The following is a 232,419-nucleotide window of genomic DNA, read 5'->3' on the forward strand; positions in this document are numbered from 1 at the left end:
CTTGGAGTGTAACAAGCTATGGACATCTGTGCTCAGGTGACCTAAATGGAAACTCTCCAACTCATTCTGAGCTCCATCTCTCTTCACGAAACCAGACCTGTCCCTCCAGCACAAAGAGACTGTTGTTCGTGCAGATACAATGCACTGAAATGTGTGACAGACTTTGAACTTTTAGCATCTGAAAACTCCTTTGATGTTCAGAAATATTTCAAGTTCTTAGAGAGAGCCACTGGGTTAAATTGCCAATGACAGAGTCTCATAAGGTTTTGAAAAGCAGACTTTATTTAATAGGCACATCATTGCTTTAATAGCACTGGGTTGCACAGCTTGCTTTACCATTGGTAAATGGTTTTGTTTGATTATACATTGCATTTCCTCAGTGTCGGTAGGATTCAAGTAAAAAAGTTACTGCTTTGATTCTCTGTCATTTCTCAAGATGGAAAAGAACAGTAAACGTCTAGCGCACAGGAGCAGGGCACAGACAGAACCGCCTGCAACGCAGCAGAAGTCAAGACAAACTGAATTTTGAGCACTGAACAGTTACAGCTGCAAGACAACCATACTACATTTGCTCAGATGGGAGTCTGCTTTATGCAGGAGAGAGATGAATGTTGCCCACTAATACATACAATAATGCATTCTTATACTGAGAAACAAAGACTGTCCAACATAGACAAGAATGAGGGTTTCATAACAAAACAGTTCACATGAAATTAGCTTCCTTATTATTTCTAACTATAAAAATTGTATTCCCTCAGCTGTAAAAGTTAAAGGCTTAAAGGAACAGAACTGCTTACAGAACTCTAAAACTGCACTTTAATCAGCTTTTCCCCCTTATATTACAACTCTTTGTGACAAAAGCATTGCATTCTCGATTATTTTTGTAGTTAAGTAGTTTATGCGGTTGTTATATTTCTTCCCTGAAAATCTGCATTTTAGTATTTTATTAAATTCCACCAATAGAAGCATACAAAATCAGAAATCATGAGAGGAAAGTAATATTGCTCTATGAAAGAAAAAAAGCATGACTTCTAACGTAGTTTTATGAACATTGTAAAAGAAGCGCATATGGCATTGAAACCTTTCAAAAATGGAGAAATATTTTGCGAGTTTCAATGTTTTGTAGGTTTTACATTCTCTTTTCTGAATGTATATTTCCAAAATTAATATCTTGCAATTTTTTAAATAGATTTTCTAGCATTGCATTAGACAGACAACCTAAAACCAACAAGGCAGGTATCTAGCGTGCTGCACACTTTTATACACTGGTTACTGCAGTTACTAGCACTTTACACTGATGGTACCTAATGTATTTGTAAAACTTGTTTTTAAATCAGCTTGTCAAAGCTCTTGAGAAGCAATCTGGGCAATAAGGTGGGTATTTTTAGTGTCTACCATGAATACAGCCAATTACTGAATCAGAGGTCGCTCTCTCCATACAGTGCTGATGAAAAAGAGGTGTAATCCAGAGCCCCAGGAACAGACCCCGGGCCGGTGTACGGAGGCATTCTCTTGATGCAGTACTGAGCCTGCTCAGGAGGCAGCTCTCGACGCAACTCATCTGCCAGGATGTAAGGCTGGGAGGGGGAAAAGGATTGACAAATTCAGTATGTGTTCTTCAAAAAGACAAAGTATATTTATTTCTCTGGCTCTGACTAATAAATTTGTACATCTTGCCAATTTTTCTGAGACCGAATATTTTCCTCGGTAAATTCCATCACAAATTATGAGTTGCAGGGTACCATTCCACCAACAAACAGATTAGGTCAAAATGCAGTCTCAGGATATGTGACTGTGTATGTTAGCTGCCAAGCACTGTGCAGCCATGGGCAGACTGCTAGAGATACAGCTTATCCCTGGACAGTCAGTATCTCTGCAGTGCACTACTGCCCCTTCTGCAGTGACAGGACAGATGCAAGTAGTTCCTGTTAGTTTCAAGGTTCTAATATATGTGTAAAGAAAGATGCAGTATTATTCTTAATGGTTTGCATTTATGACATGAGGGATACCCTCTCTTAACAGACTTGACATTGTTCAAAATAGCAATCTAATGAAAACCACTTTTTCCTGAGACCACGTTCCACATGAATTGCTACTGAGAACACGTCTGGAATTTAAAATGTGGTCCACGTTAACTGAGATCACAAAATCAATACAAGCAGCTGGAATGAGAAAATCAATAGAGTGAGCTTGGGCAAATAGACCTGTACTGCTGTGATCTCTCCTTTCTCCACAGTACAGGGTTGGTTTTGTGGCAGCACTGTTTATGCCCCTGACTCCTCCAGGAGCTCTCGTGTTACCATTATACTCCTTTGCATCCTCAAATACCACTCAGTCACCAAGTACATCTGGCAGTGGGGACGAAAGTATGTCAAATTCAGGAGCTTCCTCTACAAATCCAGTAACTAGAGGAGGCCTCCTCCTGCTGCTCCTGCTAGGATGTGGAAGCACCACATTGCATCATCCTGTTGGTTGAGCTGTCCGGTCACAACGTGGCTCACAAACAGATGCAGTCTTTTGCACCTGATCTAGGCTATGTTCCAGAGGGCCAAACTCTGCATTGGAACATCCAGACAACAGCAAGAAAGGCAGAATGAGTTCCCCACTAATCAAGGCTGTGTTGTGGAAATAACCTGATGTACAATATATCCGTTATACAGACCAACCCTCTAAGTATTGTCTAAGATGCCTCATTTTATGTTGGCTCTCTGTGGTATAAGGATACACAGACAAAGCCTTGTGTTCTGCACCCATTTCAGGTAAGAGTTCCTGGTTCCAAACAAGAAGAAAAGGCACATGCTTTCTCTGAAGTCTGACAAACTGCAACCAAAGCTTCACTATGTACTAAAAGGCTTGTAACAAGAAGGGCTAAACAGGAGAGCAATTGAATGCTTACAGCAGCATGGTGACTGACCTTATCTGAAGCCAGGATCCTGAAGGAAGCTATCACTTGCTCAGCTGTGTCAGTGTCTGCTGTTTCTCTGGTCATGAAGTCAATGAAGGACTGGAAAGTGACGGTTCCTTGCCCATTGGGATCAACCAGAGACATGATTCGGGCAAACTCAGCTTCACCCTTTCACAAAATCCAAAACAAAGAAAATGGTCACCATAATACCGATCTCCAGCAGCCCCAGCCTCTCAGGAACCAGTTGGAACCACTGATTACAGAGGTTATAAAGCATCTTCCTGACTCAGGAACATCAGAGCCAATGAAATCTGCATCTTAAATGCCCACCCCACTTCTGTAAAAAAGGCTTGTGCTTTTGAAAATGTTACCCTTTGTCCTAAATACAATTATGTACCTTTCAATTAAATATCACCATCCTCTCTCCCTCTTACCCTCCCACAATGCCTGTTTAACTTGTTCTAACTTAACAGTTCATTTTTCATTTCATCCTAAAACCACTGTGATTTAGGTAGCATGCAGGGAAGTAGAACAATAGCCCAACAAGCAGTGTAGTCACAGACCCACAGAATTAAGAAGGGAAACAACTCTGAAAATTTCATGCCAAATACAGGACAGCTTAACTAAGGATAATCTCTTATTTTCCCATTAAAAAGGTGAATTTCAGAGAAAATTTCTAGAATAAATAATTGAAGCAAGGAAAATGCAATCCCCAAGGCAAGTTTATGAAAATTAAACAGTATCAAACTCATTCTTCATCATGCAGGTAGAAAAGGAGAAATTTACAAAAATATTAGTTTAATAACTGTTAATTTCAACTTTTAAAGTTTCCTTAATTCAAAGAGCAATGCAGTGCACCATAGAATATGGTTTCCAATTGTCTTATTTAACTTTTAACTTCCCTTTTAACCACTTGAAAATAAAGAAAAAGCAAAGAAAATACAATCTCTAGTGTAAATGGCATTAGTATCCTCTCTGTTTACATAAGCTTTAGTATTGCAGTGGTTAACGTTTTAGCTGTGAGCAGAATCAGTTGACATTTTTTCTTAAAGCTCGTACCAAATCATAACCCATTGAAATTAAGCAAGCTCTGAAATCATCGTGGTCCATCAATCCATTCTTCCTCTATTGACCAAAACAACGTAAGGAATATGGAAGGGAGGGTTTGAAGAATCCAAGGTAATTTCCAGAGAGATGACGAGTTTGGACCATTGGCATATTGGATCCAGTGCATGAACAGTATTCATTGATGTTGCCCAATCAGGTCACCAGAATCATCATCAGTTTTAAAAGAGGAAGAAGTAACTAACATATTACACACAGGAAAGAGACATTTTCACCATAGAAAAGTAACATCAGGAAAGGTCAGGGGAGAGATAATGGAGAAGAGGAGGTGAATGGGATGAAAATACAGAGAACACAACCAGAGAAGACAAAGAGAAGAGGAAGGAGAAAAGTTTGTTACTAAACTAGTCAAACTCAGCAGATGTTCAAGCTGCCTCCCTGATATGAAATGTCTTTGAAATTTCTGCATGGAATCTCTAGCAACTAGAAGTACAGTGGAAAGCAGTGAGTGAAAGACTTCATTCCAAGGCCAAAGCAAATACATTATGAGAGCAGTCTGCTGATATATGGGAAATAAGTACAGGGATTTTCCTTCTGACTGCAGGCTGTCAAGACCCTGACTACAGCAGAAATGTGCATGGTGGCTTAAAGGATAAGACCTGCAAGACCTAAAAGTTGAAGACCTTGTATGAAATGAAATTGCTCATTTTCCAGGTAATAACATATCTGCAACGTTCTAGACTCTAAGCTGAGTAAACATGAAGTAGTATGAAATTAGGAAGGTAAATAAATGTTTCCTCTGTGTTGTGATAGATTGCAGTGGCTTGGAGAGGATTGTGTCATCCTGTATTAGGAGAGAGCATAAGAGAACTTGTATTGAGTCTGAGGAAAGGAAAATTGACAAAAGTCTGAGTGCAAGAAGCATAGGAGCTCTCCTAGGTATCTAGTAGTGTCCAAATAAAATATCTCAAATCAAGTAAAACAAACAAACTGAAAAATCTTTGAAAAATGCTAAGACAAAGACAGCTCAAAGTGATGCTGACAGTCCACCTAAACCAGTTGTCTTCCCAGAGGCAGGATCCTTTCAAAACTTTATGACCAACAGACTGGAATTTAAACATGCAATCTCTTTGACTATTGTTACATCTGAAAACAGAATTATTTCAGTTTCCTCTACCTGCAAGTCATTTCCAACCTGTCCTAGACTGATGAGGCAGGCTTTAAATTCATCAGACTGCAGATTGTCAGATTCATCCTAACATCCCATCAGAGGTCATGCATTTGAGAAGGGGAAAGGAAAGAAAGAAAAGTCACAGATCAGGTTAGTTGGTTAGTAAAGAACATTCTATTTACAAGTTAATAACCACATTCTTCCAGAATTTCATGGAAATGTAATGTCAACATATGCAATGAATTACCTAAAAAGTGTGCAGTTTTTGCAGTTTCATGCTTTAAACTTTTTTTTAGTAGAAGAGGGTCCTCACTTCAACTACAGAGTTAAAACTCTGCTTCTTTCCAGCTTTTTTTTAAAAACATCTTTGCTGACAAGGCAGATTTCATTCCATGAGCTGCCATTTGCTCCCTTCCTTTTCTATTGTCATGCAGTGTATGTGAGATGCAATAAAAATATCCCTAAATCCAGGCAAAACATGTTTTCCCCACTCAATTATTGTTACCTCATTCTTCATCTGCTAATACTACATAGTATAATATGCATATCTCAAAAAAGATAAGTACAAAAAAAGTTTATAATTGGTAAGTTATTTTCAATTATCTATTTTCTTTAACAATATATACAATCAGGTTTGAAAACTGACTTTAAAAAACCTCCACTGAATTCCAGGTTAAATGGTTCCTAGCAACATCATATCAAACTGGAACATTGTTTTGAACCAGTATCTCTTTCTGTTTTGCAGGGGAAGAAATTCACACTAACTTTTTAAAAACAGCCTGCCTTGTCTTTTTTTTCCTGTTCATGCAAAATGTGTCCTATCAGAGGGGTACTTTTGACTGAGTTAACATAAATACATTTAAGGAGATATTCCAAGGTGAAAAATTATTACCCTTATTGATTTTACAGACAATTTGGAGAAGATCCAAGTTTTTCTGTCTGCTACATTTGCCTGCTAGGTGAATAATTTATTTTTGAAAATTTCTATGTAGCTATGCACAGGTAAAACTATATGAGTTTTAACAAATGCACTGGGCTTATTTAATATACCAATAGGATGAAGTGGTGCTTTAGTAAGTTACTAACACCATGCATTTTTAAAATATCATGCTGTTATTGACTCCCTCTGCATCAATATCCACCAGCCCCATAAAGGAAAGATGAAAAATAGCAGCGGGAAGTCAATGAAGAGAAAAAAAAGCAAAGTTACAAATCTAGAGCAGCATGTAGTTAAAAGCCATAATCACAGTAAAGTTTTTATCCTTTAATATTTCCATTTTATATGATGATTCCTGCTATAAAGCATTCAAGATGGCTTATTTTATCATTCTCAAAACTTTAATCTAGGCTGGTTTAAAATTTTCAAAAGCTGTCCTGGAGACAGGCTATGGCAGGTCCCACCAGGAGTGAAGTTATTCATTTTACCTGATTTCTAAAGCTCAGGATACTTCTGTGTGACTACAAACAAAATGATATAAAAATGGGAGCTAAGAGTCAAATCCTGCCCCTCCATCTCCTCTAGCAGGTGTTGGTGGAGGATCATCAGCTACCACCCTACTCCACAGGAGTGGGTGGGCAGTGTGTGCAGGAGCTCCCCAGGCAGGCACACACAGCAGCAAGAGCTGAGGCAGTGAAAGGAGTGAGGGGCTGGCACATCCTCCAAGATGCCATTTTCTTTAGGAGAGAAGCGCAGTGCTTGCGCTGCAGCTCAGAACAGTCATATGGTTAAGTGGGACTCCCTAGTGAGGGTCCAAGTAGTAGTGCCAAGTGCTATAGCAGGTTTTCACATTCTTGTAGTGAAATCTTCAGATCTTCATCATATGTTGCCTAAAAAAGCATCTTTGCAGTACAGCAGAGTTTCATGGAATGGCATTTTGCAATTAAGGTACATATCAAGCCTGTGTGAAGGCTTTCTCATTTGGAAATGGTTCTTGATATTTATTTTTATTGTTTGCAGACCAACATTAGGAGCTGAAATTAATATTTTAATGCATATAAATAACTTTGCCTTGTTCATCTTTTCATGCCTGTACAAAGAAAATCACTAAAATCTCCTTCATGTTTCATTATTAGTCCCCAGAAATCTTTTCCCTTCTCCTTGTGATTTATATGTGACCTTACAAAACAAGTGAACTTCTGAGTCAAACTAATCCATTCTTAAATATGTCCTTAATTTTCCTGAATGCTAATCGACCTGCATAAGCCTGAACATATGACTCCTTTAATAGGGAGCTGTTGGTTTTCTGTTAGCAAAATATAGGGTGGCATGATGCTATTTTTCTGCATGCAGAGCTCCTACTTGAAATCTGTAGTTTGCAGAAAAATCGATAGTAGAATGTATTAGCAGCCATTAAAATAGTACAGGCAGAGCAGCTGCAGATATTTCATCACATACTTTACAATCTTATTTAGAATTTACTAAATATACTGAATCTGAAAAAGGAATCCCTGCATAAAGAGATGTCAAAACCAGTGACTGACAACCTATCTGTGTGGTATCCTGATTTGGCTGCATACCATTATTCAGCTATGCACCATTTTGAACACTTCTGAACTGCTTCTGTGATTCAGACATTGTGTTCCACTTTCTCTTTTTTCTTCTCCATGCAGTCACATTAAGGAAAGAAATATAGCAGCATTGCTGAAGGTTTATATTTATATCTTCAACTAGACTGTGCCTTTAGGCAAGGAGTAGGGCAGCAGTGGTAAGCAAGAGTAAGCATCAGCACCCTCAGGAATAACCCCTGGGGCACCAGTGTGTGTACATGCCTGCTGGAAACACAAGAGCCAAGAGGGTTACTGTGATGGTTCTGGTCCTTTAGAACAGAAAGCCTGGAATTTTCAGCCTCCAGGGTTCCAACAGGTTACCCCCATGAGCCAGGGGAGACAGTGTGTTTGCCACTTGCCTTTTCAAGGATGACTTGTAAAGCTTTCTGTGCCACCATGTCTCTGCTAGGGGTGGACTGAAAAAAAACACAACTCTTCCTGCCCTTGTAATTCTCACATGCACAGTGAAAATTTCTTTTAATACATTCTTCCCAGGGAGGAAGATAAGGATTCCTTTCTCAGATTCATGAGCAAAGGATGTTGTTTCTAGAAGCACCCTAAAAAGAGCTGTTAGATTTATGTATACCAAAATGCATACTTTAAAATGGGGAAGGGAGCTACTCTGCATATTAGTACTTTGCTGACATTCTCAACACACTCTGTCAGACATTAAGAAATGTCTTAAATGGGAGAAATGCCACACAAGTCAGAGCTATACCATGCATAAATTATTCTGTTGTACTTAGATATTTAAAGCCTCCTTGTCAGTGGCAGCATTAATTTTTGGGATCCTTTCTGGCTATTCATCATGGTGAACAGCAGCCCAATCCTTCAAGTGCATTTTAAATTATATCAGGCATTCAGAAATGCTGCTAAGTGCCACAAGAATTTTACATATATTGTTAATTCCATCTGACATGAAGAAGACAGTATTTTTCATGGTAGTGCTTATGTTCAGATAATCCAGCTTTATCTTCATTTCTATTTAAGGAAATCAAAACCATAAAAGAATTCATTACTGCCTTCTCTATCTAAACATGAACAAATATAAAGTCTTCATTATTTTGTGTACACTGAAGTAACTCTGAAGCACCCTGAGTTTCCTTCATTTGCCAACAACAAATATTTGAGTGTGCAAGGACACAGGAAAGATAGAGAAATTAAAAACAAGCCTGTCTTTCTCCATAATATTTCTTCAAAGTCTCCTTCCAGCCAGTGTAGATTGAGTTGCATCTGTTCATTAAGTAACAGTGTCATTTAATCCTTATAAACTTCTCTTTTATCAGTGTTTCTACTATCTGTTCCCTGCAAAAAGCCTGGTTTGATGGTTGAATTGTTTTAGATCTTACCATCTTCCTTTCTTTAACTTACGCTACAGACAAAATAATTGTTACACTCTGTCAGTGCTAAAGTCCACCTAGACCAGTTTCCCATGTCTGATTCTGAAGGATGGGGTATACTAAAGAGGACATTTGTAAAATGATCCTTTCCTTATGTGATCCTTCCAGACCTCTTTTTTTAAGCCATTGGATTGTATCTGTCATGGGGAAAGGCAGGGTCTACAGCTAAACTTGCAGACCAGGCCCAGGTTGTTGAGGCCATTGAAACAGATGAGGATGTATGATAGATGAAACATCTGTCTCCTTCTGCTTCTGACCTGGCCATTCAGGCTTCCTGCAACAGGAGTCAGGGCAGAAGGGACACAACCTAAAGCCATGACCCATTATAGACTGAGGAAAGAGACAGTCAGGGACAGGCAAGAATCTAGGAGCTGGGAAGCAATTTTGTGTTACATGTTATTGTTGTAGCCCATCTCCAGTGTGCTAGCAGCTGTGTGATACAACCACCTTCTTCCAGGTCATACAACCTTTCCTAAGGTCTTGCTCTGTTTTATGCTTTGATATTTCAATGTCTTACTGCATCTGCAAAGCCTGAAAATCCACAACAGTAAGGCTGGTTGGTGTAGGATTTAGCTTCTCCCTTCAGGCAGCCTGAGGGACCAAGAGCTGACTGTGATATCTCCACTGAGCCAGCCTTGCTGCAAGCAGGCCAGAGAACTCACCTATGAACTACAAAGGTACAGGGATGCTAGAAATGGCCATCCAGTGTAAAATATACCTGGATTCAGTCACTTTGCTTCCTTATCTGCAGGGAGCTGTCAAATCTTTGTGCAAAGACCTTGGTTTCCCCAAGAGAGGTCTCTCAAATACAGGCATGTAATTTATCCAGGCCTGGTACTTTTGTCTGCTTTTAATAGCTCTAATTGCTCAATTATCTGCTCCAGTGCATTGGGAAAGCCATTTGGTATGCTACTTCATTCCACCCCAGGAAATCTATCTCTGCTTTTGTGATGTTATCTTCTGCTTCCTTAGAAAATACAAGAAAGATTTATGCTGTACTAGAATCACATTAAGATTTTTCCACAAAATCTGTTCTGTGTAGCTAAATTTTCCTATGCTTGTATGTTTCTTCAGCAAGCAGAGGTTTGATAATTCTCTGGTCTTCTTCCTAAACAGTTAGGGGTATTCTAAAGAAGATTTAGTAAACTGTGACTATCAGCATCCAATCCAAATCAAATGCAAGTGCAGGTAGGGGCAACCTATTTGAGTAAAGCTGGACAAACAGGATATTGGTGAAAAGAAAGTGGAATTTTGCTGTACCCTGAAATGATTTGAAGGAGCTGACTCAACAGATTGATGTGTTAAGTTTTTTCAGCATTTGAACTGTGAACTTGGTCTTCAAGGTGGGTTCATGTGAGCACAGAGCCATCAGAACTAACTCATGTTCACATTGTTCTCCAACTGCAAATGTCAGATCCTCATCTGCATATATTTTGCTATCGTGTCTATTAATAGTTATCTTTATAACACTCTGTCCATGAATAGTGCATAACTCACAGAAGTGAGTTAAGTTTCTTCACAGTAGTGTTTTCCTTCTACTTTTTTATTCATCCATATTTAGATAACTAAAAAAAGTAACAGCCTCTTATTTCCCACATACAGCTAGAAAAATAAAGGATATTCCTGGACAGCTGTAAGTGTCCCAACTATATTCCCTGCAAATACATTTCTAGGGAGACAAGTTGTGATTCAAAGGGGAAAAAAAATCTCTGTGATACAAATTACAGCTAAATTTCATGAGATGGAAACAACAGCAAGTACTTAGAACATGCTGTACTGTCTTAAAATAATGGGTCATGTTACTTTCCAAAACAGAGATTTATGCAGTTCTCCTTATTAATTGAACAAATACTAAACCATATTAGCAGAGCTATAATTCTACATTACATTTAAAAAGCAAAAATTAATCTTTAGTTTATGTGCACAATGCTACTAGGCTTTGCGGAGCCCTGGGCAACATGATCTAGAGGAGGGCTTCCCTGACCAAAGTGGGGAGAGTGGAACTAGGTGATCTTTAAAGTCCCTTCTAATCCAAGCCATCCTATGATTTTATAGGGCTATAAATTCTTTCTTAACTGATCTTTTTTCTCTTTTAAAAAGAGCCCATTGCTAGTGCATTTGGAGGTTTTTTTTAAAGGCTTATGTTTGGAATGCCAAGAAACTAGCTTTTGGGAAGCATAAATATTGCTAGTTGAGAAAAAGCAGGAGTACTGTACCCTGTCAAAGTGATTGAATGATGCTCTGAAGTCATTCATTTGTTCCTGGGTGATACCCTTGGCATCTCTTGTGAGGATCTGAGTCTCAACCTCATTGATAGTTCGAGCAATGGTGGTAAGCAGGAGCTCCCATCCAACACGGATGTGCTATGGGAGAGAAAATACTGAGTTATTACAAAAGCAAATATATTCTTTTAAGAGTATAAAAAGTATATTAAGAAAAAAAATCAGCTCTAAATATTTATGTGATACTTTTTCCATACCACTAACTCTGTATTATGACCATGGATCACTAAAAATAAAAAATGGCCTTCAGAAAAATACGAATCTGGTTTCTAAATGGGTACTTCTTCACCAAAAAGTAAATGAAAATAAAATAAGTCTTATGAGATTGTCAGAAAGCCTGCCAAATTCCATCTTCTGTGGCAGTCCCTTTAAATCAAGGAAGGTAGTTACACGGCACAAGAGGACAGAATAAACTTAATTAACACATATAAAAGGGAGTAAATGGCTACCTCCATGGTATAGTTGGTGTGCTTGTTATCAAACACCAGGGCTTCTTGTATAAGCTGATGATCTCCTTCCAGTTTGTCAATATTGTGTTTATAATTAATGATATTGTGCTCATATTGCTTCAGCTGATTCATCTGGTCCTCCAAAGGCCCTGTCATTTCAATAGAACTGCGGGCAATTTCCTGTCAAAAGAAAAAAAGACACCCCCGGTGCCACAAAATTTAAGCTTCATTTGTGCTAATTTGACCAATGCTGACATAAATACGTTGTATTTTTTTACTAAGAAGCAATTGTAGAAAAAACCTTCATGCAGTGGAGATGAGAAATTTTACTGCATAAAACACATTTCAAAAGAAATGTGTCAGATTTATATCTGGAATTAGTATTGAGACTCCAGTGAACCTGGTATCTTTTTTACAAAAAGCAGAAGCTAAACAGTAATTGTTTAGTCATTGATTTTTCAAAGCTGAACCTCCTGGTCGCCATCAAGGTACCACTTGTACAAAGTTCTACAGTTTTAAGAATAATCTTAACAGGTGCTAAATAGCTAAGGACAGAACAGCTGGCAAGCTGTCATTGACTTGGCTGTTGCCTTGTATATGAAGTAGAGATAAAAACATTATGAATCACTTTGCTCATCAGCTTCTGCATGAGGGTCTGGCACTCACCTCCATCTTGGTCTGGATCCATGGCCCAATGACATTGGCCTGAGCAGCAAACTGGCGGCGCAGGCGCTCATTGGCGTGCTGGCGGGCTAATTCCTCCTGCAAGGATTGATCCCTCTGAGGCACCAGCTGCTTCACCTGTTACAGTGGGAAGGCACTAAAGGTCAGTAGGCACAACTGAATAGTTTTATAACAAATGGAACAAGTAAGTCTACAGCTACTAATTTTTATTATTGGTCTGAAGGTCGATATCAGAAGAACAAGCCAGAATGATCACTATTTTACTTACAAATTCTGTGCTAACATAAGAAGCTTGTAACATGGTCTTGGGCAGCCTGACCAGAGAGACTGACATGCAGAGAGAAGAAATTCTCACCTCTGGTTGGATTCAAGTTCGAAAAAATATTTCACTTTCACTGCTCTTAGAGCAGTTACTTTGTTTTTCTTTTGAAAAGTGAAGGTGATTTTTCCATCTGCAAGTAATTGTTCTAAGAGGAGTCAGTGCAAAACATTTTATTTGAGCACCTCCATTAGAATAGAATAGCATAAGATATGTTCTGTCTGTCGTGCCTTGGCTGGAAGTCTCTAATTCATTGCAAATGCTTTTGTTTGGCTTACCCTTTTGAATTGCCCAGGGAGATTCTAACCTTAGTCCTTACTACTTGATTTTTGTTACCCATTGAGGGTATGTCCTTGTCCATGTAAGTTTTTGTAATTCTGTATTTTACACAATCATTTACCTGCAGCATTTTATCTGTCTTGGTTCCTAATGAAGTGAAATTGGTGTAATTGCACTAGGAGCCCTCTCTTTAATCCCTTCCCAGTCCTTTTAAGTTGCTAATGCCAATTTTAATCTAATTGGACAGAAACATTAATGGTCCCAAAGATGCTGATTTTATACAACGTTTTTGAAAAGCAGTATCTAGGTAGAAGAAACACAAAAATTACTTCTTATACTAAGAGAAGAATACAATCATTTTCTATTCTTTTAACAGCACCCCTGGCCAGGCACCAGCTCTGTACTAGCCTCAAAACATGCTTCTCTTGCCTTGGCAGAACGCCAAAAAGGACATAGGTAATACTGAGTGATGGGAGCAAGGGATGTTGAGAAGCAAGCCTGGCAAATATAAGGGAGAGCATAACGTACTGTAGAAATTCATTCTTGCATCTGATGATCTAGAATAATTTAGAGATTTATTGTAAAGTTCTCTGAATATTCTCAGTAATTCTAAACTGGAATAATGTGTTACAATGTCCTTTTTGTATTTAGCAATTTAGCATACATTACCTTTTCCCACTTGCTACGAATCTCTTCAACTGTCACAGTGCTGTAAGGATTGGTTGCACTTATTCTCATGCTGTAGCTCTGGATGACTTTTTCAACTTCATTCTGGATTGACAGTATGGCCTGTCGTTCACCATCTGCCTCTGGCAAAGTAGCTTTAAATTGATCGTGTGCAGAGATTAAACTCTAAAATCAGAAACAGAGAGGGAAAGAATGAAAACTCTAACATTTCTTCCAGAATTTGGAAGATCTGCTATAAATAAGCACAGCTCCACTGTCAGCCTCTCAAACATCCTGGCTACTGTGTGTAGATACAGGAAACAATACAATTACCTGAATTTCCTCTATGCTATGAACAATAAACATGTCCTGTAGGTCTTCCATAGCACCTTCCATCCAGTTGTTGAAAGGAGCAGCTCTTTTGGCAAACTCCAGGTGAAGCTGATCAATTGTTTCGAGCAATTTCTCTGTCCTCTGTACAGGTTGGGAAAATTGCATTCTTTTGTTATTAGGGTAAGATCTAGCTGCACACCCATACCCATCCATATACAAAGTTGTGCTTTGTCTTTTCAAAAGCATTTGATTGCATTGATTGATTTCACCACCCGCTTTAAGGATTCTCACTCAAGGCAATAAGACTAATTGCAGTAAAAGTCTTCTCATATCCAACACATTAAAAGGGGTAGGTATATGCCTTTGAAGTACAATATTGATATTTTAAGTATTTTTTAATATATACTTCAAGTATTTTTGTTATTAGAATCTATCTGCAAATTAATTACAATCAGCTCATTTTGATTCAATCATTTCTTTTAAGTACAAAAAGGAAGAATTACACATGTTTCCCACCTTGGCACTTATGTGTATGACTTCCTCTTTTCCAAAAGAACAAGGCTTTGCGAAGTATCTCAGTGCTTTGCTATACTCACTACCAAAAATTAACCTACTGCTGGACAGCAAAGTATGCAAGACTGCAAACTCAGACTAGTATGCAAAGGTAACTAACCCATGGCTTTTAGCCTTCCTGGACATCAGACTCCCACAGAGGGGTGCTACAAACCACAGGCCATTTTTTGCTGTTTTAGAACTGTCCATGGAAGCTCAGTACTGTCAAGTCTACTCTGAGTAATTCCGTCCATTCGCAAAAGTAACTACACCAAAATGAAATGGAAATCTGAGGAAAGGGGTTTTTGCTATTTGGACTCCAAAGTGGACACTCAATGGCACCATTTCCAGATCTGAAATAAATGGTTCATTACCCTCTCCCTTCCTCAGCTGAGCTGCTGATCCTTATTATATGGTTTACCTCCAGTGCCTCTCTCCTTTTCTGAGTCAGTGTTCCCAGGCTGTCCCATTGGTCACATATCTTTTGACATCTATCATTGACACTTGCAGCATCGTGGTAATCCAGTTCACTAAGAAAGAGCAAAGACAAAACTCTGTGTGACTTTTCGAAAGACAGGAGCAGCGTCCACACTTCCATTGGCCCTCAACAATTCTGCCCCTCTTTTTTGCAATATTTCTCCTAAGGTAAGCAAGTATTGCAGTATTGACATTGTGTTTAGGCATTCAGCATTGCAAGAAGCACAGCACAGGAACAGGATCAATCACCTCTGTTCTGAGAAAAATCAAGCGACATCCAGACATCAAAGGCAATGAAGGTGTCCAAGCATCTTTTTCTTAGCTATTCCTATGACACGAGCAGTTTGATCCCCTGATGGCCAGAATGCTTCAGTCTTGATCTTTATCAAGTTTGCAAAGATTGGTACCCTTTTAAATTAATTGGCCTGAAATATCTGTTTTGTTTTAAATAATCCAATGATCCTTTCCTTATATGCTTTGAAATTATTTAACTGAGAAACACACACAGTTTGCATTCAAAGCATAATCTCTCACAAGCCTGGCAGTACTGGTAGGGGCCTCACATCTAGGGCACAGAGAACAATTTTCATCCTCTTCTCCAGGAACTCCTCACGGATCTACACCCTTGAACTGTCTGGTTCAGAGAACAGGGATCTCCAGACCACATATGCCACCAGCACGAAAGAGTGCATTCACAAAGGATAGCAGTTACCATTGCTTTTTCACCTGCTTAATGGGCTAATATCATCCTGACAGGAGGCAACTTACTATTTTGCCTGAGACCAGAATAAATTTTTAAGGCTCTTTCCTGAGAGTCTGCACTGACTCTGCTTCAAACTGAACTTTTGATCTCAGTTGCAAATCATAGTCATCCATAATACATGTGTTTGACACTTTGGAAACTCACTTTTATTGGTGCATTCACCATCCATTGAATCTAGCTCTTGGCTTTGCCTTGAGAACACTCTGCCCAGTACTAAGTGTTGCAGAGACTGTAAATGCATGACACATGGCAATATGAACCTAAGGTTTACTTTGGGGCTTGAACAAGACAGAAAATGCAGATAGAATTTGTTCCTTTTTTTTTTTTTTTTGAGCATTCTTCTTTAGGGCAATTGGCAAGAGAATGAACAGATCACACTGCCAGTAATACAGAGAATCACAGAGGACAAAATGAGAACAGAGGCAGCTTTCCTCTGTGAAGCCAGAGGCTTGAAGCCAGAAGCTCTGTAGGCCAGGGGCAGTGTTCATGTTTCCTCTTCTAAGCCCAGTCAGAGCAACCTCGTTTGGGATAAACCTGAGAAGTATGAAAAGCATTCTGTTTAAAAGAAGCTTCAGATGCTGAATTGCTCAAATCAATTGACTGTTGAAAGTGAAGAATGGTAAAACAGATAAAAAAATACCATAACAGAATCACAGAATTGCAAAATCACAGAGTGGGTCGGGTTGGAAGAGGCCACAGTGGGTCGTCTGGTCCAACCTCCCTGTTCAAGCAGGGTCATCCTAGAGCACCTGGCACAGGATTGAGGCCAGGCAGTTCTTGAACATCTCCAATGAGAGAGACTCACATCCTCTCTGGGCAATCTGTTCCAATGCTCAGTCACTCTCAGTAAAGAAGTTCTTCCTCAGTAAAGAAGTTCTTCCTCATATTCAGATGGAACTTCCTGTGCAACAGTTTCTGCCCATTACCTCTTGTCCTGTTGCTCAGCCCCACTGAGAAGAGCCTGGCTCCATCCTCTTGGCACCCTCCCTTCAGATTCTGATAGAGACTGATGAGGTCCCCTCTCAGTCATCATTTCTCGAGGCTGAACAGGCCCAGCTCCCTCAGCCTTTCCTCATAAGAGAGATATTCTAGTCCCCTTATCATCTCTGTATTCCTCTGCTGGCCTCCTCCAGGAGCTCCCTGTCTCCCTTGTACTGAGGATCCCAGAACTGGATATAGCACTCCAGATGTGCCTCACCAGGGCTGAGTAGATCCAGGTAAATCCAGGGCAGGATCACTTCCCTCAACCTGCTAGCACTGCTCTTCCTAATCCATCTCAGGATACATTGGCATTCTTGGCCACAAGGACATGCTGCTGGCTCAGGGACAGCTTGTTGTCCAGCAGGACCCCCAGGTCCTTCTCCACAGAGCTGCTTTCCAGCAGCTCAGCCCCCAGCCTGTGCTGGGCAGGGATTATTCCTTTCCAGGTGCAGGACCCTGCACAGGCCTTTGTTAAAGTTCAGTCAGTTCTTTTCTGGTCAGCTCTCCAACCTGCCAAGGTCCTTCTGAGGGGCTGCACAGCCCTCTGGGCTATTGGCCCCTCCTCCCAGCTTTGTGTTGTCAGTGAACCTGCTGAGGAGGCGTCTGCCCCTTCAATGACCTGAGTCATTGATGAACAAGGCAAACAGCACTGGGCCCAGTGCTGGACCTTGGGGGACACCACAAGTGACAGGCCTCCAACCTGACCATGTGCCACTGGTACAACCCTCTGGGATCTGCCATTCAGGCAGTTCTGAATCCCCTCACTGCCTACTCATCCAGCCTGCACTTCCTGACTTTGCATATGTGATGTTGTGTGGGACAGCGTTGAAAGCCTCACTAAAGTCAAGTGAGGCAAAATCCACTGGTCTTCCATCATCCATCCAGGTAGTTGACTCATTGTAGAAAGCAATCTGAAAAAAAAAGTGTGATTTACCTGACTATTCCTGACCACCTTCCTGTCTTCCCTGTGGCTAGAGGTTGCCTCCAGAATCAGATACTCCATCACCTTGCCAGGGATTGAGATTAGGCTGGAGCTACCAGTCAGTATCTGAGTCCTCTTTCTTGCACTTGCTGAAGACTGGGGTGACATTTGCTTTCTTCCAGTCATTAGGCACCTCTCTTGACTCCCATGGTCTTTCAAAGATCATTATGAGCAGTCTCACTCTGGTATCCAACAGTTCTTTTAGCATTCATGGATGTAGTCCACCAGAGCCCATGGACTTGTCGATGTCACGTTTGCCTAGATATTCTCTAATCCAATCCTCCAAACAATTTTTTAAATAATAGAAAACACTCAAAATTGTGAAAGTAAACTCCTGTTTGTAAGGAGGAAACTGCCATCAAGTCACACTGTACAAGGGCTCCTTAACTGGAAAACTCACTTCCTTCTTTGGAAGGCTTTTTGTTAGCCTTCAACGGACAAGACAAAAGCCACCTATCTGCTAAGAAATTTTAAGTCAGGAGCATAGAGTCTTGGATGAAACAGGCTGAGATTGATTTTGCTGCCATGAGTTTTTGGCTGAAAGTTGTTGTTTTGTTTTTTTTTTTCATTATAGCATATTATGTTTATTAGATTATGTTCCTGAGTGAGCAAACTTTATTTTTGCTTCAATGGATCCCTTATCTCCTTTTGTTAATTAAGGGTAAGGGCAGGTGTCCTTCCATGAAAGTGAGGGACTGATTGTACCAGCTGTGGTCAAAGTCCTGGAAGGTGATACGCCACCTTCCTCCACAAGCTCTGCCAGGGAGATTCAGCCATTCCCCATAAGATCTCTACTATCCTATTCCTTCCAGGGATATGTGCTGTGAACAAATAGGTAAGAGAAAAAGATCAAAACAACTTTTAAAAAGGGCAGCCACGGTGCTAAGTAACTAAATCCTAAGTTAGTTTACCAAGTGGCATTAAACGGCGTAGCTCCACTACCTTTCTGGGCCTGCTGTTGTGTACTTCAAGTAAGTGTATTATAGGTATCAAAGAACATTTTTCTGCTTAAAGCAAGAGCAGAGGAAATAATAACTCATCAAAGATTAATTAGTTGGAAATAAAACACAGGCTTACATTCCCTGTCCTATTAATTTTTGTATCTTTCTCAACATTGAAGAGACTAGATTTATATTTTGTAAAAATTTTTGCTTTGCAGTGCGTGAAGTACTGCAGCTCATGTGTTACAGACCTTCTAAGAGAACAGTCTTTCTATTTGTTTGGCCTTTTGAAACCTACAGCCTTTGGAATTTAAAAATCGTTAAGTTACCACTGTTGATCTTAGAAGTAACTCTATCTTATCTGTCAAAAATTAAAAATTCAGTCAAATTTTCTCCTAATCCAGGAAAGCACTTAAGTGTGAGCTCACTTTGGGAACAGTGATAGTACCACAAAAATAACCTGCTGAGCAACATGTTTTAGCAGTGCTTCAGAACAAGGCTCATGTTAACCGTGCACGTAAGCACAATTTGAGCCCACGTCTCTAGAACCAAAATGACTCTCAAATCAGTCTTACAGATAATGGTCTGCTTGGCTAAAATCAGTCGCTGTACTACAAGTCATGCAAGAAATACAAGAAATGACATTCCAAAAATTTTGCCTTGATGATTCAAAACATTGAAATGAGCCCATAAGATCATAAATTAATATGGGTTTTTATAGTACAGCTCACTCAAATGAGCATTTGCTTTGTCATAAATGGCAAATCTCATTTTAGAAATGCCTGTCCCCCTTCAGCTTTTTATAAAGCCCTATCCAAGCCCTGTCATGCCTCTTTGTCAAGGAATATCTAAGTCTGTACAAGCTAGGAACACAACAATCTTATAGCAGTATCCTGGCTGGAATCACCTGTTTGCACACACACATAAACCCTCTATCTAAATAGGATCAATCAACAAGCTTGTAGCAACTTTTGTAGCACCAATGGACTGAGCTACAGCAGAAAATACCAGCACAGGAAACTGTAACTTGTAGAGTTCAAGGTCATATAGCAATAGTTGTCCTTTGAAATTTTAACATCAGGCATCCAAGAGATTGACTAAAACAAAACATGGAGGTGTACTGACTTGGAATTTAGACACAGATGCTGATGGTTTCTGTAAAGGCCTGCTCCAGTGATGAGGAAAAAACAAACAAACAAACAATCCAACAAAACACCAACCAAACAAACAAAAAAAATCAAGAAAGAAATACCCACATTGGCTTCAACAGGCCTTGTATCAGAGGCCAATGTACATTTCTTAGCATTCAGACATTAATCCTTCTTTAAAACTATGGATTAAGAAATAAATTAGCATTTTCCTCCATAATTTTATTGTGCGAGGATTACATATAAATAATTAAAATCAGTATTTAAATGAAAGCTGCCCATTTGCTTGCAGCCAGTGATAAAACATGACCTTTATGATCTTTCATTCAGTGTTCCCCATGGGCATTAAGCTTAATTGAGTTACAGAGTCACGGTGAAAAATCAGGCACTTCTCCATTGTATGGAGAAGCAGAGAAGTCAAATTAGAGCATCTCTAAATGTAATCAGCTTTCAGCACCTTTGCAGCCCAGGCCACAAATAACTTGTTTAACTTCACGCAGCAAATTACTGAAACAACTGAGAAGAGACAATCCCAAAATAGACAGGATACAGTGTTCACTGGCGTCACCAGAGGTAAAGGACAGAGGGTTCAAAAACACTGGTAAGCAGATGCTGTGCTATGTATACTACATTCCCAAAGTTTCTCATAATTCATAAAGCTGAATTAGCAATGATTAGGTGCTACAGAAAGTTTCTTTAGTATCAGGAGAAAGAAATCTCGGGGCTATCCCAAGCACAAATACAGGCTGGGTAGAGAAAGGATTGAGAGCAGCCCTGGGAGGAAGGACTTGAGGATGCTGGTTGACAAGAAGCTAAATATGACCCAGCCATGAGCACTCACAACCCAGAAAGTCAAACGTGTCCTGGGCTGCATCCAAAGCAGTGTGGGCAGCAGCGCCAGGGGACTCTGTCCCTGTGCTCTGCTCTGGTAAGACCCCAGCTGGAACACTGCATCCAGCTCTGGGACCCCAGACAAGGACCTGTGCAAGTGGATCCAGAGAAGCGACACAAAGATGATCAGAGGGGGGAGCATCTGTTCTAAGAGGACTGGCTGAGAGAGTTGGGGCTGTCCAGCCTGCAGACAAGGAGGTTTTGGGGAGACCCTATAGCAGCCTTCCAGTGCCTAAAGTGGATTTACAGGAGAGCTGGGAAGGTACTTTTAACAAGGACAAGGGGGAGTGGTATTAAACAGCAAGAAGGTAGGTTTGGACAGGATCTTAGGCAGAAATTCTTTACTGTGAGGGTGGTGAGGCAGTGGAATGGGTTGCCTGGAGAAGCTGTGGATGACCCATTCCCAGAGGTGTTCAAGGCGAGCAGTTTTGAGCAACATGATCTAGTGGAAGGTGTCTCTATCCATGGTAGGGGTCTTGGAACTAAATGATCATTAAGGTCCCTTCCAACCCAAGCCATTCAATGAAATAACTTCACAATAGAGATCAAGGCATGCCCAGAAAGTGTTTCATAATTTCACATATTCAGGGAAATCTACATTCTCTGTGGTTTTTTTCAGATTTCTTTCACATTAACCAAAACACAATACTTACTCTGCCCATTGTGCTTAATTTTTTTTCCTTTAAATAATCTTGAAGATGGGATTTTTCTTTTAAATTCATTTGAATTACACAATTACTGTAAGTGCTGCTGCTATCAGATATGAACTACATTTTCAGAGAAGTGTCTGATTTTTAATCGTTAATGAATATGGAGCTGTTTGTGAGTCATGGTCCTTCACAAAGTGAAAAAAGGGCATGTTTCTAAGATTTCATTTCTGAGCAGTAACTGTTCTGCCTGCTCAAGGTGAGAAATTGAAACTTGGAGAGCTGAAGCCAAGGGCAGGAATCTGACAGCAATTTATTTAGTTTCCACTGTCTCTTCTGTAAGATGGAGACAATTGCACTTCCAAATATAATATCAAGATATTGTGAAAATAAGCAGATTAGAGACAATTAAATCTGCAGGAAGTCAGTGCATTACCCACTATTGTAAAGAAAATAAATGGATGTGAAGCCTTTTGAAAGGACCAATATACTTGTGAAGATATGTAATTGATCTGTAATTTGTGTAAGTGAAACAATTTTCTAAGTTAAACAACTCATGGCCCATACCTCTCAGCAGACCATATGAGCTGAGAAGCAAATACCTCCAGGATTCCCATCAACCCACAACGGACTCATGGGTAGAGCTAATGCTAAAATACTGCTGTGAAGTTGAGTTGAAAATGTTTCTTTTCAAATATTTTTGGTCAGTTGAATATCTATATTTGGTTAGTGGTAAGGGGGAGATGAGGGAAAGGTCTCAGTGTCCAGCTCAGATAATATACTTATGAAGCTATGTCTGGAATTCCTACGTTGGTACCTCTGACACTATCAAATTCATTGGAAAGAGTTTATCGCAAAGTTAAATGTCAGCAGCTGCAAGCCTTTAAATGGAACATACTTCAGCTCCTGGGCAATGGCAGCGATCTGTTCCACCCTGTCCTGGTGAGCAGCCAAATCGCTCTCAAAAGCTTCATGTTTCCTTAACATGGCACGGACTTCTGTCAGAGAGGCAGACTCATAATCCTTCTGAAGCAAGGTCTGCTCTTTGCCTGAAAGAGGAAATGAAAATTGCACTCATTTTTTAGCCATTTATTTGTTGGGAAAATCATAAATTTAATCAACTTTCTAGTTGAGGAATGGTGAAAATCATACGTATAAAATTAAATCCCACACCCACTGAAATCAGCAGCAAATTGTCAGCACATGTTAATTAGAAACATATTTTTAAAGCCATCACAGTAATGTCCTGGTTTTTGCATAGGCTGCTTATACAGGTCTAAAATAGTGAGGAAATCTACCTTGCTGGAGAATTCTACATTGCCAGAGAAACTGGCGTAAAAACGGTATATTAGCAAAAACTGTATCTCTAAACCACTGTGATAATCTTTTGTAGAACAGACTTAAAGAACCAGAAATCGCACTGCTATGCTCAGCTTCTTACTAATGATCTGTTATTCTTTTTTATGTTCTGCCTTCAGTTCATTATTTGTTGCAGCACTTTAAAAAATATAAACCTGAGATGTGTGACTGCCTTTTGATCGAACACCAAATTTTAAGTGGAAAATGCCAACTTATCTACAAAAGGCTAGAGAAACAAAGATTAAGTAGAAACTGAAATACTAGTGCTGAGTAGCTTCTATGTTGGACAACTGAATCCGCACAGACAAGCCCTGCAGCTGCAGTCACCACATGGCATTTGCAGCTCTCTGAATCCTAGAGCCAGAAGCAACTATTGTTCTACTTGCCGTGTTCTAGGTTATGTGAAGCTTTCCCTACACAACAGCTATAACTTGTCACCATGAGTAGTTTATGCTCAGAAAACCGGCTCTTAGGGCTGATAAAGCCTGTAGTTTCCTTCTAGTATCTGCTTGGCAACCATTTACAGCCTTGCATGCTCCCAGCAACTCTGTTAGAGGTTGGACTCTGACTCACTTTCACTGGGTCAAAAGAATCTGGCTGGAAAAAGCCAGAAGCATGGCAGAAACAGGAAGACAGTCATCAGGATGATAGACCAGACGTATGTTTAATAATCCCCAACAAAACTGAACACCACCATAAGGTCCTACAGGTGTTACAACTACAAGTAAGGTTAGGTTACCATTAACAGCCAGAACTATAAATGGCATGTATTCCAGGGTTTGGAGCAAAGCAGACACGAGTCCAGTATCATGTAGTTTATCTGGACTATTCAGAACATCATAATTACCAAATAATAATAAACTCAGAATACTTCTGTTAATTCACACTCAGCCAGTGGTATGACTGTGTTCCTGGCTGGATTGCTGGTGTACAACTACGTAGGAGTACATTAGCAGTAATGGCCTCTATTCAAATGCAGAATATTCCCATTAAGTTTGACTCACTACTTCAAGTATGATTTTTACAGTTACTTGTCATTAGCTACATGCCAATGAGTTAGGATTGTGACTATAGTCAACAAAACCTGACATTTTATCTGTTATTATTTTAGATTGTCTGAAATTGTCCAAATGACTTATGAGTGAGTTCGTAGCTGGCAAATATTCAGCACTGACAGCTCAACTTTGAACATTAAAATACTAAAAATGTTAAAAGCCATCTCTCCTCACCATATGCCCACTGTTCATGAGTGGAAGCCTTCTGTCTAAATTTCTCAGCCAAGTGTTCAAGTCTTTCCAGTCGTCGTATTTCATTCAGCAGCCACTCTTCATAGCCTTTCTCAGCTTGTTCAAGTCTCTGCCAAGCGCCGGCAATATCCTGTGAAGAGAATACATGGGAGAGATGGATGAAACTATAATCTCTTCCTATCTAAATTTACAGATTTTTAATTCATTCACAACTTGGCTTCCAAAGGAGAAGTTTTTATGTTCAGATTTGGTAAAATCATAGAATCATAGAAAATGTTGCCAGGCAGTTGTGCTTTAGTGCAGACACCTGCTCCTCATAGTGCATTGTATTCAGATGGGTTCATGAAAGAAGCCCCCATAGAAATGGTTTCTACGCTTGGCTACAGGTCCAATGTCTTCACAATATGTTGCTTTTACCTCCCATTTTAAAATGTGTGTGTTCTTTTATAATATATCTATCTGTTATCAAAATGAAAGTGCTTTGCTTTGACAAATTGACAATAGCAAGGTAATTAGTATCAAGAGGATTTGGTGCATATTTTACCTGGAACACAAATTCATTTCACCTTCTGTGGTACACAAAGTTTTGTGAATTTCCTCGCAAAAAGGACATGTTTGGGAAGCTGAAGTAACAGGGCCCTTATTTTCTGCATACAGGGAGTGGAAAATGGCCCTTCTCAGATAGAGCAATTTCTTTTGTTTATGAAATCTGAGAAACCAAAACACAATGATAGAACAGAGTACAGAAACAGGTTTGCAATATTCCACAGGAAATGTTTTGATCCACAGCTAAGTCACAGTATTTATCAGCAGATGAGAATTCTTGGTACGGACCATTCTTATCTTCATAGACATAAGAGAAAAAGCAGAATAGAAAAACATAGAAACATGTATTGAGCAATGTCTGTTTGTTTGATAACTAAAATGTCAGTGAAACTACTGGGTTTTGCTTAAATAAGCAATCACTGGCTCACTGATCCAGGGGTATAGATAACATTTCCCAAAGGAAGCTCTCTATCATCTTGCATCTCCAGATAATTTGCTTTTGGGAAAGCCTTCAAAGAGGCAGGAGCATGCTTATTAGAAAGCAAGATTCTGAAACAAAAGGGAATGTGTAGAAGGAGTTTGACATTGAAAACACACAACAAATTGTTGTTTCTGAGAATGACTTAGAATGGCCTTTCAATCCTTCACGTTGGCATTTTAGCAAAGATGCTTCCTTTACTTACTGAAACCATTTTCCCCTCTGATGGCATGAAAGCTGGCCGATTGCTGATTCTCAGTTTTGTCTGCAGGGTGTTGAAGTTGATCTCCAGCTGACATTTCTCCTGGACTTTGGGAGGTTTGTGTTTGCGGCGGTAGTCCCGGAAATCCTCTAATTTCTTCTGCATAGCCTGCATTGTTTTTTCTGGGGTCCTGTTTTCCAGCCAAGGAATTGTCCGGCGAATCCACTCTAAAAGCTTTCAAACCAACATAAACGAGTCAAATAAAGGCAATGGAAAAACAACCAAAAAAGGATTATATTGAACATACAAATCTTAAGTTTGTTACATTTTAATGTTACTTGACTTCAGTTGGTACTGATGCCTTAATGGTGAGTAAGCAGAAGATACTAAAAGCTGAACACTATTTTTATAGCAAATTTTTCCAGATATTCAAGGTATTTCTAGAAATACTCTGATTTTCAGAAAGATTACCACATACCTAAGGTGTCTTTAATTACTCAGAATCTGAGTTACCCAATATCATCTGCCACTTTCAAAAGTATTTGTCTTGGTGTTTGAGGTAGTCATAGTTATGGGATCAGGACAGAAACCAGCCTCAGATCATATAAAAATCTTCACTCAGAAGGCCATTTGTGCAAATTTAGATCTAGAAAGTAGTACTGTGATCTCAGTATGTTTTTGCAGTTTAAGTAATAAAATATAAGAGAGCTCTCATTTGTGCACTGTACATCTGTAGTCCTGCTCAGCAGATTTACCATTAAACAGAAAAGGACAGGAGGAGCACGTTCATCTGTACATTCATCCGCTGTTCATGCTCTCAGGTGAATTGTGAATAACCTGACAGACCTTGCCCAGGTGTGCTTTGCAGTACACAAAGCCAAGGGGTTTGCTTGGAGTGACAGGATCTGGTATGTTCCACATGTGATCAAGGATGGCTGTCTTCAAAGATTAAAAAGACAGGAGGCTTGGTCTTGGGGTAGATGGATGACAATCCCTGAGATACCCTTTTGGCCATGTTAACAAGACTGACTGACCTGCTGAAGGTCACACAGGAAGTCTGTGGCAAAGGAGTCACCTGAAACTTGATATCCTGGGCAACTGGACTTTGTAACCTGCCACTGTGAGATTTACTCTTACAGTGTCTCCACTTCACTTTCTTGAAAAGAGTGCATGAATCTTTCAGCTTTCAATATTTCATTGTCACCACATTGCAAATAGAGCATCCTTACCTCACTTGCTAGTCTCTCATACTCTTCCATCAACCTCTCATTTTCCTGATTCACAGCAAGCACCTTACAAATCCGGTTAGCTGCAGTCTCAGCCTGTAACACACAGCAAATAAACAAGATGTATTAATAAACACATCCTGAGAAAGGTGTAGGCTTGGAGAAAGAGAGAAAATGTGGCTGCTGCAAATAAAAGATCACATTCTTTTACAGTTCGTGATTTATGCTCCTAGGTTGCTTAGATGCTCATTTTCCCTCCTTCTGCAGCCATAAATTCCAATGGCCTGAATGAGGCATGGATCAGCACAGAGGTCCCCTTGTTGTACAAAGAAGCCTTTCTATATAGTTGTCTAATAAAAATTCTCTTTTTAAGGACAACTTAGGCCATTTTTTAAGATATCCTATTAGGTTTTTTTAATTAAAATCACATCCAACAAGTATTAGATTTGTTAGCCACACTGGAAAGGTACCACATGTGGTGCAGGAGTCTCAGACCACTCTATATCTGCATATCATATGTACATATACCCGTGAGAATAAGTGCAGCTCAACCACTGACAGCAAATCTTTTCATGCCTCCTGACAAATTTATATATGAAATTTAGAGCTCTGTAGCTCTGCCGTATTTAAAATTGACTAGTTTGATACCACAGAGTAATACTTTCATACAAATATGGCTCTGAAATATATCAAATCAAATAAAGATTCATGTAGACTCCTGCGTTACAGAATATTTGGAATTCCCCTTTTCCATGAGTAGCAAAACCTTCATACCCAGGAACAAGAGAGCACAACAGCAGTTGTGCTGTGATAAGGTATAGGTGACCTAGCAGACAGGAAGGGGGAAATTCAGTCCTGAGGATGAAGGAAAAATATCAACTATTTTAAAGGTTCTTTTTTAACATAAGTTGGGTTATGTCCATTTGTAGGCTAGAAATATATGAAGCATAAGAGTGGGAAATGCCACATTTATAACAGAAAATCCCACCAATGCCAGGTCTGCTGCTGGTGTTCATACCTTTTGTACTAGTACTTTCATCCACAAATAATTCTGTTTGCTTCAGTGGGAACCAGGCATAAATATTGTGTTGGGTATCTTCTGTGTCTTTCAGCATTTTTGAAAATCTAGCCCTAAATTACTACTCAGCATGAGTAAGTCTTCATCTCCAAAAGTCAAACATTCTGTTAGGCGGTAAGCACATTAGACGTTGTAGCAACAAGCAACAACTCTACTTTACAATATCTTCAAATCAGTTTTTTTTTCTTAAACAGTCCTTAAATTACCAAATAATGACCCAAAATTAGAAATAGAATGTCTATTTGAATTAAAGAAGTTAACTTGTTACACAACATTTAACTAAAACAGGTTTGAGAGTAGGTTAAAAACAAATATTAGTGCTCAAGTAATACTTGCAAATATTAATTAAAACCACAAAGCACTAAATTAGTTGGGTTTGTTTTAATAAACTAGTGGAAATGTAAAACAACTAATCAAAAACACAGCAACCTGAAGGGACAGTTGATTAATACCTGCTCTGCTCCAGCAAAAGCATGGTAGAAGCAGGACACATATGTCATGATAGCTCTCTCATCAGGTTTGGGAGTGTTCACAATATCTACAAGAGGGGGGAGAAATTAAAATAAAACAAGAAAAAAAGGAGTCCAGGAGTAGAAAATAGGATGAATAAATAAACGCATAACTTCATGTCCTTCTTACTGTTTTCTTGCCCATAGCTCTGTATTCAAGAAATTCCATAAAGCTGTAATAAATTTACTGTTAGATTGATGGTTGCTGGTGGAATAAAAAGCACACTAAAAATTCAGTATAAGCTCATACAAAGAGGAAGGTTTTTTTTTTAATCAATCTTGATCCAGCAGTATTGTCACAGGGGGAATAACCTCAGTTTTACCAGGACTGTCTGCTTAAGAACTGGCACACATGTGTCTGGTGACTTAAATTCTGGGAGTATTGACTAAGACACAGGAAGGGCAGACTACTTTTCAATCTGGGGAGATGTTCTTTGGAAGTTGCACACGGATTAGTTATAACCTTAGCATTATATATCAGTATTTTTTATATTATCAATACCTGAAGTATGCCCAAGTCCAAACCATCTTACTTTTTAGAATTTCCCTTCTTTTCTTTAGGACATGATTCCAGAGTTTATCTGAGATGTCTCTATATGTTTCTGTGTCTTTTTTGCACAGGAGCATCATTTGATATTGCTGTTTGTACTTACCATTAAGCATTTAACATTTTAAAAGCAATTCTGAAAGCATAAGAGAAGGAGTTCTTTTCCTGAGCATGTTATGATGATTTTGACATCTGTAGCAGAAATAATATCCAGCAGAGAGAAGAAGGATGGCATTCTATTATTGTTTTTCACTCTGAGCTTGTTTTCTTCTTACATTTTTAATGGTGCTTCAAATGAATGCACACAAATTCATTTAAAGTGAGTATCACCCTCTCCCATTCAGTAACTAGCTGTCAAAAACCTACTGGATATTATTAGTAAATATGCAGAAAGATGAGGTTTGTTTCTATGGAACAAATGGATACTACTGGCTCTACCAAAACAGCAGCTCACAGAGAAAAGAGGCGACAGGAAATGAGCTCAGCTCTAAGATGCTCTGCTAGTAACTAGTGAGGAAAAGATCAGAAAAGGAAAAATTGCTGAAAAAACAAGACAGAAGGTGAAGGATGAGATCTGATCCATCTACAATCTCACCTTCTGAGCACCAGCAAATGCATGGTAGTAACAGGAAACATAAGTCATAATGGCTCTTTCATCAGGTCTGGCAGTGTTTACTACATCTGTGTGGAGAGAAGAGGGTTAACTGCTCAGAAATTCTCACAAGGTACTTTTATCTGATTATGCTAATGGTGTCACCTCAGTGCTGTAAAGGTTCCAAATAAATACACAACTATTCAGGTTGCATCTGTTTGCTGATATGAGTGCAAGGCCACCTAGGCTTTAGGAATCAGCAAACACAAAATATACAATTCTCCCTGAAATGAAAAAACATCTGAAGGCTGAGACTGTACAGAAGGGGATTGCTACCTTCTGGTTTGTGGAAACTTCCAAGCAGATGGCATGGCTGGCAGGTCTACTGGGTTCAGCTTCACTGCCACTCTGAAGCAACTTCATTTGAATCACTGCAATTGCTGCAGAGCTAAACACAGCCACTGACAGTCACAAAGCAGAACTGCAGTCAGTGTGTTTCAGCACAGCGGCTGACAGGGTACTGGCATATACTGGAAACCTGTACAATTCCCGCAGTCCAGAAATACATTTTGTGCTAAGAAAAGTTGGATAGCAGCAGCTCTGCAATCCCTGTGCCAGCCCATCTTTTTAGTTGATAGCATAAATCACTGGATGATTTGGCTTGGCTGGCTAATAACTTTGTCCCTACCATGGCAGGACAGTCAAAACATAAAGTGGATCAAACAAGGTATGTATCCATGGGTAAAAATGGACCTTTTCAATACTTAAGAGAGGAATTCAGGAAAAGGTGTTTTTACAGCAGTTATGGCTGAGTAATGAATGATTCTAGTGCAAGCTGCATGAATTGCTGTAAGTGTAAGGAGTGGGAAGATACTGACTTGAAAAGACCCTGGAGTGAGTGAAAATTTCTGATGTTATTAGTGAGATTTCTAGGTTCAGGACCAATATATTTACTGATTTTGCATCTACTTTATGTAGCTATGAACAAAACTTTGCAAAGTTTCCCTGGAGAGCACAGTGGAAGTAAAGATGGTAAAAAGTGACCATGAATGCTTAAAGGGTATTAGAAGGAAAATAATTTCATTACCTCCTCCCCTGTCAAGAGCAGAATAGTAAAATAAGGAATAGAATGTGCAGAAAATTTGGTGAGGAAAGTAAAATTTTTCTTACATTGACTATGAAGAGAAGAGGAAAAAAATGTAGAAAGCTGCTCAGTGGCAAGGGGACAGCACTTCTCTGTTTATTCTTTGCACAGTATTTCAGAGCAAAATAATTAAGTGGTACTTGAAAGGAGAATTGCAGTTCAAAAAATGTGAACAATTTGTTTTAAAGCATGGAAGTGAAACTACTCTTCAATGAAGAGGTTATAACCTGCATTTTCCAAATCATCCTGTCTAATTTTCCAAATCAAGACTGCAAGAGGAGCAGGTGTAGTCAGTTTGAGTGCTCTGGATAATTTCCATGTTATCACTGCTCTATTGACAAACCACCAGAGCTGAGTCTCCATTCTTGGGGAAGAATGCTTTGAACTAATGTAGGCAAATTCCAGCAGTTTGGCAGCATTTTTTGCCCAGAGTACAAAAGTCCTGTTATCTTGAAGAAAGATGTGTTAGTGTATTTTGAAAGTTTTGAAGTACTTCTACTATTTCTATCTTTGCCTCCTCACTTAAACGTTTAAAAAACTGAATATGCTTTAAGTTGCCTACAGATATATTTCCCTTTATTAAATTTTAATTATTAATAGCAAGGATTAACTTTTGATCCTGCATTTTACCTCAGCAAAGTGAGGCCATTTGCTGAGGTTAGGGTCCAAAGCACTGCAATAAATGCAAACATCAACAATATATAATAAAGCAAAAAGTGAGTGAAATTATCCAATGCATGTGGAAAAGAAACAAAATATCTTTTGAAAATGAAGCAGGTTGCTACAATATGATTCATATGGAAGAAATACTGAAAATCTGATAGGGAAAAGGAAAAAAAAAAGAGATATTTTACTATGTCCTGCTTATGAGCAACACAAACTTCGGTAAGGTATAACTCTCACCTTCTGCATCCAGCATCTTTGGGATATCCAAATGCTTTTCAGCAATTTCCATGGCAAGGTTGATATTCCCTATGGGGTCATCCTGCATTAAAGAAAAAAATACAGAGTCAAAGATAGAAGTTTTTCTTTGAAGCAAAACTAGAGCAGGTACACTAAAACTTAACATCTGTTTTTCCAAAGTGTAAAGTGGAGCCACAACTATTGTTCTTCAAAAAACAGAGTCTAGATATATGAACTTTTGGTCTATCTGCTGCTATGTTTTCAAAAGAAAATTTTAGTAAGCTGTTATCTACTGCTAAAACTCTGCTGGAAATGCATTCTGGTGGTGAACACAGGTAACAGTGTACACTCAAGTCTGAGCTAATTCTGAATGAAGTACAGCAGCAATACAGACAATAAATGCCACTGGACCACCAGGCTAAATGAGACTCTTCAACACAGCCCTGCTTGTTTTATATCCACTATGCAGTACATCACAGGGATATGACTTCCACTGAGTTCTCTGCTGGTTAGGTGCATGCATGAAAGAAGCAAGCACAGATGGAATTGTTCTCTAGAAGGAATGAAACTTGTCAGTTTGGGCTTGGAAATAAAAATCTGTAATGCCTCTATAAATGGAATTTTAGGGCTGTGGAAATTCAAGCACTTCCTCTGGTTTTGAGATTTTGGTTTTTGAAGGAAAGAGAAAGGAAACAGTGAGCACAGTTCAGATAGAGAGCACAGATTTTTTGTCTTACATTACAGACAGCTGTTGCTGACAATGAAAGAGTGTGTCAGATTAGGGCTGCCATTAAGGCAACCTTCCCATATCAGCTTGGAGGAAAAACATGCTATATGAAATGGCAGCTCATGCCATTAATGCTGTTATTATTTTGACATAGTCACTACTAATAACTGGTCATAGCTACTCTGAACAATGCCCATGTCTGTGGAGAGAGACTGGGAAAATAGGGTGCAGAAAAGCAAAATAAAAACGACAGTAAATCTAAGTGAGACCTATTGACTAGGTTAAAGCACTTTGCTTATGAATGAGTGATGAGCACCTCCTATTTGTGTGTTTGGTACTAAGAGTAAATAGTGCTCCACAGGTGAAAGATTGCTTTAAAATCATAGCAGCTTCTCAATAATTGGAGATTTCCATCACCCATCCTTTTAAACAGAACTACAAGCCACAGTAGCTAAAAATCTCAGCTACAGCTAAAGAAATACCTCATCTAACTTGGCATAGTCAAAGAGATCAGGCCTGTGTCTATGGATAAGGGCGTTGAAAGCAAGGCCATCTTTCCAGCTACAAGTTCATACAACATATATTGGTGAGAAAAGGAAAGGACAGCATGCAGGAGATAAGAAACAAGACACCAAGACAGCTGTTAATGTAACCAAAATGAAGAGTCAATCAAACACAGGCCAGAAAAGCAAGATCTATTTTAGGAATCTTTTTTTCTGCATGTGCTTTACGTGCAACAGCTCAGCCTCAATTTGAAACCTGACCTGTTCTTATTTTGGAAACCTCTAAGAGGAAAATAGTAACATTGAAGCAGACCTGCTTATGTTCTGTTCCCTTTTCTCAGCACACATCTATGGGAGGGTTAACTGTGATGTTCTTTAGCACTGTACCACTATTCAAAGCACAGATTCACTCAAACTCACTTCTGTTCATGCCATGCATAATAAGCACATGTGCACAGAGACAGGTAGCTCAGTCATTCCATTACTCTGTTTATCTGTAGGAAAGGTTGCCTATAGAATTGGAGAACAAGCTGCTATTGATGGCTAATATTTTGCCCACTGGTTCAGATCTGAAGATATCTTAACAGCTGTCTAAATTAAAATCTTATGTGTTCAGTACTAAGATCATTTAATTTTCATCACTACACACTTCAGGGACCCTGGCATAAATAAACATATAAAACAGACTAAGTTTTAAAATCATTTCAGTTCATTCATTTATCTTTTCTTCAGCAAGAACTTTCTAATAAGAGTTGATTCCACTGGCAAACCAACTTGCAATGAAAGGGCATGGAATAGAAAAATACAGTTAATGTTTTACCACTCTCTCTCATCAACGCAAAGTTGCACACAACAGATGAAAACCATGATTAAGGTTTCTGTTGCACTGGTGTTTACTTGAGACCTCAAGAAGCATTCATTCCAGAGAGGAGTAAAAAGCACGTATGTATTGAGGCCTAATGTGAAACAACAACATTCTACTCCTTTCTAGGTTTTTTTCCTTCAGTAATGATACCAAGAAATTCTGACATTACTGCTCATTCCTCATTTCTCCCTCTCAAATGAAAGTTTCTTTTAGAAAGCATGCCCTTTGCCATAAGTAGCAGATTATAATAAAATAGTTTTTAATCCCCATGAGGTACTAGCTAAGGATGTTAGGTTACCAGTTTTGCTTCCACTTGTCTGGAAGACGTATAATCTGAGAATCAGTGAATGCTTTCTGAATATGTAAGAGTAGCAATTTACTCTGTATTCCTAATTAGCAAGAGTAGTGTTTGTTCTAAGGAATTTTAGGATTAATTAGGTCATGCCAGTGTTTACTGGTCTGCAATCTACAGTCATTTACACCAGATAAAAACAGGATGGACAATACCATCAGCAGTAAATAGATAATTCCAATCTATTTGATTTAACATCCATGTTGGGCAGTGTAAAGACTTCATCTATAGCCAGAATCTGAGGGTCAGATTATTTGCAATTAAATACTGAAGTCTTTGTTATGGGAAGAAAAGGACACAGGACTGTCAGGAGATCCTCTTCCTTGTGTCATTGAGGTTTTTTTGGGAAGGACCTTAGAAAGTCAGTCAGAATTAGTATGCACTCTTCAACTTGTCTTTTAGAAAACATGCTAAGCAAACCAGAAGCCAGCCAAATCACTGCAGGACAGCATGCTGTACCACCCAGACTGATGACCTTATTTAGCTTGGAGTAGTCAATAAGATCAGGTCGGTGTCTGTGGATAAGTGCACATAATCCAAGGCCATCTTTCCAGCTTTACAACAAAAAAATAAAATGGAAAAAAAAATTAGTTAATAAAGTCATGGCATTTTTCAGTTTTATCCTTGCTCAAGGCTTTAATTAAAGTAGGAATTCTGTCAAATCCCGAACTTATGTCCTGTCAGCTCTCCCTGAGCTCCACTGTTACTGTACTCCTTTAACTATAGTACATGTTACTCTGCAGTCCATGCACACTGAAGGTATACTCCATATACTCCATGTAGACTTCATATACTTTCTAGGCAATGTACATTTTGTGCAACAGTTCCTGATTTCAATTGCTTAATTCATGCAATTAAGGACATGTTCTAGGACAGCTCAAATACACATTCATCCATGAAAGTGCATCATCTCCCATTACACTCACAGTGTAATTGTGAAAAAATAAAAGGAGAGCAAACCTGCAATTACTTGAATTTGCTGAAGCAATTGGCTCTTCCTCTGTTCTTTCTGAGAATTTTGCTGGCACAACCATGTGCTCAGAGAAGTAAGAAATCATAATTCAGCCCAGTTTATTTAAAACACTTCACACATATGACAGCTTTGATCTGAGCTCTTACACTTCACCCTGACTTCAGACCCGCTACCTTTTGTGGCAAGAACAGAAAATGAATGGAGCTACAAATAACATATTTTTGGAAAGATTATGAGAGATTCCTTTCAACCAAAAGCAATTATTCTGAAAGATACTTTATGTAAACACTTTAAGCAATCACAGGGACTGAGGGTTTGAGGTCTTGTCCTGTGCAGTCATTGTGTGAGCCTAAACATGTTAAGACTGTTAAAATCCCTACTACTGAGATGTCTGGGTAGGTACTTCAGATAACACAACAGCTCAAAAAAAAAAAAAAAAAAAAATTGAGCAGAATATGCCTACATTGTGTAACATAAAATCTAGGATGTAAAACCAAATCAAACTCAGCACCAAACAATTTTTTTTCCCAAAAAGGTGTAAAATAAAATTACCTGGATAGCCCACAGCAAAGTAATACTGTGGGAGCCAATCCACCCAAACATAAATCAAGGTACTTCCATTCAAGATGTTTTCCCTGTAACATGTATCACACCAGTGCATGTACATATATACACTAAGATTCTGACACTGTAATACACTGATTCTGATCACTTACAGTGATCCATAAAGTTCTATTAAATATATCTTTGCATATTCTAGGAAAGTAACATATAACAAATTTCAGATCTCTGAAAGGCAATACAGGGACTGTAAATCAAATGAATTTTTTCTTATCTTGGAATGTATGTACGAACTGTGTCTTCTCTGTCACTAAATGTGCTTTAGGTACTACACATTAATACCTAAAGAAGAATTAATTCAAAACACTAATATAGCGCTCTTGTTTTATATACTAGAAGGAAAGGAAAGATCACCTGGTTAAGCAGTGCAAATGGTAAGTCATGCACTTTAATGAGGTAGGCCAGTGCCACAGATTCAGGAACTAGCCCAGTGAAATCTCCAAACCAGGCAATCTGTATAAGGCCTGTAATTCCCATTCTAGGTCCTAATGAAAACACAAACACAAGGCTAGAGCTTCACTAAATTTTCCAGCTTAGGTTATGAGCCTGATTCTGTCAACAAATGTGCTTACTGTGCTGCTGTTGTGCATGTACCAAGTGCATCTTATGCTCCTTATGGTAATGTACATTGCAAAATAATAAATGAAAAAAGGTTTTTTTCAATTTAATCTTATTTAATAATAATAATATGATTCATCATAATAAGATATTCACATGCTCAACACACTGGTCTTTTTGCCAGAAGAACTTCTCTGTAGCTCTCATTTGAGAGCAGTCACTATGCTGCAGTACTCAGGAGTTCCCATACAATACAAAGCAGCTCCAAAAATGCAATATGCTCATTCCGTATATAGCAGGATCTTTTTCTTTTAAACAGTAACTCTGGAAGTCATAGTAAACAATGCTAAAGGCTAACCAAAATAACACTCTGAAGACAGAGCAGGAGAAGTTGAAAAAAGTCTAGTTAACAGTGAGGAGCAAAATTGTCTGATCAAATATATATGTACACAACCGTGGGAATAATTTGACATAATATTTTTGAAATTGCTTCTACCTCTTGAAATAATGGAAGTTTACCTAAGATGGAAGTTCTGAATGTTCACATTTCTGTAAGGAGCAGTTTTCCTTTGACACCACAGCAGCAGCCCTTCTTTGGCAGAGGTCTCTGTAAAAGACACAAGGAAGTAAAACATACGAAAAATTTTAAAAGTGCTCAAGTAATTAACTTCTTGTCATCTTAAATGTGATTGGCCACCTGAAACTGAATGGCATAAACCAATATTGAATCCTAAAAGATGTTCATATAAATGGACTATTGGAATTTCATTAAAATACATAGGTCAGTTAAAATCAGAGTCTCAGCCCGCACAGAATTTCTGGGATGCTAGAAATTGAAGGAATTATATTGTTTGGACAGCAGACTGTACATTGGAGAAAAATACCCAATAAAAATATAATGCAAATAGATATAAAATATTGTTTTGGTGCCTACATGAAATATGCTCATAGTCTCAGTTCATTTGCCTATGGGGAGGTTTAAGTGCCCAAAAGATACATTTATTATCTGAACCCTATGGGCATCTGAGTGCATAAGTAAAGGTCAGAAATTATTAAATAAACCATTAGGTCAACATTTAATATCCCACCAATTATGTGGGCAGGACAACATGCAGAGCTTTGAAACTATTCTACTTTTGTTGAAAATTGAGATTAGTTTCTAGAATCCTAGACTTTCAAAGCATAGACTTGATTTAAATATTATTGTAGCAACATGTTTTTTGGAGGCAGTTACCAAGTGGAAATTAGGAAAAAAATTCTGAAACACTGTGGGGAAAAAGTGATATACAGAAAGAAGAGACATATAATCAGAGAATATTTATTTGCAAAGAATGTGACAAATGGAGAGGACTAAAAATGTATGTTGGAAATGGAACCAAACACAAAGGGTACAGCTCAGAAGCTCAGAAACACAGTCATGTTTCTGCCTCTGTAGCTGAGAGACATGACCAGAACCTCTGTACTCAGAAGGCTGGCTCAAGGTCTCTGTCAAGATAAAGAGAGTAAATAATTTTCTCGCCAGAAATTCATTTTGTCACCAGGCACAGAGCTTACAGTATCAGTTTCTGTGAAAAAAAAAATTGAAATGCTCCTTTCACTTATGCACAATTCATTTTTAAATGCCTTTAAACAAATTTCTTAATTATTTAACATAGTTGTATTACTCTTACCTTCCACTGAAATATCCTGAATAGCAAAACGAAGGATGATAGTCCAGATCATACCCAGTGTCATTTTCACATTGCCATCCACGATTTCTAAGGTGAAAAATAGATATAGTATTAGTAGTTTAAAAGTTTCTTTCCATTTCATCTTATTTGATGGTCTATTTCTATAAATAATACATTGTAATTAATAAATTATTTTACTTCTACTATAATTTTTTACTCACACAGAGTTCACCGGGATTCATTTTTCAACAAACTCATGCTTGTGCTACTCTGTCAGTAGGACTGAAGGTTACTGAGGTTAAGGTCACTTCAGTCCTTCCATGCTAAAAGGCTTCCCTCTGGGTAGTTGTAACAGTTTGAAATCTTTACCTTTTAGGATGGTTTTAGAGAGGACATGAAGGCAAATATTGAAAGTTTGAACAGTATCAGTATTAACAGTTTTCAAATACAACACAACCAAAAAACATCGGGGTCTTATCCCAATTTTTAAGAAACTATAGGACATTAACTACTGCTTTTTAAGAAAATGGTACTCAGAATTTCCACTATACTATTTAGATATGTTTGAGAATTTACGTCTAGTGCCAGCCCAGACAAGACATGAAGAACAGCTCAAGCGACACAGCACCTCCTGACACTGAGCTGCACAGCTTCCTGCCAAGCTGTTCAGAGCTGTGGCCACAAGGCTGCAATGCCTCACAGCTCTGAAGCATACACATATTTAAGTATCTTTAATATAAATGGGTTGGGGGGTTTTGCCTCTGGGGTTTTTGTTCCAAGACTTTTGTTCCAAGACTGCTTGAGACTACCTATAACACAGGGAACATGGGAATCCCTGCCACAAGCCCAGTCAGAATCCAATTCTCCCACATTGTAAATAAGTGACACCATTTTAACTTCTCAACACCAAAAAATGTACTACCAGATCACTTTAGTGTGGTGGTAATGTTAAATCATTCTGAAAAGTAAGTCAAGAGACTTAGAAAAACATAGTGAGGCTATAAGGAGGGTGCAGCATTGGGAAGGGAGGAGGTGGGACTGCAGACTGACTTTCCAGTCACCTCACACTGAAGGAGCAGCAGAGCAGGGCAGGCACCAGCTGCTCCCCTACTTAAAAGTCACCTCCAGCCTTCCTCACAAAGTGAAGCAGCTGTGTCTGCCTGGGGGCCCACTGGTGTTCTGGGCAAGGAGCAGGAGGAACTTGCAGCAGGAGGAATTTCCTCTATTTAACATCAAATGCCAATAGAGGTGCCAGCAGAAAAAGCAGGCACTCAGCTACTTAAAATTGCCTGAATCCAGGGGCAACTTTTACAGAACAAGAGCAGCTGGTGTCTCTGAGACTTGAGACACATGTTCAATGGCAGTAGGACGTGACACAAGCTGTCATTTGAACCTCTGGAATTAACAAATGTGATAGGAAATATGTAACTCATGACTACCCTATACTTATTTTGTTAGTGTGATAATTCAAGTTTATATACAAAAGGCTATTTTCCCTTTCTTGCCTTTGGATTCTGCACTAATTTTCCAGATTTCTTATACCACTCTGCTTGCCTTCCATGCATCCTGCCTTACTGGTCCTGAGAGACCTCAAATCTCAAAACAAAACTCTTCCAGACAAAAAAAACCAAATGGCAATTAGAGCATGTAGCTACTTCTCTTTATTCCCTCCTCCTGGGGCAAGTCAAGTCACTTGGATAAAAACCAACACTTCACTATTTTGATTTGATGTCGGATACATATATACAGTAAAGACAAATTTCTTCAAATGTGAAATAAATGTATTTAAATACTCAGGAGGCAGTTGCTGATTGTCAGGCAATCACTTAATAGATTTGCATAATCACTACATCACTGTTTTGATTTACATATCCGTATGTACACACACACAGAATGAAAGAGCAAGAGAAGGAATTTTCTGTGTTGTGCCTCAGGAGGATTTTCAAGCGATTTGCCAGCTTTGGTTTATCAAAAAACTGCTAGCATAAATCAACAACAACAACAACAACAACAACAACAACAAAAAGATTCCTGTACAAGACAAGGAAGGAAAACAAAGTTGCTAAAATATTGAAAAGTATCAGTGACAAAAAGGTATTGATTCATTCCTATAATTTTCCTCTACAGGCCAATAGAAGACTTCATTAATTTTTTTCACACTGCCTGCTTCCTCTGGCTGGAATATAGCTCCTACCTCTCACATACACAAAGCTACAGATTTCTGGGGATGAAGACAGAAAAAAAGAAAAGAGAAAATTAAGGGGAAACAATAAAAAATGTCTAGGGAAAAAGTAAAGCAAAGCAATTTCTCAAAGGATTTAGTCCCGGGTTTTTTTCTGCTTTGATTTTATTTTATTTTCATAATTATTTATTTGTTTATTCTATCCTTCTTGTAGCAGATTCACAGATCATTTAGTCTTTAACATTTTTCCCACTTCCCAGAAAAGCAATGCAGAACTATTTCCAATTAACAGAATACTTGTCTTTTGTGGCTCTCCATATCTAGTTGATTTTATTCAGGATGCAAGTACCTTGCAAATGGAGTTACTGCATTTTTTTAAAACTTAAGGGAAAACTTCTAAGTCTTGGACTGTGAATGGTTCATAAGGATTACTCTCACAGTTTTTATCTTTAGCTTCTTAACTCTGTAGTCTCATTTCATGACCAGTGGAGAGAGGTCATGACAAGAACTCTTGTCAATGATTCATTGACAGGTCAGAGCAGATAAATTTGGGTCCTCCTCAGCATCACAATTAAAAGTGATCAGCTCTCGCCACGCTATAGACAGCCCAGAGAAATCAGACTCAGAACAATAATCATGATGACTTCAAAGAATATCCCTGGACCCTTAAAAATACTAATTTTATTTTTGTACTGATGTCCCACAGAATCACCATTTTGAGGCCCCATTTTAAATGCCAGTTGTTCCCCTTGGGCCTATGTGCTCTTCACCATTCAGTATGTCAGATAATGGAACATGATCCTCAGCAGATTTAGATACAAAACTTTCATGCTTTGGAAATTAAAAAGTATTCCAAGCATCCATGTAACTCCGAGAATGCACAAACAGATGGGTTCAGGCAAGCCCACATGCCCCATGCTCACACACAGGGGCAGAGAGTTAAGGGGTTGTAGACTTTGATAACAAAACAAACTTAAGGAGACTGTGCTCTGCTTCCTTGCTGGCACTCACTCCAACCTACCGTAATGACTGCCCGGTCGACAATGATGAAAAATGTAACAAAAGGGAATTAAAAAAAAAAAAAAAAAAAAGTGGAGTGTGTTTTAAAAACAGATCAGATTTCTGATCCAGTCTCCAGCAGAGCTACAGCAACAGTTGTCAGCCCAAGTGAGAGGGCAGGGCTGTGAAGTGTGGGAGCAAGAATGCAGTTCCAGGGGGCACAGGGACTCTTTAAACACACACTGGTGCCAGAGGTCCCACACTGTGAAACCATACCCAGTCAGATGTGATAATGCACTGCTGCATCAGCACAATGCTGTGCCTTAGGTAACAAATTTAGTAGAGGGGATGCAGTAAACTTAACAGGGCACTAAACAAGTCTGTGCCAGAGCTGGTTTTGTGTTCAACCTGTTTAGAGTGGGAGGGGGAGGCACGTGAATCTATCTGCTCCTGCCCACATGGATGTAATCTAATGTGGGCATCAGGCCATACTTGGCATAGCATCATGTCTTACAATGACAGGTTCCTCTCTGCATCTGAGTCATCACAGTAGCTGTGAATTTTTCTCCCATGCTTCCAGCTAAGAATTTAGAGGGTTTTTAAAATGGCAATTAATTTGGTTTTGCTTTTAATACATCCATTTTACAGACTGAGAATTCCAGAAACAGGGAATAATAGCTAAACCATCACCTTAATCTCTTGGGTTACTAGGTATGGCCTCCTGCTACATGAAAAAATTAATACTGGATGCAAGGACAGTCAACTTGCAGCGAGTGCCCGAAAAGCTGGTACAGGTTACTCCCCTTTTTCTCTCCACGTTCCCAAAGGGAATTATCATTGAGAACCTAAATCACAGAGCATCTGAACCCATGCCAGTTGCTATGAGGGAGAACAGCAGGGTTAGTTTAAATGTTTTCATTGTCTGGTCTGAGCTATCCCAGATGCTTTGCCTTCAGAAAGTGCTCAAGTGCTGTTCCCAACCTGAGTACCCTGGCAGTAGTGACCAGCAACAAATGGGGTAAAAAAATGGAGACGGGAATGCAGAGGGCTGGCTTGCTCATTTTGGGTGCAGATACAAGCTGATGTATCTTGGTTTAAATACTCCAGCCTTGTGCAAACTGTGATCAGAGAGAACAACCACTCTGTCCCACAAGATACCCCTTTTGCTACATGCTGGTTTTGGTTAGAAAGCCTCAGAGTCTCAGAGCAGGACATGACAAACTGCCTTTCATTTGTTCCATGCTTTGTAATCTCAGCATTTCTTCACCAGCTATCAAACAGGCATCTGTAATTCGTAATTTTCATTTCCACAGATAAATTGTCTCTTCAGTACCCTCTGCTGTCCATTCAATGCCATGTCTCTCTCAGAAGAGCCTTCCTGCAGAAGTTTAAGGTTTAAGCACCTATTTGCATCCCACGTCATTTAATTGAACAAAGGGGCTAGGTGCCCCAGCAGTCTCTACAACTGATGGAGGGAGCCAGGCACCTCTGAAATGCAATAGAGCACTTCTGAGATCTGAAACACCTGTGGCAATTGCCCATTTCTCCCCACTGATGATAAATTCCAAAAAAAAGGTCTCTGCTATGTGCCTAAAGACGGATGGTTTGGATTCAGACTGAGGTGACCCACCCAGTTCAGTCCCAAATAAATGAAGAGTGAGTTCAAACAAGCGCTCTGCCTGTGGAGCACATTTCTTGGGATTTTGAGTTCTAGATCTAGAAAACTGAAGACATTTGGTGAGCAATACTTGTAGAACCAAGTGGGCTAGGTCAAACCATAGTAAAATCCATGAACACTGACAGATCTCTCCATTATTTCTACAGATACCCTTATCCCACATAATGAATATCCAGTTCTATCCACAATTACAGTAAGCTCCCTGGCATCAAGGCTTGGAAGCCAGAATAAAGTTACATATAAGCCTGTAGAAATCTGGAAACAGGAAGAAGAGGCTCATAAATCAATCTAAAAAAATGAAATCTATAAAAATATCAGTAGAATATAGGAGTGTTTATCATCATCATAAGGTTACAGGCAAAATTTTACTCTAAGGACATGTTAGAGTGGGGGGAAAAAGCACAAAAAGCACATCATTGAGGCTATGGAATCAAAAACAGTTGGATATTACGCTAGCCACATCATTCTTGATATGGTAATAGCTATGGAAACCATTATATAAATATCTTCATGGAGCAACAAGTTCTACACACATCTTTGTCATTTTTAAACAATTAATTGAATCTGTTATGGAGGCATAGAGACAGTGAGACTCTGCATTCTTTAGCTCAGTTTACATCTACCAGAATCTAGCTAGCCAACCACATGTAGGTACTTAGCTACCTGAACAGCAGAACAATAAAAAAGCAATTACTTTAGTAAATAGCATCCCACTTCACTTTTTTCATATGTTCAATCTCTCCCCAGCTACCACAGTTTCTTTTGATGGCTCCCTTGACTCTACATCTGAATTTTAGAAACACAGCTGCAGAAAATCTCATAATAAAGTGGGAGTAGGTTCCAGCCAGTCAGCAGTGATGTCAGCCTTTGTTTTGTCTGAATAATATCTCCTAAAGATGTGAGACTGTATAAAGCACACCCTAGAATCCAACCTGGTTTCTAAAGGGGTTCCTCACTTTTAATAATGTAGGGGAAAACCACAATGTTCTGTAAGAAAAAAGATCATTATCTGAACACCTACTGAAACACAAACAATTCAATTTAACTTTGGAGATAGACTAAGCTTAGTGCTCATTTATACCCCTATGCCTTTCCAAGGGTCCAAAAATTTCCACCTTGTGCCCTTCCACAGATACAGCCCAGCAATCAACATTAAGGGATTTTTGAGGCACCCATATGTAGAGAACAGTGCACATAATGTGGCCAAGGGTCTCCACCAGACTGCTCTGGTGATGTGACCTAAGCAAGGCGCACTGTCAAGATCCATCATATACCTTCTGCACCAATTGACACAAGTTTCACTCCTTTGCTGGCGATGTAATCCAGAGCTTTGTTGACATTAGCAATTTTATGGAAGCGCATCTTCCCTCTGTCTGGTTTCGGTAGCCTTTCCCCTGCAGAACAACAAATTTAATATGTTTATTCTTATATACACCTTGCTACAGACATAAAAGTGATTAGAAATCAAGAGTGGATGTGCCCTAACACTACTTAAAAGTCAGCAATTATCTTAACAGGTATTTTTCTGAAAGAATGCCAAAGAGGTTTGGACCAAACCCTGAGAAGAAAATTCAAATGTTGAAGCATCTGATTTTGATCTTTCTGATATAGCAGTAAAACCAGAGTAAAATTTTTGTTTGTCCTAAACATCTGGAAGATACGTGTAATTCCTCCTACTTCACTTCTGCCTCATTGCTACTGTCTGATCCAGTAGCTGAATGTTAAGAAGGCAGAATGTTCTCAGAGTTCATCATTCTTATCTACCCCACTGTAAAGAGAGGCTGGATTCTATCCAGCAGATCAGCCGTAGAATCCTTGCACATCTGACCAAGAAGAATGGCTTCTAACAACCTCACCCAGCACAGCAGAGCAGCTCACTTCAGAGCATAGGGCTGATGTGTTTGAACAAACTTACCTTTTCAAATGCTCACAAAGAGTAATAATTTCTAAAAAGATTCTCCATTTCATAAGGAATGATCATTTGGAGAATTTCTTTTGACACTGAAATCTCCAGCAAAAATCTAAACTGTCTTGTATGTTTGTAGCTTGAGCTATTCCCTTCCCATTAAGGAGCATTCTGATCTTACCTTGGAGACTGCCTCTCTGAATAATGCATAACAAAAGGGACATAGTGAGTTTACATCAGTTAGCAGAAGTTCTTGGGTGTTCCACTCTCTTGAAAAATAAGACCTTTTATTTGGGACTAAATATTGATCTGGGTATGCTTTAGGCACTCACTTTTGAAAGTGTTGGTAAATCCAATAAAGTCATTAAAAGCAAAGCAAAAAGTTTATGCTAAAAGCAGAATAAAATTAATTTGCAACCTAAGTATAAAGGCTTCTTAGGTGTTAGGGGCTAAGGCAAGATCCTCAATGTTTTTGGTTTGTCCAACAACACCATGACATCAATGATACCCTGATACACTGTGATATCCTGGAACACAATCACAAACCAGAAAATTTTGAAGACAAGCAAAAAGCAGAGCTTCTTTCCCCCTCTTTTTTTCTTTACAATGCATTTAATCTATCACTTTTCAGTCTACTTCAGAGTTTGTGTTCACCATTTTTGAATCGTTAACAATTTTTGTTCCTTTGAGAGTGTTTCAGTTAGTGTGCTGTAAATACACAAAAAACCTTTATTTTAGCTAACCTGAGATAACTTCCAGGAGGAGCATCAGTTTGAGGCCATTTCTGAAGTCCTCCTCAATGTTCTCAATCTGTGTGCCTGCTTTCCTGAGGTGGGAATTGCACCAGGCTGTAAACGTCTGTAAAAGCAATTAAAAAAAATACTTATCAACAGGGCATTTTCCAAACAACTGTTAAGCCATCTGAGTAAACACTGCATCCGAGATTTGGATGTCCAGCTCACATCATTCTATACATGTTGCCAAGTACGAAATTCTTACCCCAGATGTTCATGAAGATGCCAAGAATTTCTTGAATAGAAACAATTTTGTGCCAGATTCTGCTTGCAGATGAATTTTGAGACAGAAGTTCTACACATAAAGGCAAAACTTGGACACAAATGCAGATACTTAAGCTGGCGGGGGAAAAATTATCACAAAAGCAACTATGAGTATTTTTGTGTCCACAGTGAATAACCAAGCCTGCTTTTACTTGCAGAGGTGAAAAGCAGGACTAATTCCATTGCAGAGGTCATATACATGTTACTTTTTTTGTATGAATGAAGTCAAAACACAAGGTACTATAAAACTTAGTCAAATTAGTCTGGTTTAAAATATCCATTACTTCTCTCAGCCTTCTGACAAATTGTCCTTGCTTTTCAGTGTCTGATACATAAAGCAAGTTTGTATTTACTAGGTTGTAGGCAAGTCCGCGGACGGCTGGGACAAGGAATTTTGCCAACCTGTATTTTCTAGAATATGTGGTTTTATTGCAAGGGTTGTGGGTAAAAAGGCCTTGCCTTCAGCCACCAGCCTCGGCTGAAGGGAAGTCCCAAAGAGAGAGGGAGAAAGAACAGGAGGGTGTGGGCTAAGTGAGAAGGGAGTGAGAGAGCAAAGTGGCAGGGGGAAGACAGCAGGAGAGAGCAAGTGCAGGGGGAAGAGGAAGGGTAAGAGCGAGCAAAGAGCAGTGGGAAGGAGAGGAGAAAGAGATAAGAGAGTTAGGAAAAAAGAGGTAAGACAGTTAGGTCCTTGTTACAATACATTATATTTCCTTCTGTGATGAATATTCTAATTTTCAATGACCAACTAACACAAGACACAAAATCCTATAGAATCTACATACAGCCTATAAGAACTACTATATTACCATACTGTGTTATATTTTAAACTCTAAAACTACTCTTTAAACTTTTGTTTTGCTACATTGACCTTTGGATCCCTTAGCCAGCAGAAAGGGTTCTGCTGAATCAGAAGGGATTCTCTTTCAGCCAGCTAGACCATTGTTTTCAGGTTATATAGCAACTAAGACTCAGTAACCTACAACTCAAAGTAAGCTTTCATTTCTATCCCGATTATAGGTTTCATATTTTCAGAATCTTTTGCTAAGCAATCATATTTATAAGGTTTGCCTGATTCACCTTCCCCAGCACTAGGTATTTTAGCAGGTGTTTAGCCATATAACAAAGTCATTGTTACTAAATATTTTTAGTGAGTTAGAAGTTCAGCTTCTTAAAATTCTCTTAAATTTGGAATTCCCCCTCTTTTTCTACATCGAATTTCCAGTTTTAAAAACATTTAATTCAAATAGTTAAAAAAACTCAGATATATCCCAGTTGTAAACAAGAAATTCCCTCTGGCCTTCTTTATTCTTGCCTGTTTCTTTAGACTATTTAATTTCTGATCTCTCAGAAACAGAATAAGGAAGGCCAGTAAATTAAGACAAAGATCCTTCCTGGAACTGAATTCTGCAAATTCTAGACAGATTTGATACCATATGAAAACATGGACTGAATTTTCCCAAATGTCTAATCTTAATAACATTGTGCCTACTGTTGGGTTTGACTCAGTTTGTGTGAAGAACTGATGGACAGCTTACTGGGATCTTTTCTCAGCGCTCCTACACTGACAAGGAACAGCTTCCTTTTATCATCTTCTACTATTGAATTGAAAGGAAGCAAGAAGTGCTATGGATATGGCAGAGCTGTGCAGTGAAATCCCTAATTCTAGGCACCCAGAAAAAGGCAGAAAGAGAAGAAAATACTGGAAGTGTTTCAGGGCATGGGTCTGTGTTGACAAGCAGAGGATGAACTGTAGGTAGGGATGTAAGTTGTTCTGTGTGCATATCGGGATAAGTAAGGTTGCAGCTGAAGCACATCTGCACACACATTTTGATAAAAGGATGTTAGCTTCCATTCAGGAAGGCAGAAAGTTCCTCATTTTAAGGTAAAATAGCTTTACTGAGTTCATGAGAGACCTGAAACCAGAGTATACCAATCCTCACAGCACAAATTCTAGGCACCTCCACCCTCAGGGCATGACACGATGGAGTGATAGGATGGCATTTAGTTTGGATCATTATAGGGTTAGGATCTAGTTTATAAGACTAATTTGTCTGCCTCAAGCAGTATCTTGTTTTGGTGGTATGCATCTCAAAAAGCTTAGCACAACATTAAGTCATTTGCAAACGTTAAAAATCATTACAAGCTTCTTGGAAGGAAGAACACTATGGCAATACAGAAAGAAAAAGATGAAAGCACTCATGGGTAAATGCACACGAACCTTGCATGGCAAACTGGCAATAAATATTAAAAATCTGAACCTTTAAATAAATGAGCCTTTCATTAATTAGGCTTAAGTGATGGACATTTGCTTATTTGCAGATGCTATTGCAGTTTGTAGAACTGTTCTGAGCACACCATAATAAACTCAGTGAGGAAGTTGGAGTAAAACCTCAGCCATTTCCTTCAGATATTTATGGTAAATGTTCACCTTGTACCACTCAAATAAATGAGTTTTCCTCATTTTTCATTTAATTAACAGTTTAATGGCAACAACCTCACCAGTAGAGAAGTCTTAAAATATGAATCTGATGCCTACTGTGAAGAAGGCTACTTCTCAGTTTCTTAAGAAGAAATGCATTCTGGCACTTCTTAGCTCATATATATATATATATATGAATCAACTTACTTGATGCTGTAGACACAAACACAAGTTTTATCCAAAGATCACAAGGTTTTCAAATAATTTAAATAGTTTCTCTTTAAAAGGGCATTTTTATGGCACTGAATTTCCTGAGAGACAAATGGTTTTCTCATCTTACTCATTCTATGCAGACAATAATCAGCCTATGTGGCTGTGGTATAGACAAGAAGAAGATGTTGCTATGGCTGAGTCAAGCTGCTTTCAATAATTTGATGACAGAGTGGGTTTTATTACTGCTTTTTTATTATTTGTAGATTATTTAAGATTCTTTCCAGTTGTAATGCATTTGTAGCATTTTGAAGGATAAACTTGGAATTACCACAAGGCCTCCATCCATGAGATAACAAGTTCTGCTGAAGCACTTTACAGTGATGGGGGCGTCTTTATTTAGACCATCTGTATCTGGATAGTTTTGATTACCTTCTATATGTAGAATAAGAGAGTTACATCTTTTATTTAAACTACAGTTGCTCAGTTTTATGTTCTATCAGTGCCCCAGGCCATGACTTGGTGCTCTCTGTCCCCTTCCAACACTTGTCCTGTGCCTCCTGGAAATGCCACTGCAGTACTTTACAGCAGACTCTTGGTGTGTGGCTTCTTAAGCCTGGTGCCTTCCCTACTAGTTTATTTTTCCCAAGACTAAACATGTTTATAGAAATGATACTTATGGAAGTGTTAACTATGTTTCAGTGATGCAATTCATTACTGACTGCATGAAGGCTACTGCACAATTTAATTTGCAAATTTTAGCAGTTTCCTCGATCCACATTTTATTTAACCCTCATCCCTCTATTCTTACTGTGACATCTCTTGTTCTCACTGCTTTGGCTTTAACTAACCATTCTATTCATAGATATTGAGAAACAATTCAAAGCATGTTCAAGTCCTGGAGATCAAGATACAGCCAGCATATAGTACCCTGGAAATTTGTAATCCATTGGGATTTAAAAGGTACTAAATGACTTAGACAAAGCAAATTCCTTTTTCTGCTGAGCTGTACAGAACATTTCAGAGTATCAGATTGCCCAGAGAAACAAAGCAGGACTGAAGGCACCAAGCTGAATACCAGGAAGGCCACAAATAAGTGTCTACAAAGCTAGACATTTCTTTTTAAGATTTATTTACCCTAAGTGGCTCTACAAACTGGAAGTATAAATAAATAAAAATTTCTCCTTTCCAAATTTGTTATTACAAAAGAAAGTTTGCTAACATTTGGAGAGTAGGGACCCCAGAAGAGGGGATGCAGGGCAGGAAGCCAAAGAATTTGCAGTCCCACAGGTGAATGTTCTCTTAATGCACCATTAATTGTCTATTGCTGTCACAGGTCTATTTTGGAAACACTAACTCCAGGACAGAGAATGCAGTTTATGTTCTATGCCCACTTAGCCTCCTTGTGAAGACTGCCAATACCATATTCTCCACAGCCCACAGATCTGTGATGGCAAAGTGTATACCTATGGGGAAAAAAAACCCCTTACTTGGCAATTTATTCAGGCCACTTAATTTTACAAGTCTCTGACAAATAAAATTGCAACCAAGGGGTAGCAAAAGGAGATATCCCTAATTAATTATCAATCAACTGTAGATAATGCCAGAAAAAGAATAGGGTATGCCAAATTTGTACAAATATTTTTACACAGGTACAATGAAAGACATGCTTTGCTGGGAAAAATGGGGTCTTTGAGATCTGAGTTGTCCTACAGTTCTGCAAAAGCCCACATGTCCTCTTTATGTGAGTGTAATGATAACTCACTGTTGATAGTGGTTCAGAGCCAGAAAACAAGATGCTATGATAACAAATTTCACATGTGCACGTAATGATATGGATAAAGACAATTGAGAAAGCACCAGTCACCACACCCTACAATACTGGTGAGTCGAGACAACTTGTTCCACCTCCTGAAGATGTAAATTTCTAGTTTGGAACCAACAGCAAGTCCATAATGAATATCACTAAAGCAGCAGCTTAACTTGCGTGTACAGGGGATGCACTCCACAAGTCCAGAAAGGCTTGTTTGCTTGCACTAGTATTGAAATTCAGAAGTGGATCCAGCCTAATGAAGCACTTGGGACCTGTATCCTATTTAGTACCTATATCTCATACCAAGCTTTCACTCACTGCCTTTCACTCACTCCAACTCAAATCAATTTCTGTCTGCTATAGTATTTATAAGTGTTCAAAATTAATACTTATTTCAAAAGCCATGTATCTGCTCATCTTTACCCCTATCACTAGCCCAAGAAAGGCTACTTGCTCAAAGGAGTCACTTGGTTTTACCTGAATTAGAAATGTAGTATTTTCTGCGCCTGCTAAGGAAAACAGAAGCACAGCTTGTTTTTCAAGACCTTAAATTCTAATAACTGGAGCAGGAGAACACACCTGACTAAAATGACCTTAAAATACAAACATTCAACACATTTGTTTACATACATATTATCCTGAATTATTTCAGTCTGATAGAGTTGTTTCTTGAAACTGCTTTACAGCCCTTCTTCTAAAGGGCTTTTCCTCTCTGTGTTAGCTGAGGGTCATCATTACTTCTAGGCTAAATGGGATGCAGTGATTCACTCTGTAATTATACAGAACATTACTGGGCTCTGAGTGCATGACAAGGGTGTTACAGAAGGAGATGTGCCAGAACATTCCCAGTAGGCCAGACTGAGGTTTCCCCTTGAAGAATTTCCCATCTGACTGTTATCCATGTTTTAAAATATAAGTTGTGAACTTGCAACATGATCTTCTAGCTCCTGTGTCCACAGCATGTTCTGATGGCTGCAGAATCAGGGGTTTTCTCTGCACTTAGGATACAGTCTGTGCTGGCTCTTGTTCTCTTGACTGTTTGGTCTGTTCCCCAAAGAAGAGGCTGGAAAGTGAAATGCAGCAGAAAATTGCACAGCACTTTTAAACCAGCCTGATGTAAACCAGTAAAGATGGTATCTTTCAGCTGTTCTTAGAGCATCTAGAGCAGCTATACTTGTATACACGCATGAGTATATTTTTATGAATTGAAAACAAATAAAATCTTACATTTCAGCTGTTGGCTTGAATTATTATTTACTGTTCCCTTGCTCTGCTTTTCCCTTGCAGTGGAAACCTAAATGCATTGGCACATGTTAGTAAAATAACTAGAACAACTCTAACAGGAGAGGTGCTTCACCAGTACAACTGGATCACGTCAGAACACCAGGAAGCAAAGTGGGATTTTAACACCAGGTGTACCAGAGCATAGCAACAACTCAAGTGAAGCAGAGAGAAGACATTGTGAAGGATGGCATGAAGGTCAAGGTAAGGGAAACGTTCAGCATATTCCAAAATGTTATTAAAAGGAATCCCTCATATCACAGGCACTATGTCAAAGCCAAATTCCTGGGAACACCAGAAAGAATAAGCACAGAACCATCTCCCAGTGGAAGTGAGTAGAAGCTCCATCATGAGTACCCCAAATCCAAAGCTGGGGTAAGCCCTTCCTGCTCCAGCACATTCATCCATATAGCTGAACAGATGGTGTCAGAGATGATATGCTGGCACATTCTGCACTGACAGCAGATCTGCTCTACTAACTCAGGGAACTTCCTTCCAGTCCCTTAGTTTTATCACTCACTGGAGAAGTCACCAAAGGGATGCATTCATCACACAGGACTTTGCACATGTCTTATTGGCACTCTGCATTTTACTTGCATGGAAGAGCCTGGGGAGACCTCAGTCCTTGCAAAGCAGGTGGCCTAATCCCGTGCGAGTCTAGGGTTTCCTGTAAAACATGCAACTCCCTCCAGGACTGAATGACTGCACGTCTGTTTTACAGTGCTCACTATTACCAAAAAAACACCCAGAGCATGTAAATATCCCTTGAAGAATAATTTGGCAACACTGAACTCCAAGCAATGTCAAGATTATCAAGCCTTTTGTTACAAAGTGAATGACATTAGTTCTTTCTTTCAGAGGAGGCAACAGAGAAAGTTTATGTTGTCCCAGTGGTCTAAAATGGAAAAAAAACCAACTCAGGCCCTAGCAAGTTGCATGGAAAATTTAGTATGAGTCACTGCCTGCACTATCCTCACCTCTGCCTTTTTTTTCTTAAGGAAAGAACAGGAAGGAAAGGAAGGAAGATGAGAGGTTTCACAAGCTCTTCGAAGAGGCTAAAACAGTTAAAATATTGCAAGCTTATTAGGAGCAGGCAGAGATCTTTATTGGATCAGCTGAAAAGGCAGAGAAGTTTAGGTACATAAGTCCATCTTCACATCCAAGAGAGAAGCCTCAAGCTTAAGTGTGAAAATTTAAGTAAGTGTTCATCTCAGAGCTTTGGTAGACCATCAGTATAATGTTCCAACAGTTCTATTCACTGAAGGAAGCCCCTTCCTCTTTCAGTACTGTTGATCACACCCATTAAGAAAGCTTGAAGAAAGCAGCTGTGAAATCCAACTCTGTGACTTCTCAAAATACATGCAGTACCATAGGGTCTGTTGGAGTATTTTTTCAATTTAAAATTAAAACACTGATTTAAAATGTATTTTCAAACAAAAACTTTGATATTTCAGAAGCAAGAAAAAGTGCAATATTTAAAATCCCATTGGAAACTAAAAGGTACTTAGGATGCATATAAAAATGCTGGTGTAAATCTACTTCTAATATTTGGAATTTCAAGCATCATGCAAATAAGAAAAGCCTACTCAGAAAAAAAATGCAGAGATAAAAAAATGTAAGGATCCTATGAAAACCTTTGTTAAAAGCATGGGTATGGTTTTATCTTGCATTATAAACATAGTGATATCTTTACTCATTCTTATCTTTACAACAATTGCAAGCTACCCGGTTTGTTAGGGTGAAGGAATTAGAAAGACAAAGGAAGTGTCAGGGAAAAAAAAAAAACACTCTGCCTGCTTCTCATGTGTTCTTGAATTCTGAGTGTTTTTTAACACACTCCCTTCACCTGAGCAGACCAGAATGATCTGTGGCAAATTTACATGTAGCAATTTTAATAAAAAGGGAGAAATAGAGTCTTATAAAAGGTCTGGCATATTTTGTTTACATGAAAGTGGAAAATTAGGTAAGTAAGCATCATATCAAAAATTAAACTTCTAAGGACAAGCAAGCAAAAACTTACATTGTACTACAGTTCTGAGCCTGCATTTAGGTACACACATGTCCTCTGCTCATGATTTTATCTAGACTCTAGTCATTAGTCCTCATTGCACTGGTTAAGCCAAGGTATTTTAAAGGTCCCCCACCCAGACTCTACAGAAGCAGATCTCTTTTGTGTCATGTACCTAAGTTGCTTGCAAAAGCAGCCAGCTATTTATTGAAGAGGAAAACTAAACACAAAATCACAGGAGGGGGGGAAAAAGTGTGTTTAGCAAGTCAGAGGGTTTATTCCTGCCAATGGTGAGTAGTGGCCCAGTCTCAGTGGAAGGGCTTATTAAACAGACTTCTGTAGGAGTGTGCCCTGAAGCATTTCCTATACCATCCTTTACTTACTCATTTGGATAACAGAACAGAGTGCATGCTTATCACATTTGAGTAAGACAGCAAAAGGATGTGTCTGCGAGCATGCTTCATGACAGAGCTACAATTCAAACTAATCTTAACAAATCAGTGAAATAACTTGAAGAAAGCTAGATTCAGATAAGCAAGAAGTCTCAGTTCTCCCTATCATACTTTCTATGATCTTCATGGAAGATTCATATCCTGACATCTACCCTGCATCCCTGAAAAGGAAGAATATCAAGAAGACTGTTTCTCCTGACAGATTATATCCTGACAGACAAGTGATCCAAAGACTACAAAAAAAGAAGTCATTCAGCTTGTAGGAATCCAAGCACTTGGCAAGCAACAGGTAGCCGTAAATTTTGTTTCTGCCAGGGTGTTCTTTAAGTGGTGATCCCCATTTCCATCTTCTATTTTCATATGACCCTCTAATTTCCCTTAGCAAAAAGAAATTTAATACTGGAAATTTGTCAGTGGTATTGGAGAAAAAGAAAAGAAGATGGTGAAGACAGAGAACAACAACGAAACAAAGCTGAAAAAATAGAGGGTAGAGGGACAGTCAAAGTCAATAGGCAGAAGACTGTTTATGGGAAACTAAAGAAACCAAAATAAAATGAAAGTGGATTCCATGTTCTGTTCCATAGTGACACACATTTCCTGAGGTCTGTATTATCATCTTTGAGAAGACACCCTGACATTTGTGTTTTCTCCCCAGCTTTGCAACAGCCTTTAAGGCACTTAAGACAGGAATTTTAAAAATGTTTTTACTGTCTTAAATGTTGGAATTCTAGAAACTTGGATTTTAGTGTTTCAGTATATAGTAATGTGTGTGAGCAAATTATGACCCCTGATTCCCCACAAGGGCCTATAATCCTTTCCACAAAAATGAGAGCAAATGTTAGCCATAGCTGAGTGCTTTTCAGCATCCCACTTCTGTACTCAAGGATAATAATAAATCCTCCATATTCCACAGCACCATTTTTGGGGACATTAACCATTAATGAGTGTTTTTGAGATGCTCAAACACTACCCTGAGAAAAGCCCAATAAAGAAGCAGTAGGAAGAGAGATTAGAAAGTTGACAAAACTATAAATGTCTTATAGAACTGTGAAAAAAATGAATCAAACCCAGAACCTACTCTGAACAGACAGAAAACAACACATATCTACCAATATCTTCAGAATCTGTTCACTGTCATGCAGTATTAATTCTGCATTTAAAAACCAAATTGAGCTTTTTAGTACAAACCAGTTACCTACTACTGTAAATCTAGTTAAAAGCTAGTTGTTCTTCTCTTCTTAAACTCTTTAGTGAATGTGCCAGCCCCTCCATATGGAGAAAGAAGCGGCTTGGGGAACTGTTAAGAATAGCAATGACTGTGAGTAACCCCACAGATGCAATCTGAGAAAGCATTTTCACATACAGAAATCTTTTTAGCTTTCACCTCTAGGATCAAAAGTCACTGTCCCTACCTCTCACTAATAAGGTCAGTTTTGGGCACCTCCAATGAAGCTGCCATTTCTGGTGGTTTAAGTGATGGGGACACCTGTCTCCCTGAGAGCTAAACTGAGCATACAACTCACCTCATAGATATTACCAAACAGTCTGCATGTGTTAGCAACCTTGTCACTTACTCACCTGGCCTGGGTTCAAAGCACTGACCTAAAAGTGAAAGGTTCCCGTCAGCCACACATTCCCAACCAATAAATTAAAAGTCCATCTTCAGCACAAGGTTATCTTTCATCATGAGCTGGGGTGTGAGAGCTATCAGAATATTCCACTAGGGAGGCTTTGCAATACTGAGACTTTTAATAAATAATGTCACCACCTTGCTAAGCAGTGCAAGTCAGCTTTCTATTGCATGTGAATGACTATTTTTGCAGTACAGTTTGTTCATTCACATCATATGCATGAATCCCTGGAAAAAGATGGTCCCCAACAGCATCTAGGCAGTACTCTATAAGAACCCTTTGTCCAAATGCACAAGTCCAGCTGTATTGTCTGCCCTGTATAATTCATAGTAGCCTGATGGAGTAATGGGGAGCAATCTCTTGCTGTTTGTAATGATCTCACTTCTTCACTTTCCCTTCTACCTCAGTAACAATATGCATGACATCATTTACAGTTACACAACAGTCTTTTGATGACTCTACTCTCTTTGCCTTTTATGTAAACCAATGGGTATGTTAATACCTCATCATAACAGAATTAATACCTCTGGATTTTGGATTACATAGCATTATTCAATGCACATTCTCAATGTGGAAGATTAGCTTCAGAGAATGGTAAATAATGGTATAGTCTGTGAAGTAAACAAAGTTCTCAAATTACTAACAAATATCCAAGTTATAACAGCCTCCATATTAAATTGCATTCTCCAACAAGAGTGAAAAGATAGACTGTGAGTAATGGCTGTGTTTGAGTTCTTGCTCTTCCACAACCTGCTTTCTGTACAACTTCTTTCAAGTTATAAAACCTTTCAACATGTCTAAAACCTCTATCTCACAGTAGAGGTGAAATATATTCCATGGACTGAGACCTCTAAATGCAGAATTAGACAGGTTCTGTTAATCTTTACAATGGAGTGTATTTCATAGTCTCATGTACATGTTGAAAACTTAAAATGCTGTAGAAAGTGGAAGAACTTGTACTTCATAATCCTCAAAAACCAAATATTGGTGAAAAAATTATCTGTGAATCAAGTATATTCAGAACACAATTCTTAAATGGCAGTTTTGAAAACAAAACCAAACACAAACAAACAAAAAGGAATCAATAGCACAACACAAATGCAAAATCTTGAATAATCTGTTTTTGGTCAATGGCTATTTTATCTTTTCTTTTCAGATGTTGATTTTCTATTTCCCTCAAAGGAAATGTTTATTAACATGTTGATTTCTTTAAATTTGCCATATTGTTTCTAGCATTAATTAATTAAACAATTAACAAATAATAGGACACTTTTTTGTTTGCTTGTGTTTTGTTACATGCAGCACTGCCAAACTTTGCCCCTCAAAATGCCTCCTACTGAAATCTGCAGAAACAGAGATGCATCACTCACAAGGACCTGTGCTTTTCTGACAGAACCAGGGTACTCCTACACGGGCATGGCAGGGAGTTCACAGCATCCAGCCTGAACCTCTGAGCACTGCCACATATTTGCGTGGCACAACAGTATTTTCCTCTAAGAGGGTAAGCTAACTTTAGAGCATCCTAACCAAATATTCTCTGCTCTGATACACTGCACTTTGCAGAGCTTGCATGTACACTCTATAAACAAGCAAGCCTGACATTACAACCTGCAGTAGTATGGCTATTAACATCTTACACAGCACTCCCACAGAACTTCACAGTGCATGCCTAGAAATAAATTAGTTCTTGCCCAGTTGTCAGGGCATTAAAATAGATTTGCCACTACACTGCACAGAATTGAGTGCCAAAAAGAAATGTACATGTTTTTATAAGAGTTTTAATGGACTCTGTCATCCATGTAATAAAGACTGCATCTTTGCATTTATACAGAGGTACATATTCACATCTCATAAAGTGCTGTCCAAATATCCCTCACCAGCCAGTCAGTCAGGGCACTAGAGACCCAAGCAGAGAGCTTGCAAAGCATGAAGTGCATAAGTTCTATTAGAAACTCTGAAGTACTGATGCACTCTCCCAAATATCTCTTTTCCTGTGCACTGTCTCTTTTGCTCTCTGTAAGACTTTTAGATACAGATATTGGGTGAACAAACAGCTCCTGATACTTTCAAAGGCATGCTCAGTTACTGGAACAGAGACCTATTTGCATTCTGGTGCTTTCTGGACCACTTTTGAGCAAAGTGACCTTTGGGACGTCTCACTCAAAATGCTAGTTAGACAAAGGATCTAAATTTTGAAACAATGAGAAGGAAAAAAAAGCATAGGAAAAGGTATTTCATATGACATGGGACCAAAACATGGGACAAAAAGTTGAAATGTTATAGGGTCAAAAGAAATTCACTCATTTCTATGTGGCTTGGAATGAGTTATTTCTGGAACACCACCTTTCCTTCACATTTCTGCTTCACAAGAGTATCAACAAACTAAAGGGCCTCTTCAGGAAAAGATTTGCATTAAAAATACCAACAGATTTGGAGGGAACTCCTTCAGCAATGAAGAATATCTGAGACCAGCCATTTTAGTTTTCTCTCTCCTTCTAGAGTCTTTTCCAATTGTCCATTTCTTCACTATTACAAAAGAAAAGAACAATCTCTGTTTCATTTGCCTCTCCCTCTGGAGAGTTGAAAATGAAGTACAGGTAATCCCACAAGGGATACTGTGGTGGATCTGCATGCAAGAAATCCGCACGTGTGTTTCAAAGGGTGAAGTCAATGCCCCTCATAGTGCCTGGGGCTTTCTCTCATGTGTATTAAACAAAGAATATGCATTACTACTACCCTGTCAGTGCCAAAGGAACCTTCTTAATAAAGAGATAGGATCTTCCATTGTTTCCATTCTTAGGTACTTCTTCCAACAGCTGTACCTTACAGTGTTCCTCCTGGTTTCCCAAGAGCTCATGAACTATGAGTGTTGGCTAACAGTTTTGTTTCAGCAGATACATATTTTAATGGCTAAATACTATTTAGGATGAGATGAAAGAAGCATTCACACATTACAGTATGGAAGGAACTAAAGGTATGCCCTCTGGAAATAGAAGGATTAATTAAAGTAGGCTAATCCAGGATTTAATTGACTGGATTTCCAAATGTCTTTCCTTTGCTTTCTCTGTTGATTCTCTTCACCATGCTATCTTTATCCAGTAATTATACACTACATTGCCAGGTGAGTAAGTAAATCCATTATAAACTTCCATTTATTTTCCAATTTCCATGAATTGCCAGGTAAGTAAATCCATTATAAATTTGTCAATACAGTCAGAGTGGGATAAAACTATGTTCCTATCCAATTTAGCATCATTCTTTAAAGCACCTCCATAATCATGAAAGTAGGCCTTCTGACAGATACTGAAAGTTTTTTCAATTTTTTCCCCTCACCAAAACACATATCATTAAGTCTCTGACACCAATAAATGACAGGAAAATATGCCAAATGTTAGATCCCAAAACATTTACACAGTAAATGTCTTTGCACTAGTACATTTAGAGATAACCAAATCTAGTTTCACTTGTAACCTAAATTAAGGTTTCAGTTGAGACTCTCATAGAGAAAGGAAAACCTGATAGATTAATTCCCAATTATGCATCAAAAGGCTCCTCTGTGGCATATATGCCACACTATTCAATGTAGTATTTCTCAATACACAAAGCACAATAATCTATCTATGTGAATTACTTCACTATTGTAACTGATGACTAAAAAAAATTCCATTTTTATTTCCTGCTTGTTTTAAGAAGCTGATTTTTAAAGAATTTTGTTATTTCTGTGGTTAAACATACCGGGTTAATTTGTTTATGCTTTAATTATTTTTTATGAGGCATTATCTATAGAATAACATTTTCTGAAACATTTAGAATATCCTGTAAGACAGAAGACTTTCAGACAAATTTCAGAGTTTCTAAATAATATTTAGTGACGCTCAGGTTCCTAAATTTCTTATGTTTTCTTTAAACCAGAATAAATAGCAAAACATTACTTGGGATCTTTGGATAACTTGATTATATGTGAAGAAGAAATATAACTATGTAACCTGTTCTCCAGCACTTAACTAAGTGAGTAAATGAGTAAAAAAAACAATGATGACTGTAACTGCTGAAGGCTTAAACAACAGGTTTAAACTGTTTGTGATAAGCAAATTGCTTTATAAATTAAATAAAAAGTTCTTTGTTTATAGTGTTTCTCTTCTCAACAGGAGCCATGCTAGGACCTGTGCTCTAGACAAAAGGAAAGAAAACCAACTTCAGCCTCATGTCTGGTGTTTTGCTTGTCTTTTACTATAATGCCAGATGGGTGATAAGTGCATTGTACATAATACGTGCATGCACTGATACAGCTGCTTGCGGGACTGCACTGCAAACTACATTACTGAAATGATTTAGGATTAAGAAGTATTAAGAACAGGGAGGGTTGCCTCAAATTTCTTCCATGATCTGGTATATAGCAGAAGATCACTGTACCAGCAAATGAAGGGGATTGGAAGCCTATGGATAGTAGTAGAGTCAAAGATGATCAGCTACTCTACCAAAGAAAATGTGGTGGAACTACTCTCCAGAACTGAGCTGGAGACGAGCTTGGAATACAGAGGTTTTCATAGCTCAAAGGAACTCCTCTAGGTGAAATAGCACCCCAGAGCTACATAATCATTTACAGTTGGGTGTTTGGAGCTTTTTTTGCTTTTTAAAAATTTGAATTCAATGCAGCTGAGTACCAGTTTGCTTCACATTAAAGAGTAAAATATCTGAAGTCTTGTAGCAGTGAAAAGCTACACTGGTGCCAGGACTAAACATAAAACAGTTTAAAAAAATCACTTAATGCTAGATAGTTACAGCTTTCTGTGACTGCCAAAATAGCAGGCTGATTTTCAAAGCTGCAAAATAGACAGAAGTTCCTCCTGACGTCAGTGGAAATGCCTGGGTGTTCAACACCTATGAAAAATACGAGTGTTTCCTTAGATGCTTAAGGAGTAATCATGGATGCTAATTTTAGTCTGGGGTAGTCACTTTCCAGAGACTCCTGCTATGGTAGTGGGGGTGAGGAAGGCTTTTCAGAGGGGCAGTTAAGATTAGAATCTGCTCTAAATTAGGTTTTGCAAGTTAACAAAGTAACTTTGGCTGGACTTTTTAATTCACAAGTTTTTTGAAGAGAAATAAAAACAAACATCAGATTTCAAGTTGAAGGAATTCTGGCAGTTAAGAGCAGTTGGGAAGAAGCATTTGAAGCAAATGGAAAATCTTACTCATATCAAGTACAGTAAACACTTCTCACTGCCATCTGCAAAGCCAGCACGTAGCTATTACAGCCACTGTTTTGGAGCTGAAGAAATGGACAAAGCAATGTGTCCTTATAACTCAAAAGTGGGTAGAACCAGGATGAGACACAGGAGCACCAGTGCCCGTTCTTGCACTTGGGACATAAATTTAGGATTTATTTTCTCCCCTTTGTGCACCCTCAAAAATTTTCAGTCCAATTATAGAAAGTAACTAAAAATCAGCCAGACAGCTGTCACCTTCTGTTTCCCTCTGGACAGGACTTCGACAGTATGAAGTGTATTTCTACAAGCTAACATTTCAAGTAGGAGACACTTTCACAAAAGGAGATCATTGCACTTCAAAGCCTTCTGCCTGTCTCTTGCTGCAGAGCAGTCACACCTGCCCTGTAAGCCTTTCACATCAGTAGTTTGAGGATGACTGAGACCACAGTGCCTTGATCTGTACTGAAGTGTTCCTTGTACTGCCAGCAGGAAGAGCTACTACAGGTTCTGTACAGAAATAGGCACAGAGGGTAATCACAACACTGTGTTCACTGGTTAAAAAATGTGAAAAGAGGAACTTTCTATCTTTAAATACGTGCCAAATTTTATCATTTAAAAATAGAGCATTGTATAGGACCTGTATAGTTATGATAACATTTATGCATCAAGTCTCTCAACCTGAGGCATATTTCAAACCAACAAATCCAGTGATCTAAGAACAAACATCACACAGCCTTATCACGGCATTTCATGAAATGGTGTTCCCCAAACACTGAAGATATGAAAATTACCCCAAACTACAAGGAATGAATTTTAATTGAGGAAGAAATTGAGTGCTCAGTGTGAATACATTCTCCTTCTGGTATCAGCTGACAGTAAAGAATGCGTGGCCATAAAGCAGATACTCAGTCAGCAACTTCTCAGTGCTCACAGTGGAGGAATACCACATCAGCTACACATTGTTTATCCCAACAATTATGGCTCAGAAGAAATTATGCTTGGCAGTAAAGCCATTGAAACAAACTCAACTTCACCAACTGTGTAAGCACTTTTGTATTTGTTTATTTGTAAGGATATAAAATAACACACAGGAGGGACATTTTTTGACTTGGGACAAAGCAAAGCAGCACAAATTCCCATATAATTCTATTTCATTGACATGTTTCTTCCTGCATCACATCTACCTGCATTCCAGCCTGCAAATCCAATGTATTCTTCTGTAAGCAGGGCCTGTAGTACAATTTCTAAAATATGACTAATATCTAAATATTAATCAACATTTGCAACTAAAGAAAATCATAATGCTCAGTCTTTTTGAAATTAAGCAGCAGAATCGTACACTGCAATTCAGAAATTACTAGCTAAATTAAAAGTCATTAAATAGATCAGAATTTAAGCAAAAGTGATCAATTCATGTGAGGCATTTGTTGGCATTTGACTTTTCCATCCTAATGATGTCTTTTGTCTTGTTAGAGGACAGAAGGGGTTTAATGAAAGATTTTGACCTGACCCCATTGGCCAAAAGTAGTCAAAATTCATTTTGCAAAGCTGTTTTAGTTTAATTTGGAAATTGATGATGGAATCATGATATTTTCTTACAGATATTTATTAGCTTACAGAATTTACCCCAGCCCTGCTTTTGTTTGCACAGAAATTGTATAAGCATGGATTCATTTCTACTGTGGTCTCAGGGCTGAAAACCCTCAGAGGTCTCCAAGAAAACACCTTCCGTGCCTGTCTCTTCAGGTCTCCAGTGACCCAAAGAAAGATTCAGGCAAGATGCAGACATCCCACCCCCAAGAGATTATTGTAAAGTCCACTGCTTAACACACAGCTTTTCTCGAGCTCTTAAGCACATTGGTTGCAGCTTATGGAAACCCACTTAGATCCATACTTTCTTTCAATCCTTTTTGTCTTTACTAATTGGATCAGCATATCTACAGACAGACATTTTACTATACAAATTTTAGGGGAGGTTGTGGTGCCTATCTATGAGTGAAGGAAGCAGGTAGCCTTTGCTTCCCTTTATAAAATGGTTCTTAGAATTTCTTTTCATTATCCATTGCTGGCAGATATTTGGGGGTCAATGGCAATTAACAGCTAAACTGAGACCATGGGAAATATCAATTTGACAACACGTAAAAGCTTACAGAGCATGGAAGGGGTCAACATTGAGAGGTGCATTTGACTTTAAACAGAAAACATAATATTGAGTAATATATTGATTTCTCTCACTTAGTACTGGTAAAGAAAACCTTCCTATCCAAACAAAATACCCACATAATCACTTCTAGTAAAATGAATTTCATACTAGTTTTCTTTGATTTTTCCTTTCTATACCAGCACTACAGTATTCAGGGCTGCACACCTTATTAACAGCTTCAAAGACAAAATATGACCCTTCCATTATCCTTTCAGCATGCTCCTCTCAAGCACCATTCCATGCAAGTAACATCAGCAAGAGGAATTTAACATGTTACTATTTTAAAAAGCACTAATCTCTACGAGGCAAATTGTAGAGAACAAGCCATAAACACATCCTCTATTTCTACAGAGACTCCTTATGTTCTCATGGCAACTCTTCATAGGATAAGAGAAATTGCCATTCCATGGCCTTCTGTTGCTTCAGTGTCTAATACTTGGGACAGTTGCAGTATATGCTGAGAAATCAAGGCATGCTGTTGCAGAAAAAAAAAAAAAAAATTATGTTTGTCTATTGACTACCAAGTTCTCAGGCAGACCTTCTATGGAGTCATCTCCCACTGAGAACACACATAGGGTTTAAAAGAAAACAAGAGATGTTCTTTGCGTATTCTTAATACTAGAGCTTTTGGCATCCACTGTTTGAAAAGAAAATTCTTGATGCACCCAAAGGATGAGCATTTGGCCTTGGAACGCTGAAACTTATGTTTCATAAGGTGTGCTCTGAATCTACAGTAACCCGTATCATTTGGCAAGATACAAAATATATATTCTATACAAGACAGCCAAATCCTTGCTGAACATTAGGGGGAAAAAAAAAGTCTACATAAGGTGAAATTGTCGGCACTTTTTCATTATTAATACCAATAGAAAATCCTGCATTTCAGCCAACGGAATTCCCAAGACCCCTACATAATCCCAATTACCTGCATAAAACGTAAGGGAGGGAGAGAACTGACGTGTAGGACTCAGCATATGAAATAGCATATGCTACCAAGGCACATGGTTTTTCCATTATCATTCTGCTCTTGACTTTGGATGATTTTCCTCCTGGCATATTCAATCCCCTCCTGAAAGTAGTTCTATAGCTACTCAACTCTTTATAAGAAATATGCAACTGTTAACAGGTTAGTACTAGGAATAAGTAAAGAGAAGGTTCATACTCTCTCAGAAAGGAGAGGACCTTTTGCTTCCCTCACACCTCCTACATTTACGTCCAGACCCTGCTCACATTGCTCACTTGCAGAGGGGAATCCGTGCCTTCTGAACAATCTCACGGGTATTCCAAGTGGGTGAAAAGTGTCACGCAGTAAAAACCCTCTAGTAGTGGTTTCTGTGTCTGCCATGCGAGCCTAACCCCAAGGCTCATTATTCAAGGAAATAATTTTACATGTTTTAAAACAAACAAACAAAAACTAAACCAATTTCATTTCCAGATAATCTCAGTAAAAAAGACCTAAACTGGAATATCCTCTACACGTTGCAGATATTGTTATATTCTCCACAACAATTATTTCAATCTGGAGTCTGTAAATCCACGAGAAGTGGTTCTGTAGTACTTAATTTTGCTGGCCAGCCTCTCCTGCCAACCTTTTTCTGCCTTACATTTAATTTTCATTCATTTATCGTTGCTTATTTTTCTTGTCCAGTGAAGAACGAACTTGTTTCTTTCCACTCCATCTGTCTTCTCACCCACCAGCAGAATTCATACAGGAAGAGGTTTCTGATAAGAAACCAACTTAGATTCCATCCATAGAAGACCAAGCAAACTTCAGAGTAAATCCAGGATACTGACTGTAACTCTATTTATAGACATTGAAGTCAGACTGAACACAAGGTCAATTTCTCTTTCAGGCTGCAATGGACCTCTCAAATCTGCTGAACTTAAAAAAGCTGCAGCACCATAAGAAAAATAAGAACGTTGTCCATAATCCATAGTTCTGATAGCTCCTGCCAAATAATTTGCTATACATGGGACTTCCAATTTTTTTTAATTTTTTTTTTTTTTTTTTTTCTTGCAAGGACAACAGGAGTTCTATTACCAGCCAAAGGAGGTAATGCAGATAAAATCCTTTCAGGTCACACTGGAAATGTAATCTGATATTCACTGCTGAAAACTGAAAAGACACACAGCCTTTTTCATTAAGAATCTTTTCCGAAGTCCTCATTCATTTTTCACAATTTTCAGTGTCATCAAGAAGATTTGCATTCAGAAAAAGGGCAATATCAAGGTAAATAAGTGTATTAAATCTTGTTTATAGATATAAACCATCCAAATGGTTATCATTTATATTGACATCTACATTAAAATCCTTCTGCATTAACAAAGCAGTGGTACCAGGGCTACAGAGCAAGCTAGAATGAGATCATTCATCTATAACAATGTCAGTAGGACAAGGAACATAGTCCCAGTTCTTTTCTTGCTTGTGCTAGGGCAGTGGTGTCAGACATGTCTTAATGACTGCAGAAGGCACATGTGAAATATGTGAGCTCAGTTTAACACCTTACAATACAACACAACTGTCCTGAAGAAGGGACCACACTTGTTTCACAGCCTTCCTTGGAAATCTAACAAACCACATTTCATGACAAAGTTTTTAAAAAGCACACTGGCTCTTATAATTACTTATAGCAAAAGTTGCAAACAGGCAAGAGTGCTGTTTAACACACAGCTCACCAAGCAGTGTTGGCAGACCAAAAACATTGCAAAAAAAACTCTATGTGCATTTCAAGTACCACTGCACTGCTTGGTTTCCTAAGCTAAGGGACACTGTGTCTCCTTATGGTCCTTTTAGTTCTACTGAGATACAGGGTAGTGAAAACTCAAAGGTTTGTGGACCCTGTCAAACTTTTCTTGAAACTTAAGAAATAAATTTATTTGAAGAAAAGAGAAATTATATTTTAAGTCTTCCATTATAAGGTAGTATAATTTCCACTTCCACTCCAGTCCAGCAGGGTAGGAACTGAAAGACGGCTGATCTATAGCCTGACAGAACACAGAATAAATCACTTCTACCAGTTCTTACAAATATCATTGCTGTCCTCTTTTTACCAGTGAGAAAACTGAGGTCAGAGGTGAGCTGACCTTGTCTGGGGTTACAGACCAGAATGAAGAAAATAATTCCACCCTCTCTGGCCAGGCTTTCTAATTTCCAATACTTTTTTATTTCTGTGCTATACTGAAGAAACAAGGAGCCACTTGCATAGATCTTTCAGCTGCTGTTTTAGGGCACGTGGGCAGTGGAAGTGTAGTGGATCAAGGAGCAGACTTCAGAAGTCTCCCATCTCATGGTACACATCTATACATTCAAAAGACACAAAGGCCACGGTTCTCTAATTAATTTCTACTGTAGACAGCATGTCCATCCAAAATACAATCTTTGCTTTCTTTAAAGTTGCTGTCCGAAATGCCCAAACACATTTAAGTTTTTGCCAAGATTGTCTAATGCAGAAATGGGCAAATGGTTGCAATTGCTTGATATCCTGAGCTGACACAGGCTAAATGTTACCTCAACTAAGTCATTTTAATTGTTGTTCACATTCAGAGAGATAGTGCTAAACTACAACTCAGCTTCCTTTCCTATAGCGTTCTTCATATATTTTTGGACATCTGTGACCACCAAGGAGCCTGGATTACAGCAGACCATAATACTCTATGAACCATGGTTATAATTAGGCGTCACCTCCATTGTAATCCTATGGACGTCATCATGTGTTACCAGCATCTGTTGACAGATTTCATACCAGGCATATCAATGAAATGGCAAGTCTGGAGAGGGCAGCCCACAATAGAAACAATGGCATTTATTTTTGGGTTGTTCCAGGACTGTCTAATAGAAAATATATGCTGCCAACTGCCAGGACTCCACCAAGATCACTTCTGAATATTGTATTACCAGTTAGAACAAAGAACTGTGCCCATGTACTTGCAACCTTCTCCTAATGAATAAGGAAACTAAGACAGCACTTTCTGCAACTGTCTTAGCACAAATTAAGAAAAGATAGAAGCCTTGACATTCTACAAAGTTTATCAGGCCTTTTATCATGCGAGTACTTACTTTTTACATAATAATAAACTCAGATTTCTTTCCAAGATAAGGAATAAGGATCCCCTCTTGTAAATTTTATTTGAATATGGTATCACGTTAATATTAAAACTAAACCCTGGGAACTGACAATGTTAAGTAGGAAAACCGCACTCTACTCTATGGAAGCAAAGCAGAGTCTGCTTTAATTTGTCAGTGTGGAAATCTGACTTTCTGCTGAATTATTGCCTGTTCAGGGGAATGGAAACAAAGTTTTCAATTCAAATTTTCATGCAGTATAGTTGCTCCCCACTTCCCTGTAAAAATCAAAAGGCTTATTGTAAACATAAGAGTTTCTACCTAATCGAAATTCTCTTTACTTTCTAACATTTATCTGGATTGAAGGAAAACTACATTAAAGTGCATTAGTATGTAGTAACCTGTCCATTTTCTTTTGAAAACAGCCTTCTCTGAAATACTGGACAATTGAATCTTAATCAGATATAACACAACCTCTTACAGCTGAGCAGTTTCAAATTCACTAAAGCACTTTAGCACTAGGATAATTTTAATTCTCATTATAAAACATGGAAGTATAGTTCACCATCTGAAGAGTGCAAAGTTAAAACAAATGCCGGTGTTGATGAGTACAACTTAATTATTTTTAGGAGTTGCAGCAGCTGGTAGATCACAAAAAGTGAACTTCAACTTAGGACAGAACTTCTCCCCCTGTCCTCATGCAGCAGGATCTGAACAGGTATGAATGTAAGAAAATGAACAAAACCAGCTAAAAATGACAGAAGCAAGGAGGATACAAGCTAAAGCTGAGAGGAAATATTGCTTCTACAAATTTTAATGGAAAAGGAAACCCACTGGCCCCAACTAATCTAACAGCTCTTACTTTTATAATTATACTTTAATAGTATAGCTTTTATAGAAGCTGTAGAAGTGGGAGAGACTGTCATAACATCTAAATTGGCACCTTCTACTTAAGATGCTTATCTATGCAAAATGCACATTCAACCTTATTGTCCAGAGCACTGTCTTTCACTCCCTCCCTTTTTTTTCATCCTTGTAGCCAGCAGATAACCTTTTAATCCCAGATGTCAGCGGTGACTTCAACATCACCTTTTAAATTAGGAAGCAATCAATCCTCTGCATTATTTGTTCTTTCTTAGAAATATGGAAATATTGCTACTTAAAACTTAATGTCATGAAATTAGATATTGCAAATATTACTAAAGTTCCAAAGCACTGACATGACTGCTGCTGGGATAATAATTTTTGCCTATGTTCAGAAAAAGAACATGGGCAGTACTTGGTGGCACAATGGTTTTCTTACACCTACAAGGCAAAAAGCATTTCTTTTAAAACTGTGTATTCCAAGGAGTTCACAGACATGGGGGTTTTTTTCTCAGACAGTGAACTGGCATATAGGAACATAATCATGACATACAGTTTTCCAAATATAGCCTGGATATATTTCTAGGCAATATTTTCCTTGTCAGGTCATTCAGTCAAAATGGAGATAAATAATAAATTCTAATAAGAGCTGACTTGCAAGATCACAATTTCAAAACTGACTTCTCAGTCTACTCTCAGAAATACTGCAAACTTTTTTGCACGCTACTTTTGAACCACCTCATTCATCTCTGCTGATAATTGCAATTTACTCTTTTTGAAAATCAATCAGGCACACACATCAATTCAGAGTCTGCTTTCCAAAAGGAAGACCTAGGAAGCAAAGTTAGAAGTTACTGAAATACTTATACATAAATCTAGAGGTACTGACAGAATATTTACAGTGCAATATAAAAATAAACTCCTGACTCCCATAAATTATTTTCATCTGACAAAGGTCCCACTTAAGAATCGAAAAAGTGAATGCTTTATCCTGAAAATATGTCATAGCTACTACACATTATATAAATTATTTTCATCTGATGTATCACTTAAGAATCAAAAAAGTAAATGCTTTATCCAAAAAATACAGCATAGCTACTACAGATTATATAAATGGTTTATACAATGTAAAATCTATTTTATTAGAACCCCTTGCTCGACAGCCCCGACAACTGAGACACAGCACGGCAGTAAGACAGGGCATCATTCCACACAGAAGCACATAGATAGATACACATTATTTCCAGACCTTCCTTTGCTGTTTCTCCCATGCCGGGTCCAGGAGCAGGTCCCTGTCCCATTCTTCTTCTTGGGTCATGTACTCATCTTCTTCATAGTTGTATGTGTACTGCATGTTTGTTTCTATCTGATTCATGCTGTTCATGGTACCCGGGGATCAGCTTCAGCCGCTGTGGCTTCTACTATGATTTAAGTTTAGTTTACGTGCTCAGAGGTCGTAGGTAGCAGTGTCTTTTTTCCTTATTTCTTTTTTTTTTTTTTTTCTATTTTTTTTTTCTTTTTCCAAGGTGACAGGGAATGAATATTAACTGATCTTGTTGAGAGCGGCGGCTGAAACTGCCAGGTAGGTGCTGACCTGTGGTGACCTTCCTTCCCTGTGTCCCCGTCTGCTGCTGCTGCTCTCGGTCCCTGCGGCTGACCCTGCGGAGGAGCCCGGCCCGGCTCCTCGCCGCCGCTTATTATCCCCGCCGGGCCGTCACGTGGCGCCGCCGCGGGCACCGGGCGGGCGGCGGGGACACACACACACACACGGCTGCCTGCCCTGCCCTGCCCTGCCGACACAGACCTGGCCTTTGTAAGGGCTCCTTTCTCTCTCACTGACACGTATTCCTGCTGCCCGAGACACGCCTACGATCTGCTAATTGCAGCTCCACATCGCTCGGCGTTAGTCAGAGCTCCGTGTCCCGCCTTGAGCCACTTGGCACTTTCGGATTAAGGATTACACCAGACAACACAGCAAGGACACTCAAGTGATGAAACGTTTTCCAGTGGAAACAGGTCTGGAGTTAGCCAGACAGCATGGAAGCACAACTTTAAAAAGCAACACGTATCTTTTTGCCCAGGAAACACGCTCAGTAAATCCAAAAGCAGGCACCAAGACAAAGCTCCGTGGAATCAGGAACTTTTCAAGTGTATGGCAGGAAACACTTGCACGTGCTTTCCACAGGGCAAAATCTCAAAGGACAGCGCTGAGATCAAACATCCCGGCAAGCATGTCCGGTATCTCCCGTGCCCTATCATTTCAGTTGCTTTGGCAACAGTGTTTCTTCTGGGAATTGGCAAGTTCTCTACGTTCTTCATGGAGCTTGTCATTAATGCCTGCACCTATCATCAGCCAAGGTGTCGTCTTCTCCAGCAGTGTCCACACTGGATACGAGATGAACCTCACTTAGAAAATGAAAATGCTCACCAAAGCTGAGCTTTTGGAAGCCATAAGTTACAAAGTAAGGTGTAAGGGAAAACTGTGCTCATTAAAGGCTCGGTAGGTCTCTAAGCCAATGGGAATGAATAACCAGGATAATTCCAACCTAGACAGCATATGCCCTCCATTTCATATTGCTAACTAAAGCTGTTTTCTTCCAAGTCACCTTCTATCCCTTAACTCCAAGCATAGAAGAACATGCACACATGCACAGAAAATACCTACTCCTCGGCTCAAAAAACTTCATAAATGCAGCACTAAGATTGCAAATTGGAATTCAGAAGAAGATTGCAACAATTCACACAATAACAGCAAGCTGAACTTCCGAAGACTGATGAGATAAACAGTCTAAAAATGAGATTCCAAATCGAAGCAGCCAGACAGAACCACACGCTTTTCACCTGCTCAGTGCAAATACTCTCAAGGTTGCTACACTTCTATCTACAGGACAAAGCAAATGCTATGCTTAGAATTTTTTGCTCAAATGCAGATCAGCATTCTCTTAGGATACTCTGAGACAACATCAAATAGCAATTACAAAGCAACATAATTCATGTATGTACACTTTATATATTTGCTGGTGTAACAGAGGGGTTTATTTTTATAGCTGGGTAGTCACCTTTGGTTTTCAATGCAAGTCTAACTGCGATCACTAAAATCATAATTCAAGCCTTCAACGCCAGTAAAACCATTTTTTTCTTATTTGCTGAATAGAGCACAGGAGAAGTTTCTAAAGGAAATGCAGGAGGAAGTCAGAGGAGCCCTCCTAGAAGTACACACATAAATTGTGTGTGACCCCTGTACAAAGAGCTCTCCTGCACTGATGAAACCTGTGACCTTCCATGCACTCCCTCATTAGAGGGGAGCCATTGCAACCAACTTTGTGCCTTTCCTTGTCACTGCCTTGTCTGGGGATCTACATGGATGGAAATGGTTCTGCACCAGTCCCCACTGTGCAGTACAGGTGGGCCTTACAGGTACTGATGGCTTCATACAGGGAGCTTTGAGCTACAACCCACATTTTATTTGTTGGTCCTCACCCTCTAATATGGTCCAGGGTGCCCACCTCAGGCATGAAATAAAAACTGAGGTGCTTTGGCAAAGAATTTCTTCGACAAAGAATATCAAATCACACCGTGTATTAGGATAGGGATCAAACCCATGTCTTTCTAGAAATCCAAGGACATTCTACACAAATTTTCTAGAATTCTTGAAGAAGGTTAAGTTTTTCATAAAATAACTGGACTTTCTCAAAATACAGCTAGCCACTGCTGCAAAGGTACTATTCATTTTTCCATGTTTACTTGGTAGATAGGTAAACACCCTTAATAACATAGCAAATAAAACAAAAATGTCTTCATTGTTCCTGGGAACCAACAGTCAGAACAATAGTATCTCTCAGTTAGTCCGAGAGATTAAAAAAATCAAGTGTTTTAAGGTCCACTTTTGACTAGCTTATATTAGTCCATTTTGGATCAAAAATACTTCAGAATGGAAAATCTTCTTAATTCTGAAAATGTTAAAATAGGAGGCTTCAATATTGTCAGCGGGCATTTTGGGAGTGTTGGGCTTTTTACCTACGAAACAGGAAGCTAACTGGAATAGCCTCATTTAAAAAAAAAAAAAAAAAATCCTGCCTATCTTGATGGAATCTGACCTGCTTTAGGTTCTCTAACTAACTGCTTACTGCCTCTTAACCAGACAGCATGAGTAGGCAGGGGAGATATTTATAGATGGAGCTTTAGAAGGAGTATCTGGTATTTTGTTTACTACTTTAATTTAATTTTATAAACTAACTGTGTGGATGGTAATGAGAAGCATATGAATGGAGGTCCATAGTGGAAAGGGAGCCAGACTTGAAGTGGAAAGGGAGCTGCCCATTTCAGCTCAACAAGAGAATAGAAAAGCTGTGCCTAGCACAGTAGTATGAATAAAGCAGTTTGCTTCACCAAGCTTCTTCCCACATCAGAGGTAGGTTAGAACTATTCCCAAATAAAGCTGGAAGAGTTGCATACACACGAACTATGTGTGCCTAAGGAGAAAGAAAATAAAACCAAAACAGAAATAAGCAACCTGAGCAGAAAAGAAAGGACAAAAGTCTCAAAAAGAGAAAAAAGAAACACAATGAACCACATGAATAGGGAACTTTAAGTTGACATGGCAAGGTACCTGAGAGTCAGCAAGTATATTTAAGGTAGAAATGACAGAGGTTGTTTACAATGGGGCAAGACAAATGGATATTCATGACTGCCAAACAGATTAAAAAAAATAAGGTGGCAGGGGAAGATCAGGAGTAGAGATGGCAGAGCTGAATTGTCAACTACTTTTGTCTTTTATTTGGCAAAAGATGTGCATTTGTAGTTCATGCTAACATATACACCAGTAAAAGCCTACCCCGGAGAATGGTGCCTTGAACCCAGGAGAACACTGTGGCAACCAGGCATCACTTCCCATGCATGAGGAGCATGAAAAGGCCAGATCTTTCCTAGCAGCAGCAGCAGGTCTGTGAGTTCACACAAGTAAGTACCACCGAGTGGAAGCCTTCTGGTATGCTTTGCATGAAGCTCCTTGAGGATCAAAGGGCTTTTCTACCTAAAGGACATTAATCTTTATCATTCTTCTTAATGAAATTGAAGGTTTTCACAGAGTTTATATTTAACATTAATTTCCTTGTCAAAAGACATCATATCATTCTTTCAAAAACTCTGTCCTTTGCATTTTTACTGTTTCTCAGATTTTCAATTCTTCAACATGCTTCTTATGCTTCCCTCTCACAAAACTGTAGAATAAACTGACAACTTTTATTAACACTTAAAAATGCTGAACACTGCAACAGTGCTTCACCAGATCATTCTTCTATTTGAACTTAATGAGATCTAGAATAAGAAATGAGCCAGATTTCTCTACTTAAATAATTGCCTGTGAAACAATCAACTGACATGGAAATGGTCACCATTAGTTTTCAGCTGTAACACTTCTGTGTAGGAACACAATAGTTCGTATCTGCCTAAACTGTCTCAGGAAGGCCACAGGAAGATAAAGAACCTTATGAGAGCTCAATCAGTCATTGAGTCTTTAAGTAATCATCTTGTCCTCATCAAAGCCTGTTTCTTTGTGAAAAAGAACAGGAGAACGCTTTTTCAAGAAAGTAGTCAATGAAAAGTAAAAGAAAATAAATTCCAAGTGACTATTCTTTTGTGTAAACTGTTGATAGAATCTTAAAACAGGGAACAAAAAGCCCTTTTCTTTTCCAAACATGCCATAACTGTCACCTGTACATAAAATATATTTTTGCTTATAGCAAATATCCACTGGTTTAAAGCTTAACAAAAGTCTGAATTATTTAAGAAAACTATGATTTCAATTGGGCCAAAATGTTGGATTCTGTTAAAAATTATGCATAAATTTCCCTAACAAAGCTAAGCAGAAAGGTAAGGTGTGTTATAAAATGTATTCATCATTTATTAGAGGTGTTTTGGGGTTTGGTGTTTGTTTACAATAAATATAACCTGCCTTCTTCAGTGTAAGAAACACCCTATATTGTGAGACAAAACCCAAGGAATTAAATTCATTATGTAAATGTAGTATGAATAAACTTTAAACTCACTTAATATTTCTGAAACCAACACTTAAATAAGAAAAACAGAAAGGGAGAACAGGGCCATACATCTGGGAACCAAAACCCTGATTTTATCTGAGCTAAGGAAAAGTACTGTGAGCACTGAGCATATTTAGCCCTCTCACATTTAGCACCAAGAGGCACAAACTTTGACTCTGAAAAATCTCCATGCTGCTCATACATGGTGATATTAATGATACAGTAGCTAATTTTTTGTAAAGTGTATCATTTCCAATGACAGATTTGGAAACAAAAATTAAGAAATAACAGAAAAATTTCATTTGCTGGCTTCATAGTAACAACTGTCATTGTCAGAAGATCCCAAAGTGTTTCATCAGCTATAAATAGAGACAACTTACTCTGTCCCTGGAATTCAGCCACGGATGAAGTGTAGCAAGAAACATTTATGGGACCAACAAATACTACCAAAGCATAACTTGGGCTTCAGGGGTATGGAGAAAATGCTGACTGCACTGACATCACTGGCTTTTGCCAACCCTTTGTGCAGAAGGAAAATCACGGGGCTGAGACGTGGTGTGACCATGCCAGCTCAAGATGCCCTTATGTGACCTTGAGCAAGTCAATTCAGATCAAATTTTCCCAAAAATCTGACTGTTAGCTTGTTAGACTACTCTCACTGAGAGAAATGAGCTTATCATGCTGCACTCTACCATCTCTGAAACAGTGTCAGCAATGCTTCCTTTGGTCCCTAATGCCCACTTAGAAAAGAATTCTCAGGAGCAGAGGGTTTGTCTGTCTAAAAGCCCCAAGGAATCTACACAACAATTATAACTACAGTGTGCTTTACCTATCATACACCCTTCATCCCCATGTTCACCTCTCCAGACTGTGTGTGGCCCGCACCCAAACATCCCTAGCATTATTCTAGGATGTCAAGGTTGCTTAGGGATTTAGGGTCCTTTATACCCTGGAGGCAGTGTTCCTACCGTGTGCAGGGCCATGCTCAATGCCCTGCATCCTGCACAGCAGATGGCCCTGGTTCTTAGAGAGGGTTCAGGGCAGGTAGCAGTAGGAATCAATCAACATTTGGTCTCTGCCAGAGTCACTAGGCAGTACTGTGATACATAATAACAATCACAAACTGCAAGGCGAGTGCTGAAAGGTGTAATATAGCTGGGCAAACCCTCTACTGATGGCATTGCCAGGCAGCACTGCACAAGATCATTCCTTTCTTGAATGAGGAGAGCCCTCAGATTTAACATTCTGACACATTTCTATTCATAAGGAACCATGACACCAAAAGTCCCTTATCCCTTGAGCTAGGCTCTTGAGGGTGTCTTTATGGTTTAATGATTCTTATGAGGATAGATGGAACTCATAAAGACAGATTAGATCATGGACTAAATAATATCAGAAGCTTTGATAGATGCTTTGCACAGATTAGAAGTAGGCAAAGGAAAAACTGGGAAAAGTAATATATTGTAATTTATATAGCACACTGTAGTCAGTCTGTTGGCACACTGAGGCCGTGGAGCAACATGCAGCCAGCCACAACGCAATACACACAGGAACAGGTGGGGGAACTACAAATAGGGCTGGCGTAAGAACGGAAAAAATGGTGAGATAGATCCAGGATTTTAAAAATGGTTCAGTGACGAGAATGCAAGGGGCAGGACTAGGGGTATAGCATGGCCTGTTACAAACCATTTGAAGAAACCTTCATACATCATGTGTTCCCAGAATCTTGCCTATGTTCCTATTTTATGCTGGTTTGGCCTTACCACACAGAGATACTAAGCAAGGAAGAAACTGTGCGACTAGGGCAACATGAATGCTGCAACTGAGGATACAACTTGTGCTTCACCAATACAACCAGTTAAAACCTTTTGTAGGCCAGCCTGTGACCCTTAACTGGTTTAACTGAGACTGTCATCTAAAATGGCACGACATCGTTCAGCAATAGTTTTGGTAACAATGAGAGAGGTGTGCGTGAGACAAGAATGCAAAGACAATATGCTTTTATTTATCTAGAAACAAACACCGTCAACTAAGTTAAGAGTTTCCAGACAACAATTATTTGAGGGGCATAGGTTTTAAATCACTGAGGTATGAGGCAGAGATTATAAGCACAGGATATCAGGCACTGCTGTGTTCTAAAGTCAGCATTTGTACACATTAATTGACCTTTGATGAGTTGCAGTCTCAATGCCGTCATTTCTCTTTCCAGATCCACCAGTGTAATATCAGCAACATCAATGATACTCAAGTACACAGTGGAGAAGGCAACCTGGTTGAACAGTTTGTAAAAATGAATATTATATTTATTATTCATTCCACAAAAGGGATACAAAGATTAATAAAAGCAGCAAATTCATCCTTGTATAGAGCAGCGTTAGGCACAACCTGTATTACTGCCAAACAGGGATAACACGTTCTTTATCTATAGCACAAGTTTTCCTTTTCCAGAACAACAGTCCTTCCATGCTGTCCAACAAAGTTTTACTCTGACACTCAGCTGCATTAAGAACCAGCACTGAGAAAATGAGCAATGTTCCTGCTGTGCCTGATGTAAAAACAGCAAGGCCTGAATTTTCCTATTCCTGTTCTAAAGACAGTTGTTTCCTTCCAGCTGTGATCTCTCTCTCATCAACTTCAGACATATTCTTAAGTCAGGAGAAATGAGTATCAATTTTACACACTTTCCAGTATCAAACTGCTCTTGAGATCTACCAGCAATAACCTACTCATGGTGAAGGCTCTTGTCTGTTTTCAGTCCCTCTCAATGTGGACAAGTCCTTGTTTCTTAACAAGCTCGCCTCTCTCCCTGCTTAAGTTCAGTTAAGCATAAGCAAAGGAGGACAGAAGAGCATTTAAATGTTTCTTCACTTTGAAACTAGTTAGTTTTTACAATAAATTGGTTAAAGGGCAGTCTAGTCTCTGTTGTGTCCCATAGTTAAATTTGGAATAGCTGTAATCTTCCAGAATTTCACAGCTGCACCAAATTCAAAATGTGTGGGGATTTTTCTCCCTAAGCCAGAAGATGTTCTAGGGAATTTTTCAGTTCATATGAACAGCTCTGGAGGTAGAGTCAGCCACAAAGGCTCCACATGTATTTATACAAACTCTCACATTAATTTTTCAGCAAATACAATCTGAACCCTCTAAAAACTTTCTGCTCAAAGCTCATTTTGCAATTCCAATGAATGGACTCAAATATATTTTAGGCTTCTCTAGGGGAAATGATTTTGTCATGAATGTGCTTCTAGAACACCAAGACACTTTTTCATTTGTTCCCCATAGTACAGTGATCTGTCCTGTACCACTTTCATTGGTAACATTGGCAGACAGATGATCTATGGATGATCAGGCTGTTCAGGCCCTAAATTTGTAGGGCCTGATTTTTTCTGTGAAAGTAACAGTGGTGGGAGTCGGGAGAGTCGCTGCACCTCCAATTGCAGGAGAGAATGTTTAAAACAATGCATGATGGAAATACCAGGAAAATTTAGGATTCTGCTGGTCCTAAAGGTTCAGACCATCAGGCTTAAAGAAGAAAAGTGCAGTATGTCATTATACTCTGTAAAGCACATAAGAGAAAAAACGAATTCCATACTAACAGCATTCATTATCATAAAACTATCCACTGTATGGGGAAATGGAAGTAAACAGAGTTTGGAGCATACGCCTCAGTTTTCTTTCTATGGACCAGGAATAATGCTAATACTGTGAAATATAAGGAAGTGTGTGAAAATCAAGTACCAGATAAATTTGGAATATTTGAGGACAAGTACAAATACTGTGATGACCAGAGCGGAAAACCATAAATTATGTATTTGGGAGCATGCTCCAACTGAGTGTAACAGACATTCACTGAATAAAGAAGAAACATCATAATGCTGTTGAGCACTGCTCATACAGTGCACTGAACAAAGCACAATTTCTGGGAAAAAAAGTTTGTGACTATGCAAACAAAGTCTGCATTCTGATACACACAAAACAGCTTGGAAAACTTTGGCATAGTCTACCACTAATTAAATAGTGATCTTGGTTTTTTTTAACCTAACTGGACTACAACTAATTATAAATGAAGTATAAATTATTATAAATGGGTTCTGAACTGGAAGACAATTCATACACAAGGTCAAGAAAAGCACTAAAGGCTTCCAATGCAGCCCAGCAGCTGCATAACCCCTACAGCTTCTGCTCAAGATGTAACATCATGTTTTGCATCTCAGATCTGTCTGTTGCAGTTCACACATAAGAGTCATTAAACGTGTTGCAGTGACACAGACTAGACACATTTTTTTTGGATTAAATTACTCATAAATTTTTAAAGTGTTTTGTTGCTCCTCTGCAAATTAAAATGAGCTACATACATCACCATGCTGTTAAGAATCAGCAGGTAACACAAACCAAAGGGATCACACTGTAAGAAAAGTGAGAAAGATTCTGAAGTGTAACTTCTCCCATGCAGTACTTGAGAGTATCACAGCAGGAAGTGTTTTGCCACCAGGCTTATTTAAAATAAATGTTTCAGCATCAGTGCCAGAAGCATCTAATTCTCATTGCTCCACACTCCCCTTCACTACATGTTCAAGCCCAGGCTGCCTTCCTGGCCCTATACTGGGTGCCTGTCAAGCCTTGTGCAGAAATAGTACCCTCATCTCTGTGTATCCAAGGAATTGCCTCTGATGTCACAGGGCCTCTGAGTCTCTCCCAAGTAGTTTCTCTGCAGAGAACTCCCTTAAGTCCCCAATATGGACAGTGCAGGCAGAGTGTCAGAGAGTAAGAGACGCAGTGGAGGACCCACTGACATACACTTGTCAGTAAGAGCTGTTAGCAGTTATCTAGAACATTGCCAGTTGTCAAGACTACTTTATGCAAGGCTGCAAGGCACAGAGACAGCAGGGCCACTATTTTAAATCTGAAAACATGACACCTCTAGTAATCAGCAAATCTGGAGATGTAGGCTTATTAGTAAAACTCAGATGCATACCCTCATCTAACACACTATTTCTTCTAGTAACAGGAATTTCCCCCCGCAAGAATCCCCATAATACATAAGAGCATGAACAGTTTCAAATCCACAGTGAACGCAAACACAAAAGCCAAACATTTTTTTTTAAATAGCACTGAAATGTAGAGGAAAAAATGGGGGTTTTTTGTGACTGCAGATCCTCTGTGTGACTCAGTATCATGAAAATGCACTTTCTGACTCTTTAATACTTTAAAAATATAATTAAAGTATTAATATATCTCATATATGTATACACATATACATACACAAGAATTTAAAGATGTTCCATTTTTCACCATGTTTACAATGCCACTGTGCCAGGCATTATATGAACACATGCCTCATTCCTACACAAAAAAAAAGTAAAATAATTAAACTTTATAATGTGAATAAACAAAATATGTAACTGAATATAACTGAACTGCAAAACCAGCAGATAAATATTCTTTCTGTGCTACTGAATGTGGATAATACCTGTTCTCAGGAATTGTCATATAAAGTTGTGAGCTCATTGTAGTTCAGATAATGTATTCACCAGCTACAGAAAAGGCCCATGGGCTGGCAGTGACTGGGACAAATGAAGTAATGAAAGCAACACAGACTTCAGTGGCCAACCTGGGAAAAAGGCTGAAATTTGTATTTAGTGCATCGAGAGAGGAACAACACTATTTCTTCTTCAAGGAAACAGCTATGATTCATCTTAACATTTTTTAAAAAGACCCAGGAAGTGGCTGGCTGACAACCAAATAGAGGTTTGAACAGCTACAGCCTAGGAATGGGTGAGTGAGATCTGCTACTGTTCCAACAGCCATCAATTGCTTGATTAACAGGCACCTGAAGGAGGTGATAGCAAGACCGTACACTGCAGTAAGAAAAGTGTGTTAAGCATGTTCTCTATTGATCACTTCTTCCTCCTTCCCATCCTTCTGTTTACTGTCTCTCTTCCTGTTTCCAGCCCTGCTATGAATGATGAGACATGTCTAGTACACGCCACTTTCCTTATTGTTTATTACACCCAAGTCCCCAATGGCCACATTGCTACACTCCAATTACCAAGTTCTCCCAAAGCATTAAACAATGTGACTCACAACTACCACACAGTGGATCTATGACACCTACTCTCAGTAGATTGTCTGGCACAGGCACCTTTTCATAATAATAAACACTTAATTTATACACCCAGTATTGTATACCCCAGGCTAAGAAACACCAGAGCATGACAAAGGACTATACATTCACAGCAATCATGAGAGACATTTTCCTACTTTTCATTGCAACTATTACACAGTCTCTATAATCCAACTTTCTAGCTGACTTTTTACACAAATAAAAAAGTCACAATTCATCAAGCAGCTCAGCACTGAAAGGAGAGCTTTTTTCTTCCATTATTTACCTTCTCCATTTGTCTTCCTTACTCTCTCTGATGCTCCTAGGATAAACTAGACTACGTCAAATGGATACAAATGGATTTACAAAGATAACTATTGCCTACACTTTTCAGGATGATGCTTTCTCTGTATGTGTCTAGCTGAAGCTGGCTTGCTTATTTTGGATTTATTTCTCCTTATGTAGAATATATATTTAAAAGCTTCATTTACAGCAATTTTGATTCAAAAGCCTTTAGTCTGTTACCATATCAGGAGGCCTTTAATACAGTAAAATCCCCAAAAGAGCTTTCCACCGCCCTGTCTAAAGGGTTTCTATTTATTATTAGATCTGGAATGCAACTAAATATGAGAATTTATGGCTGGGGGAAGCTACAATAGATTTTCAAGGAAATCCAGGAAAACATGACATTGTTTCCCACAGTGGCCAGTGAGTCAATGATAGTAGTTTAGATTGCTGGATGCACTACCTACCAAGGAAACTTCTTCCAGCCCTTCAGTTCCACTCAAGAACTATTCTCCCTTCAGACCTGATCCAGCAGTGAGAATTGCAATTCTCTGTAACCTCAAACATCACTGAGTGGGGATGGATGACAAAAAAACCCACATGACCAAGCAATGTGTGCTCACAGCCCAAAAAGCCAAGTGAATCCCAGGCTGCATCCAAAGCAGCACGGCCAGCTGGGCAAGGAAAAGGATTCTGCCCCTCCACTCTGCATTTGTGAGACCCCCACCTGGAGTGCTGCATCCAGCTCTGGTGTTCCCAACACCATAAGAACATGGAACGGTTGGAGTAAGTCCAGAGAGGGCCACGAAGTTGATAACAGGAGTGAAGCACCTACTCCATGAACACAGGCTGAGAGAGTTGGGGCTGTTCAGCTTGGAGAAAAAAAAAGGTTATGTGAAGACCCAACAGTAACTTTCCAGAATCTGAAGGAGGATACAGGGAAGCTGGAGATAGACTCTTTGTCAAGAACTGTAGTGATAGAACTGCAGGGAAAGGCTTCAAACTGAAAGAAGGTAGGTTTATATCAAATGTTAGGAAGAAATTCTTTAATATGAGGGTGGTGAAGCACTGGAACAAGTTCCTCAGAGAAGTGGTAGATGCCTCAACCTTGACAGTGTTAAAGGCCAGGTTGGATGGGGCTCTGAGTAACCTGGTCTAGAGAAAGGTGTCCCTGCCCACAGTGGGGAGTTTGGAACTAGATGATCTATAAAGCCCCTTCCTACACAAACGATTCTGTGATTCTATGATTCTATGAATTGAGCTTGGTTGTGTCTGCCTCCAGCTACACCAGCTGTGCTGGTGTATACATCTTCCCTGATCTCATCAGAATTACTCTGAGTTTCACTGACTCAAGCATAAAAAGATCAAGCCCTTATAGGAGAAAGCAGACAGGGAAAATAACTCTGAACTCCCTCACGTTAGATCTGTGCATTGCTATAAGACAAAACAGCTCCCATCTCTTTGCTTCCAGCAAAAGCTTAGCCAAGGGTGTACCCTGCAGAAAGGTACTGCCTCATCATCTCACAATGCCCACCTGTCTTGGGTTTTGTAACAAAAAAAAGATGTTTATTCTATTCCATCTGTTCAAACCCAGTTGGGGAGGGGTTTTTTTCTTTATCTGTGGTAACTCCAGAAGGGAGGGGATAACTCCCTTCTCTGATAACAAGCCAGCTGTTAAAAACCGGGTAGGGCATTGTTTCTTATCTCTGCTGCAGTGGAGGAGTGTTTCTTGTCTCTGCTCAGTCTTCCACTACCTCCATGGGAATATCTTCTGTTAAAGGGCCATTAAAGCTCACCAATGACATGACACATTACATCATACTATTGTAAGGTGCTCTACCCAGGGAGGAGGAGCCAAACCATTTCCACCTAGATAAAAAAGAGCCACAAGTGTCACCAGACATCCAGTGTTCCCACGCGACTCCCAAAGGAAGACCGGACCATCTCTGGACCCTTGGCTCCACAGCATCATCTCATGTCTGCTTCCAACAGAACCACATCTGCCACTCCAGGAGGGCTTACTTTTGGACTGTTTCCAACACCCTGACCAACATGGTGTCAGGTTGTATTCTGACTCTGTCAGCAGTCTTTTGCATTATTGCATTTCTTTTGGTTTACTTCTTTTTTTTCTCTTCCTATTAAACTGTATTTCTGACTTGGAGTGTCTCACTGGTTTTGCTTTCAAACCACTACACCACCCGTGAAGGGTGACTGCTACATTGTCATGCAGTACAGAAAGAACTGAAAATAGAGGAAAATACATTAATGCAGCCTATGAAACACAATAAAGCACTGTTCTTCCTGAAAATCACAGTAACTCTATAAATTCAGAGACCACAGGGGTATTCTTATAAATAATAATGTTCTAATTGGGAGCAGATATGTACATGGATTAAAAACAAAGGACATGGATTAGCTAAGAGTAGCAGATTTAACTGCACAATCTCCCAAACTCCAAAACTTCAGCATGCCGCCTAAAACCAACAGCAAAACACAATATATTCCTTGACAATGAGATTACCTTGCGTGAACAAGATGTTCAAGCCACTGCTCTGAAGCACAGATTGATTTACAGTTCAGTTAGCAGCCACATACCCACATTAAACACATGAATTTGTTAACACTTACTTTGGCTTAAAATATTAAAGAACTTCGTACACCCTCAAAAAGTGAGAATCTTTGCATATCCTAGAAAGGTTTTACTATTACTTCATTATGCTGCAATCAGATGGTATTTTAGATGCCAGGCACTGTCACATTCCCAATTAGAAATGGCATGGGGAAATGTCAGGGAACATACCAAGATTATTAGCAAGTGATGGGAAGGACAGGGAAGATGTCTTTCTTCTACCTCCTTCAGAATTGTTTATCATGGTGGCTCACTAGATTACAGAAGGTGGTGCAAGAAGAAAAAAAAAGCATCATATTTGTAAATTAATTAATAACAATTTGAAAATGCTTAAGGGCATTTAATACAAACACTGTAATTTGGTATGTAAACAGTATAATCCATAGGTAGCACTCAATTCCTTCACATCCCTTCTGGCATATTACAATCAAACATGACTGAACATTCTCTTTTTTTCAATCAGAAGAGATTCCTTTTCCCTCTCGAAATCGCTCCCACCTCTTACTTACAAATGAAACCAAACCAGAAAGATCATTCCAGGATGCAACTCACAGGAATTTGATCAGCCAGAACAATATTTGGTCTGCATAAAACCTCTGAAATGCACAGTGTAATGAGGGTTCCTCAGCACCACTTCATTCTATAGATCTCTTCCTGCTGGGTTGCAGCACTTACCAGCATAGATGAAGCTCTGCTCAATGCACAGCTGGTGAGGTGAGCTGGAAGAAAAGGAATATAAAGACTAGATCTCTCTCTATATAAAGACATTGATTATATTTTCTCCACAAGTACCACAAACTTAGTGTGGTATTTTTACAAAAGTAAAGAACATTAAGAGTTTCATAGTGCTTGCCTTTCTCAATCAGACCTTTTCAAACACGTCAGTGCTTACAAGTGAATAACTTACAGAAAATGCTTGAAACTGATCACCTTTTTCCCAATTAGAAATAAGCATATGAAAATTTATATCCTTAGACCCTAAGAATTTTAACAGGCAATATATTCTTTCAAATGTAGCTTAATAGTAACCACCAGCAGAAGTGATCTTAACTGTAGTGTGGCTATGAGAATTTCACCTACACAGACCATCCATGTGATGAGGTAATAAAGGGACTATTTGAAACAAGTTTGGATTTCAGTTCAAAAAAGCACCTCTTTGGAGTCCAGCATGGAGCAAATCTCCACGAGGCTCAGCTTCAACAGTGGATAATTGCAATGCCAACTAAGCATATTTCCTAATAGACTTTCTGAGCTAATATTTTTCCACAAAACACTTGTTTATAATCAAATCAAGAACATTTTTTTCCTCTGCAGAAGGTCTCTTTGTTCCTCCAATTAACTTCGAAAGGAACTCCCAGCCTTACTCTGGAACCAAACAAGAATGGAACAGAAAGCACAAAGGTATGAAACTTTTATCTTGCAGCTCTCCATGGGAAAAAAACAGAGTGGGATAGGAGTACAGCAAAACTTGACCATATTCCAGCACTTACAATTTCCAGTTTATCTTTCTGTCTGGAGTAGTTGAATAATGAACCACATTGCTAAAAACAAATGAACAAGACTAGTTTTCTTGTTTTAGAACCAAATTTCTGCCCCTTGCATATTTTCTAGATATTTTAATGTTTGGTATTTTTAGGCATGGAAACATGCATATTTCTGCAGGTGTTAAGTTATGCTAAAAGTCACAGGAAAGTTTCATGAAAGAAAAGGATGTACAGAAGCCACAGGGAATGCAAAAAAGTGCAATAAAACCATTACCAGCCAGCTCCTTTCCTAGGTGATCAGAATCTCAAGTGCTAGAACCATCAGAAAAATAATATCAGTTCCTGCTAAATCAGTTATATCCTCCAAACACTTTGACACTGTTATAACTGCAGTGGTTGCAACTCTTACCAGCTCAGCAATTGCTGTCATTACACCCAGATCATACCATGTCAGAAGGAACGTGGCACAGAGTTAACACACACTCTCTAACAAGGCACTGGTAAATATCATCAGGCACAGTCAGACATCCAGCTGCATTTCCTCCCTCTGCTGCCACATCTACCATGGTTTAACTTAACCCAAGCAAAGAAAAAGCAGAGAGGAATAACAAAATGTTGAAATCAAGGGACACTCACAATGGATAAAATTAAGCATTTAAATAATTGTCTGCAATCCCAGACTTTTATCAGCATTTTGTATTTCTACTGCATGTTAAATGGTTGCCAAATACAGCAGCCTTACAAACAAATCTGTTATTTCTCTCATAGCTATGAAGCTTTTCAACAATATATGGAAATAGTTTTACAGAACTGGTGCTGGAATTATTATCTTTGGTATCATTTTGTCCATCTGCTGACATCAGTTGGGATAAATTTTATTTCTGATTTTTGTGCCAGGCATTTCTTTGTTTGTCATAAGCCACGTTCTTTTTATGGCTTTGTGCACCAACCTGCAGGGACAGAACACTGCAGCCTTGAATGCAAACTGATTGGAGACATCACGGGTTTTAGCATCAAAAATTTATTTTTAATCTCAGGTTAACTAAATGTCAGATGAGAGGTTCAGTGAAGCCATGGAATTTCCACCCTTGAAGGTATTCCAAACACAACAGGGCAAAACCATGAGCAAAATGCTCTGAGCTGGCCCTACTCTGGGGCTAAATCAGATGGCTTTTAGAGGACTCTTCCAGTCTGCATCATTCTGTGGTTCTAGCCCGCACACATTACTGCAGCTTTCAACACCTTCTGCTCATGAGAGTCCTGCACTTTCCCTAACATCACTCACTCCAGGTACGGAAAACTCCTAAGGTGGAACAACTCTAGTTGTTCCGTCTCTTCTCTGGTGAACAGCTGTTCGGTGGATCCCCACTCCCAGCCCAGGCTGTTGCCTTGCTGCGCTCAGCACAAAGGCAGCAGCAGCCCGGGCACAGACACTCGCTGAGGTGTCTCCATTGCCGCTGCCTTCACACCCTGGTGGGTGCCTGGGCCGGCTGCTGCCCCAGTGCAGGCAGGCTGCGGCCTGCCCCACACCTGCACGGTGCCTGCACAGGGACGCTGCCCTCCGAGGGACCTGCCCGCAGGGGTGGCACCATCCACAGCGGCCACAACAGCTCCTTCCCTCACGGACCCCGGCCACACGCCGGCACGGCCGCTCCTGGAGGGGACACGTCCTCAGCTGGGCCATAGAATCACTTGCGTCGGAAAAGACCTCTAAGATCATTGTGTCCAACCACTGACCCAGCACTGCCAAGCCCACCATTAAACCGTGTCCCTAAATCCCACATCTACATGTCTTCTAACTACCTCCAGGGAAGTGACTCCATCACTTCCCTGGGCAGCTCCCTTAGGCTCCAAAGCCTGACAACCCTTACGGTGAAACAATGTTTCATAATACCCAATCTAAAGAAGCACAACTCGAGGCCATTTCTTCGAGTCCTGCCACTCGTTGCTTGGAGGAATAGGCCAGTTCCCACCTGGCTACCGTCTCCGTTCAGGGAGTTGTAGAAAAGGACAACATCCCTCTGAGCCTCCTTTCCTCCAGGCTAAACACCTCCAGCTCCCTCAGCTGTTCCTCACAAGACTTGTGCTCCAGACCCTTCACCAGATCGGGATTCGCTCCATCACCTCAATATCCCTCTTGTACTGAAGGGCACAGAACCGGACACAGGATCTGCCCATCCTTTCCCTGGCCACGCTATTCCTGACACAGGCCGGGGCGCCATGGCCCCCTGCACACGCCCCCGGCTCACGTTGCGCAGCTCCGGCCCGCAGCCGCGGCGCGTTTCCCGGTGCCGGGGGCGGAGCGGGGCAGTCCCGGGCCCGGGTGTCTCCGGCGGGGCGGGAACTTCCCGCGCCTCTGGAGCAGCCGCTTCCGGGTGAGCGGCGCGCGCAGCCCACGTGCGGCCCGGCGGGGAGCGGCGGGAGCCAGGTCAGGGACCGGGACCGGGACCGGGACAGGCGTCACCGCCGGGCGGTCCCCCTTCCTCCCCGGCCACACGTGCCCGCCCGGAGCGGCAGCGGGGCCCGCCGGCGCCGGGGGACACGGCTGGCGGCGTGCGGCCGCTTCATCGGCGGGCCTGCTGCGGTTCTCTTCCCGCAGTTTTCTCCGGAGCTCCTGTCCTCGAAGCGCGGAGTCATGACGTCCCTGGCGGAGCAGCTGAAGCGGCTGGCGCTTCCCCAGAACGATCCCAGCCTCCTGGACCGCAGCGAGGCGGCATCGCTGCTCTTCACCTGCAAGGAAGCCGCGACTATTGACAGGGACACGTTTTTTGCCATCGGTGAGTTTGGCTGCTTAGATGCCGCTGGTGTTCAAAACACTCAAACCCCCTCCCCCCAAAACAAAAACAAAACAAAAACAAAAAAACCCCCACACCAGCTGGAGAAAGATAATAAATAGGAAAGGCAAACCCGTATTCCAAAAAGGTCAAAAGAGTAGTTCAAACAGCTGCCGCCTAGTCAGCTCCATTGGACATCACTAGACAGCATCCGTGGACATCACTCCAGTCCTTGGGAAGACCGTGCAGCAGTGCCTCTACGAGCACGTTTCTAGGCACGGAGGGTAAAGGTGACGGGGAAGAGTCAGGGATCTCCAAGGTGCTCAGGGACTGGAGAATTCACCCGGTAAGGGAAAGTTGATGAGAGGAATGTCTCTGGTCTCATTCAGTCTGGGAGGAGAAAAGGCTGGATGGGCCTCATAGGAGCCTGCCATTACCTTTGAGAAGGTTCCCAGAAGATGCACCAGGCTATTCCCAGGAGTGTATGGTTGGAGGACAGGAGACAGTGGGCATAAGCTGAAAGAGTAGGATTTAAAATTGGATAGAAGGAAAAGCTTTCTCAGTGTGAGGACAGTCAAACAGTTTACAAGATTGTCTGGGGAGATTGTGCCTTAAAAAAAAAAAAAAAATTGACTTTTTTGAAAACTCTGAGAGGATAATGCCCTGAGCAACCTGGTCCAATTTTGGAGACCCTTTTAACCCTGCTTTGAGCAGAGCCTGGGTCTGGAAATCTCCCAGTGTACCTTCTGACATGAGTTCTGTGTTGCATGGAAACATGCTGATGCCCTGCTCTTGGGTAAAGTTAGAGTCACAAATAATTTGAAGTGGGAGTAGCCTTTGCCATGTTGTCACACCTCAATTTCTTTATGCCTCATCTCTTTCCATTTTTGTATAAAATTTTATCCAGGAATGTGATACTCTTAAATAAGAAAGCTGTCTCTCACCGACAGCACAACCCAGGATGCTGCTGGCCTTTACTGCAGGAGCACTCTGCTGCTAGTTGCTAATGTTATTTTTCTTTGTCAGTTGAGAAATAGTTCAAGTATATCAAAAGTTTTGGTCTTAGGCCTCTTTACTCCTTGTTTGGGTTTGCTTGGTGAGGATGACATATACCAGTACAGCAAAAAAATCGGATATGCCAGTGAGGAGGTAAGTGGGTAGGACCTGAAAACAAAAACTGTTGTGTTTAAAGCATTCCTCCCATTTTTTTTCCCCCTGCAGGATGCACTGGCTTAGAAGAGCTGATGGGGATTGATCCTTCATTTGAAGAGTTCCAGTCCAGCTTGTTTAGTTCCACATCCAAAGCTCTTGAACGCAGTGTTCAGACTAAAGCAGTAAATCAGCAGCTGAATAAAAATATTTCATTGTTCCTTATTCACCTGTCCCCTTACTTTATGCTTAAGCCAGCCCAGAAGTGCCTTGAATGGCTGATTCACAGGTAATCCACTGAATATCCTACATATCAATAGATGAGGCTAGATTTTTTTTTCTGCAGTGAGAAAGATTTTGAATATTTTTACTTTATCTTTCTTTATCTTTCTGAAAATACAGGTTAAAATGTTAATAATGTGCATTTTGACTTAGTCCTTATGGGGCCAGGTGCTCTTCTTTGCCATTTAGATTTTTGTCTTTTGATAGATTTCTGTGATTCTTTTGATCTGTCACAGTACTCTGTATAAAAGCAATTCCTTCCTTGCCTGGCTTTCACCAAAGTTGCCCAGCCCTAGGCATCTTACAGAGCACATAGAGAGGAATTTCTATATTATAGTTGTAGAAGTGGGCTTTCTAAAATAGCAAATTTTCAATATTAACTGTGAACCATGAACCCTAAATATTCTTATTCCAAGATTTTGTAAGAAGGTGTGAAGAAAAAACAATTAAGTCTTTTGTGATGTTATATTTATTTGTATAAATTGACCCATCTAAATGCAGAAAGTGCAGTATTTCTTATCATGAAAGAGTGTGTGATTTTCCTGAAATGTACTTCTTTGAATCACAATTTTTCTATACATGTATTATATTGAGAGATTCATAATAGATTATTGTAATGTCTGGCCTAATACTGAAATCTGCGCAGAAGAAATTCAGGTAATTTTTGGTTGTACAGGGACCTAAAATTGTTGATAGTGAGGGAAAAAATATGCTAGCACTGTTTCTTTCTTCTAGCACATACAGGCTTGTGGCCACCTTGAATTTCCAGACTGTAGGTGACCATAGGTCTGAGTCAGTATGACAACCATGTCAGGTCTTGCTTAAAAGCAAGTGGACAAGGTATTCTGAGAAGAACGTGGATGGGTCCCTTTTCCTTTTTGGCTTCCAGATACTTTTTAACTACATATGTATGTTCTTTTCCTTAGATTTCACATTCATCTCTACAATCAAGACAGTTTGATTGGTTGTGTTCTGCCATATCATGAGACTAATCTATTTGTGAGAGTTATTCAACTTTTAGATATAAAAAGCCCAACTCATAAGTGGCATTGGATGGATCCAATACGGGTAAAGTATTTAACAGATGCAAGATTGAAGGACCTTGAGGGACTTTATTTAATAATATCCTGACTCTTCTACTCTGCTTATGAATATGGTCCACCAATTTATGTGGTTAGTTGTAGAACTGTACTGGAAGGTTTAATTACAGGAATGGAGCCTGGATGCCCATGTGTTGTTTCTGCTATCTTTCTTTAAAGGTGAAGTTGATATTAAAAAGCTTTGACTGTAAATACTCTTTGTTTTGGCTAAGTTAAAGCATGCTTTTAAGTTGTAAGTATTTGCTGCTGCAAGGAAGATACATCAATTACTAAAATCTATGTTTATTTGCTTGTAGGTTAAATGTAATTCACTTCATCATCTGTCTTAATGTAGACACAAAACATTCTAGAGCAATGTGTGGAAATCCATTGCTTGTTTCAGTTTTAACTGGTGTTAACTGATCATTAAGATTAATTTGGAGATTATAGCAATTTCTACTTACTGTGCTTTGCTTTAGTCTGAGTGTTCTAATTTTACCCTTTTTTTTACTGTATAAAGAAACCTGGAGTCCCACTGGCAAGGGGTACTGTCATTACACACTGCTACAAAGACCTGGATTTCATGGATTTCATCTGCAGGCTGGTTGCAAAATCTGTGAAGGTTGTTCTTTTATTCCACAACATTGCTTGTTGTCACTTTGTCTTCCCCATGTTTTTATAGTGGCGTGCTATTTCTTAATATTTTGAACTGCATATCAAAGAGTAAAATGAATCATTTATCAGTAAACAATATGAGGATATCTTCTATTATAATTTGGGAAGATGACAGTCTGTCAGAGGTTCTTATGAGGAAGTGGCTGAGAACCAAGGGGCCACAACAAAACAATTTGGCCATAATGTATTATTTACCGTGTTGCCTCAGGGTACAATTGTCTTATTTTTTTTTCATAAACTGATTCCTGCTATTAGTTTTTAACTGAATTTCCATGTCACTTCTGGGGATTGTCAGGGGTGTTTTAAATACAGGTTTTCAAATATTAATGAGAATTTGAAATTGAGAATGTTAGAAGGTGGGCAAATTTTGGGAGGGGGGATGGTTTAAGCTAACTAGCCCTAGAGGGCTAGTTCTGTAGTCTCAGAAGGGTAAGATGGATGACAGATCCAGTTACTTAGAGAAATGGGATGCATCTGCTGTCAAACTAAGTAAAGCAGACACAGTAACAGAGTTTATTCAGTGGTGTAGAAGGAGGTGTTAAATATAACAGCAGTTAGCTTCTTGGCTGTCCATCTCTGAGTCTTGAGCAGTACACCAAGATCGCAAGTGATTTTGGCTGCCTTATTCTGATTACCTCCATCAGCACCCATTTCCATCTGCCGTGTCTGTGAGGGGAAGCAGTAACCTCTGGCAAGGGTTGCTGTTGTGAGAGGTGATGACTTCAGTTGTGCCAGCAGGAGCTGCTGGAGCTTGCAGGCTGGAGTTTGAAGATTTTGATCATTTGAGGGAAGCCATATGTGCATTTCCACTTGCCCTCATGTCTGAACAACCAATTTTTTCTGTGATCCAGGTCTTTTCAGAGTGTCCCGGCAACTCAGCTCAATTGAGAGTTCTCCTTGTGTTTTATGCTTCCACCCTTGTGTCAGCTCTTGGAGCTGCAGAGAAGATAACAGACACTATGGTGTCTCTGCTGCTCCCTTATGTCCAAAAGGTAGGTGAAGCTCTGTTTCCCTCCTGTGGGATGAAGTGTACTGTGTTCTGCAGATGTGCATCTGCAGATAACATCCAAGAAAGACATCCTGTGTGACACATACTATACCACTCAGCCTGATTTGAAACCTCAGGCAAGTGAGGGTCCATGGGAAATGCTTTTCCACACCTCAGATGAGCACTTCTAAGAACTGTTTCCTACTCTGCATGAGGAGTGGAGCTGTGAGAAATGGGGATGTGGTTTGAAGAATGCCTTTGCTTTGAGATTTTTCAGGCTAAACCATGAGGAAATGGTGTCAGGGTAGACAGCCTGCTTTAGTATCCTCTCTCTTCCACAATTATTGCTTTGTCAACAGAGCAGTAGTTAATAAATGTGTCTTCTTTATCTGTGGACCCTGCATGACAGCTTTTTCTTCTTGAAGGTTGAGTTTACAGATACCTTAAGCGTTAACACATGGAAAAGAACATAGTGGGATTCCATGGATGTCAGAATAAAAATTATTTTTATGTTAATGTACTCTTTTGTATTATTCTGTGTAAAAAATTCACCCTTATCTCTTTTTCTAGGGCTTGAAATCTTCTGTACAGGATTACAGAGCTGCAACATACATGATAATCTGCCAAATGACAGTAAAAGTGACAGTGGAGACTTCCTTGGTGCATTCCTTGATGGTACAGATAAGCAAGACATTATTTAAAGTGCCCTCATTAATCAGGGATGGGCTGGCTTGCTTGAACCTACTTCTGCAAACTCAGAACGGAGATAAACTTGGGAAAAAGTAAGTCTACGTGAACAGATTTTCTCACTTTCTAAAATTCCAAACTGCACCTTGATAATTTGAGATTTTTATATCCTCATCATTAAAGGGATACTTCCATGTCAGAAGTTTGGTAGTCGACATTTCAAAGGGATCACAAGTTCCTTTGGCTTACTTTGAAAATTTGTATGCTCTCTGCAGCAAAGGAGGCTCAGTGGTGCAAGTTGGTCACCTCTTGCTTCTGCTACTTCTCCTAGTAAAAGATTCATGTCAGTGTGCAAAACTGAGCCCTGTCAAATAAGAGGTTATCTGAAAAGTGCAAAGAAGTTCTGCCCCTTCAACAGAAGGGCTCTGAGTTGGTGTTGTTTAACACCTGAAGCACAAGTGCTTCTATACCACCACTTGTTTGGACTCACTTCAGGTGAGGTGTTCTCCAGGAGGTTCATGTGGTACATTCCCATCCATTTGTCTTGCCCTGCTCTGGCACAGTTGGCTTGTGCTGGTAACGTGCGTTTGAACATAGTCCCACATGCTACAGGCAATTTGCTTGCTGGCAGAGAGGAGTATTCCAATAGGAAAAATCTCATGAGGGATATATGGAGTGATTACTGTCCAGCTACTTGAACACTGTCATAGGTTAAAAAGCACAGGTGTGGGGTCGATATGCAGCAGCCAGCCAGCTGGGTGTAAAGGGAGACAAGATGAAGCTTTGTGTTAGCCAACAGGGAAATGGCTTCTCCTCAGAGGATCTATCATTGCACAATTACTTCTCATACTCTTTGCTGCCACTGGAGAATAGATATGCTCCTTGCAGTGTGAGGATATCTCTTCCTGTAGTTCATACAAGTATTTTCCTTTTACTACCAGCTTTGCAGAAAACATAGGTAGGTTCACTGTGCCATTGCAGCAGTTGTACTCAACATGACTGGCAGTACCTTCTTTTCTTCTAGGATATTAAATGTGCCAATAAACATCTGGCATTAAGGAAGTGGAGCCCTTTGAATCTTTTCAGTGTTTGTTTACAATGGGGCTGTTACTTGATGCTGAAAATTGAATCCTAGTGAAATCTGCATGTTTTTTAAAATGTTTGTAACCCAGATGAGCTTACATACTTTTCTTTTTTTTCCCCTTTCAATTGTGCAGGCCGTTTAATTGTCTGTGCAAAAGCCCAGAACTGGTAACACTTTTGCAAGGCCTGTCAGCAGGCTATGACATCTCTCCTCTCCTCCGCTACCTGTTGCCTCACCTTGTTCACACCATTGTGAAAAGTGATACAGGTAAGTTAGCACAGGTTCTTTGTAAACCATGGATCAGGCTTAAGGACAGAGAACTATGGTAAATGTCACAGCTGTGTAATTACTTCTTCCATTGAAACTGTGCCAATACCTGTGAAGACCTGATTAAGTTTTTTGTGTATTTGTTTTTAGGTTGGTTTGTTTGTTTTGTTTTGTTGTTGTTTTGTTTTGTTTTGTTTTGTTTTGTTTTCCTCTTAGAGGTGTGTTGTAGTACTGTGAAATCTTGGGTAGATTGCATGTGAGGTTTAATCTGGGGACAACTGTGTTTACCCAGTGAATTAAATGTGCCTAGGAACAGTCTGGGGCAGCCAGGCATACAGTTGTAGCCTGAGTCTGTTTGCATTGTGGCTTTGTAGTGCTGGATGACAACTGGGAAAGCTCTTTTGTTAAAAAGGTCCAGATTCATACCAAGGAATGCTCTAGGAAAGTTGCTGGCACAGCAGGTCTGGAATGTGCCAAAGCTGAATTTACTGGCAGCAATCCAGGCTTAGGCATTTTAATAACGTTGGTATAAAGCATTGCTAGTGGATCAGAGGGTTAGTGCTAGTAATCAATAGCACTGTGGTCTTCAAGTTGTGTGCTTGGTTCACCAGAGGATGATGCCTGTACAAGCTGTTTGCTTTAATCAGTAGGAAGGGGCTGTTCTCTAACTGTTGTTCATCTTTTATGATTGTCCTTAGAGGAGCAAGAATCTGAGGAGACAGAAAATGACATTTACATCAAGCATCTTCAAGCTATCCTGGAGAGTATACCACTGGAAAAGGATTTAGATTCCCTGTTGGCTTCGTGAGTTGACTTCAGTTCTTTTTCTTATGCAGCACTGTGGTCACTTCTGGTTTAATAATAAATAATTCCTGACAATGGCATTACCATTATATGAGCATGTTTTTCTGAGTTCATAGGTTAAGTCCAGACATGTATTTTGATATTTAAAAATTCAGTAACCCAGAAGAGCCATTCATTTAGTGTTTATGGGAGTAATTGTAGGACAGAGTGAAACTTCAGGCCAGCAGCAAATCTGTACTTGCAGTAAATAATGTATATTAATCCTAATCTGTTAAGCTTTATAACAATAATGAAAAAGGTACCCTACAAAACATGGTGGCTTTTCCTTTTGTTTGTAATTTTAGCAAGTTTCTTGAAGAGTTTATCTCCCATGGTACAGAGACTGAATCTAATCCCACCAAAATGGCTGCACTCAATCAAAAGATCCTTCCTCTTATCAGACTTCTCGAGAAAAAGTAAGTTCCATTTTTCTATGGCAGACCCACAGTCTGTAGAGTGGTGATATCAGCTATGGTCTTGTATTTTGGTGTAATGAGCACAATAGTCTTGCTGAAATAGATACGAAAGAAATAACTGACTCCTAGTTTCTGTCCAAATTTTGTTTTACTCGTCTATCCTTACATATTTTGTTATCACTGTAATACATGGACACAGACCTACTATGTAGGTCTTTACTTTGTAGCATGACCTTCTCTGCTCATTATGTATCTTGGTGGTCTGTGTGTCATTCATCTGTGTTAAGACATAATGGTTTGTTGCCTTTGCAAGGCCACTTAAAATATCTTGTCTGGATGAATGTGTGTCCATTCAGTTTCCTTGGTTTTCCCTGTATTTCTCTCGTAAGTACATGTTTTTCTATGATCCTCTGCAAAAAATATTAATGGTTTTTTCTTTTGGCAGGTATCCTAAAGCCTTAGACTCTGTGTTGGAGAAGCACCTGGAAAACTGCACAGATGAGGTTTCCCAAGATGTTTTTCATCAATTTATTTCTCTTTCATTAAGCTGTGGCAAGTACAAGGTAGGTAGGATTGTGATCCTAACTCTTTTATGGTTATACTGTCAGAAGGCTGATTTTTGACAGAATTCTGCTCTCTATTCCTCCTTATAAACAAAATATCTGGCATTCCCACAAAAAAAACCCCAAAAAACAAAACAAACGAAAAACCCACCAAAAATCAAAAACTTAAAAACAAAACAGAACCCTAATTTTATTAAATATTTTTGGGGGCGAGCTTAGTCAAAATTGGTAAAACAAAAGCTATGTCTTTTTTTATCAGAAGGACTTGTGAGTGTGGGCTTATTTTCCCTAGTTAAAATATATGCATTCTATCTGCTCCAATTGTCACCAGTAATTCTTTTCCTTAGAAACATGGTCACTTAGTACACTGTCATACACTGTAGTGGTCAGTGGTGACAACTCAGTGGTGCCCAGCATGGCCTCATCGTACTTAAGGATGTTGTCAGTGGCAGAGGTTTTGGGAAAGCTGAGAAACAACTGTTGAGAGAAGATGGTTTGATCCTTTTCTTTGCACTGATTTTGTGAATGTTCACAGTCGGTAACAGGGAAGAATAGAGTGACCACAGATTTCTTCCTGTGCCATTTCTGAAGAGCAATTGAAACTCAGCCTAACACAGAATAACATTACTACAACAGATCTGGCCAAGGAATTTATTATAAGAGCTGGCTAGTATTATGGCTGTTGTTTGCAATGATTGAAAGACTGAAAGCAATTGGGATAATATGACAAACTGCATAAAGAAGTGCTTCCTGAATTTTTACAGTGATTTAACAACAGCACAGATTCTGTGTCTGAATAACAAGTGGATTAACAGAAAAACAAGGCATGCAGAGCAAAGGCATATGACTCTCTTCCAGCTTTTAAGGTTCCTGAGATAAGTGCACGTAATTGGACTAGCAGGGATGCCTTTTTAACAGTTTCTATCTGTGCTCTGTCACACTGACATTATCACTAGAGCTTTCTCAGAATCCTTAGATAAGTGTAATGCTTTTCTAGGACATAATGGTGTCTGTGGCTTACTGTACCTTTTAAGCTATCTTCCAAAATCTGTCTGCGATACTGAAGAAATTTAATTTAAAACAGTAATACAGTATTGTACTGTAATTTAACTTTCTAGGTCTTGATTATGCAGGTTTTCTTCTGGTACAAAAAACTGCCATAAGACAGTCTCCCATTTTCCTTATGTATATTTAAAGTACTTTTAACATGCAGTGGGGTCATTGTGAAATCTGTATTTCAGTTTCTGGAAGACTCTGATACCTCCCTTCTGCTTAGTTTGAATCATCCTCAGCCTACTGTGCGGGTCCTGGCTCTCCAGCATTTGAAAGATGTTATTGAAACTTCAAAGGTTTGTGTCTGAATCTCTCACTTACAGAACTGACTTAACATAGAATGTCTTCAAAAAGCTGTTTGCCAGACGTACCAGTTGAAGATGAGTGGTATGTAAAATGGTGCTTGTGTCATTCTTACTGCTTTTCATAGTGTTTTCAGTAGGCTTCTGTTACCATTTCCCCATATTCTGGAGTCTGGATACAGTTCTTGTTGATTAAGCTGCTTTGCATTTTCCTAAAATCCAAGTCAATGAATATTTCTGGTTTTCTTTCTTTTGTTATTGGAAGTTAGTCTGCCTGTGAGGTTTAATTTAGATGATACCACCACTTCTCTTACACTAGAATTCAGATATTTTATTAATAGCCTGTAAAATATTCTACAGACAAATGATTTTTTTTTTCCTCTTTAACTCTGTTTTCCTTTATTTTTTCAGGAAGGCTTTGATCAGGCTTTCATAGAAGAAGCAATTTTTGGACGGCTCAAGGATGACAACAGAGATGTTGTGATGTCTGCTCTCAGTTCTTTGGAGGTAAGTATGTGTCTTTTGGCATGTGAGATTTTACCTGGTCTTGAATGTGTGCGTGTCTGGAATGTATTCTGTGTGGTTGTCTTTCTTGTCCTTGTGTCCTTATTGCAAGACTTTTATCCTTTAACAGGATAAAGCAGCTGCACAAATTTAGGAGACTTGTGTTGTTTGCCATTTCACTAATTCCCCCCAAAATCTCTGCTACCTGATTCTTCTCAAAGTGTTGGGAGTTAAAATGAATTTATCACTTTTGGGGTTTTTTTTTAATGTAGCTACTGAAGCATACTTAAATCTTTGATTATTATTTGAGGCATGCTTCCTGCTTATTCGGAACATTTTTCTATAAAAAGACAAGCCACACTATCTGTCTTTTGGATGGAAAGTGGTGCGGTCACAAGACATTACTCTAGTGAGAGGTGCTCAGTTGAGTTTTTCCATATGCGAGTCATTTGGTCAGTTGATAGTGGCAAAGTCCTGTGCTCCAGCTCAGGTTTACTGGATAGGACACTGGTATGCATTGTACTGATTGTTTCCAGCTAGAGTAACAGTCTGTCTTTATGGCTTCTGCTGGTAGTAGTGGAGAATATTATCAGCTGTAGTGGAATTGGTCTTGTGTGTTCATTCATTCTTGATCACCAGTAAGTAGGAATAGAAGCACTTTAAGCTTAAGTAACTTTTGTTAATGTGTCTTAGATTTCTGTGATCCAGAGGCAGTGTAAAGTGAAAGCAGTTCTTATTTAATTATAATGCAGTTTGCATATAGTTTATCAATTTTACCAAACATTTCCACATTCAATAAATTCTCCATACTTTAGCATATCAACAGGGCATACTGGGCAGCCTTATTACTTCTTTTCAAGTATTTTGATACCTGATAGTATTTTCATTACATGACATCAGCAGAAATCAGTTAGTCATGTTTGATCTCTGTTTCCACTTGGTATTGCCGATCCATTTTCCATTATGATATGTAAACTGTTTGTATATTGTATTTTCATTCATTTTTCCTGATTATGGTTCAGACTTTCAGGGAACAAGTCAATCCAGAAGTAATAGTATCAAGTCTTTTGAACATTTTCCAGAAAGCTGATCTTTCAAACGATGGAAAGTGGTATGTTCATGCTTTTTTTCAGTTTACATGCTTTCTGTATAATTTTTTTAAAAAGTAACTATAAAGAATGCTTTAAAAACTGTTTCTCTGCAAGTGCTTTTTGTTATACTGTTTCTATGTTGAGTTACAGGAGAGATGTTCAATTATTTTCATACCATTTCCCATTAATTCCTTATTTGTTGTTGCTGCTGTTTAGCTACAGAAAATTACCATGGAGAATAGAGAACAAATCAAAGAAATGTTGCTGATGTGATTGAGTAATGTATTTTCAACATGGTTTGTTCTCTTGTAGGTACAAGGTTTTGGAGCGAGCAGTAAAAATTTTAGTCAAAGAGGAGATTCTGAAAGAGAAGAAAGAACTGCTAGATGCAGTAGTAATGCAGTTGTTACCTTTTATGATAATCACTAATGCAAATTCAAAATCTTCAGATTGGAAAATGGCTGTTTGCTTGTCAGAGTCTGATCTCTGCTCCTTACATCCTTTACTGAAAGGCTGGCCAGAAGGTAAAGCATTTCTTGTAACTATCTTGATAAGAGAAAACTTGTGGCAAGTTAGGACCTCATCCTTATTGAATTAAACTCATATTGAAGGAGACAGGCTGTTAGTATCAGGCTATCATGCTGTAACTGTAACTTTTTAAGAAATTGATTTCTTAAAAAAACTCTTTGAAAAGAGGTAGAAATTGTTTAGTATGTTTCTGACTGATTCTAAATATTACTGAGCCACTAGTATGTTAATATGTGAATTTTATACCTAGTTGTGTTTGGTTTTTTTTTCCCTTGGAGTAGCTCTTGAAGAGACAATTAAATCTACCAAGTCTGCAGAGTTGGTTGGAGTGGCCAATGAGAAAATTATTCTGCTACTTTCTGGAAACTTGACTTCAGGGGATCCTTCCTTGCTATTGCCAATGGTAAGTGTACCATGTCAACTGAACCTTAAAGAAGTTTTACTTTTCAGGTGATGACTGGAATCAAACAAATGTGATATAGAAGGACTTTGCATGGCTGCTCGAGGCACTAGTATGCTGTCATCAAGCTACTAGGCAAATATGTGTATATGTGTGTGTATGTATCATTAAAAATATATATATGTAGGTGTGTGTGTATATATATATATATAATGGTAAAGCACAATACCATCCATATAAAACCTATTTCTTCTTTTATGTAATGAAAATAAGTGATTACCTTTTTTGACAGATGATTAGTATAACTAAATTCGAGGAATTTTTAGTTTCCTGAAAAAAGATTTCTAGAGAATAAGCAAGCATACCTGTGGGGAGTTCATAGAAACTGATGTTTGTGCATTACAAGGTTTCAAAGAGTACAATTACAGCAGACAGTAGCTTTTTACCTGTGATAGAAAGCCATACTGATTTTTGTTTTCCTCCACTCTTTTTTTCTAAGGTTGATGACCTGATACTCGTTGCTGAAACAGAATCTGACAGTGTGAGGCAGAAAGTAACTACTCATATGATTGGTTCAGTGCTTGTTCAGTGCTGCTGCAATACACAGATAAAGGAAAATTATTTTCCAGTGGCTATCAGAGTCTTCCGCTTCTTAGATAAAAAAATTCAAAATCTCAGAACTTGTGAACCTGCACAGGTAAGATGTTAACAGTGTGGAGAGGGTTTTTTTTTTTGTACTGAAAACAAGTATTAAAAAGGTTTTTTAATTGTTTTTACTGAAGGCCCAGTTCAGAAACTTTGAGAAGGACTGAAAAATCTCACGTTCATTTCTTCTCAGAGCAAAAACACACACTTGGCAGTAGTGCCATCAAGAATTACTCTGGTATTTTATGTGTGTTTCCATTGGAATTTTCTTGACTTATTTTGTTGAGAAACAGCTCTAGGTTTTTTCTGTGTGTAAGAAAAGAAACCCATGTGAGCAGGCCTGTGTTTCTGTGTGTACATCCCCTCACATATACACACAGTTGCATTTGGTAATTATTTATTCTGCCCTCAGGTTATTCCATTAATGATTTTTTTGTATACACAAGTATCTGAAAGATATGGATTATTTTTCTGGAACAGAGCTAGATGAAAGTGTTTAACTGTCAAAAATGCTGCAATTTCCAATGCCTTTGAAGGGATATTTTAGAAAGACTGATACTGTACTCACCTGTTACCTCATTTATGTACACTGTAATTATGGTAGAAAGAGCTGTGACAGGTTTTACAACTGCAGATGCAAGTGTCAATGTAAAATCAGAAATGTAATTCACTCCATAAGGATGCCTCTTTGGACGTTGGAAAGTAAATGTTGGTGAATTATAATGCTAAATTTCTAGTTTCTGTTGCATGGAATTGAGACAGAATACATTAAAATCGTTTTTCATTCACAGAGATCTCCCTTAAATTGGCCTGTTGAAACAGCAGAGGAAACTTTGGTGCCTAAGGAGTTATTAAGTGCATATATAGAAAAGCTCAATAGTGATGAGACTGCTTACGCAGAGGAGTCAGCTATGGTCCTATTCTTACTGAAAAACTTCATTAATGGCCTAAAACCTCCCCTGTCCTTTTCAGAAGGTAGGTGTTAAGATTTTGCCTGTCCCTTACATCAGTGAAAAAGGAGAGTTAATTTTTTTTTCCTTTAGAAGTTGCTGAAATCAAGATGTTGCTTCCCTAACCTTCTCCTTTGTTAGTGACTTCTGTAAAGATTACTTGCTTGTGAACATGAAATCAGCCAAACGTATTGTCCTCTTTTAACTGGCGATGTCTGTTTTCTCCTATGCACCTGCTGTGTCTAAATTATTACCTGCATTTTTAGAGGAATCTTGGTGGAATCCCGAATCTCTGCATCAAGATAGCCAAGACTACCTGCACCTCCTTTTGGGGCTGTTTGACCTGCTTGTCAGTGGAGCTAGTGAGAGAAGCAATGCTCTTCAGTACAGAGCATTGATGAATCTCTTATTCAAGGTATTATTTTTGCATTTGTTGCTCCGAATTATGAGTCATCAGCTATTACATGGTTGCATTAATTTTATGGAAAACTGAGAAAAATCAGGCCATGCAATGCTGCTTGTGGCATTCAAACACTGTGAGGAGATGGAAGTTACTTAAACCTAATTAAATGTAGTAATGGAAAACTAAAGTTAAGAAAAAACCAAAACAAAATACAAATTTACTAGTTTTTCTGCCTGAAAGATACTGTTTTCTGTTTTTTTGAGACAAAGTTATCTTTTGGTGTACTCCTTTGAAGTGGGTAGGGTGGTTTATCCATGTTTTCAATAGTAGTTTGCCAAATAAATTTAACAAGTGCTTTTTAATTTTTTTTTCCTTTTCCATTGTGTTAAATCTAAGGTACATCTAAAAGATTCAGATGTTCTCTTCAAGTTCCTTTCCATTTTATGGACTTACAGTTACAACCTTTCAAATCAGCTGAACTATGAAGTCAATGCAATGCTGCAGACTCAGGCTCTGTATATTGGCTATGCACTGCTTGAATCAAAAACAAACAAGAAAAAGAAACAACTGCTATCACCATCATCTCCAGGTAAAGTAAAACACTATCTATCTTTAACTCTTATCTATCTATCTGTCTGTCTCTCATCTTAGAACTCAATCACAGTACTTTGTAATTTTGTGCAATTTTACTATATTCTGTACCATGAATGGTATCTGGAATTATTTATGTTTAGCTGCATTGGGCTGAGAGTTCAGAAAATCAGTTCTCTTGCTGATTCACTGGTGCAGTTCTCAAGTCCAAGCTTGAAGTAAGAGAAGCCACTTTTTTTTTTTTTTTTTTTTTTTTTTTTTTTAATTTTGAAAGTGTTCAAGGGGCACAGTGCTGTGCTGAAGGAGTCAGTTACAGGACATTACTGTCTGAGCATTACTGTCGAGGTGTGACAGTCAGTAGCAATATATATACTCTGAGCTTAAACATAAATATGGGGACTGTGAGGAAATTTAGAGTCATGAATCTCAGACTCGTGTTGGTTTTATGTACCCTAGAGGTTTACAGTGAAAAGATTTCTTAATTCCAAAGTAATGTTGATGCCTCTTCAGGGACAGCTACAGTAAAATTTTCCCCGCTCACTTTACTCTGTTCTTTTCCTCCTTCTCCTTGCAGTGGTGATATCTTTGCTAATTAACTTGGGTAGTCCTGTGAGTGAAGTTCGAAGGGCTGCTCTCAACTGCCTCCGTTCCTTGGGAGGAATAAAGGAGTCTCTATTCCATCCTGTCCTTCAGCATTTGGAGCAAAAGACAGAAGAGATTATATCTGACCCTACATACATAGCACAGGTATTTTTTTAATTAGGGTGTACATTAATACAAGTTTTGTCTGCTGCTGTGAGCTTGTGTGTTACAGAAAAGACATCAAGTTAACCAGGGAAGTTAATTGTCTTTGTATCCTATAGTGGACTGATTTATAATTTTTTTAGGAACTACAAAAATATTCAAGTGATTTATTACATGCAGAGAGCTGAGAACCTAAGAGGCATTAACAGTGGTTTATTTCCATATGAAGAACTCTGCTTATATCTAGATTGCAGTGTTATGAAAGCATCAAATAATTGTTGTTTCAAGTAATTTTTATTGCAAGAAAATAACTTAATTTTTACTTTGCAAATGAACTAGATTATGGGAACTCTATTGGAGGAGCTTGAGGCAGAGCCAAAACAGAAATCCCAGAAGAAAAAATTGTTGGAAGCTTTGGAAAACATACTTGATTGTGTACAGAGCCCTATTTTCCCATCATATATTGCAAGAAACTTAATGAAAATTCTTCATGAAATCCATGGTGAAGTAAGTGCTGCTTTTTGAGTTTTTTTATGGGTTCTGCACTTGAGTGAAATGCTGAAATCACATTTCTTTTAGTAATAGTGCTGTTAAATAACTCCATAATCTATTAGACTATTAGGTATTAGGTTGACACCGCAAATAATACACAGTGAAACTGCAAAGTATGGTTTAATGAAACAAAATACATTTTCCTGCTGCTTCCAGGAATGTAATGGCTGCAGAATTTTGCATTGGAATTTTTAAGGAAACTCCCTTGATATTACTTGATGTTGTTACAGAAGAAATGTATTACCTTGGTTAGTGAACACAGAGTTTTCTGTACAGAATTGCAAGGTATTAAGTAGTACTGTTAATTTCTTTTATATATATTAACCTGCATTTATCTAGCATATTCAGAACTCTCCAAGTGCTGCAAAATATGACTTCAAAGTTCAAAAACTGAATTAAATTAGACTTTTTATGTTCTGTTCAGCTGTATGTGTCTTGAAAAGATTGTGAACTGCATAGAAGGGATGAGTGGTTTTGCTTCACATTTGAGTTTTATGAAAACAGCAGTCATAAATGGGTGGGAAAATTACCTTGTTTCTGTACTTCGAAATTATGAAATACTGCTCTGCAAAGAATAATAGCTAAGGAGTAGATAAGCAGGTACAATACTCAAATTATGTCTTCTATTTTTCCAGTTGAACAGCTGTTACCTAAAATACTCTGTGCAGTGTGGTCTGAGAGAGGGGATGTTGCAGTAAAATGAAGCTGTGCTCCTGGAAAGTTGTTAAATTGAGAATGGATAAAAACATTTGTTACACGTTTTCTCTGTTTGCAGATGGTTCTCTCTCACCTCTTGCCTGCACTAGACCGTTTGCTAGAGAAGGTCTTCAACAAACCTGAGGCAATGTTAAAAGATGAAGTCATTCTCCTGCATCTAATCCTTGGAAAGTTTAATGAATATTCAGCAGCTCTCCTGTGCAAGGATCAGCAGAGTCTGGATTTATTTATCAAAAGTCTGCATGCTGCCAAGAAAATATATGAAGAAATTCCACCATTTCAGATCACAGCTCTTGGGCAGGTATGGCTTTATGAAATACCTTTTATTTATTTTTACGCTTAAAGCAGCTAGCAGTGTTTGAGATTGGATTTACAAGGGTTCTTTCTGTGTGCAGGCTTTTGACCTGTCTCTTTTTTTACTACAAGATTTTGATGTCTTCATAGTGTCTTTGAAATATCTGAACAGGCTGCAAACTTGGACTCTTAAAATTCTCAGGAGACCTTGCTGCTTGTTCTGTTTTTTGCATTTTGACAGGCACAAAATAGCAATACTACATTTGCACACAGATGAATTCCTGTATTGTTGCTGATACTACTGTTCCACAGGTTTTAGGATTTTGTCAGTCAGACAAGAGCTTTATTTAATGTTTTTCATCTCAAGAGAAATTGTCAACAAAATACAATAGGTGAGAAATGGTTTCATTTGAAGGAAGCTACAAATTCGGGCCTATAGTGGCCAGGTGTTGGCATGTACTTCCCAAAGGCTGGCAACAGCAAGTTTGTTCCCCACACTAGTCAAGTTGTATAAAAAATTTTAGAAATCAGTTTGTCTGTTGGATATTTCAGATGCATGTGATTTACATCTGTAAGATTCCTGGATATATACAAATACATAGTTAATATTTAAATTTTTGCAACACGGCCTGGTGGGGTGTGTCATACAGAATCCAAGACATTAATTCCACACTTTGCAATTTTGTTACCCTCTTAAACAGTTAAAGTAAACCTCTTTAAGTAAACCTCTCTGCCTCCTTTTTTTTCCACTTTTGTAGATTACTAAGCCATTCTTTGCAGCTCTGTCAGATGGGATGGTGCAACGGAAGCTACTAAAAGTACTGTTTGACTTACTCTTGAATTGCAAGAACCCACTTTGTGCCCAGACAATCAGCAGTGTGTTTAAAGGGGTAAGTGGCAAGCTCCAGGATACAGAAATATGTTCCAACCTGTTGCAGTGTGATTTTGTGTCACCTGCATTCAGTAACACTTGTTCTTTATATCATTTATAGTGGGAAAGGAATGGGAAGCTTTTTGGCAAATAATAGAACAGTGTTACTGGCATAAAAAGTTTGTTAAATGACTGCTTTTAAAAGATGTTTCTTTAAAAGCCACCTATCAGTCATTTACTACACTAAGTGAATGAATTCAGCAGAAGTCACTTATTTTCTGCTGCACTGATTTTCATTTTCTGCGATATGCCAGGAATATGTAGATTATATACCCATATGTGCATGAAAAGGATGTGTTCTTTAAAACAGGCAGGGCACAGATATGTGATGTGACAAATTCTTCATTGGTGCTTGCCTTGTTACTGTTTTGTTTCAGATTACAGTGTGTGCTGAGCAGATTGTCAGAGAACTGGAGCCTCCTGAGAAAACCAAAAGTCTGGCCACTGTTCAACAGACTAGAAGGCAGAATATGCAGCAACAGAGGTAAAATAACTAGAAACCCACAAGTGTTATCTGTGCAGTTTGAAGACACCACTTATCTTAATACATTGTATAGTTTGTACTGAAAATGCAAGCAACTATTTCTTCTTTTCCTGTCTGCAGTAAATAAATCCAAGCTACTTTTGGCATGAGAAAACCAACTCATGTCACTGTTTGAGAACTGATGGAAATACAAAGTATTTTTAAAAATCCAGTATATTTAATGTTGACAGTTGCTGTTTTAGAATCTTGACACAGTTGAACAAGATTCATTTTTGTTAATAGCAAGGTTAGTTTTAAATATACATGTATGGAGAAATTACATGCACTTGGCTGAAACCTAGCAGATGTTCATCGAAATATTTGTTAGTTGGCTGAAGAACAGTATTTTGTTTCCAATAAAATGGTAATATAATCACTAATTTTAGATCTTTGTCTTGTTTCTTCTCTCCATTCTCATAAGGAACTGTTTTGTTCACTGTACTTACTCTCTTTAAACTCTCTTTCAGCCGTATTGAAACAGGATATTGAGTTAATTTTCCTGGTTTGACCTAGAATAGCTTTTCTAATTTTCCTTCACCTGACCATTTTGAATAATCGTCACCTATTAGATTGACCCATCTGTAAACTGTACCTGTCACAGTTTACAAACATACAGGCTCACATAACCCCCATTGCCTGCATAGTCAGTGTGTTAACCACTAGTAGTTCAGAGAAGCAAGTTTCCTGGATGGCAAGCAGGTCATCATTTGGACAGTTACCTGGTAACAGATTTTTTTTTCCACTTCCAGAAAGTGTTTGCAAGAAACACTTGTTTTTTTCAAGTTCAGTCTGAATTTTTTTTTGTTGTTTGGAAATGTGTTGCTGCTTCAATCAAAAGCCCACACATTGCTCACCTCTCCAGGGAGCAGCAGTAAAGGACATACATTACTGTGTGAAGGAAAAAATGTCTTTTTTTACTTGGCTGTGTGAGTGTGTTTCCTCAAGCACTGCAGCATTTCCTTTGCAAATCCCTGATTGTTTGTCTTGTCTTTTTAGAAAGCCTCAAGATGCAGAATTGGCAGCAGAAACAGGGCAGTTCAGCTGGCAGAGGGTGATGCTTATTCTGGAGTTGCTGCAGCACAAGAAGAAGCTTCGGCGTCCACAGGCGTTGGTACCTGCACTTTTCAACCTTCTGAGCAGGTAATGGTGCCCCCACAACAGAGCCCTGGAGCCTTCTCTTCTGCAGCAGACACTGCAAGGCCTGGAAATGTGGGCTACTGTGTCTCTGCTTTGTTGCCATGTCTTGTAGCTTAGGTTGCCTTTTTCAATTGAGCTTGCTAATCAGAGGAGGGGAATGGGAAGTTGTTACAATTTGTTTCCCATTGAAACAGTAAGATTTTTACCTGATGCATGGTTTCTCTCGTGTGAAAACTTTATCAGGCAGAGGGCTAGGGCTTGGGATTGCCAAGAAGGATGGCACCTGTCCTAAAACTGGGATAATTTGCAGGACCCATGTCTTCAGGAGAGCTATTATAATTCTCTAAGCTTTGAAATCCCTCCCAACACATTGTGGAACAATCTTAGTCCAGTGCAGCCTAAGGAAACTATTGTTTTTCCAGCCAGCCTAATATCCAGATGGGGTGTTTGTATTTTTTTCTTATAGCTTGCTTGTACATAGACTGGCAATTATAGTCCAGGTTATAATCATGGTTTTGGTAGTGCATTGATAAATGTCTTCTATTAGACCAGGTGATGCATTTGAAAACAAAAGACATTTTGGAAGCCTCAGTTTAGAACCTAGGTGGAATTAAAATTGCAGTTTCTTATTTGTATCTTTATATGCAGTTTGGTCACTTATTCTTCCATCTGATTTTTTTCATGAATGTACAGGTGTCTGGAACCCATGGCATCAGAAGAAGAAAATATGGAATATACAAAGCAGCTGATCCTCAGCTGCCTGCTGAACATCTGTCAGAGATTGTCATCAGATGGTAGCAAGGTCCCAGCAGGTAAAAATCACCAGACTCATCTCTTGGTAATTCTCTCACCAAGTCAGCATTAAAACAGTGGTCTCTAACTTGGTTTTTTTCTTCAGTCTACACGATTTTGTTGAGGAGAGAGATTCCTCTATAAGGGTATACAATTTTGCCGTCCTAATCATTTTTTGTAGATGCATTAAGTATGATTTGCAAACTGAAAACAGTGCTTGGGTGTACTATTTATTCTTTCCTACGTGGCTGACCATTAATGTGCTAATCAGTGAGTATTTTTACCTGCAGATATCCTGGACAAAGAAAAATTCAATGTGGAACTGATAGTTCAGTGCATCAGGATTTCTAAAATGCCCCAGACACACCACCATGCTCTGCTGCTCCTTGGTGCTGTTGCTGGAATGTTTCCTGTAAGTAACACCTGGAATATATGCATCCACTCTTCTCTTTGGTTTCCAAATATTGGGTAGAGTGAAGAACATACACATCTGTTCTGTGGGGAGAAATTTGCTCAAAAGGAGCCAGAGGCAAAATGGACAATTCCCTGCTCTTTCATGGTTTTCTATTCCATTTTAGTTGAAAACAAATCTCTGTCTTGATGTTTTGGTCACCACCATTTATGGCTCACAGTGGAGTGCAGTAAAAATGGAAGAAGCTTTCTGACACCAGCCCTGCCTCGCATTCCCACTGTGCTCACAGTTCTCATGCCTTGTTTCTTCTTTTTTATATACAAAGGAAAAACTCCTGGCCTGATAGCGCATGCATTCATATAAGTTCCTACCTTGTACAACACTGAAAAATGTAATCGTAGTTGATAATAAAACTGGGTTGTTCTGATTTTAATTGGCTAAGAAACAGGCTTTTTCTTGTATGGACTGAACTTTGACTGGACAGTGTTCTGAGATTCTTTTGCTTTGAAACTCTGAACCAGCAAAATGTATCCAGGTGTGTCAAACTCAGTTTGCATCTTTATATTCATCTCAGTATTTTCTCCACACGTTTGAAAAAGTAGCATGTTTTCTGAGAGACAAAACTGTGATTTTTGACAAATTTTTGACAAATTTTTGGAGGATTTTGTGGTTTTATTGTTTGGGGTTTTTTTGTTTCCATCTTACTGCCATCACCTGTAGAACCAGGCATTTATTTATTTTACATTATTATTGGCTCTTACAAAATTTTCAAGGTCAGAATACAAAGAAACATTTTGTATTCACCTCATCTCACTTTTAAAATCTAAAACACTTCTTCCAGTCTCTAAAACTAAATGAAAAATATGCCCGTAATTTATTGCTCGAAGTCCTAGCAAAATCTAGGAAACCAGCTTTTGAGCTACATGACACCTCTAATCCAGCCTTCATAAAATTGGTTATATGATTATAGTATAGGCCCCCAAAAAGCCAAAACTTGAAATGAGCATGGTTGGTTTATACTGTCTGACTGTGGATATTGCAGGTATTTTACAGATACAAAAAAAGATGGGTGGGAAAATCACTGGAATCTGTGCCACAGTCACATTTGTGCTTCTGCAGATCTCCTCATAACTGCTTTTACTTGTATTCATCTGGCACTGAGTGGAAGGATACAAGGTGTTCTATCACACTAAACTTCCAATTTCCATTCTGTAATTACTTGCTTAGATGTGTGTCTTTGTTTCTAAATCATGTTTAGAGCTCTACCAATCACACAGTAAGTAACGTTAAGGGACAATATGCATTTAAAACTCAATTAGGGAGATTTTTGGAAGATAATCATGATTCTCCTTTGCTTTTTTGGGGTGTTTTTATAGGAATCTAGTGTCATTTGTTTGAATGAAAAACGCATTAAGCTATAATATGCACAGCGGCACAAACTAATTTCATCTGTTCTTTTTCAGGATAAAGTTCTTCACAACATTATGCCCATTTTTACATTCATGGGAGCAAATGTCTTACGTCTGGATGATACCTACACTTTCCAAGTCATTAACAAGACAGTGCAGATGGTTATTCCTGCTCTTATACAGGTACATCTGTCTATTTAATAGAAAGACTATTAATTAAGTAAATTATTTAAAATATTGGTGGTGGAATAAGTTGTCACCTACTCTAGGATTATTCTGATAGACATTAAATTGTATGTAATATAATGTAATTCAGACTCTGTCTCTGACCAAGTTCATCACACTGCTGCTTCTTTTCAGTCTTTTGAGTTCCTGTACTTTATAAATGGTTTAGCCAAAATTACCACAACTAAATGTGGAGAGGACCTGACACATACTTAAAGTTCAAGCTTTTCATCATAAAAATAGCAGGCAAATTCAGTAGAGGAACCATTGGAAGGAAGAATCTGGTTATTAGTCCTATAACATGTCTTGGTCATAGGAATAGTAGACATGGTCCTAAAGAAGTGGAAGTGCTTTTATTCTTCCAGCTGATGTTTGTGGGGCTTTTCTTGGGTTTGCCTGGACTTAGATAAAAAACAAAAATAGATCCTCATTTTTCAAATCAACTTTTTGTTCATTCAGATTTCACTTGCACCTAATAAATCTTAATTCTTGATCATAATTTGATTTTAACATGAAACATTATGTATAAATGTCATGTAAAAATGCATTGGGGAAAATTGTCTTCAATAATGGGCTGAAGATTTCCCAGACTATTTTTAATTTTATGAGTTAACGTTTTTCATCCTCTTGTAGTTCTCTGTTATATAAGAGAGACAAATTGATTTCTTCAGATTTTTCTTTAAAACCTTTCCTAGCAGCCCAAATTATTTGTGGCACACGATTATTACATGTGGGAAGAGACTAGTGTTATTTGAGACCATGCAGGCCATGTATATTATTTTTCCTAGGCTAAGGAATCTAAGACTCTAACTGAGGCAAAGTTTTTTGAAGGATGTGGCTTTGCTTTCTCTTGAAAATGTCTTGTTTGTTTCAGCTGATGCCAAGTAGAGTTCCTCTGGGTTTTTTTCTTCTTTTCCCTCTTTTTAAAATTTTATTTGAAGCATCTTCCTTTAACACTGGAAAGGAATTGTATGATTAAAAACTTTATGTGGGAACACTTAAGTTTTCCTTGAGATTATGCATTTGGCAGTGCAGTTATCTGGCACATATTTTCTGAAGTTGCCATAAAGACTTGTACCCCTGTGCAGCAACCTGTCTTAACTGCTGTCTGTGTGCCCAGGCTGAGGACAGTGACTTGTCAGAGTCCTCGGGGAGCGTGCAGGAGGTGGTGATCAAGATCATTCGTGTGTTTGTGGATGCCCTGCCCCACGTGCCAGAGCACCGGCGCCTGCCCATCCTGTCCCAGCTCATCACCACGGTGGGAGGAGACAAATTCCTCTGGGTTCTCCTGGTGCTGCTCTTTGAGCAGTATGTCACCAAAACCGTGACAGCGACGTCAAGCACAGACAAGGTTAGCAGGCTGAGGGGTTCAGCTTTTTCCTTGAGAGCCTGATCTCTTTTGTTCATGGTTTGCCTTTAAGAAGGTTCTCAGTAACCTGAGGTTGTGCTGGAAAAGGTAGTGAGCTCTGGATTTGTGCTACAGCAGAACTTGACAGTTATGTTGACTATGACTTGTACTGTACATTCAACAGTCTTATGTCCTGGAGCCTGAACAGTAAATCAGATCATATTGTACAGCAGTCCTTGGTCTGAAGAGCTGATAATCTATTTATGTAGTGCTTCGATAGTAATGAAGTTGGGGTTTTTTCTTCAGCTGTGTTTGTGAAACCTGATACTGGTCTTTCTCTACAGACCAAGATGAAAACCCCGTCAAGTTTTTTATGTAGGCAAACCCTGAGATTACATGAAAACATAGTTTATGGGGAAAACAGAAATAATTATTAAAGGAACATTTAGTCTTTGCTGCAACAGTTTATTCTCCTCTCTCTCTGCACCCTCTGGAGCTGCGTTCTCTCCAAGACATTGCTGCTTTTATCACTGGTGTTAATCCTGGTAGTCTCCAGCTCAGCACTGTATTTTCACAAGCTCACTGAGGAGGTTTTGAATATTTTTATTATTATTAATAGAAATATTCTTTCTTAATCCTTGAAATATTTCTTTGTTTTTTCTGAACCATTAACAGGATGCTGTTCTGGAGGCAGACACTGAATTTTGGATTTCCATCTGCTGCGAATTTAATGTACATTCACAGTTCCAGAGTGTGATGAAAATAATTCAGTACCTGACAGAGCTGCCAGAGAACAAAGAAGGTAACCACAAAACAGAGCCAGCAAATGCATGTAAACCTTCCTAATATAAGAGGCAAGGGGTAGTGGTTTTAAACTAAAAGAGGATAGATTCAGACTAGATATAAGGAAGAAACTTCTTACTCTGAGAGTGGTGAAGCACTGGACTAGGTGTCACAGAGAGGTGATGGATGCCCCATCCCTGGCAGTGTTCAAGACCAGGCTGGATGGGGCTTTGAACAACTGTAATTTTATGTTGTTTTTGTGATCAGAAATGAAATATCTGTTTTTTCTTGGATGCAAATTTGTTTTGTCAATGTCTTCAACAGATGATCCTGGGACAAAAAAGTTAAGAACGTGCAAGACAAAGCCAAAAAATCAGGAAGGGCAGCTCTTTAACGTGGAGTCTCACTCTGACAAACAACTCCGGCATTTCAAATTCTTGTCAGTCTCCTTCATGTCACAACTTCTGTCGTCTCAGAGTTTTGTGAAAAAGGTAATAATGGCAGTTTGCTTCTAGACTGATCACAGTAAGTGATTGTGCCATATTGTAATAGCTGAGGTGTAATCTACTTTTTAGTATAACTTTATGTTCAGAGGAGTGGCACTGTCCAGTGTATCTTGCTGACACCTTTATTGACACAGTTTTGAAACCTCCCAGTAATGTTATTTATATTTTAATAAGACTTTTCCAGACAGACTTCATTTATTGACTGATGCATAGGTAACCAAGTGACATTCTAGTCCCAGTGTGTTCCCACTGGCTTTATGGAGCTTGGCATTTCACTCACAGCCTGTGTAACTCCAAATTCAGTGTGGGATTCATGCTGTTAATTGAAAAGACAAAATGTTATGTATTTCAGGTTTTGACTGTGGCTGGTAGTCCCAGTTTTTCAGCCAAAAATCATCCACCAGCATGAAATATATTTGCTAATGTGATTGCATTGCCCAAGGTTCTCAGGTTTCCTTCTCGAATGATGGCTTAAGTACAAATGTAGGGACCCATAATTACCATGTTAGTGGACATTTGACTCAAAAAAACCCAAATTTGTGTATTCTGGCATTTTAGTTTAATGAGGGGAGGTAAGTTTCATATTTTCATTCTTGCTTTTTAAACCAGATAGTTGAATACGAAGAAACAGAAGAGCTGCAGGAGTTGGAACAGAGGTATGCTTTAAATATGCCCTACTCTTATTTTTAGCTTTTACTGCAACCCAGGAATATCTTTAAGTGAACTGCCATTAGAATATCTTCTACTCTAATAATATTTTTTTATGTCCTCTGCGACGAGCAGTATTTATTTGCAAGTTACTTGGTTTTGGTTTGGTTTTTTTCTTTTAAAAGAATGTGGAGCTCTTTATTTCTGAAAGATTGCTCTATCCAATATTAAGGGTTTTTTCCTGTATTTTGATAGACGTTATTTACATGCTTGGCCATAACTGTCATGCTATTCATGATTCATTCTGAATCACTAAAGGAATTCCAGATTTTTAACAAAATATTACTGGTTTATTAGTAGAGAAAAAAAATTAATCATGGTTCACAGGTGCCTCTGTATTGGTGCAAGTGCCAGTAATCAAAGATCACAGTTGTATCCTTTGTGCTGTAAAAGCCAGTGATATGAAATTGAGGGTTTCTTTTGCAGAGGCCTAACTTTTATGTTTGTTCCAAGAGAAAAAGTGTGTAAGATTTATTTTAAATGCTGTGTTCCATGAATGCTCATTTTTAACTTTTTTCTTTTTCATTTCCTTGTATTTTTGTTGTCTTCTGAGACTTTATGCTTTCCAGTAATAACAATGGACTTCTTTAGTCTCCTTGTTACTTACTAAAAGTTACTTCTTTTCTGTCTAGGCTGTTAGAAGATGTTCTTCACTATATAAACACTGTGGCATCTTCAGTGGAAGGAAATGTGGACAAGCCAACTGCCAAATTCTGGAGGGTTCTGCTTAGCAAGTGCTATGATATGCTGGATAAAGTATGTCTCACTAGCCCCCATGTTAGCACTGGGACACCGCTGCTCTTGCTTGTTCATATGATTATAAACTTTGTAGGGTTTCTTGTTGCATCAGTACTATATTTCATTGGATGGATGGCCTGCAGCCTGGTACATTCAATGTTTAAACTCAGCTAACAACTTGAATAACTACAGCTAACAGATTCTTAGAACAAGCAGAACAAAAGTCAGGAATGCTCATTTCCTTTAGTTTAATATTCTGCTGGCTGTAAGCAGTCATTTCACTATGTCTGATGGGGAAAAATGGCTCTTGGCAGCATTTCTGTTAACTCATAAAATGACTTAACTAATGCTATCGTGTATTTCTACATGAAATTAAATCCTTACACTTTTCATCTTACTGGGGTTTTTTTGATTAGAAATATATTTGTAGAATTTGAGTGGCTGTCAACTGTCTGTTGAATAAGTCAGAACATACTTCTTTTTACAGCTTGGAAATTTTTTTTAACTTGTAAAGCATATTCCAGTTTTCATGATGTACATACAGAAGGCATTGGCAGAATTATTTTGGGTGAAGAGGGATAGCTCAGGAGAGCAGACAAAAGGACTTGCTGAGGAAATCTCAGAGCTAGTGGATAATGGCTGTTTAGCAGCCAGTGAACACAGACTAGCGGAAACCTGCTTTGTTGTTTTGCATGCCTCAGCTACAGCATTGCTTGTCCTCTCTTCTTTGATCCTGAAACCCATGAGGGAAGTTGCAGAGAGTCTTAGTAGGAGGCTACCATGTCACAGTGCATGCAAAAGCATCTATGGTATTGCTTTGTTTTCTTGTAGGTCAATGCCTTACTGCCCACAGAAACCTTCATCCCTGTAATTGGGGGCCTGATGATGAACCAGCTGCCATCGGTGAGGCGCAAGGCCATGGACCTGCTGAACAACAAGGTGCAGCAGCGCACCAAGTGGCAGAAGAGCCAGGTGAGGCAGAGGTGTTAAACCCAGTTCCTTTAGCAAAAGTTCACAGAGAGGGATTGATGTTCCAGTGCTTGACCCCATGTAAATATGCCAAGTACCGGTGCCAAGCCTTAAGGCAAGGGCTCTTTAGCAGTGAGAAAAAGGCTGCCTGCCCACAGCTACCTTGCAGGTCCTGATTTCTAACTGTATGTCTGATGTGTGTGTTCTTCTGTCCTCTCAGATCCTGCAGCTCTTAGAGCTGGTTCCTGAGCTCATTGCCATTGTCAAGTGTAGAAGAAAGGAGGAAGAGGAGGAGCAAGCCATCAACAGGCAGACTGCTTTGTTCAGCCTCAAGTTGCTCTGCAAAGGTTTTGGCACAGAAAATCCAGCGCCATTTGTGCCTGTTCTGAAAACTGCCATTGATCTCATTTCTTCAGAGAAGGAGGAAAAAAATGTGATGGGAAGTGCTTTGCTCTGTATAGCTGAGGTCACCTGTACGCTGAAAGCCCAAGCCATACCTCAGCTCCCAAGGTATTGTTGGGTTCTTCTTAACAGAAGCAACTGCAGCAGGAATTAGCTATACCAAAATGCATTACCAAAATGCTGACGAAGGCCAGATGGGAGTCTGCCCCTGTGTGTATATTTTGTGTAAACAAAATTTTAAGTATTTCTTGTGCTTGAAGGTGCTTTGTGGTCATAGAACTAAGAACCTACTGGGAAAAATTGCAAGACTTTTGTAATGCACAGTAGAATTCTTTAAGGAGTCAACTGCTGCCACTAGAGAGGCAACCTTTAGGGCCTTAGAAAAATCAGACCATAGTCTGTATGTTTTTTCTGTAGAACAGATTGCATTTAAAAACATGAGGGGTACAGTGGAAAATCCTTAATGCTACATTATTTTATTCTCCCTATTCAAGAAGAATCCAAGTATCTAACTTATTCCTTGTAAGACTGTTTCATTTCTTTAAAAATATAAGTCTCTTATTGTCATTAAGTCTTTAAACTAAAGACAGGGCTTTGAGTAATGTGATAAAGTGAAAAGTGTTAATCTAGATGATCTTTAAAAATTTCTTCTGACCAAACCATTCTGTGATTCTAAATCTAATAGCCTTCATTAGCCTCAAAATGAAATATGGCAGTGAGCCCAGAATACTGAGTTTTCTTAAGTACACATGTAAAAATTCTCGTGAAAATTGTCCCTGCAGGCTTAAGAGATGAATTTATTTGATTTGAAACATACTTCCAAATGGTCAGTTACTTCACCTTCCTCCGTTTATGTTTGGTTATTCACAGACTGATGCCAGCACTCTTGAAGACTTTAAAAAGTAAGAAAGAGCTGGTCTCCAATGAGATTTACCTGCTGAGTGCTGTCACTGCTCTGCTAAAGGTTGCAGAAACACTGCCACACTTCCTTAGTCCTTACCTTTTGGAGTGCTTGTTGCAGGTGAGCTCTGTGACTCCTACGGGTGTGTAAAGGGGGGACAGGACCTGCCCAGATCACAGAAGAAGCTGTAGAGATTACTTTTCTCTGAAACTGAAGTAGGAGTGTGTGCCAACTATGTGAAAGCTCATAACACTACTCTTCTACTCACTTTCTTATGCAGGTAACTCAGATACAGAAGCTAAGAGCATCTCCTCCTCCTCCCCTCAGATAGGTTATATTTTGCCTCTTTGAAAAGTGAGATGAGTCATGAAAGATCATTCTGTAATATCCACAGTCTCATCAAATGTGTATCTGACACTCTTGTTGGAGTCATTCTAATCCTCTGCTGCTGACATGGGCATTTGTCAATGTTTGTCTCCTGTGTACAAAGACAGTGAGGCTTTGTACACAGACAGCTTAATGTAAGGTGTTCCAAGTGGTGTAAACAGCAAAATTCCTGTCTGACATTTGCAGCAGACAACTACTACAGAATAAGTTCTTAAGTTGCTAAGCAAGCCTGACTTTTGTTGGAATTGCTCACAGGTTGTCCGCTTGGAAAAGATTGTGGCCGAGTTTGGTCCTTCTTCCCAGATAAGTGTCCGTGTAGCAGCGCTGAAAACCATCCTAGCAACAAGGCTGGCCCCCCGAATACTCCTGCCTGCAGTGACCAAGTGTTACAGTGAAGTGCTGCATACCCGCAAGGTAAGGGGTTTTTCATCCTTCAGTGCTGTGATAAAGAAGGAGAAGAAAAAAAGAAACAAGCAGGCCAAAATTTGGTTCAGCTGTGTCCTCTCCCAGTGCCTTGGCCACCACCAGCTCGCTCACTGTGGCAGCAGTATGAGAAACAAAGGAAGTCTCACAAGGACTGTTCAGCAGTAGCTAAAACACTGATGTGTAAACACACCATAGTTTTGGTCACAGATCTAAAACACAGCACCAGAGCTGCTCTGAAAAAAATTAACTCCATCCCGGCCAAATCTACCATCGTCTTTATATTAAAATCTCTGGGGTTTTTGTACTGCTGCAGTGATTCAGGAAAGGTAGATCTGGAAGAGGTCCAGCAGTTTAATATCCTTTGTGTGTTAGATGATGAATGATTGGGAGATCATCCCATTCGTAAAGGACTTCATTTATGTGCTAGGAACATGAGTGAGTCAGAATTCTCTCCAGAGGGTAGACAAAATGCTTTTCAGGAATCCTACTAACCTAAGCCCCCAAAAGTCCTGGAGAAAAGCTTATTTATTTTATCAACAGTATTTTAGTAAGTAAATGCATGAAGTACATAAATCCAATTCCCTAGTTATGTTTCTCAGTCACTTTCAATATCACAGTTGCCTTTGCATTGCTTTGCTTTTGTTTTGGCAGAACTGCCTGGGTCCCCTTATGAACATTTTGAAGGAGCACATTGCTGGTATGGAGAAGGAGCACCTGATCTCCCATCAGACTGAACTGACAGCATTTTTCATGAAAGTCTTGGACTTCCGAACAGAGCATGCCGAGGTATCTTGATCTGGGAGGGTGAGCAGCAGCAGCATCTCTCTACATGCCACTTCTGTCACTTGTTTAAAAAAAGATTAGTAGATTCCATTGTACACATGCTCTGAAAATTCTGGGTATCACATCTTCTGTTCCAAATTGGTTTTATGGTAGAAAACATGGTAGTTAAACATTTAGTCTGAACTAGACAAAATTTGCTTTGAAAGCTCAGATTCTTACATTTCTAAGAATGATGTTTTTTTAATTTTTCTAGGATGATTTAGAGGAAGTTGGTAGGATAGAGGCTTACATTATTGACTGTCTAATCGGTATGGTTATGAAACTTTCCGAGGCTTCTTTCAGGCCCCTCTTCTTCAAGGTAAGAAGCCTAAATGTAATTCATCTGCATTAGCATGTTTGTGTTTCCCAGTGTACAGACACAGGAAACAGCTAATCTGCCTTTCACTTTCAGCTCTTTGATTGGTCCAAAACAGAGGCCACCCTAAGAGACAGGCTGCTGACATTCCACCGAATAGCAGACTGCATTGCAGACAAACTCAAGGGCCTCTTCACCCTCTTTGCTGGTCATTTAGTGAAGCCATTTGCTGAGACACTGAACCAGGTCAACATTTCTAAAACTGGTGAGTTGTCAGTTACTGGCTACACAGAGGCTTAGTCTTGATTGCTGAGAGGTTAATTTTAATTGTGGAAATTTTAGTCCTACAGGATTTATTTCACAGCACACATAATTCATTTATCTCTTTTTTCTTCCTCTGGTAAATGAGAAATCTTTCTCTGATGGAACCAAAGGACATTTTTCATCCATGGGCATGGGGCTGCTATTGCAAGGTTGAGACCACATGAAAATTTTCAATGTCAGTCCCAGTGAGTTCCCTGAGTCAAAAGAGGGAGACTTGTTTCTCTTTTTACTTTTTTTTATTCATTGACTTCTCTTTTATGCTACCTGGTGTATTCAGACTCCTCTGAATACACCAGGTAGCACATAAAAGAATATTTGCTTTCTTGGGCAAAAATAGGTGTTATTATTTTCCATGGCAAACTATTTGCCCATCCCAGTTGTAGTAACCTGAAGAATTTCTCCATATCCACAGGTATGGCTAAGCACCTCTCCTGTAGTCTGTGGCTATTCTGTTTTATTTCCATCAGTAGCAGACCTGCTGGGGCAGTAGCTTGAAGCCAGATAATGTATCACATGCACTTTATTGTTCTGAGTGATGAATACATCAATTGCTATGTAGTTAGCATTTGTTAGCTACATTAACAGACTAGCAATGTTCCTGGTCCTGCAAGGGGAAGTTTTGTGTTTTCATTCTACTGATGATATTCTTTTTCTTCTCCTTGGCTGTTGTGTAGATGAAGCTTTCTTTGACTCTGACAATAACACAGAAAAGAGCTGTCTACTGTTGCAGTTCACCATGGACTGTCTGCACAAGCTCTTCCTGTTTGACACCCAGAAGTTCCTGAGTAAAGAAAGAGCAGAGACCTTGATGCAGCCTCTGGTTGATCAGGTATTGAGAAATCCATAAAAACAATTCATAGCTGGGGTTTTTTTTCCATAGTTAAAAAAAAAATCAGGCGTTAGTCCTCTCCCTTACAAAAAAAAAAAAGAGGGGTTTACTTCATTGTCTTTGAGTCACAGACAGTACTGATTTCTTTGCCTAAGGCTCTGAATTACTGATAATTTTTTATCCTTTTTTTAATGTCTTCATTCTGTAAGGTTCATGCATGTTATTTAGCTCTTGCAGACCAGTGCACTCCCACTGATGAGCTTTGATTTAATTCTTGAGTACCTGAAAGCCAAAGCTAGAAGTGTTTTTAGATGGGTTTATCTGAATATGGATCTGTTCTACTTCTACAGCTAGAAAATGTACTTGGAGGAGATGAGAAGTTCCAGGAAAGAGTGACAGCACACCTGATACCCTGCATAGCTCAGTTTTCAGTGGCAATGGCAGATGATTCTCTTTGGAAACCACTGAACTACCAGATTCTGCTGAAAACAAGGCACAATTCTCCTAAGGTTGGAAGCTATCAGAATTTGAACTGGCTTTCTTTGTCATGCTAGAAAACGGGAACAGTGTCTCCAAAATCAGAAGTGAATTAACTAAGTCATTGCTAAAATAACTTGCCCAAATTAAAATACTGGTGCTGTGCCACATTATTCTCAACTTATAGAGATGGGTGCAACATGCTCTTCTGCTCTCACTGTAAGCGGTAAATATTCCGTATCATTCATACTGTGAAGTTTGGGCTTTTTGAAGATTTGGTATCTGTTGGAATAAGATAATTGTGTACAAATACAGGGCCACTTTAGAGGGGTAACTGGAGGACAGTTATCAGCTTTCAGATCTATTTAATATATAGAGTTTTGTCAAGATTCATCTCTTGACAGCTTATAGATATTAAGGGAGTGTACTTGGCTTTTTATAGTGCTGAGCTAAGCCCTGATCCAGTGGAAGTGGCATTGTGACAGGAAGTTAAAGTCCATGAAGTCCATAAACTTCCAGCAACATTACCTGCTTCTTGCAACCTGGTTTTTATTTGCCATTATGTTAACCCAGATGTTAGTATTTAAATTAGCTTAAAAGTAGTTCCCTTCAGTAATGAAAGCTTGTAACTTTAGAGTGAACAGAAAGAAGGCAGGTATGGGGGAAAACAAGGAACTATATTGTAATGTTTGTTTCCTTACGTAATTGTTTTGGTTTAGGTCCGATTTGCTGCCCTGCTTGCTTTGATAGAAGTTGCACAAAAACTGAAGGAGAACTACCTGGTTCTGCTACCAGAATCTATTCCATTCTTAGCTGAGCTGATGGAAGGTAATGTTCTAAACTGCCATTAGTGAGGGGTGACTTATTTCAGAGATCCAGACAGGCTCATTTTTATAACTGCTATAAATCTTATGTATTTGTATATGGTAACTTACACTGTGCAAAATGCAGCTAAAATGGATTATGTCAAACACACTCAGGAAGTTCAGTTCAATTATGGTGGTTTCGTCAGTGTTGCAGCCTGTGCACATCTCCCCATGTACAAGTTTTAGATCAGTGTTGGTAGAGTTTGCCTAGTTCAGTGACAGAATATTTCTTAATAATTGTTTCATATATAGTGTTTGAGGATGGTTCTAGCCTTGATGAGTGATAAAGCCTTCCTCAGATAGCCTTTTAATCATTGCTCTAATGATTAATTTCTTAATTTCTTTTTCCAGATGAATGTGAAGAAGTTGAACAGCAGTGTCAGAAGACAATACAGCAACTGGAAGTCATTTTGGGAGAACCACTCCAAAGCTACTTCTAAGTTTATGCCCTTTGTTTTCAAATTTTGTCTGAATTGTGTTAGCTGTACACATTCAGGTGTTACAGGCAAACTGTCATAACAATTTTTATCAGACAAGATTTTAACTTTTTAATAAAATATTTTAAGAATCTGGCTTTATCATTTCTGGATGGACTGGGGACTTTTCTTATGACTTTTCCGTAACTGCTCTTAACAGTGGGAAAGTGGAACAGGCTCTAAACAAATCCTGAGTGACAACATGTGAGACTCACTGAATTCTGCTGTCCTTGGGGTATACAGTTACTGTCACAGTGGAGGGGCTGTCATGTTCCAAGCATGCTCCTCACTGGACCAATGCACTGCAATCCTGAGAATCTGGTTTTTTCTGTTGTCTGTAGGGAAGTAAAAAGTATACCCACTGAAGATACTGAAGAAGTTGTTCTAAGAAACTATGATTCATGTAGAAACTAAATCTGTCTAAGAGTCTTTAAAGACTGCTACTGATTAGCTGAAGTTGAAGAATAAATTGCTTGCTATGGTAATGAATTTACCCAAAAAATTACTACTTGTTTTGCACCACGAGGTGCTGGTTCATTATACTGGTACTAAGAAAGGCACTCAGATTCTGTAAAATAGGGTTTAAAATGCAACAGGGTAGAACTGACACTATACAGAGGATAATCTTACATCCCACTGAGTGAATGAGCTTCCATCCAGGGTGCAGCATGCCATGTAGATCCCATATATGGAAAGATTACCACATCAAGCTCTTACAGGATTTTCTTAAAACTGTTAATTGTGTCTGCTGTCAAACAGCAAGGACATACCCATAAGAACATCTGCTGAACTCTTAGCTAAGGGCAGGGACACACAAGTGGTGGTACTGCCATGAGGAGCTGCCTATCAGCTCCTCTGTTCCAATGACTTTATCCTGCAGCCAAGAGGTACGTACAGCACAGCACTGTCCTGAAGGCCAGCCCAGCCCCAGTGCCTGCTCAGGTTAACTGCTCTGTGGATAACTAATTCCTTGATGTGGAAATGGTTCTCCAGGGTTCTGCCAACTTGGAAATAGTGGTAAGATAGTAACAAAACAAGATAACCGACCAAAAAGGGATCATAGCTACTTAGCAACACTTGGAGAAAGGCAGAGTTCAGGTATGTTTTTATTGATGCTTTTTATACATTAAATCTGCTCTTTTAGTGTACATTTTACTCTTGAAATTGCTTCAGTATTAGCAGTCTTAAGATATAAAGGGACGTCCTTCAGGCTTGTAGGGACAACCAGTAGTAACTTATTTTTAAAAAGATTATAAAAAGATGGACATTTGTAGGGAAAACTGAATCAGGACAGTTTATTTCACATAGATAGTATTTTAAACAAGACTGAAAAAGGATTAATTCTCTAGTCTGCTACTGAGTAGTTGAATGCCATCTCAGCTGAAACCCTACCTGGACTACCTGGATTCAGAGCTGTCTTAAAAATGAAACCCACAAACATCTACTTCAGATCCTAAGGATTCTTAACCCAGTTAGGAGCTCCTTCAGATCAAACAAGTTTCCAAAAGTTCTTGTAATTGAAACCAGCTAAATCACTTTCCTGTTTCAATTTGGAAAACTAAATGCTAGAAAACTTGGGCCCTTCTAAGCAGGAGTTGACATAGCCATATGTGTCAGAGATGGTGCTATTGCAGCAGCAGGCTAAGAGGTAAGATCAAACTTCTTGCCCTTTGCCAGAAGTAAGGGGTCAACTGTTTGCTTAATTCAGCCTCCCTGTAAAAGTTATAGGTGCTAACATAAATTAAGACATAGAAAATTATAATCCATAGTTCTCTCATAAATAAATTATAAACATCCCTTTGGAGGTGGATAACTGCATCTTTGGACCCTATTCTAGTCTCATTTCTACTTCATAATATTGAATGGATGGTACTGAGGAATGCCAAATGGTAGTTTAACTTAAACATACAGACTGCAAGTGTTAGACACAGTATGATGCAGCATTTTCATATTGCTAGGTTCAATAATACAGGAGATTTATCTGAGCAAACACTAACTTAGCTTGCCAGGAAAGTAGAGGAGTATTTAAATTTGCAGTTAGCATTTCTGGTACTTGCCTAACTCAGGCAAATGCAAAAGCCTAGACAGATTAAAGGCAGGCTCAGCACGAGTCAGCACCTGTTTGTACTTGACAAGGAGGCACTGTCATTAGAAGAGGTTAAATTCTTCTAATAGTGATTGAAAAGAACTACCAGCTCCTCACATCCAACAACTGAACATCTCCCGTGACTTCCACTATGTTGATCTTTTCAAGCTGTTTAAAACGATGCTTGTACTCCAGAGTGTGAACACCATTAATAGCCACTTTGAACTGGTAGGCATCACAGAAAATAATCAGCTGGAAAGCAAGAAGAGAAACAGTTAAGATTTAAGCTCAGGTAATATGTGAAAAACAATCTGATAACCTAGCACAGACTTAGGCAAGACATGTTTTTTTACAGAGAATGTTTCATGCAAAAGCAACATTTAAAAATAAAAATGGGGCATCACTAAAATTCTCAGAACCACAGCATAACTTAAATTGCAAAGGACCCATAAGCACCATCAAGTCCAACTCAATTTAATTTAAATTTACTCTTACCATAGGTTGAATTTTTGCAACTACTTAAAAAGAAAACTGTTACTAAATAAAGACAAACCTCAGCTCTCTGTGGTCTCCCATTTAATCCAAAGTATTTTCTAGACATGAAAAGCAGGAATAGCAATTTTATTTAAATCTGTATTAGTAATAGGACATTTAAGCACCAATGTTAATCCATTTGGTAGATTTTTCAGTTTGATGCTCTTTCAGTTAATCTTACCTCAAAGTACATCCCTGGACTGAAAGGGAAGTTAGCAACTTCCTTTTCTTCTTCTCCCCAGCTGTCGTGAAGGTAGGAGTTTCTTACAAAAACTTTATTTTTCATTCGGGGATTCAGATGTAAAGCAATGTCCTTTGAGTCACTTGGTCTCAGATTTATTGCAAAGCTGGAAGATATTTTTTAAGGTTTACTGCACCAAGGGTTCACAGACATGACAACAGCAGTCAATGCCATTTACAAAGTCCGTAGACAAAACTCAGGCTGTTTAGGAGCCAGGGCTGAGATTCACCTGAAGAACAAAGCAGGCAGCCAGCCAGCATGCACTTGTCTCCTCTGCACACAAACCTTTGCTGGAGGCAGCAAATGTGGGACATGACCCTGCTAGATCCACTTCATCATTCACAGCTCTCTGTACATGTCTCAGCAAGAAGCTATTGAGCCAAGAGCTGCTCCCCTGCTGCACTAGGAAGCAGCACAGGAACATTCTCACAGGATTCTCACAGGAACATGCAGAGCTGCCTGCTCCCCCACCTTTTTCACTCAGGCAATGGAGAGTGAAAGGCTTTGTTTTACCCAAAGTCATCATCTTCTTTCTGCCAACAAACTGGTTGGACTCTAAGGAAAAGTTCAAGGATTCTCTCCATACATTTAAGACTGTTGGGACACCATGCATACAAAATGTTATTTTGTAGGCAGCAAAGCTCAGTCCAGGCTGAATGAATACTCTGCCATTACAGACATGCCCACCTAATAGGGTTCCTAAAGGGGAGCTCTGGAGAAGGGTCTGGAGCTCTGATCCAGAGGGAACAGTCATTCAAATTCAAATGAATGCTTCAACCTATGGCAAAGATCTTACTGCATTTGAAAAAAAAAAAAATATTCCCTCCCCACCCAAATCAGCTCCAGCTGTCAGATTGTTGCCCTCTTTGGAGAATTATTCAGTCCAGATAGGAAATATTGCAACATTTCCAACATGTGGAATTCTCTATTTCACCAAGAAAAAGAAATATCCACAGCTGTATGAACTGAGCAAAAGAAATGAAATAACTTATAAACTCTATATAAATATATAGGTTTAAAAGCATAAATATAAAAAGCAGACAACCTGCATGCTTTAACAGCCAAAAGCCTCTTCATGCTTATACGCATCTGAGCACATTCATCACTTGAAAAGTGCTAATAAATTTTTCAAGCCAAAAGAAGGAAAAGAAACACTACTCTCTAAGTATTAATTATCCTATTCAATCTGAAGTCCATCCAAACTTTGTGGATAAGGATTCCAGACCTTGGATTCCAGTATGAACTCTGCATGCTGTTCAACTGGAGGGAAGAAACATGCCCTGAGGAAGCGGGAGTGCAGTACACACACACACAATGTGAAAACATGCTTCTCATCATTTTCATTTCTCATTAATTGCTTCATTTTTAGGCATGTTTTTGCAGAGCCAAAACCACCCTTAAAGTAAAGGGCATTTGTTCAGACATTTGCTAAGCTCCATTTTGACTGTATTGTGCTCCCCTCGTCCCCGAGCTTTATTTCATGTTTGGAAAATGTGTTCTTTGCAATCCCTTGTTCCTAATTTGCTATCAAAATTATTGCTTATACTCCCCTAACAGCTTTCATAGAATCACAGAATGGCCTGTGTTGGCAGGGACCTTAAACCTCATCTCATTCCAACCCCCTTGCCATGAACAGGGACACTTTTCATCAGATCTGGTTGCTCAGCGCCCCATCCAACCTGGCCTTGAACACTGCCAGACATGGGGCATCCACAATTTCTCTGGGAACTCCATTCCAGTGTCTCACTACCCTCACAGTAATGTATTTCTTCCTCATATCTAAACTAAACCTACTCTCTTTCAGTTGGAAGCCATTCCCCCTTGTCTGTCACTACATGCGCTTCTAAATAGTCTCTCTCCATGTTTCTTATAGGCACCTTTCATTTACTGGAAAGTCATGATTAGCTCTTCTTGAAGCACTTTTTTTCCCAGGTTGAACAATCCAAATTATCTTAGCCTTTCCTCTTAGGAGAGGTGCTCCATCCTTCTTAATCACTCAGCTATTATCAGTTAGGCACCTTCATACTTATACCAAGGAGGTTTGTCAGAGAAATTATTTTAACATGTAGCATTTGAGCACACTGGCAACTCGCCTCACTTGTGTTTCACCTATTTCTGCCAGATCCTTACTCTTGGATCTCTTTAGAATAAAAGCTGTCTCTGTACAGTACATTTGCTCACACTTCCTGCAGAATGGAGAGCCCTGAACAAACACACAAATTTGTGAATGACACAGATTTAGTAGGTAAGACACTTAGGTTTTACCTTTACTGTTCACAATGGAGCTGCTCTTTTAAGTCCTCTCTAAAGCCGTAATCCTGCTGGTTCTTGAGGAAACTGCACTGTAGTTTCAGATGATTCCAGATGCAAAGTTGCAAGTGAGTAAGGACATATACAGAGGCAATGGAAAAGCCTACTCATTCTCAAGAACACCTCAGTTAAATAACAGAAAAAAACCATCAGTAACACATACCTCTTTGGGGTTTTATTCACTTCTCCTTTAATGGCAATTGTGCATCCTGGACGAAGTGCAGTATCAAGTTTCCCAACATAAGGAACACCCTGGAAGTACACTCCCAGTAAAAATTTTGACTGTGATTTACTTTTTTCACTGTTTTTATACAAGCTGAGCTTTAGTATGACAGGAAGAAATTTTGGCCTACAATTGCAAATCTGCACTTAAAGCTAAAGTTGTTCCTACCAGCATATTGCGGGATCTTAATACTACAGTGGGAAACTTACACTGAGATAAATGCATTAATGTATTGGGTTTTAATTTAGACTACCTCCCTGGGTTCAAAACAAACATTATTTTCAAGTACTTCTACAACCACTTATGGTGGAAGGAGGGGAAGAAGAGGAAAGAAAAAAAAAGAAGTAAAAAGTAAGCATGAAGCTCCCTGCAATAGTTTAAATTCATATAACATAATTATTCAGACTTATACACGACTTCTCATCTCTGGAAGTATCAGTTTTGCCTTCAAGAGAAAGACTCATGCTAAGTTGTGCTGTTGTCCCATGGTCACATAAGTACTAGAAGCAGAATCACTGTGTTCTGTTCTCTGGCAGCAGGTCATAATGATAGTGCAAATATTTCACTCGTCTTTTTTTTTTTTTTTTTTTTCCCCATTGTGTTAGAAGTTATTTTTACCAGGAAAAAAAAAGGGAATGGAGAAGCACTTCACTTTTACATTTTTGCTGAAGTCCACCATTTGCAAACTACAATACTGCACACTGTTTTGTTTGAAGAAGACAGGGACAAAGCATCTAAAATTATGACATTCACTGCAACTTCACTTTCTCCACAAATTCTGTTTGTATATATTTCCTGGCTTCAACCCCTTTTCTGTTTGAGTCCTTGCTGTAGTGTGGATACAGTCCACAAGGTTTTTGCAAAAGGATGACCACTCATTCCATCTATACTCCATGTTAGCTGGATGCAAGTTCTACCCCTAAAGAGCAGTGCTTGCATCCAGCCACCTGAAGTGTACAAAGGGATCTGTCAGCAAGAGGAAGATGTGGCAGACAGGTTCCACACATGCTAACATGACTGCAGAATGACTTTCACTTTGAAGGCATTCCCTAAGGCAGAGAAAACAAAGCCCATGCCTATGTGAAAAAAATTTCAAATGTGACTTGGTCCTTTAAAACTTCAGATACCTCACTTTTAATTTCTTTTAATTTCTTTGTTTATGGCTGTGGATGCTGTGTTTATCTTTTGGGTTTTTTAAATGATTTAACAAAAGTCTCATTTGTACTAGCAACAGAGAAGAGAATAACCCTCTACAAAACCTCACTGATGATCCTTCTCCAGCTGACTGTCAATTCCTTCCTTCTTGTCTTTTGTGCATGTCTTTTCATGAATAACCGAAGGATTTTTGATTTTTTTATTCTACATTTGCCACAAATCTACAGGAAACACTTACCAGTTGTGAACCATTTGGCATTTCCCCCTACAAGAGAAGAAAAGGACATTATCTAGCATATCAGACAACAGGGAGATTCATGCAACCTTCTACAAACATACGTACATTTTCTGTGCTTATCTTTGTTACTCCTAGAGATGATGGCTGAGAGCCTTGTAAAGACTGCAGAAAGAGAGATATTTAGGTGTCATTGCTAACGTCATATAACTTTAGCATAAAGTTGGTTTAGAACAATGTAAGGATCAGCATGCTTTGAATGGTGAACTGTTCAGATGGGAATTTAGGGTTATGTCAATGAAAAAGCTAGCCAAACCCTTACAAACTAAAGAAAAGTTCTGTGGATCAACTGCTGAAGTCAAATCAACATTTCTGAAGATCACCTCATTACAATTTGAATCTTTATTTAACAGTCAGAGCAGTGTCAAGCCTTCAGGATCTCAGGGTACCCACAGAGTCTTCCTCGCTGGGGTAGAAATACCAGTAAGGCAAGTCCACACAGTGGGGCTCTTGGGATTCTAAGCTGCATCCTTGTCCCTTCTCATGGGGAAGGGCAGGCAAGCAACATGGCCATAGCAGAGACAGTTCCAGCTTAGCCCTAGAAGGTTGTGTCTTCAGGTTGTTTATTCAAATACAAACCTCCAACTTCCTCCTCAGAAAAGTGTATAAAAAGCAAAGACTAAAAGGAAAGAATTGCCTTTCTCCATTCCTTTCTTCCACAAAGCATACAGCATCAGCAGCCACAGATTAAACCAAGTGTATGTTTTGTGCTTGGGTCAGAAACCAAAAGCACCTGCCTGTGCCCTCAAGCTCTTCTTGGAGTCAGTCCTTCAAGATTAGGATACAGAGAGCTTTTGCAGGAATATTATTAGAGCAAAATGCCCAAGGCCAAGTGATGTGACCCATAAAAATCTGCTTACCAGCTCTGCAAATGATCTTTAAACATAGCAGACCTATGTTTAAAGCTTAGACTTTATTAGGCTCAGCTTCACCTCCTACCAAAACAATTATTAGTCTGCTGCCCTGAGTTAGACCTGATATTTGTCAGCAAGAATCAAAAGCTTTGCCCACGACGATGTAGTGAAGATTGCACTGAAGAGACAAGGAGTATTTCACAGGAGGACATAGGCTACCTTAGTGAGTGGCAGAAAAGAGAAAAGGCATTCACCTTCTGTATCTCCCTGGAATTTTATCACCTCCAGTTTCTGTTCTAAAGGTCTAACTCTTCCAGAACAAAAGGATCTCTCCTACTGCACAGGGAAAAACTCTCTGTTAGTTTACTATCAGTAGCAGAGCTGGCAGCTGAGAGGAGGCACAGCACAGCCTTCACTCAGAATTCACTGCAGTTTCATCCATGAGCAAGTCAAGCTCCAAAGTGTGAGAAAGAATACTTCTCATCCCTATAAACGTACACTTCTGACTTCATTCAACAAATCAGTCAGTTAAGCAGGAAAAACAGGACTATGTGCACAAGGAGTTCCAGCGGACCTTGGCATTTCAAAGCCAAAATACAAGTTACAGCCATGGATAAACTTGTCACTTAGATGCACTGAATACTGACAAGTCCTTCTGGAGCCCCTGCAATATCTGAAAAGTCTAACCCACTCCTAGACTAAGTATCCAATCAATTCTTCTATCATCTGTCCTGTTAACTTTGTAAGCTGATAACTTTTGTCACTTTCTTGCCCCTAACTGCAAGACTAAAACAGGAAGACAGAAATCCTCATGAGAGTCATATGCTGAAATGTGGGGAAACCAAAATCCCCTTACTAACACTGGGCTGTGTAGCTGCTTCTCCTTCCTTCCCTTGTACCATAAAACCCACTATGCAGTTTAGCAGGACGGAGGAAATGAATCAAACAAGTCAGCTATCTCTACAACTTACCTTAGAAACAAACTCTATGGTTTTGATCTGCACTTTGCCATATATTCCAAGAGTATCTATTTTCTCAAGGCTGATTCTGTGGTTGTAGAGCAGCAAGTGTTTTTTGTTTACAGTCACCTAAAGAGACAGGAAGCACAACAGAAAAACTGTATTAAACATATATTACACCAGCCATGTATCAAATTGTATCAAATGCCCACATCTCTGGTTTACACTGGTTTGTTACAGAAACAATTTGGTACAAAACACTCCTAGGAGAATCCTAGAAATATCAGATCAACGAAGTTCAGCTCAGCCATGATTCAGTCTCTTTTCCATCACTATGAGGGAGATTCATTTGCCTACACTAAAATTTACATTTCACACCTCTGTTTCTCACACCTGATCATTTACCAATATGGTATTATCAATGTAATAGAACCTAGTATTGCAGTCTAACAGAGCAAGACAAATACACTTCACATGCCCTCTCCAAGAGGACTGTCCTACACTAGTCACAGAACAGGTTTATCCCAAGATTAGCCCTTTGCACATACACAGGGAAGGGTGGAGTAGCCATTAGCTATGGCAGGAAGTTCCTTGCCTACTCATCCAATTTGGAGGGAAGCAATACAAAATTAAAGGTCTGATTTAATTAACACCTCTTTAAAGAAAAGCTGTAAACTTTTCTGTAGTTAGACTATACCTAGGTAACAGACCTCCAATATTTGTTTCAATTATGCTAAATACCTCTACTTTATTGGCCTGGCAATGACTGCAGATGAAGAATCAATCCAGACTCACCTGGAATTTATCCTTTAAAATCATGATGACAATCTCAAATGACTTTCCTTTTTCAAAGGGCATCTCATAAGTGATCTCCTCCCAGCCCCACTTCTCCCTCTCCAGTGTGTTGCAAACAATGCAGCCAGACCTTCTGAAGCGGGGGTTGAAATGGAAAGCCACATCAGCCCGAGGCTTTATGCTGCTGCCACACTGTAAATCCACCTGGAACCTAATCAGAAAAATAAGACAAACCACATTCAGCTCAGTCTCTCAAAAACCCCACCTAAAGGCTCAGTACATTTGTGTTTTACTGTGGAGCCTCAGAACAGGCAGACGAAAGGAATGTCACTGGATAAAAAAAAATCCCCAAACAAACATTTGTCCTCCTCTCTTCCTACACAGCTCTGAAAGGTTCTCCCATGATCTACTGCAGTGAATATGTTTAAATTTTTTTAATGTTTAAATTTATTCAATGTTTAAATGTTTAAATTTTTTTAATGGTCATCATTCACACCATGTAAGCTCCTCACTCACTGCATTCACCACCTTCTCTCCCATCACCTGCAGAAGAATATATCAAACGAACCTTGGATCAGGCCAGGGAACAGAACCCTGTTATTACTGGACACAAGCACTAGTCCATACCTCCTTATCCCAGTTTAACTTAATTCCTACCTACAACGCATTCAGTTATCCATTTTGTTAGTCTCAGATTACCCTTTAAGACTGATTCAATCTGCTGCTATCACAGAGATTTAGATCAAGCCTTTGTGTGCCATCCTAAGTAGGAGCCCTGGAAACATTTCATCCACTATATTCTTGCTCACATGGTGACACTGCAAAACATGACAACATCGTCTCTACCTGTCTGCATCATCAGGAACAGCCCCATGTATCACAATCAGCTCTCCAGGAACAAGGCCACCATGTATTGTCCCAACATATGGAATGATCTAGAAGAGGGAAGAATGAAAAAAAGAAAAGAATATTCCAATACCATTTTGTGATGGAGGCAAATAACCCCAAATTAGTTTAAAAATTAGTATTCTAGTTCTTAATTATATGATGCTCTACAACACTAAAAGAAACAAAACTAAATTTTAATGTACAAGAAAGCACAGCAGAAATGGAAAACCTGGAATATTTTCCCCTATGAAAATCAAGTTTTCAAATAAAATTAAAACTAAAATTTCCATCCTTCATTCTTAGTTCTTAAATGAAGAGTCATAATATTTTATTGCCTTGCTATTCATAGGGCATAAAGAAGATTCACTACAAATTAGGTCATTCCCAAGGGCTGACAACTATCAGCCCCTCGCTGGTACCAGGAGCAACTTCCACAACTCCCCTGACCCTAGACTACAGGAGTTGCTTCTTCACTTGTTCTTGCTCCATTAGGGAAAACAGTAATAGGAAGAGACTATGTCAGAGTGCCTTCTTAGTAAAACCTACACAAACACAATAAAATACCTCATCCTAAGAACAGCAAAGTGCACTGAAACAGGCCTGTTCAGGAATGTTGGATTTTATGGTGTCTACAGTATGCAGTCTGGCTCAAAGCCTCACTGTCTTTTCTTCCTTATCAATAGCTGGAGAAGGTACCATATGGACGTTACACTGAACTGAAATGGCAGCATGGTGAGAGTTGTAAGCCATAGGGAGGGATATGTTAGTTAGGATAAAAGCCCCAAACACCCTGGCACAGCTCACTGGTAAAGACTCAGCCATGCTCAGAGAAGCCCCACCCTGATCATCCAGCATTTCAGGAAGGGATGGGAAGCATCTTAACATTAAACTGTGGAAGTTCCAGCTGCCTGGCCTGAAAGCAAAGCAGTAAGCCTACATCTCATCACATGTGTGATGTGCCTCAGATTGAAACAGGAAGTAAATGGTAGAAAATGTTGCTTTTACTCTGGTTAAAAGACAGGAAATTTTGCCAAGGTTGGTTTTGGTAGTTTTTAAGACTGTAGGATACCTTTGAAATGAAACATCAATTGTAAACAACAGTTCCAGTAATTTAACAGCAAAAATAACAAACACACTGGAATTACTACTCGTGAATGGAATATTGGACCATAAAATGACAAGTTGAGATTTTTATTTTTAATATATATATATCATTGCATGAAACAGGCAGATATGAAAAGGATATGTTTGCTGACACATATTTTTGTTAATCTGTGAGGAAAAAGGAATGACAACAGAAATTGTCTAAATCCAGAGTGTTGATCATTTCTGCCAGAAGACACACATCCTTTTCTGCTCACTCTCCACTTTCCTTCTCAGCTACCCATCCACTGCATAAAACCTAATTCAGAGTCATCTTCAGCATGGGGGAAAAAAATTAAAACTTGTGTCTAAAGCAAATTGTCAGGTTGTTTAAAGTCTCATCATTTTTATCAGCTTTAGCAGGTGCAGTAGAAGAGGACCAAAATGTGAAATTAGGTGTTAAAAGTGAAAGGAAAGTGAAATCTCTTTGCTTACTGGTAGTCTCTTGGTTCCTTAAAATACATGTTGCAGACCGGAAGATAATTTTTATTCAAATAAAAACAACAATAATAAAAAAGAAAAAAATGTATCTTGCTTGTTCTCATTTTTACACTCTGCTCCTGAGGGGCAGTAGCTCTATTGCAGTAAAGTAGTAAATTACTGGTTCAGTCTCCAAAGATAAACCAAAGAAGTACACACAGGTCAGGGATACTGGGACTCGACCACTTTAGTGAAGCAAAGTTCTATACTCCTGAAAAGGAACTGTGGCAAAAGTACTTCTTTATATTCAGAAGGATGCATTTATTTAAAAGAAAAGGTGGCCCATCAATGCTTCAGCAGCTCAGATATGGAACCTACAAGACTACAAGAGAGCATTTTCTGGGTGCAATAATATAGACTTAATGAGACTTTGTAATCATAGAATGTGCCTGTAATTTCCTCATGTCTCAAGATCCTCTTCTGCTGTTTTTTCCTCATTTATTAAAAACAGTGCTTGTCACATGACATGATCTACCATCATCCTGTCTTTCTTCTAGACCTCCAAAGCTTAGCTCTAAAGCCAGCTGGTCAATGTCAAATGAGTTTGAGAGGTCTCAAAGGTGATGTTCCTCCTAAAAGAAAACGCCAGTTTTCATAAAACAAGAGTAAATATTATGGTCTTACAGAGTAAAGGACTGTGATAAAAGCTTTTATCCATCGTGCTGGATATCAGACAGCCGCCCCACCAGATGGGAAATGACATCATTTCTTGTCAGATGGGTGGAGCAAAAGGCATAAAGGAGGAAAGCAGATTTTCTGCATGCTTGAGAACAGTACAGTAATGAAGAAATACATCTCAGACTCAAACCTGTTATAAAGCTATGAAGTTCTACTGCTAATGGAACAAGGTACTGAAACAAAAACATTTTCATAGTATGGCCTGCTACAGAAGGGCTGAGGTTGGATAACACCTCTGGTGTCTCTAATGAAATGCCTTGCCCAAAAGTAATGTCACACAGAGCAGGCTGCTCATTGCCTTGTCTGGAGGCTGCCCCAAAGTCATCAGCACAATCCTTCCCAACTCTGCTTCCATATTTCAATCTCAAATATTCATTCTTTTTCCCACAATATGCTCTTGACCCCTAAGCTCTAGTTGAATTCTCCTGTTAAGACTTTCACCCATCATACTGATCAGTCCCCCTGTAGCCACCCAATTTTGCTGGACTCTCAGTCTCTGACACTACTCATTTGTCCTAAACATCTTCTAATCCTCTTCACATCTTCTCTTCTACCAAGACTTCCACTGACCAACTTTCATCCCCCCTTTCTTTTTGCACTTCAGTCTTTCCACCTGTTAGTTAATCACACAGCTTTCCTTCCTGTTCCAGCTGGGTTCTTGTGAAGGAGGTTTAAACTATTCCTCCCTCATCCCTAACTCTATTCACTTTGCAAGCAGTGACCATACACTGGGAATAAACAATGAGACTCACTGAGGGCCCAAGAGTGTGACAGTGTAAAGCAGCAATAGGTAAGGAAGTCCTGTGTAGGTCTGTGTTACTGTACATTCTCCATAAATACTTCAGATTTTACTATTTTAAAGGGGTCTAGCACAGAATGGTAAAAATACTATTTCCTGCACGTTCAACTTTTTTTAAGACACAACAGAAAACACAGCTTCAGGTCACTCCTTGAGGATAAGCCAAAGTCAGGCTGCTGTCACAGACCATGAGAATGCTAGAACTTCTCAGAAAAGGTTTCCAGACTCTGAGCTAGGCAAACAAAATTCTGTCAAATCCAATCTTTGCAATTCCTGATTCATGTCAGTTCAAGTCTTCTGTAGAAAACATGATTTATTATGAATTGAGATATGAACTATGAAAGAAGATTCCAAGTTTAGTTGTTCAGACTGAAGTTACAGGCATCACAAAATATACATTTCATGAGAGCTGCCAGGCACCACCCGTGTTTACAGAGAATTAGGAGTGAAAACACTTCTTATCACACTTTCACTTTCCAGCACTTTCTGCAAAAATGCCAGACATCTACATAAGCTGTACATAAAACAGGATTATCCCCCAAGGCTGACAGAACATCTGTTCTCTTTTGGAAGTCCTGTCCATTTGTTTACAGCACAATTTCTAAACATCTTCTAAACACTTCATGTCACCTGTGACATTCTGCCTCAAACACCTGAGTGATGCAGAGCTCTCAGCAGCATCCCTCACTGTGCAAAACAGTACCACTGACATAAAACAGCCCAGTCCCATTTCCCAAGGGAGACACTGTTGACATGAGAGAGGAGTTACCGGGTTACTGATTGTCTTCTGCGATGTATCTAAGGGCAGCTCACGGATTTCTTTTTGTGGTGCATCCAAGGTCAGTTTACGCATTTCCTTCTGAGTTGCAGCCAAGGATGTCATCTTCCCTCCTCCAGCTGAAGTTTGTCAGTTCTGTGTGGCCACTGCTCTAGTGTACGTAAAGAACTCACTGATCAGGCAACACCAAAAGAGGGATCCCTTTGGAAAAAAAACCCAAAAATTTTAATTAAAGAGAAACAAGGTGACACAACATAGAGTGAAACCCTCCAAGGTACAACTATAAATAGCACAAGAAATTATGCAAACATCTTTCCAGTAAATCTGCTGGAGTTTTGAAACATGAAATTAAAAGGCTTGCTTAAAGCACTGAGATGCCACACTGGTACATAGTGTCAGCAGCAGCGTGCTATCCCCAGATTTCCCATGGCAGACAAGCCTTAGTGGGCGACCTTGCCCTTTCAACTTTTATCTTACATAAACTTAAGAAATACTAGGCAAAGACAAAGAAGAGAAACAGGGGGTGTATTATATTTATTCCTCCAACACATACAATCCCTGAACTCCATAAGTAATTACAGGAGTTTGTAAAACTAGAATTAAATGCACAACATTAATAAGAAATAAAGTTGTGAGTATACTCAGCTACACTGCAACTTCTTTAGCAAATCAATCCTTTAACCAAGTGACCAAAATTCACCGCCCAACTGAAACTACTAAGTATTATTTCTGGCATATTCTGGAGAAACAAGGTAGCATGCAAGCTGTGGTGATGACAAGCAGACAGGGAAAAAGTCAAGGGTGAGGGCTCTAGCCACATTATTGTGTGACAACAGCAAGCAATGTTATGACTAAAAAAAAAAAAAAAACACCAGAAAAAACTCCAAAACAAGACAAAACCAAAAGCCTGAGGTCTGTGGCCTGTTCCAAAAGGGTTTATCTTCTGCAATAATTAAAAACCAGCGTGGTCCATTTTGCAACATCTGGCTTATCTTGTTGGAGATTTGGACTAGATGGGTATTAACTGACCCACCTAAGACCAGTATCTGGAATACAATTCAGAGAACACTAAGTGCAAACATCGTGCAACTCTTTTGCCCTTCGACCTCAAGGGATACTACCATAAATTCACTTTTGCCTGAGCGGAGAAATTTTATTGATTTCATTTTTAAAAGGAGAAAATAAAGACCAAATCAAACAATAACTTTGCCTTTACCATTGTACAGTCCAACGACAGACCCCACGAAAACGAAACCTACGGTCCAGCAGACTGCGTATCTGAATTTCCTGTGTGTGCAACAGCAATCTAGATCCTGCTAGGAGAGGATCCTGGCACAGGATCTTGGCAGAGCAGGTGGCACTACGACAAGGTGATGACTTAAGGGTTCTCTTGTTTGCAGTAATAAGGTCGCAATAATAAGGAAAGATACAATCCAAGCTCTGTTTGTCAAACGCAGATATGCAACTGCAAAGCTCTCCTGTATCCTTCTGTCAGAGGAGCCACTACCAGGGTACGTGTTACACCAAATCGGCAACACGGCAAGTTAAGGTTCCCCGACTCTGCTTTGAGAACTGAGACACACAGGCTGCCCTGTTATCTCACACATTGCAAGGGGCTGGAAATATCTTCCACAAAGAGAAAACCATGGAGGCCAATATGAGCTATTACGCTTCCCACTATGACACAGAGAAAATGTGTCCTTCATGAGTTACCTTCATGAGGGTAACTCCGGCCGGTCCTTACAATTAAAGGGAGATTTCGCACCAGTGCGAACAAGGCTTCTAGAAAGAGAATTACTGAGATACTTTCTGGATATCTGCAAGCAACTAAAGTACAAAACACCGGCGGTGTCCCCCCGTCCCCCGCTATAAACCCAACACTCCCGAACACTGGAAGGACACGGGACAAAGCAACCTTCGGCCGCTTCAGCTTTACAGCGAACCGAGGCAGTCCCGGCTCCCCACAGCCCCGCCGGGAGCAGTCCCTCTCCCCGACACGCACAGGGGCGGGCAGGGAACGTGTCGCTGCATTCTCCGCTCCGTCTCCTACCTGCAGGACGCACCGCGGCGATCAGCAGCGCCCGCACCCCCGCGGGACCCGCCCGCCCGGCGCCGCCGCCATCGCCGCCGGCCCCGCGCCCGCCCCACACCGCGGTGACGTCACCGCGCCGCCGCCCGCGCGGGGGCTGTGGCGCGTGCCCGGCGCAGGCTGCTGGCCCCGGCGCGCGCAGGCGCCTCCCCCTGCAGGCGGCCCCTATGGCGGCCCCTATGGCGGCCCCCGCACCCTGTGGAGTAAATCGCGCTCTTTCCCCTGCGAGCCGTTCGCGTCCTATGTGTGTTGACCTGCTTCTGAAGGTCCCGTGTCGCAGCGCAGTCCCGTCTCCTGACGAGGCACATCTCACACAGAGTCACAAACTTGTTAGCGCCTTTCCAACTCTCTGGTGATCCAGTCCAACCCCCCAGTGAGGGCAGGGTCACCTCGAGCAGGTGACACAAGAACGCGTACAGATGGGTGTTGAAGGTCTCCAGACAGAGAGGTTCCACGACTTCCCTGGGCAGCCTGTTCCAGTGCTCTACCACGTGAAGTTCTCCCTTACGTTCTTGGGTTTTAGCTTATGGCCATTGCTCCTCACACTATCACAGCACATCATTGAAAAGAGTTTGGCACCATCCTCTTGAACTCACCTGTGAGATATTTCTGTGTATTAATGAGATCCCTCTCAGCCTTCTCCAGACTAACCAGGCCCAGCTCTCACAGTCTCTCCTGAGAGATACTCGAGACCCCAAATCATCTTTGTAGCCTCTGCTGGACCCTCTCCAGGAGCTTCTTGTCTTCCTCATACTGAGGAGCCCAGAACTGGACACAGCACTCCTGCTGTGGCCTCTGTAGGGTGGAGTAGAGGGGCAGGATTTCCTCCCTCAGCCTGCTGGCCACACTCTTCCCAATGAATCCTTGGATACCATTGGCCCTGCTGGCTGCAAGGGCACCGCCGGCTCTTGGTCAGTTTTCACCCACCAACACTCCCAGGTCCTTCTCTGCCAAGCTGCTCTCTAGAGATCAGCCCTCAGCCTGTGCTGGTGCTTGGGGTTATTCCTCTCCTTGTTGACCTCATTAGGTTTCTCTCCACTCAATTTTCCAGGCTCTCCAGTGACCTGTGATGACTGTGGTCATTTCTGTGACCAGATCCAAACACAGTTTCAAAGCTCACACTGGGTCATTTGCTGCCCCAGGACCTTTGTGTTTCTGAATCCTGGAAATCTTATACCCAACCCAGCCCTAAAATCACCACCCCAAGGCTCTGCTTCCATCTTCCTGTTCCTTTGCAGGCCCCACTAAAAGTGATTCTGGCAGTTTTGGTCTAGTAAGCAGGAAGGCCAATGAAGTCCCTTGCAGTTTTACAGCTCATGATGAATAACGGTCTGCTCAGAGGAGCACTACTTCAGGTTCCCTCTGTTAATAAGTTAGATGGAGAAGAGATGAGCACAAAAATAAAAAGTGCAATATAAAAGGCTCACAAGCTTAAATCACCATCTCCTATTCAATTAAAGGCATTTCTTAGCCCTGCAAAAAGCAGTGTATGTGACTATAGTGAATTTAGAATGGCATTCAGCCACTTGTCACAAAGACCACTACAGTATCTTAGCTAGATAATATCCAGTCTTCTATTCCACAATAAATCAACACAAAAGCTCCATCTCAAATCATATCTACTTGCTATGGTTCTGTTGATAGTTGTAGGATTTCTGCTTTACTGGGTACCTCAGGTTAGCTGTATCAGATTTGAAGGATTCACTCACAGAAAAGTATGATAACACTGTTTTTGAGGAGAACTGCACAAATGAGGTACTCAGATAAAAGGGCAGCAAAGCAGATTGCGTGGAGAAAGGTACCTTAGAATCATGCATAGCTGTGAGAGAGGACTGACAACTATTGTGTGCAGTCAGGTGCTAGCAAAAAGCGAGCTATTCAACTGTGCTACATAATTCCACACTACTACTTAAAAAGAGAACAAATAAAAGGTCCTGAGCCTGAACTTAGTTTTTCTTTGAAACTATTTTTCCAGGCACTCTAGTTGAAAGAGTAGAACATTTTAATAAAACCAGAATGACATAAGTACATTAAATACATTCAATTGTTGGTACTAGACTGAGACCTCAAAGCAGGCTTGAAACTTCAAACAGCAAAGACAGAAAATATGCTGAAAGGTTAGAATAAAACATATGATGCTGCAAGGAAGAGCAATAAGTGGAAGTGTTTCTAGAACCACAGAAAATAAATTTTCCTACTTTACTACTTCTTGCTCAGGGCTCTTCTGCTTTTGGGAAGAAACAATCCAAAGGAAATACAGTGATTTGAATTATGCACCAGTTCCTTACTGAAGCAGAACAGCTACTTGATTAGCATGATTTTAGGCTGAGTCATAGGCAGTTGATGAAATTTGGAGGAAAGTCCCTGTTCCAGCTCCCAAACCTGATGCAGCATTGACAATGAGTCAGTTTGGTTACAGCTTCAGCAGGTCTGTGCTACAGTGCTGTTGCTTTGTTCATAGACTGCCACTCTCCTGCCGATTTCTTGTGTCTACTATTTTTAGCACCATTTACAAAAGGCAGTCGTGACAGCAAATAATGAAGTTTTCCCTTATTTCCACAGTCCAAGTCCTAATTCAGGCTTTTTCTTTTAAATTTGAGTTGCACTCAACCATTGCTGGGTCTACGTGTAAGCCTGTCAGCAAAGACTTCTCTTGTTCCAGCAGAATTTTGCTTGCTGGAAAAATAGAAATGCTTTGTCAAGACAGATGCAGCCAATTTCAGCTGAAGCAAATATAGCAGCTTGGCCATAAGGTAGCATTTTATCAAGGACCTTGATACTTCCTAAGAAATTTTACCTGCCTCTCCTGTCCTTGATGCCAAGCCTGTAACCTGTGCCTCTCAAGGTTGCAAGCCATTGTCCAAATCAAGGTGGAAACAGACATAGTCACACTAACTTGGCCTGGTATTTTATGCACAGTTCCAATGATAAAATTTCCATCAATAATGGAATTCCCTAGATTTGATATGAATAAAACACTAGTATCCATTAAGAAACCTGCCCATGGAAGTTAGTCTAAGGTAGTTTTTTTTATATTGTTGTTGTTCCAGAACAACTGTTATTTTCCCTAATTTACACAGTACTACAGGCCACAGCGGTAAAGCCTCTAGCACATTGGACTGTTAAGTAGACATTTTGTGCTTAAGGACTTCATATGTTCTCTAAAGATTGATGTGTCTTCTGTAGTTTTAGTGGAGCTGTATGTGCATTGCAACACTTTCTGATGGAATGTAGTTTTTTAATGTCATCAACAACATGAAACTTCAGTTATTCCCTAGCTTCTTTGAAAGGCTTTAGACTCAAAGAGGACATGAGTCACCACCTCTTGGTACACAACATTAAAATTTCAGTTGACAGCCCAGCTGGCTCAGCTTTTACTTAGCTATGAGTTAATCAGTGGCCTTCCATAACTCTTCCTTGATATGTCACTATTTAGCTTCAATGATCATTCACATCTTCCAGTTTTCAGTTTAAAGCTTGCAAATCACGTGAAAAAAAAACCCTCATGGTTTTTTAAATGGGCTTACGGATTCAAAAGCTTAAAATGCTACAGATGCTTCAGGAACTAACGAATATCCTAATTTTTTATTGCAGTGCCTGGTTTTTAAAGCAAAAGGTCAAGAGAAACATAAGAGCAAACAAGATACAGAATAGATATGAAGGCCAAGGGACAAACAAGATACCAAGTCACTAGATCTTTTGAAAATCATTTATAGGCCATATATCTCTTAAAACATACTCACCCCTTCTTTCTTAAATCAGTGACATGACACTCTAAGTTTCTTGAAGTAGTCAGTATTACTCCTTCATTTGCATTGCAATAGATACGAGAGCAAACCTGTGCCTGTGCTGCCCTCTGCACACCCCGCCACAGCTCCACCCCAGGCGGTTGTGCCACGATCTGCACAGTGATTCAGTCCCTGTCTATCTACGGCCTGAATAAAAACCAGGAAATCTATTTCCTGATATAAGCCAGGAAATACCATGCATCTGTGCAAAGGGAAAGACTGTGAGATGTTCTCCTAACTGGGGACTGTGACCAAATCCAAGATCCCTAAACCTCCACCTTCACCATCCCCATTGCAGTTGCTCTTGGATATCCCTGGTGGGTCTCTGCAGCTACAGATGAGCTCACCTGCCCTCAGCTCTCCTGCATTTTCAGGGGAGAAGGGCAAGGGCTGTAGTATCGCCTGTCACCACGAGATGGTAGGTGTTTCCTGATGTTAGAGAGGATCAGGCTTTTAATAGAATTTTGAGACAGTGAACTTCTCAGCTTCAGAAAAAGCAGAGGCAAAAATAAGTAAGGCCCAAAAGAAAAAAAACTTGTTCATAGGACAGTGAATGAAGTAGGGAAAGCTCACATATATTGATGCAAAGACAAAAATTAATTCTCAGCTTACACTCAAGATATTTTTACTACTGTAAAGATTTGGGTGCTCCTTTCTTATCCTGGCTCTTTCTGTTAAGGCACTTTTTAGTTATGTAAATTTTTTTATGTCATCAACACCACGAAACTTCAGTTATTTTTTGAGAGAAAAAACATTCCCGAATTAAATATTGGGTAATTTTGAAGCAAACTTATAATCAAAAAAGAATAAGCAATTTCATGTGAATGTGTAAAGTTGTGTATCTATCCCTTGCTGTACATAAGATACACAGAGCACATTTATTAGCCAAGTTACTTGAGCTGCTCTTTCTCATTTAAGAATCTCAGACAACACTCATTACCATAATAACAAATATACATTTCCTCAAAGGACCCACCTTAAAATCAAGAATCACTGTTTTATGAAGGCAAAATATAGAGATCAAGTATGCCCAGCTGTTAATTGTCCCTCTGCCCCTAACAGAGGGTACAGCAACCCTTTTCCAAGGCTGTCAACTTCTCTTTGCCATCAGTTTCTTGTGAATGGAGTCAGTCCCAGGCCTTGGCCAAAATACAGGCAAATACTCCAGGCTGCACACCTCTCAAAATAAGTTCTTTTAGTCCTGCTATTTAGCCAGTCTGACCAGCAGATCCATACTAGTTGACTTAAGGTCAGCTGACCATAGCATGGAATGGCTATGGAACTCGCAGAAGTCAGGGACAAGGAAAATCACTTTACTGTCAAAACAAGCTCACACCCTCATGTAATGGTGCTCTGCCCTTCTATCCAAAAGTGAGTCATTATTTAAAATTCACAAGATATATTGAAAGTAGTTTATTTATAACTAATTGCTTTGCCTTCATGGACAGAAGAACATGATCTGCTGCAAAAATTACACACATAGGCTGCTCTTTAAGTTATTATAAATGCCATGCACTTTCTTTGACCTTGTTTAAATAATTCTGACAAATAATTTCCAGCTACGTCTGGCCACAAATCAAGTGTGCTACCCTAGTTTAAAGAACCATAAGGCAGAATTTACATTTCTTTACTCTTGCTAACAGCTTGACTTGGAACTGTGGGAGGCCTTTTGGGACAGTGAAAAACATGCAGCCTCTTGCACAAAGCACTGCCCAGACCAAGCTGCAGCTCTCTGTTTTTCAGTACTGAAGAGCCTTTGGTTTACAGTTTCTGTACAAGTTATTTTAAAGCAAGCATCTAGGACCATACTCTGACTACCCCTATCCTTTATGGTAGATTCCAAAGGACAGTCCCAAACCTATCCTGCATTCCTCTCCACAGATGCAAGGGAAGTGCATGCAGAGAGTAAGGCAACTGTATCAATGTAGCAATGTATCTGTATAACAGGCCATTCTGATGCACTAGCCAAATTGGTTGTGAGTAATATTATCAAACCACCTGCAGGTTTTTTTTGTTAGAGCTCTCAGGAATTCATCAAGGTTACTGAGAAAACAACAAGATCAAAAATAAGAAGAGAGCCTGAGAAAATGTCTGCAAAAAATGTAAACCCTAAACAGGAGAAAGACAACGTGAGGATGGACGCTTGACCAGCTGGATGTCCTGAAGGATGTGTGCCTGCCTCATGAAGAAGCAGCTTAGCCAACCCAGAGATCTGTGCCCACATGGACAATAGACCTAGAATCTATAATGTAAACAATAAACAGCTTCTGTTGAAATCATATTGATCCAGTTATTCAGTAGCCCATTTCCTTTCTGCACAACTGGACCCTGTCACCATTTTGCTGAGGATACCTCATAGCTGTCTGCACAGGAAAACTAGGTTCTCCTGGAGCACAGCACCACAACTTTGTCATTGAAGAACAGTTATTAAGCTCATTATATCTTAGATAAGCTTGCAAAAATGAAATAATACAGTGATTTGGTCAGCTTCATAGAAGCTGCAGTGGGTGGCAAAGGCCACTGATCATCCTGCAGGCACAGAGACAGCAGGTCTTATACAGATATACGAGAGGGATATAATGCAACAAAACAGATAGCCTAGTAGAGCCCTTTTAGTGTCCAGTATCAGACTGGTTATTAACTCAGGAAAGTTCACCCCATACATGTTTCATACATCTCTTAGTAACTCAGCTACAAGTTTCTAATTAAATAGTTTTGTTCATCATCTTACCAAAATTAACTCATTTTTCATATGAAAAAGATTAAAATAATGCATCTTCCTTTCTTCAACAGCAGTATGTGTTGCAAACATAAGTGCTTTAAGGCATCATGAATTTCATATATAAGGTATTTTTTACACAGAACAAGTAATTGATAGTTCAGTAATTCCAAGGTGACTGGTGAGAAGGAAAACAGCTGTTTTCCTAGCTGTAATGAAAACAAATACAATGAAGTCAAACACTGACAACTGTATTTCTTCTAGAAACAGTACACATTATAACAGAAGACATAAGAATAAATTGAACACTTAGAACCAATATCTTGAAAACAGATATAAAACTAAAAAAAGAGTGTATACATCTCCATTTATACCATACAAGGAGGAAAAAAGAGTATTTCAAGTATAGTAATAAGTAATCCAGTGCGTGGTGAAGTTTAAGGCTAACATTTTCAACCTTCAGAGCTGAATTTATATAGAATCCATCTATGAACTCTCAGAAGCAACTTTGTTTCCATCCAACATGAACTCTTGCATCTGACACTGACTTTTGAAGAGCCCCAAGAGATCAAACTCACCTTCACAAGACAAATTTTACCCAGAAATCAGGAAAAGCAGTAGCTTTCAGTTGAACATATTGATTCAGGAAGGCTACTGCATAATTTCATATTCCCATTCTGATTCTTAGGTGAGCATTCCAGCTGGTCTGGATCTACCAAAGCAGAGCATATTACAACGTCACACAGAAAACACCTGTGGCATGTTATGGGAGGGAAAAGCTGTGTGCATACAGACATATGATCCTAAACCACACATGCAGTCAGCCCAAGGTATGGGAATTAGGTTGGACAAGCTGCATTACGAGCTATTTGACACTGGCAGTGGATGCTTCTGTAGGAACTGAAGGCAGCAGGCAGCCCAGCCACAGGAATAGTCCCCAAAGCTGAATCTAGAGCATCTAACTGAACACAGAAGATTATCTGCAAAAGTTACAAGCTGACAGACATCTGTTGGGAAACCCCCTCTCTTTGGAGAGAACCATTAAACACTTGAACTGCAGCCCCAATGAGACAGAGCAGTAAAATTTCCTCCTTAAAATACAGCTAGAAAACTAGACTTTGAAAGAGTAGCAGCTTTTTTTGAGGAATTGTTAAAAAAAATTATTACAAATTCCAGTCTTTTCTAAAAAAATAAAAAATTCAAACCTCAAAATTAGGTCAATTTCTTTACCCTGAAACAAGACTTTCACCTTATTGAAGTCACTAAAATAAAGTTAATTTTAAGTGCCTGACATTGAAAATGTTAGCCTTTACTTCTAGCTCTTCTGTAACCATATCACTCAGTATCTATAGTAAAGTATTACTAGAGGTCCCTTTTCAATCTCTTACAGTAAGAAACTCAGCATACAGCATTAGACTGCCCTCAGCTTTGCTACTAATTCTTATTATTCCTACTCAAGAAAAGTAAACAGTGTATCAACCTGCACCCCATTCTAGTTTTGCCCCACATCTTGACCAGTGCTTTGGTATATACACCTATGTACATACTACATTGTCTGAGATGTCAGAAGAATGGTAAGAAAAAGGCCAATTCTGAAACATTTAAAGTGTAAACAGTGTAATTCAGAGTATCAAAATCCTTTAAAAAAAACATCAGTCTATAAACCACTATAAGTGCTTTAATAACCATTCACCTGGGCTGTAGGTGAATTCAGCTGTTCCTTTTCCATTAGAGTGGCTTTAATCAATATATAGTGCTAGTTTCACACAAGACTGGAACTGCCTTGGTGTGGGACAGAAAATAAGGCCAACTCACAGGACTGTAAAAAGAAAAAAACCACAGCCTGTGAAAAGGGAAGTTACAGTCAATACTAACAATACCCTGTGGTGCCATCCTCTTGCACTGCAAAGTGAGAGGGATTTGATACATGCACTCAGAGTGTACACTGTTTTTAAATCTTTGGGAAGTAATTTTAGGCATAGAGCCTTTTTATTGGTTCTTTTTGCCCCTCAAGGTTATGGGTTGAAAAGTCTCTGTGAATTGCATGATTTCTTCTTAGAGTAAATATATGGCCTATGATGTAGTAGCATGTGAGTAATTATTTTGTTTACCTTCTGTTATTGTTTAATGTCTACTCTTGTTCACAAAAGAGACTTAATTTGCTCAAATGTGATGTTGAATATTCGGTTAAATGTAACATTCAGACCCAAAATGCTGCCTGGAACACTGAGGTGTTCCTGTGCCAAAAACAGTGTCACAAAGCTTAAAAAACAACTAAAAAGGAAGCAAAAGATTCCACCTCATCTTGTACTAGGTGGAACATAGAAAATTGTGGGAGGGCTGCCAGTAAGGCCAAGAGACTTGCCTTCTAACTGTGGCTTTCCCAATAGGAACAGCACACAACTGATATGGTTCACAACTGCTGCAGTAAAACAAGTGGTCTGGCCATTTCTTTTCTTTTCAGGAAGGCTGTGAACAGCAGCAAAGAAACTGAAGGTATTTGCAGACACAAGAACACAATCTGGATTATTTCATCCCCTTTTGGAAGGTTATCTTTGTAACCCTGAGGGCATAAAGCTTACATTTGTGTATACAGTAGATAAAGCTTACACAGTATACAAACCCTCAGTACAGACTTTTCTCTTTCTTGCAAGGGAAACTTCCAATGCATTAGTGGTAGCTAGCATTTAACACATACAGACTGACAACTTTCTTTGACCTAGAAGTCATTCTGGTAAGTTCTGTTCCCTCTCTTGGGCCATTCCTCCTCCACCCATTTCAATAGCACTTTCACAACATCAATTCTCTTATAAAATTTACAGAGATCAATCAGCTGCTCCACAGTCCGGTCACTATTCCGTAGCAAGAACTCCAAGGTGGGACTTTGGGGCTTTTGTTCAAGGAAACACAATTCATCATATGTCATCCCCCACTTGCTTGCTAAATTTCTCCAGTTTTTCACTGTTGGATGGCAGGGATCCAGCTTTAGCCTCACTGTGTACAACAAGTCCTCGTCATTGAGCATGTCACTGATGGTCGGTGCACGGAATAAGCACAAGGAGCAGGTGACATTTTCCTTGCAGGTCTTCTTGAGATCTGCAGTGAAAACCGTTACATGGGAAGAAATTAGGCTTCTATTGGTGTGGTATCACCAGGAACAAAAAGTTAAAAGCATAAAGGCTTGAGGAGTTGCTTTGAATTGCTTCTGAAAAAGTCAGAATAGTGATATACCGTGCCTCTCTTCATGAAGAACTTGGGAAATTAACTTTCTAAAATGACTCTCTCCACTACACTCTAATCAAAAGTGGCTTTAATCGAAAAGACAGCAATTTTGAAAGTACTGTATTTATACCTTTACAGAAAAGACATAGGGTTCAATGCAGTGTGTGAGCTAGGATAGTCCCCATTTCTGTTTTTGGAACAATGTCACTTCCCTGAATCTGCCAAAATGCCCACTTAGATCACCAACAGGATTATGTGTGCATTCCATGCATCTTGTGTTCCTGTGTTGTGGAATGAAAGAAAAGGTTTTGCATTTCTGAGCTGCTGCCTTCATAACAACATGAGATACATGCACCAGGAGAATCTCTGCTGACAGATCCAAACACAACTAACATCTAGTACTTTAACACAATGAAAAATTAGGTATGTTCCTTTGCTTTGTGAGACCTCTTGCAATAAATACTGTCCCTGTTTTACCAACAAAGCCTATTTCAAATGTAGATCATGAAAAGGAATAAAGTGCATACTCCTCCATGTGTGAGAAAAACTAAAATACCAAGTTGCTGGAAAGAGGTGGTGATATGTTCTAAAATCTGCATCAAATACTGAAAATTGCCATTTAGAAATCTCCTCCACACCATAGTCAGTACCTCTCCCAAACCTGGGAACAATGTGGTGCTATCAGACTGTATTATATATTAATACCCCTTAAACCATGTAGAAACCAGTAGTCAAACTCTAATACCAAGACCTTTGACACTGCAATGCTGCAGGGAATGGTCTGAGCATTCTGGCTGCAGATATGACCTTGACTCTCCCTGCTCTTTTTTGAAAGCAGGGAGAATCTGGTATCTCCAAATAGTAGATAATGGACACGGCCCAGAAGCTTCTCCCAATGTTTCTGTGCTTCAGCCTCATTGTACAGCTTAAAATAGGGAAGTAGCTTGTCCTTGTTCAGACAAAACTCTGAAAAAGGGGCTGATTTTAATCAAATTATTAATTAAAAACAACAGAAAATGGTGACACACAATTTACAAGTGCTGTATCAGAGGCCTGAACTGTATCTCTGGCAAAGGACAAATCTGGTAGTTACTGCCACCTACTCATAAGGACAACAGCATCTGTTTGTGGGATTTTGTGGCTCCTTTTTTTAACATCAATTATTTATTTTCAGTAATTATTGTCAAATTGTGTGAAAATTCCAGAATATAATGTCTGCATGCACGTTGTATTTTATTTTTAAAGTAAGAACAGGCTATTGTTAGTTTTGTAACATTGCTCACCAGATTGCTTTTTTAGCAGGCCAAGGACAACTTCTGAAGTTTTCAACAAGTTAAGACGTGCAGCAATAACACTGCTTAAGACACATAACTTCATACAAATGCTTAGATTGCCAGTTCAAGGGAAACATGTTCTGGTGACATCTTAGCTCACAGGTATTCCACAGGCCTTGCAGCTGTTCTCTACAGGAATATGTATGTTAATTCATCTGTTCTTCCTGTGAATCCTAAACTCTTGCTCAAGTGAGACAAAACTTTTTTGCTTCATTCATACCAACCTTTCCATATACAAACAAGGAAAAATTAATATAATCCAATCAAATTTCTGGCTGAGCTTGGAGGGCAGAAGAGCACCCTATCTGAATTTCATCTTATTTACTCTGGCATGGTTGCCAGGGCAAGTTTTGTCCTCCAATAGAAATAGAGAAGGGGTAAAGAAAACACCTCTGTAAAAGGGCACAGATATAAGTAAACAAAACTAAACCAACCTGCTTCTTGTGCTATACCATCTGGAAGACTATAAAAAGCATCATAAAGAATCCTGCTTTTCTAAGGTGCCCCTGTGTTAGATGCTGACAAGCACTACCCAGCTGATTGCATGATCTTAATGCTACCTGATAGGAAAAGCTTTTTTACGGATAGGAACTCTCAGTTTCTTACTGTTAGACTAAGAGAACTATATATCATATACACACACCTCTCCCCAGCAGAACTCACACAATAATGGGATAAGCACTCACAGCCTACTGCCAGCTTCTGCTCTCTCTTGACTGCTATTTACACATCACTTCCAAAGGCAGAGGTACTAAATGTATTTGGGAAGTCCAACTTGTATATTTTGTATGGTCTGTATTATTGATCACCATCCTCTTAGAACAAAGGGGAAGCTGTAAATGACACTGGTAATTAAATGAGCTTCATAAGCACTAATTATCCAGGCAGTTATTTGTTATGACAAACAGCAATTTTTAAAAAAGCACTTTCAAATAAAACCTAGGAATAAAATATGGAGAACAATAAAGCTGACATATTACCTGAAAGTGATTTGTCAGTAAGGTTTTCTGTGTCTTTGTCTTCTGGCTACAAAGCAGAAAACAAACATAAAGTCACAATAAAACAATGTAATTGAACACTGGAATAAGTATTTGACTAATTTACAACCAGCAGGAGGTTACTTAGAAGAATCCCAAGCTACTTGTAAAGTCAGACAGAGAATATACATATAGTTTTGAGGAATTGCTAACAATCTGCAGTCTTTTCAGGCAGTATTTCCATGCTTTGGCTCATAAAACTGCCCTGTTGGTTGTATGCACTGAACAACTGCATTTTTATTAATGATAGGTTATAGCATTGCATCTTTTAACTAACTCTCTCTTAAACACCCAAAAGTTATTTAACAATTCATATGGTTTGATTTAAAGGATTTTTAAAATGTTTTGCAATGAAAAAACCAAGAATTTTGCCCATAACAAGTAGCAGTAAGGGACTGTTTTGTTGATCTAGGCAAAGTGGAGAATTTTTTTTACATAGGAAGCTTTTTTAGACAACAGGTGGATGTGAACATTTTTGCAGCTCATATCTAACCCTCCCCCTGTTCGAAGTTAACATTCCCTCAATGGTGTTTGGTCTGCTAATTAAACATAATGAAATTACTTAGCAGCCTGAGACTGTATCACACATTGTAACATTTAAATTCAACTACTTAGCAACCTCTAAAAACTGGAAGGACAGCCCCTTGATTGTAAAACTGTGGGGAAACTACAGCTGCCCTTACTTTAACTATGCAGGTGTGGAGCCAGGTGAAATAGCTTTCTTCTGCTGAGGATTTAAAGATGAAAGTAGAAGGGGATTTTCCCCTTAGATAGCTGCAGTGAAGTATTGTTGATCTTTTTGTACTGTGTCATTCTTCCGAAACTGTAACAGCAGGCTTCTTAATTTTGCAGGTTGTGCATACAAACAGAAGTCAATATATGGGTAACAATATAGTGTAATAGGATACTCTAGTCCTACCTGCTACACCTTCTCTACTAAGAAATCCACTAAAAATAGATTACAGGCAGTTTCAGCTGCTGTGGTGAACTTGCATACATTCACAATCTAATTATAAAGAAGGTGAACTCTCTCCAAAATATTTACAGACTTTGTTAAGAAAGGAAAAATTTGCATACTGTTTTCAGTATTTCTTTACTCCCTGAAAACTGCAGGACCACACATGCAACATCAAAATGTCTGCTCTCTGCTCAAGAGAGATCTAACATATGCCAATTGCAACTGAGTACGCCTTGCCATTATCTTCTAATAGTTTACTTTTCTACCACGACCACGACAGCTTTATCTGGACAGCACTTTCTAAACACAAACTCAGCCTTCACGGCAACATGTGAGCACCCAAAGTTAAAAAAATTAAATCTGAAGTTCATGATTACAGCAATTGTCTCCACTCCCACAAATTCCTGAAAAAGGCAGAATGTTATTACTGAGCCTCAAGGAGCAAATTCCCAGAAGGGTAGCTCATTAGGGAGAATAAGGAACTTCCCAGCACAGCTCAGCCTCCCCAGAGATTTACTTCACAAGAAACAAAGAAGCAAATTTTAAAAAAACAAAAACAACAACAAAAACCACAAAAAGCCCAACACACCAACAACAACCACCAAAAAAACCCCCAGATACTTAACTGCTGTCCTGACCTTCATTTCCCAGACTTTATCAATTCATTGAAGTTCAAACCTTATTGTGAAAGCCAATGCCTAAGTGCCCTTATGCCATTATACATGCCCTATAAGGCATAAAATATAAGAGTGGGTAGTACTGCAGAAAGTACAAAGAAAAGCAGTGATACTTACCTGTGCTATACATCTGTTTTCAAAATTCATATTTTTACTATCAGACATTATCCAATTCATCAAGTCAGATGCACTCAAGTTTATTCAAGATCATTTTCTTGTAATGTAATTGCAATAAGACAATGTAGTGTTACTGCCAGGGAAATGAAGGCACTAAGCAAGAATACTTTTTGCCCACAATGAAGATCCAATCATCCTCTACAGGTCTAATCAAAGCCATAAACTTATGTACAGTCTGAAGGTAAGCAGAAAGCTTTCCAGCTCTGTGAAACCATTGCCACCCTAATACAATGAATTATCTTTATAGTGATTCTAAACTGCCAATAAATGCTCTCTTCTTGATGATGGCAAGGAACAGTTACCTCCATCATCTGTGAAATGCATACCAAACCCATGTTTGTTTCTGATGGAATTCAGCTGGGATTCTGGCATTAGGAACTCCTTTTAATTCTTCATCTTGCTGGAAAATGCCCATTCATTTCTCTTCTCCAAGTTTTCTGCTCAACCCAAAGAGAATCAGTTTGAAATTCAGCAAATAACATTCACTTGAAAGATGATTACCACGGAGCAAGGGGGTCACTCAGCATTGCCCTTCCTATGGCAATGCAAGATTTCACAAAAAGTGGACAGTGTTTCAACTATGGGAAGAGCAGTGTCCCAAAATCAAAGCAAAACAATCTAATACCTCCCTAAGGGCAAGATCTAGGATTCCTTACTTCCTCTCTGTCTGGCTTTACTTTCACCAGAGGGACAGCATGCATGACAAAGCTTTAACTCTTTGCTGGCTCTTCTCCAGAACATCAATACATTGATCAAAACCTATTTAAAGTAAAAAGTAATGTTAACAATAAAATGATCTCCTTTTTTTTTTTGCTCTTCTCCATGAAAGCTCCCTTCACTTAACTCTTGAAAAGAAAGCAAATTTCTGGTCTGTTTTACTGAATAGTTTTGTGCTCTCCAGATATAGTCTGAAAATATACTTACTTGTTAACATATGTAATTAACAGCAGTAATTTAGTTCAAGTTCAAGTATCATTTTTCTTACCTGTTGGATTAGGCCAGAATCTGACGTAAGGGTCTTGATGTTCACAGATGCAATTTCCAAAGTAACTTGATCTGTTAGGTATTCCTCATCTAAGGCAAAGAGTGTGAAACACTGGTCTTCCACTCACACACAAATTTAAATAGTAAGACTATCAAACAAATTATAGTGTAGGTGACTAACATACAAAAATTAACTCTATATCATGATCAAACACTGGGAATTGCTAGATTAAAAGCCCAAAATGTTAAATCAGCAGAGTCTGTAGCAATCATGCAGAGCATGACTGTGAGAAGAAACATAATCCTTGCAGGGATTAGACATTAGAGTAGCAGTTGTTTTCTAAACAAACATCACACTATTTTTAAAGCAAGAGTCGTGTTCTTTCAGAAAGCTGACTACAGAATATTAACTGAACCAATACAACCATGTAGGCTGAAGATGTCACAAGTCACTCTAATTTTTGTTTTGCTTTTCTCATCACACTTAAAATGACAGTTAAAATAAGTACTGCATAAATATTTATCTTTTATTCTGCCTCTTTGTAAACTGGACTCATCCTACTGATTTCTACTACACAAGAATTTGCTGAAGCACTGAAATAATCCATTTCAAAGTGTGTTTATCAAGAGCCTTGGGAGTCCATTGAAAAGCACAGCATTCTGTAGTACAGCACAAACTCTATTAACCTTTCAAGCATCACTTCAACCCCTAAAATGGGATACAAAGGATACATAAACCCTTTGTGAACCTTGTACAAATGGACAAATTTCACTCTGCATTATTAGTAGGGTCCTCCTCATCAAACTATTTGCATAATTCCCCTGAGTCAGGTGCTGACTGACCATTAACACAAACTTTTAAAGGGTTACATCCTACATGTTTTTACATACAAGAACGCTCCATGGGATGACCACATTTGTAGTGCTGGTATGTTGCCATTTGTTGTTTGTTTAGTGGCAAGATCTCATTGACGAACCTCTATTATCTTTATGAATCATAACATACCAGAAAGAAGCAATATTTTCTTAACTCAGTCAAGAAATTGATCTGAATCAAAGAATTCATCCTTGCAAGAAAAAGAAAACCAAAAATTATTATTCTCCTCTTTTTTCTGGTTTTAAAAGATTGTTGAAAGATACTTCATCCCCAGTAATGTCAATATTTAGTAGAGGATCATCATTATTCTTTATGACTGTAGATCCAGAGACAATTTAAAAAAAAAAACCAAAACAAAACAATCTGTCTGAAAATGCAGATCATGGGCATCAAAACAGTGGAAACAACATGTGTGAAACTTGTTCTATATTTGAGTGGAAATAGAATTATTATAAAATCATGATAAATACTAAGGTGACCTCTGCAAGATAAAAAGTTCCCTCAACTCCATTTTATTTCATAATTAGAAAAGGGTGCCAAGAACTTTAATAACTTATGGTTCCAAAATGGCCCATTAATTAATTAACCAATAAAAGCAACAGACAGCCCCTCTTACCAATGTACTGTCTGTTCAAACATTAAATCTGAAACAAACATAATTGTGTGTTACAGAGAATCAGACCGGTACATCTGTTACAATTTTTAGTTGACAGACTCCTACTTCTGAGTTTGTATTTTTTATAGAAATAACTATGAAAAGCCATTCTCAGAGAAAGGATTAGATTCACAGAATGAACAGAATACTAAGAGGTATTTGTATCACATTCAACTACAAAGGGGAAATGTCAAGCTATATTAGTAATTACATCTTCTTACACTTAGTAAGAAAATTAAATATAAACCAAGTGCACTTCCTCTTTCCAGAAAGTACTGACCTTTCTACTTATGTCTTAGCTCTCTTTTTTAAATAAGGCACATTTAGAATATGGAATTTTGGATTTCAAACAACCCTGACAAATTTGAAATTCAGGAATTTTTCAAATTAATTCTGAGGAGGATCTAATGTCACAGGTGAGATAAAAAAACAAGACATAGAAAAAGATGTTCCAGTGTAATTGCTTTGGTGCTAATAAACAATTTTGAAGGACCAAACCACCTGCCTGCAAATAAACAGAAACTAGTTTATGACTTCAAATAGTCTCCATCTCACTTGATCCTTCCCTGCTGAGCAGCACTTCTGAAGAGTGCTCATTTCCTCTCTCTGCCTTTCTCAAGCCCTAGAATAATCTCCAACTTTTCTTTAACCCCAGTGGTACACTGCTCCCACTCCTCAGCAGAAGTTTCCATTGTGACAGGCCTGGTTTCCTCTGTCTGTACCACTGCAGACCTGCTGTGCAACACAGGATGGAGAACACACCACCGGCAGAGTGCTCCTCCACCAAGCCCCTGACAGTGCATTCCCTGGACAAAAGTCAGTGGCCAAGCCTGGGATGACAACAAAAAACCCACTCCACACATCAGGGAAATGTAAGGAGGATATTCACACTGTGTAATCCATGTATTTTTCTGAAGAACCTGCACCCCCGACTCCAATTTTAGCAAGGAAAGGCAGAACTTGTGCAGAGTGGACCTAATAGTAGGTTCCCCAATAGATGGTATTAACCACCAAAGATGGCACAAAGAGTTGACTGGTTATGAGGCTGGGAATGCAGTAAAAGGCAAAAGACCTGAAAGGTATTTCTTGATTATATTTCTAACAACATGAAGGCACTGGTAGTCCCTTCAAAGTCACCATGTAACATCATGATGTCTCTACCATCTGTTGTCTGAACCCCGTATTTCAACAGCACCACTATATTTTCCTTTCAGATCGAGAACTTGGGTCTTCTGATGACAGTTTTAGAGTAACTTTTAGATCAAAACTAAACTTGGGAAGCAAATTTCTAAAGTTAGATATACACACCAAACTGACCTTAAAAATAAAGAGGGCATTACATTTAAAACATAAATATCTAGCAAAAAGTATGAGTATTTCAACCTGTTAGGTAACACCACTGGTTTTATTGCAGATAGCAACACAGATCAATGATATCTGAATAGACAGAATTCACAATACTTACCCTTAGGTAGTCCTGTGTCTTGGACAGGATATTTTTCAGTCTGTCACAAAAAAGGCAAGAAACACAGGGATTTTTTTGGTTGTTGTTGTTTTAGGTTGGGTTTTTTTTTGTTTTTTTAGTGTAATTATGCTGGGGAAAAAGAAGAGTATTTATATACTTTTTCTTTATTTACTTTTCTAAGTGCATAATTATAGTTGTATCTCTCAAGTTGCTACATGGTGATCTGTTCACCATCAGATACAGCAACACTCTTTTGTGGGAACTGAGAAGTTGCTAACACGACTGATTAGCACATGAAGAAGTAACAGAGATTGCTGCTTTGCTACAGTATTTTTAAAGCTATTTTCCGTGAAAAAGCAGAGTTTAGGAAAGAAATTTTGTACTGAAGTAGCAAGATAATCTTGAAAACATAATGCATGCCAGGAGGAAGAGACATGACTGCCAATTCTCTTCTAGATTAAGCTTTTAATAAAATATTACTGCATTGAAAGAAAAAGAAATATTTTCCCCTTCTGCTTTAAACTTACGTAGCTGATTAAGATGAAATAGGAAACTATTATCACTGAATTTAAGGAGACAGCTACTGATTCCTGGGCGTGACCTAACTTACTATTGTATCCGAATTTTACCTCCTTCCCTATGGCCCTCGCCCTTACATGGTGTGGCTTTTATAGAAAGCCACTTTAGAAAGTTGTAATAGAATTTCGTATGACTTCTACTCCCACCTCGGCAGGAGCCGGGGTTGTTGGAGATCCCGACACCAGCGGGTTTGTGTACCAGCGAGCACCAGAGGGCGCGGTTTGGTCCCTCCCGAGGCTCCGCCGGGCCTGCCTAAGGCACTGCTCTTGGATCCCACCTCTCCGCGATACAAATCAGCGACAGGAAGTAATGATAGCTTAGTACGGTTGCAATTTTTAGCCCTAGGTGGGGTTTTTTATCCAGCCAAACTGTGTAGACAGAAGAACGTCAGCACCAATTTTTCTCAGTTGTTGGGACTTTTTTAAATTCAAGAGACGGCACTGCCATAGCCTTTGGAAGTTTTCCCTTGGCCAGCTCCACCCTGTTAATACCACCCTGTTCAGCTGATGCACGTGTTGGTATTTTTATTTACACTTTGACTGCACAGGTTAGTAGATTAAAGTTTGTTTGTTCAGTCATACAGATAAGCAAAATCTTGTATATACACTCACAGTTTGAGTTAGCATCCTTGAATGCTTTTTTTCGCTGTGGTATTACATAAGCACAGAGAGCTATAATGTTTTCAACTGCACTAGACCAGAAACACAAACCATTGTTAAGGAAAGAGTGCTTGGATCCGTATCCTCCACTGGCTCTTTTGCTGCATGATCTGCTGGAAAAAAGAAAACTTTATCACTGCATAATCATCAAACTATTTCTGCCAATTCATATTTTGCTTCTTTGTCTGACCAAGATAAAACACAACTATGCAGCCATTACATGCATTATATCTTATTTCCACAAGAAAACATGACAAACTGGAAAACGTCAGAACTACTAGCACAGAGATGAGAAACTACATGTGATAAGGACACCCAACCCTAACCTAACAAAAGATAGACGTCAACTAAAATCCCAAACTATCTTAAGTGAAAAAAAAAAAAAAAAATCACAAAACATGCCAGCAATAGATAATAAAAATTCAGTCATTTTTTTTAAAAGCTAAGTTCTGTTCTCCTACTGGCAGCATTCAATTCTTTCCTCAAAGAAATAATTCAAACAGGAAACTAACATACCAACTACAATGAAGATTAAAAACTATAACAAACACCAGATTACATCAGAAAATTGAAAATACTAATTTAAAAATATTTGAGCAAAATATTAATTATTTGTATACAACAGAACAGTAAAATTCAACTATATTAATATCAAGAGAATCAAAAAATAAATCTTCAAAGCACCTGCAGGTGAATCATGAAATGTTAAATCCTCTGCATCAATGGCTAAATTGACAAATACTAGGGGGATACTGACCACAAGTGCACAGAATATCTGAAACAAATCTCATAGAGAAGTTGGGATTCACAAAATGCTCGTGTAATTTAACATCATCCTGCCATATTTTTCAGAAATCTCTTCTGTTGATAATTATAAATGTTTTGAAAATCTGAGAAACATTTTAAATTACGTGGCAAGATCTTCATTCTTGTCACTCTTAATCTAAAAGCCACTTACTGCAAGTACACATTAAGTTTTCAGCTGCAACTAGTAAGACATGATTGTAATCAGTATTTAGTGATAACCTTCTTTGGAATATAAACCCCAGTAGATTCAGAACAGAGTCACAAAAACTAACTACAAAACACACATTATGAACACTGAGGCCCAAAACAGAACAGAAGTTACACAGACACTATTCCAACCAGCTCAAATTTAACACAGTTGCTTATTTGGGGACCCACTCCTACAAATCCACTCAATACAACAGAACAAGCTGAAGCACTAACCAATGCAAGGCAGCACAATAAACTGAAAATAAAAAAGGTGGCAGCAGTAGGACAGAGTTGCTCTCCCTCCTGCTTCTGTGAGGCAGCCCCACCAGCAGCACTTCCTGGGTGTCCCTGAGAATCCAGGTAAAGCCTTTCCCAGTGCTAGAGCCCCCAGTAAGGGCTCTGTCCCCTATTCTCTGTTACATCTCCATGACACCACCAAGGTACTTTCCACACTGACAACATACTTTCCACAATCCAGAGGGAAGCACTGGAAAAACTGGAGAAGCTCAGAGAATACAGGCATTTGAAACAAGGACTTGGCAGACCCAAGGGTATCTCTACAAGAGATGATGTGGTATAAGGGTGTACCTCTCACTCCTGCTTTTTAGGTCTCACACATAAACACTGTCATGGGAATCTGCCTCTTTCATGCTTAGCACCCATCCTGAAAAGTATTTTAAAACTGTATTTCATTTCCTATACCTCAATTGCTTCCCTTTATTTAATAGTTCTTTATGAAAATAGTAAGAAGAATAGTTTGTTTTGTTTAGGTTGTAGAGCACTACCAAGTGCCCAGCTTTTTTTATAAGTGGCATGACTGTATATGAATATTTGCACCTAAGATGAAAGACTCCACATATTGGGCTGCAGATGATTCACCAGGGTCTTGTTGACCACTCATAGTAGGTAGATAATGTGAAAACCACAGACTCAGTATTTTATTGTGAATAAGGCAATTCAAACGTCCTTTCTCTCTTTCCCACATGCATCTGCCCCAGCATTCCATAGCTCCTGTCATAGAGCAGGACACAGGTCCACAAAGCAGTAGAGAGGAAAGTTCTGTGTTTATCTCAGATGTAAACCATCCACAGTTTTCCATGCTGAAAGGCCAACAGGAACTGAAGCTATCATCTGACTGACTGTCTGATTTCATGGTTACTTTGACAGACAGCTTCATAACAACACTACCTGGGATCCCTCACAAAATCATTACCACCATACTCACCCTGACAGGATACAGACAACTGGAGCACATTTAGTTCCCTACACTTCTACAGGGAGCCACAAGCGAGTTGACTCAGATGGACATAAATCACCATGTGCATATTGACTCCGACAGACATAAATCAGGTTCAGTGGTTGCTCCTGAGGTTCATTTCTGCCATGCAGCACCTGCACGCTGCTCAGCAGCTACCACAGCTCTGCCAGGGCTCATCCAGTATGACCGGTCTGCAAGAAGGGCAGCAGACCTGCACCAATGCCCACCTTTTCTACCACTCTCTGTTATAGTAGCAATACTGCTACTATAATGGGGATGCAATGCTTTGCACTTACCAGTGCAAGCAGTTTTTCTGCTTTTCACCCTTGCATTGGAAGGAAGTCTGAAAGTGAGTTTTAGAACTTTGGCATTTTGACCTTTAAGCAGGAGGGGGTTCCTAAAGCACCAAGTACAGTATTCCCCGCTGTAACAGCTTTTCTTTGCACCACAGTCCTGACACCACCAGTAGTTGAGAGAAGCACTTAAGGTCGGCTGCAGTTACATATTTCAACCACGCACATAAGACCTTTTTCACACCAAGGCTAGGCATACACATTAATAGTTTAACTTAGCACAACTTAAACAAGTACTCACTCTAATACTAATGTTTGCTCATAGAGATGAACTCTTTGATTAAACCCAAACAAAAAAAATGTTGCTTTGACTAGAGGCACATGAATTCAGACTTGAAAAGGAGGAGAAGATACGGCAAATTATACTAGAATAGTCAGTATCTGAAAAGCCCACGTCCACCAGCACTTGTGCATTTTTGTTTACTGTTAACTACTCAAAACTTTGTCCCTGTCTGAGCAGAGAGGTACGGAAAAATCTGTGATGCTGGCAAACCACAGGTGAGGTGCTTAAAAGTTATTTGCACCATTACCATTACTATGTAAGTTAATGCCTGTAGACTTCGTAGCCGCCTGAGATATGGGCTTCTAAGAAAAAGTTTTTTAAAAAGGTATTTTGAACGTGCTGTTAGCTAGCGCAAACTTACACGCTAAAAACTGAAGTAGGCTTGACAAGACAAGTTACACTAAATCACATCAGCAGAGCACATGATAAATTACTACCATACTTAACTGGCGTGTGCGGAGCGGGAAAGGAGCAATTTAAAAACTCTTTTCAGCCCGGCCGGGGCTACGCTCCTCACCTGGCTCCCAGGAGCCGCGGCCCCGGCTCTGCCCGGCCCGGGAGCCGCGGGCCGCACCCCGCGCATCGCCGGTCCCGGAGCTCCGGGGGCCCCGGCAGCGGCCGCCGCTCCTCGGGCCACCCCCGGCCCGCCCACCCAGCTCCCCGCGGCGCCGGCCTCACCTGGGGGCAGCGCGTCCTGCGGAGCGGCCATGGGGCGCGGCGAGTCCCGGGGCGAGGAACGCGACGTGCCCGGAACCGCCGCCCCGCCGCGCCGCCCCCTTCCTGCACCGCCCCGCCGCAGGTAGGGCGCTCCCGGCAGCCGCGGAGCCGGGCAGGTCGGCCCCACCCATGGCCCTCCCGGGCGCCACGGCCGCTGGGGTAGAAAGCGCGTCCGCCGGGAGCCCGCATTTCCCAGCGGGAAATCCCGCGCCCCCGCCGATACGTCGGGTTAAATCCTCCGTGCGGGAGGTGCTCCCATGAGTGAAAACGCCGTGTTTCGCTGAGACCGCGGACACGGAGTGCTGGTTCGGATCTAAAAGCCAGCTACTTCAGCAATGTGAAATCAAGTGCTCGCTCTCCTGGTCTTGCGGACATTTACCCGCGTGAATCAGTCACTGCCTTCCGACAGGGAAAGGCGGTCTCCAGCAGGGCTTTAGGTGCATCGGTAGGTGGCTCAAGGTGCACGGACAGAGTTTACAAACGCAAGTACTGCAGAGCAACATCATCAGCTGCACTGGTTTCTCACAGATATTTAAACTTCGTTCTCTTAGGCTACGGGCACATCCGATGCCATGACAAAGTCAAATCTTTGGATATAATTGCTTTGGAACCCCACTGCCATCTCAGGCAAATTCTCTCACTTACTGTTTCGACGTAAAGTAACAGAGGCTTCCTAAACAGGGTCTGTGCATGAAATCACTCTCTAAATAAGAAATATTATGTATTGCTACTTAGTGTACAATGCAAGCAAAAGAAGCCAGCACAACTGAATTTGCTATTATAAAGATCACTTCGTGAGCCACCTGGCTCATTTATTAAAGAGGTAAATTTACAGACAGATTCTGTTCTGTTACACTGCGAGAGCTCAAATTCAGCCAACTGACTTACACTGGCATAACTGGCCTTTGGTTCATTAAGCGTTAAAATTGAATGTTTTCCCATGGATTATTTTTTATCTCTTATGCATGTTACAAATAACAATGATTAATATTAAAATGATGAATATTAAATTGCTCTTATTTCCACATTTTAAATTGCTGACAGTAGCTGTTATCCTGTTGTCAGGAACAAGCATTTCTCACACTGCAGCCTGGGAAGGGTGGGGTACGCACCACCACACCTGTTATTTGGTTTTTAGCTAACACCAGTAATATTGATGTATTTCAATGATTGTTCCATGCCTGTTCTTGTATCATTCTTTAATGAGCGTTGTCAAAATCGTTCTTACTTAGCTAACTGACCAGTGCAGAAAGCCAGCAATTATTTTGGCAAAACTAAATACAACTGTACCATAAAGGCTAAGTCCAGACTGAGATAACTTTAAGCAATGATATTCCATAGAATGCTGGATTAATTCTCTCATCAAATTTCTAAACCTAAGTACTGTCTGTAACTTATCTTGCTGTAACCCTATAGGCTACTAAATTCAGCATAACTAATCATAATGGGAAGAGTTCAGAATTTTGTAAATTTTCATTCAAATGCAGAATTAATAATTTCAAATAGTTTTCACAAATCAAGTCTATGCAGATCTCCCACTCCTTTCCTCTTGACCCCATCAAAAAACCCAGCCATATTTGATGAGGATAGAGGCTTTTCTCAAAGATGTACAAACTATCTGGTAATATACAGCTGGAGGAATTGTTGTTTGAAATAGCAATTAACACAGTCTCAAGGGGCTTCCCATCTTCTGAGAAGAAGATTGCAGACAAAACCATGGACATAAAAAACACAACTTCTATATCTCCACCAAACAAAACAAAAAAACCAACCAACCAACCAAACCCACCAACCACATACACACAAACCACCCGCAGAAAAACAAACAAAAAATTAAAACCATTTTTCTCAAACAGTTTGATCCTCTGTAGCTTTTCCACATGGAAATAGAGACTTTTGTTCCAGATCACAAATGCTACTATGACACAGGGGATCAGTAATATTCCCCATGCCTCGACACAGGTTGCCAATAGTCATGGCAACTGTGGGCCTGTCACAATCACATGGCAACCTTGTTTATTCTTCCTCATCTGTTTGCTTTCCACATTTTAAACGTCTTCACTTAAGGAAGTTCACATTGAGTAAAATACCTCTATGTCAACATAAACTCTTCACTCCTGCTGTATTTCAGGAGATTTAGGAAGAAACCTCCCTGCATTTTCTCTCCCAGTGTCTTCTCGATAGTTTTTAATTGTCAGCAGCTTCAGACTGCTGCTAGAAAAGTTCTTGAAAATTCTGAGGCTGCTTTGGAGAAGGAATAATTAACCAGCAGCCAAAAAGTTAAAACTACTTTCTTTGCCAATAATGATATTGGTCTGCTCTTTGACAGTTCTTTTAGAGGAACATCACGATTTTGACATTTAATTGACAGAAACAGCACTATATGGAGAAAATGTAAGAAATGACACATACCTAGACCATCTTATGTAAGCCTGTGGATAATTTGTTTGCCTGACAGGACTGCATGATGGGGAAATGTTCCCACCACTCCAGGAGCTGTGCTGCGTCCAAGTCAAACACATGCCACAGAAACAGTGAACCCTTGCTTTCTCTGGATTGACATGTTGAAACTGAGCCTAACACGATGGATTTCAGGCTGAGCTTATGCTTCTGCAGAGAGACCAGCACAGTCCCCCTGCCTGGCTGCTTGTTTCCATAAATGTACAATTTAGATGAGATCTATACCTCACGGTCAGATTTGCTGACAGATAAGCACGCACACTGAAAGAGCAAGTGCACAAATCTCAGGTGGTTTTTTAAACAAGATTATGTATTTTCATCACACCCACTATGCTCAGAAGTTTGATAGAGATAGTAGCTCATTCCTGTGTTGCTAATCCTTCTTAAAAAAAAGTAGAGGTACTACAGGAATGTCAATACTCCATAGATGACTTCTGCTAGTCACTCAGGTCATGCTGTTATAGACTACACAATGCACTTTGTTAACGTCCAGCTGTAACACATGTTACTAGAGGATACAAAAAGAACGACACTCACTTGTCAAATTGAGAAGGGAGAAAAAGAAGAAAGTTTGTTCTGATTTGGGGTTTAAATAGTGTTTGGACTTTGACTAGTGATTGGGAGATGAGGTTAACGCTTTTGTGACCTCACTGGTCAACCCAGAAATCGGTCAATTTGTCCTTCTTCCTGGAAGGAATGTATTATTTACCAAACATTAGTCTTTGTTTATTTTACAAGTGTGAAAATTCCAGTACAGAATGCAAAAACATCAGAAGGCTGATAAATCAAAGCAACAAACACACACACAGGAAACATGGAAATGAGAATACAGGTGTACAGCTAAGATTTGTAGTTAGTTTTTCACCACCTACAAAAACTTCCTAAAAAATGTACTTCCTCCCTGTAGTTTGCTATTCTTTATTTTTTACTGCATTCTATCTTTCTTGCTTTTTTCCTCATAGTCCCTGTGAAAATATTGCTGTATTTTGTTATTAAAAATTTACCCCATTTTAGCACTATACTGAATTTGACACATTGTTTTGCCACTTAGAGTGTTTTGCCACGCTCCTGCAATAACCCTAGACATCCCTAGGTACTTTTCAGAAGATATTTGCACCCACTGCTGCAGACTTGAGCATAGGTTGTGGTTTTAAGGCAGACATCAGTAGGTGGGAACAAGATGTCAGTGTGGCATGACTTGCAAGGAGGCATAACTTGTATCAGGCCTAATGACAGCAGGACAGAACTGGCCTGAGGGTGTACAAGCTCTTCATGGCAGGAGGCCTGACAGACCACAGAGCTCATGTGCCCTGGTACTTGGCTGCTTTCTGTACTTCCATCAGGTGGTTTACTGAAAGTCCTTACCCACAGCTGTGCTTTGCTGTATCATTGAAATCTAGACTACCACAAGATGTTCCATTGCTCAACAGGCACTGCCCTCCCACTGCGGCTGTTTGCCAGACTTGAACAGAAGTTTGTGACATATTGATTCCTCTGGTTTACTCTCCTAAGTTTAGGAAGGCCTCACTCAAAAGTTAATTTGGAAAAATAAATAAAGGCAAAAGTTTCAAGGGCAAAAAGTTTCAAAATAAAAATCCACATTTCAGATTACTGAAATCTAGTTAATGAACCTAACAGCTGGGATTTTTCAACTTTCTCCTAATGGGAAATGTGAAGCCACCCTGTTTTACCATGTATGTTCACTTAAATCAGTCCATAATAATCTCTTAGATCCATTTTTACACAGTTGATGCCCATAGATCATTATTTCTGTCTACAGCCAGAGTCTGTAAGCTCAATTCTGGCAAACACGAGCTGGCTAAAAAGCACCATTGGAGGTAATACAATAAAACTTGCAGGACTTGATCAGTTTCAGGCCAGGGGCCAGTTTGGTGATTGCAGATTTGCTGCATCCACTCGAAGACTCTCTCTCTCGTGCACCCAGATCTGTGCCTATGCTAGAGAATAACAGAGTCATGAGGAAAAGGTGACTCTGATGTGCTTTACTCAATTCTTTAATACATTTTTACTGTATTTAGTTCCTGTGTTCTGAATACTGTTTTTAGTTCCTGTGTTCAAGCCTTTCTTTGCTTGCACATACAAAGAAGACATGAGTGCTTGTAAATGAAACTGTCCACATGTGTAACAGCAGTGCATATTATGAAATCACAGGAGATGTTTGTTCCTATGACAACCACGCTGAAAAATTAAACATATAGGCCAGACTCTTAATGGCCCGAGCAAACTGTAAACTGTGATTATCCCTCTCCCCAGTCCTCAGCCCTTGCTAAAATTTCATAACATTGCGGCAAATTTCTTTAAAAGAGGCTTAGTAGACACAACTTTGTACTATGCTGTTGGGTTTTAATTGCAATTGTAAGATTGCAGATCGTTCCTGAAACTGATTTCACACAGAAATCCTCTATTAGGATTTTTATGTTTGGAGTATTTTAGACATTTTTATACCACAAGTAAAGTAGCATTCATAGATTTAAATTGACACTAAAACATAAAATAAGATTGAAAATACCCTAGAGTGTAGAAAACTGTGTTAAGCTACATTCAGCTCTGCTATCTTAGATAATACTTACATATAAAAGGAATATTTCTTTTATTGCCTCTTAAAATTATCCATTATATATTTTACAGCCAATTCCTAATCCTTCTAATAATGGTAGTAAAAACCTAAACCACAACTGACTTCTGATACAAGCACTTCAGAGGTGAAGAAATAAAGTACCCTCTGTAACCTAGAGTGTTCTGAACTGAAAACAAAGCAAATTCTATGACTTAAAAATATGATGGTTTACTTATAACTTTTAGAGTGCTTTAAGTAGCCCAAGTATGCAACAGTGCTTTATTCTTCCAAGGTTTCAGGGCTTTTCTAAATACTCGTGATGGAAACTTTTTTCCAAAATCAAAGGTACAAAATGTAAACAAATACAATGAATTCACCTTAATCAGCTGAATAGAAACAGTTTCTTTGTGAGAAGTACAAACCACTTGTGATAAAGTATGGAGTACTGATACTGAGAGCAAACTCTGGCAATGTAAACATTAACACTAGCTGTTCTGCTAATTTCTTCTCGAATATCTAGCTAATGCATTGCTCCACTGATGATAGAAGTAGGAATAGGTTCTCTGTTCCCACATTATGTTGCAGTGCCTGTACTCCAGAGAGGAAAGAAAGGAGCATTTACATCATCTCCCTGGAACCAGACTAACTACTGCCTACCTCATCTTATGGTCTCTGTAATTCCTAGACACCATCCCTTCGACACATTTTCAGCAATGCAAAAATCTGTGACATACTGGCCCCTTAAGGACAAATGTAATGGAAACCTAATTTGAATTAATTTGTAAGTAAATAACAAAGATCAATCTTAAAACGTTTAAGCTCTCTGATGGTAGCTACCCTAGACGTAAAGCTTGTCTCCACACTCCAGCAAAGGGGTAGTCTCCAAATGAAAGGGTCTAATAAGAACCTGAGTTAGCATCTGAATTGAAAATAAAATCCTAATTGCAGCAACCTCGCACATTAAATCAATGCAACACTCAAAGTTTTTCACAGAAATATTACTTTTTGCAATTCTGGAAATTAATTACAGATGAACATTTAACTGTTGGGAGCAAAAGATTAGTTCTGAGCTGTCCCAACAGTGAGGCAGGGAGTCCTGTGGTCCTGCCCAACTCACCCACATAACGCTGGGGCAGCACAGTCCCAGCCTGCTGGCTTATACTGGAGTGCACTGGGATATGGTGGGCCAAACTGCTTTATACAGGTCGGGACTGGGTGGTAGGGACTGGACCAGATTTAGACTGGGGTTATAGGGAGATATGCTGAGACACAACTGGTTGGTTCAATCTGTGGAAGAGGAGGGTGAGGAGAGACCTCATTGTGGTCTTCCACAAAGGGAAGTGGAATGGCACATACCGATCTTTTCATTCTCATGACCAGTGACAGGACCTGAGGGAATGGCCTGAAGTTGTGTCAGGAGAGGTTTAGGTGGGATATTAGAAAAAGGTTCTTTACCCAGAGGGTGGTCGGGTATTGGAACAGGCTCCCCAGGGAAGCAGTCACGGCACCAGGCCTGACAGAGCTCAGGAAGGGTTTGGACAACATTCCTGGGCACGTGCTATTACTCTTGTGGATGGCGCTGTGCAGAGCTAGGAGCTGTACTGTGGTGACCTCTGTGGATCCCTTCCAACTCAGGGTATTCTATGATACTGGGCTAAACTGGTTGAGACTGGCTTGGCCTGGGTGCACAGGCCTGGCCTCAGTTTAGGCTGGGATGGAGGATACAGTGGCACTCACTGGCCCGGGCGGGTTTCTCAGCCCCGCTCCGCCGCCCCTCGCGCGCCCCTCCTCACGCGGCCCTCCCGCCGCCGCGCGCACGCGCCCAGCCGCCTCCTCGCGCGCCGCCGCCACTTGTTTTGGAGGCGCGCGTGGTCCTCTCCGATTGGGCGCCGCCGCCCCGCCCCGCCCCGGCCCCGGGACCGGGACGGGAACTACATCTCCCGGCGTGCCGCGCGGCGGCGGCCCGGGAGCGGCGGGTGCTGGAGTGGGGTGGCGGCGGTGGTGCCGCTGCTTCGTGACAGGATCCCGGGAGCGCGCGGCGGCGCCGCGGGCGGGTCGCGGGGAGCGCGGCGCCCCCGCCCGACGGGTCCCGCCGCCCGCAGGAGCGGCCGCGCCGGGAGGAGACGCTGCCGCCGCCGACCCGCGGCGTGTCCCTCTCCTTCCTGTGCCGGCGGCGGCGGGGCGAGGGCTGCCCCCTCCTCCGTCAGTCGCGGCGGCGGCGGCAGCAGCAGCAGCAGCATGAGCGGCGGCCGGAGCGCGGCGGCGAGGGCACGGCTGGCAGCGCGGCTGCTGGCGGTGCTCGGCTGCATCCTGACAGCGGAGGCCCAGGTAGGAACGGGCGGCTGGCGGGACGGCAGGGAGCGGGGAGGGAGCGTGGCCGGCCAGGGATGCCGCTGGCTGTGGGTAGGGCTGCGGAGCTCTCCCGGAGAGGCGGGAGGTGCGGTCACTTCGGGGGGCCCTGGGGGAGAGGGCAGCTCTGGGCCGTGTCATGTGCGGGCTCCCCGCGGAGACGTCGGGGAATTTCTTCTTAGAGTCTGTAGCCCACGTCCTTCCCCTTCCACACCCTGCGGCTGGCACTTGCCGGGCTCCGGCCCGGCGCCCATGCCGGCGGTCTGCGGGGGAAGTTGGTGGACTGGGAGCCCCAGGTAGCGCCAGTCGGCGGGGTACGCTGAGGAGCTCTAGGCTGGATTGTGCCCGTGGCTTCAGGCAGAAAGTTCGGTGCCCTGATGAAGTCTGTGAGAAGCTGTATGTTCCGATGGTGATGTCAGTGCCCGGGCTTGGTCGCGTCTGTTTGCCCACATTACAGGCAAGGATGAGAAGACTCCTTTCTTCTGCAAGCTGCCTTCACAGCTTTAGGAGGGCAGGTGTCTGTAGATAGGAGCTGTTCTTCCACCGTGTGACCGTGACTGAAATGATAGCTGGTGTCAGGTAGGAGAGGCTTTCAGCTGGGCCAAAGACCTTGGAGTGAGTTTATAGAGGAATACACCGTCCACGTGGAGCAAACCTTGTCCTCTGGATTATTATTTTTCTTATATTTTCTAAATTTTAATGTTGTATAATACTCTATACTGTGAGTGGCCATCCAACGCAGTGATGACAGTAGCATAAATAACTTTTATTACAGCTTTTTTTGTTGTTGTAAGTTGAGTTTGTTTCTGATTTACATTATTTTGGTAACTATTTTAACATAACTAAATGCTGATTGAAATGGAATTCTTAAAGAAGCACTTAATAAGGTGGCATGGGGTTTTTTTGTGATGCTTGGCAGAGAGACTGGTTGTTGTTCTTTCATAAGATTGTTGGCATATTGTGTTCAGAGTTTGGCTTGTGCAGGGAAAGATAAGCTAGCCCATAGTTCTTGGAGTCATGTTACCTGAGGCTGTTCTCTCATTCTGCAGCCATGGCAAAGTAAAACATCTAAGGAACAAAACAAGGTGTCCCAGGTGGTCTTCTAATTGTTGAAGCAATTAAAGCACAACAACCCGATAATACTAATAAGGTTGTTTATATGAATAGAATGCTTATTATTCTATCCAATTATTCAAGCTTTTTCCTTAATATTAAAGCGCTGACTGTGGGGTTTTTTTCTACAGTTCATAAGGAGAAATTGATGCAGGTTGGACATTGACCTTTTCTTCTGAAAGGTTGATTTAGCTTGGAGAAGATAAGTTAAAAGTTTCACTTCTCCAGTATAGCTCTAATACCCTCTTAAGAACTAAACTAGGTTTGACAAAACCTGGAAGTACTTTGATAAGCATATTGGAAACGTAAAATAAATAGCAGCTACGTAGTGTCAGATGACTTCTTGAACACGAATTATAGTAGGTGAATGCTTTTATAGTTTAGTGTAGAGTTCAAAGTAATTAACAAATGAAAAGAAACCATGATACTTGTCCATTGTAATAAAAGTGTGATAACTTACTGTGCAGTTTGACTTTATATTGTGGACTAAGTGTAGTTCAATTTAAAAAAGGCAAAGTACTAATTGCTTGAATAACAAAGTAGTTCTTGCAATATGTAGTTTTAACCATTATAATACACTGCTCTTATTTTGGTGTCCCCAGTTTAAAAAAAAACAAATTAATTGGAAGATCCAGATGTTGACAAAAATGAAACAATTTTCTGCATTTTCTTGGAGTGTTCCATCATAAGTGAGACTACTGAAGCCTGCACTTTGACTAATTAGAAAAATCTCTGACTAGGGTACTTGAAGCCAGCGTTGCTGTTGCATCACTGTGCTGTGAACTGACACCATGCTGTGCAGCATTAGTGTTTCATATATGCTGTTAAAGGGTTTTATAATTTGTGGTTTGGTACAGATACAACTTAGTTTAATTTTAGAGCATGCTTTCCAAGGAAACATTGATTTTGCTATTTTATGTATACAGGGAGCTAACTGTTCCAGTTCTGAAAAGTTGTGAGGAAAAAAAAATGGAAAAGTTAGTTTGCTTGCTCTGGTACTCTGAATTAATTTTTCTCTTCATCATTTCCTAGATCAGTTCTAGTTTTTGAGGAGGAATAATTTCCAAAACTTCTTTGCTCTAGGTAAACTACTGCGTTTTCAAATATGCTCTTAAAATTGAGGTCTTAGTTAAATAAAAAGGCTGCAATTTTTTATTTTGTCATGAGGATTTTTCATTGAGTGTAACTATTGCATTTATCTGGGACATTTTTTCCCTGAAAAAGCATTTTCCATTTTGCATAGATGGTAAAATTATTTTTGTAAGCAGTGGATAGTCTAATGAGCTGATCATCAAGTTACTTTCCTCCTCTTTATCTTCTCAGTCCAAAAAACTCTTTCTTGTATCATCCTGTTTATACAGTTCAGTTATATTTGAGCAAAATGTTCAGTTACCTTTTCACCTTTTTATATTGTAATGAAACGTTATACTTTTTGCTTTGTGGTGTGGTGTTACCTGTAAAGGCTGCACCTTTACAGATTTCTGCCTGTGTGATCAATAAGAAAAGTTGAAATTTTAAATAAAATTATTCTAGATTGAAGTGCATGGGGGTTTTATTTCTGTAAGCATCATTAATAACAAGACTGGCTTTGAAGCTGGCAGTCATGTGGACTGTGAAAAACCTGTAATTACACATTGGCTCTTTGACAGTTGTTTGCCCAGGTTTGAAGTTGGATAACATTAACAAGGCAAGCATAATAGCAGGGGAAAATTTTGCTTAAAGTAACTTTTCTTAAATTAATTTTACTTCATTGCCATATCTGCTCTACAGAATTGTGACAATTTATTTAGTGCCTCAGGAAAAGTAGGATCTACATAAGGTTAATTTTCCACTTGTGGGCTTTATTGCCATATCCTCACCTCTTTATTCTCACAGAGGGTTGGGGGAAATCCATTTTCCAGGCCTCCTTTATGCTTCATAACGGAGCAGAAGCCTAAAATTTGGTTTCTAGTAGCTCTTTCACATCAAGCTTGGTTATATAAGAGTATCTGTTCTGTAAAGTACGGGAGTGATTTATCATGCATAAAACAGATTAGATGTTTTCATAATCTCATCTGTGTGAAATCTGTGGAGGAAAAAGAAGCCACAAAATTTTTTTTTGTCTCCTTTTCCACATAACATTTTAATAGTTGGAAGTTCTTTTAATCCCATGCAAGATATAAGATGTGTGGGCATTTCTATTTTAAATAATTTCTGGGCCATAATGGATGTCAATGAATTTCCCGTCTGGCTGAAGAACAGAAGCAGTAAGCTCCAGTGCTTGGTTCCATTCCCTTATAAACATATCTGAAGCCTTCATACATGTTTGTAGTAGTTTAAGAAGCTATGCCTAAGAGAGATAGTTTAGATTTATTGGAGTTTATTATATAACTGTTCACAGAATCATGCTTTCAGTGTCACACTTTTCAAGAAGACACTGCCAGGGTCTCAACAGGAGTGTTGCCGTAGCCCAGTGTGTGAGGTTGGTTGGAGCTGTCCTCTCTGCTGCATGCAGTCCTGCCTTCCCTTTCTGTGTTGGCAGTAGAACTTCTGCACTTGTAGTGTGCGCTGCTTTTCACAGAGGTGGTTTTATCCCAGGGCAGTAGCAGTACAGCTTGCTGTCTTGACACAAGAAGAAGAATGAGACCTGGAAAAGTCAGACTCAGTTTCATGATAGATTCACAGCATTGCAATACAGATCCCTGTGCCTGGTTTTCCTTGTATTTATTTGTTGAATTCATTTGTGAAATTGCAAACTTCTTGGGTACAGAAGAACCTACGCTCCTCTTCCCCATGCCTCTAAGGAAACTAGATGAGTGTTTTCACACTTTGAGAAGAAATATGAAAATAAGATGACAGTGTGTGATTGTAGGGGTTTTTTTAGGCAGTTCGACTCGTGAGCATTTGGTAGAAGAACAGTTGAAATGCAACTTTGCTAATATACCACATGTTTGTAATTTGGAAAAATCTTGTTGCTTATTCTTCAGAAAGTTCTGTATGTGGAAAGCGTCAACAAATTTCAGGGGTGAAATTGTTAATCTCGCTAGCATTGATTTAGCAATGCATTTGGAGGTGGGCTTAAGCTCAAAGTGCTACAGTTTTACTTTGAGTTTGAGGTATGTTACAACGTATTTTGTGATAAGCAATATTTGCTATGAAACTGCATTTTTACTAGTATTTCTTTCTATTACCATGTTTTTCTCTTTAAAGTATTTTTCTGCAGTTAATATTCTATTTCTATATTAAATAAAAACGTTTATGTATTTTTTCAATAGCTCACAGGAGTCCTAGATGATTGTTTATGTGACATAGAAAGCATTGATGACTTCAATACTTTCAAGATCTTTCCCAAAATACAGAAATTGCAAGAACGTGATTACTTCAGATATTACAAGGTACACTTCAAATGTTCTTTTTCCCTGAATAATTTAAATAAAACACCGAAAATATAGGAAGAATTGTGTATCAAGTCAACTTGCCAGTTTTAAGTTGCCTGTTAAAAGCCCATAGCTCTTCAATTTGGTTGAAGCAGGTTCTCAGTCCCTGACAGTTATGTTGGTAGTAAGTCTTGTTTGCTATATTCATCCTGGAGTCAGTGACAGTAAATCATGACTGCTTTCATTCAATTGATAAGTGGTAATTTTAAAGATAGTGCCTTTGTACTGCTGCATCTGGAAAAGTGTCATATTTTAGCAATTTTGTGACAGCATGCAGTGCTTATCTTCTAAGAAATGTGTATCATTTGAAATGGAAATATTGCCTTGATTTACTTTTCTAATAAATTGCTGTTTTATTTCTGATACTAGTTTTTGCTATCTAGAAAACTGTTATTCTGTTGAAAAATAGGTAGAACTGTTTCTTTTTCAAGTAGTATGTAACATTACTTTTTATACTTGAAACATTTTTTTTCTATATATTACGATCTGATATGCAAACGAAGATTTGAAGCCTAATACTTCTGTTTTCAGATATGCTTAACTTGAAAGTGAAGTTGCATTTTGACTGAGCTAATCAAGTGGCTGCCTACCTCTGGAAAAAGGAGTTCACACTCTTCTAGGGCAGCATCCTGCCCCTTTGCTACTTTTTACCTCTCAGGCCAATGCATCTCTTTAACCTGGTAGATATTTAAGTTTGGGTGTTTTCGTTTCTCGTTTGGTAGGGGTTTTTGTTGGTAAGGTTTGTTGATTTTGTTGGGCTTTTTATTGTTTTGTTTTGTTTTTTGTTGGTTTTGGGTTTTTTCCTCCTCAGGATGTAAAAAGTCATCTAACTGACCTGGAATGGGACAAATATTAAACTCAGAAGGAGAAGAAAGCACTAGACTCTTCCCTTTCTAGCCTGAGCAAGCAGTAATGTGTAACTGCACCTTGAATCTCCTGCTACATGATATAGTTCTAAATTCACTTTTCAGAAGAAACAGGATATGTGCAACCTCAGTACTAATATATCACATAGTAGTGGTAATGAGATTCTCCAGAGTCAACAGAAAGATACAAAACAAAGTGTGTGAGGATGAGGAGCAACAGGTATATGAGACTTCCTACCGCAGTAATTTCATCTTGCAAATTTAGAGCTAATGTTCATTTCAACTGCAGTTCTGCAGATTATACTCTAAAGGTGTATTGCAATCCTGCCTCATCTTTTATACTGATCTTCCTAATAGATGGGCAGTTCCAAGGGCCTGTGTGCAGGCCACCCAGCACCACACTTCACTTGGTACTTCCAGTGGTGGCAGGGAAGAATTTCTGTTGAACAAGCAAACTGAGCAAGTCAGTCAGAACGTTCTTCACCCTTTGCTGTTTCAATAAGCAACAGCTTTTTTGATATCCTTGTGGAGAATGATGGAAGTGCTTTTCAGCACATAAATGGATGTGGAAATTGTGAAGGTGGGTGTTGTGGTTTAGGAATGGTACTCCCCACCATACCACACACCATTTGCTCTCGTTCCCCTGTTTTTCCTTTCCCTCTCCGTGCTACCTCAGGATGGAGATGAGAATTGGAGGCACAAAAGGTAAAGACCATGGGTTGAAATAAGAACAGTTCTCTGGAAACAGCAATGAGATGAGAAAATGAGCAGTAACAGCAGCCCTACTGATGACAGAGGGCATAAGAAGAGAAGTGTAATTTTCTGCTGTGTTTTCTCAACTGGAAAGAACCTCTTCTCCCTGGGAGAAAGTCCTTTTCCCCTGCCCCTGGCAATGATGTGAGGTGGTATACAGGACCTTAATGTACAGTACTGAATGGATGAGGTAGTTTTTATTTAAAGGCCAGAAAAAACTTCATAGTATCTTGCAGAAATTGTGCTAGGTGGCTTCTAAATAGTCGAACACTTCCCAATGAAAGAAATAAAGAAATAAACATTTGTGTCTGTAGTTTTATACATCAAAACACACAAACTGTGGAAACCTTATGATCAAAAATTGGTCTTTTAATTTATGAAAGGACTGAATAATACTCTGAGTGATAATAATGAAATCCAATACCTCATACCCTGAAGAAGATTGGATGTTCTGTGTAGGCAGTACATGATTGATTTGATAAAAGTACAAGCACTGTACAACCTCAGTTTGTGTGTGTACTAGTTTTCAGTGCTCTTCAGTCATTCTGGGACTTGTGCATCTTGATTTGCATGTGTTCTTTCTGAGTTAATCTGCAGTTTAGGCAGCAGTATACTTTTTTTACAGCCTTCTTCTGTGTAAAAACTGTGGCTGCCTAGGTACTTGTATCTTTCTCAGTGTAACCATTTTTTATTGTGAGAGTTTGCTTTGAAGCAGGTTGTAATTTGACCATGTTAGCTGGTCTTTTTTGGTAGAAATTGGTGGGAGGTGAAAGTTTTATAAAATAGATCTTGTTGTGAAGGTGATGTAGCATGTAAAACTATGTTTTTCTTTATTTAAAAAGGTACAAATGAACAAGTACAAAAAGTTATTTTGCATTCTTTTTTTCTTGAAATGGTGTTTGTGCATTGAATAGAGGAAATGGGGGAAAGTAACCTAAAATCTCTGCTTTTATTATATTTATGCTAGCAAGGTTTGAACTGTAATGAGAAGATATTTGTCATCACTTCCACGTAGAAGTTGTACCATCTGCTAAAAGTCTTATCAGGGTTTTTTTGACTGAGGAATATCTTTAACATTTTAAAATAATAATCTGGTTTTAGTTTGATTTTGAAATCCAAAATCATCCAAGCACGTATTTGAATTAGTAAATTTCAGTTTCAATTTAGTAGTGAGAGATTTAATTTTTGCTTTAATATGCTGTGTGGTTGTGTTGATTCACTGGAGACCATTATCATTAACAGTTTTACTGCACAAAGCTTCATCTTATGGAGTTAGAGAGACTTATTAAAATAAACCAAATGACAGACCAAACTCCCCTAGACTTAAAGTATTTTATATAATACGTTTTTCCTTGTATCTTCTCTTTAATTTAAAGGATTTCCTGATACTGAGAGCTTTCTTCTACAGTTGCCTTATTTAAGTGTGGATTGTAAACTTCTGGTTTTCTATGTTTAGGTCAACCTGAAGAGACCGTGCCCATTTTGGGCTGATGATGGCCATTGTTCTATCAAAGATTGTCATGTAGAGCCTTGTCCTGAGGTATGGATCAAATAATATATAATAGAAAGAGGGGTTTTGGTTAAAAATTTGCCAATTTTCAGCAGCTAGTACAATAGTTACTATACTTACTAGTGAGAAATTTAAGTGAAAGCAACAAATTCCTTTTCCATTCTAAAAGTAGAAATACAGCCACAGTATTTTGTGAATAAAGCAGATAGCCTCAAGAATAAGCTCTAATTCTTTTGTAAGCTGTAGCACTGTTTTGGATATAACACGTTAAGAAGGTAAAGGAGCAAGTTAATTTTTAAAAAAATAAGTTTGCTTTGACCTCTATAGGAATGATACCTAATTTGTAGATTTTAATCAAGCTTAAATATTTCTATGAGCAATGTAAAAGCTGTGATTTATTTTGTTTTTAGAGTAAGATACCTGTTGGAATTAAGGCTGGGAGCTCTAATAAAGTAAGTACTCCTTTATTTTCAAAGTTCTTTCTGATTTTTTTTTTAATCTTAACTTTATAATAGGTACGAGACTTTTATGTTACAAACCTTCAGTGTTTGCATACTGATGAAATAGTTAAGATAACTGATAAATTCCTGTATGTGGCTTTACCTTTTTACCTTTATGTGTAGTAGTGTTTCTGACATAGCTGGTACTATGGTGTAATTTTGAGTCTGTCATTGCTGAAGAGCTGGTGCAGGCTCAATCAATGAATAACAAGGGACAGCAGTGCATGGCCACAGAATGCCTGATGCAAAATTGTTGCTGAGTACAGGCCACCTTTTAAAAAGCTGTAGACTAAGATGCACAGAGGCAGTAGCAGCTCCTTCTTTTTTAACCATCATAAATAATCACAACATCTAATATTAAAAGAACCCGAATGATGGAGTTCTGCTATGCCTTATTTTCAAGAGGTCTTTAGTCCAGAGATTATTTGCTCATTAGTCTAAAGACTGTTTAGGCCAAGTGGCCAGTGCAAACTTAAGCAGTCAGTCTGTGCTGTTGGCTTTTGTTTGCATCTCTCCAAGCCATCCTTCCTAGATCACCAAGTGATCCTAGCAAAGACAAATAAGTCAAGAGGCTATATATGCCTAGGAAAAGAGGTCAGAGCAGAAACACTACCCACACACCCCAATATCCAAGAATGAGGATTTTAGCAGTTGATGGGATAATGGTGCCCCAATGAGAGATCTTCCTATTGAGTGCCTTGACTGTGTTGTAGGCACTCACTTCTTGATTAACTATTGTACCTCTATCCTCCTCAGTGCCTTCTGCCTCACTGGGCAGACTGAGTGTGGTTCACCACATCATAAAGGACTTATGAAAAGGACTGTTGGCATTAGATTTAGATTTCATGCCAAGAAATGTTATCAGAGATAGCTGAGATGTATCATTGTGAATTGATGACTTGTGCTCTGCTGTCTGCAACAGAGCAGGCAAGTCTGTCCAAACTTTAGCTCAAGAGGAAATCTTATTTCTTTTATACATACATTGTTAACTCGCTGTGAAGTAAAGACTGCCTCTTCATTTAAAGGTTCCTGGTAACCAGAGAAGAAAAATCTTTCTCACTGACGTGACCTAAATGTCAGTCGTTTGCCATTCCAACACAAGCAGCAGTAGTTGCTCTAAAAAGCTGACACTATCTCTGGGCAGCAGATTTTGTGTTTTAGCTGAATAATCTGTTGCCAGTTCTCTTTTTCATTTATTCTTGTATCTTCCAAGTTTGATTGTAGAGAAAATGCTTCCTGGAATACCATAATGCCTCCTAAAGAGAGAGACTGCAAGACTTCAAAGACTGTTTCGGAAAGGATTCTTGTGGCAGGCATTTGAGCTTCTTGATTGATTAATCTTGAGAGCCATAAATAAGTTGTTAAATAGTAACTAAGGAGTATGCTGTTCATTAGATATTTCACATGAGCATATCAAATTGGATTTATGACGAAAAAACAGATGCCCTTTGCTTGCACCACAATAAAGAAAGTGGAATAGATTCTTTGGAAAGCTGTAATTTGCTGTATGTTCACCACAGTGGTTTCCTTTGAGTTGCCTTGCAGATTGTTGAAACCAGCTACAGAAAGGTAGGCAATTCCGTACCTTTAATCTGCAGTAGAAGACACTAATATGTGCTGCTGGTCTCTTAGAGAAGCAAATATTTCTGAGTGAAAGTTGTCATCAGAATGGACATAAAGCTTACCTATGCCATTTTCTTACTTCTTATGGTTCAGTTAAATGATCTTCCATAGAGCCAGTTAAAAATTGAAAATCTCTTTTAATATCCCTTTTAAGGAAATACCAAATTCATTGTAGTATGAATGTTTTGTTTCAAGCACTGTACAAGTACTGTGCTATTAGCTTATGCCAGTTTCCCATTTGGGGAAGTCTTGCACCTTATGGCTTATCTGTAAAGTACTGGGTTAAAAAAAGGGAGTGGTTTTTTACCCCAAGGACATACGTGTCCAGTTTCTCTCTCATCCTGATAGTGTTGGTCTTGGAAAGCTGAAAATAACCAAAGGCATCTTTTTAATAATGAGAGTTGTAATCTCTTGAATAGATACATGCATGATAGAATCCTCTGGAGAGATTTTCTGTGGCTTCTGTCCAGTTTCCATTGCCTTTCTCTCCTAATGTAGAGGGGCTTGTAAACTTCTAGCTTTATTTAGGTTTTTGTGGGAAATTTATTTTGTTTGCTGAACAGTGAAGAAAACAGTTCTTTGGAAGGTTCATCTAGCTGTAAAGACCAAAGTTACACTTGTACAGCTTCCCCATAGGAGTGCAGTTAGCAATAGAGGATGTCTTTTTAATTCTTGACACCACCATAAGACTTGTGAAATAGTGCGCTAGAGGCACACAGTAATTTCCTTTTCTATAGTTCTGTTTCATTTGAGTGGTGAATGCATATTCTGTGGCTAGACATTAAAGCTGTATTAATCTTTGAAGCAAGGGACAGGATACAGTAACTCCAGGTTACAACATTCAACTTTGTAATTTACTTCCTGCCCTTCTCTTTTCATTTTTTTTATTTTTTTTTTTTTCAGTAACTGGCCTTAGGAGATCCTGGTTGGCAAGAACAGAAATTTTGTCCTGATCTTGTCAAGGGGTCAGAGAGCACTAATCCAACAACTGTTGCTATTTAACACTGGGGAATAGGAAAGGCTAAAAACCTTTTGTTTTGAGACCTGAATGTTCATTTTGTTAGAAACCGTAAATTTAGGATTCTAATCTTGGCAGTAACCTTTTTTCACTTCAGGGTTGGGATTGGTGTGCAACTCTAGACATGCAGAATGTTTACTCAGCATCTCAGTATGTTATTTCATCAGCAGTATCTGTTTCAGTCTAGGTTAAGGCCATTCTTTGTTTCCATTTTTCCATTTAACATCCATATAATGCTAAAGAATGAGGTCCCATGCCAGTCAAATCCAAGAAAATTGAGTGAGAAATTCTTTCTAGGGTAAATATGTATGGGCAAGTCCCTTTACACAATTTAAATTATTTGTTTTTTCTAATCTCCTTTATTTCTTAGGTCTTCTGCTGTTTTTCCTTGTGTTGATTCAGGCAAATGTGTTTTTAAAAAGCAAATAATTTTGCTTACTCATCTGAACAGTTTTAATTAAATACTTCCTTGTTTTTTTTTTTTTTTTTTTTTTTTTTTTTTTTTTTTTTTTTTTTTGAGGGATACATATTGTGGTGGTACTTCGCCTCTGTCATCTTGACCACAGAACTGTCCTCAAAAATGAATTACTCTTTCTTTTAAAATTTATCATTCGTTTTATTAATTGACCTAAGGTTTAGTCTGGAAAAAATAGACAGACCTTCCCCCCTCAACCAATCCAAAAACCCCCAAATGGAGGAAATTGAGTTTATCTTTTAAGACAGCTCTGTAAATACTTTTTATGTTCCAAAATATAGAAGAACTTTTTGAACTTTAAGCTGACAGACTTAAATTCTCTGCTTACATAACTATATTATTATAGAATAGTGGGATCTAATCTTTAAGTCTTCAAATGTTTTCCTTAGAAGTGTTCCAGAATTTAAGTATTTTAGTGGATTACTTTAAAAAAAATACTTCAGAATCTAAGTTCAGCTGATATATTTCAATTCTGTCTTTAAAATAAGCAAAATTTGAGTTCAGCTGAAAAAGCTTGTCTTCCAGACCTGTGCACATCTGAAACGAGCTGATGAATTGGATTAAAGGCAACATAAGGGGGAAATAGCCAAAACTAATAAATATACCTACTGAAATGAAATTAAATAAAACTTGGGGTATGATTATACTTGGGGAAAAAAAAAAAAGGAAAAAAAAAGATGTGTTTATAGGTATGATGCTGTTCGTCTTTCAAGGTCCTTTTATGAGACTGTAAGTATCTGAAACACTGCATATTTACATAACAAAAGAATTTTGTTTAAACAAAAGACAAAACAAAATTTTGACCTCCTTGCCTGAATTCTCTGTAGCAGTTAAATTCACAGAGTGAAATCAGCCTGAGGAACTTCAGTAAAAAAAAAAAAAAATGGAAGTAAGAAATGTTCCAGAACCATATACTGCTTCTAGAATAAGAAGATTTCCCCTAATATTAGGGAACTCACTGGTAAACTTAGAAATACCCTTCACGACACCTGTTCTTGAGGATTCAGTAATTCATTTGCATATTAAATACTTCTTTTTTTTGCAGTATTCAAAAGCAGCAAATAATTCCAAAGAATTGGAAGACTGTGAGCAAGCTAACAAGCTGGGAGCAGTTAACAGTACCTTGAGGTATGCTATGATTTACATCAACAGTACAAATATAGTAAGAAAGGAACATTTTATTTTTTCTGTCTAATGGGCTGGTTTTTGTTCTTCATTCTTCCCATAACCCATTAGAAAGTAAATGGGAAATGATGCAAGAACATCTGAAGGCAAAGTTATTAAATGATAAGGAGACTTTTTTTGTTTAAAGTATGCTTTGATACCTCATAGTAGAGGTATCTTACAGCATCAAGAGTCAGAAGAAACTTGCAAATAGAATCGCTTTTTCTCTCTTCATTGTTCTAGATGACTGTGCATGATTAAGAGGTTTGGTCTTGCTTTGTTCCACTGTTGCACTGATGTGCCTATTTGTGATCATTCAGTGAACCAGATCAGGGAGTTGAGTTACTTTTGTTGTTGGCAAAGTTATTTTTAGCTTGGATCAATTCTCTGATCTTGCTTATTGCATGCCACTGTCAAGGTTGGGTGGGAGAATTCTGCAGGATGGTGTTGCCCCTGCGTACAAAAGACTGTGAACAGCATCTAGAAAACATAGCACTCTACTGTATTCCTCGCTTTTGAAAAATAAAAATAGAAGAAACATTCTTCACTGTTAATGGAAGGTTTTGTTGTCTGCCCACGAATTTCAGCAGTTCTACCTGGTAAAGATGTTGAAATTCTTTCTTGTGCCATGAAAAAATGACTGTTTCTGCCTTGTATGTGGTGTTTTAAGGGGAAGTAAGAAACTATTCTGTTCCTTTTCTATAAGGCAAAAGAATGTGAGACTGTAAATGGAGAGCTAGAGAAAATGCCTTTATGACAATAGGATAGATGATTAAAGCTAGGAGAGGGCAGGTAAGTGGAGGACAAGTTTGTCCTTTGCAAGTAATCCTCCATGTTCTCTACCTAGCAATGCATTATCATCTTGGTTTTAAGTTGTTTTACTTTTTAAGTTGTATTTCTTGTGGTTATCAAATCTCATCTGTTGGTAATTACCAGAGAATTTCCTCACCTAATGCTAAGTATGTTGTCTCCTATTGTGATTTGGCAGAAGCTTAGAAATTTATTTTGTTGTAGAATTGCCTCTGTTTGTAGAGTTGAGCTGGTGCTAATTTGATCAAATGGAATAGGTTGGTTTTGTTCTTTCAAGGTGCTTCCCTGCACCCTGGAGCAGAGTTCCCAGTCTTAAGTTTGCTTACATTTTGCTGTCAGTACTGTAGCATCAGTAGTTCTGTGCTGCACAGTCACAGAAGAAAGGTTTTGCACTGTTTGTGTTTCACAGTGTGGGAACTTCAAACTATTTGTCCCTCTAAGTACAGTGCACCTTTGAAAATGCTAGAATGAGTGGAACACCATTGTTATTAAAATGGCTTAGTACGAATCATATTCATAGAGTGCTTTAGCTTCAAAGAGGGATTTAGACAGCTAGTCTCCCAGTGAAAAGTAAGGCACTAACAGTTGTAGCTTTTACTGAAAGTACAGGTTATGAAAATAGGGTGATTCTTCCCTCCCCCACCCTTGAAGTGACAACTGCTGAAGTAGTACTTTGAAATGTGTTAAAAATGTATTCTATGAATATATTTTACCAAGCTCTTACTGAAGAAAGAGAAGCCACTGTGGTTTGTTCAAATAATGGTGAAATCTTTGTCTCAACATTAAGTTGACTTTTGAAGGTACTGCAGTTGATGCCTGCTTGAATCTCAGTGCAATTAACAAGGGGTAGCTCCATATATTCTCAAGTTTCAGATATACTGACTCAGAATCCACTTCCAACTTAAATGGGGGTTGTATTTCTTTCAGAAGTTCTTATTAACATTGTTTTAAAAGTTTAAAATCAATTCTTTTTCCTCCCCCAGTAACCAAAGTAAGGAGGCTTTCATTGACTGGGCAAGATACGATGATTCACAGGATCATTTTTGTGAACTTGATGGTAAAATGTTTAAGCTTTTTCAGAGTGTTTGTTTCATTTGCTGTCTCATAAAAATGTAAAAGATCATGGTTTCGGTACAAATAACCATTTTTAAGAAGTTTTAATTTTGTCTCAAGTGATAGAAATGTGACAGTTCATATCATTACCACAAAGTGCAAATTTTCACAATTTTACAAGGAGTGTTTGGTACTTTTGGAGTGTTTGGAGCCTACTCAGTGCACATTCACTGTTATCGCCTTTTAGTATATTGAACAGGAGATACTTATATACATAAAAAAGATGGATAACACTTTTTAAAAAGCTTCTTACAAAAAAATTTCATCTAGCACAAATATAAGACAAATGGCTTGCAGTTGGTTGTTCCTTACTTCTAAAAAACATTATTATTTTGTTGCTGTTTTACTGTTCTTGGACTGAGTTTGTTCCTCTTCCAGCCTTGCTGTTTTCAAGTAATCTCTGCACCTTTATTTGTAGGGACTTCCTTGTTGTTAAAACATTAGGATACTAGATTTGGTCTTTCCTCTACTCCACATATATAAGCCTTTTTATTTGCTTGTAACATTCAAAGCTCAAAGCAATGTTTTTCAGATAAGTGTGGAAATTGCCAACTTCAGGATTGACTACTTAAGTTCTTTTTAATAAATACTTTAGAAAGCTTTCTATGCTAGGAAAATTTAGGGCATAGTACTAGATAATACTAGATGTTTTCATCTACCTTTAGGCTTATGTTTGGTGTCACCTGTGCAAGTAGCAGCTGCAGGGGAATTAGCAGCTGCAGTTCTCTTTCAGCACTTCTGCTGTGTCTGATCTGAATGCTTTCTATATGAGCTGTTTCTGTAACAGCTGATGAGCATTACTGTAAGATCTGAACTGTTACATGGAATTATCTGCTGTTGTCTCTACTAGCTTCAAGTTGTCTACATGCATTTTTTAGTAATACTGAGCTGTGAAAGGTATAGTTGAGGAGCATTTCTTTTAGAAGTAATACTAACTGAAAGTAGTTCCTGATTCTAACTCCATCTATCCTTACATCATGCCCTGCTGAAGGAGGATATCCCCAGCTGTGTTCTTCCAGTGTGGTTTTTTGGGTGTGGTTTTTTTGGGTTTTTTTTTGTTTGTTTGGGTTTTTTTCATTGGCTCTGGTGTGCATCTTTGTGCATGGTAAGCTGATTAGGTTTACCTAAATAGCGGGAAAGAAAGTTGCCATCTCCCTGCCACCTCCCACACTGTTGTGATGAACCAGCTGGTTGGGTGAGTTTGTGATCTGGAGCAGGGAGAGTGAGAGAGAATAACTACTGGGAGTCATGGGGAGGAAGCAGAAAGCCTTGCTCTCTTCTCCTCTCTTCCTGTTGGGCTTAATCATAAACTAGATAAGGGAATTGATCTAGCTGAAAAAACTTAGTAACCTGGGTCGGCTTTCCTGCTCTCTGTTGCATGGCTCCCCAGTGCACATAGACTCAATTCTATGTGCATTACAAGAAGAAAAATTGACCCTGAAGTGATCAGAGAGTGTAGGAACTGCTTAGGTTAGCTACACTGTCAAATAAATAAAGCTGTAATTTGACTTCCTCTCATCTGACAGTCATTGTTTGTCTTGTATCGTTCTCCTTTGTTTGTTTTTGCTGCTGCTGCTGAAGCAATGCTTAACTGCTCATGCAGAATCATCTCTTCTTTTTTAGAGCAGCTTCACTCTCTGTTTCTGTGGCTGTTTTTTAGTGTCTGAGGAAGTACTACGTGGCACTTCTTGGTCTATTGCTATGAATAAGTCTCTGGACTTTCGGCTTGTATGTGGGGTTGTCTAAGCATGAGTTGATCTTGACCTAGCATTTCAAAGAGGGGTGAATTCCTCCTGCTTTTTACTGGTTGTACCTTGAAACTATTTCTGTTTCTACTGTGTTTTTAAGCAGAGAGCCCTGTTTCACAATTTTCTTTGGATAAGTTACCTGAAATTTGTAGTGAACTTCCAAGATGAGGGTATAGCATGTTGAAAGGCTGCTTAAGTAACATCCTTCTTGTTGTAACCAAGAGATGTGTTCTGCAATATGCTGAAAATTTTGTTCAGTTAAGCAATGTGGTTTTCTACCAGTATACGAGGATATTTGGAGGAAAAATGGATTTAGCCAATAAATTTACAGTATGTACCAGCTACAAGATGTACTACTTTGATCTTGCCTTCATTAAGGACCTACTGTATGTAGTATACTCATTTCATAAAAGCAACCTCCTCAACCAAATACTGACAGACAAGCCCTAAATTTGGAGGACACTTAAACACAACACTGTTTATGTCTTAGCCTAGGGTCAGGGAATCCAGTGCATGTCGACTGTTTATGGCAGACTTAAAGAAGCCACATAGATGATCATCAGACATTATAGAAATTAGAGACACTCAGGAGACTTTGGAATAGATTATATACTTTTGAGCTTTGCATTTAGCGTGTATATTGCTGCATTTTTACGTACATGGAACTTAAAATGCAACTGGAAGACAGAATAGTATTATATGAGACCTTGTTTATATTTAGTTCTGTGTGATTGGTTAAATTAAATCTTTTTCAGTCGATCACTTGGTATATGTAACAATTTTTTTTCCTATTTAGATGAGAGATCTCCAGATGCACAGTATGTGGATTTGCTGCTGAATCCAGAACGTTACACTGGGTACAAGGGACCTTCTGCCTGGAGAGTATGGAACAGCATTTACGAAGAAAACTGCTTCAAGTAATTGGAAGGGAGAGGAGGCCTATTTCTTACACTTGTACCTCAGTTTAGCTAAAAACTGATCTTTGTGTTTTCTAACTTATTTTTTAGGCCTCGATCTGTCTATCGTCCTTTAAATCCACTGGCGCCTAGTAGGGGTGGGTCTTGTCTGTTTTATTTTCCAATGCACTTCTTTTAACATAGTGACTGTTGCAGTACAAGTGATACAGATAGCAATCTTCAATCTGTAGGTGTGCCTTCTGCTTTTTTAATTTCTTCTGTAGAAGTAGCTGTACATTTTTTATATTTAGACTAAGGCTCGTGGTAGTTTATTACATACATGCCAAATCTTATCCCTGTTAATAGGCTTATTAATGTCAGGTCAGATGATATGAAAACTAACTTGTACATCTCAAACTGTTTACTAAGTGTCACACTAGTTTTCCAGTTTGAATGTGCTCTTGTGTTCTTGATTCTTTTTTCAAAAAGCATTTAATTTAGTCACTTCAGTTCATACTTATCCTGGTGTAATGTAATTGTACATTTTTCATCCATAGTTTGCAATGTATTTCAAGTGTACAAATAATTGCATTATTTGAAGGACTGGACACTTAGGATGAGTCATTTATGTGCAAAGATGTTTAAAAAATAAGTATTCTAATAACTTGAGATTTATTTTCAAATTTAAGTTGAAAGCTATAACCTGGTGTTTCAAATGAATCTGCTTTCCCTGTCAGTGTGTCTCATTTCCCTTAAAAATCTACTCTTAGCCAATAGATTCAGTTAAAAAAAATCACCATCCATTAGAAAATCAAGATATATTGTTTATGATTACTAAAAGCTGATATATTGCTGATACACACAAATAGAAAGAACTGTAAGAATGGTTTAATGCAGGAATCAGAATTCCAGGATGGAACACTGGACTGATTGTTGAACAATGCAGACTAAAGACATTGACTTCCTAACCATCTTTCTGAAGCTAAAATACACCTTTCAAGAATATGTGAACCAGCTGCTACTAAGATTTCAATTTCTTAGTGACTTTCATTATTACAGTCTGTTAAGTCTTGTGTGGTCTTGAGGAACAAGAATGGAGGGAAGGAAAGTTGCTTGTTTTTTATAAATTAAATAAGGTTTCTTGCACTTTTTGAGTGTCTGTAGTAAAGTCTGTATTTCATTACTACTTTGTTGTGAAAATTATCTTTTTAATGCTTATGCATTTCTTTTCTTTTTTCTCCCCTAAGGAGGAGATGATGGTAAGTCATCTTATTTTTCTTGACCTGCAGAAATGAAGTAAGCATTAGAGAGTTTTGGATTTTGGATTTATTCAGTTACTTTGCTGTTATTGAATTAGAGAGCAGCAAAGTTATACTTTTATGCAGATTATTAATCAGAAAATGCTTTTAATGGACTCATACTTTCATTTGGAGTAAGGAGAAGGAGTAGACAAGATCAAAACACAATTCTCTTCTAGGTTCCTATTCTTGTAACAATGTATATGTTGTAATGTTATTCGTTTTTTTTTTCCAGAACCCCATTGATACTGATGTCAAATCCCTTAAAAGAAAGAGGGTCAATTTTTTGTGTATTTTCTTGAATGCCCTTGATTTTGGGGAGATTGGGAGAGAATGGGGAGAAAGTATTTGATCTGCCTATAGTGAGGCAGCCTTTAGGATTTTTCAGTCAGCTGAAAGCTCTTGGGCAAAAGATGTAAGTCTAAAGGAAACATTTAGGCAGGTTAAGGTGATGGCTGTCAGAATTGCACTCTGGCAACATGTCTTTCACCAGCAGTGCAAATAATCAGACTTGTGCTTCCATGCACTGCTGAATGCCCTGACCAGTAGCTTAGGCATGCTTATTCTTGCATTTCTCTTATTCTGTCCCCAGCAGATTTAAACCAACCTCCGAGTTAGCTCCTTCAGTGCCTATTCTCATTTAACAGCTGAATTATTTAATTCATGTCTAGATGGCAGCTGATGTTGTGTGCACAGCAATATAAAGATGCTGTAATGTTGAAAATGAATACTCTTAATTTAACTGTGTACTTTGTATTTACAGGAGAATCTTTCTACACATGGCTAGAAGGTAAAGGCTCTTGGATGAGTTAATATAGTGTTGTATTCACTAGAAGGAACACTATAGCACTTTTTTCATCTGAATTATTTTTCACAATTTAGAATTTTTAGTAAATTGTGCAGAGCTTCTGACTTGTTCAAATACTTCTTACCTTGAGGGTCTTTAAAAATCTTCTCATTTACTTAGCATAATCCTTAAACATTTAAGTGTTTTATCTTTTATAAAGGGGGAATTCACTTCCTTGCCAGTTACTTTGAATTTTCTGGTTATTTTAGGCATTTAAGCAGAGACATTAGTAGTAGTAATATTGGTAAGCATTATTATTTAAAACACAGCTTTAAAGGACATTAAAGATTTTGGTGGCTCTGTTCCCAGTTTATAAAATGTGTGTTCAGAAGGCAAAGCAATTTTCTTTTTATTCATGTTAAAATGGAAATTATTATTGCAGTAGTGGCAATCAAAATCCCATTTTGGAGGTGTGCAGAAAATTAACTGAGTCAAATGTACTTAATTTTAAACTTGGTTAATTCTGCCTTTCTTAAGCCTTTGCTTGTCTGGTGGTATTGTAGGAAAGCATATAAATTTACATGCCTTTGTCTGTGAGGACACATGTCAGGCTCACAGGTAGGCTTCACTATCTGCTCTTCTTGCTTCCATTTGTGGAGATTGGAGTGGCAGGAAAGTTGCCCAAACATATATTTGAGAGGAACAAACTCTTAAATATCAAGTGGAGTCTCTAACTTTGGTTCCAATTGGAATTATAAGTAATTTCTGCATATAACTTATATTCTGATATCTCAATGCCACTGTATTTCCATTTATGCTATAGACATCTGTATTCATTGTCATATTTTCCAAGGTTTTGTCCTGTGCATTTGCATCTTCAGTGAATTTACAGTACATCTATGAAGAAGTAGTTTCGCTGTTTTCCAGTACTGTAAGGTTTTCTGGGCCTTTTGGTGTTTTTCTTTAGGGCCACTCCTCTAATTCAGTGGCAGCTCTAATTGTAATTAAGATGGGTCACAGTATATATCTGATTTTCAGACCATCAAAATTCAAGATTATTTAAAATTTATTGCTCAAACACTGTAGGCATCTTATTTTTGTCTAGCAATTTATCTCTGCCAATTGAACAGATCTTTATTTGACTGTGTTAACTAGAACTCTAAAATAGCAAGCAAGAAATGTCAAATGTCATTCTTAGTATTGTTTTATATAAAAAATAGAGTGTAAACTTTTCCTGTGATGGCTATAAGGGCTTATTAACAATACTCAAGTGCTGTAATTGTAACTCTTGAAAGTCAGCAATGCAGACTTGCATCACTGAAATGTCCAGGGTATATTCGTTTTAATAAATTATTTCCAATATTTAGTTTGGGATCTGTTTGCTGTTTTTCCTGAACAGGTCTGTGCCTTGAGAAAAGAGTGTTTTATAAACTCATTTCTGGACTCCATGCTAGCATCAACTTGCATCTGTGTGCAAATTATCTTCTTGAAGGTATGTCTAGGTAAAATTGCCAAATGGAATTCTGCAATATCTGTAGCATGGATTTTGGTCTTTCTGAAAGTTGTTGCTTTTATGTTCTAAATGTGTCTCTTTTACTACCCCTGCCCATTTTTTTTTTCCTCTGCATAGAAACGTGGGGGAAGCCACGCTGGGGACCAAATGTGAAAGAGTTCACTCGGCGCTTTGACCCTGCTGAAACAAAAGGAGAGGGCCCAAGGAGGCTCAAGAACTTGTATTTCCTGTACCTGATCGAGCTGCGGGCGCTGTCGAAGGTCGCCCCGTACTTTGAGCGCGCAGTTGTCGACCTTTACACCGGCAACGGCCACGAGGACGCTGAGTCTAAAGCTCTCCTGCTGGATATCTTCAGGGATACCAAGTAAGGCATAGGGGGCTTTTGATCAGTGGTTTGAAATTTTCAGTTGTGTTTGGAAGCGAGAATAGGTGACTCCTTGATAGGATAGGACAAGAAGGAGAGTGGAATGGAGAAATAGCATTTAAGTAATGGGAGAGATCAAGGGGAATTTGTACATTTGATAGGAGAGATTAATAGTTTTGAGGTTTGAATATACCGGTCTTTAAAAACAAACGAACAAAAAGCACCCAAAAAACCCCCGACAACTCAACACCCTGGGCTACTCCCTGTGTGTTGATTTTTCTGATTCTTCAGTATAAGATGCACATGATTTAGTTTGAAAAGTAAAGTAGTGCATACAGTCTTTTAATGGTCCACTGAGTAATCTAGCTTTGATCACAGACTTAACCTCTGGTGGTTTGGCCATCCCTTCTTCTTTTTATTTATTCCGTGATCTTACGCTCAGTTTCTTTTCTCTCCCTTTTGCTAGTTTTTGTGATTGGTAACATGTTGTGCTGTCCCTAATCATGGTCTTTCTGGGTACTTGAGGCGTAGTCAGGCAATGATCAGTTGGAAGACAAGCATTAAGCCAATTTCAGTATTAATTTTAACAAAACTCTGAATAACAGATTTCAAGTTACAGTGATTGAATAGTAAAACTGGTACCACTGAGTAGTTTTTTGAGGCCTAATCGGCAAAGACTAGGAACTCTGAAAAAATACTTAACACTGATGGCATCAGCTTCTCACCAAGGTTAATTGAACACTGTAGTTTATGCCAAGCATTTATTTTGATTGCATTTTGTCTTTATTAGGTCCTTCCATATGCACTTTGATGAAAAGTCTATGTTTGCTGGAGATAAAAAAGGAGCCAAATCACTAAAGGTAAAGCTAGTTTTCTGAGTGACATCCAAAATACCCATTTTGAAATTAGGCTGTGTTATTTTGGAAAGTCCTTCTGCCTACCACATACTGTTGAAAGTAATGTTTTATCCCTGCCTTTTCTAGAGTTGTATCTGAGGCCTTTTAATCAACTTTATGGCAAGGTGCTGTCCTGATCCAAGCAGACTGAAATCGCTGGCTTTGTGCCTTGAGTATTACCAGTAAATGCAGTGGTGCTTTTGTTTAAGTAGAATATCTGTTTCACATAATTATCTGGATAAAAAGAACCCACCCAGTCAGGTTTGCTTTACGAAATGATGACTTATATAACACAATATACAGGATAGTCTTCTAATATAATGCTTAACATTAGAAAACATAATTCCTAGACATGGGAACCTACTTGCAATGCTGTACCTACGCATCAACTTCCAGTGTTAACATGCCACTGGTATAAATTGCAATTCCACAGCTGGGAGTGGTGCTCAGTAATGAAGGTCTGTTTTAATATTTATTCATGCTTACAACACTTATTTCAGCTGTGGTTTGGAGTGCCATCACCATTATAAAAAATGCCATTAGAGAAGTGGCAGTGTTTTATCAGCCCAGCTAGTGGTTTTGGACCTTAAAAAATTGAGATCAGCCTAATTAGTTCTGTAGTGTGCTTGCTCCCCCTCTGTCTGAAGTTGCACAGTAGCAATCTACCCATAGTTTTGAACAGGAAATATCTTTTGTGAATGGTAACATGTTTGTCAAAAAGGTGGTTGGTTCAAAAGGGATTTGAATAATGGAAGGAAAAAAATGGGCAGGGACACAGATACACTACTTGCAGCTTAGAAAATATGGAGAAAGTGGGTAGGAAATCAGTGTACAGAATCCAAGCATTACCCTGCATATTTTTGTTGGTGGTGTTTTTTGTTGTTTTTTTTAAAGAAATAACTGTTAGAAGTGGCTTGGAAAACGGATTCTGGGTTTACAGGGTCTTTGTTAATGGCTTGACTACATAAGGCAATGGTTTTGTTCAGTTTTGGTAAGATAATTGATCTTCTAATGATACTGGATTTGTAATGGTATTGGGTGCATTAACATTCTGTTTTTGTAAAGCTCAGATGTACATTAGCTTAAGCTTTTTTATTTTGTTTTTAACTGACAGGAAGAATTCAGGTTGCATTTCAAGAACATCTCCCGCATAATGGACTGTGTTGGATGTGACAAATGCAGGCTGTGGGGCAAACTTCAGGTACAGTTTATTTTGTGTTAGGTGTGTGTGTTCTGGCAGGAGCAGGTCCCAAGATAAGCATCTATTTCATTTTGGGAGGACACCTCTTACCTTAGCATTCAGGCTTTCAGTACGTGGTTGGTCCGTGGTATCCTTACCTATATATTAAAAGTAGGTATATGTTTCATTTGCTTTTAAACATTTTAATTTTTTTTCAAAATGTTTATTTCATTTAGTCAACAGCTGTTGGAACTTGTATTCTACAAGAGATACTTTTAAAGCAGATGCTTCATTGTGAGATATTACTAACAATCAATATCTTACCTGTATTCAGCCATCAGATGAGCCTTGTAGAATCACTTCTGGGAAACCTTCCTTTAAATACAGCACTTACTTGTTAGGGAATCCAGTGTGATATTTAACTCCACAAACTGAGGTGTAAGAAAAAGAAGTAATTCAGATTTTCACAGTTTATGCAGAGGGCAGCAAATGAATGCAAAGGTGCACAGTAAAGCTGAAAGCTGAAAACCAGTTTCATTTTCTTGGCACGTACTATTTTTATTTTACTGACAACAGCACTTTAAACCTCAAGACTAATGTTAAGTCCGGACTGAGAAGTTATTTTGAAGTGCTTGCTGTCCTGTACCACTGCGTTGCATTAAACTTACCAGAGAGCAAATTTCAGAGTTGTAGCATCAAAAATTTGGTGGTCTCTGCTGAATTTCTGGAGTTCTGCTTCTTCTGGAGTTCTGTCCTAGTTAATGCTTCTGATCTATTGTTGTTTTTCCTCCACACTAAGAACAAAAAAAGGCCAGATTTCCTCACCTATAAAGTTCTCTTGCAGCCAGCTTCAACCACTTTTTGTCAAAATCCAGTTGCTTATGTAGCCCAATTAAAAGTGAAAATAAGAAAAGCTGCTTCTGTTCTATTCCTGCATAGAAAATAGGGGCTGAAAGTGAAACTGCATTGTTTGCATCGTTTGCCACTAGGATTGAAGGTAGAAAAAGCACATGTGTTGTGATACCTCATAAAAAAACTTAGTTTGACTTGAAATGGGAGTGGGGGGAGGAAAAGGGAAGATGTGATCCTGCAAGAGTGGGGCATCTGTAAGGTAAGGGGCAAGAGGGAGCTGGAAGTGTTGTAATGTATTTTCATATGCATGACCAAGAAGAAAAGAGATGAGAAAAGAAGAGATTAAAAAGACAAGGATGAAGAACACTTGAGGAAACAAGTGTTCTTAAATAAGTGACTGAACTTGGTACACAATTAATGTCATGCTTTTGCATTAGTGCCCTGGATTTTGTAGTTATTTGGGTTGAAGGTCAGTATGTAAGATTTGATACTTAAGTTTGCCTAGATAAGTGTGGTTTTATTTTTTTTATGGTTTTATGAGTATTTGAAGGAGTGCTCTTACTGATGGTAAAGCATTGGACTTTTCTTATAGACTCAAGGCTTAGGAACTGCCCTGAAGATCTTGTTTTCTGAGAAGGAAATACAGAGCCTTCCTGAGAATAGCCCATCAAAAGGTTTTCAGCTCACACGGCAAGAAATAGTTGCTCTTGTAAATGCCTTTGGAAGGTAAAATGTTACAAGTTCAATAGTAGAAAAATATAAAACTTCAGTATCAATACTCAGTTTCTGTAGGTTTTTAAAGGTTGAATTACTGTCAATGATATTGATAAACTTAATGCCTTCAAACTGAGCATGTGGATTATTAGCCCTTAGTCTTCATTCTGTGTCTGGATCTAATTCATCCCCTCTATCTCAAGTCTCGTAAGTCTACCTTACAAGGTGAAAGTTAAATCTCTTAAATTTGGTTAATTTTTTTAAAATTTATCCCCTTCAAATGGTGAAATATTTTAACAGCTTTAAAAGTAGTGTATATAGACCATGCTTTGCTCATTGGGTTAGTTCTTCAGATCTTGAATATAACAATCTGTTCCTGTTTAAACAATCTATTTAAACAAGCTGATAAAAGAATGTAATAAACTTTACAACCTGTGGTTAGGGATTTTTACATGTTTAATGAAGCTGGGACAATTAAACATCTATATAAACTTCAATCTCTGTCATATATTATGTAAATGTAAAATGGGGAGTCACTAGACTTTTTGAGAAAAAATGTATCTTAAGTGTGTTCATCTTTGGAACAGAATTGTGTTTGAGAAAAATAATCTAAAGGAAAATTGTGATAATTTGTACCTCTCTTTTGCTAAATTGGTAATACTTGTATGATTTTTGTTTTACAGGCTTTCCACGAGTATAAAAGAGTTGCAGAATTTTAAGGTTTTATTACAACAAACCAGGTAATGAAGGTCTTTGCACAACCTGTTAGTGAAGATCATTTACATGACTGCATTGAGCAGAAAGAACTGATCCTTACAGGACTCTACATGAACTGATAAAAAGTAAAATCAAATCCCAACTTGAATATTTATGTTTAAACTAGGAATGGTTATTAATTAGAAAATATATTTATGAATGAAATATATAGTTTTTAAATGTGTAAATTATGCTGATCTGTTTTTTTTAAAGTTTTCTGCTCACAGTTCTGTTGTACTGAAACTTCAGACATTTTCTTATTTCCTTGTCTTTCTGAGACAGCTGTTTTATATGAAAACATATGTCCCTCCACCCTGACTTGGCCTGTCTGGAAAGAGGGGAGTCACTTCTTGTGTCTCCCCATCTACTGAGCTTCAGTGTGTTCTGAGGATTTGGTATGTTAGTTGTGACTGTCAAAAGGAATGAAGGGAAAAAGCTCCAAAGAAACAAATAACAACAAATAACAGCAACAACAAAAAGAAATAAGGCTCTTGCTGAGTTTTAGCTTCTTACTGTAATAATGAAACTTACTTAAAAAAGCAAATTTACTGAGCAGAAAATCTTTTCATGCTGGGCTTTTTTGCATTAAGGTGATACCAACATTTTTTACCCTTGTCTTGTGCTTTTCAGCACTTTTTTTTTTTTTAATTACTACCTTGTCTCTAATGCAGCAGAGTTGAAAGTGACTTTCCTTCAGCCCCTTGCTGTAGCCCCTTACCTGCATTTACATGGAGGTAGGGGTCAGGACAGGGGAGGATGGTTAATGGAGAGCTGCTAGCTGAAGAGCCTCAGTGAATCAAATTTCTGTTTACTCCATGTTATTTTCTAATTGTAATTGTAATCACAAGTTCAGTTTCCAAAAGTTGTGTTTTTAGTGTCTTAAATGTTAAAATAGCACACTTTGGTCTTTGAGCCATGGAAATAAATTTGCTCTTTATGAGTTACGTTTGAGTGCTATGTTAAAAGGTCAGTGTAAAAATATCTTGCTTTTGTAGTCACTTTTAAAAAAAATGCTTTTTAAAATTCATAATCATACTGACATTTAATACCACATAATCTATCTATGCAAACCCTTACTGTATCTTCTTTAAAAGAATATTCAGCATAAAAAACGGGTACGTTAATAACATTACTTTCATAAAATAAGAAATTACTCATGTATCATTGTCCACAAATGTCAGTGATAACTTAGTAGTGTCAAAACAGAATTCAGAAACAGCATTACCATTAGTAGCAACCAAATATTGGTTTAAATTTAAAATGAAGTAATAATTTCTTTTAAACCAGCATGTTTAAAAATGAAGTTAGGTGTTATGAATGTAGGAAGTGCTGGTGCAGTGTAGATACAACTCTTGTTTTTAAAAACAAATCTTCACAAAATTAAGTGCTCTTAAACATTTTTTCACCCTATTAGATACTGAGTGACCTATTTATATAATCGATTGTAACTGTATTGGCTTCCATAATGTGTTCCTTTACCACTGAAGTTTTCTCAAGGCTGGAATACGCTCTGTCCTTTGATTCCAGACTAGCTTCAAATTTCTACCTGACTGGAAATGAAATAGACTATACTGCTGACACTTGGCTTTTCTAAAAAATGCTGTTGCTTAAGAAAGTTTAACCCCTTTGTGTCAAACTGGGATATGCTAAATGAAAAAAAAAAATAGAAAGAGAAATTAAAAAAAAAAAAATCCAAACCACCCTTACAAAGTTTTGGTGATAGTTGTACAAATTGGCAGTGCACTGGTATCCCAGTGGAAGTTTCTATTTCACCTTATAGGTAATTGGACATGATGTTAGGGGAAGCTGATGCCAGTTTGGGGATGTTTTCCCCTAGTACCCTCTCTGGCCTGTGGGCACCTGTGTCTGAGCAAGTCATCACAGGCTTTCTTTTTCTAGTTAGGCAGGAGAGCAGGAGGTTTCTAGGTGGATTCACCTGGCCCCTTCCAAGCTCTGTATTTGCACCCTTAGAGTTTATTTTTCTCTATCAAATTGAAGTGGGAATCTAGGTAAGTAGCTCAGATGTGAACAGCTGTGTTTGCTAGGTGCATTACACACTGTATCGAAACTTGAGTAGTTGTATGTATTGAAGGAGTGGAATTTTTAATTGGCTGTAAATTCTTTGCCTTTTGGACAGACCTGCAAGGGCTAGAACTGTAGGCTCACTTGTGTGAGGAGTGCCGTATAACTGGGATTTATCTGTATTGTTATATATTATAGTGCCTAAAGCTTTAGGCAGGATTTTCTAGTTAGAAGGAAGTACAAAACTGTATGACTGTGCTGCCCCAGGAAGGACCCAAGTCTCAGAAACATTTCTTCCTTTTTTCCCCTTGTTGTGTGGGGAAAGTGAATTGCTTCCAGTCTCCTCCTGGGGATGCAACTTGCTATTTTTTTTTCCACCTGTGCCTGGCTAAAATCAACAGACACTGAGGCAGAATCATGCACTTGCTCATGGGCAGGTGAAAGATTCAGACATGCACATCCTGGACACCTGGTCTTTGCAGCCCTTGTTGGCACATGGTTAATAGTGTTGGGTAAGGACAAAGAGATGCAAAGCTTTTCTTCTTTTCCTTTGTATCATGGGAACACAGGAATGCAGCTGAACAGCAAATTGTGTGTGTAAGTTCTCTTACATCTTTTGATGATCAAGTAGGGAAAGCATTTCACTTCACTGTCATTGTAGAGATAGGATATAAGATTTTTCCTGTAACAAATCTAGTTGAAACATTTTTCCTGTCACCATCTTTTTTACTGTATTTGATGTACATTCTGTGACTATGCTGCCTATGAAGTTTTGCTGTGTGAGTTGAGTGACTTAATTCTTTCTATGTTAAATTTTAAAAATTTACAGCTCCGTTTTTATACTGAAGAATAAGGTTAGTTACACCCTCCATGATCTGTAAACTATTTTAAATTCCAGCTCCCTATTGGAGATCAGCTTGTCAACACTGTCTGCCATTCATTTCAGAGTAGCAGTACATTTTGTACAAATGACACAATGATTGTAATCCCAGAGGTGGTGAGAAGACAAAGACAAAAATGTTGAATTGTTCCCAAGTCATGAAGACTTGTGTGAAATGGTGAAGAAAGACTTGGTACAAACTATATAGGTAAAAAGTAGGGCACTGTTGCTGAATAACTTGTTCTTCAGTGCCTGAGGAAGTAGGTCAGAATATAAATTTAAAACAATAAAATAAAGAGATTGTGTAAGCTGGAATAATAAGTGTTTTCCTAGTTTTCAGCTGATGAATTGTGCTGTCATTGTATGTGCATGAAATACACTGTGCCACATTTTCTTGAGTTGTGTTTGATGGTTGGGTTGCCTTTATCTGACCTTGCTTTGTGCTATTCTGGGAAATGACTTGTAATATGTTGTAAATAATCTTGATGCTCATGTTTATAAAGTAGCAATCAGCAATTCATCACTTGACAATTTCTCCATATAGCTATCTTATTAAAATGTAATATTTATTAAAATCAAAATCAGTGTTCGAACTGCTTATTGAGATCTAAACACTTCTGAATCTTTGCTATGTTTGAATCTACAAAATGCAAATTAAAGTATTTTCTGCTACACCTTCTTTTTGTGGATGTGATTTTTGGCATTTCATTTGAAAATACATTTTTTGCTTTTTGTTTACCTTTCAATGACACTTGGTTGCTATTACATAAATTACTTTTGTGATAGTCATGTAAGATTAAAATGATGAGCAGATTTTCACTCACTTAAATTTCATTCAAAAGATGAAGGTAACCTGTCTATTTCTTGCTGTTTACATTGCACTGTGCTGTGTCTGCACATCAGGAATCCATTGTAGAATTACAGTATGTTTCTGTATGAATATGGCCAAATTTAGCCCCTGCTTAAGTCCAGTTGTTTTAAGAGGCAAAAAGGCTTATTTAGAAATTAAGTCTGTTCTGTCCCTTTCTCAAAATAGCTTATAAAATCAATTTGGTAATTTTTATTTGGTTTGCTCATCCGATGGGGCTCCTAATTTTGAAATTATTTCCCTGAAAGGGTCTCTCTTTTTCCATAGATGTATATGTTTTTAACAAATTATCTTACTGAAAATTTGATAGACATATTTAATCCCCAGCTTAGGTAAGTAAGTGCCTGTTACACAGGTGATGTTAAATTTATGCTCTTATCTCTCACATTGTTGTTCAAGTTTCCTCTGTTTTAGAGTATTTAATTCATTACTATAGTTGGTTACAGTCATTTGCCATTCCACTTCTTTGTGTGCATACTGTGGCATAGGGCTAAAGTTTGTTCTAAGTGCAGAGTTCTCTTAAGTGTCTCCTGTGCAGCTGTAATGACTGTGAAGAAAATGGAATTCCTGCAGCCTTCTCTTGCACTTGGTCTTCAGGTGCTTTTGTACAAACATAATAGAATTCCAAAGGGAAATTTCCGTTCTTCTCCTAACCCTGTGGCACTTCTTTTAATCTGACTGATAGTTTAATTGGCTTTTTTTCTTCAATGAATATATGTGAAGAAGGCAGTGTAAGGTTTGGGAGGGCAAATAGTTTACTTCTGCTGGAGGCAAGGCTTATGCTTTGGCTTTACCACGAAGACCCCAAAACGCAAAGACGCTGTGGAAGTCTTGGTGTGGGAGTATGGCACTGCTCTGCCTTTGGCTTTCAAGCAGATCTGAACAGATCTACTCCCCATCCCTCCTTTTTTTTTTACCCTGTATATTCTCTGTAAAATGTACACAAGAGTTCTCAACTACTTATGCTTCCTGGAGTCAAGCATGAGGAAAACATTAAACCCATCCACCATTTGGGGATGCTGTAGTACACCTCAAAATGGAATACTTTTATAGAAGTAAAGATGACTAGGAGTAGTATATTTTTCTCCTGGGGAAATGTGGATTGAGTTTCAGTATTTGTTTCCCATAGGTAAGGAGACAGAGATGCTGCAGAGTTCTTCGCTGCTGAGAACTGGGCATAATAAAAAGACCTGAAATAGAGTCAGGGTTCGTGTTTGCCATAGATTAGTAATAATTGCTTTTAGACTTACCCTCTGCAATGTCACATCCTGGACTGGTATTTATCCACCCTTTCCCCCCACAACTCACTACATTTATCCCTGAAGATCCAAGGCTGAAGCCCAGCTTTTCTGGCTTGCTTGTTATGCAGAAAGGCACTTCTTTTTTCTTCTTTATGTGCTCCTGGCTCTTGTTCTATTCCACACTGCAGTTTGCAGGTTCTTAATAAATAAACAAGTCTGTGGTGTTCTACGTATCCCTCTCCCTGGTGAGGTATTTGACTTACTCTTCTATATAATATCTATAGATCTGATTGATGGATGTGATTGCATAACTTGAATTCTTCAAGCATACAAATTTTCAGCTTGTTTTGCAGTTCACAGTGCTCTAGTTGGAGCAGGTGCCCATCTCCACTCTCCTGAGACTGTCCCTAAAGCTGCTGAGAAGATACAATTTTCTTACTTCCTCAGAAGAATACAGGGTACAAATAACTTTTAGCCTCCAACTATCACACCACACTGAGTAAGCAGAGCTATCTAAAGAGTAAATTGTGCTCTAAGAACATAGCGATAACTTGAAAATACAGTATTTAATTGGATTGATATTTTTTTCTTACAGGCTTATATGTGCATGTAAAAATTGCAACTCTCATGCATTTGAAAAATCTATTCACGTGTTTACAGTATATTGATCATAATCATGTATTTCTAACTATACACAGTGTAAAAATAAAGATACTTAGAAAATAATTATGCCATTTCACTTCATGAAATTTGCTCTTTTAAAATGAGCATAAAAATGATTAAATTATACCTTCTAATAACTCTATTCAAAGCCAAAATCCCATGGCTTAGAACAAGGTATTAATTGGAACAGTCTTCAAAGTTTAAATCATTAGCTTATACTTCTCCTTCTATGAACTATGAAAAGCTCATGGCAAGGTTCTTCATTTATGTGTGCATAGGAAAATTTCTAAAAACCAAAAGGTGAAGAAAAGTTGCTAAGCTTTGTTTTTCGGAACATTGGTTTTAATATTGGAATGTCCTAGGATGCTGTAGTTGATTGGAGTTAAATAGGGCTTGGCCTGTCTGTGTCCAGTGCTGGATCTTGTTGGAGGGATCCTATGTAAGCCATGAAGCTGTTGTTCTGATGGCTCCAGTCATAGTAGTCTGGAGAGAAACTTAGAAAGAAAATAGAAGAATTAGTGACAGGCTGATTGGTTCTGTAGACACCTGGTTAGAGAACATGGGGGAAATGCAATCATGTAGAGGTAGTTCTCATGCTGAAGTGCAAAAATAAACCCCCCCACCCCCAGGCAGCTATTTATTTTTCTGATCTGTCAATTATTTTGGCCAAAGTGTTCATTATCTATTTCCTGATTCTCTTGGTTAACTAAAGACCCTCCCCTTTCTGACTTGCTGTTCCAGGAGGTGTTGGAAGATCCCAGAAGTGGTGCTGCTTATCCCTGCAAGTCCTGGCATTGCAAGGGCGTGTCAGAGATCTCAACCTCCCGTGTCTGTGTCCCAGAGACCAGGACATGGTTTGCAGCTCTGTCATGCTGCCTTTTCTCCCATGAGCAGCATGGCAGTGTGCATGTGGCTTCTTTGGTTTCCACGGGGAGCTGTGCTTGTGTTACCAGTGTGGCTGGTCCCCTGATGGCTCAGTATGGATGTGCCTCTGGCTCTGGGATGGGCTGGCTCAAACCACCTCCAGCATCCTCTGTGGGCTTATTACTACGTGAAAATAGCCCACATTATTTAACTAATTAATGCAGGAATAGGATGACTGATAACTGTAAAGAGTGAGTATGCAATTTTACTGAGCCATGGTCTGGGCTCACAGACAGTGACTACACTGCCTCAACATAATCCAGATCTAGTTCTTGACACTCATTCAGGTAACTATGATTGGCAACTTAGCCAGCATTTTGAGTGGTTACATTAATCTATTCATATCATAGTGTAGCTACAGGAACAGCAAAGAGATAACATGGCTGAGACTCCTTTCAGGGCAGGATAGAGGCCACTCTGTCAGTGCCTTTCCTTCTCTAAATTGGGTGCTACCATTTTTCCTGTGAACTGCTCCTTCACAGACAGGAATGCTTACCTAAACCTCACAGCTCTGCAGAGAAGACAGAATTCTTGTGCCAGTTCTGGATTGTGTGGGATTTCATCAGTTTGGTGGATTTTCTAAGCTTCAACACAGGGGAAAGCAGATGCTGCTTTCATTTCAGGTCACCCTCAAGATGTTTAGCCATGTTACAGGGCAACCTAAGTTGAGAGGCTTCTCGCTACAACCATCACAAGCTGCTGCCTGTGCTGTCCAGCTTTTCCCTGCTCTACCTGAGCAGGGACATAGCTGCTTTTCTAAGCAGTCTTATTCTCACACTTGAATGAGTAAATGGCACTTCTGAAGCCACTCTTGGAAGAAATAGATGATGAAACAAAGTTCTGGCCTGAGTTTTTTAACGAGTGATACACTGGGTACAATCCTTAAATTATGTAACAATTTTCCTTCTTATGTCTTTATAGCATCTACAGGGCCTTGCATCCCCACAGTCACTCAGTGCTGCCTTTCCACTTCAGCTTCCCCTTTTGCTCCCCCTCACCCTGCTGGGATTTATGTAGCAATTGCAGCTAGACAATTTAATCTCTCTTCTGTGGTGTGTCAGAGTTCCTCCTCCTCCAGTTTCTGTTTTGGGAGGCCAGCGGTTCACTCTTGTATCTCACCTGGCCTGCGCCCCCTGTGGTGCAATATTCCAGGCTAGATCATCATCACTGTCGTATCTGCGGGGGTTGTCAAAGAAATAAGATCTGGGACTGAAGCCGTGGCTTGGGACCATTCCTGCACTGGCCTGAGGGAAGGGAAATCTCAGTCAGTATCTGCAGCAGATATCAAATAACTGTTTATCAATTGCTTGGTGCCTAACTTCTTCTAGGAGTTCTGCCAACTGACCTCACAGTTTCCAGAATAAAACAAGTAATTTTGCATTTGCCGAAGACAACAGGAATAATTTTGCATTTACAATATCAGCATAGTGATATTGTTCTGAACAGCTTTTATTTATCCTTATTTCTTAGCTAACACCTGACCTTTTTCTGAAACCACCCTCCAGTCTGTATTCAACCTTTGTGCTGAATTCCTGTCCATGCAGGACCCTTCATGCTTTTAGCCAGCTGGCTTGAAGTGAGCAGTAGGAAGCAGCTGAGGAGCTGAAGGAAACATATGAAACATCTAAAGAGATTTGATTTTTTCCTCCCACATTGCTAACACTCCCTCCTCATGCCTTCTCCCCACTACCACAGGAACTGATCATATTGAAGCTTGGCATCCTGCTTGCTGAACCCACATCTGAAAAGTCCCCTAGGCCCTCACCAAGCAATTTCAGTATGTACTCTATAGTGCTGTGAGGGTCAAATCCTGATGTCAGGTCCGTTGACAAAACAGGGAAAGGAGTGTACATATAACTCCTTTGTTTACAAAGCATTTTAATTTTATTTCCCTGTGAATCAAAACAGAAAACATACAAGATGCAAGAAAACAGTTAGATTCCAGAAACAGCACAGAGACATCTAAGAACCTGCTGAGTCTCAACCACTGATCCACTGCTCCCATCCCAAGGGAAGAGGGGTTCTCTGTGCCTGTAAATAAGCCAGTATGACGTCTTTTCTCTGACATTAAAAAGGAGAGCAGTTTGACCTCCCCCTTTATTTTATGTGTTAAAGAACTTTGACAAAGATGAAATGAAGATTAAGTGCATCTCTGTCATGCCCCCATTTCCAACATTTGTCTGGTTTTAAGGTATGGTAAGGCAAACGGCCACATACTGCTGTAACCCTGTGTCAGCACCAGAGCCAATAGACAGCTCATTCCAGGCTATAATCACTTGTGGAACGGAGTTTCATATTTCAGCAGTGCAGGACGCCTGTACTCAAAGGCTACAAAGTTTTTGTTTCTGAAGTCCAAATAAACCATGAAAGCAAAGAACTATTTCTCAGGATTGTTTATATTAAAGAATATTTTTTGGGTTTTACCTAATCAGATTTGTTGTTACGATTTTTTTTTTAACTAAAGGAGGGTTTGCTTTAACCCCATGCTTTCTGCCCAAGTAGCAGCCTAGTGAATCCAGTAGCCTAAAATCCTGCGGCCCTTGGTCTCCCTCTTGTGGCAACTTCACGCTGAAGTTCAGTTTTCTCTTGCTATAATTCTTCATTTTTTGTTCAGTTCTACTTATTTCTTGTCTTCCTCTAAATATTTGTCCTATGTGAGAAACAAAATCTATATATGACCTAAACCATGCGACAGATAGTGTTTACCCTAAAAAAGCTATCCATAAAAAAAGTGATATCACTGATTGCCTCTTCTGAACTGTGTCTTTATGGAGATTTAAGGCTTTCTGCAAAAGACAATGCAAAAATATGTTACACGTTACTGCAATGCTCTTGTGGGAGAATACTGCCTGTTTGACTCCATTTGAGGTCTTGTTTCATTAGAATTCCAAGCCTTCTTCATAGGATCAGCTTTTTGAAATGAGTGATTATTTTCATTCTCTGTGAATCTCCTCCACACTATCCAAACTGGGCCATCAGGTCTAGGCTTACTAAGCCCACTTGAAATGAAATGATATCTCTGTGGTCGTTTTTTAGAAGAGTAGGACCTCTGGTCTGTACTTAAAAACATTTCTTCTCTCTGCAGTCATCCTGATTGACTCCTAAGCAGGAGTGAGGCTGAGATATTTTTGGTCATGGGCACCAGGATCCATGGAGTTTCTTTGTGCAACGTCAGGTATTATTCCTTGTTCATCTTGGCTTTATCACTGTCTCTGAAATGTGCCTATAAGGATAAAACCTATCACCTTGTCTAGAAAGTTATTCTATTATTTGCTTCTCTTACTTGTGTATTTACCATTCACATTCCTTTTGAGTAATATTAGCTATGGTTTCATTTGGCCTACAGAAACAGAGACATTATCTCAGTAATCCTAATGAGAGCTGATATTTCCTGTGTGCCTGTCAACCAGCTAACCTGGAGACATTGTCTACAGCTATTAAAAATGCTTATCCATCTACTAACTACCTAGATATTAAGGACATTTACTGGGAATTATCCTTACACCTTAATCTCTGGTCTTCTGAAATAGCCAACAAATCAGCAAGTGCTTATTATGATCTCTGACTTGGAAAAAAAATCAATGGGTACAGGGCTGAAAAAATTTAATCTATTATTTCATAACCCTGTTGAACAGTTGGCACACAACCATTTTCACTGCTATGTGATGAAAGATGCCAAGTTTGGATAACAAACTCCTTTTCCACTGATTCCAATAAAGTGCTGTATTATCTCAAAGGGAAGTTGTCCCTACCCTTAAGAAAGTTCCTGATTTTTAAGATAAACTGCCTGAGATACACTTGGCCTTCCTTCTGGATAAACCTGACAGGTTTCTTTCAAAAGGAGTATTATAAAGAAGTGGGAAGTTTTGGTTGCTTTTATTCTGCTGAGGACACATTGAGAAAGAGAAGTCAGAATGTAAAGAGGCAAAAGAGCCCTTCTGACCTGCCTGGACATTACACCAGCAAATACACTAACAAATTACACTTACGAGATCTTTTGTAGGGTTTCGGACACGGAAGAAATACACAACCAAGGAAGTAGGCAAGAGCTCCCAGATGAAAAGGATCACTCCAAACACTATGTATCCTGCATCTCCCAGCTGACATTTCAGATCTGCCTGTTGAAAAGTAAAAGAATGAAGTGTTTTAAAATTTAGATGCCAGCTCATTTAAAGGTGCAGGAGGCAATGCCAGAAATTCCATTCAGTAGAGCCAGACTAACCTGGCTAATGATTAAAGGCATACTAAAAAATCAATATGCTGTCTTGGGTACATGATTTCCCTTTTCTCCTCCTGCTGTCTTTCCTTCAGAAATATCAGTTTAATGCAGGGGTCTTCCCAGCTTAAAAGCCTGGCAAGCAATCACTTGATGAAGTGATCAAATTCAGGTAATGAGAAACTAGTTTTCCAGTCCTTTTCCTGCTGGGAATAACTGTAAAGGAACAATCAATGGTCAAGGGCATTGCTTTTAAAAAGGAAAGGCTTGGATCTGTTCAAATTGGTGCACATTCTAAGGCTGAATAACCCTGCTGTCACTGCAGCACTAGCTGTGATCTTCTTTCTAGATCCTCATCACTGCCCATAGCTACAGAGGGTAAATCGTGTCCTTTCATGTGCTTTGTACAGAAGAAAAAAGGGTGTTTCAGACCAGTTACCTGAGGCAATACTACAGTAATTTATTGGGCTGTAATTTTAAAAGTGACTTTTGATTCTGGTACCAAATTGAGTACCCACTCCTCAGTTCCATGCCCTTTACATATGGTTCAAATAACTTACCCCAAGATCCATGCAATCCTGATGTCACAAGCCAGACTAGATGTTCAAAAAGCATAGTAGCAACTCAAGGGCAAAAGAGCATTCCAGTGAGCTCCCAGTGAACAACCCCCGCCTCCAGAGGGCAAACAGGACCAAGTAGCCTGGCCATACCAGCCCCCATTATTCCAGACTGCAGGAGTCAGAGCAAGAATTGCCCCCTGCAAGAGGCCAGCAGGAGCAGCAACAACTCCTCAGAGCTTAACAAGAAGCAAAATGCTTGATTCAGGAGACATGTCAGAGCCTAATGCCCTTCTTCCTATGCGCTCTAATTCCACTGGCAACACCTGCAGTCCTCTTCTCTGCACTGCAGTGGGGTTGATTAGAGGTCCCTTGACAGACCCTACTCAACTAACTCATAACAAGGTCCTCAGGGCAATCCTATCCTACTCTTTACCTACTTCTTAATTAGAGATTTACCTATTGCTCAATAGAAACTTGTTAATGGCTGCAGGTTTGCTTGGCCACCCTGGCAATACAAGGTCCTTGCGTAGCTGGGAGCACTTTGGGTCCCTTTGCTTTGGGTCTGCAAGTGTTTGCTGATTGTAGGGGAGACATGGGATTTTGAGGCCAAACAAAAGATACTCATGATCCAGACCCAGGCCTCCCATTTTGCCTAGCCTTGGAAGAGCTGGAAAAATATTGGGACCTAAATACATTCTTCAAAGCAGACAAAGGAGCTAGATGTTGAAATTCATTAAAATTCAACAAAAAATCCCCTGCTATTTCCTTTAGTGTTTTTATTGCTGTTAGTTTTCAATGTAAATTGTCACTTGCAATTAAAGGTTGAGAAGAGTTGCAGCCTTATCCTCAAACTACAGAAATCATCATGCTAATGCCAGAATTAAAGTAAATAACCCCACTGCCTTGGATAACAATGGCAGGTGTTATGATGTCTTAGAACTGAGCATTTCAGTGGAATCAAGTACCTTTGTTTGCTTCTCTAAGTACAGTACATTCTTAATAATGGACAAAATCTGTCTCTTTTAATAAAAGGTGTTCTTTCTTTTGACAACAAAATCAAGGTAAATAAAAGATTGATTTTTAAAAATTATTTGTCTTCTGGTTACTTTTTTTTTCTTTTAGTACAGAACTGGAGTTTTTATTCTTATGCCAAAATTATCAGAAATTTGTATTCCTGGAGCAAAACAATCTTAGTGCATTGAATTAAAAAAAAAAAAAAAAGGGTTTGAATATATTTATTCCTCTATTATGTGATAACATGTAAGAAGTCAGTCATCAGATAGAGAATGAGGTTTTCTCATTAGCCAATATTTTCATACTTGCCTGATCTGACACGTTGTACCAATCATAATCAAAAGAGTTGACTTTCTTGGTTTGGGAAAACGATAAGATGAACAAGTTGTAACAGGCTCGTGAGGTATAAAGCAGTATAACAGTCACTCCTATACTTGTCACCTGACAGACAGAAGAGCCCTGGAAAAGATTTAAGCACAGGTTATTATTCATAAAGGAAGTTGAGAGCAACTTTGCTTGGCATGGACTTTGAGAATTGTCATGCTACTCTGTCTCATGCAATTGACTTTTTCTCTTTACTTCTCTGGCCAATATATCCTATTCTGTGTAAATTCCTGTAACTTATCAGCACAGTGGTTTCCAGGCAATGGCAGCAGTTCCAGCCCTCACCAAGATAGGCTGTGACTAATTTTTACATTTTATTGAACAAGTGCTATTTTCAGAGCAGTGAAAACAGGTAACATACCCACACTTCGTATGAGATGGAGTGACAGAACTCAGCCTTCAGGTCTGCATTAGCTACAGAGCATCCTGTATCAGATGCTGGCTAGCATGATGCAACCTTGCATCTTTTTACAATTGCTTGCTCTGCACCCATTTCATAAGTACAGAGCAGGTCATAACAGTCAGCAGTTAAACACAGCACAGACAGGAACAGAACATCCTGCCTTAGCTAATGTCAACACAGAGGAGACTAAGTGGAAGCATAGCCTATGGGCAGAGTGACCATGGCAGGGCAGTCTGAGTAGCAGCTTGGGCACAAGAGGAGGAATGGGATTGCGAGTGTGAAATTGCAGCGGTTCCTAAGCCCTAGAAAGAGCCTGATCCAGTGAGAGGGAGTAAGTGCCTGACCACTATGTCAAGTGAGCAGGGTCACTCTCAGGGGCTGATACACCAGCACAGGAGTTGTAGCAGGAAGGATGGAAGGAAGGAATCCAGGGTCCATGACTGCAGGGATCTGTGTGAGTCTGATCAGAGAGGCAGGGAGGTGTACAAAAATGGGATGATTTTGATAGAAACTTAGAGTAAATTCTTTGTAGTTGGTTCTGGAATAGTGCTTTGCACAGCCAAAGGAGGAAAAATGGGTTAAAGAGCTATATGCATTTAGAGGTAAGTTGCCTTGCAGTCATCTGCTTCTCTAGCCCTGCCCTCTCCCTCTCCTGGCAGAGAACCACACCAGGAGGATGGGTTCCTTTCATCTATATGACAGAGAGAGGACAAGAGAGAAGTTGCTCCTCCCTGCCATGGGACCTTTTAAACCAGTGCAGGAGACTGGAAAGTCTGCATCCTATTCCCTCTGCTCACACATTCTCCTGCCACGTTTATAGCTGAGGGGCAGAGGTTCAAAGCACCGTGGCTGGCAGAGCAGACAAAGCAGAAGGGCCAAGCAAGTATCAGGGGAAGTCACCAAGCCACCATGTCCTAAATTCCTGGACTTCAGGAGATAACTAGGGCTCCAGTGCTGCTCGCCCACGCTGTTGGCTATTGACCTTGCAGCTTTATTGACCCAGCTCCTCAGTCTGCCCTCCCCAGTGAGTATGAGTTAAGAGGAGCTCAGGGAGTATTTAAAAAAGGCTTGCAGAAAACAAGCCTGTCTTCCCAGCAAAATTACATTGGTTCAGTGAACAGCCAGGCTCCAAAAAACACCCAGTGCAGTCAATGTGTCTGAATTCCGGCTTATAACAGCCTGGGAACACCACCATTCACTGGGTCCATAACCTGCAGTCATGTCAGGAGTGAGCCAAGAGACTGCAGCTACTCAGGAATTGAAGCCAGATCCATAGCAGACAGTAGGGAAAGCTGTGGCAATACCAGCAAGCAGGAAATGCTTTAAAGAGGAAACGTTTGCTAGACACTTCTCTGTTCTCCTTCGATACTAACAAGCACTCAGTTGTGCTGCCATGGAAACCGAGGGAGAGAGCAGAGAGAAGCTGCTGACTGGCATATACCATACCCCAGCTCCGTGGCATTTACAGATTGCAGATAGCAGAAGCAAAGAGCAGAACGGGGTATTTTCCTGTATAGGTTTCCCTACATAGCTGTCATTCTTTAACAGTTAATAGTTAAATGTGTAGAGATTTAACAAACTTCCATCCCACCAAATACAATTAAGGGGATAAAAAGTGTCCTGGTTTTGCTTCTAGTCAAATACACTTAGGGGGCCAGTGAAGCAAGAGGGCAGCAGTGAAAGTAAACCCTGAGGAATCATTTTTCAGTCACAGGCCCCAGCAAAGAAGGGGAGCCCCAAACTGGCAGTGTGTCCCACCACATTACGCACTTGGCCAGAACTGGCCCAAGTCAGCACCTAGGTACTGGGCTGTGCATGTCCTTGGTGCTGGCAGAGTCCTGGCACAGAGCACCAGGATGGTTCCCCAGGCCAGGGCGTGGAGATGAATGTGTTTTCACATGTGGTTGGAAGATACATGCCAGCAAATAGGAGATGCAAATAAAAGGCTGCCAGTACTTATGCCTACCTACATGCACCACAGAGCATGCATTATCTCCAACACTATTTGTCATACCACTGCAGAGAACGGATTTTTGTTCTCTAGATAATTTTTGGCATAACAGGAGCAGATAAAACCAGGATGTTTCATTGACTGCTAGTTTCAGTCATCTGTATCCGTAAAGTATGTGCAGTCAAACTGCTGGAAGGCCTCAGAGGAACTCCCAGTTCAGGTCAGCAGAAAGGAGGAGCAAAGCGCTCTTTAACTCTCATTTCCACATTTAAACTTTCATCAGCTGAGTGTTGTGTTCTTTCCTGTCTGCAGTAATGTTAGAGATTCTTCGGGTTTTGTGAAATACTTCGGAGTAAAGAAGGTTGGGTTTCTTGCAGGAGGAGAAAACACATCAAAACCAAAACCAAACAAAACCAGAACCAAAGCCTCCTTTAAGTTAACACTGCTTTGTTACAGAGATTTATGCTCCTGTGATTTGCAGTACAAGAAAAACTTATCTTACTAATAAAAATAATCCATTGCCAGTGCCCTTTGGTCAGCAAATGACAGGCTTGAAAGAAACAAAACTGAGCTGTGTTTTTAAATCTTCTATTCAGCCCTGAACTTTTAGTTGTCGAGCAGCACGACCAGATTTGATTAAACAGGAAATGCACTTATTTCATCTGATTAAGTAAATGTAGAGAGGAATTCTATGATAAGGTTTTTCTAAATAGCAGCTGAATGTTAGATTTTTTTAAAGGATTTGTTGTGGCAAGAGCAATGTGCTATTGGTTAAACAGATAATTTAAATTTAACTGCCTTTTGTAAATGCAAGGACTTCTGAAAGCCTTGCTTCATTATTTATAGATACAAAACATTATCACTGATTTTCAGTTCACTGATTGCTTATGCAATGCCATCCAGCTCCTTGACCACTGAATGCGTCCAAAGATATAAACCTAAAAATATTTCTTTAAAGAACATCCTGTAGACTACTTGGAGACACTTTTTAACCCTTTTCCCAGCTGACTAAGTTATGATATGACTTTTAAAACACATTCTCATTATCTATAGGAATATATATAAGAATATGCAAATGTAAAAAGGGAGATTCATATTTCTCTGTCTGGCTTATCTTCAGCATGCTGCTACCTTAAACAGTTAACTTAATCAATGATTGGACAAGCTGAAGGATATTTAAGCATAGGCTACTTTTATGTTTTTAAAATGTTGCTGAAATGGTCTCCAGGCAAGGGACCCAGAGAAAGCAGTGTCTGCTTGAAAAAGAGCTGTGAGAAACTCCAGCCAGAAAGATATGCAAAATCTGCCTGAAAAATGCGTATTTGTGACCACTGGTTTTAACCAAAAGCTCCCTTGCTACCATTTAGTATTTAATTCATGTACTGAACACGATGGCCAGCCAAGTGCAAGCTGTGAAGTTTAAGGCCTTCAGTTCTCAGGCTTTGTGGCTTTGCCTTGCACTGCCCTTGCATCTCCAAAGGTACTTGAAAAGAACTGAAAATGTACCTTACCTTGGACTCCAAGTAAATGTTGGCTAAAGACATCTTGGAGATCTTATACAGGCAGATGGAGAGTGAAACAGCGCACAGCACAAACAATGTGTCATTAATTGCCACCCGGACAGAGACAATGATTTTTCTCTCTGAATTCTGTGTCCTCACCAATACTGCACATGTTAAATTCACCAAGAGGAAGAGGAGACTTATGAAAAGAGAAGCCAGGTAGAGGGGCAACCTGGGAGAGTAAGAAGAAAACAGTTTTAGCAACATTGTTCAGCAGGTGTCAATCATGAGATGGAAGTTGTACTCTGAGAAATGAAATCTGCCTGTGTTGGGCTGTCACAGCTGACAGAGTAACTAGCTGCCTGAGCCAAAATCAAAGTGCTCCAGATTGCTGGAGAGATTAACTTAGCTCATTTCAAACCTGTTTGTACAGTTACACAACAAGCTGCAAGTAAATAATATCAAGCAGCAAAACATGGAAGACTGCAGCAGAAATACAACAGCACAGTTCGCGAAAACTACTTTAAAAAAGCAGGTGCCTTTTTAGATCATGCACTTCATACACAGCACAAACCCTCTGCCTACTCACTCTCAGAAGAAACCTTTCCAAAGGCTGAGTTGCCTGGAATGGACTGGTTTTGACCCTGGTTTTACTATACCACCACTGCCATATAAAACATCACTGACTGTTAATGTTACCATCAGATATCAAATTAGGGAAGTGTCTAACGGCAAGAAAAATCTCCAAGTTACTGGTTCCCCAGCTTCCATCTCTGTCTCTTTTCCTGAACAGTTTAGTCACGGTAAATTTCTTGAAAGAAATGTCAAGAAATTAAACTATATATATTGATTCTGCATTGGCATTGTGCCATCTAGGCAAGAAAAAAGGTGTGTTTTCACAACCACAGAAGCAGACCCGGAAGCAAAATGTGACAGACAAAAGCTCAGGAGTTGGACTGTTTTTAGCCATCTGGTTCTTTTCCAATTTAACCAGCACTGATACCTACAATACAAGCATACCATGTAATCAAGGTATTATGTGGTATGCATTTTTTTAATTACTGCTTCTAATTTCTCCTTATGCCTACACAAACCTGTGAGGCTTTCCATTAAAAAAACAACAAACAAACAAAAAAACAACACAATACCAAAACCAAAAAAAAAAACCAAAAAACCCCACACCAAAAAACCCCACAAACAAACAAACAAAACACCCCAACCCCGTTTCCCACCCCCACCCCCTCCACCCCCCCAAAACAACCCAAAAAACCCCAACATGTTTCCATTTCAGGTATTTGCTTAGTTCATTATCATTGCTGACCCAGGCCATTACCAATAAGATTCATAATCTGCAGTCACTGAACAAGAGGTTTTGGCCTGTTGGGAACTTTGAATTTGTCTGACAACAAACATACAGACTGTCCCTGAGGACTCTAGTTCTGATTGTTTAACAATACTTTACACAATGGAGATCTTTTCCTTTCACACATTCATATTCTTTTGGGTTAGTGTCAATGCAGCTACAAAGCTGAAGCACAGCTGGCTTCTTTTCAGAGGGCAGGAAAGAAGGAGATATACATTTGAGATATTTTAACTGTGTTATAGGGAGAACTGAAAGCCTAAAAGCTTGTGAATCAATGCCTTTCTTTCCAGCTATATCTGGCAGTGAGCAAGGATGCTGTCTTTTCCTTGCCAGGCATGGAAATTCCCTCTCAACAGGAAGATTGTGCTCATTCTTAACTTTCCAGGGCTGGGCTCTGTTTTTAGGATAAGCAGCTGGAGGCAGTTCCTTTAAAACTCACAGCCTAATGCTGGAAGCGTTGCACTCCTGAAGCTCCTCTCTCACACAGGTTTCCTCTGTAATGGTGGTACATTTAAAGCTTTTATTAGTACCTCAGAAATTTTTAAAGAGTGGTCACATGTCCTCCTTTCCTTCTCCTCCCAAACTCCCATCTCTAGTCCCTTTGTGGGGGCTTGTGAGGAAAAGCACACTCTTGCATTTGTCTTGTGGGACAGTAAGCAAATGCCTTCCTCTTGCTCACCTTAGCCAGAAGGACCTTCTGCTGCAGCACAGCCTGCATGCTGGCATGCAGCATCAAGCTGGCTTGCAACCAGCAAGGCTGAGAGGCTTCCAGGCCAGGCTCCTCCTTTGCAGACTTTAGCAAGAAATAAAAAAAAAGGCGCTGTCACACTCTCATGCCCACACAGTTCCATATGTGTCGGGATGAGCTGTCGCGGCCAGTCAGTTGTGCAGCTCCTCACACAATGATCTTCCAGCCCCCTCATTAACATGATGTGGCGGAGGAAAAGCTGCCTGATTTGCAGTGCAATAGAAGCATGGTTGCTGAATTTATGGAAAAGCACTGATAGAGATGCAGGCTGTCTCTCTTGGGGAAGTTTTAGGGTCTCAGCAGATTAAAGGCAGAAAGTATCTTCACAATTCAACTACAAGGGCACCTACAAGGCATGAAGAAGTGTATGGAGTTTTACAGAAAACAGAAAAGCAGGGCAGGAGAGGTGCTTCCGGATTGCACCAGTGAAAGCCCAAGTGAAAGTTCAAAGGCTTATTGTGCCTAATCCCCACTTTGGGGCTAGTCTTTAAAGGAGCCGTGTGTAATCTGGTTTGGCTGAGGAAGACACATGCCAGGCTGTTCTGTTCTTTCAGTGTCAGGCTGAATGCACCCATAAGTTTTTCTCTGAGCTGAAAATAAAACTTCAGATAAATGCAGTGAGATTTGCCTTATTTAACAAAAAATTTGTTTGAAACTACTGTATTTTGTATGCAGTGTCTGAGGCTTGTGTGTAACAAGATATGCACACATAGCACAGCAAGCCTCATACAAATGTGGTGACAGTAAGAAATTCCCAAGTCAAAGGAGACAGGCAGAAGGACTGATTGAATATGAAATTGGGCTGGCACAGGCTTCACCTTGGGGTCTTTTACTAATATTGTGAAGGCTGTTCTGAATAAAGTTTGCTTAAGTTTCTGGACCCCCAAAAGGATTTTATCAATTTTTATTTTTGGTGGGGTTTTTTGTTTGGTTTTTATGTTGTTGTTGTTTGGTTGGTTTTGGGGTGTTTTTTGTTTGTTTGGGTTTTTTGGGGTTTTGTTTTGTTTTTTGGGGTTTTTTGTTTTGGTTTGGTTTTTTGTTTGTTTGTTTGTTGGGGGTTTTTTGTGGGGTTGGTTTTTTTTGTTTGTTTGTTTTTTTTTTTTTTTTTTTTTTTTTTTTTATTGGACATGATTCTGATTTCTGAGACCTGTGCCAGTACACAGACAGCAGTCCTACCTCTCAGTAGCCCCATTTATGTTGTCATCACTGGCAACACTGCAAAAATGGCAATACTAGGCAATAAGGTCTGACACTTACTAAAGAAAATGGGGGAAAAAAATCAGAAAGTGATTCAGTAATGAAGAAAAATCAGATTCAGTAAGTGCATATTCCAGACCTGTCTATAGTCCTTGCATCTTTCCATCATTCATCTCTCCCTCAGGATTTGAGCAACCTGATCTAATGAAATCTAATGATCCCTGCTCATGGCACATGGGTTGGACTAGATGATCTTTAAAGGTCCTTTCCAACACAAGCCATGTATGTCTGTGTTCTTTCACTAGCTTGTTACAGTTAATTAATCTGTGGGTGTGCACATATTACATCATTTTAATTGCCCTGTGTAAGATAGGAAACGAGGTCAGCTTTATTAATACAGCTCTTTTAGACAAACTAACTGCACTCATGCTGAGATCTAGATGTTAAAACAAAATACAACTGAAAACCCTTATCAACAAAGCTGAACAAGAACGAAAAAGCTAGGCCAGATCCAGGAGTGACTTGTATTAGAAATCCAGTAGGGAAGACTCAGGGCAGATGTGGAGCTGTGATGAGGAGAGTAGTCTGTGCATGAGTAATTGTAGCCACAGTACATTGTGTTTAGGAGCACAAATACTCCAAGAGCTACGTGCAGGTTGATAATGTAGTCACTTCATAGGCATTGACTAAATATCATGAGCTCCCTGTGCTTCAAGAAAGACATTTTCAAGCAGTGTTCAGGAGTAAAGCCTTGCCACAAGCATCAGTAAGAGATGAGGTTAAGAGCCTCCAGCTCTCACCCCTAAAGCCCTGCAGAAACCTGTCCACAGACTGTCTCCAGCACCCTGACCTGGCTCTGTGCAAAGCCATCCTCTTTGTCTCTCTTGCCTATGTGCCGCATGAGGGGCAGGCACATCTGCCCTGGGGGTATCCTGGGGTGTGCTCTGCTTGTCTGCCTGCCCATTCCCCTGGATTTTCTGCCCACAGGAACCAGAGTGCAAAACGGGGGTCCAAAGATGCAGTTCAGCCTGGAGACCACATTCCTGAGTCAGCCATCACACCCTGCATTTCCCATGCCCTCCTCACCTCAAGCCTGCTCTCACTGTACTGCCCTTATACCAAACAAGGTTCCCAAAGCACTTGGTACAGATTGCCCTACAAGCTGTATGAAAACCCAGTAGGATAACAAATTTCTAGAGCAAGGACAGTGATATTTGCCCTGTTGACACAGTTCTATGTTCTCTCAACAGTCAGCAAGTAACAAGGCAGATTGCAGTTCAAAATTATTCTGTTTTTCTATCCTGAATTCATATTGTAAATTCTTTCTTTAGAATGGAGACAACCTGTCTCTCTGTTCCCTCCTTCTAAACAGCATTGCCCAACTGAGGCTTTTAAGCACTGCCACAAAAAACATTTATTTATTGAGCTCTTTCTGAGCTTTCTGGACATTACTGCCCTTTGGGGTTCTTTCAAGTACATCCTGACATTTTCTCCTCCACAACAAGATGCCAAATTAATATCTCCACCTAAACGCAAATCTACCATAACCTCAACTCTATAGGTTATGAATAAGCTCCCAAACACATCACAAAATTGAATCCATCCTCCCTAGCTCTTTCCTTTCATAACTTGTCTGTCATCTTTCCAGAACTTTTAAGACTTCTATTACCACTGACCTCACAGGTTAAAACATACCCACTCCCACTCATTCCTGTCAAAAAAACCAAAACATCACTCTGCTTTCTCAGCACTGGATCTGAATGTACCTAGTAATACAAATGTTAGGAACCAGTAAACAAATCCCCAGGGTGGGTGTTTTCTGCTTGCATTTGAAATATTTGCCTTTGAAATGGGACTGTCTAAAAAATTATCCTGGTGTTGGGAAAGGACAGATCTCCTAAAGGTGATAGGAAGAAGGTGGCTTCAGAACCATCATCATAAAACACTGGTATACAAATATGAATAAATGAAATACGGGCGCCACAAATTAGAAAAGATGTTCCTCAAACAGCACGGCTGCTCCTCTTAACCACATTGAATGTTTGCATATTTCTTACCTGTATTTCAGTAGCTCAGGGGAATATTTTGACTTTGCTTTGAAAATCACCTGCAAAACAAAAAAAAAATATTGCATCAAACATAGTATACATGTCAGCAAAGAAAGACACTGTGAGTCACAGCTATTCTGTCTCACAGGCCACAAGATATGTCATGACAGGTTTCATTACATAACAGGTTTGCATGTATTGCTTAGCCATGGCAGGCAAGCTCTAACCAAAGTACTAGAACCACTCAGCAGGTTATCAGATGCACTTGTATACAAATTGTTTTGAACTTGTCTACACTATCAATTTCACTTTGGTTTAGGAATAAGGTCCTTTATACCAGTGTAACAGTGTGTCCTTTGGGAGTGCAGCTACAGCCTTTCTAAATCCCAGTCAGTCTCTCAGTAGAGAAACTGCTTAAGAATTCAGGCAGAAGTCAAGCTCACACAACCACACACGTTACCAGGCTAGCTCAGCAAAGAGGCAGAAGGCTCCCAGCCCCAGATCAATTTCCAGCAAGTGTTTATTCCAGTGTACTGAAGGTGAATCCAGAGACAAAGAGGGTGAACGTGTGGTCTTTCTTAATTATATAGGGTCTCAGGTTTGTGGGTGCTACAAGGGGCATCGTAGGGGGCAAGTAACCATAGGAAAGAGAGGAACAGGACACCAAGCCCCACAGCCAATGCGGAAACAGGGAAAGGGGTTGCCATGGGGTGGGTGATGGGCTTGCAAAACCCAGGGAGAACATTGCACAATGTCTGGAAGGATCCATGGAGGGGGGAAGCCTTTTTTCATCTAAGATATCTTAAAATCTTCACTTTTCCAGGAAAGGGCAGTTGGAAATTCCTTTAATGGCATGAGGGTCTCCACATACCAGTACTAACAAAAGGATCAATGCCAACACAATCATAGAGGGAAATTATTATAGGCTCTTACATGACCTGGCAGTACACATCTCTCACACAGACCAGCTCACACCAGACCCAATGAAGACCCCATCACAGTACCACAGTACCCACCATAGCACCATAGTACCCTGGCCTGAAATTAGATACATGCTTTTACATTCATGTTACATTGCCAAAAAGATGCCATTGAGAGCCAAACTTATTATTTTTTTCAGAGGTACTATTTGGCTTCTGCTGACTGTCTCTTCACTGTACAACAATATGTGCTTTTACAGAGAGATAGCTCAGGCCCAGCAGTTAGCTTGCTGTACCAGAAAAGATAAAAAACTGACAAGTTTTCTGTAATGTAGCTAGGTGCCATCAGCCATTGTTGTTTAACCACCATCAGAAATGATACAAAAATATATTACCATATTTTTTATCTTATTTATTAAAAAAAAATACTTGAAAGTATCACCACTTTTATATAAGCTAACATAGTTTCCAAACAAACTTAGTTTACAAATGTTCATTTAAACCAACAACAAAGCACACTGGTTACTAGTATTATAAAAACTGCAGAATGTATGACTTATTCTGGGTTGCTTCCCAATCATTTTCTTCTCAAGTTATGCTATCTTATCCATTTACCTCGATTTTTGCATGCCCTTTAGTAATGTTTGCATAATATTTGCTATGATTATTATGTTTTCCCAAGGAAACAGGACTTAAATGATCACAATGTGACTGTAGACATGTCTGCCTGTCAATCTCTTCATCTGGCCTTTACTAATCTTAAAATACTTCAGAAAACTGATGGGAAAATGCTTGAAGCATCAAAGATGTGATCCTTTATCACCCTTCTAAAAATCAATGATTCAAAGCAAGAAAAAAAAACCGCTATAAATGTGGGGGTAGGCGGAGCCCCAGCTGCTTTGCCCTGGAGGGAGTTAAGCTGAGGAGTTAAGCAAGAATTTCGCAACTTCACCCAGAGCCCCTAAGACAAAAGACAAACTTTCTAGTCACGGCGACCTGTCCGGAGACCCACAAGCCCCCTCGGGATCTTATGTAGATCTGTTACAATTGATTGGTTTTGTACTCTTTTCCTCCCAGCCTGGTGTCCCATAAAAACCCCTGGGTTTCCTCTGGTTGGCAGAGGTACCTCGTCCCTGGACCCCTTTCGCTGGTACCTTTGCAATAAAGTATCACCTGCGGAAATTCCATACGAGACCTCTCTCTCTCTCACCACGACCGGCTAAAAGAGGGGCTAACTCACAAGGGCAGGAGCTGAGAGCACTGAGCTGAAATCACTGAAAGCTGAAATCACTGAGCTGAAAAATCACTGCTCTGCCCTCCTGCTGAGAAGCCCCTCTGCCAGCTGAGGAGTGCCCTGACCCCCCAAGAAGCTGTTTTTAGCGAGACATCTTTTGAGGGCGGTTGTGGCTCTCTGGGTCCCAAGCGGCGGACCCCTCTACCAGCTGGAATATATAAATGTATCTAATGTATGTCCTCTGTGAGGAGAAACCTACATGATGATTCTACCCATCACCCAATAGGAGAGAGTTTGCATAGCAAAATATTGTAAGAAATTCCCCAGTTATGGGAACAACTGAGAGTCAATCATGAGACATAGATCTGGAGAAAATCAGGCTCAGCTTGTTCCAGAGCTCCTGTCATTTAACTCCTATTCACCATAAGCAGCTGCCTTGACATGGAAATTATTTTTGTGATGCATCAGCCTGCTTAGCAATAGCTGAAGCAGCAGAGAACACTGAGTTTTTCAGCAAACTGAGAATAAAATTGAAAACTTGAGGGAAAAAAATCCTTAAAAATATTCTGCAACCATTAATACTGTTTTCAAATAGGTAACATCTCTGATAGCATCTCTTATTGAAGAGTTTTGTGATTCATTCTCCAAATTCCTGGATCATGAAATCTCACAGCAGTTCAGGAAGAAGTTTTAGGTTGTTTTATTTACTTGCTTTTGAAAGGAAAGGTACAAGGGAAATGTTGCAAATGTTCTGCACTTCTGCTGTGCATAGAGTAGCTGTCACTTTCAGAGAAGGGATGAGGTTCCAAATGCTTCCCAGATATTTTTTGGACAAGAATTATTGCCTACCCTGCCTATTTTGGAAGGGAGGGAGGAAGCAGATTCCTGACCTCAATGAAACTAAACAGGTAATCCTTGTCTCTAGGACCATTCCACAGTCCTCACCTATCGTGAGCCGCACTTATACACATTGTATCATTAATTTTGACACCTTTCAGGAGCTGCATTTAACAGAACAGTTCAGAGCCTCTGCAAAGAACTTCACAAGGAAAGCAATTTCCAGTGGGCAAAAAGTTGTTCTGGTTTCACAAAACCTAGCAAATATCAAGTTCCTAAATACCATCTCCAGTGGTTCCCAAAAATTATCTCCTCATCCCTCTTAAGTCACAAAGTCCTGTCACATAAACCAACCCAAGACCACTGCCCAGCAAAATCTCCACGGATAACTTAGGTAAAACCAAATGCAATGCTCCTGCTGCAGATCCAACAGGATCTCAAGATTCAAGATATTCAAGATCACCAAAAGAGCTGTTACTATGATTCTGCATTTGGTAAACCTGTCCCAGGTGACAGAGGTTCTGAAATTTTCAGAGCAAAATGACCATTAAGAAAGAAAATAAACACTGTACTTATATATATATATATATATATATATATATATATATATAATGAAATCTACACTTCAAGGCATGGAGAATTCTTACCAATTCATTGCTAGGCAGGAGCACAGGCAGCCAGATTCTGCCACCTTTGATTTACCACTGATGAGGCCTAAGTTCATGGGTAGCCCTGCTGGAAGCAATGGGATTGTCACAGAATAAAGGGGTGTTCAGTGGGAGTAAGGATGTCAGAAGCTGATCTCAATATACCTTACATGTGTGGGTGCAGCTTTTTGCTTTTAGCATTTAGCTCAAGAGGCTGGTTGCTCAATGGCCCCTCCTTGCAGCAGCATTGAGAAAGCTTCCAGTCAATATCTGAGTCATCTATGTAAGTCTTCCAGCAAACCAGAGCAAACCAGTCTATTCCTAAGAATAGACTAAACAGCAAACAGAGAGCAGGCTCCTTTGAAAAGATCTTTCAGAGATGCCCAAGATGAACATGGAAAACACAGTGAAAGTCCTTGCTAATTTTCTTATGTCAAAAGGGTTACTTTTTAGTCTTAAAAGTATTTCCCCTTCTGCTTGCTCTTTGAAGACGAAATATCCTGTTTTGGCTCTCTGTTTCTGCCAAAGGGTTGGAAACCTCAAATGAAATTCTCACACCCCCTCCTCCACTCCCTTGAGGTATATGTCTGGCATATAAAACTGCAGCAGTTCGAAAGGACTCCAAAAATCTCTTTATACAGCCAGAGAAAATTCCCATTGCAGGAGCTGAGGTAAACAGCTGACCTTAGAGACATTTTACCAGGCCCCAGGAGTGGGGATGGCATGGGACCCATCAGCAGCTTGCCTGCAGAGAGCTCTGGAGAGCTGCTGGGCAGCAGAGCAGGCAGACAGGGCCAGGCTGTTTTAGCTCATGGGGGTTCCAGCTAATCAGGAGCCACTTTGAGTCTGTAAGTATCAGTGAAATAGCTGCCAAAGCCAAGACAGATATTCCCAAAGCAAAAGAAAAATAAAACCTCCCTGGAGCAATTTTCGTGTCCATGCTCTGATTTAGTGAACTGATGTGATGACTGACACAAACCCCTGCTGTACCTCCAGTGCTAGCTGATCAATTCACTTTTACAGGAGTCACAGCTCAGCCTACCAAAAAGCCTCAGATATGTGGCAAATGCTTGCATATGTCTCAAGCTGGTCCTCTGCACAGGAGTGAAGTTTAGCTTTATTCATCACTTCTTACCTCAAAACCCCTATATGAAACATAGCATGCACCTTGCCTTCCCAGTTCCTTTCACTACAGCCCCTCTCTTCCTCTATCACACTCCCTGCAAACTTCCCTCTGAAACCTGAAAATATGCCACAATTTCATCAGCAGCACGTTTACCTTTCTTCTACTGTATATCTTTCAGTCACAGGCTCACCTTCCTCTTTTTCTCTTTCTTCCATGTTCATTCTTTTATTTGGTTCAGATTTTCCAAAATTTTCCAAAATAGGCAAGTTTTCCCTCTAGTCTATAGATTCTACACAGTATATAAGGCCTACAGACATAAGCAACATGACTCACTGCTATACTCAGTCTTCCATGAATTGGTAAAAATAATTTCATCCTAAAAGGACAGGGATGATTGATTGACAGCCACAATAAACTTTCAAGAGTAGATTTCTTATCAAATTATTTTCTAAATCAAATGACCCCATCCTTCATGTCAGATACGGACAGCTAGCCAAACTGCAATTGCAATTTGTCTTTTGTAGATACAATACTAAGGGCAACCTTTTACAGCAAACATATTTGCTGATGCTTTACCATATGTAGTTAAACTCCTGTGTAGTTCTATATAAATCTAAAACTTGTTTTTAATTAATAATAAGATTTATAATATAGGATTTAGTAATTTCTGCTAAAAAATAATCTCCAAAATAAAAAGCCCTCTCTGTTCTCTCACTGGTCTGAACTTTTAAAATGCTATCCCTCACTAACTAGAGAATGGGAAATTTTCTTAATTCTCCTCCCAGAGCTAACATTTACTCTGGTTCCACTGAAATACATGAAAACCTTCTGAAAGCCTTGTGCTGGTTTGACCCCACCCTGCCAGGCATGGCCAGCTCCTCTCTGAACTGTTTTACTCTGTACAACTTCCCTTCATTTGAAAGTCCCTGATTTTATCAGCACTGCCTGGGAGGCAGGGTAAGCTTCTCAATTTAGATGCCAAAGAAAAGGGAAGATGGTTAGGGAGGAAGAGGGAGAGGTAAAATCTGCCTACCAGCCTTCTCCACCCATGCTGTCTCACAGCTCTTTAGCACTGCACTACTTTCCCTTAATCCTGCAGAAGTTCCCAACCTGATGACAAAACCTAGAGCCTACCCAAGTTTTCTGTGCCTGGCTGCAAGGGAGGCCTGGGATTTTCAGTGAAATTTATAGCTCACGGTCTTTGACCCTGACCTTGTTCTTTGAGTCTGTAACCCTCCATCAGAGCCTCTCTCCTGCTTCATTTGTTTTCTGTTCCCCAGGGAAATGCAAAGCCTGAGCAAACAGGACAAAGTGAAGCAAGACTTCTCTGACCACCCCTCCCATCCACTGGAAAAGGCAACTTATGTTTTTTTCCCAGAGCCTCTTTACTCTTTTACCCACAGCACTAACTGTAAAGCCTGGGGACTCATGTCAGTGTCCCCTTGTCCGGGACAGGGCAGATTTGAGAAAGCAGGACATAAATAAAATAGTACTCAAATCCTGAAATCCTCATTTTCCCATTATCCTGGGATCCCTCACTGTGGGATCCTCCACTTCTTTCCTTTTAAAGTGGAAAGATTATTAAGCAAAAAATAAATCCTTGGAAGCTGCATGTGTGAGGCAAATATCTCTATGGGATTTTTGGTCTCTGGAGGTGGAAATGCGCTTTGGCTACCTATCTGGTGGATCAGGATCAGCGAGCTTCACTGTCTTGGTACAGTGCAGTTACTTGCTGGTGTTGTGTTACTGTTTTACAGAAGTGCCACTGATCTCATCCTCATTTGAGATTTGTTTTAATGATTTCCAAGCAGGCAGAGGTCCTACCCTCCAGAGAGGGCAGATCACGCTATTATTTTTCTTTATAAGGGAATGAATACAGACACAGGATTCATAAATTCAAATACATATACCTATTCCATGAGAAATCATTAATTTTCTACATCCAGTATGGGATCTCTCAGAGGAATTACTATTCTATGAGCCTTATATGCAGCACCCTTTCTACTTGTCCTAAGTAGGGCATTACAACTGTATCAAAGGACCCTGAACTTGGCTCTTAACACAAAAATTCCCTTTTGAGTCAAAACTATTTTGATTCTAATTTCCCTTCTGCTCATAGTTACCCTGCTTTAGCAACCTGCCCCAACACACTAGAGGTTCTTCTCCTGCAACTGCTGATGCTCAAGTCTGGGAACAAAACTTTGCTGTGCTGATGTCATCAGGGCTTATTTGTCTTGCTACACATAAAACACAGCTGAAATTCCCTATGGCTTTGGGATACCTATTAAAAAAGAGAATAGTTGTGGCTAACTTTCCATCAAGTTCAAAGGTGCCTGTTATTCGAAAAACGCCCTCAGGCACTTGCCAAATGAGTTTTTTGTTTGGCCAAGAGGATTTGCAATATTTTTTGAATCAGTTGTTTTCTTCTCACATCTACGTTTAAAAGTTTTCCTGGCAGTGCCACATTTAGGAATGGTGGGTGCTTTACAGCAGATGATAAAAACCTATGGATTCCAGAGAGCCATGGGATCTCTTACACTTCTCTGTACTGATACTATACAGTATCTTTCCCTCCAGATAAGCACCTGTGAATTAGCAGGAGTTTCATGCAATAAGACACAGCTGCAGACCCTTCTTGCTCATCTTCTAGAGAATAAAAGGATAAAAGTTGCTTCTAAACAGGTCTGTGAAGTTTTAAGCCATTACTGAAAACAAAATTTTCTCTCTCCACCCCTTTCACACTAGTTCTTGCTTGCCTACTGTGGAAAGCTAGATGTACATTAAATACAAGATGCTGAATTTCAAGCCAAACCACCTTTTAATGGTTAGAAGTAAAGAATTAATAACAGTGAATTAAAAATAAATGTACTTATTCTGTCATATATTCATAGAATGGCTGTGCTTGTATTTCTTAAACCTTTGTTTCAGCTGGGGAGGCATTTGAGATTAAATTTCACTGACAGAAACTAGCTCTAGAGCAAACAACAGTACTAATCTTATGTCTGCCTACAGTGGCCCAAGATATTTAAAGACTATGACGCACATCACAAACTCTGAAAGTCCCTTGCAAATATTGTTTCAAAAGCCCCACAGCAGCTCTTCAAGACAGGTAATTATTCTACTCTTTTTCAGAGGGGCTCAGATGAAGATCATGAGGACTCAGGATGACAAAGCAGGAATGCTGTCTCAAAGGCAGAACCAAGAGCCTTAACATTTTTTCTTTTTCCAACCACTGACTTGTACTTCCTGAACGCTATCAGACAACAATGCTAAAAATAAGTGAAAAGGACATATGTGTGCATACTGTGTGCTGTCCTTTCAGACCTTCCTTAGACAAAAGGAATGTGACCTGCAGCACTAAGCCTCCTGAGTGCTGACACTCTACTGCACAGACTGCTGTGCCCCCCCATGCTTGCTCCAGCCCAGGCTTCTCTTGGCCAAAAGCCAGCATGCTGCATTCTGCCTCCAGACTTTCACAGCAGCCCTACATGTGTGTCTGAGGGAAGAGTCTGACCTAAGGCTGTGACTTAGTCCCAGCACTATGATGAGATGGACTGAGTGCTGATGGACATTTGGGCCTGGGAAGCTCCACAGTTATCAAATGACTCTCACAATAGCTATGGGATAAAGCATAGGTCACCACATGCCTGAGCTGGATTGGAGTAGTATGCAGATGAAAGGTTCCTGTAATCCCATAATATATCTCAAGTACCAGGGACTGGAGCAGGCTGAGTTAGCAGGCGTTTCAGACACTGAATCCATGAAAGCAAACCTAAGCTCAAAACTGGGTATATGGTTCTAAGTATTTAATATGCTCTACAACTCCAGTGATCTTCTTACAGCTGTCATGCTTACCACTGCTGCTTTTCCAGCTCTGGGATAGCAGCCCTTGCATGCAGCTTGAAGTCTCCAGCCAGGCTGTTCAGAATTGATAAAGCCTGCCACCACTACAGAGCACTGTTAAACACCAAGGAGACTACAGAAGCACCAGCCCTAGGCACCAAGCTTGTTCCAGGTGGGGCAAACGGCAACATCCAAAGCATCCTGAGCACTGCGTGATGTGCTCCAGGGCTGGCTGATGCTCTCCTGACCAACTGCTTTCGCACTGGGAAAAGTGCGACTTTGATCAGGGCCAATAAGTGCAGGCTTGGCATCCTGCTCCAGGCACTACACTGGGCTTGAGGAGAGAAAGAATCCAGTCTCTGCCCTCCTGCAAGTTTCCTGTGAGATCTCAGGCAAGTCCAGCAGCCTTTCTTTGTCTCATCACGCCAATATCCCATCCTTCAGCCAAGTACAAGATACCCATGCTCACCATAAATATTTTCAAGCAGTTCTAGCTGCAGCAACCTGGAGCCCTGTGCAGCTTAACTCATCTGACTTCTTAGATATCTAGGGCACAGATACACTCTAAAGATCTCTTTCTGAAATGGGGATACTATTCCCTGTGCTCCACTATACAGCTAATTTACCTTTATATCAGAGTCCTTGAAATAGAGGGTGTATCTGTGAACAGCACTTAGCGCTTACTGAACAGAGTCAAAGCTGTTTGTAATACAGATTGTTACAGGAATTTGGGCCCACAGTAGGACTCCATCAACAGTTTCAATTGTTATACACATAATAGAAATCTCACTCAGAGACGTTAGCCAACTTACAAAAAAATTGGGACCGGGGGTTTGTTCCTGGCAAAATCAGACATTACAATTCTGACTGCACACAGAGATCAAGCCTAGTAAGCCAAGAGGTTTTTAAAGTCTAATAACAATAATAAAGCATAATAATAGAATGACATTTTGAGTGTCCAAATTCCAAGCCCTCCTATACATTTTTTCTCCAACCTTTAATTATTTTTATAGACAGTAGACATGTTAAGTGATTTTCTCACAGTGATCATTTCAGGCTCTGGTCTCATTGTAACATGGATCACTTGCATATAGACCACAAGTTACAGCACCCAAATAAACAACTGAAATTTGCTTTTTGCATTGCCAAGGTACATTTGTAAATTACATTTTTCTCATATGCTCACATAATAAGGCTTTACCATTCAGCTAGATTTAATCAACTAAATATCTCTTGCTTACCTGTGTGAAGTAAAGATTCATCAGGGTCAGAGTGAAAAACTGGAGGCAGACTGGGAAGCAATATAGAAGCCAGAAGATGAAGGGACTGAGAGAATTTGCTGTGACAAAGTCTTTGAAGTAAAATGAAAAGAGCACTGTCCTAAGAGAGGCCCAAAACAGGCACAGAAATAGAAAGACAGTTTGGTAACTGAACCTCTTGTGCCTGTAGTGAAGGACCAGCCAGAGCTGGACGTAGATGAACACAAAAAGCAGTGAATAAAAAACAGTATATACAATGGTCAGGCCCAGCTTCACATACGGAGGGACAGCTGGCGTCAGGGTCGGCGGAAGGGTGTCATTTTTCAGTGGGTCCCACTCAGGGGCCTCCATTTGATATCGGGAATCGTCAGAATTACTTAAGTTTGGCTGCCGCTGTTGCCTCCTCCTCCTTCTCCTTTCATCTTCCTACAGCATAGGAATCAAGAAAATGAAAGAAAACAAGCTGCACTTCCTCTTTGGCAGCTCACTGTGGGCTGGTAGCACATGATCACAATTCAGAATGATTCATTAGGACTGCCTTTGTCAGCAATTGGCAGGGAACAGCTCAGAAAGCTGCTCTTTGCTGATGTCTCTGCACAAATCTTTACCATCCCTAAGAAACAAAGAAATCTACCAGCCCCTGAACAGTTTACTGCTAATTTTTTCCTATGGAAATTTTTCTGGATTTTAAATTAGTTAAGTAATGTTCTATTTTCTACAGGAAGCAAGTACCTGACACTCGCCCGGTGGCAGCCACATCATATCTTTGTAGGATTTTTTTTTTTTTCTTGCTTCCTGTTTAACAAGTACTTCATTTAGCTGCATTTTGTTAGAAATCACTTTAAGCACCTTCAAGTACTCCTGAAATTCAAACTGCTCTATTAAGCTGCAACAGCTCAGCTTGGCATTGCAGAAACCTTTGTGTTTATATAAAGTTACACAATTGGCACAGCAAATCTAATACACTCAGTTTCTTCTTTTTCTTATAAGATGCTTCATTAGAATGGGGGAAAAAGGTATATCAGGATTTCTAAACCTAGCATATACAGGAACAAAATAAAACCTCCCAAAGATCTAAATTCACCAAAGCATACATGCAGCTACAGGTTTTTTTTCTTCTTGGTTGCTTTTGTGCCATCACTCTGGAAACAGCTGACAGGACACGCCTTCTCACAAGCGTGCAGGAGCGCCCTTGGGATGAAATCTATAAATGAATAGGTGCTATGGCAGGCTGATGGTTTGACTCACGGGGGTGAGAAGTGAGAACTGAAACTGAGCGGTTTTAGACATTCGTAGTGTGGTCAAAACGCTTCATGTATCTCTAGGTCATGTACAGCGCCATGTACCACACCACAAGATTTTAAAAGCTGCTTTGGCTATGGCTGGAGCACTGCCATGTGTTTCTCTATCATTTATAGTAAGCTGATTGCAAGAAGTGCTTATTACCTGGACCCATCCCCAAGGAAGACCCCACATGTCTGGTGAGCAGTGGAAGAAGATTCCTGTACTGGAAGGGTCCACGTAATGAAGTAACACAGAGTACATGGTATGCAGAAACTGACACTATCAACCAAAATAATGATTTCCATTATTAAAGCTGTCACTAAGAGGAGTTCAAAACTACTATTTTGTTGAAAAAGACAATTATCATAATTGTGCTTATTAATATAAATACAATATATAAAAATTCGGCTGTCTATTTAAAAAGATCTCAAAGTGTACTCTATTCTGCCCTAGAAATACCCACACTGAACCCTAAAAGCCTGTTCCAAAATCCAAGGTTAGGTACTGAAACTTAAGCAGTTTTATTTTCAAGGTGCTGACTGAACTCAGGTCCCATTGACTGCAAAAGGATTTGTGGGTTCTCAGTGCTTCTGTAAATCTGGTCACTGATTAAGGTTTCTAGATATGATTTTAAGACTCTTACCAGGAGCAGTCAGCCTTGGAAATCCCAGATAAACAGCTTACAGAAGCAGGGTGATACACAGCACTGATGACGGTCGATTTGACTATGGACAGAAATGTACAGAACACAGAGGGAATATGGAAAACGTGAGAGAGCATAAGAAAGGTCTAAGCACTAAAAATAATGTACACGTACAGAGTTACGTTAGAGCTTGCAGAAAAAGTCTTCTATGGCTTCAGTGCAAATAACCTTGGACTTAGTTTTGAACTAGCACATGCTCCTGGATCCTGCATAATTCTGGGGAGAAAAAAAAAAAAAAAAAAAAAAAAAAAAAAAAAAAAAAAAAGATTTACTTGATGCCAGGGAAGGACATGGAAAACTGAGCAGTTCTGAAGCAAGTTTTTCAGAGAAGCTGTCTGTACTCGGGCTGTAATGCTCATGAGGAAAAGATGGGAGAGGGAAAGGGCCTGAACAGGAGTTTAAAAAATACGTATAACAAATAGGATACAATAAATTATATTTCAATACATACTACAGAAGGCTCCATCTCCCAGATCAGGAAAACATCTCCCATATATTGATACTTATTTCCTCCTAGCAGACAAGGAAAACATCTTCCTAGCCTTCCTCTGTTCCACTAGTAGGCCAGCCCTGTGTATCTTACCAGTCTTCACAACCCCACTGCACACATACACTTTCTAGAGGCCAGAGTACAGCAATAATAAATTCAGTGGGTTACACACCATCTCTCTGTTCTCAGCACAATCTTTCTGATTGTGCTTGTGGCTATCATTAACCCACAGTGGCCAGAAGCACTCTATTGCTTTTTATCAGTGACCTATAACAACTCTTCACAGCTTATGCTGTGAGACTTTAACCTGCTACATGGGGTAAAAGCTTCCACTGCATTTCTTCAGCAAAAGCCACCAGGATTTTAACACTGCCACATGCCTGAAGTACTCTATAAAATGTACAGAGGAGCAGGAATGCATTTCCACTCTACAATCTGCTGGTTTAGTGCCCTTGTGGATGTGATTGCCAGCTCCTGCTTTGTGGGAACATGTTGTAAACAGCTAAAGAAGAAGCTGCTGCCTTGGTCAGGTGTTGCCAAGGGACAGCAAAAAACAGTGGTCACACAGACTGTGCCCCAGACAAGTGTCCTTGACACAGGTGAGCAAAGGTAGGTTATGAAACTCTGCATTGCAGCATTATAAGAAACTTCTTCATAGACCAAACCTCCTGTGCTGCTCTTCAGTGCCCAGGAAGTTCAGCCACTTCCTGGTCTTCAGCAGTCCTGCTGCTGTCTGTGGATGCTGGGCAATTCCAAAAGATCTGTTTGTGTTACTGTTTTCTTTCTAAGGGCCATTGGTCAAAAAAAGAAACGTCACTGAATTGCCAGTGTTCAGGAAGTTGCTTATCTAGGCTATCCCACTGCTGTTTGACTTGAAATGAACAAAAGTAGGTAACATAAAGTGTTTGGATTCTGCAGGTTGAACTCCTGTCTGTGCTCCCGTGCAAACAGAGTTCTCATCTTTGATGCCACTTGAAGTTAATGAATTTGCTGACAAGACTGTTAGCACTCTGTAATTATGAACTCTCATTAGTGTGTAGTTCTATAAAATCTTTTAGAAAGGGTTTTGCAGACAAATGCACTTCTGAGAAGGGAAGAAAAGAAAGTAATTCAAAATTTTGTTAGATACTGAACCATCTTCATATTTGGTTTTATACTATGGTAGTCCAGAAAACTTATCCATAGTTAGATGGGCAGATTTTTTAATTCTTTTGAGGCTTCTTGATCTCTTGGATTGTGTTTCTTATAACTACCAGGCTCTCATGGTTTAAACTTGAAGAACTAAATAAAGTACTATAGCTGGACCTTAAAGTCTTTCCTTCTTCAAAAGCTGCTTTCTCCCAAAATCATCTGCAAAATTGTGAGGCCTATCTATTCAGCTCCACCCCAGCTGAGACATACCAGGAGAGGTTATCACATAGACTGGCCTCTAACCAAACAAAACAAAAATAAACTGGTAAGTTGATTTGTTTTTGGTTTTTGTTTTTTTCTCTGCACCCCATGAGGCCTATGATTACAAAACTCAACAACAACATTTTGAAGTAAATAATTATTCCTATTTCTACTCAAAAAACCAAAAATCTGATGCTGAACAAGATATGCCAAGTATCTGGTAGAGAGTGGGAGTATTAATACTCTGAATTACGCAAAGGGTAGAGATACTGTGGAATTCATGATTATTTAATCCTCCCAAGTTTGTCACAACACTTACACCTCATCCTTTTTCATTTTGTGTTCCACAAAAGTATGAGCTCAATTTTGTGCACTCTGCTCATTTCAATTTAAATAATCATTTGAACAGACAAACTCCTCTGAAGCCTTTTGTAATGTGACTATTAGAATAGAGAAATTTAACTGTGTGGTGCAAGCACACATCTTCTGCGTCTAATACTTAGGCCAATGCAATTTGGTGCATTATACAACAAGATGTCACATGTCTTGATGAGACATGGTGGCCAGGATGCTGGAAAAAATGGACATTTCCTTTGAATGGGTTCAGCAATCTGCTTTAACTACAGGGCAAGACCTAAACTAGCACCTGCTCAACATGACGTATGAATTAGCCAATAAATACTGAACCTGTAATTTCTCATTGGTCTTTGGATTCTGAGAACCTTGTCTGAAGCTTTTTGGATGCTATTGCATTGCAGGGCGCACATACTTAGCCTTGGAAAATCCCTTGATGGGATACTTCTGTCCTTCGTTCCAAATGGGCTCATCTCCAAGGCATGGTCTACGTCACCATCTTTGGGATCCAGCGTCTCTCTTCCATTCAACCTTTAGCAAGTCTGTTAAAAGCCAAACAGAGGGCTGGGAACCAGTTTTCTCAAGGGAAAAAGTGTCCTTTCATTGTTGGGCTTTCTCTGTGCCTGGGCATGTTACGGTTCACTCTTAATCCTGACACAGACCTCATACTCAAAACATGTCTAAATAAAACCCTCATAATAAATCAGGATTTATTATTCTAATCTCATTTAGGTCATACAGTGGCGTAAAACAGTACAAATGAAGGGCCTTAACCCATAATCCTTAAGGCAGCCAAAGCTTCCATTGGCTTCACATAAAGTAATGCCTACACTTTGAGGGCAGGAGCTCACCTCATAAACTAATCAGAGTAATGCAAATACCTTTTAAAACAAGAAAAGTGTGGTTTCGTAATTTCAGCCCATACTTGACCAGAAGAAAACTTTCCAAAACACATAACTCAGTGAACAGAAGAATGTAAGAGACAAAATCTGGGAACAGAAGCATCTGAACATGAGTGCCTTTGCTTCATTTTCAAACTTTGTCTCTATTAGGCTGGTTCAATGTTGATTTCAGACTCTCCTGCAGACTTTTTACAATATTGTAAAATATGCAATAGGAACAGTGTGAAGCCTGGAGTTGTAGTTTGGATTCCAGACTCTTAAGAAAGTCCTGGACACCCTGAAATTTCTGTCTGTGTTGCATATTCCTTGCGATTTAAAGCAAGACTCAGCAAACTGAGATCTAAGATTAAAAATGATCAAAAATGATTTGTTGCTTTTCACTGTTTAAATCATTCCTTGCAGCTTTCAGTTTCCTAGATGCCTCCATAACCCAGAGAGACACTTTGAATCCTCGCTAGCTCAAGCAGAATATACCCTCTCCTTTGCTAGCCTTCTTTGCTTTCTATGACTTAGTGTTTACCAGCTTCTTTGCACCCATCCCCAGCCCCCACTGGAAAAACCCATCAAAAGGGAACTAAAGCAGTTGGGCATTTCCCTTCAGTGGGGATTCCATTAGATCTGTCAGCTGTGTATGAGCTGACTGGAAAAAAGAGGAAGGTGGGTTTGAGTGCTAAAGGTTACTTGGCCTAGTGTCCAGTCATTTCATATTACCTGTGACACTTCCTAGCAGGGAACATGTCTTCTCTTCACAAGAATCTTGACAGGTAAATGACAAAAGTCCAGTTGAAAAGGGATTATTTTAGCCACATTCAGGAAAGTGAGTTAATTAATTTTCTTCCCTTGGCTTCTGATACTTAGACAATATGAAAGCTCTGGCTCACAGGTAACAAAACCCTCCATATTAGAAATCAGCTCTGGATTAGCTGTTCATTCAAGCAGCTGACGATTCAGCTGTGGAAGTAAAAGTCCAAAATCTTGTTTAAGCCTTCTCAGGTTAATGTTTTAAGAGGGGTTTTTACTCCAGTGTCCTAAATCTATGCCAGTTAGTGCCAACATCCAGGTTAGCTTGGAGGAAGATGAGAGTTATGTTGGGACGTGTGCCCAGAGACAGGCCTGAGCAGCTCGGTGTTCCCCCAGTTTCTGAAACTGCATTGCCATTGCTGAGCTCTGCAGAAACTTGTCCGCTGCAGGGCTGTCCTCGGAGTATTGATGAAGACAGTTTTGTTAGTGAGGAATTCCAGCCTTGCCTTTCTGGGATATAAAAACAGGGTGGAGAGGAATAGCCACTGTAGCTGGAAGCAAAGGATCTTGTCTTGGACTGCAAGGTGATGTAACTGAGCAGAGGAACAGAATTCCTGAGATATGCGTCAAATTCACAGCTCAGGAATGCATTCCGACAAGATGGGCACATCAAGTAAACAAAATTTCTAGCAAATTTGCATTCAACTTTTGACAAGTCAGACCGAGCCCTTCCTCGGCCCACACGTGGATCCCTTGGATGTCGTATCCCATTCTCTCCCGCGGGTGTTTGTGCTGGGACTTTCCCGCTGCCAGGGGACTTGTCCAAGCTGTCAGCCCACACCTGAGGGCGGAGCACTCCGCCAGCAGCTCCAGCTTCAGTCAGAGGAACGGGACAGAGCCGGCACCCTATCTGCCGGCAGGCTGCCGTCTGCTGACCCCCATGCCGCGTCCCCACCGCGCCGAGGGGCCTGTCTGCCAGAGGAGGGGAGGTGAGGACATACGGAGGCGTCTGTCGCTCACGCCACCGTCCCTCTGTCCCGTCTGCCGGAAGGAAGGGACAGGGAGGGCTGGCTCAGAGCCCCCCACTCTGGGAGCTGCCCTGCGTGGCCCGGGAACGGGGGCACAGCTGGCAGCGGGAGGGCAGCTCCATGCCCAGGAGCGGGACAGGGAATGCCCGGCCCTTCCCTCAGGGCGGGCCCGGCGCTGGAACTCCGGCGCCACCGCGACCCCTCGTGGGAGAGACGGGGACGGCTCCCTCAGCTGCTTGCTGGGGACCTGAATTCCGCCTTTGTTAGGGTGTGGGCTTTATTGATGGATTTTGGTTTGGTTTATTTGGGATTTTTAAAATTTTTTCTTTTTCCTTCTTCTTCTTTTTCTTCTGTTCGCCTGACATGGACACAGAGATTGCATCTGCTTGCTTTCCCCTCCAGCTCTGTGTGTGCTGAGGGCATCAGCTTTTCCGCAATGCCAGCCTGTTTTCTCCATAAAGCTCCCCTGGAAGAGAAACAGGTTGTTACATAGGTTCACGTCCCCCAGCCAGCTGCATTTAGCCAGGAGGCTTCTTGTCCCGACCAGCAGCTTTTCCGTATTTACCCCTGCTGCAAAGCAGTAAACCAGCATTGTCCTGATTTTTTCTGCAAGAGTTTACTTGTTTGTGAACTGTGCCTCACTGGCGGAAGTCGATTGACCTTTATCTCCTCTTCCTTAACAACATTAAAATACATTTATGTGAAAATAAATAGTAGCTGGCTTAACAAAATGTTGGTTTTACTGGGGGGGAAGTGCCAAAGTTGTATTGTATGTCCATAAATGGAACTGCATTTGTTTCAAACACAGTAAAATAAAAGATGATCTTTTCATGAATGCAATAATCCTCACGCTGTTTATGTTTGTTTTATTGTGCAGAACAGTAAGTGCATTGGATTCAAATGGCCCAGCTGAAAAAAATTGCCTTAGTGGGTGGAGCAGTGTAAAAGCATTAAAAAAAGGAAAATAATGAAAAAAAAAAAAAAAAACCACAAGAGGAAAGAGAAAGTTTGAAGGAAGAGAGCTGCAGATGTTTTTACAGGAAGGACAATAAAGAAAAAATCTGCTTGGAGACAGTAAGTGACATTTTGTAACCTTTGAGGGATTCTTGTAAAATTCTCATAAGCGAGTTGTTTGATCATACCATCAATGTGGATAGTAAAAACTCTGTCATTTTAATTTCTTTTCATAAAACCATATCTATGTAAGTTTATTATATTAAATAAGCATCTTAGCCATTATTGTGGCTTAACCCCTGCAAGCAACTGGTCAGCATTATTATGCTAAATCCAGAACACAGCACTGCATCAGTGAAGAAGAAAATTTACTGTATCCCAGCCAAACCCAGTGCAACTACAACTAGAATTTCTTAATAATAATATTTGACAATTAATTTATAATAAATCATAATTATAAAAGAAAAACACATTGTCTAGCTATATTAATGTCGCTAAACATAATTTAAATTATATTTAAATATATTGCTAAATATAATTT

The 232,419-nt window shown here is 39.5% G+C and overlaps 6 protein-coding genes across 8 annotated transcripts; 2 read left to right on the forward strand and 4 right to left on the reverse strand.

The window, feature by feature from the left end:
- Positions 1-259: 259 nt before the first annotated feature.
- Positions 260-69,244, reverse strand: ACTN2 (actinin alpha 2). The gene is made up of 21 exons (XM_066315674.1): positions 68,806-69,244; positions 45,091-45,205; positions 43,716-43,835; positions 37,583-37,669; positions 36,432-36,519; positions 34,236-34,314; positions 31,314-31,395; positions 28,071-28,156; positions 26,544-26,636; positions 25,318-25,548; positions 24,071-24,218; positions 22,381-22,531; positions 15,074-15,182; positions 14,101-14,241; positions 13,771-13,953; positions 12,486-12,620; positions 11,820-11,999; positions 11,305-11,451; positions 3,965-4,030; positions 2,915-3,073; positions 260-1,577 (listed from the first exon to the last, which is right to left on the reverse strand). Exons 1-21 carry the CDS (start codon positions 68,938-68,940, stop codon positions 1,419-1,421), a joined length of 2,694 nt encoding a protein of 897 aa, XP_066171771.1. The 5' UTR covers positions 68,941-69,244; the 3' UTR covers positions 260-1,418.
- A 17,240-nt stretch (positions 69,245-86,484) lies between these two features.
- HEATR1 (HEAT repeat containing 1) lies at positions 86,485-120,488 on the forward strand. The gene is made up of 45 exons (XM_066315672.1): positions 86,485-86,523; positions 86,695-86,872; positions 88,091-88,307; positions 89,227-89,368; positions 89,900-90,001; positions 90,906-91,046; positions 91,613-91,824; positions 92,947-93,094; positions 93,796-93,884; positions 94,229-94,339; positions 94,785-94,902; positions 96,144-96,251; positions 96,669-96,764; positions 97,784-97,872; positions 98,165-98,376; positions 98,662-98,783; positions 99,280-99,477; positions 100,217-100,400; positions 100,642-100,790; positions 101,175-101,367; positions 101,944-102,116; positions 102,453-102,620; positions 103,441-103,683; positions 104,435-104,566; positions 104,985-105,091; positions 106,127-106,270; positions 106,961-107,079; positions 107,350-107,471; positions 108,935-109,063; positions 110,226-110,456; positions 111,129-111,255; positions 111,561-111,727; positions 112,352-112,398; positions 113,083-113,206; positions 114,020-114,160; positions 114,378-114,667; positions 115,430-115,580; positions 116,103-116,261; positions 116,925-117,059; positions 117,310-117,414; positions 117,508-117,676; positions 118,410-118,564; positions 118,915-119,073; positions 119,761-119,869; positions 120,259-120,488. Exons 2-45 carry the CDS (start codon positions 86,731-86,733, stop codon positions 120,345-120,347), a joined length of 6,468 nt encoding a protein of 2,155 aa, XP_066171769.1. The 5' UTR covers positions 86,485-86,523; positions 86,695-86,730; the 3' UTR covers positions 120,348-120,488.
- Positions 120,489-121,471: 983 nt separating this feature from the next.
- LGALS8 (galectin 8) lies at positions 121,472-136,769 on the reverse strand. 2 transcript variants are annotated; one of them, XM_066315675.1, is made up of 10 exons: positions 136,652-136,769; positions 134,593-134,802; positions 130,682-130,770; positions 129,836-130,046; positions 129,053-129,169; positions 127,276-127,332; positions 127,171-127,197; positions 125,718-125,806; positions 123,185-123,350; positions 121,472-122,721 (listed from the first exon to the last, which is right to left on the reverse strand). In XM_066315675.1, the coding sequence occupies exons 2-10, from the start codon at positions 134,704-134,706 to the stop codon at positions 122,572-122,574; spliced, it is 1,020 nt and encodes a 339-aa protein (XP_066171772.1). In that variant the 5' UTR covers positions 134,707-134,802; positions 136,652-136,769; the 3' UTR covers positions 121,472-122,571. The 2 variants fall into 2 exon arrangements, with proteins under 2 accessions (XP_066171772.1, XP_066171773.1); XM_066315676.1 differs by lacking the exon at positions 127,276-127,332.
- A 6,658-nt stretch (positions 136,770-143,427) lies between these two features.
- EDARADD (EDAR associated via death domain) lies at positions 143,428-159,464 on the reverse strand. 2 transcript variants are annotated; one of them, XM_066315689.1, is made up of 6 exons: positions 159,390-159,464; positions 155,873-155,931; positions 154,584-154,623; positions 151,588-151,676; positions 148,734-148,779; positions 143,428-146,293 (listed from the first exon to the last, which is right to left on the reverse strand). In XM_066315689.1, exons 1-6 carry the CDS (start codon positions 159,418-159,420, stop codon positions 145,917-145,919), a joined length of 642 nt encoding a protein of 213 aa, XP_066171786.1. In that variant the 5' UTR covers positions 159,421-159,464; the 3' UTR covers positions 143,428-145,916. The 2 variants fall into 2 exon arrangements, with proteins under 2 accessions (XP_066171786.1, XP_066171785.1); XM_066315688.1 differs by having other exon boundaries at positions 155,873-155,934; positions 159,390-159,455.
- A 7,009-nt stretch (positions 159,465-166,473) lies between these two features.
- On the forward strand, positions 166,474-195,756 carry ERO1B (endoplasmic reticulum oxidoreductase 1 beta). Its single transcript, XM_066315677.1, has 16 exons — positions 166,474-166,794; positions 171,183-171,302; positions 174,420-174,503; positions 174,884-174,925; positions 179,135-179,217; positions 181,047-181,120; positions 183,721-183,841; positions 183,932-183,978; positions 185,068-185,079; positions 185,882-185,908; positions 187,305-187,397; positions 187,536-187,782; positions 188,573-188,642; positions 189,793-189,879; positions 191,303-191,436; positions 192,108-195,756. Exons 1-16 carry the CDS (start codon positions 166,705-166,707, stop codon positions 192,166-192,168), a joined length of 1,392 nt encoding a protein of 463 aa, XP_066171774.1. The 5' UTR covers positions 166,474-166,704; the 3' UTR covers positions 192,169-195,756.
- A 2,418-nt stretch (positions 195,757-198,174) lies between these two features.
- On the reverse strand, positions 198,175-224,478 carry GPR137B (G protein-coupled receptor 137B). The gene is made up of 7 exons (XM_066315687.1): positions 224,013-224,478; positions 214,174-214,223; positions 208,818-209,040; positions 204,874-205,027; positions 202,768-202,892; positions 199,898-200,022; positions 198,175-198,348 (listed from the first exon to the last, which is right to left on the reverse strand). Exons 1-7 carry the CDS (start codon positions 224,379-224,381, stop codon positions 198,237-198,239), a joined length of 1,158 nt encoding a protein of 385 aa, XP_066171784.1. The 5' UTR covers positions 224,382-224,478; the 3' UTR covers positions 198,175-198,236.
- Positions 224,479-232,419: the final 7,941 nt, after the last annotated feature.

The sequence above is a fragment of the Sylvia atricapilla genome, chromosome 3 (assembly GCF_009819655.1).
Source record: "Sylvia atricapilla isolate bSylAtr1 chromosome 3, bSylAtr1.pri, whole genome shotgun sequence".
In the NCBI taxonomy this organism is placed as follows: domain Eukaryota; kingdom Metazoa; phylum Chordata; class Aves; order Passeriformes; family Sylviidae; genus Sylvia; species Sylvia atricapilla.

Coding starts and splice junctions, on each gene's coding strand:
- ACTN2 (XM_066315674.1), bottom strand. CDS start 68,940: ATGAACAGCATGAATCAGATAGAAACAAACATGCAGTACACATACAAC. Junction 14,242..15,073: donor AAAGGAGAGAGGCACTGGAG/GTAAACCATATA, acceptor CAACCTGTACAG/AGGACAGAGAAATTGCTCGA. Junction 12,000..12,485: donor GGATCCAGACCAAGATGGAG/GTGAGTGCCAGA, acceptor TTCTTTTGACAG/GAAATTGCCCGCAGTTCTAT.
- HEATR1 (XM_066315672.1), top strand. CDS start 86,731: ATGACGTCCCTGGCGGAGCAGCTGAAGCGGCTGGCGCTTCCCCAGAAC. Junction 91,825..92,946: donor GGAGATAAACTTGGGAAAAA/GTAAGTCTACGT, acceptor TCAATTGTGCAG/GCCGTTTAATTGTCTGTGCA. Junction 94,340..94,784: donor ATCAGACTTCTCGAGAAAAA/GTAAGTTCCATT, acceptor TTCTTTTGGCAG/GTATCCTAAAGCCTTAGACT.
- LGALS8 (XM_066315675.1), bottom strand. CDS start 134,706: ATGACATCCTTGGCTGCAACTCAGAAGGAAATGCGTAAACTGACCTTG. Junction 130,771..134,592: donor AGAAGACAATCAGTAACCCG/GTAACTCCTCTC, acceptor TCCCTCTTCTAG/ATCATTCCATATGTTGGGAC. Junction 127,333..129,052: donor CCATAGAGTTTGTTTCTAAG/GTAAGTTGTAGA, acceptor CTCTTTCTGCAG/TCTTTACAAGGCTCTCAGCC.
- EDARADD (XM_066315688.1), bottom strand. CDS start 159,420: ATGGCCGCTCCGCAGGACGCGCTGCCCCCAG. Junction 154,624..155,872: donor GCACTCTTTCCTTAACAATG/GTTTGTGTTTCT, acceptor TTTTTGTGACAG/ACTGAAAAATATCCTGTCCA. Junction 146,294..148,733: donor TACTGACAAATCACTTTCAG/GTAATATGTCAG, acceptor TTTTCACTGCAG/ATCTCAAGAAGACCTGCAAG.
- ERO1B (XM_066315677.1), top strand. CDS start 166,705: ATGAGCGGCGGCCGGAGCGCGGCGGCGAGGGCACGGCTGGCAGCGCGG. Junction 174,504..174,883: donor ATGTAGAGCCTTGTCCTGAG/GTATGGATCAAA, acceptor TTTTGTTTTTAG/AGTAAGATACCTGTTGGAAT. Junction 183,842..183,931: donor TACGAAGAAAACTGCTTCAA/GTAATTGGAAGG, acceptor CTTATTTTTTAG/GCCTCGATCTGTCTATCGTC.
- GPR137B (XM_066315687.1), bottom strand. CDS start 224,381: ATGGAGGCCCCTGAGTGGGACCCACTGAAAAATGACACCCTTCCGCCG. Junction 209,041..214,173: donor CCTGAGCTACTGAAATACAG/GTAAGAAATATG, acceptor TTACTCTCCCAG/GTTGCCCCTCTACCTGGCTT. Junction 202,893..204,873: donor CAACGTGTCAGATCAGGCAA/GTATGAAAATAT, acceptor TTCAACAGGCAG/ATCTGAAATGTCAGCTGGGA.